Raw genomic sequence first — 288,358 nt, forward strand, 5'->3', positions numbered from 1 at the left:
GGCCACTTCCGCTCCTAATTGCTATGTTCCTATTGCCAAACCAGTGAGAATATCCAAACATCCAAATTTATCAGTGCCTCCTAAAGCTTTGATCAAATCATACTCTAACCTTCTGAATACAAACGTGTACTAAGCTCTGAAAATGCTAGAAAGACTCGAAATATCTGACAGCATCTGTGGCAAGGGGAGCAAATAACACTTCAAATTGCTGATCTTTCACCAGGATCGTTTTGTGTAATCTGTATCTCCTCCTAATTTAACTACTGGAGCGTGGGTATCTTCCTGTTTGATCTAAAATGCATTCTGCTCACTATATTGTCCTAAAAATGTGGTGGCAAAACTGCACACAGTTAGTCCAGGTGTTCATAGAATCTCTACAGGATAGATGTAGGCTGTTCAACCCATCAAGTCAGCACTAACCCGCTGAAGAGCATCCCAGCCAGACACCCTCCTACCCTGCAATACTGTATCTCCCATGGCCAATCTACCTAAACTGCACATCTCAGGGCAATTTAGCATGACTACTCTAACTAACCTGTAAATCTTTAGACTGTGGGAGGAAACTAGAGCATCCAAAGGAAATAACCAGACAGGCACTGGGAGAACATGCAAACTCCACACAGATGACCACCCAAGGCTAGAATCAAACCCAGGTCCCTGGTACTGTGAGGCAGCAATGCTAACTGCTGAGCCACCGTGCTCCCCATGTCTCACTCAGGTTCTGTAAAGCTGAAGCATGACTTTTAACTCTTTGTATTCTAGACTTGAAGATCCAAAGGCCAGCATCCTTAGCCTTTTTAAAAATATTGTCCACAATATTTTGATAAGCCATGGACATAAAGCTCGAAGTCTCTTCGAGCCCACTGCAGAAAATATTTTGTTACACAGAGGAGATGTGAGACCATAGGACTCATTGTCCTGGATGAAGGTTCAAAAAGGAACATAGATCTGGAACCGTCTCTATGAAAGGGTAATGGACACAGTGGCACAGAGAAAATAGGAGTAGGAGTAGGAGTAAGCCCCCTGTGGCCTGCTCTGCCTTTCATGGCTAATCTAATGTGGCCTCAACTGCACATTCCTGTCTAATGCTGACAACCTTTGACTCCCGTGTTTATCAATCATCTATCATGGTCACCCTTAAAACCATTCAGTGAGCAGCCGCTCCATGACTCTCTGGGGAAGACAATTCTACTGACTCATGATTCTGTATGAGAAAACATTTCTCCTCATCTTTGTCTTAAATAGGACACCACTTGATTTTGAACAGTGACCTCAAATTCTAGTCTCCATGCGATGGGGAATCCTTTCTCAATTCATTGTATCTGGTCCCCTCAAGATCTCAACAAGATTCTTCTGAATTCCAATAAAGTTAGGCCCATCCTGTCCAACCTGATAACCCCCTCATCCCAGGAATCAATTCAGTGAACCTTCTCTGAACTGACTGTGATGCATTAATTTGTCATCTTGAAACAAGGGAACCAAAGTTGCAACATACGCCAGATGTGGTTTTCCCTGTTTATGGGATGGTGGGCTTGTACTGTGAGCACACATTGGGGAAATTGGCCCCTATTCTCGAAAAATGAGACACAATCTCACTGAGACTTCCAACCTACATAAAGTAATGGATGGGGTCTATGCAAGTAAGATGGGTTGGGGAGTCTAGCACCAGGGCACAATTTAAAAATAATTTTAAAATACCACTTAGGTCCGAGATGAGGAGAAATAGTTTCTCCCAGAGGCTTGTGAACCCTTGGAATACTCTACCATGGACGGCTTTGAGTATGTTTAAAGTAGCATTTGATAGTCCTCTTCTTAGCAAAGGCATAGAGGGTTACGGGAGTAGGGTGATCAAAAGACATTTAAATGTTTGATCAGCCATGATCACCTTAAATGATGGCGTAGGCTCTATGGGCTGAATGCCCTGCTCCTGTGTTCTTACTGTACAGCCTTGGAAAATATGTATCAGTGATAATGGGAACTGCAGATGCTGGAGAATCCAAGACATGCCCTTGACTGCGTCTCCTGCATTTCCCGCAACACATCCCTCACACCCTGCCCCTGCCACAACCGCCCCAAGAGGATCCCCCTCATTCACACACACCACCCCACCAACCTCCCGATACAATGCATCATCCTCCAAAATTTCTGCCATCTACAATCCGATCCCACCACCCAAGACATTTTTCCATCCCCACCCTTGTCTGCTTTCTGGAGAGACCACTCTCTCCGTGACTCCCTTGTTCGCTCCACACTGCCCTCCAACCCCACCACACCCGGCACCTTCCCCTGCAACCGCAGGAAATGTTACACTTGCCCCCACACCTCCTCCCTCACCCTTATCCCAGGCCCCAAGATAACTTTCCATATTAAGCAGAGGTTCACCTGCACATCTGCCAATGTGGTATACTGTATCCATTGTACGCGGTGTGGCTTCCTCTACATTGGGGAAACCAAGCGGAGGCTTGGGGACGGCTTTGCAGAGCACCTCCGCTCGGCTCGCAATAAACAACTGCACCTCCCAGTCTCGAACCATTTCAACTCCCCCTCCCATTCTTTAGATGACATGTCCATCATGGGCCTCCTGCAGTGCCACAATGATGCCACCCGAAGGCTGCAGGAACAGCAACTCATATTCCGCTTGGGAACCCTGCAGCCCAATAGTATCAATGTGGACTTCACCAGCTTCAAAATCTCCCCTTCCCCCACCGCATCCCAAAACCAGCCCAGTTCGTCTCCTCCCCCCACTGCACCACACAACCAGCCCAGTTCTTCCCCTGCCCCCACTGCATCCCAAAACCAGCCCAGCCTGTCTCTGCCTCCCTAACCTGTTCTTCCTCTCACCCACTCCTTCCTCCCTCCCCAAGCCGCACCTCCATTTCCTACATACTAACCTCATCCCACCTCCTTGACCTGTCCGTCTTCCCTGGACTGACCTATCCCCTCCCTACCTCCCCACCTATACTCTCCTCTCCACCTATCTTCTTTTCTCTCCATCTTTGGTCCGCCTCCCCCTCTCTCCCTATTTATTCCAGAACCCTCACCCCATCCCCCTCTCTGATGAAGGGTGTAGGCCCGAAACGTCAGCTTTTGTGCTCCTGAGATGCTGCTGGGCCTGCTGTGTTCATCCAGCTTCACACTTTATTAGCCTTGGAAAATATCCCTTGATATTGTGAATATGCAGAGAGCTATCAGTCTCAAATATACTAATGGCTGAGTTCCCACAACCCTCTGGAGCTGAGGATTCCAAAAATGCTGAGTGAAGAAATCTCTCCTCAAGTCGCCATCCTAAAGTGCGGAGGGTGGGCAGTGGCATAGCAGTATTATCATGTGACTGCTCATCCAGAGACCCAGCTAAATTTGAGGGTCTTGAATTTGAATTCAATAAAAATCTGGAGTTAAGAGTCTGATGATGTCCAGGCAATTTCTTGTTAGAAAAAAAAATCTGGTTCACTAATGTCCTTCAGGGAGGGAAATCTGCCATCCTTACCTGGTCTGGCCTACATGTAACTCCAGACCACAGCAATGTGGATGATTCTTAACTGCTCTAGGCAATTAGGGATAGGTTACAAATACTGGCCCTGCAAGCAACACCCTCATCCCCTGAATAAATAAAATAAATTGAGAACCAGGAAAGAAGCAAATCTGCATTGTCATGGGAGGGGGCAGAGGGCTAGAACTCCTTGAAAATTTCTTTCAATAAGCCAGCACAGGTATCATGGACTGAATGGTATTCTCCTGTTTTATATTAAGGACAGTTAGAACATACAGTACAGAGGATTTTCTTCTGAGTGTGCTACCCAAAAGACACTACTATCTACACTTGCCCCACCTTCCAGCACTAGGTTTTGGCCTAGTGTAACATTTCAAGAACTCATCCCAGTACTTTTGAAGGCAATAAGGTTTCTTGTCTCAACTACCCTCCCAGTGGTGCATCCCGACCCTGTGGGTCCGAACACCTTTCCTCAAATGCCCTCGAAATTTCTTGCCTTTCACTTTTGTTCTTGTGCCTTCGACTAAGTGTAACAATTACTTTTCATTTACCCTGTCCGTACCTGTCATCTCAGTTAATCGTATTCCCGTCAATCAGATTCCTCACCTCAACCTTCTCTACTCCAAAGAAAACAACCAGAGCTTTGTCCATCCTTAATGTCTCGTGAGTGAGGTTAATTACATTTTTATCAATAAGAGAACTGGACGAAGAGGGAGTGGCTTGAGTCCAGTGAGGTATTTTGTTAAGTTACATTCACGTCTAAGTTATAGACGGCTGAAGCCCCATGGTGGAAGGGGCAGGGTGGAAGTGTGTCAAGCTCTAAGAGTGACTCAGTGCAAAAAGTGCAGATTAGGCTTGAATTGGTGTTGGTGTTTAGGAGACCCCACCTCCAGCCCCAGGGGAAGTGGGGCGGGGTGGGGTGGGGAAGGGTTATCCAGTGTAGATTTGGTTGCACAACACAAATTAGATGTAAAATTTTGATATTTTAAAACATTTCTGCTTTGAATATACAAGGTGAAGCATCAACAGACATTTTTAAAAGGAATTAAAACACTTGTAAAGTAGAATTGAAAGAAAGATTTGCGTTTTCAAAATTTCTGGATGTCCCAAGCAGTTCACAGCCAATGAAGTACTTTATGAAGTGTAATCCACATTATAATACACAAAACGTGGCAACCAATTTGCACACAGCAAGTTTCTGCAGACAGCTTTGAAAAACTGGATCATCTGGGGCCATTTGGGGCAGCACAGTGGTTAGCACTGCAGCCTCACCGCACCAAGGACCCAGGTTCGATTCCAGCCTCGGGCAGCTGTCTGTGCGGAATTTGCACATTCGCCCGGTGTCTGCGTGGGTTTCCTCCGGGTGCTCTGGATTCCTCCCACAGTCCAAAGATGTGCAGGCTAGGTGAATTGGCCATGCTAAATTGCCCATAGTGTTCAGGGGTGTGTGAGTTATAGGGGGATGGGTCTGGGTGGGATGCTGCAAGGGGCAGTGTGGATTTGTTGGGCTGAAGGGCCTGTTTCCACACTTTAGGGAAACTAATTTAATCTAGTCTGTTTGAGGAGTCAATTTGACTGATAAAGATTGGCCAATATATCAGACAGAACATCCAAGAACCAAGAATATTGCTGTGGGATCTCTTTCAGTTCAGGTAATGAATTTCTTGCCAAGATGGAAGCTACAGGTTCTTAAGGACAGGAGAGCAAAGAGTGGACAGCACTTTGTAGGAGCAAATTACGGCGGATGCTGGAATCTGGATTAAAAACAAAAAGTGCTGGAAGTTACAGCAGGTCAGGTAGCATCCATGGAGATGGAGCAAGCTAATGTTTCAAGTCCGGACGACGCCTCAGAGCTGATCTGAAGTATGGAGAGGGCAACATTTATACAATAGTTGGGGAAGCGGGTGGGAGAAGGGACATAGATTGCAACGGAAGTGCATTTCCTCAGACTGACAAATCAGTGAGCGTATGCAAAACAACCACAGGTTATTATTGATGTGAAACCTGGCCAAAATTTTTACAATAGGTCCTCACATTGTGAGCCTCAAAGCTGATGCCTTGTACAATTCAGGACTTGGTGTATTGTTTTAAGCTTTAAATTACTCACTTTTATTCTCAGGGGAGTATGTGGAGCAGAAAGGACTGCAATATGCATAGATACATTTTTACCCATATAAATATAGCGACTACCAGGACAGGTCAGAGCCTAAGAATCCTGCAGCAAGTAATTCATCTCCTAATTCTTCCATTTACAAGATACAAGTCAAGATTGTGGTAGAAAACTTCTTACGTGGAAGGATGCAGCTCCAAGATCACTCAAGAATCTCGACACGATCAGGATAAAGCAGTCTGCTTGAAATCCCAACTCGAAATGTCAACTTTCCTGCTCCTCTGATGCTGCCTGGCCTGCTGTGTTCATCCAGCTCCACACTGTGTTCTCTTTAGCCTGCTGGACTTGGACACTCCATCTGTCACCTGCAACATTCACTCCCACCATCACTGATGTTCAGTAGCAGCAGTGTATACCATCAACAAGATGCCAAAAGACTAAAAGAAATAGGAACAGGAGTAATGCTGTTCGGTCCCTTGAGCCTACTTCACCATTCAATAGGATCATGGCTGATCCAACATTCCTCACGGCCACTTTTTTGCCCTACCTCCAAAGCCCTTGATTATCTGAGTGATCGACAAGCTATCTATCTCAGACTTAAATGTACACAAGGACCCTGGCCTGCAGTTCTCTGTGGCATGGACTTCAAAAATCTCAACCCTCTAAGAAAAGAAATTCCTCCTCCCCTCAGTTTTAAATTCTGCCCCTTTATTCTGAGACAATACACTCTGGACCTAGACACTCCCATGAGAGGAAATATCCTCTTAGCATTTACCCTGTTAAGCCTCTTAAGAATCCCACAAGTTTCAAGGAGATTATCTCTCATTCTTCTCAACTTCACTGAGTACAGTCCCAATGTGTTTAGCTTTTGCTCATAAGACAATCCCTCCATACCAGGGAGCATCCTAATGAGCCTTCTATGAACTGCCCCCAGTGAAATGATATCTTTCCTTACATAAAGGTACCAAAACTGCACACAGTGTTCCAGATGTGGTCTCATGAGCACCTTGAACAGTTGCAGTAAGACTTCCCTACTCTTATACTCCAACTCCCTTGAAACAAGGGCCAACATTCCACTAGCCTTCCACTACAGAAATTCACCAAAGATCCTCAGACAGCAGCTTCCAAACACACAACCACTTCCAACCAGAAGGCCAACAGCAACAGATACATGGGGACACCACCAGATTGCAAGTTCCCCTCCAAGCCACTCACCATCCTGACTTGGAAACATATCACTGTTTCTTCAGTGTTGTTGAGTCAAAACCCTAAAATTCTCTCTCTTGAAGCACTGTGGGCGTATTTATACTCCACGTATCACAACAACTGAAGAAGACAGTTCACCACCAGCTTCTGAAGGGGCAGTTAGGGATGGGCAATAATATTAATCAAACCTTCATCACAATTTGCATATGATTGGTGTCTGATGTGCATTTCTATGTAGGCTTACAAGATTGCTGAATGGTTTGTTGGCTGCTTCACTGATACCAGCAAACTGAAAGGCTTATGTGACAACTGGATGAAGGCCCTAAGGTACCTTCATCTGTGAACATATCAACCTGGTCAAATAGTGTTTCATGTTAGGAAACAGCGAGAGGACCAATCTCAATGAATGCCTGACCTTGAGACCATTTAGAAAGCTGGGGATCATAGAACATCCTCTATGTTCCTATTCAAGAGTCGCTTAAAAGACTCTAAAGCTTCTGACTCCACTACCACTGCCGGCAGCGCATTTTACACGCTCACCACTCTATGTGTAAAAAGCCTACCTCTGACATCTCCGCATACCTTCCTCCAATCACTTTAAAATTATGCCCCTTCGTAATAGTCGTTTCTGCCCTAGGAAAACGTCTCTGGGTATCCATTCTATCTATGCCTCTCATCATGTTGTACACTGCTATCAAGTCACCTCTCATCCTTCTTCGCTCCAATGAGAAAAGCACTAGCTCCCTCAATCTTTTCTCATAGGACCTGCCCTCCAGTCCAGGCAGCATCCTGGTAAATCTCCTCTGCACCCTCTCTAAAGCTTCCACATCTTTCCTATAATGAGGTGACCAGAACTGAACACAATATTCCAAGTGTGGTCTAACCAGAGTTTTATAGAACAGCAGCATAACCTCACGGCACTTAAACTCAATTCCCCCGCCAATGAAAGCCAACACACCATACGCCTTCTTTACAACTCTATCAACTTGGTAGCAACTTGAGGGATCTATGGACATGAACCACATGATATCTCTGTCCCTCCACACTGCTGTGAATCCTACCATTAACCCTGTATTCTGCATTCAAATTTGACTTTCCGAAATGAATCACTTCACAGTTTTTCTAGTTAAATTCCATCTGGCACTTCTTTGCCCAGATCTGCATCCTGTCAATGTCCAGTTGCAAACTACAACAGCCCCTGACTCTGTCCACAACTCCACTAACCTTCGTATCATTGGCAAACTTACTAAACCACCCTTCCACCCTTCCGATCCTTGGGCTTTACTCTCACAAGTCTTTTAGAGCAAGAACAAGATCAAAATCTGTCTGAATATGTAATCACCAAACTACTCAAAGCAGCAAGAAAGGCACGTGACACTGAAAACAACATCATAGAGAACATAGATAGTGCTAACACTTTGCTAAACTTGACCTGCCGTTAAATTGAGATTATGGAGGAATCAGAGGAGCTTACAGTGTTCTTTATTCCCCTCTGACTTTTTCAATACAGGACGCTCACCTTTGAGGTCTACTCGAATGATCCCCCATCATTGGTGATGGGGAAACTGTGGAATCTCCTCCTCCAGTGAGATGTTTAATTGCCCACCACCATTCACGATTGTATGCAGCAGAACTGCAGCGCTTCAATCTGATCTTTTGGTTATGGGCTCAATTTGCTTGGTCTATGACTTGCTGCTTCCAGTATTTAGTGCACAAGTAACCCAGTTATGTAGCTTCAGCATTTTGACACTGCATATTCTATGAGGTCCACCTGCCTGGCCTCATAACAATCACAATGAGATTACAGATTACAGGTGAACACAATTCTGCGGTGTTGATGGCCCACAGCATCTCATGGATGCCTAGATTTAGGGTGTTAGTTTTCTTTGAAATCTGTTCCATTTGGCATGGTGGTAATGCCACACGATAGACAGTATCATCATTGCAAAGAGCAGGCTTTGCCTTGACAGTCTACTAATCTGGACAATAAAATGTGAGGCTGGATGAACACAGCAGGCCCAGCAGCATCTCAGGAGCACAAAAGCTGACGTTTCGGGCCTACACCCTTCATCAGAGAGGGGGATGGGGTGAGGGTTCTGGAATAAATAGGGAGAGAGAGGAAGGCAGACCGAAGATGGAGAGAAAAGAAGATAGGTGGAGAGGAGAGTATAGGTGGGGAGGTAGGGAGGGGATAGGTCAGTCCAGGGAAGAAGGACAGGTCAAGGAGGTGGGATGAGGTTAGTATGTAGGAGATGGAGGTGCAGCTTGGGGTGGGAGGAAGGGATGGGTGAGAGGAAGAACAGGTTAGGGAGGCAGAGACAGGTTGGACTGGTTTTGGGATGCAGTTGGTGGAGGGGAAGAGTTAGGCTGGTTGTGTGGTGCAGTGGGGGGAGGGGATGAACTGGGCTGGTTTTGGGATGCGGTGGGGGAAGGGGAGATTTTGAAGCTGGTGAAGTCCACATTGATACCATTGGGCTGCAGGGTTCCCAAGCAGAATATGAGTTGCTGTTCCTGCAACCTTCGGGTGGCATCATTGTGGCACTGCAGGAGGCCCATGATGGACATGTCATCTAAAGAATGGGAGGGGATGACATGTCCATCATGGGCCTCCTGCAGTGCCACAATGATGCCACCCGAAGGCTGCAGGAACAGCAACTCATATTCCGCTTGGGAACCCTGCAGCCCAATGGTATCAATGTGGACTTCACCAGCTTCAAAATCTCCACTTCCCCCACCGCATCCCAAAACCAGCCCAGTTCGCCCCCTCCCCCCACTGCACCACACAACCAGCCCAGCTCTTCCCCTCCACCCACTGCATCCCAAAACCAGTCCAACCTGTCTCTGCCTCCCTAACCTGTTCTTCCTCTCACCCATCCCTTCCTCCCACCCCAAGCCACACCTCCATCTCCTACCTACTAACCTCATCCCACCTCCTTGACCTGTCCGTCTTCCCTAGACTGACCTATCCCCTCCCTACCTCCCCACCTATACTCTCCTCTCCACCTATCTTCTTTTCTCTCCATCTTCGGTCCGCCTCCCTCTCTCTCCCTATTTATTCCAGAACCCTCTCCCCATCCCCCTCTCTGATGAAGGGTCTAGGCCCGAAACATCAGCTTTTGTGCTCCTGAGATGCTGCTGGGCCTGCTGTGTTCATCCAGCCTCACATTTTATTATCTTGGATTCTCCAGCATCTGCAGTTCCCATTATTACTAATCTGGACAGATGCTTATTCAGAAGGTGGATTGCTGAGAATGATGTCAAAAATCATGTGCAATGAATTGCTAATGGTTAGTTTGCAAACCAATTCTATTAGATTAGATCAATTTAGCTTGTTAGAAATTCTCAACACAGAGTCAAAGGCATCAATGTGAGGCTATCTCATTAGAATCCATTCCTTTCCCATTGGTGGTCACATATGTGGGTTTGCTGCTCTCTAGTGTTTGTTGTTGGTTTGGCACCAAGAATCAGCACCAATGAGACCAGACTCTGGAATTCCCTCACATGTGTTCCCACTCCTGGGCAGGAATACATCTGTGAAATTCCAGCAGCGAAGTCACAGCAGCAATAAGCTAACATGAAGTAACAAAGCCCATTGGGAGAGTGCACTGCCTCACAGCTAGGAGGGCATGTTCCTACTTGGCAACAATGGGCACCCTTATTAGCTATAAATCCATTTGGGATGTCGTGAAGGTTGTGCCAGGTGCTATACAAATGCAATGCCTTTCTTTTCAGCGTAAATCTGCTGGTGCTGGTGACAAAATCACATGCTAGGTCAGAAGGCCATAACTGTCATAGCATCAGACTTGTGACATAATTTATGTACTTATTTAAAACAACAAGCTTTATCAAGCTTTATCACTTAAGTCCATTTTGTCAAACTTGCCTCAATGAAGGGCATTGGTAAATGTAAATTGATACAACTTGATTAGCAATTCAGAGACCTAGGTAATGTTAGCGAGCTTTGAGAAGATTTGTAGCTCAGGTTGAGGTTCTGGATGTGAGTTTGCTCACTGAGCTGGAAGGTTCATTTTCAGACGTTTCGTCACCATTCTAGGTAACATCATCAGTGAGTCGGAATACATAGAAAGCGGGGCATAACACCAGCGCTTCACCGGAGGCTTACTGATGTCACCTAGAATGGTGACGAAACGTCTGAAAATGAACCATCAAGCTCAGCGAGCAAACTCACATCCAGAACCTAGGTAATGTTCTGAGGATTCGGGTTTGAATCCCACCATGGAAGATGATAAAATTTGAATTTGGGTGGTCCAGTGGTTAGCACTGCTGGTTCAGAGTACCAGGGACCCAGGTTAAACCCAGCCTCGGGTGACCATCCATGTGGAGTTTGCACATTCTCCCCATGTCTGCAATGTGTTTCCTCTCACAGATCAAAGAGGTGCTGGTTAGGTGGATTGTTCATGCTAAAATGCCCCATAGTGTGCAGGCTAAGTGGAATTGCCTTGGGAAGTACAGGGATAGAATGGGTGTGGGTGGGATGCTCTTTAGAGTTTTGGTACATATTTGATTGGCTGAATGGCCTGCTTACATGCTGTAGGAATTCTATAATTTGAATCCAGTTATGAAACTGGAATTAGGAGCCTCATGATACCATTGCTGATTGTCATGAAATCCACCTTGGTTCACTCGTGTCCTTGGGGGAAGGAAATCTGGTGTTCTTACTTGGTCTGGCCTACATGTGACTTCAGGCCCACTGCAATGTGGTTGACTCTGAAATGGTTGAGCAAAGAAGGTTAAGAGGTGACCTAATAGAGACATACAAGATGATCAGAGGATTAGATAGGATGGACAGTGAGAGCCTTTTTCCGTGGATGGTGATGGCTACCACAGGGGACATAGCTTTAAATTGAGGGGTGATAGATATAGGACAGATGTCAGAGGTAGGTTCTTTGAGTAGTAAGGGCGTGGAATGCCCTGCCTGCAACAGTAATGGACTCGCCAAGTTTGAGGTCATTTAAATGGTCATTGGATAAACATATGGACAATAATGGAATTGTGTAGGTTAGATGGGCTTCAGAGATAATGGGAACTGCAGATGCTGGAGAATCCGAGATAAAAAAGTGTGAAGCTGGATGAACACAGCAGGCCAAGCAGCATCTCAGGAGCATAAAAGCTGACTTTTTGGGCCTAGACCCTTCATCAGAAAAAGGGGCAGGGGAGAGGGTTCTGAAATAAATAGGGAGAGAGGGGGAGGCGGACCGAAGATGGATAGAGGACAAATTTGGTTTCACAGTTCGGTGCAACAGCGAGGGCCAAAGGGCCTGTACTCTGCTGCTGTGTTCTATGTTCTATGTTCTAAATTACACATTAGGAATGGGCAATAAATGCTGTTTCAGTTGGTGATACCTACAACCAAGTAAATGCAGGGATACAGGGAGAAGGTTGGGGGTGTGGATCTAGGTGGGATGCTCTTCAGAGGGTCAGTGTGGACTTGATGGGCCGAATAGCTTGCTTCCACACTGTAGGGATTCTAATTTAGCTTTCAAAGGGAATTGGATAATTATTTGAAGAGGGAACACTTTTGGGGCTACAGGGAAAAGGCAAGAGAACCGGATGAGGTGAGTTGCTGTTGTAGAGAAGGAACATGGACACAATGGGACACGAGATTTGTAAATCACATCTACAAGGTACAAGTCAGAAATGTGATGGAATACTCCAACTGATGTGTTTTTGCCTCCAGCCGGGTGTTTTACCTTATGTGACATGATGATGTCATCTCCTATAATGTAAGCAACTGTGTGAATATCATAGCATTGAAAGGTCTAACTGGCATTTATTACAAACCCGGAGAATGGTGGAGAAAATCAGTAGATCTGGCAGCATCTGTGGAGAGAGAAACCAAGTTAACATTTTGAGTCTGGTATGATTCTTCTTCAGAACAGACATTTATTCCAAGCTATTCCATATAAACATTATATAGGGGCGGCACAGTGGGCACAGTGGTTAGCACTGCAGCCTCACAGTACCAGGGACCCGGGTTCGACTGCAGCCTTGGGCGACTGTCTGTGTGAAGTTTGCACATTCTCCCCGTGTCTGCGTGGGTTTCCTCCGGGTGCTCCAGTTTCCTCCCACAGTCCAAAGATGTGCAGGCTAGGTGGATTGGCCATGCTAAATTGCCCGTAGTGTTCAGGGGTGTGTGGGTTATAGGGGGACGGGTCTGGGTGGGATGCTTCAAGGGGCAGTGTGGACATGTTGGGCTGAAGGGCCTGTTTCCACACTGTAGGGAATCTAATCTAATTACATGTACAGGCACGTCAGTGTCCAGGCTAACATCAATTTATTAGATTACAACAGAGCAACATTCTTTCAATAACATCAAATGATCTGAGTTAAGAGGGAATCTGAGATCTTTGCGCCTTTGGATCACATGTTATTTATATAGCAATCATATCTTGAATATGTATCTTAAAGTTCCACTGACTACAGTGTTTCTTAAAGGTATACCAGCTTAATAATCATAAGAAAAAAACACAACATCTGCAAAACTCAAGAAGCTCAACATTTTCCAGGATAAGGACATCCTGCTTGCTTGTCACCCCATCTAACATTTAGAGTGTCCACTCCCTCCAACACCGATGCTCAGTAGCAGCACTGTGTACTATCTACAAGACACATTGCAGAAATTCCCCAAAGATCCTCAGACAGCGCCTTCCAAATGCACGACCAGTACCATCAAGAAGGACAAGGGCAGCAGATACATGAGAACACCGCCAGCTGCAAGCTCCCCTCCAAGCCACTCGCCATCCTGACTTGGAAATATATTGCTGTTTTTTTCAGTTACTGGGTCAAAATATTGCAAGCATGGCTTCAATGGCATTGTGAGTCTACCTATAGCACATGGACTGCAACAGTTCAAGAGGGTTTGTTCAACAGCAACTAGGAACGGGCAATAAATGCTGGCCCAGCCTCTGCTGCCCACATTATGTTAGTGAACAAAAAAAAATCAGTGCCCATTCTCACTGGTCAAACAAAACAGCAAAGGCTGTTTTACCTCCTCACATCTAACCTCATCAGTCGGAATTTAGGCTCAGTATCGGGGAAGACAGCTAACAACGTTCTGATTTTGGAACTTAAGGAGTGTTTTCTGCTCATTCTCTGCAACAGAAGAAAAAGCACAGCTACCTTAAGTTAAGAAATGTAGCATCTACTTTGCACACAGCAAGATCCCATAATTGGCAGTATAGTATTGACGTGATTAACGTGATTCATTTGTCATGTTGGTTGAGGGAATGACATTAAGCAGGGCATTGTGATAATAGATTTCCATCAGCTGCCTCTCATCCACCTGATAGAGCCATGGTTCAATATGTAATGTGAGAGGTGATGCGTCTGACAATGTGGCACTCCTTGCAGTGGGAGTGTCAGTGGAGAGTCTGTGCCTAAGTTGCTGGAGTGCCATTATGGCCTATGACTAGCATGCTCCATCTGCTACACACGTTGTACAATTACGTTGTCCAATCTTTACAGGTTTGCCTTTGGTTTTGGGTTTTGGGGGAGAGTAGGTCTTGTGACACAAGAGCCAGATACTCCAGATTCAAGTCCCACTCTGAGATTTGCTGGCTAAGAAGGCTGCATTGATAATAATGCCACACAGTTTGATTCTCAACTTGTAAATCCTTCAGACATGTCTATGGCATTCACAGGTACTACAAGAATGGGAGCCTGGCTCGCTGTATCTGATCCATCACCACAGATGTTTAAGAACATTACTCATGGCTCACAGCAAAAACATGTTCTAGTGAGGAAGAAGGGTTTTAGAAAGCCAACTAGGGTTAATGAGGGGAGTTAAGGATAGCTGAGTAAGTGCAAATTACAGCTGATGTTGGAATCTGAACTGAAAACAAAAAGTGCTGCAGATCACAGCAGGTCAGGCAGCAACTGTGGAGAGAAAGCAAGCGTAGGAGTGTTTTTCCCGACGCAGGACAAAGACGCAGGAGGCAGGAGGGAGATGTTTATTCAAGCAGAAACTAGTTTAAGAGATAATGGGAACTGCAGATGCTGGACAATCAGAGAAATGCAATTGCTTCGCCACTTGCGAAGATCTTTGCATCCTCGCTCTCCACTGGAGTCGTACCTGAGGACTGGAGAGAGGCAAATGTAATTCCTCTCTTCAAGAAAGGTAATAGGGAAATCCCCAGCAATTATAGACCGGTAAGTCTCACGTCTGTCGTCTGCAAGGTGTTAGAAAGGATTCTGAGGGATAAGATTTATGATCATCTGGAAGAGCATGGCTTGATCAAATACAGTCAACACGGCTTTGTGAGGGGTAGGTCATGCCTTACAAAGCTTATCGAGTTTTTTGAGGATGTGACTAGAAAAGTTGATGAGGGTCGAGCTGTGGATGTGGTGTATATGGACTTCAGTAAGGCATTTGATAAGGTTCCCCATGGTAGGCTCATTCAGAAGGTCAGGAGGAATGGGATACAGGGGAACTTAGCTGCTTAGATACAGAATTGGCTGGCCAACAGAAGACAGCGAGTGGTAGTAGAAGGAAAATATTCTGCCTGGAAGTCAGTGGTGAGTGGGGTTCCACAGGGCTCTGTCCTTGGGCCTCTACTGTTTGTAATTTTTATTAATGACTTGGATGAGGGGATCGAAGGATGGGTCAGCAAGTTTGCAGACGACACAAAGGTCGGAGGTGTCGTTGACAGTGTAGAGGGCTGTTGTAGGCTGCAGTGGGACATTGACAGGATGCAGAGATGGGCTGAGAGGTGGCAGATGGAGTTCAACCTGGATAAATGCGAGGTGATGCATTTTGGAAGGTCGAATTTGAAAGCTGAGTACAGGATTAAGGATAGGATTCTTGGCAGCGTGGAGGAACAGAGGGATCTTGTTGTGCAGATACATAGATCCCTTAAAATGGCCACCCAAGTGGACAGGGTTGTTAAGAAAGCATATGGTGTTTTGGCTTTCATTAACAGGGGGATTGAGTTTAAGAGTCGTGAGATCTTGTTGCAGCTCTATAAAACTTTGGTTAGACCGCACTTGGAATACTGCGTCCAGTTCTGGGCGCCCTATTATAGGAAAGATGTGGATGCTTTGGAGAGGGTTCAGAGGAGGTTTACCAGGATGCTGCCTGGACTGGAGGGCTTATCTTATGAAGAGAGGTTGACTGAGCTCGGTCTCTTTTCATTGGAGAAAAGGAGGAGGAGAGGGGACCTAATTGAGGTATACAAGATAATGAGAGGCATAGATAGAGTTGATAGCCAGAGACTATTTCCCAGGGCAGAAATGGCTAGCACGAGGGGTCATAGTTTTAAGCTGGTTGGTGGAAAGTATAGAGGGGATGTCAGAGGCAGGTTCTTTACGCAGAGAGTTGTGAGAGCATGGAATGCGTTGCCAGCAGCAGTTGTGGAAGCAAGGTCATTGGGGTCATTTAAGAGACTGCTGGACATGTATATGGTCACAGAAATTTGAGGGTGCATATGAGGATCAATGGTCGGCACAACATTGTGGGCTGAAGGGCCTGTTCTGTGCTGTACTGTTCTATGTTCTATGTTCTATGTTCTATAACAAAGTGTGGAGCTGGATGAACACAGCAGGCCAAGCAGCAACTCAGGAGCACAAAAGCTGACGTTTCAGGCCTAGGCCCTTTATCAGAAAAGGGGGATGGGGAGAGGATTCTGAAATAAATAGGAAGAGAGGGGGAAGCGGACCGAAGATGGATAGTGGAGAAGATAGGTGGAGAGGAGAGTATGGGTGGGATAGGTAAACTAGTTTAAGCAGGGAGATGGCCAAAGGAACTTCCTCCGAAACAACAAAATGTGAGGCTGGATGAACACAGCAGGCGCAGCAGCATGTCAGGAGCACAAAAGCTGATGTTTCGGGCCTAGACCCTTCATCAGAGAGAGGGATGGGGAGAGGGTTCTGGAATAAATAGGGAGAGAGGGGGAGGCGGACCGAAGATGGAGAGAAAAGAAGATAGGTGGAGAGGAGAGTATAGGTGGGGAGGTAGGGAGGGGATAGGTCAGTCCAGGGAAGACAGACAGGTCAAGGAGGTGGGATGAGGTTAGTGGGTAGATGGGGGTGCGGCTTGGGGTGGGAGGAAGGGATGGGTGAGAGGAAGAACAGGTTAGGGAGACAGAGACAGGTTGGACTGGTTTTGGGATGCAGTGGGTGGAGTGGAGGAACTGGGCTGGTTGTGTGGTGCAGTGGGGGGGAGGGGACGAACTGGGCTGGTTTTGGGATGCAGTTGGGGAAGTGGAGATTTTGAAACTGGTGAAGTCCACATTGATACCATTAGGCTGCAGGGTTCCTCTCCACCCCTCTCACCCACTCCAACCTCTCCCCCGCAGAACGGGCAGCCCTCTGCTCCCTCCGCTCCAACCCCAACCTCACAATCAAACCCGCAGACAAGGGTGGCGCAGTGGTAGTATGGCGCACTGACCTCTACATTGCCGAGGCCAGACGCCAACTCTCCAACACCACGTCCTACCGCCCCCTCGATCATGACCCCACACCCGAGCACCAAACCATCATCTCCAACACCATTCATGACCTCATCACCTCAGGGGACCTCCCACCCACAGCCTCCAACCTCATTGTTCCCCAACCCCGCACGGCCCGTTTCTATCTCCTTCCCAAAATCCACAAACCTGCCTGCCCCGGTCGACCAATCGTCTCAGCCTGCTCCTGCCCCACCGAACTCATCTCCACCTATCTGGACTCCATTTTCTCCCCTTTGGTCCGGGAACTCCCTACCTACGTCCGTGACACCACCCACGCCCTCCACCTCCTCCAGGACTTCCAATTCCCTGGCCTCCAACACCTCATCTTCACCATGGACGTCCAGTCCCTATACACCTGCATTCCACATGCAGATGGCCTCAAGGCCCTCCGCTTCTTCCTATCCCGCAGGCCCGACCAGTCCCCCTCCACTGACCCCTCATCCGCCTAGCCGAACTCGTCCTCACCCTCAACAACTTCTCTTTTGACTCCTCCCACTTCCTACAGACTAAGGGGGTGGCCATGGGCACCCGCATGGGCCCCAGCTATGCCTGCCTCTTTGTAGGTTACGTGGAACAGTCCCTCTTCCGCACCTACACAGGCCCCAAACCCCACCTCTTCCTCCGTTACATTGATGACTGTATCGGCGCTGCCTCTTGCTCCCCAGAGGAGCTCGAACAGTTCATCCACTTCACCAACACCATCCACCCCAACCTTCAGTTCACCTGGGCCATCTCCAGCACATCCCTCACCTTCCTGGACCTCTCAGCCTCCATCTCAGGCAACCAGCTTGTAACTGATGTCCATTTCAAGCCCACCGACTCCCACAGCTACCTAGAATACACCTCCTCCCACCCACCCTCCTGCAAAAATTCCATCCCCTATTCCCAATTCCTCCGCCTCCGCCGCATCTGCTCCCACGACAAGACATTCCACTCCCGCACATCCCAGATGTCCAAATTCTTCAAGGACCGCAACTTTCCCCCCACAGTGATCGAGAACGCCCTTGACCGCGTCTCCCGTATTTCCTGCAACACGTCTCTCACACCCCGCCCCTGCCACAACCGCCCCAAGAGGATCCCCCTCGTTCTCACACACCACCCCACCAACCTCCGGATACAACGCATCATCCTCCGACACTTCCGCCATCTACAATCCAACCCCATCACCCAAGACATTTTTCCATCCCCACCCCTGTCTGCTTTCCGGAGAGACCACTCTCTCCGTGAATCCCTTGTTCGCTCCACACTGCCCTCCAACCCCACCACACCCGGCACCTTACCCTGCAACCGCAGAAAGTGCTACACTTGCCCCCACACCTCCTCCCTCACCCCTATCCCAGGCCCCAAGATGACATTCCACATTAAGCAGAGGTTCACCTGCACATCTGCCAATGTGGTATACTGCATCCAGTGTACCCGGTGTGGCTTCCTCTACATTGGGGAAACCAAGCAGAGGCTTGGAGACCGCTTTGCAGATCACCTCCGCTCGGTTCGCAACAAACTACTGCACCTCCCAAAACATTTCCACTCCCCCTCCCATTCTTTAGATGACATGTCCATCATGGGCCTCCTGCAGTGCCACAATGATGCCACCCGAAGGTTGCAGGAACAGCAACTCATATTCCGCCTGGGAACCCTGCAGCCTAATGTTATCAATGTGGACTTCACCAGTTTCAAAATCTCCCCTTCCCCAACTGCATCCCTAAACCAGCCCAGTTCGTCCCCTCCCCCCACTGCACCACACAACCAGCCCAGCTCCTCCACTCCACCCACTGCATCCCAAAACCAGTCCAACCTGTCTCCGCCTCCCTAACCTGTTCTCCCTCTCACCCATCCCTTCCTCCCACCCCAAGCCGCACCCCCATCTACCTACTAACCTCATCCCACCTCCTTGACCTGTCCGTCTTCCCTGGACTGATCTATCCCCTCCCTACCTCCCCACCTATACTCTCTCCACCTATCTTCTTTTCTCTCCATCTTCGGTCCGCCTCCCCCTCTCTCCCTATTTATTCCAGAACCCTCACCCTATCCCCCTCTCTGATGAAGGGTCTAGGCCCGAAACGTCAGCCTTTGTGCTCCTGAGATGCTGCTGGGCCTGCTGTGTTCATCCAGCCATACATTTTGTTGTCTTGGATTCTCCAGCATCTGCAGTTCCCATTATCTCTGAACTTCCTCCGAATCTGGCTTTGGAACATCGATCAATGATGCGGCATTTTTATACATTTTGTGTTACAGTAATCAAATGCAACGTGGTCACTGCCCTTCCCCCAATCAATTGATCCAATCCTGTGAGATACCGAAACAATGATGAATATTCCATGGACAGCCCCAGGTTCCCATGGTCTCATGGTATTAGCTAGACATTGTAATCTTTAGGCGTTGGGATCTTCCCATGCATCCTATTCATTTGCATTCCAAAGGTTTAATGGCTACACTCCTTTGGCTATTTCTCAGGCTTATTTATCTGTCAGGATAGCTTGAATTCTATTACCCATAGTATTTTGGTGCTGTCTTTTATCATATTCAGTTACTCCATTCTTTTTCCCACTATCCCAATTCCATAATGTTAAAAGAAAAGTTAGTTAGTTTTAACTAATTGCGAAAAGGTTAGCTTCTGTTATAAAGTTAATTATAAGTGTAACATTAGTCAACTATTTCTACAGTCAGCATTTTTGTAATTTATGGGTTGTGATCAATCTATCTTGTTCAGAGCATGAGAGAAAGTGTCTTCTCAGGCTAGTTAATCTTTACAACTAAGTTTAAAGTTTTTTAAAGGCTTTTATTCTAACCTGGTTATGTATTGAAACGAACCTCTATGATTGGAACATTTTTAGCTAAAAACTTTAATATTGCTGGTAGCTTCAAAGAGGCAACTACTTACTAATAGAATAACTTTAGATATTATATTTGCTGTTGCTTGAGGACCTAATCTAGCATCTGATGTTATTCATTTACTGGGACAATCATCGTTTCAATAATAAAACTGGAATTGGTCATTTATCTGTCCTAAGGCATCCTTTTATCAGAGCTGTCTCAGGTGGGAACATACATGTTCTTTTACTGACCTTGTAGCAGTTCTGTTCAAAGGTACCACTATATCTCAGCTAATAAAATGTGAGGCTGGATGAACACAGCAGGCCCAGCAGCATCTCAGGAGCACAAAAGCTGACGTTTCGGGCCTAGACCCTTCGATCTAGGCCCGAAACATCAGCTTTTGTGCTCCTGAGATGCTGCCGGTCCTGCTGTGTTCATCCAGCCTCACATTTTATTATCTTGGATTCTCCAGCATCTGCAGTTCTCATTATCACTACCACTATATCTCACTGTGTGAGCAGGCTGCTTAGTTTTGCTTTGCTTTTGTCTGCCATCTTGTAGGCAGGCATGGGTCACTTAGTGTTCTCGGGTTATTGTCATCTTACATGGTCAGGTGAAGTCACCCCTACAGGTCCCCCTTTGGCCCTCGGTCAAATTATGGGCTATTATTAATTCAAGCCGTCCAAACAAGAGTTCAAAAATCCAAATCAAATTCCAAGAGTATTCTTCACCAAGTGACGTTGCATCCATGATCCTCTTTCTATTGTTCGATGAGGTGGTCTTTCCTGTTTCACGAGTAGTCTGTTGGCTTGATGGTGCATAGTAGGGCCACCCCCTCGGTCCATGGCTCTTCTCTGTCATCTTCTTCATTATCATGGTCGTAATGCATTTTAACAAGACAAAAACAATGTAACAGAACAACAGTGCAACAATAAATATTACTATTCCTTGTACCATGGAGAGACACTGCGTAGCATATAAATGGTAACACATAGGCCTAGTAAAATGACCCTGTCCAGTTTGGGGGTAGCAAGGCATAGGCTCTGTGTCCACACACAAAGTAGGTGCCATTGTAAGGATGAATTGGGTAATAATCTCAGAGTACCGGCATTGTTGGAACATTCCGTTACTTGTGAGATTCCTGAATGTCAGGAAGAATGCCCTGATGGATCCTGGGAGAGGGTATACAGAAGTGTTATAACTCCGGGTGCAGTTGATAAACCCCGTGGATGTTCCTTCTCCTTGGTTTTCAATTCTCGTTAGGCAGATCAAGCCATCAGGTCTCCCTATCCCTGATGTGTTATTCAAAGTGATGAAGGGGGATGGCAGTGAGGTCATGTGGTTGGGTTGGTACCATCTGGTTAAAGTGTTCAGTTTATATCCTACTGATCTGAGACAGAGAGAGAGAAAATACACCAGACTAGCAAACGGGACCGTCGCGCCATTAACCATTCTATACTCTTCGCTGTATGGAATGTCTCCATTTACCAGTTCCATTTTCATTAGTATGTGCGCTTCTGTTACCCATTAATATTACCTCAGGAGGTCCGCCCCACCAGGGGTGACGAGGCTCCCTTGTTTGAGATTGTTCTTTCTAGGACCTTTGATCCTGGGTCTGGCATTTCTGTTTGTTCTGGGTGTCTGTCAGCCCCCCAGTCCTTGACAAGCTGCTTGTCTTGTGCCTGTCCATGAAATGTGTAGATGCTTACAGAGGGATTTCATGTAATCACAGACTTGTCCCTTGCTGTTAGTCTGGGCCATCAGAATCCCCAGTTCCCATTATCTCCGATACTATATCCTGCTCTTTTTATGTTTTTGATGTGGTAATTGTTTGTGTATCATGTCATTGTCTGTTGTAGTGATTGTTTCATGTAACATGCCATTGTGAGATGGAAAATTGCTTTATGTATTATCCGCTTGATAAGGTCTAAGTGCTGGGTAAGTTGTTGGAAGGGATTCTGAGGGAAAGGATTTACATGTAATTGGAAAGGCAAGCATCGATTAGGGATAGTAAACAGCAGGCCAAGCAGCATCTCAGGAGCACAAAAGCTGACGTTTCGGGCCTAGACCCTTCATCTGGTGAAAGGTCTAGGCTCGAAACGTCAGCTTTTGTGCCCCTGTTCTCTGATGAAGGGTCTCGGCCCAAAACGTCAGCTTTTGTGCCCCTGTTCTCTGATGAAGGGTCTCGGCCCAAAACGTCAGCTTTTGTGCTCCTGAGTTGCTGCTTGGCCTGCTGTGTTCATCCAGCTCCCCACTTTGTTATCTTGGATTCTCCAGCATCTGCAGTTTCCATTATCACTTCTCCTCTATCCATCCTCGGTCCGCCTCCCCCTCTCTCCCTATTTATTTCAGAATCGTCTCCCCATCCCCCTTTTCTGATGAAGGTTCTCGGCCCGAAACGCCAGCTTAGGTGCTCCTAAGATGCTGCTTGGCCTGTTGTGTTCATCCAGCTCCACACTTTGTTATTTTGTTATAGATTTCTGCTTCACACAACCACTGAGGGTTTCATAAACAGACACCACATTAACCATACATGTCCTGCGCTTACACAGGCACATCACTCATTTAAATCCACACATTCCCAAAATGCAAACTAATTTCAAAGCATCCCCAGATCTCGAGCTCCAGGCAACAAAAGCACACAAATTGTACAAGACAACATTTAGAAATCCACAAACAAAGGTGCATTCAAACCAGACCATAAAGAGATAACACCTCTGCAAGATTCAGTGAACTAGCAGAGAGCGGCCTCACTCTCTCTCTGTGTTGCCTATGAACACTGTAACTATTTCAGTATGTTTCTGCACTCTTTTTTTAAACACAGTCTGCAGAATGGATCAGTCTAAACACCAGCCCATTTTTCGACAGCCCCCGCCCCCCCGCCACTTCCCCAGGCTCTCCTAACTGTGGCTGTTTCTATTTTACTGTTTTATTATTTCCCAGATCCTTGATCCTTTCTGACCTTGCACTTTGCTCGTGCCAGGGATTTCTGGTCTTTTTTGTGCTGCGCATTTTTTCTCTCTTGTTTCACTTCCTTTTTCTTCTTATTTCATTTCTTTCACTTCAGTTTTCCTCATATTTTGCTTTTTTTTTTCTTTTTCAATTCTTTTTTCTTCTTATTTCGCCTTTTTTCTCTCTTATTTCTGTGGACGATAGCACCAGGACTTGCAACTGCTTCTTCCTTGTTTTGCGTTCTCCTGTTATTTCATGCGCATTCGCTCTGTTTTCTGCGATCTCATGTTATTTCATGCACCCTTGTGTTGGGTGCCCACTTCTACTATGCCTGGCCCTGTGTCTCATAGTCGCTCCAATCTGAAAGTTTGCTTTGTGCCATGGCTTACATAAGTCCCTCCACCAAACGCCACGCTAGCTGGAAACGGAGGTAAATGAACATAGCCTCCTGTGGCTCAAGGTGTACCAGCTTCAGGCAGGGCACCCTGCTCACAGCGCCAATCTGTAAGAGCGTTTTTCCCGACCCAGGACAAAGATTCAGGACGCAGGCAGGATTCAGGCAAGTGGAAAATGTTTATTCCAGCAGAAACCGGTTTATGCAGGGAGTGCTGGGGGAGGGAGGATGTTGATAGTTCAGATTAATTGATCAGAATATGAAAATATAAGGATAGCATTAGATTGAAAGGAAAAATTACAATGAAGCAAAGGATCTTCCCTGAATCTGACTTCAGAAGATAGATCAAATGACACGCCCTCTGCTTTTACAAAGAAATACAGTATTTTTATTCATTTCATGTTAAAGTAATCAAATACAACGTGGTCACTGTCCTTCCCCCTAATCCAAACACCCAATCCTGTGGGACACCTAATCAATGATGAGCACGTCCATGGACAGTCCCAGGTTCCCATGATCTTCTGGTATTGGCTAGACATTGTAATCTCTAGGCCTTTGGAACTTCCTCTGCACCTTATTCATTCACATTCCAAAAGGTAAATGTTTGTACTCCTTGAGGACTTAATCTAGCACCTGACATTATTCATTTGCTGGGACAATCATCGTTTCATTAATAAAGCTGGAATTAGTCATTTATCTGTCCTAAAGGCATCCTTTTATCAGAACTGTCTCGGGTGGGAGCATACTTTTACTGACCTTCTAGCAGTTTGGTTCAACGGTACCATTATGTTTCACTGTATGAGCAGGCTGTTTAGTTTTGCTTAGCTTCTGTCTGTTGTCATGAATGCGGGCACGGTCTGCTTAGTGAGTTCAGGTACCAAATCGTCTCACATATGGCCAGGTACGGGTCACACCTACAGCAAGGTGACATTTCAAGTCTAGATGACTCTTCATCAGATCTGAAGTGAAGTGTGGAGGGACGGCATTTGTAAAATAGTGGGCGGTGAGTTGGAGTGCTGGGTGAGAGAGGATTTTGATAGTTCAGATTAAACAATCAGGGTATGAAGATGTAGGGATAGCTTTAGATTGAAAGAAAAAAAATGCAATGAAGCAAAAATTAGTGGTATGCCAGAGAATTGGGTAAGTTTTAAAAACTAGCAAAAGACAACCAAAACAAATAAAGAGGGAGAAAATAAATTTTGAGGTTAACCTTGCAAATAAGATCAAGACAAAAAGGAGTATAGGAGTTGGGATGTTGTATTGAGGCTGTACAGGACATTAGTGAGGCCACATTTGGAACATTGCGTTCAATTATGGTCTCCCTGCTATAAACTTGTTCACCTTGAAAAGTTTCAGGAAAGATTTACAAGGATGCTGCCCGTGTTGAAGGGTTTGAGCTATAGGGAGAGGCTGAATGGGTTGATGCTATTTTCTCTAGATTGTGGGGACTGAGGGATTTATGAAATAGAGGTTTATAAAATCATGAGGGGCATGGATGGGGGAGGATAGCCAATGTCTTTTCCCCAGGATAAGGGAGTCAAAAACTATGGGGCATAGGTTTAAGGTGAGAGGGGAAAGATTTAAAAGGGGCCTAAGGGGCAATGTTTTCACACAGTGCATGTATGGAATAAGCTGCCAGAGGAAGTGATGAAGGGGCTAGGCCCGAAACATCAGCTTTTGTGCTCCTGAGATGCTGCTTGGCCTGCTGTGTTCATCCAGCGTCACACTTTGTTATCAGCGGAAGTGGTGGAGACTGGTACAATTTAAAAGACATCTGGATGGGTACATGAATAGGAAGGGTTTAGAGGGATGTGGGCCAGATGGGCTGAGATTCATTTAGAACATGTGGACGGCATGGACAAGTTGGACCGAAGGATCTGTTTCCACGCTGTACAGCTCTCTGTGTCTCTGAGGCAGATTGTTTTGACTTATAAAAGGCAAAAGAGAAGCCAGAATTAGCATTTGGAAAACGAGGGCAAGAAAATAATAATGGGGAGCTAGGAAATGACAAATAAGTTGAATAAATGCTTTGAACCAGTCTTCACAGTAGGGGAACTAATAGCATTCCAAAGTTATTGACTATTTAAGGGGCAAAAGAACAGGACACAAATACAATATATGTCACCAGAGAAATAATACTAGGGAAACAAGTGGATCTAAAGATGCTAAGTCCTCTGGATCTGAGGGGATGCCACAGAGATAGTGGATAGACTGGTGGAATCTACACTATATCGATTGTAGTGGTTCAAAACAGCATCTCAACACCACCTTCTTATGGGCATTTAGGGATGGGTACCTCACCAGCAGGGCCCACATCCTGCAAAAGAATAAAAAAATGTAAAATCAGCCAAAATTCTCTGACTGCCCAGGACTTTGCTCCTGTCCCTTTAAATCCAATTGCAGCTGCCCTTACTTAGAACATAAGGAACCGGAGCAGGAGTAGAACATCTGCCCTGCTTTGCCCATCATTAAGATTATGAATAATCATTTTATTGTCCAATTCACATATCCCTCAATCCCTTGAGAAATCAAAAATCGTTCCACTTCAGCCTAAATAGTGGAATATCTACAGTCCCCAGGGATCGTGAATTCTACTCTTTCACAAGACTTTGTATAAAGAAATTTTTCCTCCTCTCAGCCTAGAATAATTGACCCTTTACTCATGTCACTGTTGTCTCTTTGTGGCAATTTAACTAGCTAGGATGGTGGTGCCTGACAGTGTGTGTGAGAATTATACCTTGTTAGGCCATATCCATGGGGACCTGACTGATGATAAGTGACGCCACTTTCATTCCAGTACCATAATAATGATATAGGAGAGAAAGACAAATCCTTTATGGCATTCCATCTTTGTCAGCTCATTTCGACATATTGCATTTGTAACTCACAGCCTCGGCACAGTGTTCAGAGTCTTTGATTGTCAGTTCAGTAAATTGTGTTCTGCAGGTTCAATAAGTCTGCACAGGCATGATATATCACAAATAGTTTAATACCATTTTTAAAACATTCATTCACAGGATCTGGGCATCACTGACTAGGCTAAAAATTGTTGCCCAACCCTAAATGCCTTTGAGATTCTGCTTTCTTGAATCGCTTCATTCATTGTGATGTAGGCATAGCCTCGATACATTTAGGGAGGGAGTTCTAAGATTTTGACCCAGCGAAAACTGAAGAACCGTGCTATCTTTCCAATTCAGGATGGTGAGTCTCTTGGAGGGAACTTTTTGGTGGTAGTAATTTGCTGGTTCCTATGTATCTTGTGATCTTGTCCTTCTGGATGGTAGATTTCATGGTTTTGGAAGGTTGACTTGAAAGAGTCTTGGTGAGCAGCTACACTGCATCTTGTAGGTGGCGCACACTGTGGTACTAAGTGTCAACAATAGTGGGAGTGATTGTTTAAGGTGGTGGATTGGGTGAAGATCAAGAAGTGACTGCTTTGTTCTAGTGCTGAGCTTCATGAGTTATGTTGGCATTACACTCATTCAAACAAATGTCTGCAAGTATCATGGAACTTTCTCCCTAGCAGCACGGTGGGAATATTTATGCCACATGGACTGCAGCAGTTCAATATGGCAGTTCATCACCACTTTCTCAACAGTAATTGGAGATGGAAAATCAGTGATGCCATGAGAACAAACTGAGCTGGAATTGAGCAACTTCCATTCACATAGCACATGTTCAAAAGTTTTCGAAAGGGTAGAGTTTAACCTACTGAATTATAGATTAGCAATTCAACTCATCTTTGTTTTGCCATTCCGAAAAAGTAGTTTGATTGCAATAAATAGTTATTTTCTTGTTAATGATAAAAACCTGATGTGCATTTTATTTTCGCTTGAATTAGACAGTTACTAAAATCGGGCATTTTGGTGTATAATCAAACCTCCATGTTTGTGATGAATCTACGAATCATGGGACTTGATTTCCAGCACATTAGCCCAGTGAGCTGAGACAATATGAGCAGGACCAGGAAGGCTACCATTTGGTGCCCATTCCTAATTGCCCTCGTGCTGAGTGGCCTGCCAGGGCCATTACAGACGGAATTTAAGAGTCAATCACATTGCCATGGGTCTGGAGTCACATGTCAGCCAGACCAGGAAAGGATGGCACATTTCTTCCCTAAGTGAACAAGATTCAATCTTATGACAATCAACTATGGTCACCATCGCAGAGGGTGGCTTTGTAATGCAGAGGTCATGATTGCTTTTTAATTTCTACCAGTCGTGTGGTTAGATGTGAGTCCATGTGGGCAGAGTGAGCTTGGCCCCTCTGGATCACACTGGTGCTATGACATTACCACTGTGCCACCAACTTTGTGATTGCATTATCAAAGGGTGCAGGAGGACAGAGGAAGCTGCTATAAGTTTATGGTCAATGGGCTGGATATGTGAGAAAAAGCAAGTGTTGACCATTAGGCGTATATTTAGAATAAATGTATATTTAGTCGCCAAACTGAAATAGTAAAAAGAATACGTTACTGCTGTGAGTTTCACTTGACAGGAAGCTGTGTAAAGTTTTGTTTCTCTCGTAACAGAGTTTGTGGAATAATTATTTTTAGGTAAAGGCAGCTGCACCGAATCCAGAAAAGGGGCCCTGAGCCTGATAGAGGGTGAGCAAATGATCTAACGCATTAAATTAAAAAAAAACATCTGGGGGCTTTTCATTTAACCCTGGTTAATTGCACTGCTTTCTTAGATACCTTAGTTATCCAGAGTATGAAGGGTAGACAGAAATTACTTTTGTAATTACCTGGAAGGACACAGGTCAAGCCCTGGGGAGTGTTGGTGAATGGAGAGATCTAGGGGTGCAGGTACATATTTCCCTAAAAGTAGCATCGTAGGTAGACAGGGTGGTGAAGGAGGCATTTGGCACACTTGTCTTCATTTGTTAGAGTGTTGAGTACAGGAGTTGGGACATCGTGTTGCAGGACGTTATCAAGATTACTTTTGGAGTACTGCATCCAGTTTTGGTCGCTCTGCTGTGGGAAGGAGACTATAAAATTGGAAATGATGCGGAAAAGGTTCACAAGAATGGTTATTGGGATCGGAGGGTTCAAATCATAAAGATAGGTTGGATAGCCTGGGGCTTTTTTCCCTTGAGCACAGAAGGTTGGGGGATGACCTTATAGAGGTTTGTAAAAGCATGAGGAGTACAGATAACGTGAACCGCAAAGGTCTTTTCCCCAGGGTAGGGGACTCTAAAACTAGAGGGCAAAGGTTTAAGGTAGAGGGGAATGATTTAAAAGGTACCTGAGGGATAACGTTTTCATGCAGAGGGTGGTTCATATGTGGAATGAACTGCCAGAGGAAGTGGTACAGTGGTACAGGTACAGTTACAACTTTTCAAAGGCATTTGGACAGGTACATGCATGAGAAAGGTTTACAGGGATATGGGCCAAACTAAGGCAGATGGGACAAGTTTAGTTTGGGAGACCTGGTCGGCATGGACAAGTTGGACTGGAGGGTTAGTTTCTGTGCTGCATGGCTCTATGACTCTTTGGCAGCAAATGCACAGGAAGAGTTTCCCTCCACTCATAGAGTCATACAGCACAGAAACAGGCCTTTCTGCCCAACTTGTTTATGCTGACCAGGTTTCTGAAACTGAACTATCCCATTTGCCCATATTTGGAAAGATATTGCCAATCTTTCACCTTCACAGGATTGAAATCCTGGAACTGCCATTCTTAGGGGGCGGCAGCAGTTTGTGAAAATAGATCACCATCACTTCCTTCGTGGCAGTTGTGGATGGGCAGCCAAGTACTGGCTTAACCAGTGATGTCTATGTCCTAGGAATTAAATATGAAAATGTCTATGACATCAGTGCAGAAGGGAAGGGACGAGGTGCCATGTTTCTCATTGACATATGCATCATTCCTCCACCTCTGAATCACCTCCAACCAGAAATTCAATGTTGTGTTGCAAGAATCTACACATACCCTGTCTCCCATAGTCACTGGGTCAACTTGGAATCTCTCTGGTTGTGCTAGCACCCCTCACCTGCTATGGAAGTGGTTGTGAAAGGCCCACACGCGTTGACCCATGGACATTGTGTCACGTAGGCATTAAACCCTGAAGTTAAGTACCTCTAAACAAGTTTAAACCATGATAACCCGCAACTAGTACCAAACTAAACCCAGATGTTTGGTCAAAATCAATGTTGATTGAATGAAAATGTCCTTCATCTGAGGCTCGTTAACTTCCAGGGAGCCTGCAAGAAATCGCTTGGCATTGAACTTTTTAAAAAAAATAATTCGATATTTGGCCTATTTTTCCAAGGCAACTTGTTCAGAAATTCTATTATGCACTGTAGGAGCAGCTGGGAATTGAACTCATGTCCTCTTGGCTCAACAGGTATGTATACTACCATTGCACCACAAGAGGGCCTCTGTGAGCTTTCTTTATGGTCAATGATGAGAATGCAAAATCTGTTAAACCCATGGGTTACTAAACCACTTGCATGTTAATTTCCAGTATGAAAATGTAAACACTTGGGGAAGTGGTTGTTTAATATATTCCTTTGCCATTTCAGTTTGGTTGACGGCAGGATTTGGGATTTTCTTCCGGAAACCTGTTCTGAGACCAGATGTCCTGTAAAGCAAAAGTAACTGCTAGATGCCAAACCTCAGCTGAAAGACCTCTCTCAGTGCAATGTGGTTCCAATGCATTTCACTAGTTCAACGCTAAGTGGATTTAAAAGGTTCCACTGAGGGCAATTTGCATAAACCTGACTTTCATTCCCTTTAATCCAGAAGATTAAAGCATGATCAAATTGAGGTGCTTTAATTACTAAAGGTTTTACTCAGGCAAATAGAGTGAAGCCATTAGCCATTGGGATGGAAATCAGGAACAAAAGGACATAAATGAAATTCAGATTATCAAGCAATATTTCTTCAGTCAAAGGCTATTAGAATGCAGAAATTGTCTTCCTAAAATGACACTGGGGGTCAATTCAAGATTGTAATGCATAATTTTTTAAATCATAATTTGGTATCAAGGGATATGGAATAAGGATGGAGCAATTAAGCATTTGCTGACTTAAGTTACAGTGCTGACTCTGCATTGTGCTTTAGCCAGGCAGATTGAGATCAGCTAATTGTGCTCAATACACGGGCTACTCACCAGCAACCAAACATACCACATGCATTTTAATTTTAACCAAATGGCATTTTCAATTCTGTGCTGAAGTAGGTTTTTGAAAATCATACTTAAAAGGTCAGGAACAAGGAAAATAAGGAGGAGGATCAAAGTAAGCAATGTTAAAAATGCAAAGATTTGTCAATCTCTAAAAGTGGAAAAGACAGGATAACTTCTCAGGTAAATTTTACTACGTTTGGAATTATATCAAACTCAACGCTACTCTAAAACTATTTCAAAAGGTAAATAAAAACAGAAAAACTGCATTTTATATTAGATTCCCTACAGTGTGGAAACAGGCCCTTTGGCCCAACAAGTCCACACTGCCCCTTGCAGCATCCCACCCAGACCCATCCCCCTATAACCCACATACCCCTGAATACTATGGGCAATTTAGCATGGCCAATCCACCTAGTCTGCACATCTTTGGACTGTGGGAGGAAGCCGGAGCACCCGGAGGAAACCCACGCAGACACGGGGAGAATGTGCAAACTCTGCACAGACAGTTACCCGAGACTGGAATTGAGCCCGAGCCCCTGGCGCTGTGAGGCTGCAGTGCTAACCACTGAGCATCTTTATACAGCATCTTTACAGTCATAAAATAAGATTCTTTACAGTCAATGAAGAGTAGTCATTTTCTTAATGCAGGAAATTCCATAGCGAAATTGCATATTGCAATTTCCTAAATGCAGCGAGTGATAACAATCAAATAATTTTGATTGAGGGACAAATATTGACCAGGAAACCAGAATAAATTTCCAGACCCTCTTTAAAAATATGGGATCTGTTATTTCCATTTGAGGGCTGCCATGTCCTCAGTTCAATGTTGCACCCAAAAGGTGTCATTTCCGACAGTGTAGCACACCTCAGTACTGTTCTCAGAACATCAGCCTTAATTTCAATGTCCTGGAGCAAGACAATGAAAGCACAGATTTCAGATTCAGTGGTGACGGTACTATCCACTGGGTTATGACAGGCACACCATTTCTTCATATTATTTACTCTTGCCCTCACTTAAATAAATTCCAAAGAACTTTCACCCGAGCTAATCCTATTTCTCTTCCAGTCCTGCCGGGCGGCCAGTCACTTATCTAACATTTGTACCAACTTTGACTGTGACAGTGTCACACTTAAAACACATGGCACTTTAATAGAGATTGGTTCTAATATCTACAGAGACTAGAATAAATACTCTTAGGTAAAGGGTACCTGGCCAGCCTGCATCTTCCTTCTCAATGTTATGGTATGGGAGCCTGGGGGAAGGTTTAGAAACTTTACAGAAATACAATTGCTTCTCTGGTTAAGCAGAATGCTCATGAAACCATAATGGGAAGTCATCCCAGTATACATTGGACTGGTGTCCATCAGATGTCTCCTCTCACCTTCCTTAAAGAGGCAATTGTGGTCATAATGGGATAGCATGAAGATGCTAATGTTGGCTGTGTGTATAATGACCTATGTGTGTTAACTGGAGAGTTAATGGCACATGTGTTTAATCTAGAGGACTCACGTCTGTCTCCATAAACCTTTAGATGTATCTTCTTTATTTTTCAAAAATATACTTTATTCATAAAAGATGTCTTTGTATAGAAACATTGTATCAAATGCAGTTTGGTTCTGTGCAGTAGCATAACAAGGAAACAAACACTGGAGTTTGACTCTATCCAAACATACCAAATACATCTCCTACATATACAGAACTATATTTACATGCATTTGAGGCAGTAGGAGGATCCGATAACTGAACACACTCCCGTTTAATTTCAGCAGAAACATCTCAGACAGTGGTCTGCACCATGGCAGCAGCTGCCCCGAGCCTGGCAGCCCTTCAGCATCTACTGCTGGATCTTGAAACATCTACCGTACTTGGTCAAGGTCAATTCCTTGTTCTGGAAGTTTCAGGCAGACCAATGAGTGTCTTTCACCGCTTTGATAATCCTCCAGGTGCAGTTGATGTTTGTCTTGGTGTACGTCCTGTGGAATGATCAACAATCTCATTCATTATATTATTTCCTATACCCTGTTATAACCATAGTAAACCAAGGTTCACCTCTCTCACTGAGAGATAGTAAGAACTGCAGATGCTGGAGTCAGAGCTAACACAGTGCGGAGTTGGGGGAACACAGCAGGCCAGGCAACATCAGAGAAGCAGGAAAGTTGACATTTTGGATCAAAACCCTTCATTTTCTGAAGAAGGGTCCTGACCCAAAACGCCAGCTTTCCTGCTCCTCTGATGTTGCCTGGCCTGCTGTGTTCGTCCAGCTCCACACTTGTGTTATCTCGCTTCTCTCTCTCTCTTTTTATCTATGCTGTTAGTTTGATTTTTATCTCAACACTGGCTGTTTGGCAACAGCTGTGTCAGTGATAATGACATGTTCGCTTTGCAGTGGATTAGATGAAAAACTTGCAGCTAGGTAACCATTTATCAGACTGACTGGTCAGTGTTTACAGCGTCAGAAGGTACTTACCAAATGTGGGGTGTGATTGGAGATGGTTTAAGGCAGATCAAAGGTGTTTGAATAACTGCTTCAGAATTTGAAAGTGATCTTTCTCTGCTTTCAGTGTCTCACTCAGTTTCTTAATATATATTATGAAGTTCTCGTCAGTAGGTGTTTTGTCAATTTGCAGAAGTGATACAAAATCCACTGCAAGGATACGATTGGAAAATGCTTTCTGCATAATTAAGTTGAACCAGGATTATTCATGAATCAACCCTGGCTCAGTGAGCAGGGCAATGAGTTTGAGTTCCACTTGACAGACATTAGTCTGTCAAAATGCTGTAATGCATTAACTGCCTGTTGGAGGTGCTATTGTTTGGCAGTGATATTTAAACTATGCCTTTTAACCTCACTGCGAATCCTCTTCTAGGGATGCCTAACTTGAAGAAGTTACCCTCCTCCCTCCGGACAAACCTCAGGGGATCTCTCTCCCACTGCAACTCTCTTGTCCTCTCCACCTATCTTCTCCTCTATCCATCTTCTATCCGCCTCCCCCTCTCTCCCTATTTATTTCAGAACCCACTCCCCCTCCTCCTTTAAACGTCAGCTTTTGTGCTCCTAAGATGCTGCCTGGCCTGCTGTGTTCATCCAGCTCCACACCTTCTTATCCCTGTCCTGTCTGGGCATGTTAGCTCACTACTGTATGGGCTGCTGGTCTTCAAGTGTGGGAAACTCCTAGGTGGGAGAGGAAAACCACTTTTGAGCAGTCACTCGGACAGTCCGTGTGCACTAATTGATGTGCAGACCCGTTCAGATCTGGTTCTAATTGCTGCCCCTCACAGCACATTCAAAGTCTCCCCAGCCACAGGAAAGAAATTAGCAGGAATCCTGCCCACATTGTAACATCAGAGAGGGCAGGGCTTATGACATTCCTTAGTTTTAACCCTTTAAGGCCCCTTCAGAACTTATACACAAAAACTACCCCACCCCAAGTTCTTTTCTACCACTAATGTTGTACTTTTCTGTGTATGCAGGGAGTTCTGCTAAACATGATAGTTGTGGTCCTGTACAACATTGCTTGATAGAAAATCAAGCTATAGAAATAACAGGGCCTATGGGAAAAGCAGGGTTGGGGCAGACCACCAAAAAATAGCACTGAAAATTGCTTAAAATCACTCAAAAGCCTAACACAAAGGATAGTACAGTTTGAATAAATGTTTTATTCATATTTAATTATGAAATAAAAGTAAATTTAACATCTTATCTTGAAAAATGTATTAAAATTGATGAGGGAGGAGGTTTTGAGGTAGCTCTGTTGCTAATGCAGGGGCTGAGGATCATCATCATCATCATCAGGCGATGTTGTGGTTGCAGGGTTAGGGCGAAAAATAGTTAATCCAGAAGTGGATGGCTGTGGTTCATTGTCTTCTGACTGTTTCTTGGGGCTTGGCTTAAAAAAGACATCTGGTTTCTGCTGTTGATAGGGTGCCAAATAGACTATGTTTCAATTGGTAAAAAATTGCAGCACGCTGCTGTACAGAGGGACTTGGGTGCCCTTGTGCATGAATCACTAAAAGTGGGATTGCAGGTGCAGCAGGTAATTAAAAAGGCAAATGGAATTCTGTCTGTCATTGCTCAAGGGATGGAGTTGAAAGACAAGGAGGCTATGCTGCAGCTGCATAGGGTCCTGGTGAGGCCACACCTGAAGTAGTGTGTGCAGTTTTGGTCTCCTTACTTGAGAAGGGATATACTGGCTCTGGAGGGGGTGCAGAAGAGATTCACTCGGTTGATTCCAGAGTTGAGAGGGTTGGATTATGAGGAGGGACTGAGTAGACTGGGATTATACTCGTTGGAATTCAGAAGAATGAGGGGAGATCTTATAGAAAAATATAAGATTATGAAGGGAATAGATAAGGTGGAGGCAGGGAGGTTGTTTCCACTAGCTGGTGAAACTAGGACTAGAGGACATAGCCTCAAAATAAAGGGAAGCAGATGGAGGATTGAAGTCAGGGGAACTTCTTCACCCAAAGGGTTGTGAATCTGTGGAATTCCCTGCCCAGTGAAATGGTTGAAGCTACTTCGCTGAATGTGTTTAAGGCAAGACTAGATAAATTTTTGAACAGTGAAACTGTAAAAGTAAAAACAGTAAAATGCCAGGGGCGGCACGGTGGCTCAGTGGCTAACACTGCAGCCTCACAGCACCAGGGAACCGGGTTCGATTCCAGCCTCAGGTAACTGTGCGGAGTTTGCACATTCTCCCCGTGTCTGCGTGGGTTTCCCCCGGGTGCTCCGGTTTCCTCCCACAGTCCAAAGATGTGCAGGTTAGGTGAATTGGCCATGCTAAATTGCCCGTAGTGTTCAGGGGTGTGTGGGTTATAGGGGATGGGTCTGGGTGGGATGCTGCAAGGGGCAGTGTGGGCTTGTTGGGCCGAAGGGCCTGTTTCCACACTGTAGGGAATCTAATCTAATCTAAAGAAATTAAGGGTTATGGTGTGCGGGAGGGTAAGTGGAGCTGAGTCTCAGAAAGATCAGCCATAATCTTATTGAATGGCCAGGCAGGCTCAAGGGGCTGGATGGCCTACTCCTGCTCCTAGTTCTTATGTTCTTATGTAAATAAGATATTATTCCACAAACTACTAGCCTACTGTGCTCTGCATTATAAGTATTGCCCTCTAAGCGCTGCAACTGCTTCTCCATTTCCCTCAGGATAGAAGACAAAACAGAAGGGGAAAGCTCTCGTGGTGCTGCATCCTGGACTCCATCTATTTCATCTCCAGCTTCCACTTTCCCCTCAGCAACAAGTTGTTGTAGATCAGCTGTAGAGAGGTCTTCACACTGGGAGTCAAGCAGCTCTTCAACATCCAATTTCATTTGCAAGATCACACAATCTTCTTTGATTCTTGGGAGCTCCTCTGATGGATCAAAGATTTTAAAACCTTGATAAAAATCTAGGAGAAGCTTCTGCACATAGTATGCACATAGTCCTTACTGACATCACCCCACAACTCCACAATAGTGTCAATTGAATTCTTGTTGTCAAATCTCTTCCAAAATTGAAGAACTCTTGATAAAGCCCGCAAAATGATCATGTGATGTCAACGTGTACTCATCCATGCAACAACAGAATCACGTTATAGCCAACGCGTTTGCGTTTTAGAAATAGTATTCCCCTATTTGTTAGTCACGTTATAGCCAATTTGTGTTGTCAGAACATGCGTTATAGCAGAATGCCTTGTAACTACATTCAACACTACCCCATCTCCTCAGTCTTAAATTTACAAATTCACGAGGTCTGGAGGTTTCACTATTCTCCTGAAAATGCTTTCTTCAGACTTCAAAGACTGGTAGTTTGTTGATGGAAGGTCTTGAAACTCTTCCTGATAGTCCCAGGTCTATCGATCCTTTGAACTGGAGGATTTTTAAATGCTTGAATCTCCTTTATGGAGGATGTGCTTTCTGCTGAAACTCACAATTTCTATTTGCTGTATCTTGAATTGTTGGACATGGCTTGTCAATTCTCAGTGGTAGTGTTCATGGAGTTATAAGAACCACATCTTCAATTTGTTATTCTCTACCTTCACAGGGATTTGCACTGAAACATGTAAACATTTTACTTCAACACAGTAATACTGCCTTCAATTCTGGTCTCCCTGCTATAGGAAAAATTTTGGTAAATTTGAAAGGGTGCGGAAAAGATTTACAAGGATGTTGCCTGGGATGGAGGGTTTGAGCTATAGGCGGGTGGTCTGTCCTCTGGAGCATCAGAGGCTGAGGGATAACCTTATAGAGGTTTATAAGATCATGAGGAGCATGGATAGGTGAATGGCCCAAGTCTTTTCCCTAGGGTGGGGAGTCCTAAACTAGAAGGCATAGGTTTAAGGTAAGAGGAGAAAGATATAAAAGAGACATAGCAGGCAACTTTTTCACACAAAGGATGATGCATGAATGGAATGAGCTGCCAGAGGAAGCGGTGGAGGCTGGTACAATTACAACATTTAAAAGCCATCTGGATGGATATATGAATAGGAAGGGTTCAGAGGCACATGGGCCAAATGCTGGAAAATGGTAATAGATTAATTTAGGATGTCTGGTTGGCATGGACAAGTAGGGCCAGAGGTCTGTTTTCATGCTGTACAGCTCTATAACTCTATGTTGATTATTTTGGACAGTCTCATTCACCTTTGCTGATTGTATTTCTGGTGAATCTAACATGGCCCTTCCCTCAGTTCTGCTCTTGGAGGATTGTTTCTGGCAATGATCATAGAATCATATAATTCCTACTTGCAGAAAGAGGCCTTTCAGCCCTTCTCTATCACAGTCACTGAGGATCCTTTGGCAAAGGTGAGAAAATGAAGCAATCTACTTGAATTTTCTCTGTTCGTGTGACCTCAATGTGTAAAATCAGACTTGAACCTTTTTTTACTACTGGTTCATCAGCTGTGCTGCATCCCAAGTTATAGATTTGTCAGTAGGCTCAAGGGGCCCATACTGTTCACCAGCTATGGCAGTGCTTGCTCCTCTTTACTGGCGCTTCGGATTTGGGAGCAGGGGGATAATATTTATGCCAATCCTGTATACCAACAGGTTCCCATCTCAAATTCCTTAAGGCAACATCACTAATCTCAAAGTTGTCTTTTTTCTTTGGTTTGGTTCCAGCATGAATCTAGGGAGTCCTAATATGTCTTCAACTGACTATCTTTTGATCATCCCTCTTTGGCTGGCTATTCCTTGACCCTATGTAGTTTAACTCCTTCTATCATTTGAAGAAGATTATAAACAAGCCATAGCTTCTTAATCAAGAGTAAGAATTCTTCATTGCAAAGTATGTTAAGGTTTTCAACTACTTGGCATCCACTATTTTGAAGATTTACTTGTGGCATACCTTAAATCTTAAACTATGTTTCCTGAGCTATGTCATTTCACTGCAGTCATATGTAGACGGTGCTTTCCTAATCATGGCTTACTAACTGCTAACACACTTACCCTGATGTCTAACTTCAAATTCATGAGATGATCATTAAGATAAATATCACCTTATCAAAATGTAAGGCTTGGATCACCTTAAGGACCTAGTTAGGTTTTTCCTTTGTTTCAGATTGCTCTACCTTGTGAAGCTAACTGTTTGCTTTCGATTGTCCTGTTTCTGCACATCTTCTAAAAATGGCATGTTCTATGACAGATAAAACATTCAAATTTAAAACTGTGTCTGAGACGTTTCTTTACTCTACAGTCTGCACAAGGCTTTTTAGTGTCTAGTTTTTGTCCTATGCATGGATTTGGTTCTCCTTTTGTGGTTTTGAACGTTAACAATTAAATGGACTCTGCTGATCTCCTATGCCAAGATTGGCCTTCTCATTTCAGGATTGACTTGTCTTGCTTCCAGACTTCCGGTACACTTACGATCTGAATTGCTTTTTCTACAGCCAGGTCTTCTTTGGATTGTAGTGAATCTGACAAAGGCTCATCAGTACTTTCTACAGCAGTTCTGACTCTTATGAATTCTGACATAAGTGCCGATAGTTCCATTTCTCAATGAATCTGTAGACATAACGGATGAAGTAATCTATGGATTCCCTGAATGCTGAGCTCTTGTTTAAAGTCTCACACAGTCCAGAATTTTATTTGTTCTGAGGTTAAGGTAATTGTCAAAAGCTTTCAATACCTTTACAAAGGTATCTGTTGCTTCTTTGCCTATTGATGAGCTGTAATATCATCAACTGTACTCTCAATTGCGTATAGAAGTGTATTTACTTGTTCAGTTTCCAATTTAGCTTCCAACTTGGAAACTATTCTACATTTTACAATTTGTTTTCTTCAAGGTGTCCAATCCTGTGTTCCATCTGGCCCATCTCTTCAATTTTAGTCTTCTTTACAATATTGTTTCTGATGCCACGTAATTCCTGTGTGGTTATGTAATATTCATGCTGAAAAATATTTTATTTCACAGTATTAGCAGTTCTGCTGCTGTACCAAAGAGGTTGACTGGCAACTGCCTTTGCAAACTGCCTAACAAGCACTCTGGCCAAGGACAATTAGGGCAGTAGCGACATGCACATCACAGGAAAGAATTTTTAAAAATAAATCAATACTCCAAATGCTTCATTGTCTGTAAAATGCTTTTGGTAAGCCCTGCCATGATGGTCTGTAAATGCAGATTCATTCCTTTTTACACAACACGAATTTTCTGATATTAATGAAAAGATATTTTGTGTATGCATTTGGATTAAATACAAATCTCAGGGACGAAGGACCTTCAATGCCATATATGATGAAGGCAGATAAGTAACTCTCTGCATCCTGTAACTTAATTAAGGTTCGGTGCAGTTTTCCAACTATAAACCTGTCATTCCCACTCTGCCTCTCTCTCACAAACACATACAGCTGACGTTTCTGATTCCGGACGACGGCGGAATGACGGTGCAAAAACCAGGAAGTATTGACGGCATCTGCAAGGTGAGAACGAAAACCAGATGGGGATAATCTGGAATCGGATTCCACCTACCATCCACGTATAAGTGCGGCCGGGAATGGCAAAATGGGTGATTAGGAATTCGCCTTGATGCAATCAGTAAAACGAGTCTCAGGGTCTGGAGAAGCGAACTACTTGATTGCATTTATACCCTTCTGACCTTCCAGAAAGTCTGCACATGTTAAAAATATTTTTTCTTCCTGTTGCTCGGGAGGGAGGAGTTATGAGTCATTTCCATCGTGATGCTGGACACAAGGGACAGGGGTTACAACAGAATTTTTGGAAACAATCGGGAAAATATTTTCCAAACACTTTAAACAAAAACACCAGGGTATTGCCCTTTTAATAAGACTTGGAGTTGTGGGATTAATGTTTAATTCATTTCTGTTTTCTATGTGGTAGGAGGGACACAACGGCCTAGTGGTATTATCACTGGACTGTTAGTCCAGAGATTTATCCAGATTCAAATCTTGCTATGGCAAAGGGAATTTGAATCCTCAAAACATATGGAATTAACTGTCTAATTGTTCCGTCAAGTGTGTGAAATTAGTGTAGTTGGGATACTAATGTCCTCGGGGAGGAATTCTGCCATCCTTACAAGGTCTGGCCTACCTGTGACTCCAGACCCACAGCAATGTGAATGGACAGTAAATGTTGGGCCAGTTGGTAACACTGTCATTGAATGAATTAAAAAAAAGGTTTTTACTTGAAATTATACTACCCCTCTTGACCTGTGGGCCTTCCTTGCAAGGTTATTGCTGATCACTATTTATTGGGAATGACTCTTAATATTCATTCACTGGATGTGAGTGTCACTGGTTAGGCATTTATTTTCTTCCCCTAATCTCCCAGAGGAAATTGTTGAGGGTCTGGAGTCACACGTAGGCCAAACCAGGCAAAGACAGCAGATTTCCTTCCGTGAAGGGCATTAGTGAGGTAGATGGGCTTTTCCCCAACAATAGTCGCCATCAGGCTCTTAATTCCAGATATTTATTGAGTTCAAATTTCAACATCCAGTGTGACAGGATTCAGGCCCCGATCCCTAGAACATTACCTGGGTCTTTGGGATTAATAGTCTAGTGATAATCACAGAATCCTGGGGTGACACAGGGGCTCAGTGGTTAGCACTGCTGCCTCGTAGTGCCAGGGACCTGAGTTTGATTCCAGCCTTGGGTGGCTATCTGTGTGAACTTTGCCTGTTCTCCCTGTGTCTCCATGAGTTCCTTCCTGGTGCTGTAGTTTCCCCCTATGGTCCAAAGATGTGTAGATTAGGTGATGAAGGGTCTAGGCCCGAAACGTCAGCTTTTGTGCTCCTGAGATGCTGCTTGGCCTGCTGTGTTCATCCAGCTTTGCACTTTGTTATAGTAGATTAGGTGGATTGACCATGCTAGCCACTGCCCCATGGGTGTCCAGGCATGTGCGGACCAGGTGGGTTTGGTGTGGTAAATGTGGACTTACAGAGATCGAGTGGGATGCACTTCAGTGGGTTAATGCTGACCATAAGGGGTGAATAGCCTCTTTCCACACTGTAGGGATTATATGATAAACCACTAGGCCATCGCCTCTCTTCCTGGATGGTTAGAAGTGAATCATATTAATGTTGGATTAGAAGACCATGTTGGCTCACACCAACAATCAGGACAGCAGCTCTGTCCTATGGGATATTGGTGAGCCACAATCTGGTAGCTTTATGGTCATTTCCATTGATCCCAGCATCTACTTCCAGCTATTTCAAAAGCAATACAAATTCCCCACACTGCTTTGAGAGATTTCACAGTATGTACTCTGGGTTATAATATGCCAGAGCTTCACTCCCAAGATGACCAACAATATTTGACTCTCCTGACTGAAGGGTGGCTGAAAATGTAGGAAGAAAGGCCATCCCAGCGCGAACTGTTTGTGGCCTGAAGCCAATAGTTTCCTTCATTGACACTAACGTGACTGATTCCAATGGATAGACATTTGTTGAGGATACAATGGTATCTCAGAGGAGGGGGTGACTGCCGCAGTCATCACCACCTACTTAATGATGGATTGGCAACAAATGCTGACCACCTCAGCGTTTAAAGCCCACAGACAACTATTTTTTTTAAAAATTGACTCCTCCAAGATCTGGGCATGGAATGTTGCAGATAAATTACATTTGCTTCATAGATTTAAGTCAGATTTGAAGTTAAAATAGGAAGTTAGGATGATTTTAATTCTACTGCTTTTCCACAGCAAAATAGAGACAACATTACATCTGTTGTGAGAGACATGGCTACACTGTAGGAGTAGACAGAGACTCCAGGGTCTTGGGGAGATCCCAGAGATTGGATTTGAGAAGTTAACTCTTTCAAAAGTGCCAGCGTTGACTCAATAGGCTGAATAGACCAGATCGACGCTGTAAACATAAATTGTAATATCGGAAAAAATCTCTGCTTTGACAAGTCATATGTTTCAATTCAGCGTTTTACATTTGTTGTTGCCAGAAATGTCGATTTATTGGCCGCATTGTCTGCAATTTATTTTGCACATGAACTGCAGGCTGCAGATGTTATACCTTGATGCAGATGTTTGACTCTCTGTTGCAGTTGTTATATCTTGCTGGAGATCTTTTACTTGTGCCTTGACTTCCTTGCTCTGACTCTGCTGTAGTTTCAGCCTCTGAACTCCAGATGTTGGAGCCATTATTCTTCAGATGTTTTCACACGACTGCTCCGGGGCCAGTGATGTCCTAGTGACGTTATCGCTGGACTGTTAATCCAGAGCTCCTGGTAACACTTTAGGAACCTGAGTTCAAATCCCACCACGGCAGATGGAGGAATTTGAGCTCAATAAAAAATAAAATCTGGAATTCAGAGGCTAATGATCACCATAAATCCATTGCCAATTATTGGAAAAACTCATCTGGTTCACTAATGTCCTTTAGGGAAGGAAACCGCTATCCTTACCTGGTCTCGCCCACATGTGAATCCAGACTCACAGCAATGTGGTTGACTCTTAACTGCCCTCTGGGCAATTAGGGATGGGCAATAAACGCTGCTTAGCCAGTGATGCCCGTATGAAGTTTAAAAAAGTATCTATCTGTGACACACTGGGATCCAGATGTTTCACGTTTGAATCATAGAACCCCTACAGTGTGGAAACAGGCCTTTCAGCCCAACAAATCTACACTGGCCCTTGAAGCACCCCACCCAGACCTATACCCCTGTAACCCACCTAATCTACACTTCTGTGAACACAATGGACAATTTAGCATGGCCAATCCACCTAACTTGCATATCTTTTGGACTGTGGGAGGAAACTGGAGCACCCAGAGGAGACCCACACAAACATGAGGAGAATGTGCAAACTCCACACAGACAGTCTCCTGAGGGTGGAATTGAACCCAGGTCCCTGGTGCTGTGAGGCAGCAGTGCTAATCACTGAGCCACCGTGCCAGCCCACCTGCTTGATTCCACTCCAGATGTCTCCTTGTGGATTATCTGATCTCCAGATGTTGTGACTCTGACTCTGCAGATGTTTCAACTTTCACTACTCCAGGTGTTTTCTCACAGACTCCCTGAGCTCCAGACGTTTTGCAGACAAAGTTTCTATCATTGACCTTCCAGGAGAATCCTCCTCTTGGATCGAGATTGCTTAGTTTTGACTCTGCAGCTTTGCTTTGGCACTTTGTACCAGATATTTCAACTATAATTCTTGCAGTTTGCTCTACACCTTTGATTCTGCTCCAGATGTTGAACTCTGCTGCAGATGTTTCTTTTTAAAATCTTGTCTCTGTTCCAGCTGTTTCAGCAGTGACTCTGCAATATATGTTTGACTCAGGTGTTACATTTCTGACTCTATTGCGGCTACTTACGTGTTTTTTTTCATTCGTGCCCCCATGTTATAATGTGTGTCTCTTTCCCTCCTCTCTCTCTCTCTTTCCACGGCCAGTTTGAGCTCCAGTTCCAGAGTTTCCAGCCGATGCCAGGGATTACAGTATGAGCTCCGGTGATGGAGAGTGGGCAGGGCAGTGACTGTGCTGAGCTCCAGGGAAATCGGGAGGGGGGTGGTGGATCTGGGGATGAGATACCCAGGTCTGGAGGTCGGTGCATCAATGTAGTGACACCGTAGCTGTGTCTTGGACAGCGCCTCAGCCAGGTTTGCAAATCCCTCCTCTTCCCATTATATTTATTTACTTATATATTCTACCCCCCCCCCACCCCAATTCATAAACAGGCAGACGTGTCCCTAGATCTAGAGGGCAGGCTTTGCCTGGTTCCCTTATCCTCCACCTCTCAATGACTCGCAGGTAACATCGTAACTTGATTTATCTCCCCATTTCCAACCAAGCCGTTTATACTACCCCAGTTCCTCCTCCCCTTCTGTCTGGTGCTGAAATCATGGATGAAATTTTGAAGAAGATTTCGAAGGAAGCAACGGGGAACAAGTACAAGGCTCTAAGGGATGCCTGCACTTTAGCATGTGGTAAGCACCGATCTCCCTCCTTTCCCCCTACCCTTTCCGGACAATTTGGATTGTAACTTCCAGCCTTTCCTTTGTATATTCATGAAGTGTCTTCAGACGGGGGAAGGCTGGAGGTTTGGAATTTGCTTTTTTTTCAGGGCACTCTGCAACAGTTTACGTTCAGAGGAAAACCCGGAGAGGATGCGACCGTACCTGGTTTTGTATCTACGTGAGTTTTAATGACAGAATCAAGTGGCACCCAGAGGGCGGCCATTCGATCCCTTATTGATTGTGCTAGCTCTTTGAACGAGAAATCTAATTAGTCTCACTTTGCCCAACGCCCCGGATATATTTCAAATATATTTTTGAACTTTGGTGTTAATTTTTTTTCCTCCATACGTTTCAGGCAGTGCATTTTAGCTGGTACTTCTCTTATATGAAAGGATAGCTACCCTCATATCTCTGTCTCCAGCCTCCAGTTTTCTTAAGTCTATATCTTTAAGTTTAAGGCTCTTGGATACAATGGTAGTGATCCTACCTTTAGGCCAGAAGGTTTGGATCACATTCTGCCTGCCCCAGCAGTGTGTCTTGACATTTCTGAGCATATAACTCTGATATAAAATAGCAGGTACCAACTTTGTGACATTGGAAGCCATCATTTATGCCACACAAATGCCAGGCAATGATCATTTCCAACATGAGTGAACATAACCATCACCCCTGGCCCGTCAATGCCCATTATCATGTCAGGAAATCGCCTCACCATGGTTTATCATTGACCAGAAACCACACTGAACTGGATGTGTCAGAACTTTGGCTACAAGAGCCGGTCAGAAGTCAGAAATTCGGTGGCAAATATCAAAACTCCTGTCTTGCTGCTGCCTGTTCATTTATTTTTATACCTGGGATGTAGGCATCACTGACTGGGCCAGCATTTATTGCCCTGGAGAAGGTGATGGTGAGCTGCCTTTCTGAACACTGCAGTCCTTGATATGTATGAACACCCACAATGAGGGAGCTCCAGGATTTTGACCTAGCGACAGTGAAGGAATATTGACTAGAATTCTTTGATGAGGTAACAAGCAATATATATGAAGGGGAGGCAATGGATATAATGTATTTGGATTTTCAGAAGGTGTTTGATAAAGTATCACATGTTAGGCTATTTAATAAGATAAGAACCCATTGTGTTAGAGGTGGGGTATTTGCATAGATAAAGGATTGGCTAACGAATAGAAGCCTGAGAGTTGGAATATGGGGACATTTTCAGGCTGGCAAATTGTGCCTCAGAGATCAGCACTGGGACCACAATTATTGACATATGTTAATGACTTGGATGAGGAAAGTGAACCTTGCAGAAGATACAGAAATAGATGGGAAGGCAAATGATGAGGATGACACAAGCACACCATAGAGGGATAGCAACAAGTTATGTGAGTGGGTAAAGAGTTAACGTACGGAATATGATATAGTGGGAAAATATGAGGAGAGTGGAGAAAGGTGGCAGAAAGCTATGCAACAGAGGGATTTAGGAGTCCTTGTCCATGATCTCAAAAAGCCAACACTCAATATCATTGGATAGTAGGAAATAGAGTATAAGGAGGGAGGTTTTGTCAAACTGTACAAGGCACTAGTCAGACCATAGCTGGAATCTTGTGAACAGTATTGGGCCCCTTTGTTTAAGAAAAGATATTCTGACATTGAAGTAGTCCAGAAAAGCTTTGCTAGGCTGATACCAGGCATGGAGGAACAGTTTTATGAGGAGAGGTTGAGTAGGTAGGGACTGTACTGATTATAATCTAGAAGGATGAAAGGTGACCTTATTGAAATATGCAAAATTCTTAGGGACCTTGACACGGTAGATTTGGAGGGGTTGTTTCTCCTTGTAGCAGAGTCTAGGACCAGAAGGTATAATCTCAGAATGTCGGGTCACACATTTCACACAGAGATGGGGAGAAATTTCTTCTTTCAGAGTGTAGTAAGACTGTGGAGTTCTTTACCACAGTGGGCAATCAAGTCTGGGTCATTAAGTATATTCAAGGGTAAGATAGACAGATTTTAATTAGTAAGGGAATTTAGGGAAAAGGCAGGAAAGTAAAGTTGAAGATTATCAGATCAGGCATGATGTCATTCAATGTTAGTTCAGACTGGATGGGCTGGATGGCCTACTTCTGCTACTGCGTCTTATAGTCTGAAGTCAGGAAGGTGTGTAGCTTGGAAGGGACATTGCAGGTGATGCTGCCCACATGTGTTTGCTGCCCAGTACTTAGTACTCTCCATGGATGAGTGCAGCTCCAACAGCTCTTAAAAAGCTTTACGCTGCAGAATGAAGCAGCCCGCTTGTTTGGGACCCATCAATCTCTGTCAACTGTTGAACAACATTTGGAAGAAGAACTGAGGTTGGGAAGGGCATAATATCTAGTTCAGGTGGAGGGCCTCAATGTGCATCACCAAGATAGAGGGGATAGCCAGCGACTTTTTCCCAGGGCAGAAATACTATTGCAAGAAGGCATCATTTTAAGATGATTGGAGGAAGCTATAGGGGAGATGTCAGAGGTAGGTTTTTTACACAGAGAGGGTTGGGCATTGAATGCGCTGCTGGCAGTGGTAGTGGAGTCAGATACTTTAGAGACTTTAAGTGGCTCTTGGATAGACACATGGAGGATAGTAGAATGTAGGGTACGCAGGGTAGTTTGATCTTAGTAGGATAATAGGTCGGCGCAGCATTGTGGGCCAAAGTGCCTGTACTGTGTTGTACCGTTCTATGTTCTAACAGTCTGTCCTACCACCACTGGCATACAGTGGCAGTAGTTTGTACCATCTACAAGATACACTTTTAACATATCCCTTGACAGGTCTGGACATCAATCACAAGTGGTAGGCATTTATTGCCCATCCCAAATTGCCCTTTGAGAGGCTAGCTGTCTCCTTGAACCACTGCTGACCATCTCATGACCTATCTGTAGCAGTTTGGTACAAATGAGTAACTCAGCCACTTCAGAGGACCATTCAGAGTTAGCCACTTTGCTGCAGGCCTGGACTCACATGTGTGCCGGACAGGGTAAAGATGACAGACTTCCTTCTGTAAAGGAGTGGAAATGTAGAACTAGGTGGCGGTTCTGATTTGAAAGTGTGTGGAGGAGGGAGTAGGGGGAAGGTAGTCAGAGTGATCTGGAGCTGGGATCAGTTGTGTGAGGCCTGACCTGGAACGAGGAATCCTTTGGAAAGTGGGTACACAAGGATGATGAGGCCAGGAGGAGAATGTGCACCTCTTGGTCAATTTGCCTGTCAACACCCACTTTCAGCATTCAGATGTGAAGAATGTGACTCTAAGGAATGATGAAACAGCTAGCCCCCCGGAGGGAATTGATCCCAACATGAATCAAGAGAAGAAGAGAGAAATAGATACGATAACATTCTGTGAATGGCAGTAATAAATCTGAATAGGAAGATTGAGTCCCAGTGTTGGTATCTTACAGTTCTTGTTTTATTGCTGATAAGCAATGTGCAATAGCCTAATGGTATTGTCACTGGACTGTTAATGCAGCTAATGTTCTGGGGTCAAATCTTGTCATGGTAGAATTTGAATTCAGTTTAAAAATCTGGAATTAAGAGTTTAATGATGACCATAAAGCCATTGCTGATTGTTGGGGGAAAAACCAGTCCGGTTCACTAATGTCTTTTAGGGAAGGAGACAACCATTCTTACCTGGTCTTACCTACATGTGACTCCAGACCCACCACAATGTGGCTCTCTTAACTTCCTTCTGGGATGGGCAATAAATGCTGGTCTGGCTAGCAACACTCCCAACTGTGATGAATAAAAAAAAATATTTGGGACAAGATGTTCCCTGATGTGAAAATTCTTAAGCAAAATACTTGTAGGCCTGTAGCAATATCACTGATTAGAATGAGTCAGTGTTTCTGTTCTAGTGTCACATCAACACGGTGTTCTTCCCCAGGCCCTGGTCTCGATTATTATCTTGCCAATAAGCCAGGTAAAGTCATTTGAAAATTGTTTCCTAAGCAATAAAGAATTGTTGAGCAGCTTTAATATTTACTGATACGTTACAGCATAACAGGAAGGTTAAATTCTCTGCCGTCAGCATTGTTACAATGTCATTCCCTTGCCTTGTTCTCTCGTTGGATTTCCTTTTTATTTAAATAAAATGCTGCCAGGCCCAACAGCTTGACAGTCCTGCTGGAAAACAGGCAGGCTTGTGGATTCCAGCTCCCATTATAGATCCCGTGATCCCTGGCAACATGAATTAGTTTGTTCCGTCACCATAAATCAGTAGACGCAACGACGAGGAGCAGCAAACACCTCACATGCAAGACTCTCGTATGCATTTAAAACGTGGCCGTCACTCTTCTGCCAAATGTTTGGGACACCTATCTCCTTTTTCTCAGTTTTTAGGTTGATAATTCTCCTGCAAAATGCCTTGGGCAGCTTTTTAATTTAAAGGCACTACCGTAAATAGCGCTGGGCTTCTGAGCACCCAGGAGAGCACTATCACTTTACAATGTTCTGTGTTCACTAGGTTGACTCCAGGGTTCGGGTTGCTTGGCATGGACGCCCAAACTGTAAAATGTAGAATGCTGGCTTCCCCTGTCCCTTTCCCAAAAGTAACTAACTGACAGCAGATGCCAGAATCTACTTTGACCCTATTTACTGATTTAAACATTGTGTGTTTGTGCATCTCCAGGCAACGCACTTAATCAACTTAGAAACATCCAGGCAACATCAGAGAAGAGAAAATGCCAGCTGGCTCATTGGATGCTATGTACCTAACCTGGTCAATTAGAATCATAGAATCCCAATGGTGTGGAAGCAGGCCATTCAGCCCACTGGCCTACACCAATCCTTCAAACCACATCCCATCATTTTCTATGCCCATCAATTTAACCCACACACCAATGGACTGTGGGGGAAACTGGAGCACCCAGATGAAACCCACAGGGAGAATATGCAATCTCCACACAGACAGTCACCTGAGGGTGGAAATGAACCCAGATCTCTGGCTGTGTGAGGCAGCAGTGCTAACCACTGAACCACCATGCTGCCCCTAGTTTAGATGGATTTGAGAAGCTGGAAATGTTCTCATTGGAGAGGATTAAGAGGAGATTTGATAGAGCTGTTAAATTTCATTTTGTTGGACAAATGGCCTCTTTTGTGCTGTATGCCTTTATGATTACCTTACTGAAACATATGGTCCTGGGGTCCTGATCTAACCGGGGGTCCAAGGTGTGCTCCCTCAAGCCTGTGCCACTACTCTCCCTCCCTTGAAGATTATTCTGTACATTTGGCACTCTTTTGCATGAATTGCTGCCACCTTGCAGGGAACTTCCAAGCCATTTAAAGAGACAGAACATGTAGGAGGACAGCAGCAGCCCAAGGAGAGGGCTGAAGACCATCCTGGGCCAGCAAACCCCATTCAGCCAGTTGTGCCCATGTCATGAGAATGAATTTTAAAACAAATCAGATTTTAGAAGGAAGTGACTGTGTTTATTAGTAATGAGATGTAAATACCTCCTGACATTGCCGGGTGCGGGGGGGGGGGTTTATCAGTCACATTGAAAGCAGCGCACAGCTTGCCATTTCTAATTTCTTGCCAGCATGTTGTCAGGATCAAATGTGTCTATCACGAAGGGTGGGTGGAGGCTTGGCCCAGAGGGTGCAGACTCCATCTGCCAGGAAGGCAGGGTTGCGGAGATAGGGTGGAGGGCTGGGTCTCGTTGGGATGCCCTTCAGCGGGTCGGTGTGGACTCGATGGGCCGAATGGCCTGTTTCCACACTGTGGGGATTCAATGCTAGTATGAATGGGGCACGGAAGGGGAAGAGTGGAGAGGGAGTTTGAATCAGGGAGACAGTATACCAGAAATACAATGGTGCATTTCTCTGGGGGAGTGAACTAAAATAAAGGGCCTCCTAGGGACAATGCAGATCTTAGTGAGTCATTCCCTGCTGCTGAGCAAACGTCAGCACAGACATTAATTGAAATGGATCTGCTGGGTTCCCAGCAACAGGCTGCATCTCCTGCTCTGTCACCATGGAAACCAGGTATTACCAACCCCGCACTTGTAGAACCACAGCTATGAAGCCGCCTCTTATATAATCCAGAGATGACACCGTTCCATGGATAGTCAAGTGTTGCGCGAAGAAAGCAAACAAATGACTCTATTACAACTATTATTTTTATTTTACTCATTGACATATATACCAACATTGATATGCATTCATAAAGCTCCTGTAACATCATAAGTGTCTCGTAGTGCTTCAGAGGATTAGAAAATAAAATTTTGTAGGCTCTGAACCACATCAGGAGACACTCAGTCAAATAAAAGCTTTGTCAAAGGAGTAGCTGTTAAGTAGTGTCTTAGAGGAAAGGGAGAGTGAGAGGTAGAGATTTTTACTGAGGAAATTCCGGAGGTGAGGGCCTAGGTAGCCATGGGCATGTTTCGTAATGGTTGAGCAATTAAAATCTAGGATGCCTAAGCAGCCAGAATTAAAGGAGTGTGCGTTTTTTTAAATTCACCTACAGATAGTGGGCGTTACTTATATTCCAGCATTTCTTGCCCTTCCCTTACTGCCCTAAGGTGGGTGACCTACTCTGTTGCACAGCTTCTGTCTCATATGGTGTAGGTATATCCACAGTGCTATTAATGTAAGTCAGGATGTTCTGTGGCCTAAAGGGGAATTTCCCCATGAATCTGCTAAAATTGGCTTTCTGGATGCCAGAAGTTGCGGGTTTGGAAGGTGCTGTCTGAAGAAACTTGATGATTTGCTGTAGGGCTCCTTGTAGATGGTAAATATTACTGCTACTTTGGTAGAGAGACTGAATGTTGAAGGTGGTGGATGGGGTGCCAGTCAAGCGGGCTGCTTTGTCCTGGATGGCGTCAAGCTTTTGAGCATTGTTGGGGCTGCACTCATCGGCAAATATTCCATTATGTTCCTGACTTGTGCCTTGTAAATAGTAGACAGGCTTTGGGGACTCACCACAGGATTCTTAGTCTCTGACCTGCTTTTGTAGCCACCGCATTGATATTGGCTTGTCTAGCTGAATACTTAGTAACCCTGAGAATATTGATAGGGATGGGGGGTGGGGGATTGGAATTCACTGATGGTAATTCCATTGAATGACAGGCTTTTGTTAGACTTATCATTGCTGGCGTTTGTATTGCATGGATGTTACTTGCTACTTGTCAGCTCAAACCTGGGTGTTCCTCAGGTCTTGTTGCATAGGGGCACAGACTGCTTCAGTATCAGAGGAGTTGCCCATCCCTGTCTGATTTATATTTGACCTGTGTCCCTGCCCAATGGACCATACTGGCTGCTGTCCAGTTATAGAGTAAACAGGCCGTTCGGCCGAGCTTCCCCATACTGCCCAGTTTTCACAATTAAACTAGTCCTATTTTCCTAGGTTTGATCCACATCCCTCCATACCTGTCCCATCCATAGAACCCATTCAGTGTTTTGCTTGACATTTTCACTGTTAATGTCTGTAATGTCATGACATTACAAACTTTTAACATAAGATGTGTTGAACAAAGTATTTTTAAGCTACTTATTCCTGAGATAATAAAAAGATTCGGACAGCACTTTCAAAATAATTTATAATCTTAGCTGTCTTCAGAATAAAAATATTTGAAATCATAAGTGGGTCTTCCAATGCTGTGGTATGTCCTTATCTGGACTGGAAGGTCTGGGTGCATGTCTCACTTTCCCCAGAGGTGAGTTATCACATAATTGAGCAGCTTGATTAAAAGTAATTAATATTTGTTCTTTGAATGAAATGTTTTATCGAAGATCATGCCCATGTATTGAGTCGCTTTCTGGGCCATTGCAGGGGCTAGTTTAGAGCCAACTGCTTTGCTGTTGGTCTGGAGTCACCTGTAGGCCAGGATGGGTAAAGCTGACAGATTTTCCTTCATAAAGGATATTGGATAGGTTTTCCTGACATTTAATGACAGCTTCATGTTTGTGATGGCTAGCTTTCGATTCCAGCTTTTATTAATGGAATGAAAAACCCACTAACAGTCATTTGAATCCATGCCTCAGAACCTTAACTTGGACCCTAGTCCAAACAGCATTATCACTTTGCTACTATTTTGGCCAGGATAGGAGGAATTTGGCGATTCTGGAAGGTCGCGGGGCTGAAGAACGTCACAGAGATTGAGAGGAGCCAGGCCCTGGTGAATTTTAAAATCAAGGTTTTGGTGAATGTGGCAATAAGTGGGTGGGACTTCAATTCTATGGCACATGTGGGTTCTGGTTCTTGTGCCATCTGAAGAAAGCTTGAAGGAACACGAGAGCTGAGTACTGGCCTGGGAGCTGTACTCCAGATGGGTAGGTCCACCTTCGTTTGTCACTTATATAAATGACTTGGTTGAGAATTTAGGAGATATTGTTAGTACGTTTGCGGATAACACCAAGACTGGTGATATAGTGGACGGCAAAGACGGTTACCTGGGAATAAATGATTAACTGGGCCTGTAGGCTGAGGAATGGCAGATGGAGTTTAATTTAGATGAATGCAAGGTGTTGCATTTTGGTTGGTCAAACCAGGACAGTCAATGACGGGGCCCTGGTGAGAGTTATAGAACAAAGAGATCTAGGGCAGTAGATTTATAGCTCTTGAAAATGGAATCATAGGTTGACAGGATGGTGAAGAAAGCTTTTGGCATGTTTGCTTTCATTGGTCAGGGGATTGAGTATAGGAGTTGGGACGACCTGTAGTTGTACAAGATGTTGGTAAAGCCACATTTGGAGTACTGCGTGCAGTTCTGGTTGCCCTTCCAAAGAAAGGGTATAATTAAACTAGAAAGATTGCAGAAAAGACTTAGGAGGATGCTATTTGCTCTGGAGGGTTTGAGTTATAAGGAGAGGATGGATAGGCTGGGACTTCTTTCCTTGGAGCGTAGGAGACTGAGGGGTGACCTTATGTAGGTCTATAAAATCATGAGAGGCATAGATAAGATAAATAGCCAACAGTTATTTCCCCATGGTGGGGGAATCTAAAACTAGTTTAAGGTGTGGGGGAGAGACTCAAAAGTGTTCAGAGGAGCAGTTTTTCACACAGAAGGTGTTGAGTGTCTGGAATGGACTGCTAGAGATAGTGGTGGAAGCGAGTAGAATTTTGTCATTTAAGAAACATTTGAACAGATACATGGAGAGAGGGATATGCACCAAACACAGGCAAATGGGACTCGATTATCTGTGAAAACTGGGCAGCATGGACAAGTCAGCCTGAAGGACCTGTTTCCATGCTGTACACTTTGATGACTTTATTCCAAAATTAATTAGAACCTCTTTCACTTGTTTTTACAGAGACACTGGAGTCTGAAAACAATGCTGCCAAGCTACCGACTTATCAATTGAGGTAAGCCTTTGAGTTTTATTAAAGTCTAAAACACATGCATGTGCACCGGATTTGACTAGGTGGATGTAGAAAGGATGTTTCCTCTTGTAGAGTGACCTAGAACTAGGAGTCATAATTTAAAAATAAGGGGACGCTCATTTAAGAGAGTGATGAGAATTTTTTGACTCAGGGGTTTGTGTGTCTTTAGAATTCCCTTCCTCAAGTTTCTGTGGATGCCGAATCTTTAAATATTTGCCAAAGGAGATGAAAGATTATCGGAGGATGTGCAGGAATGTAGAGGAGAGATTAAAATTAGATCAGCCTTGATCGTAGTGAATGTCATAGTGTTTTACCCTTGTTCCTTGTTCATAAGTTCGCATGGGCACATGAAGACAGTCAGTTGTTTCAGATATACTCTAGGAATCCATTATTTGAAGGATGTCCTTTGAAATAGCAGTTGATGTAAAAAGTGGCTCCCATAGCTGAACCTGAGACCTGAACATCGCCCTGTGAACGTGGAATGCTGTGGGTGTCAATTCTGTCAGAAGTCACAAGACACCAGGTTACAGTCCGACAGATTTATTTGAAATCATATGCTTTCAAAGTGCCAGACTTTTCAAACTGTCAGACTTCACCTAACGAAGGAGCAGTGCGCTGAAAGCTTGTGATTTCAAATAAACCTGTTGGACTGTACCCTGGTGTCGTGTGACTTCTGACCTTGACCACCCCAGCCCAACACCGGCAACTCCACGTCGTAAGCTACAAATTCTGTCCCGGATGGTGCTGAGCTCCGGGACCGGTGTTGGAGTTGTACTCATCCAGTCAAGTAGGAAATATTCCATCATGCTGCTAGAATGTTTACAGCATACAAGCAGGCATCTGCCCCATCTGTCAGTGCTGGTTCTTTGCAAAAACAACTCAGCCAATCCCACACCTGCCTGCAAATCTTTTCTCTTCTGATTATTACCCAGTTCCTTTTGGGAAGCATGATTGAACTTCCCTCTACAGACTCTTATCAGTGCATTCCACATCCTAACCGCTATCTACATAAAAAGGGGTTTTCCTCATTTCTCCATTGGCTGTTTTGGGATTCATCTTAAAGTGCTGTCTTCTGATGCTTGCTGCTTCCACCTATGGGAACAGCATCTCCATATCTCCTCTGTGTAGATTCCTCATAATTTTTGCAACTTCTACATCTCATCCCCTCTCAACTTTTTATTCTCAGTGATGGGAAACAAATGATGTGTGACTTGGAGGGGAATTTGCAGATACCGGTGTTCCCATGCACCTAGCTGCCCTAGTCCTCCCAGGTGATTGTGGTCATGGGCTTGGTCTGTACTGTTAAAGGGCTCTTAGTGAGTTCCTGCAATGCACTTGGAGATGGTACACACCACAGCTACTGTGTGTTGATAATGAAAAGAGTGAATGCGGTGCCAATCAAGCAGGCTCAGATCATAGATCGTAGAATCCCTACAGTGTGGGCCAGTCCCACACTGTCCCTCAGGGCATCCCATCCAGACCCATCCCTTATAACCCACCTGAACACTATGGGCAATGTAGCACGGCCAATCCATCTAACTTGCACATCTTTGGACTGTGGAGTCAGCAGATGAATTTGTTGTGCAGAATTCTTGGGCTCGAACCTTCTCTTAGAGCCATAATTTTTGTATTATAGAATCCGTACTGTGTGGAAGCAGGCCATTCAGCCTATTGAGTCCATCCCGACCCTTCAAAGAGCATCCCACCCAGATCCAAGCCCCCATTCCCCCCAAATCCCTGTAACCCTGCATCTTCTCATGCCAATCCACCCAGCTTGCACATCTTTGGACTGTGGGAGGAAACCGGAGCACCCGGAGGAAACCCACGCAGACAAAGGGAGAATGTGCAAACTCCACACAGACAGTCACCTGAGGCTGGAATTGAACCTGGGTCCCTGGTGCTGTGAGGCAGCAGAGCTAACCACTGAGCCACCGTGCTGCCCAATGTTATGCCCTCTGTGGAAAAATTTCCTGGGGCTGGTTGCTGCAGGAATTGACAACCTACACAACACAGCCAAGCTGTCGTTTAGTCAGAATATGATTCAGGGCATGCTTGTCCTATCTGTCTGGAGGCAGGCACTAAGGTGGCTCCCTGTCGGTGGAGTGAATGATTCTTGGTGGCTCTACTCACTGGACTAATAAAGGGCCAAATGTGTGAATAAGCACGGACAGTTCAAGCAACTGTGATCATAAAACCACAAGGAATACCATGCACTATGCCATTTAGCCCCTCAAACTGTGATATAATCATAGCTTGGCTGAGCTGATCTTAGGCTGAGTCTACTCCTCTGCATCGCACCACCCCGCTCTAACTCTCAAATCCTTTAGATCTGACTAATGCAGAGATGCGAGAACTTTGGAAAACTTCACTAATTTTAACTTTAAGTTGCTGAACGTGTTCCAAGATCTTATCAAAACATATTATGATCCTGGACAGTCTTGAATAGGAGGAGGTTCACTGTGGGAGACTAGAATTAGGAAACACATTTTAAGAATAAGATGCCTCTAGTATAAGGCTGCCCTAGCGCTGGTACAGTTAAACTACTGTTCAAAGCTAACCCTCCAGGTGTTAATAGTAGGGGATTCAGTGACGGTAATGCTTTTGAATATCACAGGGTGACAGTCAGGTGCTGTCTTGTCAGAGATGGTCATTACCTGGTGCTGGAATGGTGTCAGTGTTTTCCGCAGTTTCAGCGGGTGGATAACCAGCATCCCAGATAAAGGTTTGTAAATGGCTAAACTTCCAAGCATGTTTATTTACAAGTAGGTGTATTTCGAGAACTTATTTCTGATACTGGACATACTAGTGGAGTAGTATGCCCAGAGATGGGAGGATTGAAACACGCCAGTACCGCCAGTATCTGTGAGTTTTCACGCACGTGTTTGATAATCCTGGTGCACAGCCAGATCGGAATACAGGCTTGGAACAAGTTATAGCACCAGCCTGATTGATGCACTGCAGGACAAACTGGTCTGCTGCTGCCTACACAGTTATCAATATGCGGTTGCAAAAAAGGCTGTATTTAATAAAATTACCATTCACACTCAGGCTGCGGATGTTGTTTAAAAGAATGGGTACTTATTGGCTATTTCTACTCATGTCTAGATCAAACCAGAAGTGTCTTTAGAGGGGACTAGTGAGCCAGTCAGATTCTGTCGGGTTGATGTGATTAGCTGAATGATACAAACAGCCTTCGGAAGCTGAAGCCTGAAGGAGTAGGAGGAGAAGCACTTAGGGATGATGCAAGGTCTGTGGATAATCATATCTGAGTTTGGCAGTTGGAACCCACAACAATCATGAGACAAAATCCTTTGGAAGTGCATTTAAATTTGATTAATATTTCTGAGTGAGACTTTTCCTAATGGGCACTTATAAATCATTCATTAACCTCTACGGACTCACTGGGTGATCAGTCTCCATCCAGGGTGTTGTTCTCGGGTGTTGCTGGCTGTTGGTAATTTCCCAGTCTCCTGTTCCTACCTTGTCCTGTTCATACTCATTGCTGCAAGGCAGGTTTCTCGTGATTAATGTATTTGGAGCTGTGCTTGATGTTGCAAGTCTTCTTAGTATGCTCCTAAACAGTAGTTGATCCCTCAATCATTGTGTAGTCTGGATTTCACACTTGCATGTGGATGATGCAGTGAGGGCTTAGAACACAATGGAGTGGGAAGTATGGAAAAGATTGGTTTTAGAACACTTTGCCCCCACTTCATTGTGTTCCCACTGTTCCATGCCAGCCATGCCAACAAGCAGAGGTGAGGCTGGAGGGATTTTTCACACTTTCAGGGAGCTGTGAATATATTGTAACGTCAGCGCAGGCTTTTTAATAATTCCTTTAATGAACGTTGGTATCGCTGGATAAACCAGCACTTACTGCCACAGAGTCGTAGAATCAGACAGCACGAAAACTCGTCCTTGCTGATCAGATATCCTAAATAAATCTAGTCCCATTTTCCAACATTTGGCTCATGTCCCTCTAAACCCTTTCCATTCTTACACCCATCCAGGTGCCTTTTAAATGTTGTAATTGTACCAGCCCCCTCTACTTCCTCTGGCAGCTCACTATATACACATGCCACTGTCTGCGTGAAGAAGTTGCGCCTTAGGTTTCTTATAAATATTTCCCCTCTCACCTTAAACCTATGCCCTCTAGTTTTGGACTCCCGACCCTGGGGAAAAGACCTTTGCTTTTCCCCCTGCCCTTGCCATACATGATTTTATAAATCTTTATAAAATCACCCCTCAGCCTCCAACGCTCCAGGGTAAAAAGCCCCAGCCTATTCAGCCCGCCCCTATATCCCATCCATAATTACCCTTGAGAAGGGGATGGTAAACTGCGTTACTAAACCATTACTGAACTCCCCCCCCCCGCCAACTCCATAGAGCTGTTAGGAAATGAATTCCAGAATTTTGACTCTCCGTCAGAGAAGGAACGGAGTTATACGGTATGACAGGTTGGCACAACATCAAGGGCCGAAGGGCCTGTACTGTGCTGTAATGTTCTATGTTCTATGTTCTATACTTCCGAGTCATGATGATGAGTGGCTTGACGGGAAACTTGGAGGCGGTGGTACTCCTATGTTGCTGCTGCCCTTGTCAGTCTTGGTGATAGAAGTCACATGTTTGGAAGTTGGCCTCAAAGGAGCCTTGGTGAGTTGCTGCAGTGCATCTTGTAGATGCTATTGAGCGTCGGTGATAGTGGAAGTGAATGTTTCTGGATGGGGTGCAAATCAAACAGGCTGCTTTGCCCATTGAATGCATTTAAGGAGGAGATAGACAGTTCCTGCATTGGTGAAGCACTTCTAACGTGGCCAGGTTTTCCACAGACATTTCCAGAGCCACATCCAATAAAATTCACCACCTACCACCAAAGTATATATTTGGGTCAACGAGTTAGGATTTATAGAGGAGACTGAGAAGTGGAAAGTTTTAGAGGAGGAATTCTACAGTTAAGCACCCAGGCAGCTAAAGACACAGCCACCCAATGTTGGGTCAATGAAAGCTGGGGATTTGCAAGAGGCCGGAATGTGAAAAGTGTAGAGAACTTGAGAGAGTTGTAGGGCTGCAGCTAGGAACTGAGATAGATGTGGGTTGGCCCACAAGGGACTTGAAAATATGGAAAGTTATTTCATAATAACATTGACACACCCCTTAATATTGTAGAACTTGGCACTCATCCATCATCCAGACGTTCTCTCCCTCCCTCAGCATGCACAGTCACAACATAACATCTATGAGATGTGTTGCAACAGCTCAGCAAGACTTCTTTGACAATACCTTGCCAACTCATAACCTTTACCAAATAGAGTGACAAGTGAAGAAAATGTACTGGAACATCACCACCCGGGAAGATTGTCCTCCTGGCCTACAGTAAAGCTGACCTAGAGTGAGGCGGAACAAATGACTGAAGAGCCAGATATATTTTTATTTTCCAGAATCATATTTTTGTATTAATGGTGTCACAATAGTTTCAGAAACATGGAGTCCTCCTCGCTGTTGCTCAGTCTGCTTCACAGTGAGTCTGACTTACTGCACACTGTGATGTTAATGTCATGCACACTCCTCCCAGTTCTAGATGGATTAGTAACAGCAAGAGCTGGTGGACGCTCTGTCATCAGGTTGCTGCTTTTATTAACTCAAAAGCCAGCACTGGCGATAAAGAAAACCAGAGAACCAAGGATTCAAAAAAGAAAACAAAAATGCTGAGGATACATGTCATCAACTGAACAACATGGTCTTGGATAACAAAGTGTGAAGCTGGATGAACACAGCAGGCCAAGCAGCATCTCAGGAGCACAAAAGCTGATGTTTCGGGCCTAGACCCTTCATCAGAAAAGGGGGATGGGGAGAGGATTCTGGAATAAATAGGGAGAGAGGAGGAGGCGGACCGAAGATGGAGAGAAAAGAAGATAGGTGGAGAGGGGAGTATAGGTGGGGCGGTAGGGAGGGGATAGGTCAGTCCAGGGAAGACGGACAGATCAAGGAGGTGGGATGAGGTTAGTAGGTAGGAAATGGAGGTGCGGCTTGAGGTGGGAGGAAATGATAGGTGAGAGGAAGAACAGGTTAGGGAGGCGGGGACAAGCTGGGCTGGTTTTGGGATGCAGTGGGGGAAGGGGAGATTTTGAAGCTGGTGAAGTCCACATTGATACCATTGGGCTGCAGGGTTCCCAAGCGGAATATGAGTTGCCGTTCCTGCAACCTTCGGGTGGCATCATTGTGGCACTGCAGGAGGCCCAGGATGGACATGTCGTCTGAGGAATGGGAGGGGGAGATAAAATGGTTCACGACTGGGATGCGCAGTGGTTTATTGCGAACCGAGCGGAGGTGTTCTGCAAAGCGGTCCCCAAGACTCCACTTGGTTTCCTCAATGTAGAGGAAGCCACACCGGGTACAGTGGATACAGTATACCACATTGGCAGATGTGCAGGTGAACATCTGCTTAATATGGAAAGTCATCTTAGGGCCTGGGATGGGGGTGCGGGAGGAGGTGTGGGGGCAAGTGTAGCACTTCCTGCGGTTGCAGGGGAAGGTGCCGGGTGTGGTGGGGTTGGAGGGGAGTGTGGAGCGGACAAGAGAGTCATGGAGAGAGTGGTCTCTCTGGAAAGCAGACAAGGGTGGGGATGGAAAAATGTCTTTGGTGGTGGGGTCGGATTGTAGATGGCGGAAGTGTCGGAGGATGATGTGTTGTATCCAGAAGTTGGTGGGGTGGTGTGTGAGAATGAGGGGGATCCTCTTGGGGTGGTTGTGGCGGGGGTGGGGTGTGACGGATGTGTTGCAGGAAATGCGGGAGACGCGGTCAAGGGCGTTCTCGACCACTGCGGGGGGAAAGTTGCGGTCCTTGAAGAATGTGGACATCTGGGATGTGCGGGAGTGGAATGCCTCATTTTGGGAGCAGATGCGGCGGAGGCGGAGGAATTGGGAATAGGGGATGGAATTTTTGCAGGAAGGTGGGTGGGAGGAGGTGTATTCTAGGTAGCTGTGGGAGTCAGTGGGCTTGAAATGGACATCAGTTACCTGAGATGGAGACTGAGAGGCCCAGGAAGGTGAGGGATGTGTTGGAGATGGCCCAGGTGAACTTGAGGTTGGGGTGGAAGGTGTTGGTGAAGTGGCTGAACTGTTCGAGCTCCTCTGGGGAGCAAGAGGTGGCGCTGATACAGTCATCAATGTACCGGAGGAAGAGGTGGGGTTTGGGACCTGAGTAGGTGCGGAAGAGGGTCTGTTCCACAAAACCTACAAAGAGGCAGGCATAGCTTGAGCCCATGCGGGTACCCATGGCCACCCCCTTAGTCTGTAGGAAGTGGGAGGAAGCGAAAGAGAAGTTGTTGAGGGTGAGGACGAGTTCGGCTTGGCGGATGAGGGTGTCGGTCGAGGGGGATTGGTCGGACCTGCGGGACAGGAAGAAGTGGAGGGCCTTGAGGCCATCTGCATGAGGAATACAGGTGTATAGGGAGAGGACGTCCATGGTGAAAATGAGGTGTTGGGGACGGGCGAATTGGAAGTTCTGGAGGAGGTGGATGGCGTGGGTGGTGTCACAGGCGTAGGTGGGGACTTCCTGGACCAAAGGGGAGAAAATGGAGTCCAGATAGATGGAGATGTGTTCGGTGGGGCAGGAACAGGCTGAGACAATGGGTCAACCAGGGCAGGCAGGTTTGTGGATTTTGGGAAGGAGATAGAAACAGGCCGTGCGGGGTTGGGGAAGAATTAGGTTGGAGGCTGTGGGTGGGAGGTCCCCTGAGGTGATGAGGTCATGGATGGTATTGGAGATGATGATATGGTGCTCGGGGGTGCGGTCATGATCAAGGGGGCGGTAGGAGGAGGTGACGGAGAGTTGGCGTTTGGCCTCGGCGATGTAGAGGTCAGTGCGCCATTCTACCACTGCGCCACCTTTGTCTGCGGGTTTGATGGTGAGGTTGGGGTTGGAGCGGAGGGGTGCCCATTCTGCAGGGGAGAGGTCTTGGGTTCAATTGAAACAAATGAAGGCGACCAAGAATTTTCTTTTATTAAATCGCACATTCATTATCACCCCAGTCTTCAAGACACTCCTTTTTTTCTAAGTTTTTATGAGTACTTGTGTGTGTGTGTTTGATATGATTTATTGTTTTTTTCTGGGTTAGTAACTAATAATACTTCTCTTTCTGCCACCCAAGAAAACTGTGTGATTGTTTCTATAATTTAGACCATTACTCCATTTTAAGTGCAGTGTGACGTAACTGCGCGCTAAATGATTTAAAAATATTTGTTGAGATGAACTGAGGGGGTTTCAAGGAGGGAAGCTGGTTCACCTCTGCTCACCTGCTTAGAATAATAACATAGTGGTAGTGTCTCTACCTCTGAGTCAGGAGGTCTGGGTTCAAATCCCACTTGTTCCAGTGTTGCGTCGTAAGAATCCTTTCAATTATTGCAATTGCAAATCTTAGCCAAGAGTTTAACAAATTGGCAGCAATCCGTCAATCACTAGCTTCCTCTGATGGACATACCTCCCATTACATATTCTGACCATTTCTTGCATCATTTTCAAAGATCCCACAATGAATGCCCAAAGGACAGTTGCATGTTGGCTGTTGCCTTTCAGTCTGCCTGCAGGGATTTAATTGGGCTGAGACACCAGTGCACTACTGAGCTGCTCTGCTGTTTCTCAGAAGAGCTATTAAACTGAGGCCTTGGTGAATACAAAGGAACCTTGCAACAATTTCAGTGAAGATCAGAGGAACTCTCTCGGATGACTTGGCTAACATTCAGTGCTGAACCCTGCAGCCACGAAAAGAGATTATTTGGTTATGATCACATTACTGAATGTGAAGCCTGATTGTTAACTGCTGTGAATTACATTAATATTTGTTCATGTGTGAATTATGTTGTTAAAAGTTGGGAGATACCCCGATGGGTATTAACTGCCCTTGAACACGCGCACAAATAATATCAAGGACTCTTGTGGCATAGTGGTAGTATCTCTACCTCTGAGTCAGGAGGTCTGGGTTCAAATCCCACTTGTTCCAGTGTTGCGTCGTAAGTCAGTGAACAGACTGATGAGGAAAATTATCACCTGCAAGTAGAATTGGAGTGCTTGCCATGCAGTGATAGTGTCCCTACCTCTAGACCAGGAGGGTCGGAGTACCAGTCCCTCCTGTCAGCCGAGGTCTGTGATAACATCTCTGAATATGTTGTTTTGGATAATTCCCACATATATATAGTGGATAGCTGAGACACTGGGCAGTCCTATGAAAGCTGTGAGACTAAGCAAGAGAATAAACTCTGTCCATAAAGATAAGCTATGTATTTTGGATTTTGCTTGACCATCAGTCTTAGATGCCAATAACGCATACAGTGCGCATGTTGACAGTTGTGTTTCCTACATCAAAGAGGCAACCCCACCCTAGAAATAAATCTGAATCTTCCTAAAGTAGAGAGAAATGCAAGATAAATGCAAATACCATTTTATGCAAAATACAAAAAGATTTGACAACAGCCTCTTCTTTAGAGTGGGGAGTTCAAAACCATGGGGCATATTTTTAAGGTGAGAGGAGAAGAGTGGCTTGTGTGTGAAATGAACTTGCAGAGAAAATGGTGGATGTTGGCACAGTTACAACGTTTAAAAGACATTAAATACATGAACATGAAATGTTTGGAGACATATAGGCCAGGAGCAGGCAGCTGGGACTAGTTTAGTTTGAATTATGGTCAATGTGGACTGGTTGGACCAAAAGGTCTGTTTCCATGTGTATGACTCTTATGACTATTAAGTGAAGACAAATGCAGATCCCTCAGTGTCATAAACTGATGTTAAAATGGGAAACAAAGAGATGACAAACCAATTTATGGTATATTTTGGTTTTGTTTACAAGGAGGACATAAGCAATATCCCAAACAAAAATTGGAGAATGCAGGGTCTAGATGAGAAGGAGGAAATGAGAGAAATGGTGTTGGGGAAATTGATGGGATTTAAGGCCTATAATGGCTCAGGGCCCAATATTCTACATCCCAGAGTACATAGGGAAGTTGCCCTAGAAATAGTAGATGCATTGGTGATCATCTTTCAAAATTGTATAGACTCTGCAATAGTCCCTATAGACTAACTTCAGGGTTACCAGATAAAGGGACAACTATGAGAAGGAGGACAGCCAATGCAGGTCCTAAGGGCCAGTTATTTCATGCAGAGGGTGCTGCCTGTCTGGAGTGAGCTGCCAGAGGAAGTGATGGAGGCTGGTACAATTACAGCACTTAAAAGGCATCTGGATGGATATATGAATAGGAAAGGTTGAGAGGGATATGGACCAAATGCTGGCAAATGGAACTAAATTAATTTAGGATATCAGGTCAGCATGGACGAGTTGAACCAAAGAGTCTGTTTCCATGCTGTATCTATGGCTCAATGACTCTATAACTGAAATGAGAAAAATTTCTTCAGTGGGAGGGTGGTGAGTCTGTACAACCCATTGCCACAGAAGGCTGTGGAGGCCAAGTCATTGAGTGTAGTTAAGACAGAGATAGATAGGTGCATGATTAGTGAGGGAATCAAGGGTTACGGGAAGAAGACAGGAGAATGTGTTTGAAAAACATCAGTCATGATCGAATGGTGGGGCAGACTCAATGGGGTGAATGGCCTAATTCTACTCCTATGGTCTTATAAATTGGAGGGTAGCCAATGATACCAGACTATTTAAACCAGGAGGTAGAAAGAAAACAGAGAATTACAGACTAATGTAAGATAATAAAGTGTGAAGCTGGATGAACACAGTAGGCCCAGCAGCATCTCAGGAGCACAAAAGCTGACGTTTCAGGCCTAGACCCTTCAACAGAGAGGGGGATGGGGTGAGGGTTCTGGAATAAACAGGGAGAGAGGGGGAGGCGGACCGAAGATGGAGAGAAAACAAGATAGGTGGAGAGGAGAGTATAGGTGGGGAGGTAGGGAGGGGATAGGTCAGTCCAGGGAAGACGGACAGGTCAAGGAGGTGGGATGAGGTTAGTAGGTAGGAGATGGAGGTGCGGCTTGGGGTGGGAGGAAGGGATGGGTGAGAGGAAGAACAGGTTAGGGAGGCAGAGACAGGATGGACTGGTTTTGGGATGCAGTGGGTGGAGGGGAAGAGCTGGGCTGGTTGTGTGGTGCAGTGCGGGGAGGGGACGAACTGAGCTGGTTTTGAGATGTGGTGGGGAAGGGGGAGATTTTGAAGCTGGTGAAGTCCACATTGATACCATTGGGCTGCAGGGTTCCCAAGCAGAATATGAGTTGCTGTTCCTGCAACCTTCGGGTGGCATCATTGTGGCACTGCAGGAGGCCCATAATGGACATGTCATCTAAAGAATGGGAGGGGGAGTAGAAATGGTTTGCGACTGGGAGGTGCAGTTGTTTATTGCGAACCGGCGGAGGTGTTCTGCAAAGCGGCCCCCAAGCCTCCGCTTGGTTTCCCCAATGTAGAGGAAGCTACACCGGGTAGAGTGGATGCAGTATACCACATTGGCAGATGTGCAGGTGAACCTCTGCTTAATGTGGAAAGTCATCTTGGGGCCTGGGATAGGGATGAGGGAAGAGGTGTGGGGGCAAGTGTAGCATTTCCTGCGGTTGCAGGGGAAGGTGCCAGGTGTGGTGGGGTTGGAGGGCAGTGTGGAGCGAACAAGGGAGTCACGGAGAGAGTGGTCTCTCCGGAAAGCAGACAGGGGTGGGGATGGAAAAATGTCTTGGGTGGTGGGGTCGGATTGTAGATGGCGGAAGTGTCGGAGGATGATGCGTTGTATCCGGAGGTTGGTGGGGTGGTGTGTGAGAATGAGGGGGATCCTCTTTGGGCGGTTGTGGAGGGGGCCGGGTGTGAGGAATGTGTTGCGGGAAATGCGGGAGACGCGGTCAAGGGCGTTCTCAACCACTGTGGGGGGAAAGTTGCGGTCCTTGAAGAACTTGGACATCTGGGATGTGCGGGAGTGGAATGCCTCATCATGGGAGCAGATGCGGCGGTGGCGGAGGAATTGGGAATAGGGGATGGAATTTTTGCAGGAGGGTGGGTGGGAGGAGGTGTATTCTAGGTAGCTGTGGGAGTCAGTGGGCTTGAAATGGACATCAGTAACCTGAGATGGAGACTGAGAGATCCAGGAAGGTGAGGGATGTGCTGGAGATGGCCCAGGTGAACTGAAAGTTGGGGTGGAAGGTGTTGGTGAAGTGGATGAACTGTTCGAGCTCCTCTGGGGAGCAAGAGGCGGCGCCGATACAGTCATCAATGTAACGGAGGAAGAGGTGGGGTTTGGGGCCTGTGTAGGTGCGGAAGAGGGACTGTTCCACGTAACCTACAAAGAGGCAGGCATAGCTGGGGCCCATGCGGGTGCCACTTCACCAACACCTTCCACCCTAACCTTCAGTTCACCTGGGCCATCTCCAGCACATCCCTCACCTTCCTGGATCTCTCAGCCTCCATCTCAGGCAACCAGCTTGTAACTGATGTCCATTTCAAGCCCACCGACTCCCACAGCTACCTAGAATACACCTCCTCCCACCCACCCTCCTGCAAAAATTCCATCCCCTATTCCCAATTGCTCCACCTCTGCCGCATCTGCTCCCACAATGAGGCATTCCACTCCCGCACATCCCAGATATCCAAGTTCTTCAAGGACCGCAACTTTCCCCCCACAGTGGCCGAGAACGCCCTTGACCGCGTCTCCCGCATTTCCTGCAACACATCCCTCACACCCCGCCCCTGCCGCAACCGCCCAAAGAGGATCCCCCTCATTCTCACACACCACCCCACCAACTTCTGGATACAACGCATCATCCTCCGAAACTTCCGCCATCCACAATCCGACCCCACCACCCAAGACATTTTTCCATCCCCACCCTTGTCTGCTTTCCGGAGAGACCACTCTCTCCGTGACTCCCTTGTTCGCTCCACACTGCCCTCCAACCCCACCACACCCGGCACCTTACCCTGCAACCGCAGAAAGTGCTACACTTGCCCCCACACCTCCTCCCTCACCCCTATCCCAGGCCCCAAGATGACATTCCACATTAAGCAGAGGTTCACCTGCACATCTGCCAATGTGGTATACTGCATCCACTGTACCCGGTGTGGCATCCTCTACATTGGGGAAACCAAGCGGAGGCTTGGGGGCCGCTTTGCAGAACACCTCCGCTCGGTTCGCAATAAACAACTGCACCTCCCAGTCACAAACCATTTCCACTCTCCCTCCCATTCTTTAGATGACATGTCCATCCTGGGCCTCCTGCAGTGCCACAATGATGCCACCCGAAGGTTGCAGGAACAGCAACTCATATTCTGCTTGGGAACCCTGCACCCCAATGGTAACAATGTGGACTTCACCAGCTTCAAAATCTCCCCTTCCCCCACCGCATCCCAAAACCAGCCCAGTTCGTCCCCTCCCCCCACTGCACCACACAACCAGCCCAGCTCTTCCCCTCCACCCACTGCATCCCAAAACCAGTCCAATCTGTCTCTGCCTCCCTAACCTGTTCTTCCTCTCACCCATCCCTTCCTCCCACCCCAAGCCGCACCTCCATCTCCTACCTACTAACCTCATCCCACCTCCTTGACCTGTCCGTCTTCCCTGGACTGACCTATCCCCTCCCTACCTCCCCACCTATACTCTCCTCTCCAGCTATCTTCTTTTCTCTCCATCTTCGGTCCGCCTCCCCCTCTCTCCCTATTTATTCCAGAACCCTCACCCCATCCCCCTCTCTGATGAAGGGTCTAGGCCCGAAACGTCAGCTTTTGTGCCCCTGAGATGCTGCTGGGCCTGCTGTGTTCATCCAGCCTCACATTTTATTATCTTGGATTCTCCAGCATCTGCAGTTCCCATTATCAGAGAATTACAGACTGGTTAGCCTGATATAGGTCCTTATAAAAAATTTAACAGCTCTGTTCTTGTAAAACAATGACATGATTGGACAGAGGCAGCATGGATTTACAAAAGGGAAATCATGCTTGTCAAATATATTGGAATTTTTTGACAATAACTAGTAGAGTTGGTAAGAGGGAGTCAGTGGATGTAGTTTGCATGGACTTCCAGAAAACTATTATTAAGGTCCATAAGAGATTAGCATGTAAATTTAAAGTGCAAAGAACTGGGGATAATGTACTGAAATGGATCGGGAGCTGGTTGTCAGGCAGGAAGCAATGGGTAGGAATAAATGGGTTATTTTCCAAGTGGCTACTGAGGTACCAATCAGTTCTTGGACATCAGCTGTTCACTATATATATTTGTGATTTGATGAGGGAACTAAATGTAACATCTCTAGATTTGCAGATGACACAAAGCTTGGTGGGAGGGTCAGCTGTGAGGAGGATGTAGGGATACTTCAGTGTGATTCGGACATGCTGAGTTTCTGAATCGTGGTGGATTTGGAAAGGTAGGGGGTACAGCGAGAGCTGGGTGCTCTTGTACACCTGGTGCTGTAAGTAGGTGCAGCAATAGTGGGAGGTGATGGCCGAGTGGTATTATTGCTGGACTGTTAACCCAGAGACTCAGATAATGTTCTGGGGACCTGGGTTCAAATCCTCCACGGCAGATGGTGGAATTTGAATTCAATAAAAATATCTGGAATTAAGAATCTAACGATGACTGTGAATCCATTGTTGGAAAAATCCATCTGGTTCACTAATGTCCTTTGGGGAAGGAAACTGCCATCCTTACCTAGTCTGGCCTGCATGTGACTGCAGATGCAACTATGTGGTTGACTCTTAACTGCCCTCTGGGCAATTAGGGATGGACAATAAATGCTGCCTGCCCAGCAATGCTTCGCATCCTGTGAATGAGTGAAGAAGACAAATGGTGTGTTGGTTTTCATAACAAGAGGATTTGAGTACAGGAGCAAGGATGTTTTGCTGCACTTGTACAGGGCCATGGTGAGACCACACCTGGAGTATTGTGTACAGTTTTGGTCTCCTTATCTGAGAAAGGTTGCTCTGGCTGTGCAGGGAGTTCAACAAAGGTTTACCAGACTGATCCCTGGAATGGCAGGGCCGATATATGAGCAGAGACAGGATCGGCCAGGACTATATTGACTGTGGCTGAGAAGAATGAGGGGGAATCTCATAGAAACTTATAAAATGCTTGCAGGACTAGACGAGGTACGTGCAGAAAAGATGTGCCTGATGACCAGGGAGTCCAGAACCAGGGGTCACAGTCTAAGAATACTGGGTAGGCCATTTAGGACTGAGATGAGGAGAAATTTCTTTACCAGCCATTGGTGAGCCTGTAGAATTCTCTGCCGCAGAAAGCAGTTGAGGCCAAAATAGCAAATGTTTTCAGGAAACAGATTTGGTTCATAGGGCTAAAGGGAATGGGGAGAAAGCAGTATTGAGTTAGATGATCAGTTATGATCCTACTGAACATTGGAGCAGGCTCCAAGGGCATAATAACCTACTCTGTTTCCTATTTTCTGTATTTCTATGTTTATAATAGGATTATGAAAAGTTTTTGACTTATTTCCCTTGTTTCCTCCTATTAGGGAGCGATGCCTTAGCCCTCTGAAGCTTGCTTTGGAATCGAAGAATGTCAAACTGGCCCAGCATGCGTTAGCCGGAATGCAGGTGTGTAATGAGACTCTACCTTCACCATACTCTGCTGAAGGAGCTTGAAAACTACAGTGTAAAGAACCCAAAACAGATCCTGTGGATGCTGCAAATCTGAAATAAAAACACAGAATACTAGAAAAGCTCAAGTTGTCTGGCAGATCTGTGGAGAGCGTAGCAGATTCATTGTTCTAATGCAATGGCTATTTGAGTCAGATTTGATTCTGAGTGTGCCTCAAGTAGACAGAGTGTGAGAAAGAACAAAAAGGGAGATCTGTGATTGGAGTAGAGGATAGCAGAGGTTAAATGACAAAGATTTAATGGTGCAGAGCCAAAGAGAATGGTAATAGGACATGTATAAGAAAAAACTGAAAGAACTGCGGATGCTGTAAATAAAAAAAAAACAGATATTACTGGAAAAGCTCAGCAGGTGATCGGACCCGAAATGTTAACTCTGACTTTTCTTCACAGATGCTGCCAGACTTACTGAGCTTTACCTGCAACTTCTGTTTTTGTTAGGGAAAACAAAAGGTGGGTCTAAAGAAGGTGTGAATGGCCACGTGATGATGGGAATTTATCTCCTGAAAGCAAAAGCAGGAGGAAAACCATAACCCGCGAAAAAGAAACAAAATGAGGGCACAGTCTGAAATGGTTGAATTCAATACTGTGTCCAAAAGACACTCCCCTATCAGAAACTTTCATAACAAAGTCAAGACTGGACCCAAAAGAACAAAGAGCACCAAGTTCAGAGGACATGGGGTTAAATCAAGTGAGGGGACTGGAGGAATTAGGTTTCCTGATGCCTCACTGGCAGTTCTCATCGAAACTTTCTGGACAGAAACCAGTGACTGTCTTTGTTAGAGATAACAAAGTGTGGAGCTGGATGAACACAGCAGGCCAACCAACATCTTAGGAGCACAAAAGCTGACATTTTGGGCCTAGACCCTTCGTCAGAAATGGAGGGGGAGAGGGTTCTGAAATAAATGGGGAGAGAGGGGGAGGCGGATCGAAGGTGGATAGAGGAGAAGATAGGTGGAGAGGAGACAGACAAGTTAAAGAGGCGGGGATGGAGCCAATAAAGGTGAATGTAGGTAGGGAGGTAGGGAGGGGATAGGTCAGTTTCGGAAGGATGGACAGGTCAAGGGGGCAGGATGAGGTTAGCAGGAAGGAAATGGGGTTGCAGCTTGAGGTGGGAGGAGGGGATGGGTGAGAGGAAGAACAGGTTAGGGAGGTGGGGATGAGCCTGGCTGGTTTTGGGGTGTAGTAGGGGGAGGGGAGATTTTGAAGCTTGTGAAATCCACATTGATGCCATTGGGCTGCAGGGTTCCCAAGCTACTTTGTGTAATACTAAGACAGGACACCCAGACCTAGTTGTATGCAAAAACGAAGTTGCTTGAAAGGCTTAGCAGGTCAGGCAGCACCTGTGGAGGAGAAAACAGTGTTAATGCTTCGGGTCCGGTGACCCTTCCTCAGAACTGTCTGAGCGACAGTGATTCAAAGCCTGCAGGTTGGAGACAGCTCTGGGTGGACTTGACTACACTCACTGAACACAATGGACTGTGACTCTACAACAGCACATCTGACATGAGTCATTGTATTTGTTGCTTGCGACTTTGCGCTGTTTGCATCCTACAGCCGAGGTGCTGACTATCAGCAAGCAGTCCCATGCAAACTCATTCCTCGCACTCACTCCTAGACTAATCCACTAATGTCACTCCGTTTCAGACTATTGCATTACTGTCACTCACCTACAACTAACCCCTGACTGTTACTCCCTCTCAGACTAACCCACTGCTATCCCTCCCTCTCGGACAAGCCAGTCAGCCCAAGTAAGATAATATTTGATTATGTTCTGTCCCCTCCTTTCAGCCTTGTTGCTGACCCAGCTTGTTTTATTGTCAACACTGAGATTGAAACGTTAAGCATTCTGGAGAGGGATGTGCTTGTTTCCTTGGTGAAGAATTCTGTTACCATTTGACCCATTCCGCAGTTGGACCAACAATCAACTGCAGAGGCAATTATTTGCTTTTTAGTATAGTGGGCAAACGTCACACTTCTACGTGCAGTATCACTTCCTAGACAAAAATGCAAACATAGTTCTCAGTATCTGTGAATATCATGTGTGCTGCTATATTTAAGGAGTTTCTGCAGCTGTTTCCCATGGTTGGCGGTCAAGCAGATGTTGGTGAACTTGTCACATCGCCATTCATGAAGATGTGAGTAAAGTTCATACTACGTGCAAAATAATATTGACAGAACTTAGCTCACAAAAGAACAAATTATGTCCCTATAAATTCATAACTCAGAGATTGACTTTGTATCTATTGGTCAAGCACATCTCCATAGCTGCATGAAATGCAAGCTGCAATAAAGGGTAAATAATAACATGAGGAATTAACTAAGAGCAATATATGAATCAATTAATCAAACCAATCTATTAAACCACAACAGCCCTGAAATCAGAGTAAAAATCATGAGCTGTGCAAATGTAAATTCACATGCTCAATATATTTGATTTGATTTATTGTAATCATGTGTACCTAAGCACAGTGAGAAGCTTTGTTTGCAAACAGTATAGGCAGATCATAAATTCATGCTGTCTTTAATTTGATAAAAGCATTTTAAATCACAAAGAAATGAAAGTGACCTCAAGAGTTCCAAAACCCCTTCCCTTTCAGAGGCTTTGTCCAGTGACTGATTCCAGTCTAACCTTCCATGATTGTCCCTGCTGCTCATCGACAGGGTACGCACTTTTCTCAGTCCCAAGCTGAGATGATTATGTTAAGGATTGTTAACCTTAGACCTACGTGGATGGAGAGAGAGAGAATGGGAAATCTGTATGATGTTATATCTGGTTAACTCACTGAGTTGGATAGTACTTGTTGTGAGTTAGTGATTGATGATGGTCATCCCCACTCTGTCCAATTCTTTCAGTGCTCAAGATAATCATGTGGGGGCTGGAATGCTGAATATGTTCAAGGGCTAGGTCAGGCACATTTTTAATTGACACAGGAAAGTGGAGTCAAGGCTACTATCTAATCAGTGAGGATCTTATTGAATAGCAGAGCAGACTCGCTGTTGTTTCTTATGTGGGAACAAAAAACCTTTGAGGCCATGAGTTACTTCTCCTGCCACTGAAAAAATAGGAGACTAAACCCGCAAACGTTCAGTGGCATTGGGCGATCGTCTGTGATGAAAGAGATATTGCTGGGTACCCACCTCCATAACCGTGCTGTGTTTTTGGTCTTGCATCTAACCTTCCTTTCATGGAGCACTGACTGCCTGCCGTGTGGTAACTGGTAACTTTGCCAGCACTAGACCCTCTGCATTGTGCAATGTATCATGAATCCTATGTTAGCACCTCTCACAATTGTATTTCTCATTGACCCACTGGCTGAGCAACTTCCTAAGTAGGCAAACTCATCTGGATCTCTTTCTGTGCTATAAAAAAACTCTAGAACTTGTAAATTGATGTAAAGGCTGACTCCCAATACATTTGCGTTTCCCACTTTTTATTGTGAGAGACGGATGTCTATTCGGGTGTCTAGGTTCTCCCAATTTGATGGGCCACGTATTCAAGCACTTATACAATTGTAACCTTGTTGGCCTCCACCCACAGCAGAACCAGACCAAGCTGGCATCTCCATGGCAATCGGGGGCACCAGGCTGCACGAGATTGGGTGAATGCATTGTGTGTATTTACCGATCACTGAGAAGGCTGGAACTGAGATGAGGCCATTCCTAGAACACACATGGGACTCCTTCCATTACTGGCTGTGAAGTAAAACTTGGACATTCTGTCGAGTCACTTCAAGGACAAGTAGCTAACAGTGAACAAAAGTGGGCATCGACAAATAGTTGGTGCTAGGAATTCAATGAGGGTGATGCCTCTGACATGTTGATGGTCCAGTATAGACCAGTGAGCCTTACCTCAGTTGTTAGTAAAGTGTTGGAAAAGGTTATAAGGGATAGGATTTATAGTCATCTAGAAAAGAATAAATTGATTAGGGATAGTCAGCACGGTTTTGTGAAGGGAAGGTCATGCCTCACAAACCTTATTGAGTTCTTTGAGAAGGTGACCAAACAGGTAGATGAGAGTAAACCAGTTGATGTGGTGTATATGGATTTCAGCAAGGCGTTCGATAAGGTTCCCCACAATAGGCTATTGTACAAAATGCGGAGGAATGGATTTGTGGGAGACATAGCAGTTTGGATTGGAAATTGGCTTGCTGAAAGACGACAGAGGGTGGTAGTTGATGGGAAATGTTCATCCTGGAGACCAGTTACTAGTGGTGTACCGCAAAGGTCAGTGTTGGGTCCACTGCTGTTTGGCATTTTTATAAATGACCTGGATGAGGGCGTAGAAGGATGAGTTAATAAATTTGCAGACGACACTAAGGTCGGTGGAGTTGTGGATAGTGACAAAGGATGGTGTAGGTTGCAGAGAGACATAGATAAGCTGCAGAGCTGGGCTGAGAGGTGGCAAATGGAGTTTAATGCAGACAAGTGTGAGGTGATGCACTTTGGTAGGAGTAACCAGAAGGCAAAGTACAGGGCTAATGGTAAGATTCTTAGTAGTGTAGATGAGCAGAGAGATCTCAATGTCCATGTACACAGATCCTTGAAAGTTGCCACCCAGGTTGACAGGGCTGTTAAGAAGGCATACAGTGTTTTAGCTTTTATTAATAGACTGATCGAGTTCCGGAACCAAGAGGTTATGGTGAAGCTGTACAAAACTCTGGTGCGGCCGCACTTGGAGTATTGTGTACAGTTCTGGTCACCGCATTATAAGAAAGATGTGGAAGCTTTGGAAAGAGTGCAGAGGAGATTTACTAGGATGTTGCCTGGTATGGAGGGAAGGTCTTACGAGGAAAGGCTGAGGGACTTGAGGTGATTTTCATTAGAGCGAAGAAGGTTGAGAGGTGACTTAATTGAAACAGATAAAATAATCAGAGAGTTAGGATAGGGAGAGCCTTTTTCCTTGGATGGTGACGGCGAGCACAAGGGGGCATAGCTTTAAATTGAGGGGTGAAAGATAGAGTACAGATGTCAGAGGTAGTTTCTTTACTCAGAGAGTAGTAAGGGAATAGAACACTTTGCCTGCAACGGTAGTAGATTCGCCAACTTTAGGTACATTTAAGTCGTCATTGGACAAGCATGTGGACGTACATGGAATAGTGTAGGTTAGATGGGCTTGAGATCGGTATGACAGGTCGGCACAACATCGAGGGCCGAAGGGCCTGTACTGTGCTGTAACGTTTTATGTTCTATGTCTCCTTAATGCCACCAAACCTCTAACAGGGGGCAGGGTCATAAAGCCATCCTTCACAGTTGATTGGAGCTTTGGAAAAGTGACCCGGCCAGGGTTTGGCAACTCGATGCCAAGGGTGACAGTCAGAAATATCCCAGTGAGAAGGAAACCTGACGGTTCAGTTGACTTACAGAAGTGAGTCCTCTTGAAAGGGAAGTGAAACTTGCATTGCTGAAAGGCAGTTTGTTATCTGATGCTTTCTACCAAAACCTCTTCTCTGCAACTCTGACGCAGGTGGGGGAGAAATCTTCAACAATTTACCTGAATTACAAATGGGATTCTCTTAAGGTTTTGGAATTATGAGCTGACAAATAGGATTAATAATGGGCTGCCCTGTGAGGTATTGGGAACATAGAGTTGCGAAGTTTTTACTGCACAGAACGAGGCTCGTCAGCCCATAATGTCAGCGTTGATCATCAAACATCCTTCTATTCTAAACCCACCTTCTGGCACTTGACCCATAGCCTTGCATACTATGGGCATCTGAAGTGTTTTTCTAAAATGTTTTGAAGGTTCCTGTTTCTACCACCTGGGCGTAAAAATGTTTCTTTGAATCTCTTCTAAACCTCCTATTTCTTACCATAAATTTAGGACCCTTGGTTAATCCAAAATGGAGGATGAGAAAGTGTTGTGGCTGTAAGAGCTGCTGCTTTTTTTTGAGGTATTTTCAGTGATGGAGCTGATTTCCCCAAATTCTAGGGGCAGTAATTACTGTTTAAGCTGTTGTTCTGGAACTTTGGGAAAAAAGGATCAAAACAACGGCACTTCAAAACAGGAGGAAGGGAGACAAAGGCAATGACCACATGGTGGGAAGTGAATCAACTGAGAAAGAAATCTACAGTACTGTCTGACCCAGCAGTGACTCTTCACAGCTATTGCCTCTGCTGTTTGATTTCAAGTACCTCTGCACATTGGAGATAATCCAAGAAAAATAAACAAACAGCAAAATTTACTGACCGTGGAGAGACATGAGTGAGGAGATCACAGCAGGGGAGCAGCTAAGTAGCAAGTTTTTTATAGTAAATCTAAAGCAGTGAGTAGAGTGGGTTCTTCATGATTTTTTTGATTGAGATCTGCCTCTTGATTAAACTTTAAAAATATAAAGTGTGCACTAAGTTAGCCTGGAGCAGTGTTTTTTTTAAAGCAGTAAGACTGTTTGTGGGTGTGTAGATTGTTAAGGTGCAAAGTGGCCTTTGGTAGAGGATTGTGCTGTTCCTGTCAGATCTGGGAAATTAGGGAGAGTTTCCATGTTACGGATAATTATGTCTGCAGGTAGTGTGCTTGGTTGCAAATCCTGTTGTTTTGCATGGATCGGTTGGAGCAGCAGTCAGGGGCAATGAGGAATTTACAGGAGCTGAGGGATGTGATGAATGGTAGTTGCAGGAAAGGAGATAAACCGAAGATACAGCCGAGTGGATGGGTTACCTCCAGGAAAAGTAGGAGATGGAGAAGGGTGGTGCAGGAGTCTCCTATGTCTATCCCCATCGCAAACAAGTATGTTGTTGTGGAAAATGTGGGCAATGACAGCCAGGTTTCTGATGCTGAGACTGGCCCTAATATAATGAGGGGTATGCCAGGTTCCAAGTAGTTGTTTGCGATAGGGGACTCTCTTGTCAGAGGCACAGACAAACATTTCAGTGGCTGACAGCGGGACATCAGAATGGTGTGTTGGCTCCCTGGTGTCTGGATCATGGATATCTCAGAGAGGGCGTAGAATATTCTCAAAGGAGAGAGGGCCCAGCAGGAGGCCATTTAACATATTGGAACTATCAATGTAGGAAGAGATAAGGACAAGATTCTGGGGAGAGAATATCTGATGTTAGGCAGGGATTGAAAACGAGGATCCTCGAGGGCTGTAATATCTGGATTACTCCCGGCTCCACGAGCTAGTGAGGGTGGTAGTAGGAGGATGGAGCAGATGAATGTGTGGCTGAGGAGCTGGTGCACGGGAGAAGGATTCACATTTTTGGATCATTGGAATCTCTTCTGGGATATCAGTGACCTGTGTAAGAAGGATGGATTGCACCTAAATTGGACTAGGGCCAGTATACTGGTGGGGAGACTTGCTAGACCTACTTGGGGGGATTTAAATTAGTAAGGCAGGGTAGAGATGGGGAGGGTGATGGGAGATAGTGAGGAAAGAGATCAGTCTGAGACTGGTACAGTTAGGAAAAGGAGTAAGCCAAACAGATGCTTTTTGGAGGTTCACTGCAAACTTAGCGTCATAGAGTTGTACAGTGTAGAAACAAGACTCTAATATCCAAGTCATCCATGCCAAACAGACATCCTAAATTAATCTAGTCCCATTTGCAAGCACCTGACCCATATCCCTCTAAATCCTTCCTATCCACATACCCATCCAGGTACCTTTCAAATGTTATTATTATACCACTTTCTCTGCGTGAAAAAGTTGCTCCTGAGGTCCCTTTTAATTCTTTCCCCTCTCACCTTAAACCTATGCCCCCTAGTTTTGGACTGCCCTACCTTAGCAAAAAACCTTGGCTATTCTTCCCATTCATGCCTGTCATGATGTTATAAACTTCTCTAACGTCACCCCTCAGCCTCCAATGCGTGACCTCTTCCTGTACTGCAGGGATTCTATGATTATGGTTCCACGCCCCTCAGATCTTCGTAAACCTCAGTAAGATCCCCCTCAACCTTCTTTGCTTTGAATAAAATGACCCTAGCCTATCTAGTCTGTTGATCAAGACAATCTGGAATTATGGATTGATGGAGAATGGGGTTCTCCAGTGAGCAAGGGATAAGATCCACTAATTTGGAGAGAAATCCTCACAGGGATTAAGCAGTTTGGGAGCAGTATTCCCTTAAGATTCTGAATTGATTAATAGTCTTCAGAATGGACTTCTTGCCAGGGGCTTAGTTACAATGTGACTGAACAGTGATGTGAAAAATTTAGCATGAAATGTCAGGAGGGAGATAAAATTGTCAACAAATGAATAACAAGAAAACCACTCAGGGTGGTGGAAAACACTGGCCAGTAATTGATGTGGCTTAAAGGTCCCATTTCAGAAATGCCTGAAAGCTCGAGGCCAACTACAACAGAGAATGAATGTTTCCTGTGTGCCTAGACTGAGTAGATCGAGAGAAAGTGTTACTTGGAGGGAGAGTTGAGAACCAAGGCTGACAGAAGTGATTGGCAAAAGAATGAAAGGTGACGGTGAAGCGAAATGTTCTACATGGCGAGCAGTTAGCGTAAGGCATATGCGGCCTGAGTTTGTAGACTTATGGATGTGAGTTTGCTCGCTGAGCTGGAAGGTTAGTTTTCAGACGTTTCGTCACCATTCTAGGTAACATCATCAGTGAGCCTCCGACGAAGCGCTGGTGATATGTCCCGCTTTCTATTTATCAGGTTAGGTTTCCTTGGGTTGGTGATGTCATTTCCTGTTCTTTTTCTCAGGGGATGGTAGATTGGCTCCAAATCAATGTGTTTGTTGATGGAGTTCCGGTTGGAATGCCATGCTTCTAGGAATTCTCGTGCATGTCTCTGTTTGGCTTGTCCTAGGATGGATGTGTTGTCCCAATCAAAGTGGTGTCCTTCCTTATCTGTGTGTAAGGATACTAGTGATAGTGGGTCATGTCGTTTTGTGGCTAGTTGATGTTCGTTTATCCTGGTGGCTAGCTTCCTGCCAGTTTGTCCAATGTAGTTTTTGTCACAGTTCTTGCAAGGTATTTTGTAGATGACGTTCGTTTTATTTGTTGTCTGTATAGGGTCTTTTAAGTTCATTAGCTGCTGTTTTAGTGTGTTGGTGGGTTTGTGGGCTACCCTGATGCCAACGGGTCCGAGTAGTCTGGCAGTCATTTCGGACATGTCTTTGATGTAGGGGAGAGTGGTTATGGTTTCTGAGCCCGTTTTGTCTGTTTGTTTGGATTTGTTGCTGAGAAATTGGCGGACTGTGTTCATTGGGTACCCATTCTTTTTGAGTATGCTGTTTAGGTGATTTTCCTCTGCTCTTCGTAGTTCCTCTGTGCTGCAGTGTGTGGTGGCTCGTTGGAATAATGTTCTAATGCAGCTTCGTTTGTGGGTGTTGGGATGGTTGCTCCTGTAGTTCAGTATTTGGTCCGTATGTGTTGTTTTCCTGTAGACGCTGGTTTGAAGTTCCCCATTGGCTGTTCGCTCTACTGTGACTTCTAGGAATGGCAGTTTGTTGTGGGAGTTTGTTGTCTCTGTGTTGGAGGTAGATTCAATCGTGGCTTTCCAAAGGGAATTTACTTGTTAACTGTAGGCAAAATATTTGCATGGCTACCAGGAAAAGGTGGAGGCATGAAACTGGGTGAATTTTGGTTTCAGTGGGTTAACAGAGAAATGTTAGATTGTGTGGACTCCTGCAGATCTAGAATAGAATTGACTTTATCTCAAGGGGACTGCTGTATAATGGGGTGGAAGTCATGTTATGGTTGCACAGAGCCAAATTTTGAATATTGTATTCTGGGCACCAAGACTCAGGAAGGAAATGCTAGCCTTGGAGACAGCACAGCATAGATTCAGGAGAGGCAAAAAGATTTATACTATGAGGACAAATACATAAGAAAGACTTACATATGCAGGAGAAGATGAAGGAACGGTGTCATTATGCGGTTTAAGATGATTGAAGCATCTGTTGAGGTTAAGGTTGCCACAGTCCCACTCCATAGGGCTCCCCTCTCAATAGAGAGTCAACAGGGGTGGTTTAACCTGAGGATCAGCATGCCTCAGATGAGGGGGGAGATTGAGAAGGAGAGTCCTTCATGGTAATGGGAATTGAATGCACACTGTTGGTATCACTCTGCATTGCAAACTAGGATCTGTTAGCGTAGGGTAGATGTAGGTAAATTGTTTCCTCTGATGTTGGGTGGGGGTCTGTAGAACATGGAGAACACCTTAAAATTCAAGCCAGGCTGTTGATGGGTGATGTCAGGAAGCAGTTCACTGCATAGTGGGGAGTGAAAATCTAAAACTCTCTCCCACGAAAAGCTGTTGAGGCTGAGGTCCAGTTGCAAATTTAAAAATAAAGTTAATATTCAGATCAGCCATGAATGTATTGACAGGCTCTTACTCTGCACCCTATAAATGTCAGACTGTGACACATTATGAATTTACATGAGTAATAACAGTTCACATTCTGAGATAATAAAGTGTAGAGATGGTGGAACACAGCAGCGGGACAGCATCAGAGGAGCAGGAAAGTTGATGTTTCGGGTCAGAACCCTGGCCTGCTGTGTTCTTCCAGCTTCATGCTGTGTTATCTCTGACTCCACTATCTGTAGTTCTTGCTATCTCTGAGTTCACACTCTGAGTACTTAATGCGTTTAACAATGTGACACTAATGATATGATCTTTATTAAGTACAATTGAGACTGAGACTAACTCACTAAAATATTGTTGTGGTCTCAGCCAATGCTATTACTGGATAGTTCAGTCGTAGCCTGAAATCTGGCTTGATAGATCATACATTTTATTTGTTTTAATGAGGTGGACTTTCACTGACAGTCAAACAGACAGTGCTACAGATTTGGTTTTAACAATAAAGCAGAAGTTTATTATGCAAAAGAAATGAAAATAGAACTAACCTATTTACATATAACAGAAGGTTAAAGATTTCAAAACACACAGTAGAAATGCAATCTCATTAATCCCAACAGCACTCCTTTATAGCACTTATACCAGGAAGAATTCCCTTCTCTATCGTATCTGTAGGATTTGACTTAACAATGGCATCAATTCCTAGTCTTCAGAATCTGATCGCCTTGCCAATGATTATTCAAACAATTGAGATTACATTTTCTCTGCTCCAGAGAATCTCTTCAGAGTTCTAACCAAAGATTTCTGGTCTTGCACTTTCAAACAGAATTCTTTACACCGAGGGAACTTATTTCTTAGCAATTCTATCTATTTCCTTTCTTCAAGAGTAACTGAGTTAAACACCAAGCTTCAGCCGAGACTTGTGCAAACTGAAAAAAAATGCTTTCCAAATTATAAGTATGTCCGTAAACCAAAAAAAATCCAAATTCCAAATCCCCTTCTAACTAAAGCCAAGTGTACAACTGTTTATTTTGTCCACTGATAACACTTACTGAATGAAAACAAAACCTTACACTGCAGGAAATTTCTCCTTCCTATTGTTTTGTAAAAAATTGCTTGTCATGGCCGTAGAAAAACTTGCAAGTTATTCATTAAGCCCCTTCATAAATACAGACCAAAACCCACATGCCACTAGTTCAAAACTCAAAAGCCAAAGTAAAATGTTAAAAGTCACACACCTTATGTCACAACTTCATGACGATGAGAATTTGTAGCAAATTTGCAAATCTCAACCACAGACTCACTTCAGCCCTATCGCTGAATGGTGACCACACATTACTGCAGAGACTGACAACCATTTCTGACTGAGTCAGTTCTAGTTAGACATTTCTGTTTCAATCAGGTATGTCACATCTTTGAAGGTCTCCTCCTCATCATCTGCACTCGTTCCTCTACAGCTCTCAAAGATCTTGCCCACTTTTAGCTCATTCTGCAGCTCCCTCACCGTCAGTCTGACTGCCGGCTCTTCTGGCTCCATCCTTTTCTTGAAAGCAGCAGAAAAGTCTTTATCGTATCTCGGTAGGTCCGGCCCCTCCGACCACACGTGGTTATTTAGACAAGGGTCATTATTCGGGCTTGATGAGGAGGTACAGCAAAGGGCAGTCCAGGCTACCTCAGGCACCATCACCTTGTTCTTCAATTTGATGGTGGTGGAATTGGCTGAGCCCGTGACTACGTAGGTCAAGCGGCCGGATTTGTGGCATATCTTTGCCAACTTGAGGACAACAGATTCTGCCTCCTTTGCCCAGTTCACATTGGCTTTGTGCTTCTGTGGGACTGCATTGGTGAGGGTACAGGTGGCTGTAGCACTGTCATTCTTATTCAAGGAAAAGGGATAGAGATGACCTCGATCGTACCCTGAACGCTGGTAATCTGCATCCACTGCCTGATGATCGCTGGAGGTATCATTGCTGCTGCTCATTTCGGCTGAGGCATGTGGATCATCAATCTAAAACCAACAATAAATAACACATGAGGTAATTGTCTCAATTTAACCAGAAGACAACAAGATACAGGGGCAGAATTAGGCATTCAGCCCATAATCTCTACTTTCCCATTCGATCTTGGCTGATATGTTTCTCTCCTGCCTTCTCCCCATAACCAGTGAACCCCTTACTAATCTAGAACCTATCTGTCTCTGTCTTAAATACACTCAAAGCCTAATGCGGTAATGCGTTCCACAGATTCACCACCCTCTGGCTGAAGAAATTCCCTCTCACCTCAGTTCTAAAGGGTCCTAACTCTGAGGCTGTGCCCTCAGGTCCTAGTCTCCCTTACTAGGGAGAACATCTTCTCCACATCCACTCTATTCAGGCCTCTCAGTATTCTGTAAGTTTCAATGAGATCCCCCCATATCCTTCTAAAGTCCATCGAGTACAGACCAAGAGTCCTCAGCCGCTTCTCATATGACAAGCCCTTCGTCCCCAGGATCATATTTGTAAACCTCCTCTGGACCCTGCAAACGCCAGTACATCCTTCCTTAAATACAATGCCTAAAACTGCTCACAATATTCCAAATGCAATCTGACCAGAGCCTTATACAGCCTCAGCAGTACATTCTATTCTAGCCCTCTCAAAATGAATGCTAACGTTGCATTTTCCTTCCGAGCTGCCAACTGAGCTTGCGTGTTAATATTAAGAGAATCCTGAACTAGAACTCCCTTTGTGCTTCAGATTTCCGAAGCCTTTCCCCATTGAGAAAATAGTTTATGTTCTGTATTCTTCCTACCAAAGTGTATAACCTCACACTTTCCGATATTGTATTCCATTTGCCACTCTTGTAGCCTGTCCAAGTCCTTTTGCAACCTCCCTCATTGCTCAATACAACCTGTCCCTCCAACTATTACTTTGTCTTCTGCAAACCCAGCAACAGTTCTCTAAGTTCCTTCATCTGGATTGTTAAAAATCTCTTTCACACCAACAAACATAACCCTCTTTTTCACATCATATTGATATTCTCACTGTGAGAATGAAATTACTCATCACCTCAAAATGAAACATAGTTAGAATGGGGTGAATTTTAATTTTAATTTTCTAATTTACCCTTGTTAATAAGCAATCTTATAACGAGTTTAACTAAGTAACCAATTTTAGCACATCCGCAATAATAGCTGGCAATATGCTGCAGGACTTTCATTTATTGCAGGCAGAACAGATAACAACTTGTTTTGATATAGTGCCTTTAATGCAGTTAGTTGCTCCGGAGTAGGACAGTCAGAACATTTGAATCAAGCAGTGGAGGGATGTTAAAATAGGAACACACCATCACCATTAAATTCCCCTCCAAACCACGCACCGTCCTGACTTGGAAATAAATTGCAGTTCCTTAAGTGTCACTGGGTCACAATGCTGGAACTCTTTCCGAAATAGCACTGTGGATGTCTCTACACCACATGGTCTAGGGGGATTTACAAAGGCAGCTCACCACCACTTTCTCAAGGGCAATTAGGCGTGGGGAATAAATTCTAGCCCAGCCAATGACACCTACATTCCACGCACGAATGAAAATAGTCCATCACATTGAGAAAAGGAGTGTATTGTGCTTATTTTCCATCAGTCGCATTCCATTTGGACCTGATTTTCATTTTTCAGATAGTTCAGCGAAGCTGGGCTCTTGTAAAAAAATGGATTTGCTTTGGCAACTCAGTGTAAGCAAAATCAAGCCTGGATTTTTGAATTCCCAATTCCAATGTAGCCTCCCAACATCGAAAAATCTCAGAGAGGTCCGTGATTAGAATCGTAAAGCACTGAAACAGGCCCTGCTGTTCAACCAGCCCAACCCCAAACATCATCCCAAACGAAACTAGTTCCACCTGCCCGCTCCTGACCTATAACTCTCCAAATATTTCCTATTCACGTACTTATCCAAATATCTTTTAAATGTTGGAGTTATACCCACATCCACCACCTCCTCAGGAACTTCATTCAAACCTCTATGTAAGAAATTTTCCTTGTCTTTTTTAAATCTCTCTCCTCTCACTCTAAAAATATGCCCCCTAGTCTTGAAATCCTCCATTCTAGGGAGAAGGCAACTATCATTAACCCTATTTATAGCCCTCATTATTTTATTAACTTCTATAAAGTCGCCTCTCAATCTCATATGCTCCAGTGGAAAAATGCCCCAGCCTTTCTTTATAACTCTAATGTTCAATAACTGGCAATGTCCTGGTAAATCTATTCTGAACCTCTTCAGCTTACTAATATCCGTCCTGTAACTGGGCGAACGTAACTGGACACATTATTCCAGAAGAGGCTTTGCTAATATCTGGTACCACCTCAACATGACTTCCCAACTCCTACTTTCAAAGGACTGAGCAATGTAGACAAGCATGGCAAATGCCTTTTTAACCACCCTGTCTATATGTGATGCAAACTTCAAATAGAACATTGAACATGAAACACTGCAGTGCAGTACAGGCCCTTCAGCACTTGATGTTGCGCCGACCTGTGAAACCAAACTGAAGCCCATCTAACCTACACTATTCCATCTGTTCTACAACACTACCCAAGGCCTTACAATTAATTGTGTAAGCCCCACTCTTGTTTGTTTTACCAAAATGCAATACCTCCCATTTGACCAGATTGAGCTCCATCTGCCATTTTAACCTCTTTGAACCAATTGATCAAGATCCCTTTGTAATCTTAGATAACCTTCTTCACAGTCTATTACGGCATCGATTTGGATACTCATCACATTTGGGTATCTAAGTGATGGGCTGTTTGTGGTACACAGTGAATGGCTTAGTCACTAACACTTACCTGTGGCTCATAAAACCATGGTCTGGGTCTCTGTTTCGCCTTAACCCCCATGGTGCAGGGATACCTGTAAGCCGAGTAGACTGGGTTCCTCAGCTCGGTCCGGTACAGGGTTACAAAGTGATAATGGTTCCTGTAACGCTGGCAGATTTTGACACGGTTCTGAGTGTCGAAGCCCTGAGGTGGCACCTTTCCCTGAAAGAACCAGGCACATTGACTGAAATCCTGGATCACCTCCCCTTGTACTGCCCCAGGAATAAGGATCGGTAACAGCAGCAAGAATGGCAGACTCTCTGTCTCCATGTCCAGGCTCTGTAGAACGATATTCCCCTCCTGGTTTGATAGCCAGTGATCAGCTGATTGAATCCTCTCTCTCCTGCTCTGGTATTGCTGATTTTTATAATCGGGCTCACAGTCTGAAAACCTCAATTTGGAAGGCGTCCTCAGTGCAATCTCCAGTAAATTTAGATCTTTTGTTCCTCAGACTGTGCTCCCCACTCCCCTCTTAACCAGACGGATGTCAGTTTCTGTTTCCATCATTTCCCTCACATTTCTCTGTAATAATCTGCAGACTCTGATGAAAACTGTTAAACCCATGACAGAGTTTCTATTCCCTTTTCACTGTGAACCAATTACATCTGGGTTATTGTACTCCTGGGTGTCAGCACGGAGGTGATTACAGTTAGTTACAACTTTTCCAATGCTATATTAAAGACCATTAAACAACAGATTGATTTGTTTAAGGAGTTAGTGCTGTTAGACCAAGTCACCAGGTCATGGGTTCAAATCCCACTCTAGAAGTTTGAGATCTGAAGCAAGCTGGTACTGAGGGTGTGTTGCACTGAGCGGGGTGCCGTTTTTCAAATGAGACGTTAAACTGAGGCCCCTGTGTCTCTCCCAGGTTTGTGTAAAAGAGACTATTCAAAGACCAGAGGAAGCGTTCTCTTGGGTGCCCCGGCTGACACTTCTCCCTCAACCAACATTGAAACACAAATGAACCGTTAATTTATCTCATTGCTGGTTGTGGGAGCTTGCTGTGCACATTCTGTGCTGCACTCCCAGACTCATTGTGAAAAGATTTGAGACATTCTGATGTCATGATAGGTGCGATGTAAATGCAAGTTCTTTATATTTACCTCACCTCATGCTGGAGCACAGAGACTGTAGCCAGGGGTACAGCACTACACAACTGGCCACTGGATGCGCAGAGCAAGTTGAGTGTAAGTAATGTCTGGTGTGTGCTGCTCCCGTCACCTCACACACACACATCACAAGACACTCTCAGACTGATTGTTGCTGATCCTGAGCTGAGAGAATGTTTCCTCTGGTCTTTGAATAGTAACCCGGGATTTCGTTGCACCATCTCCTGATCAACACTTCCTCTTCAAAACAGCCCCTCAGATAGTGGGCGAGTTACTTTTTCTCACAGGAAATTGCCCACTGCTTGCCAGTCATTAAGACCCTACTTACTGATGGTTGGAGGTCCATGTAACTGCGTCAATATCTTTGGTCTTACAATTCCTCTAATGTGTGAGGTCAGTCGGGTTATCAAGAAAATCCCTTCGTTATGACAGTGGGATAAATGCAATCATTTAATCGGTTTTGGGAAATTCACACAGCCAAATGCATTGTACTTACAGTTAGTGGAGGATGTGTGGTGGGGTGGTGGTTCGGTTTGCTATTGGTTAGATATTACACTTATAACCAAAAAGGGAAGAGAAATTGGAAATACAGACTGCTTGAAAGATTAAAGAACTTTGCAGTTACCTCAAGTTGGTGAAGGAGCAGTACGCCAGTGTGTTTCTGGTACTTGCAATCCAGAAAATATTAAATTGTGTGTTGGGTAGAAACATGTCTGAGGAAGTGGATTTGTGATTGACAGAAATGTGAAAAATATCAAAACTTTTGAAACACAAAGAGACCTAGCAATTAATGTAAGAATTCACAGACAACTGATCCAAACATGAAACAGTGGAGTCTTCCTTTGTATTAGAAATTTAATGATTCCATTTCTCACTGACTCCCACTTCTACTTGGGATTACTCTTCCTCACACCCTGTGTCCCGTACTGATTCCATTCCATTCTCCCAATTTCTCCATCACTGTCACATCTTTTCCTGTTGTGCAAAGTGATGTGCCAACACTTGTGAAAGATAGTAAGAACTGCCAATGTTGGAGTCAGAGGTAACAAGGACCTGGAGGAACACAGCAGGCCAGGCAGCATCAGAGGAGCAGGAATGTTGATGTTTCAGATTGGGACCTTTCTTCTAACACTTGTTCCTTTTTCCTTAATTGAGGATTCTCCTCTTAGGGCCCGAAACCACAACCAACCCATTCCCCACCTCCTCGCCAGCCTCTGCCTTGGATAGACCATTTCCTTCAGTTCCAGCAGGATGCCACCACCAAGTGTATCTTCCCCTCCCCCTCCCCTCCCCTTCCCCTCCCCTCCCCTGTTCAGCATTCCAGAGGGACCACTCCTTCTGTGATACCCTAACTTGCCCCTCAGTTGCCCTTAACGCTGACTGCCCTCACTACAAGCAAACCCAGATGGTGTAACATCTACCCCTTCACCTTCTCCCTTCTCACTGTCTGAGGCCCCAGACACCTTCCCAGGTGGAGCAATGCTTTGCGTGATTTTCTTTCACCCTGGTACACCTCAGTTGCTGCTTGCAATACAATCTAGACCACTCTGGGCAGATTGTATGCACAGCAGATGAGCACTTTGCTGTCTGCTTCCATTCAGTCTGTAAACCGCTCCTCAACTCCCAGTTGTCTGCCATTTCAATTCTCCTCCTTGCTTACACTCTGACCCTTCTGCCCTTCGGTTCATTGGAACAATGCTAGAAACTCAATGCAGGGAAAATTCAGGGAATAAATCTCTCCAATACATTCTCTGCGCACTGCTTAGAAGCAAGTCTTAGAAGCAGACCATTTCTTCACCAATAAGAGGCATGATTGTGATTCAACCGAAGTACAAATTGCTTTGATCTTTCAAGCAGTCTGTTTTTCTAATTTATTTTCCCCTTTTGGTTATAAGTGTAATATCCGATGCTGATAACAAGCCGAATCAGATCTCCACACATCCTCCATTAACTATAAACACAACATATGTGGCTTTGTCAATTTCCCAAAACTATTCATCTGTTTGTGTCTTGGTATTGTGCATCTTAAAAAGTATTAAGGAAGCCAAGTCCTGGGGTCCTGATGGGAGCTATCCCAGAATATTGACGGAGGCAGGAGAACAAATTGCTGGAGCATTGATAGCCATCTTTGTATCCTCTTTACCCACGCGTGATGTCCCAAAGGACTGGAGAATAGCAAATGTCGTCACATTGTTTAAGCAAGGTAACAAGGATAATCCAGGAAATTACAGTTCTGCGAGCCTCATGTTGGTGGTAGTGAGATGGTTGGAAAAGATTTTCAGGGACAAGATCTACATGCATTTAGAAGCAAATGGACTTACTCTTGATAGCACGGTTTTATGCAGGGGTGGGTCATGCCTCACTAACTTGATTGAGTTTTTTGAGGAACTGATGAAGATGATCGATGAGGGAAAAACAGTTGATATTGTTTACATGGACTTCAGTAAAGCGTTTGACTAGGTCCCTCATGATAGACTGGTACAAAAGGTGAGGTCACATGGTATCAGGGATGAGCTGGCAAGATAGATGCAGAACTGGCTTAGTCATGGGCAACAGAGGGTAGTGGTAGAAGGATGCTTTTTGGAATGGAGGTCTGTGACTAGTGGTGTTCCAGAGGGATCAGAGCTGGGACCTCTGCTGTTTGTGAGCTACGTAAATGATTTGGAGGAAAATGTAGCTGGTCTAATTAGTAAGTTTGCGGACAATACAAAGATTGCTGGAGTTCTGAACAGTGAGGAGGATTGTCAGAGGATACCACAGGATATAGATCAGTTGGAAGCATAGGCAGAAAAATGTAAGATGGAGTTTAATCTGGACAAATGTGAATTGATGCATTTTGGAAGGTCAAATACAAGTGGAACTTATACAGTGAATGGCAGAATCCTTAGGAGTATTGGTATGCAGAGGGATCTGGGTGTATGGATCACTGTAGGTAGCAGTGCAAGTAGATAAGTTTGTAAAAAACACTAATGGCATGCTTGCCTTCATTGGAAGGGGCATTGAGTATAAGGATAGGTAAGTTATGCTGCAGCTTTATAGAACTTTAGTTGGGCCACACTCGGAATATTAGATGCAGTTCTTGGCACTACCCTACCAGAAGGATGTGGATGCTTTGGAGAGGGTACAGAAAAGGGTTATCAGGATGTTGTCTGTTATGGAGGATTTTAGCTATGGAGAAAGATCGGATAGACTGGGGTTTTTTTCACTGGTATGTAGATCATTTAAGGGATGACCTGATAGAAGTTTATAAGGTTGTGAACGGCGTAGTTAGAACGGAAAAAATGAGGCCTTTTCCCAGGGTGGAGGGGTCAGTTACTAGGGGACATAGCTTCAGAGCTAGAGAGGAAAGTTTAAAAGGGATGTGTGAGGCAAGTGTTTCACACAGAGGGTGGTGAGTGCCTGGAACACATTGCCAGAGGAGGTGGTGGAAGCAGACACAAAACAGCATTCATGAAGCACCTGGACTAATACATGAACAGGGAAGGAATCGAGGGATATAGATCCTGTAAGTGAAGATAGGTTTAGTAAAGAAGGGAAAAAGTGTCAGCACAGGCTTGGAGGACCACAGGGCCTGTTCCTACGCTATATTTTTTTTTGTTCTTAACTCAGAGCAAGTCCCGTTCTTTTGTCTCCTGCTGTGCTCACCGGCCTACACTGCCTCCATGTCAAGCAACATCTTGATTTAAAAAGTCTCATCCTCGTTTCCAAAACCCTTCATGGCCTCTCCCCTCCCTATCTCTGCAATCGTCTCCACCCTGTCACCCTCCATTTATCTGTGCTCCATTATTCTGGCCATTTTTTGCTTCTCAACAATAATCATCATGGGTGGGTGAACCATCGCTTCCCTGGGCCCCAAGCTCCAGAATTCCCTCCCTACACCTCTCTGCCATTCTACCTCACCTTCTTAGTTTAAAACATTCCTTAAAACCTACATGTTTCATCCAGCTGTTGGTCATCGAACTGAGTCTCCTATTGTGAGGCTGGATGCCATGCTTTAACATATAATGCTCCCATGAAAGCTGTTGAATGTTTCATTATATTAATGGTGCTATGTAAGCCATTGTTGCTAAAATCTACAACCTCCTCCTCATTTTTCCTTCCCCCCTCATCATTTGAGCTGCTTAGATCTCTTGTGAATTCCATAAAACCAAAAACTGTAGGACCCTTACAGTGTGGAAACAGGTCCTTCAGCATACCACCCAGACACATCCCACATAGCCTACCTCACCTACACATCTCTGAACACTACAACCAATTTAGCATGGCCAATCCACCCTAACCTGCACATTTTTGGACTGTGGAATGAAACTGGCGCACCCGGAGGAAACCCACACAGACACGGGGAGAATGCGCAAACTCCACACAGACAGTCGCCTGAGGCTGGAATCAAACCTGGGTCCCTGGTGCTGTGAGGCAGCAGTGTTAACCACTGAGCCACCATTCCTTCCTGAAACACTTCCCTATCTGCCCTGTTTGAAGAAGAGAGTGAAACAAGAGGGAATAAAATTAGCTGGATGGTTCAGAATAACACCAACAGCGCAGGGTTCAATCCTTGATTCACCTTGGGCTTACCCTGCAGCGACACCCCACCTGTAGGTTGAGCCACCTTTAAGGGGTAGATGGTAGTGTGCTGGTAATGTCACTCATAATCCAGAGGGGCACCGGTTCAAGTCCCACCATGGACTTTAAATTCAGTTGGTAGGGTTGTCTGGTACAGTGATGTTGTGTTGTGACCTCTGAGACAGAAGGTCCAAGTTCAAACCAAACCTGGCTTGAAGGAGTCCCATATTATGTTAAAGATAGAGGAGTGAGATGGCTTGTAATTTGAGGTATTTTTCTAACCAGCCTATTCAGACATGCAATGACATACATCTGTAGCAAGTGGGGCTTGTGCCAGGGCCTCCTGACCCAGTGGTAGGGACACTATCACAAGAGCACCTTGCTTGTTGTTTGAAGTCTACAGCACAGTAAAAGGCCCTTCGGCCCATTGAATCTGCTCCAATCAAATTATTCTGATCCCATTTTCCAGAACTTGGCCCATAGTGTTGTATTCACCTGATGCTGTTATTGTTAGGGGCAGAGTTCTCCATGGTGTGAGTTGGCCTGTTCCTGATCACACCATGCATCATTGACTCTGCATGTGGCTTCAACTCAGCAACAAAGACTGCATTTATATAGCCCTCTGGACATAGAAAAAAATACCCAGGCCACTTCAAAGACCGATCATCAAACTGAATTCGACACTGTGTACTTTGAGGTGATATTGGGATAGATGCTTTAAAGGTTTAGTCAAAGAGGTAGATCTTAACTGAGTGACTTGCTCGGCCATTTCAAAGGACGTAAGGACATAAGACATAGGAGCAGAAGTAGGCCATTCAGCCCATCGAGTCTGCTCGACTATTCATTGAGATCATGGCTGGTCTGATAATCCTCAACACCACTTTTCTGCCTTTTCCCCATAACTTTGACTTCCTTACTGTTTAAAAATCTGTCTATCTCAGTGTTGAATATACTTAAAATGCTAGCCTTGACAGGTAATGAATTTCAAAGGTTCACAATCCTCTGTGAGAAGTAATTCCTCCTCCTCTCAGTCTTTACTACGCAACCCCTTATTCTGAGATAACACTATCCAGTTCTAGATTCTCCCAGAAGGGGAGGCAACATTTCCGCATTTACCTTGTCGAGTTCCCAGAGAATCTTGTATGTTTCCATAAGGTCCCTTCTCTTTCTTCTAAGTTTTAAAGAGTACATGCCCAAGGACCTCTTGTCATAAGACAGTCCCTCCATACCAAGAATCAGCCTAGTCAACCTTCTCTGGACAGCATCAGATACCAGTATCTCTCCTTACGCATGGGACCCAAAACCATTCACAATATATTAGCTGTAGTCTTTCCACCTATTTCTGTGTCTTCCATAAACCTGCTTATAGTACATTAACTTCCCTTATCCATGATGTAGAGGTGTTGGAGTGGTCTGGGGTGGACAAGGTCAGAAATCACACGACGCTAGCTTATTTGATTTGAAAACACACAAGCTTTCATATGATGAAGGGGCTCCTGTCCTAAACAAAAACCAAGTTGCTGGAAAAGCTGAGTAGGTCTGGCAGCATCTGTGAAGGAGAAGACAGGGTTAACCTTTCGGGTCCGGTGATCCTTCCTCAGAACTGAGGACTACTCTCCTAAAGTTTGTGTGTTTTCAAATAAACCTGTTGGACTCTAACCTTCTGCTGTGTGATTTCTGACTTTTTCTTTATCCAAGCCATTAATATAAATTGTAAATAACTGCAGTTAAGAGGAAACCGCCTTGCTGTGGGTCTGGGAGTCACACATAGGCCAGACAGGGTAAGGATGGCAATTTCCTTCCCCAAAGGACCTCAGTGAACCAGATGGGGTTTTATAAGTCAATGAAAGTTTAAGTAATGAAATGTCTTCCTGATTTATTAACTAAATTCAAATTCCGCCAACTGCTACAATGGGTTTTGAGCTCAGTACCTTTGGACCATCGATTACTGGTTGGGTGACATTATCACAATATCACCACCACCTTCCCCTGAAAGGAGAGGGTGGTGGTAGTGAGGTGGAGAGCTTACAGCCCAGGGAGCTGAAGACATGACCATTTATGCTGAAGTCATGGATGGAGTGATACTTAGGAGGAGTGCGGACAACCCGGAGGGCTGTAGGAGGTTACAGAGATGGGGATAGAGGCCGTGAAGGGATTTTGATTTGACCTGATTTATTGTCATGTACCTAGGTACAGTGAAAAGTTTTGTTTTGTGTGTAGCACAGGAAGGTCATACCACACAAAGTGAATAAAAGTAATAGAACAGAGTGAGGAACACAGTGCCATGGCTGCAGAGAAGGTGCACAAGCACCAAGGACAACAATAAATTTAAAATTTGGGAGATCCATTCACAAATCTAATAACAGTGGGGAAGAAGCTGTTCTTGAATCTGTTAGCATGTGTTTTTAAGCTTTCGTATCTTCTGCCTGACGGTATAGGTTGGAAGAGTGTTTCTAAACAGGTGGGGAGGGTTTTTTTAATGTTGTTGGCTGCCCTTCCGAGGCAGTGACAAGTATAGCTGGAGTCAGTGGATGGGAGGTTGGCTTGTGTGATGGACTGGGTTGTGTTTACAACTCTCCGTAATTTCTTACAGTCCTGGGAAGTGCAGTTGCCCCTGTGCCAAGCCATGTTGCACCCGGATTTCTATGGTGTATCTATAAAAGTTGGTAAGATATGAAAGCAAGAATAAAGATTTTAAAATCATGGGGCCGCTTGCAAGACCAATAGTTAAAGTGAGTCAGTAAACTCTGGTGGTAGGTACGGGGTGCTAGTGAAATGAAATCTATTGTGAATTAAGACATAGGGATCTTTGGAGGCCAGTAAGGAGAGCTTTGGGGTATTCAAAGAGGAAGCAAAGGCATGGCAGAGGGAGTCAGCAGCAAAGAGGGAGGGGATGTGATGAAGATGGGAGTAGAATCAATGATGTAGAGGTAACCTTCTGCTTTATTCTTTTAGAAACTGCTGGCGGATGAGAGGTTGGTGTCAGCAGAGAAAGAGCTGGAGGACAGACAGTTGCTGAACCAGATGCTGGACTCCATGAAGATTACACCTTTTCTGAACGAGGACCTGCAAGTGGAAGTCATGAAGGTGCTCACTCATTGATAAAATGCAAACTTATGTGGGGTGCTTGTCCCCTAGGAGAGTCTCCTGATTATGATGGGGTAACCTGGGCTCAGCATGTTATGGGTGAGAGAATGGGCCTTGGAATTCCAGGGAAACCATGTTGATTTTGTTCAGGATTCCTGATTGCAAAACTCCGATGCTCCAGAACCTCATAAAGAGTCCCAGGAAGAGGGCTGTTGTCAGCCAGAATGGGAGACCCATCCAGAAGCATCACCTCCCGTGTGCCAGTCTAATCCTCATCCAGGGAAAGTGCGAGTGGCAACACTTTCAATAGCATTGGTTCCTTTTATGTAGCTCCTGGCGTAGTACACTTGTCTCTTGTGGACCCAGGACCCACTGTAGACTGAGAAAATGCTACATGAGTTCTTGATGGTGGCCCACACAATACTTATCATTCAACCAAATTGTCTAAAGCAGAGCATCTGCTCATTGTGACATTGCTAGCTCTCTGATCTTGCTGTGTGCCGATTGGCTGCTGTGTTTGCTACATTACAGCAGTGCTACACCATGCTTTGGGATATTATAGGTGACTTAAATACAAGTCTTTTCTTCCATGACCTTTGAAAGGCCCTGGATGGGATATGTATCAGTTACCATCTGTGGCAAAGCCCCACTGTGTCTAGATTGAGAGCATGGGCCAAATACCCGGGAAATTTGCCCAGGAACCCTCTCCAAGCTGTTATGAGATGAAGAGAGGGAAGGCAGGACGTGATGCATGGTGGTTAAGGTGCAGGGTAACCACAGCAATTCTCAACCTCACCATCTCAACTCTAACCCTTTCCCCATTTGGCATTGTTAGAGGTAAACATCAACTAAGTGCAGTAGTATGTCTGGGAAACAGGCAGGTCTGTGGAGATTGTGGACTGGTTTGAGTTTATATCTATGATATTTTTATTCATTCTCTGCTTCTTTGAAAGGTGCTGCTGTGTATCACATACTCATCGTCATTTGAAATAAATGGCAGTGCAGTACTGAAGATTGCTGAGGTAATGCTGCCTGTGTGCCTCTGACCCCCTGTTTATTGCACTGACTGCTTGACAAAGTGATTCTCCACATGTGTGGTTATTCATGTTTGTATGCAAGCTTGCATATGTATTGGCGTATGTGTTTATGTTTACATATGTGTTTGCATGTGTTTGTACATGTGATTGTGTATGTGTTTACGTATCCATTTGTATGCGTCATGTAGATGTTTGTATGTGTTTACATATGTGTTTATGTGTTGCATACATATTTGTATATGTATGTGTTTGCATCTGTTTTATCTGTTGTATATATGTTTGTATATGTATGTGCTTGCGTATGTTTGTGTTGTATACATGTTTGGATATGTGTGCATGTATATGTGTGTGTGTTTGCTTATCTGTTTGCAAATGTTTGCTTATATGTTTGTAAAAACGTTTGCATGTGTGTTTATATACGTGTTTGTATATACATGTTTACTTATGTGCGTGCGTGCATGTTTTATGTGGGTACGTGTTGTGTGTGTCACTAAAGCCTTTTGGGATATTTTAAAATCAGGAGAGGAACTTAATATAGGCTTATTAATTCAGCCTCCATCATTTTCTGAAGAAGGGTCCCGACCCGAAACGTCAGCTTTCCTGCTCCTCTGTTGCTGTGGTTCAGTTGTGTCTCTGAATTCTGAGTCATTACGCCCTGAGTTTAATTCCATCTCCAGCATCTTTCAGCCCAAAGACCAAGGTTGACACTCTGATACAGAGCTGAGGGAATACTGAGACATTCAACTGATGATCCTATTGCCTGCTGGGAGGTGGGGTAATGTAATAGGTCCCTTTGGTATATTGCGGAGATGGGCCAGGAGTTTTCTCTGGTGTTCTGACCGATATTTAATTCATGATCGACATTATGAAAAAAACCAGACGATCTGATTAGGATCACATTGCTGTTTGTGGGATCTTTCTGTGCATACATTGACCACAAAGAATAGGAGCAGAAGTAGACCATTCAGCCCATTGAGGCTGCTCCACCATTCAGTGTGATCATGGCTGATCAGGGGCTCCAACCTCCTTTCCTGATCGCTCCCGTATCCCTTGTTGCCCTGAAAGACCTAAAGTCTGGTTATCTCAGCCTGAAATAGACTCAATAATGGAATATCCGAAACTCTGCTTGGTAGAGAATTTCAAAGACTCCCAACTCACTGAGTAAAGAGATTCTACCTCATCTCAGTCTGAAATGATCAGTTCCTCATTCTGAAACTGTGTTGCTTTGATTGAGATTCCCCCACCAAGGAAAACAGCTTCTCAGTATCAACCCTGTCATGCTCCCTCATTATCTTATAGTGTCATAGAGTCATAGAGCATGGAAACTGACTGTTTGGTCCAACCAGTTCATGTCAACCATATTCCCAAACAAAACTAGTCCTAACTGCCTGAGTTTGGCCCATGTCACTTCAAACCTTTCCCATTTATTTCCCTATCCAATTGTCTTTTAAATGTTGTAACCGTACCTTCATCCACCACTTCCTCTGGCAACTCATTCCACTCACAAACCTCTGTCTGCCTAAAAAAGTAGCCCCTCATGACCCTTTTCAGGTCTTTCTCCTCTCACCTTAAAAATATCCCCCGTAGTTTTGAATTCACTCCCCACTTTGAGAAAAGATCCTTGCTTCTACGTTTCAGTAAGATCACCGCTCATGTTCCTAAGCTGCAGAGAATGGGGGCCCACTTTTCTCAGCCTGTAATCCTAAGACAACCCTATCATTCCAGGGACCAATCCACTGAACCTTTGTGGTACGGCCTCCAGTGCAGACAATAGTTACTGTTTTTTGTCCTGAATTACTACAGGCAGTGCGGTTTCAAAGTGTTTAATGGTCTGTAAAGCTCCTTGAGAGGTCCGGTGGTTGGGAAACTTGTGCAGACACAAGTCTTCTCAGGTTTTTTTTCCACATTTTGGTAGGATATGAGGAAGAAGCAGGACATGACTGTTGTGTTGGATGGTCAGCCATGATCCTGTTGAATGGCGGAGTGGGCTGAAAGGGCCAAATGACCTACCCCTGCTCCGATTTATGCTTCCTGTTTTTTGAGTGTCACTGAGGGAAAGCAATCCACTTTAACCCTGTCCACGTGACTAGTGACAGATTACAAGCCGTCGCCTGACTTCAGCCGTTATCTGTGTACTCCCCTTGCTTCTGCTTGTGGGACCTTGCTGTGCTGGGCATTGTCTGCTATGTTTGCCTATATTCTGACGGTGCCTGCATTCCCTAACCAGGGAACGTCATACCTTCGCTGGTGAAGCAAGGCAGTGACGAACAAATACGTAAGCACAGGGTGTTGGATGCGTGGGACCTCCTGGTGAGCTGGGTGGTAGGGTTCCAGAAACCACTCAGGGAGCCAGACGGGTCTGCAATTCAGCCTTCTTCACCCACCCCAATGGCAGGGGTAGGCCATTTGTCCCTTTCAGCTTGCTTTGTCATTCAATAGGATCATGGCTGACCATCTAACACAGCAGTCATGACCCGCTTTTCCCTCATATCCTATCAAAACATACCACCCCTGTCCCCACATTCCCCGTAACTCCGAGGGGCCTTTGCTGCTTGTCTCATGTTGTCTCTCCTTCCTGTCGTTGTGAACCAGGTCTGCATCGAGACGTACGTGACCAGCAGTCACCAGCGCAGTATCAACACGGCTGTGCGAGCCACTCTAAGCCAGATGTTGAGTGACCTGAGCCAGCAACTCCGCCTGAGGCAGGAGAGTGAGGTGAGATGAACGATGCAGAACGAGGGGAGCACCACTTAAAAAGATGGGGTCCCTCACCTTAAACAGAGACCAGGAGGAATTCTCTCTCTTCGGAGGTCATGAGTCTTTGTAACATTGTTCCTCAGAATCCAGTGGAGACAGGGCCATTGGCTGTATTTCAGGTAGAAGCAAGTCCTGGAATTCTCTTTCCTTCATCGTATTGGATGTCTACTTACAGCACATGGACTATAACGGTTCAAATAGGTAGCTCAGCACCACTTTCTCAAAGGCACTTAGGAATGGGTCACCCAGGCTGGCCCTGCATCACGCTCTGTGAATGAGTGACAGGTATGGATTTTGTGACTAATGAGGGAGTCATGGGTTATTGGGGGCAGGCACGGAAGTGGAGTTGAGGTCACAGATCAGACATGATTTTATTGAATGGCAGGGCAGGCTCTTGGGGCTGAATGGCCTACTCCTATTCATAATTTATGTGCTCATCTGTTCAGACACCAATCAGAGGCGTCTCTACTGCCTGTCACTCACAATGTTGCGCCTGGCCTATTTCTGGGCTGGTCTTTCAGGGTAGCTCGGTGGCTCAGTGGTTAGGACTGCTGCCTCACAGCACGAGGGATTCGGGTTTGATTCCACCCTTGGGCAACTGCCTGTGTGGAGTTTTCACATTCTCCCCATGTCTGCGTGATGCTCTGGTTTCCTCCCACAGTCCAAAGATGTGCAGGTTAGGTGGATTGGCCATGCTAAATTGCCCATGTGTTCAGGGGTGTGTGGATTATAGGGGGATGGGTCTGGGTGGGATGCTCTGAGGGTCAGTGTGGACTTGATGGGCTAAAGGGCCTGTCTCCACACTGTAGGGTTCTATGATTCTATGACTTTCTCCAACTGGATATTTGTCATGGACTTCTGTAAAGCAGGAAGAGGCGCAGGAAAGCAGACGTTTTGGGCCTAGGCCCTTCTTTTCTGAAGAAGGGTCTCAGCCTGAAACATCAGCCTTCCTGCTCCTCTGATGCTGCTTGGCCTGCTGTGTTCATCCAGCTCTACACCTTGTTATCTCAGATTCTCCAGCATCTGTAGTTCCTACTATCAGTGGACAAGATGTGAGGGTTTTACTGTGGTCTTAGCTTGTCAGGCAGATATATTGACTCTGAACAAAGGGAAGTTGTAAGGGATTGGGTTCAGAGCAATGATAATAATATGAAGTGTTAAATACTTTCACAGTACAGTGTCAAGAGGAAGAATAATCTACCGGATTTTGAACTGGCAGTAGCATTATGGTCTGAATGGCTGTCATCTGCATTGTATGATTCAATAGAATGTACGCATGGCTTGTCTGGACAGGATGAGGATGATTTCTTTCATAGATACACTGTTTAATGTTCATTGGCCAAAGACAGGTGTGAGAGGTGAATTTTAGCAAGGGTACTCTGAGTCTGGGGGAGCAAAGCCACTGGGCTAGTGGCAGAGAGACTGGGAAGTGGGTCTGCCGAAGGCCAGGGGAAACATTGGAGCATGGGCTGGGGAATGATTCTGCCAGGCCTGGAGCGAGCGAGAATGGGAGCTAGAAGTCTGTGGAAGAAATCATGCTGAATAAGGGAGGAGGGAAATATAAAGATGGGAAAAAAGGCTGCAAAAGGAAGACCGTTCAATTATAGGTCACTAAACTCCCTGGGAACCAAGAAATCTTGAGGTAACATGCTAATGAAGTCTGTCAAGGCAGCAGAAATTCAGGGAGAAATGTAGTGGGTATTATTGTGGTGATTAGATAATTTAATACTAAGCTCTATTTTGTAAATACTTGTACTTGTCTTATCACTTCTCAGAGCATCTCAAAAACTTTGAATTACTTGAAATGACAATTTTAGAGACAATGATGCACCTTGTTTAGATGTGTTCTCACCAGTCCTTGAAAGGATGTCCGGGGTGATAGCTTTTTGTCTATAGAAGTGTGTATCAGTTATTTCTTTTCAAAAACTGTTGTGAACTTATGACTCCTGTCTTCTGCCCATTTAAATACTGTAGTATGCATGGTATTAATGCATTCCTTTGTGTGTGCTTTTTATTGAATGGAGGATTGTAATTATTAATGATATTGATGAATTCTTCTAATTCTGCTTCTGTGTGAGTCCTAATATTCCTCACAACAATGCAAATTCAGTAAGTATTGTACTACGTGACTACATCATCTCATGAATGAGCCCTTAATCTGCTCCCCCTCATTTTAAGGCTCTGCCCCTTAGTTCTGGTTTCACCCGTCAGTGGAAACAAGTTCTCTGCTTCTATCTTACCCAATCCCTCCATAATTTTATGATTCGATAAGATCCCCAATAACATTGAATATCATAGCAGAAAACACTGGAGAAGATGACGAAACAATTTTAGTATATGGTCAGGCTTCACTGAGGACAGTGATGAAAACGACCATGTCTGTAAAGTAAAGGTAGCCCATGTACTCTAATTGCTATTTACCTATAATGAAGACTCCTGTATCTCTGATGTCCATGTTCCCAAACAGAATCTCTCTGGACTCATGGATTGAAATACTTACCAGAAATGCACTTAGTTTAGGTAAATCTCGGGCATGGGTGTTCCCTATTTATTGCTGTAACCTTCTATGGAGGTTGAAAACGAGAATAATGTTAAGTGGGTTGCATCCTCCATGTTGCACAATTCAATTTCTATCACATAGCGTTTGGAGTGTTTAGAGTTCCTTTGCGTTCCAGTCACTGGTAAATATGTCTGCTCACCATGTGGGTGGTCCCAGTTGTTGATGACAACCAACCTTACTAAACGAATCAATTTCCCTTCTCTTAACAGAGTGAGAATGGCTGTACATTGCAAGAGGAACATCTCAGCAAAGGTAAAAAACTTGTGGAAAACTCAGGTGGCGCATATATACCCGGATGTACTCAAAAAAAAACAAAGAACTGTAGATGTTGGAGATGAAACACACCGAAAACAGAAATTGCTGGAGAAATTCAGCAGGTCTGGCAGCATCTGTGAAGAGGAAGCAGAGTTAACTTTTTGAGCCCAGCTATCTGAAGAAGAGTCACTAGCCTCAGAGCTGTTGAGTTTCTCCAGCAATTTCTGTTTTCGGTGTGTTTCAAAGCACGTTTAAATGACATGTCTCACCTCACATCCAGATTTAACGACTGCACAAGAACATGCTATTTAGCCCAACAAGAATATGCTGGCACACACAAAAACACAAATTGCTGGAGAAATTCAGCAGGTCTGGCAGCATCCATGAAGAGGAAGCAGAGTTAACTTTTTGAGTCTAGCTATCTGAAGAAGGGTCACTGGCCTCAGACTTGTTGAGTTTCTCCAGCAATTTGTGTTTTTGTGTGTGCCAGCATATTCTTGTTGGGCTAAATGGCCTATTCTTGTGCGGTTGCTAAATCTGGATGGGAGGATAGACATGTCATTTAAACATGCTTATACAGTCACTTAATACAAAAAGCCATTCAGCCCATTGTACCTGTACCAACTTCAAGAACAACTTACTTAATTAACCCATTTGGAGCATTGGCGATTAACAGGAAACTTGATCGAGGTAGACAAGATCACGACAGGTTTACTTAAAGTTGACAAAGAAAATTGCAGCCATCTATTAGCCCATGCCACTCATTTCAAAGACTAGAGGAACATATTTTAAGGGTTTGGGCAAGAGATGTAGGCTGGGAAGAGGGGCAGGAATGTGAGCAAAAATTTCTTCCTCAGCGAGTGGCAACGACCTAGCACTCTCTGACTTCAAGAGAGGTGGAAATGAAGATGATCCATGATTTTTAAAAGAAATTGTGTGGACCCTTTAGGGAAATAAACTTGCAGGGCTGCAGTTATGGAGTGGGAGAACGGGATTGACTTGATCACTCTGTGGAGGGCCGGCATGGATTCATTGGGCTGATTGGCCTCCTGTACCATAGTGGTTCTATGGCTGTGCCACTCCTATAGCTCTGCAAGCTTTATAGAATCCCTGGAGTTTTGAAAGAGGCCATTTGGCCCAATGTGTCTGCACCAACCCTCTGGAGAGCAACCTCCCCAGACCTAGCCCCCATTCTATCCCATTTCCCATGGCTAATCCACTTAACCTGCATATTCCTGGGCACTGTGGGCATACCCTCTCCTCTCCCCATAATCTGCCAAATAGGTAGGCACCTAGATTGACTGACTACCATACCTAAATGAACCATTAAAAGTCAGTTGGATTGGTTGACATGCCTGTTGACCTGAATAACACACGGCACATATCAAAATGTGCCTGGTGTAAATAGTTGGGTGAGGGTGAGAAGTTTGTCGAGACCGACATGATCTGAGGAGGGGAGGAAGACGAAGGCATTTTATTCTTCAAGGTGTCCCGCACATGTCAAGTGTACACCTCTTCCCCAAGATGCCAACACCTCATTCCTTCTGTGCTATCTGCCTGACTGAACCCAGACCACTGCTTCACGCCATATCTCCATCTCCCTGGTCTAAGGCCCCATGGTGTCCCTTTAACACACAACTCCCCACAAGTAAGCCGTGACCCTCCCTGGGCCTGATCCTACTATGCCAGGTGTCAGGAATATTTGAGCTCATAGCAAATCAGATCTAGTAGCAGCTCCGATGGGTGGGATTATCTTCCAGGTGAGGGCCAGAAACCTCACCATTGGCTGGTTCAGCCCCAGTCTCCACATGTTGTGGTGTCAGGGCATGCTTGCAAGGAGTGAATTGTAGACAAACCCTCCCCTCCCTCTCCCTTAATGACCATCCTGTTGGTGGTCTCTCAAATGACTACTATTGTGTCTTACTGTGACAAATTTGGACTGAGCTGGTGGGTTTTAACAACTGTTTGCCCAGGCTGTTGGTCATCCATCCCAATGTTTTCCCATGTGACATGGTTTCAGGTACACCTCTGTGAGACACCTTGGGCTACTTTACTACACCAAGCTGTTATTGTTAATCTCTGTCTTTCCTCATTCCACGCTACCCCTGTCCCCTGCCCTTGATATTCCCGAAGCCAGTGTTGTGGCCTTAGAGATGTTCCAGTCCCTCTGATTGTCCTGTGCTCCTTCTGTTAGGCTCCTCAGTCCCAGTCGAGTCGTTGTGTGAGGACATGGTCTCGGTGCTCGCTGTCTTTTGTGAGAAGCTGCAAAGAGTGGTGACGTAAGTGGACTCTCTGTGGCTCAATCTTAAAGATATTTCCAGAAGGATTATTCACAAACCTGCCCAGCTCAGGCCTAACTACCACCCACTTTCAGAAGTCATAGCATTGACTAGAATTCTGTGCCAAGCCTGGTCCGAGGCGGTGTGACTCCTACCTGCATTCTACCAGCTGGCCCCAGGGAAGATGGTGAGGGCAGAAAGGCCAGTGTAACTACAGTGAGTGAGAAGGGAGGAGAAGCGGGAGGAGCTGGTGGTGGGACTGGCTCAGCTTGCTCTTGTAGAGAACCAGAACTGTATGATGGGCTGATTGGTCTCATCTTTGCAGTAACTGTTCCGAGGTTCACTAATTGATTGACGTAGTCATGGAAAATAGGTATCCCATCCCGAATTGCCCCTGAGAATGTGGTGGTGAGCTGCTCCCTTAAAGCAAGTCAGTCCATGGAGTGTAGGGACCCTCCACACAGCTGATAGGATGGGGTTTCCAGTATTTTGCCTCAGTGACAGTGGAGGCTGGTTGGTCCATCCAGTTTAGTTTCTTCTAGTGAGTATTTTCAAGCAGTCACAACCCACAGCATCAGGAATCATTGGGTGGCCTCAGCTTTTCAACCTGGTTTGGGATCTGACCTCTTTTCAGTCCCACAGAGAAAACATTTGAGCTAATGTATAGGTCCCGCAAGGTTTAAAATGGGCAGCTACTACAAAGCCATATCCATTAACATTTGTTTGCATGCTGCCTACTGTGCTGTTTAAAGTACCCTGAAATTTTGTTTGTGGGATATGGCCTCAATGGAAATGTCATCGTTTATTGCCCATTCCTAATTATCCATGAACCGCTGTAGTCCAGATGATGTAGGTACCCCCCACCATTATGTTGTTAGGGAGGGAGTTCCAAGCCTTTGACCCAGAAACTCTGAAGGAATGGCAATGAAGTTCCAAGTCAGGATGGTTAGTGGCTCAGAAAAAAACTTGCAGGCGGTTGTGCTCCCATGCATCTGCTGCCCTTGTGCTGGATACCTGTAGGGTGCAGGCTTTGAAGCAACTTTAGTGAGTTACTACAATGGATAATATACACTGCTGCCACTGTGTGTCAATGGCTAAGAGTGAATGTTGAAAGGGTGACAGTCAATTTCGCTGCTTTGTTCTGGATGGTGCCATACGGTGTGTGACACAAGTTACTCCACAGTGTGTTTTGTGAGGACATTTCAGAATTTTGACCCAGAAACCCTGAGGGAACGGTGATATATTTCCAAGTCAGGATGGTGAGAGAGCTTTCGGGTCATGGTGTTCCCATGTATTTGTTGTCCTTGTCTTTGTAGATGGTAGTAGTCATGGGTATAGAAGGTGCAGTTGAAGGAGCGTTGGCAAGAATGCATCTTGTAGATGGCAAACTATGTCGAACAAAAGAGTTACCTCTTTTTGTCTATGTTTGGACCAGGCTGTAATGCAGTCAGGAGCTGGGCGTACCCAAACTAAGCATCAGTGAGTGGGTTATCATTGAATAAGTGCTGCTGATAACTGTATTGATATCGTCTTTCATCACTTGCTGTATTTTGATGGATGCTATTATGCAATAGTTCACACTTTGTCAAGGTGCTGTAAATGCAAAGATAGACAGAAGAATGCCAGTCTTCTTAAATTGCTTGATTCCCTTTTTGTTTGTTGAAATTCTTATAATCCCCTGAGTGGGGAGAGCTTTCAAGTCTGGATTAAACATTAATACAGAAACTTGAGTTTCACACTGTCTGGTTCAGTTTAATTGGAGATGTGTTGTGACATTTTTTCAATGTGTGTAATGCCACTAACTGATTATTCCAGTTGGTGGGCATATTGTGAGGACGAAAACATTAGTCACTGATTTCTGGGGACTAGCTGTTACCTGTAGATCATATTTGCTTGAATTTAATGGCTAAGTTCTCGCATGGACCCTACTTTTCTACTTATCCAGTGGGATTAATGTCATGCATGTTAGAATTTCGAGTTAAATTTGTCTTAGCTGCATTTTAACTTCTGGCCCTTTCCTTTCAGCAACAACCAACAGTTGCAGCTTCTTTACCTGGAGTGTATTCTCTCCATGCTGAACAGTTCCTCTCCTGTCATGCATCGTCATAAAGGTTTCACAGACCTCTTGTGGTGAGCTGTGTTATTGATGCATTTGCAATCTCTACCATGGCAGTTTGTGTTGTCTTACGTGCTGACTATGAAACACAGAGGCAGAAGTAGGCCATTCAGCCCATCAAGTCTCCTCCACCATTCAATGATTTCTGGGAACTAGCTGCTGCCCATAGATCATATATGCTTGAATTTAATGACTAACTTCTCGCATGGACCCTACTTTTCTACTTTTCTATTTTCCCAGTGGGATTAATGTCATGCCTGTTAAAATTTCGAGTTGAATTTGTCTCAGCTGCATTTTAACTTCGGCCATCAACTTCATGGCTGATCTGTCAATTCTCAGCTCCATTTTCCTGACTTTTCCCCTGTAACCCGTCATTCCTTTACAGATTGAAAATCCATCTATCTCAGCCTTGAATATATTTAATGACTCAGCCTCTGCAGCCCTCTGTGGTAAAGAAGTCTACAGGTTCACTACCCTCTGAGAGAAGAAATTCCTCCTCATCTCTGTCTTAATTGTGCCACCCTTTATTCTAAGATTATGCCCTCTGGACCTAGACTTTCCCAGAAGGGAAAGCAACTTTTCCGCTTCAAGTTCCTAAGAATTTTGTATGTTTTAATAAGGTTGCATCTCACTCTAGTCTGTTCAACCTCTACAACTCATTGGTCAGACCATGTTTGGAGTATTGAGTTCAGTTCTGGGCACCTTATTTACAAACAAGGGATCACAATTTCAAGATTGTCAGCAGTAGAGCTAGGAGTGAGATGAGGAGAAACTTTTTTACTCAAAATCGTTAGGATTTGGGAGGCAGATTCTATAGGAGGTTTCAAAAGAGAGATGGATAAATATTTGAAAGTGATGAATTTAGAGGGCTATGGAGATAGGGCTGGTGCATGGGACTAGCTGCGTAGCTCTTTCAGGAGCTGATATGGACCTGATGGGTCGATTGGCCTTCTTCTGTGCTGGAACATTCTATGACCTGGGTCAGCTGTTCACTGATAGCTGTGCAAGCAGCTCTCTGCTGAGTTTCTGTTTGCAGCAATAGATTTCTGTTGCCAACTTGATGTCTCTATTACATGCTGTAGAAAACACCAACTGAAATGGTGTGGTGGCAAGCCCGGAAGTTGTTTGTCAATGAAGGAATAAAGACTAACAGCCTTCTGTTACGTTAGATTGTTGAGCTTTGAAAGGCCTCACAATCCACCCTAACCTTTCCTCGACTAGTTTTCCTTGTATTTCCCAGTACTTTTCCCCATGGAAAGGCAAACAGAAAACTGTTTGACCCATCAGGTAAGAGTAGATTGGCTGTCATTGTAATGACACTGGATTAATAGCCCAGAGGCTCAGGCTAATTATCTCAGGACATGAGTTCAAATTCCACCATGATGAAAATCTAAATTTAACCTAAATCTAAATGTACAATTAATGAGGCATTTCTTAAGCTGGTGCCAATCATTGTCCACATCCACATTAGTGTCCATGAAGAAGCAGTGATGGAGAGCAGATGAACAGATCTTAAATTTAGATTGACATTTAACTTTAGATTTTCATCGTGGTGGGATTTGGCCTCACTGACATTATAATGCTGTTGTCAAATAATTTCACTGAACCCATTGTGTAATTGGTCAAATCATTTCAAAGACAAAGAATTAACACTTAATTTTAACACAATTAGTGCCTGTGCCCACATTTTTCTGGGCCCCTAGCTGTGGAATTCCTTCAATAAACCTCTCTACCTCATCCTCCTTTAAAACTTTCTCAAAATCTTTTTGCCCAAGATTCTGGTCATCTGCTGTAATGTCTCCTTAAGTGGTTCAATGCTTATTTTGTAAGTGCCTGTGTGAGCTGCCTTGGAGCAGTGTATTATTATGTACGAGGTGCTATAAAAATACAAATTGTTGTTGGCTAGGCCCCAACTGAGGATAAGGCTTTCCTAAATCTCTCAATCTCTCTCTCTCCTTTAAGAGGCCACCTATTGTTGACTAAGTGGCAAGGTCACCAGTCCTACTGTGGGCCACTGCCCTCTGATAAATGCTCCTGTGTGAAGTATCCTGGTGACATTACTCTGTTCAAAGTGCTACTTAAATGTGAGTTGTTCTCCATGCTTCTTTCTTGAACCCCTTTCTGCGTTGTTGCAGGAAGCAGCTCTGTCCAGCTCTGATTGTTATCCTGGGCAACCCAATCCATGATAAGACCATCTCGTCAGGCCACGTCGCCTCGTTGACAGAGACTGAGGCTTCTTTGACCGGGGTCTCTGACCACGGCCGCGGATCAGGCTGTTCATCCACGGCACCAGCACTCATTGGACCGGTGGCACGCACGATCTACTACATAGCGGCGGAATTAGTGCGGCTGGTTGGCTGCCTGGAGTCACTGAGACCAGTCCTGCAGTCCCTTTACCATCGCCTCCTGCTGTATCCGCCACCACAACATCGAGTGGAGGCTATCAAGATCATGAAGGAGGTGGGTTGGTGTCTTTTATTCCACAGGTGAGATGGCCTAGTTGGTATCGCTGCTGGACATTTAATCCAGAGACAGCCTGGGGACCCAGTTTCGAATCCTACTGTTGGCAGATGGTGGAATTTGAATTCAGTAAGCATCTGGAACTAAGAGTCTAATGATGACCATGAACAGTTGTTGGGGAAAAGTCCATCTGGTTCACTAATATCCATTAGGGAAGGAAATTGCTCTCCTTACCCGGTCTGGCCTATATGTAACTCCAGACCAACAACAATATGAGTCTTAACTGCCTCTGGGCAATTAGGGATGGGCAATAATTGCCGGCCTTGCCAGCGACCCCCACATCCTATGAATAAACAAAAACAAAGGAGAGAATCCCACTGCCCTTTCCCATTCTGGGCCTGTAGACATGACTCCTGCCCCCCCCCCCCACCTACTCACCAACATGGTTCACTCTGAACTACACCCCCACCCCAAGTGACCTCACGAAGAGCTGAGCTGGGTTGAGGGAGGATTGTTGACCAAGGGAGTCTAATCTTGGTTGAAAGAGTGGACTTGGGATTTTTATGTGTGCCTCAGAGGGACACACAGGTCCTGAAATATGCCATCTCTGGCAGGACAGTACTGTCTCAGTGTGGCCACTGAGAGCGTTTGCTCCAATTTTGTGCTCAAAGTTCCCGTATGAGGATTTGAAACCATGACTAAGAGACTCCAAGGCAAGGTGGCATCCAATGGTGACTAGTTAGGACCGTGCTTTATTTTTAACCGTGTTAACTCAAATCCATGTGTATCGTGACAGGTCCTAGGCAACCCCCAGCGCCTGTATGATCTCGCTGGCCCAACCGTATATGAAGGGGAAACCAAGAGAAGGTCCAGCCAGAAGAGAAAATCTCACCTGGATCTTCACAAGATGTAAGTCACGTGCTCAATGGATCTGTCCTGTATATTGCTACTGGCTTATTTCATCAACAGTTTCCTCTTCTGTGTGTTAGGGGAGCTGTTGGTACATGGGAATGTCGCTGGCCAAGTAATCTATAAGCTGGAGACCCTCGCTAATGCTCCATGAACATGGGCTCAAATCCCAACACTACCCTTGCTGTATTATGAATCTAGTTACAATTCTGGAATGCAAAGGTGATCCTCGGGATTGTTGTAAAAACCCATCTGGTTAGTCAGTGCCCTTTAGCAAACGAAATCTGCCATCTTTAACTTGGCCAGCATGTGGACAAGGGAGAAGAATTGACCTGTTGGCTTTTCGCTCCTGTCCCACCATCCAATAAGGTCATGGTTGCTCTGATTTTAACCTTAACTCTACATTCCCACAAATCCCCAATAATCTTTCATCCACTTGGTCATCAAGAATTTATCCATCTCTGCTTAAAAACAATGAAAGTTTCTACATCCGCTGCTTTTTGAGGAAGGGAATTCCAAAGACTCACAACCTTCTGAGAGAAAACAAAACATTTCTTCATCTCTGTTTTAAATGGACAATGCCTTGTTTTTAAGCTATGACCCCTTGTTCTAAATTGGCCCATGACATGATGCATCCTTTCTACATCTAACTGGTCAGGGTCTTATATGTTTAAATTTAGTCATCTCTGACTCTTCTAAACTCCAGGGGATACAGACCCAGCCTGTCTTTCCACATCAGGCAATCCACTCATTCTAGAGATTAGTCTAACAAACCTCTTCATATGGCTGCATCCCCACAAACTGCCCCTGCAACGCCCTCAGTTTGAGGTTATTAGGGATGAACGATGAATGCTGGCTTTGCCGGAGGCTCCCACATCCCGTGAAACAATAATTATAATGTTAAGGTTATTTCCCCAAGTCCTACATTCCTCCACCAGAAGTAACAGTTTATCTAACAATCAGCAAGGTTCCTTTGATGGCACCTTCCAAACCCACAACTACTTACGTCTCGGAGGACAAGGGCAGCAGATACATGAGAACGCCAGCCCCTGCCAGTTCCCCTCCAAGCTACACACCATCCTGACTTAGAAATATATCACTACTCTTTCAATGTCGCTGGGTGGAAATCCCAGATTTCCCTCCCTAACTGCATTGTCAGTCTACCGATGGCTGATGGACCGAATGAAAATCTGGGATACATCACCTGTGAGGGTAGTTGAGGTGGGAAACCTCACAACTTGTAAAAGGTGCTGGATGAACTCTTGAAATGTTCATAACATTCAAGGCTCTGGGCCTAGCGCGGGAAAGCGAGGCTCGTGCAGGTTTAGTGTAGCTTTTGCGGTGTAGCTGGATGGGCCGAAGAGCCTGTTGTGTACTGTATGTTTCTCTGAAAAGAAGAGCGAGGATTCTTGAGGATTGACTTTTTACACTGTTATACTTTTCTTTCTCACCAGCATCATGGATGGAATGACAGAGGCCTGTGTCAAAGGAGGGATTGAGGCCTGCTACGTCTCAGTGTCTTGTGTCTGCTCCTTGTTGGCGGCCCTTGATGAGTTGAGCCAGGGGAAGGGGCTGAGTGAGGAGCAGGCGCGGCACCTGCTGAAGCACTCGGAGGAACTGAAGGGTGGCACCGAGTCCACCCGGGAGTCCATGGAGATCAGCGAGGCCGACTTCAGGTGGCAGAGGCACATCCTGTCGGCCGAGCAGGCTCACTGGGAGTCCAGCAACGAGAAGAGCCCTGACATCAGCATCAGCGTCACCACGGAAACCGGACGCACCACCCTAGAGGAGAGCATGGGGCAGACCACCCCGGAGGAGAACCCCTCGATTCTGAGAAACCACTTGGACTACTCTGCGGGCCTTGATGCTAATGAGGCACTGAGTAAACTGCCGGCCCTGGGATTGGAGCAGGCTGAAATGCTGGAAGGATTCCATCGAAACAACATGCACGCCTATCCTGATTTAGCCAACTTCCTGTCAGTCGACCCCAGAGTCAACAAACTGCCTGGTTCCCGATATAGCGAGAGTAACTTCAGCATTGACGAGCAGGACATTTCCAGGACTGAGTTCGACTCCTGCGATCAGTATTCAATGGCAGCTGAGAAAGACTCAGGCAGGTCAGATGTCTCAGAGATCGGCTCCGATAACTGTTCCCTGGCAGACGAAGAGCAGACGCCCAGGGACTGCCTGGGCCACAGGTCACTGCATGGAGCCACCCTGACACTGAAGGTCCTAAAGAACCAGGAGGCTGACCAACACAGTGCCCGGATATTCATCCAGTCTCTTGTCACGCTCCTCCCTCGCCTCCTGTCTCTCCAGAACACAGATGAAGTTGACTCATCCCTGCAGAGTTTTGCCTCTACGTTTTGCTCGGGTCTGCAGTCAGGTATCCCACACTGCTGCCTCCACCCTGCGCAATCCTCACTCCTTTCGACTGACCGAGTGGTGAAATCTGTGAGCCGTTTGTGGCCAACTTGGTTTTTAAGCTGTCGTGTAAAACCAGATGGGTCCAAAAACAGGAACAAGAGCAGATGGCTCCCACCTCTTACATTGATCGCTGTGAGGACAGAATATCTTGTTTCATGTTGCGCTCCTGAGCCTGGACATTTAATCTAGGCTGTCACTTAGTCCAGTGCAATGCTGAAGATGTGCTGCACTGTCAGAGCTACCGTCTTTCAGACGAGACGTTAAACCAAGGCTCTAGCTCTCTTTTTAGGTTGATATAGTATCCCTACTGTGTGGGAGCTGGCCATTTGGCCCATCAGGCCCATACTGATCTTTCAAAGAGCGTCACAACCAGACCCAACCCCACTGCCCTATCTCCACATTTCCCATGAGCAATCCACCTGACCTGCACATCTTTGGACTGTGGGAGGAAACCGGAGCACGCAGACACAGGGAGAATGTGCAAACTCCACACTGACAGGGTTGAATCAAACCCGGTTCCCTGGCACTGTGAAGCAGCAGTGCTAAGCACTGAGCCACCGTACCGCCCCCGTAAAGGATCCCCTTAAACCTGGAAAGATCCTCTTGAATCTCATCATTTTGATGACTGTTGGGGGTTGGGAATTGGTGGGGAGGCTCCAGTGTCTTGGTTTATATTTATCTGTTATCACTTAGATAGATTAGTTTAATAATTTCCCTCATTACTGTTCTGTGCTTGCTGTGTACAAATTGATGGCTGGGTTTTTTACCATCATGATTATACTGCACAAGTACTTCATTTGTTGAATTAGACAGCAAAAGACTTCCATAGATTTACAAAGATTTTGTTGTGAATCTATAGTATAGCACAGACGATAGTTTCTATAGTTTGGCACAGTTCTGAGCTTCCACCTTTCCATTCTGTTTCCCTTCTTTGTTCTGAAGCCATCCCACATTGGGGAAGGATTCAGCTGTACTTTTTCCTTTATTAGAAAGTGAAACTGCTCTCGAGAGGCTTTGTAACATTAACTGGAAGGGAAAGCAAGGTGAACTAAATCAGAATGCCATTGGATGAGAAAATAATTCACCCCAGTCCCTATGATGCCCACATAACCCAAAAATATTCTGGAATGCCAAGCTCTTTGAGGTACTGGGGCTGTGTACATAAAGGTGAGGCAGGTAGTCCAGGAACCTGGACCCCTTCTGTAGTTCTGAGGAAGGGTCACCGGACCCGAAACATTGACTTTGATTTTTTTCTTCGCAAAAGCTGCCAGACCTGCTGAGCTTTTCCAGCAACTTCTGTTTTTATCTCTTCTGTTGCCCACTGCCTTGGCCTATTGATGGCTACTTTAGCCACAGGGAGGTTCTCCAACCTACCCACCCTCAATCTCACCGAGTGCCTAAAGATCTGGAGCGTGGGGCTGAAATGCAAGCAGAGGGACAACAACAAATTCCTTAAGTAATTAAAAAGGGGCTGCAGTTTCCCAGAACCAAATACAAGTGGCCCACGGATTTCACAGCACCTCAAAATAAATGGGAGGGCCGTGGGTCTGTGAACCATCTTATTCTACGTTTGCAGGGCACTGCTGTATGCAGCAGCCTTCACCTCAGGTCCCTGATGGAAATTGAGGAGACAGGGATGTGATCGCTCTGGAGAGGGTGAAAAAGGGCTTTTTACCAGGATGTTGCTTGGGCTGGAGAGTTTCGGTTATGAGGAGAGATTGAATAGACTATGATCACTTTCCTTCGAGCTGAGAAGACATGAGAGGGGACATGAGTGAGGTGTATATGAGGGCCACAGATAGGGTAGACAGGAAGAAACTTTATCTCTTGATGGAGGGATCAGTGACCAGGGGCACAGCCTTAAGGTAAAGGGCAGGAGGTTTAGAGGAGATGTGAGGAAAAGAACCTTTTTACCCAGACAGTAGTGGCAGTCTGGAACTCACTAAGTTTAAGCGTGCTAGAGACAGAAACCCTCATCACATTGAAGAAGTATTTAGAGGTGCACTTACAATGCCAAAGCACACAAGGCAACGGCCCAAGTGCCTAGAAATGGGATTAGAATAGTCAGGTGGCTGTTATTGGCCAGCATGGACATGCTGGGCTGAAAGGCCTTTTTCTGCACAGTTGATCCGTATGAATCTGTGCCTCTTCCATTGGGTGTCCTCGTTGCCTGTAGGCAGAAAGGAAATGCCGATGTGTGCCTGGGTGGCAGGTAAAGGAGAAGAAGTGGATGGTGTTGGTGGCATGTGCAGGAAACTCCTCCATGCCACGCAGGCAGACTTATCTGTTAACTTTATATTAAGCCACCAGCAATCACCCGTGTTACAAAAGGCACATTTAACAAGCACTGCCCACTAGTGGCAGTGCAACAATAACAGAAGGGAAGTGGTGGGAAAGAGAGAGGGGTTTGAATTAAAATGAAGTTGGGGGAAGTGAGATAAAGCACTCCAACCCCATGGTGCCAACCCTTTAGAACTCTCCTCTTCAATACAAAGCCCATGAATTATCTCAGTCAACTCTGGAGCTGATCTATTTGAGCCTTAGTGGGACACACATTTTCCAAGTGTATGCTTAACTGGCTGCAAAGTGCTTTGGAACTTCCTGAGGTCATAACAGGTGCTATATAAAGGCAAGTATTTTCTTTATTGGTCCACACTGAATGGTTCCCCTTTTGCTTAATTATAGATTAGGGGTTGGTTAGTTCAGTTGGCTGGATGGCTGTTTTGTGATGCAGAGTGATGCCAACAGCATGGGTTCAGTTCCCACTCTGGCTGAGGTTACCATAAAGGACTTTTCTGCTTAATCTTGCTCTTCACCTCTGGGATAGTGGCCCTTAGGTTAAACCATCACCGGTCATCTCGCTTTAAAGGAAGAACAGAACTATGGTGAGTTTTATTATAGATAATTTAATAGAATCATGAGGGAGTTACTTACAGAGTAAACGGCTGGCTCTTTATTTAACCCTTAAAGTGCTTATCCTTGTAATAAAAGAAGACAAGAGATATTGAGGCTCTGACCAGAAAAAAGGAGACATGGCTCAGGTACAGGCAGCTGGGTCAAGGGAATCCCTGGAGGTACATGGGGGATACAGGAGTTTGCTGAAGAAGGAAATCAGGAGGGTGAAAAGGGGGCACGAGATAGCTTTAGCTGAGATGATTAGGGTGAATCCAAAGAAATTCTTTCAGTATACTAAAGGAAAAAGAATAACTAGAGAGAGAATAGGACCCCTCAAGGACTGAAGAGGACATGAATATGTGGAACCGCAGGAAATGGGTGAGGTCCTCAATGAATATTTCCCCTGTGTGTTTACCATGGAGAAAGACATGAAGAGTTGGGAACTTGGGGAAGTTCGTGGCGAAATCTTGGGGACAGTCCATATCGCAGTAGAGGAGTTGTTGGACATATTAGAATATATGAAGATGGATAAATCTTCTGGTCCTGATCAGACAAATCCAAGAACCCTGCAAGAGGCTACTGAAGGAATTGTGGGGGCCCTGGCTGACATATTTGCTTCATCATTAGCCTTGGGGGACACCCCAGAAGACTGAAGGGTAGAGAATGTGTGAGTGATAATGGGAACTGCAGATGCTGGAGAATCCAAGATAATAAAATGTGAGGCTGGATGAACACAGCAGGCCAAGCAGCATCTCAGGAGCACAAAAGCTGACGTTTCGGGCCTAGACCCTTCATCAGAGAATGTTGTGCCCTTATTAAAGAAGGGCTACAAAGAAAAACCCTGGGAATTATAGACCAGTAAGCTTAACGCCTATAGTAGGTAAGTTACTTGAGAAGATTCTGGGGGATAAGATACACATGCATTTGGAAAGACAGGGTTTGATTAGGAGTAGACAGCATGGCTTCGTGCATAGGAAATCATGCCTCACAAATTTGTTTGAGTTCTTTGATGAAGTGACCATGAAGGTCGATGAGGGCAGGGTGGTAAATGTAGTCTATATGGATTTCAGTCAAACCTTAGATGAGGTTCCACATGGTAGGCTGCTCTGGAAGATTAAATTGTGTGGAATCGAGGGAGAGCTGGAAAATTGGATACACAATTGGCTTAATGGTAGAAAGCAGAGTGTAATAGTGGAAGAATGCTTGTTGGACTGGAGGCCTGTGGCTAGTGGTATGCCCCAGGGGTCGGTGCTAGGCCCATTGCTGTTTTTTTTTATCTATATCAATGATTTGGATGAGAATGTACAAGCATTATTGGTAAGTTTGCATTAATATAGGTGGTATCATGGACAGTGAGAAAGGTTTTCAGAAATTACAGCAGGATCTTGATCAGCTGGGGAAGTGGATCAAGAAGTGGAAATGGAGTTTAATATAGATAATATGAGTTGTTGCATTTTGGAAAGTCAAATCAAGGGATGAGTTTCATGGTGGATAGCAGGGCCTTAAGGAATGTTGTGGAACGAGGGACCTTGGAGCTCAGGTACATGTGATAATGGGAACTGCAGATGCTGGAGAATCCAAGATAATAAAATGTGAGGCTGGATGAACACAGCAGGCCCAGCAGCATCTCAGGAGCACAAAAGCGGACGTTTCGGGCCTAGACCCTTCATCAGAGAGGGGGATGGGGTGAGGGTTCTGGAATAAATAGGGAGAGAAGGGGAGGCGGACCGAAGATGGAGAGAAAAGAAGATAGGTGGAGAGGAGAGTATAGGTGGGGAGGTAGGGAGGGGATAGGTCAGTCCAGGGAAGATGGACAGGTCAAGGAGGTGGATGAGGTTAGTAGGTAGGAGATGGAGGTGCGGCTTGGGGTGGGAGGAAGGGATGGGTGAGAGGAAGAACAGGTTAGGGAGGCAGAGACAGATTGGACTGGTTTTGGGATGCAGTGGGTGGAGGGGAAGAGCTGGGCTGGTTGTGTGGTGCAGTGGCGGGAGGGGACGAACTGGGCTGGTTTTGGGATGCGGTGGGGGAAGTGGAGATTTTGAAGCTGGTGAAGTCCACATTGATACCATTGGGCTGCAGGGTTCCCAAGCGGAATATGAGTTGCTGTTCCTGCAACCTTCGGGTGGCATCATTGTGGCACTGCAGGAGGCCCATGATGGACATGCCATCTAAAGAATGGGAGGGGGAGTGGAAATGGTTTGCGACTGGGAGGTGCTACACCTGCCCCCACACCTCCTCCCTCACCCCTATCCCAGGCCCCAAGATGACATTCCACATTAAGCAGAGGTTCACCTGCACATCTGCCAATGTGGTATACTGCATCCACTGTACCCGGTGTGGCATCCTCTACATTGGGGAAACCAAGCGGAGGCTTGGGGACCGCTTTGCAGCACACCTCCGCTCGGTTCGCAATAAACAACTGCACCTCCCAGCGCAGTACAGGCCCTTCGGCCCTCGATGTTGCGCCGACCTATGAAACCAATCTGAAGCCCATCTAACCTACACTATCCCATTATCATCCATATGTTTATCCAATGACCATTTAAATGCCCTTAAACTTGGTGAGTCCACTACCGTTGCAGGCAGGGCATTCCAACGCCTTACTACTCTCTGAGTAAAGAACCTACCTCTGACATCTGTCCTATACCTTTCACCCCTCAATTTAAAGCTATGTCCCCTCGTGCTAGCCATCACCATCCAAGGAAAAAGGCTCTCACTGTCCACCCTATCTAATCATCTGATCGTCTTGCATGTCTATATTAAGTCACCTCTTAACCTTCTTCTCTCTAATGAAAACAGCCTCAAGTCCCTCAGCCTTTCTTCGTAAGACCTTCCCTCCATACCAGGCAACATCCTAGTAAATCTCTTCTGCACCCTTTCCAAAGCTTCCACATCCTTCTTATAATGCGGTGACCAGAACTGTACACAATACTCCAAGTGCGGCCGCACCAGAGTTTTGTACAGCTTCACCATAACCTCTTGGTTCCGGATCCCGATCCCTCTATTAATAAAAGCTAAAACACTGTATGCCTTCTTAACAGCCCTGTCAACCTGGGTGGCAACTTTCAAGGATCTGTGTACATGGACACCAAGATCTCTCTGCTCATCTACACTGCTAAGAATCTTACCATTAGCCCTGTACGTTGCCTTCCGGTTACTCCTACCAAAGTGCATCACCTCACACTTGTCTGCATTAAACTCCATTTGCCATCTCTCAGCCCAGCTCTGCAGCTTATCTATGTCTCTCTGGAACCTACAGCATCCTTCGTCACTATCCACAACTCCACCGACCTTAGTGTCATCTGCAAATTTACTAACCCATCCTTCTACGCCCTCATCCAGGTCATTTATAAAAATGACAAATAGCAGTGGACCCAACACCGACCCTTGCGGTACACCACTAGTAACTGGTCTCCAGGATGAACATTTCCCATCAACTACCACCCTCTGTCTTCTTTCAGCAAGCCAATTTCCGATCCAAACTGCTATATCTCCCACAATTCCATTCCTCCGCATTTTGTACAATAGCCTATTGTGGGGAACCTTATCGAACGCCTTGCTGAAATCCATATACACCACATCAACCGGTTTACTCTCATCTACCTGTTTGGTCACCTTCTCAAAGAACTCAATAAGGTTTGTGAGGCACAACCTTCCCTTCACAAAACCGTACTGACTATCCCTAATCAATTATTCTTTTCTAGATGATTATAAATCCTATCCCTTATAACCTTAGGGTATTTGGATGAATACATGGATAGGAAAGGATAGAAGGACATGGATCAAGTGCAGAGAAATAGGGTTAGCGTGGATAGACATTTTGGTCAGCATGGGCCGGTTTGGGCTGAAGGGCCCATCTCCGTTCTGTGGAACTCTATGACTACGATAGTTTAAGCCTTTGTGTAATCAGTCAAAGCTGTATGTAGACCAGCGATAGATTGTTCCAAGCTGTTGGTCGCACTTTGACAGTTGGTAACTGTCTCTCGTCGTGTATGCTTACTCAGTTCTGAGTGAAAGGTCATCAGCTCGAAGACTGGAGTATGTATTCAGGTTCCTGTTCTTGGTGTGGATGCGGAGGGAGTGCTGCACAGTCAGAAGTGGATGAGACATTAAATCGAGGAATATCTTCTCTTTCAGGTGGATGTGAAAACTCCATGGGATGATTTTAAAGACAAGTGAGAGAGTTCTCCCTAGCGCCCCGGTCAAAATTTACCCCTCAGTCAACGTGGCTGCAGCAGATAATTTGGTTATTGTCACCATGCTGTTGTGGGATCTTGCTGTGTGCATATTGGTTGTCACGTTTGCTGCATGACAGCAGTGACCTCACCACAAAAGTGGCTGCAAAGCACTTTGGGAAATCATAAGTAGTTATATAAATGCAGGTTCTGGCTTTCTGATGGAAATGCCTGAGGTACAGCAGTACACTCACTGAACCCTATGCGTTCAACAGAACATCCTCCAATCCACTCCCCCCACCCCGAGCCACTCCAAAGAGGGAATGGTCTCCCCATTTCATTTCACGATGGTAACATTGATTGTGAGTGTCCTGCCATTGCTCAGCAGCTGATGTGGTGACAGACTCGTGTGTGTCTATGTCTGTTCTAGAACTGTTACATTCTCCGGGCATCGACGGCAGTGAGGGTCCCTGCTGTCAGACACTGATGAATGCAGATGGATTGTACCTGGTGGCTTTCCACGCGCTGTCACTCAACCTCAAGCTGATCGCCTGTGATTACTACCGAAAGAAACCAGCACCCGTCCCTGCATCATTGGTAAGCACTTGGTCTTTGGGTTTTGGCCTTTGGATTAAACAGCACCTCATGCAGGAGGGTTTCTCCCTTGGCTTCAGAGTCTACAGTGCCATATGGCAGGGAATTCTAAGATTTTGACCCAGTGACAGTGAAGGAACAGTAATACATTTCTGGATGCTGACCGACAGGGAGGGGAAATTGTAGGGGGTCGTGTCCTTATGTATCTGCTGCCCTTGTTGTTCTAGATGGAAATAGTTGTAGAAACTGCTGTCTAAGGATCTTTGGTGAATTACTTCAGTGGAACTTTAGTTTGGAATTATATTCAGCACGGACCTGATGGACCAGAGGCTCTATTTCCGTGCTGTATGACCCTATGACTCTATGACAATGAAATTAACAGACAGGGAATCTCCTTGAATTGGTGTTCGGGTAAATTCCAGTCGGTCTGTAATAATGGGTCATGTACTTTCATCCCCCAGCCCCTTGACACCTCTTGATTGTGCTCACATTATCTGTGTTTCCCAGTAGTCCCAGTAAGAATGTCTAACAAATGATTGAAACATGAACATAATTACTATTATGCAACAAACTACATCTTGTTTAAGACAAGGCTCTGTTCTTCTTAACACTCGATAGTAGTTGTTGGTTGTTCCACTACAAACCAGTGTTCCAGTCCAAGAGAAAGGACTTGTGGCAGATTCCTTCTAACTCCCACTAAAAGTCTCCACGAAGACCAGAACAGTTATTCCTGTTGAGAGTATGTGCTGACCAACTCTGTGTATAGACTCACCCAGTTGTCATTTATTTTAAGGTGCCAAGCATCAGGGGCTAGAGCTAATAACTGCTGTTGATAAATATGATTGTACAGTGGTTTTGAGATGCTTGGTTGTGTTTCTGCAGAAGGAGTTTGTGAGGCAGGTTCAGAGCAGTCGGGTTCTGATGGTGCTGTCACAGGCCTGGATCGAGGAGCTTTACCACCAGGTGCTTGACCGGAACCTGCTGGGTGAAGCTGGGTACTGGGGAACGGCAGAGGAACATGGTCTGCCTTTCATCATTATGTTAACTGGTGAGTTGTCCATCCATCATTCTTAACTTCATGGAACGGGATAAAGAATGAATCTTCACCGAAATGTATGATGGAAGAGTATGTGGGAAAGTTCTGCCTCTCCCTGCTGTCTATTGCTTACCACTTTGGTGAATGTGCTTTCAGCCACCCAGGTATTATATCCCAAAATTCCTTCTCTAAATCTTTCCATCTCTCTACTTTCTCCTCTCTTAACGGTGCTCCTTAAAACCTGCCCCTTTTCACCAGCTCTTTCGTTACCTTTTCCAGTATCCCCTTATGTTGCTCCGTGTCAGATTCTGGATTCTCATCCCTGTTGTGAAGGAAGCATTTTGGGGTGTTTTGCGATGTTAAAAGAATGAGGAAATGCAAAGTATTGTTGCTGTAGATGCGGACAGGATACAGTCCCATCTAATGGCTGCACCCTGCACCGACTCTGGTTTTGTTTACATTGGATATTCCTATTATACTTTCACTGTACCTTGTACCTCAAGGGCATTGATGCCACACCATCGTTGTTGTGCAACGGATATAGGAACTTGGCATCCACTTTATCCATAGGCACACGTGTAATTCACCACCACGCACTAATGTCTGGTCTCCACCTATTTACTTACCTGATCTCAGAACCCCACCTTTTCCACTTCATTCTCCATTTCTTACCCTGAGCCTCTCACATTTCACTCTCCATACCTTGGCCTCTTTGCTTGCCGTCCTGCTTGCTGTTATACACCAGATCTGAACACTTCAGTAGAGATTTCACATTCATACCTGGAGCCTGCACTGCTGTAAGTGCCTGGAATTCTTTTAATACTCATAATATGTGCAGGATAACTATCTTCACTTAATACTTCTTGCTTTAGAAATCAGGAGATACTAAGGAGTGCAGATCTTTAAGTCAGAGTAGATACTGCTTTAGAAATCAGCCTGCTTTTATCAGGGCATATTGCTGTAATTTCAGTCATGAGTTATGGTAGCAATAGTTCAGAGAATCTGAAGCTTCTTTGGTGTTGTCTTAAATATAAGTAGAATATATAGACTTCAATCTAGACTGTTTAAATAGATTCTGCGGATTATAGTTATGCACTGTTTAATTAGATCCTAAAGACTATTGTCGGATTCTGGATAATCCAAGATGGAGGGTGGGAAAAAGTTGTGGCTGTAAGAGCCGCTCCTTTTTTGAGGTATTTTCCGTGTTGGAGCTGATTTCCTTGAATTCTAGGAGCCATAATTACTGTTCTTTAAGCTGTTACATTGTTTTGAAAGTTTGGGAAAGAAAAGATCAAAACAACAGCATTTTAAAAAGGAGGAAGACAGACAAAGGTAGTGACCACATAGACAGTGAAAGTAACCTACACTGATGTCTGATCCAGCAGTGAATCTGCACAGCTGACTGTTCCGCTGTTTGATTTCAAGTATCCCTGGACATCGGAGTTCATCTACGAAAAAAATTAACAAACTGCAAAATTCATCACTGACCTTGCAGAAACTTGTGTGAGAGAGTTCACAGCTCACCTCACTGTTTTATTTCCCTAAATACACAATAGTGAGTAGTGTGAGAGATAGTAGGGACTGCAGATGCTGGAGAATCTGAGATAACAAGGTGTAGGGCTGGATGAACACAGCAGGCCAAGCAGCATCATAGGAGCAGGAAGGCTGACGTTTCAGGCCTAGACCCTTCATCAGAAAATGACCCTTTCTGAGGAAGGGTCTAGGCCCGAAACATCAGCCTTCCTGCTCCTATGATGCTGCTTGGCCTGCTGTGTTCGTCCAGCCCTACACCTTGTTATCTCAGTGAGTAGTGTGAGTTCTTTTTTGATTAAATGTTTTATTGAGATCTATCTCTGGATTAAACTTTAAAAATATAAAATGTAGGTACTTAGTTAGCCTGGAGCAGTGTTTTTTAGAGCTATAAGACTGTGCTATTTTCTGGGTCTGTAGATTGTTAAGGTGCAAAGATGGCCTTTTGTAGAATGATGTGCTCTTTCCTGTCAGATGTGGGAGATTAGGGAGAATTTCCATGTTACCGATGACTATGTCTTCAGGAAGTATGCTTGGTTGCAAATCCTCTCGGATTGCATGGATCAGTTGGAGAGGCAGTTAGGGGCAATGAGAAATTTACAGGAGCTGGGGGATGTGATGAATGGTAGTTGCACGAAAGGAGTTAACTGAAGATACAGGATGGGTTACCTCCAGGAAAGGTACAAGACGGAGAAGGGTGGTACAGGAGTCTCCTATGTCTCTCCCCATCTCAAACAAGTACATTTTTTTGGAAAATGTAGGCTGTGATTGACCGTCACGGGAATGACAGCCAGGTTTCTGATGCCGAGACTGGCTCTAATATATTGAGGGGTACACCAGGTTCCAAGCGATTGACTTCGATAGGGGACTCTCTAGTCAGAGGCACAGATAGTTGTTTCTGTGGTTGAGAGCGAGAAACCAGAATGGTGTGTTGGCTCCCTGGTGCCAGGATCAAGGATATCTCAGAGAGGGTGTAGAATATTCTCAAAGGGGAGAGGGCCCAGCAGGAGGTCGTCGTACTCATTGGAACTGATGACATAGGAAGAGAAAAGGATGAGATTCGGAGGAGGCAATATAGGGATGATAGGCAGGAAATTAAAAAGGAGATCCTTGAGAGTAGTAATAGCTAGATTCCCTGGTGCCACGAGCTAGTGAGGGTAGGAATAGGAGAATGATTGCGTGGCTGAGGAGCTGATGTGGGGGAGAAGGATTCACACTTTTCTATCTTTGGAATTTGTCCTGGGATAGAAGTGACCTGTGTAAGAAGGATGGATTGCACCTGAATTGGAAGGGAACAATATGTTGGTGAGAGACTTGCTAGAGCTGTTTGGGATGATTTAAGCTAGTAAGTCGGGGTGAGGTGTTGTGCAGGAAGAAAGTGAGGAAAGAGATCATTCTGAGACTGGTACATTTGGGAAAAGGAGCAAATCAAACAGTCAGGCAGGCAGGACCAAAGCAGAGAACAAGGTAGGACTGATAAATTAAACTGCATTCATTTCAATGCAAGAGGCTTAACACATACCACAGATGAACTCAGGGCATGGTTGGGAACATGCCATAGCACTTACAGAGACAAGGCTCAGGGATGGACTAGATTAGAAACTTAATGTTCTATGGTGTAGATACGATAGAAAGGGAGCACGAGAGGAAGGGGAGTGGCGTTTTTGATTAGGGATAAAATTATAGCTGTACTTACGGATGATATTCCTGTGAATACATTCAGGAAAGTTATTTGGGTGGAAATAAGAGGATGATCGCCTTATTGGGTTTGTACTATCAACCCCTCAAAAGTCAGCAACAAATTGAGAAATAAATTTGAAGGAGATCTCAGTTATCCGTAAGAAACATAGGGTGTTATGGCAAGGGATTTTAACTTTCTAAACATAGACTGGGACTGCCATCGTGTTAAGGCTTTGAATGGAGAGGAATTTGTTAAGTGCATACAAGAAAATTTTCTGATTTAGTATGTGGATTTATCTACTTGTGAAGGTGCAAAACTTGACCTACTCTTGGGAAATAAGGCTGGACAGGTGACTGAGGTGTCAGTGGGGGGTCACTTTGGGGCCAGAGACCATAATTCTATTAGTTTTAAAATAGTGATGGAAAAGGATTGACTGAATCTAAAACTCAGTTCTAAACTGGGGGAAAGCCAATTTTGATGGTATTAGGCAAGAACTTTCAAATATTGATTGGGCGTGGATGTTCACAGGTAAAGGGATGGCTGCAAAAAGGGAAGCATTCAATAATGAGATAACGAGAGTATAGAGACAGTATGTTCCTGTTAGTGTGAAGGGCAAGAATGGTAGGTGTAGGGAATGTTGGATGGCTAAAGAAATTAAGGTTTTGATCAAGAAAAAGAAGGAAGCATATGTAAGGTATAGACAGCAGGGATCGAATGAATCCCTAGAAGAGTATAAAGGCAGCAGGGAGTATATGTAAGAGGGAAATCAGAAAGGCAAAAATGGGACATGAGATAGCTTTGGCAAATAGGGTGAAGAAGAGGTTAAGGGATTCTACAAATACATTAAAGGTGAAAGGGTACCTAGGGAGAGAGTGAGGTCCTGTAGGGCCACCTATGTGTGGAACCTGTGCAGATGGGGGACATACTAAACAAGTATTTGCATCATTGTTTATTGTGAAGAAAGATATGGAAGATATCAAACATGGGGAAAAAATAGCTACATCTTGAAAAATGCCCCTATTACAGAGGAGGAGATGCTGGAAAGCTTAAAACATATAAGGGTGGATAAATCCCAGGGACCTGATCAGGTGTACCCTACAACTCTATGGGAAGCTAGAGAAGAGATTGTTGAGCCCCTTGCTGAGTTATTTGTGTCATTGATAGCCACAGGTGAGGTGCCAGAAGACTGGAGTTTGGCTAACGTGTTGCCACTATTTACGAAAGGTGGTATGGAAAAGCCAGGGATCCACAGGCTGGTGACGCTAACATGGGTGGTGGGCAAGTTGTTGGAGAGAATCCTGAGGGGTAAGATTAACATGTATTTGGAAAGGCAAGGACTGATTAGGGATGGTGAAAATGGCTTTGTCATGAGAAATCATAACTCACTAACTTGATTGAGTTTTTTGAAGAAGTAATGAAGAGGATTGATGAGGGCAAGGCGATGGATGTGAGCTATATGGACTTTTTGTTATTTATATAAATGATTTGGATGTGAACATTGGAGGTACGGTTAGTTTTAGTAAGTTCACAGATGATACCAAAACTGGAGGTATAGTGAACAATGAAGAAAGTTTCCACAGAGTATACTGGGCTCTTGATCAGATGGACCATTAGGCTGAGAACTGGCAGGTGGAGGTTAATCAGATAAATGTGGTGTTGCATTTTGGAAAGGCAGATCAGGGCAGGACTTACACACTTAATGGTAAGGTCCTGGGATATGTTGCTGAACAAAAAGATCTTGGAGTGCAGGTTCATAGTTCCTTGAAAGTGGAGTCCCAGGTAGATAGGATAGTGAAGAAGGCATTTGGTATGATTGCCTTTATTGGTCAGGACATTGAGTACAGGAGTTGGCAGGTCATGTTGTGGCCATACAGGACATTGATTAGACCACTGTTGGAATAATGTGTGCAGTTCTGGTCTTCCTGTTATAGAAAGTATATTGTTAAATTTGAAAGGGTTCAGAAAAGATTTACAAGGATATTGCTGGGGTTGGAGAGTTTGAGCTATGGGGAGAGGCTGAATAAACTGGAGCTACTTTCCCTGGAGCATGTGAGGCTGAGGGGTGACCTTATAGAAGTTTATGTGATCGTGAAGAGGGTGGATAGGGTAAAATAAACAAGGTCTCTTCCCTAGGATGGGGAAGTCCAACACTAGAGGGCACAGGTTTAAGGTGAGAGTGAAAAAGGGGAAACTTATTCACACAGAGGGTGGTGCATATATGGAATAAGCTGCCAGAGGAAGTGATGGAGGCTGGTACAGTTACAATACTTAAAAGATATCTGAAAGGGTGCATGAACAAGGGTTGAGAACTATATCGGCCAAATGCTGGCAAATGGGACTGGATTTATTTCGAATATCTGCTCAGGATGAATGAGTTGGACCAATGGGTCTGTGTCCATGCTGTACAGCTCTATGGCTCTCTGACTCTAGTGGTCTATTTAAGTAGATTCAATAGACTGTCGGCTGTATAATGTTTAGAATGATTTTGTAGACTGTTTGCTACACTGAACTACTTTAAATAAATTCTATAGACTGCTTGTTGTACTGTAATGTTGAAATAGATTCTGTGGACTGCTTGCTACAGTGTGCTGTTTAAATAGACTGTCTGCTGATTATGTAGTTTTATTTGCTGCAACATAGACTGTTTTTTATGAGTGCTTCCACCCTGTCTCCAACTGATTGGAAGACACAATGGTGTCAACAGGACCTGTGCATTAAACATGCTAAATCAGTGCTGTTCTGTGTTTTATTTGCAGATATGGATGGCCTGGGAAGCAGTGCAATAGGAGGGCAAATGGTCAGCACAGCAGCAGAACAATCTCCTCTTGCCCAGGAAAAGAACACCCCCGATTCTGTGACTGCAGGTAAAAGTTAGGAGCGAGAGTAGGCGTCTGAACCTTGGGGCCTGCTTCACCATTCAATAAGTTGGTGGCTGATCTGATTATGGCCTAAACTCTGCTTTTCTATCTGTGTCATCGTAACCGTCGCATCCCTGTAACCCAAGTTTGAATATATTCAATGACCCAGTCTTCACTGGTCTCTGGGGAGAGACTTCCACACTCTATAGAATCTCTGAGAGAAAGCTAATTCTCTTCACATTGATCTCAAATGGGAGTCTCCTGATTTTTTAATTCTATCCCCGAGTTCTGGTCTCTCCTACATCCTCTCATCAGCCAAGACTTTTGCATCTCACATGTTTCAGTAAGATCACTTCTCTTTCTGTATCTTGCCACATTACGCTGAAGAACTGGTTTATTTTCTAGCTCCTTGTGGGAGCCATTCGGACAAAGCTGCTACTAGATTTGACCTACCAGTGAGTGTTTGGCTTTGTTAAAACCTCACTCAAAAGTCCACAAAAGAGAAGCTATGGATGTTCCCTTTACAGCAAAGAGGGTCCAGATAAGATTTAATAAAGGTGCTCAATTGTGTGGTAGAGTAATTTACAAAATACTTAAAGGGATAAACATGGTAGATGTAGGCAAGCCTCTGAAATGGATATTTTTATCTCTTGTATTTTTCTTTATCAGGAATGTGTTTTGCCCGGTTCATTCTGATTGGCTGCTGGAAGAACCTGATTGACACGCTCTCTACTCCCCTTACCGGTCGGGTGGCTGGCAGTTCCAAGGGTCTGGCATTCATACTGGGCACAGAGGGCATTAAGGAGCAGAACCAGAAGGAGAGGGATGCCATCTGCATGAGCCTGGATGGTCTCCGCAAAGCAGCTAGGCTCAGCTGTGCACTAGGTATGTGGGCATTGCCTGTTTGTTTTTAGTGCTGGTCCGTCACTCTGACATCCCATCCCTATGCCTCACAGTACTCCTAAAGTATTGTATGTACTCAAGTAATAGCCAATCAGTTGTGACAATGCTGTGACTTCAAGAGGTGTACTTTGTCCTGGTTTCTTTTAAGATATAGATTGAACAAGAAATGCCAAGCAGTCTGTAGTAATGTAAACAGCTTGTGAAGCCTTTGGGGGGATTTTCTGTAAAGTTGGAACAGTAGAAGCAGCCTTGATGGGTGTGGCCAGCCCTCTCAGAACAGGATTTATAGCTTTTTTAGCTTTAAGATTCAGCAGAAGCTGCTAGAGTCTTGAAGAAGCAGAAGCTATTTTCTCCTCTCTCTCAGTTACAGCTAGATGCTGGGGTTTCTAAAACCTACTGCGGGCTTTGCGCATGAGAAAATCTGTTTTCTGAATTTGCCTTTTTGCCCGAGGGGTGTGTTTATGGGACTTTAGTATATTGCAACAGTTAATTAGTCATGCTTACTGTGTATTATTCAGTTAAGTTTTCCAATAGATTTAAGTTACTCTAAGTTCTTTCTTTTGTTGTATTTTAACTGTAGTGTTTTGCTTAACATTGAGTAATTTGACCAATCAAATTGTGTCTGGAACACAGCACGTCACATTTACCTTTAAAATAAGAAAAAATTAGGGTCTAGGCTACCTTCTCAAAATATTCTGAGGGAGCCTGGTCTGGTCTGTAACAAAGTTGACCCCCGATGTTTGGCACAAGCATCCTTTGTTTTACAAGTATCTTGTCTTTGAAGCAGAGTTTGGTCGGAACAGTCAAATGAGTGTTTTTCCTAATTGCTGTTTCCTCTTTTAAATGTCACCCAACTGGCAGATAACCTGGGCCAGCTATTTTGTGCTGAGTTCAGGACCTTAGCCAGCAACCAGTGCCAGTATCATTCTTGGCAGTTCCAAAGGTTTTCAATCCCTCCACAAGACCTTTAGATAGAGCCAGTTGAGTCATGCAGCATGGAACCAGACCCTTTGGTCTACCCAGTCTATGCCAAACACAATCCCAAACTAAATTAGTCCCACCTGTCTGGTCCTGGCCTGTATCCCTCCAAGCCGTTCCTATTTATGTATCTCTCCAAATATCTTTTATGTTGGAGCAGAAGTAGGCCACTCAGTCCATCAGATTTTCTCCACCAATCAATGAGATCATGGTTAATGTGATAATCCTCAATTCGAGTTTCCTGCTTTATTCCATAACCCGTGATTCCCCTGATGGTGAATTTTTTTTCTTATTTCAGCCTTGAATGTACTTAATGATCCAGCATTGACAATGTCTATGGCAAAGAATTCCACAGATCCACTTCCCTCTGGGAGAAGGAATTCATCCTCAGTCTGTTTAATATAGGTGCCTCCTTACTCAGACTCTCCCACAAGGGGAAGTAACCTTTCTACATCTACTCTGGCAAACCCCCTAAGAATCTTGTACATTTAAATAATGTCATCTCTCATTTTCTAAGTCCAATGAGTATCTGGTCCAATCTATTCAACCTCTCATAAGAAAATCACTTCATACCCAGGATGAGCCTAGTGAACCTTCTCTGGACTGCCTCAAATGTCTATATATCTTTCCTTGGGAAATTGTTCGCAGTACTCCATTACTAATTGGGATTTCTTTGTTCTGTCGCAGTTCTGGTTGGTCACTGCTGCATCCAATCCACACACTTCATTGTGCTACTAAAATACCATTACTAATGTCTTATATGATTTTAGCAAGAACTCCACATTTCAACCCTTTGAAATAAAGATCAACAGTACATTTGGCTTCCTTAATACCTGCTGACTTGTATGTTAATTTTTTATGATTCATGCTCAGGCACCTCCAAAATCACCCAGCTCTGTACAGTTTTGCAGTCTTTCTCCATTCAAATAATATTCAGCTGCTCTATTCTTCCTGCCAAAGAGCACAACCTCACATTTTCTCATACTGTATTCCATCTGTTAAGGTTTTGCTCATTCACTTAACTTGTCTATAAACGGAAATTCACATATTTCCAGAGGGCTGCTGTCTTAGAGCGAGATGCCTGTTGGTGGTTTCACCTGAGGGTCAGCCACACCTCAGGTGAAGGGTGCTCTCAGCTAATACGGTTGGTTCTGCTACAACACATGTTCCTTCATCCTGAATTGGAGTGACGTGATTCAAGAATTTAGACTGCTATTTGTAGAATGCAAACTTTCCTTACCTACATTGGCTGTAATGTGATTCCGGCCCCTTTAGCTTCTTATAATGCAAGATCGCACAAGAACGGAACTGTTGCCTTATGTCAGCACTGGCGGTACAGCAATTGAACCTGTACTGTAAGCATCACTTTCACATCACATTACATCCTGCTATGGGAAGGGACATTTTTCACTTGATAGGTGACCTTAAATGAGGGGTATAGATAGGGTTAATGATAGTTGTCTTTTCCCTAGGATGGGGAATTTCAAGACTAAGGGACACATTCTTATGGGAAGAGAAGAAAGATTTAAAAGAGGCAGGAGGTGCAATTTTTTTACACAGAGAGTGGTTTGTGTGTGGAATGAACTTCCTGGATGTGGGTACAATTACACTGTTTAAAAGACACTTGGATAAGCACATGGATAGGAAAAGTTTGGAGAGATATCGGCCAGGAGCAGTAATTTCAGTCACTGATGGAGGGATGATTTGAATTACTCTCTGCTTGGCAAACCAGGACTTTGTGCTCCTTTCAATTAATGTTTCCCTTTATCCAAAGCTTAAACATTAACTAATCCTTTACAAAAGGAGCAATGAGTGAGAAAGTGAGGAGGGGAGCAGCTGTAACAGACCAAGAGATGTTAAGAATGCAAACATAGAAAGCAAAATGCTGTGGAGATGGAGGAATATCATATAACAAGCAGACACCCCGTGGCATTGTTCATATCATCACTCCAAGGTACACAATGATTCGAGAGGCAGTTTTAGTGTCCTAGTAATATCACTGAACGGGTAATCCAGAACCTCAGTCTGATATTTTGGGTTGGAATGGCAACTGGTGAAATTTGACTCAATGAAAAAATCTGGAGTCAGAGCTAAACCAGTGGCAACCAGCTAACATTGTTGCTCTCTCATTTTTTCCCCACCGCATGGATGTCCAAAGGTGATGTGCGAAACAGTGTCTAAAAGCCATTGAGTTGTCAGGTGGACATGACCACAATTGTCATTTCAGAAAGGAAATCTGCCACCCTTACCTCTCTGGCCTACATATGGTTTCAGAGCCACAGCAATGGGGTTGACTGTTTGAATCTGATCAACTCCATTGGGTAATTAGGAATGAGCAACCAATCCTGGTCTAGCCCAACGCAGCATACATACCACAAATGAATAGGAAGAAGTGAGACCACACTGCCATCTGGTGGTCATACCCTACAGTTCAAGGGGCACTCAGGCCTCATCACTTGGCATTTCCAACATTGAACAGTGACATAAAGTAACAAGACCAAAAAATCAGCGCAGCAGGGTGTGAAACTCCTCGTCAGGTAAAACGTACATGTGCAAAAGTGTTAGGATTGTATTTGGATAACCATTGTAACTGAAGAAAGATTTACAAGCACCGGATGCCTTAAAGAGCTTTTCGGTCCCGAGAGAAATAAAGTTGTTGTTTTGTAGGAAAATTGCAGATAATTTGCACACAGCGAGCTCCCATATACTACAGTGAAATAAGAGACTGAATTGTCTCCGCTGGTTTTCTTAAAAATAATGCCATGGGATCTGCTTCATCGAGATGTGCCTTGGTTTACATTTCATCCGAAGACTGAACCACCTACAGCCCAGCACTCGCAGTACTGCTGTAAAATTTAAGTCTCAAGGGGATCATAAGTGATTTCAAAGTTGTTTAGTAAGAAGAAACAGTTTAAATATTGTGCGTAAATTAAATGAATGGAAAGGGCACAGAAATCCACAACAGATGCAATTCCCTGGCCTCAGAGGTTGGATAGATATGCCTTAGTATTCAGTGGCCATTGGCAGGTGCCCCTTCTGTTTCTTGACGCAGTGTTCAGTTGTTCTCTAGTTCCCTGCTGTTCGATAAAAGTGCACACTGTCCTCTCGAGCACCTGTTTACAATTCTTATTCCTAGGCACCTGCCGCATGTCGATCACTTCATGGAGCCCAATCGAAAAATTACCGAGGTACCCAGATTGGAAGCTCCCCTCAGGTCTGTCAGCCTGCCTCGATGCCAGCTAATGGCTTATCTGAAGTAAGGTCCCACCTGTTAATCCCTGCCAGACTTACGTCTCGACTAGAAGGCACAGGATTCATTCCGTTGAGTCAGGAAGATCAAGCTGTACCAAAACCTTGTTAGGTGACTCAGAAAAAAATATTTTCTTTGGCTGTTATCTTTCTTTTCCTCTCTCTCTGGCAGCTCAGAACTATTTTTCTTTCCAAAAGTTGGGAGAAGGGGAGAGAAGCAACATGTGGAAATGTGAATGAGAAACAGAAGTAGGCCATTCGGCCCCTCCATCCTGCTCTGCCATTCAATGAGATCATGACTGTGGCCTCAAACCCACATCCCTGCCCACCCCCATTAACCTTTAATTCCTCTTTTGAATGTTGGTGCATACGTTCGAACCTATTTCCCTTGGTAGTCAAGAATCTATATACCTCAGCTTTAAAAATATCCAATGACCCTGCCTTCACCAGTGCCTGGGCCTAGAGAATTCCATGGACTTACAACGCCTGAGAAAGAAAAAAAAACCTCCTCATCCCCTTCTCAAAAGGTTTTTTAAAGTGTGCCCTCTAGTTTCAGTCTCTCCCAAAGTGGAAACATCCCTTCAGCACCCACCCTGTCAAATCCCCTCAGGATCTCATATATTTCAACCTTCTGCATACAGTCCACAATTCTAAATTCCTAAATCTACTGCTTTTTTTCCTGTCAGAATGTTTCGCCGTGAATGTGTTGCCACTGGTCTATAGCTGACTCCTGTAGGTGACCTATTTTGAAACTTATCATGCCAAAATTGGCCAGTGTGATTCATGTGGTCCTATTATCTTCCAGGTTTGTTGTTGTGTCAGTAAAAGAGCTCTAGTAAATGGATTGGCAATTTCACCGATGCTTGACTTGGGCCACTCAATTCCAGGTTGAATTCCCAGGAGACAGTGGGTTCACTCATCTCGGACAGAGTAGCCCTTGGGCTGCTGCTGTTTACCTTGGCAACCCCAGGTCAGGGGGATTCCTGGTCTGAATTGCTTTCCAGGAGATTCCTACTGGAATTGTGATTGCCCTGGTTATATAGCAACTCACATCAAACTTTGGCTGCAATTTGTCAGGATGTAATGCAGCAAATGCCCAAGAACCCTGCGAACATGAAAGATGTTAATCTGATAGAGCAGTTTCTAGACTGCAAAGGATTGTGGGTAATGTAGCAGCCATTGTTCGTAGTATCATACAATCATGTAGTTCACAAAAGATGCTTTGGCCCATCAAGTCTGTATCGCCAAAAACATACTATTACCTACACTAGTCCCACTTTTCCACACTAGGCCCATGGTTTTGAATGTAATGCCCCTTCAAGGACTCAACAAAATACTTTTTTAATGCCTCAACTATCCACCAATGCAGTGCATCCAGATTCCCACCATCCTAAGGGTGAAAAGGTTTTTCCTAAAATCTCCTCTAAACTTCCTGCTTTTCACTGTAAAATTATGTCTCCTTGTTACTGACCCTTCAATGAAGGGGAACAGATGTCTTATAGTCATCTGTCCATGCCCCTCATTGTCGTCTCCATATCTATCTGGTCCCCCTCAGTTCCAGAGAAAGCAACCTAAATTTATCCAGCTTGTCTTCACCAGCTAAAATGCTCCATCCCAGGCAACATCCTGATGAATCTCCTTATCACCCCCTCACATGTTCACATCCTTCCTATAATGTGACCAGAACTGTATGCAGTATTCCAGCTGGGGTCTAACCAAACTTCTGTAGAGCTCCACATGAGCTCCCTTCTCTTATGAACTATGCCTCAACGGATAAAGGCAAGCGTCCCGAATGCCTCTGAACTACACAAATAATCTGTCCTTTCAACTTCAGGGATCTGTGGACAAGTACCCCAAGATCCCTCTGTTCCTCTGAGGTGCCTTGTGTCTTGCCATTCATTGAGTACTCCCTTGTCTTGGTCCTTCTTCCAAAGTGTTTTGTCCAACATTTGTCAGGGTTAAATCCCATCTGGCACTGATCTGACCACCTAACCAACTCTTTATAAGCTCTGCTATAAGCAAACACCTTCCACCACTGTCACCCATCTGACAATAGACTGACTGCAGCAATGATTGTTGTGTTGGGTGATCTTTCTTGGGGCCTTCCCATGTTAGAGGTGGGCGTCACATGACAAAGCTTTATACAACACAGATCCCAGTTGGCAACCTAAACTGGTAACAGTTTGAGGAACGTTAAACCATGGGGATCAGTTTGAGGAATGTTAAATGATGGGGGATTAGTTTGAGGAATGTTAAATGATGGGGGGATCAGTTTGAGGAATGTTAAATGATGGGGGGGGTTCAGTTTGAGGAATGTTAAATAATGGGGGATCAGTTTGAGGAATGTTAAACAATAGGGGTCAGTTTGAGGAATGCTAAACAATGGGGTAAGCTCAGATGCTCAACTTGGACAGCTCATGAAGAGATGCCCTGTTAAAAATCGTATGTGAAGCCACAATGATTTCTGGCTAGAGTGTGATCACACTCTGGTAAAGAAACATTCTGCTTAGGAGGGTAGAGATTTTTCAGAATCTATACACACACACACAAACACACACACAGACATTCACACACAGATGCACACAGTTGTACACACCTGTGCTCACTCACACACAGAAACAAACATATTTGCTAGACTAAAACAATAACCTTTGGACAATTTCATGATGAGTTATTGTTACTGAAATATAAACTTTCTATTGTAGGTGTTGCAGCCAATTGTGCCTCAGCTCTTGCACAGATGTCAGCAGCATCATGTGTCCAGGATGAGAAGGAGGATAAAGAAACCCCTGAGACCACTGACACCATTGCACAAGGTACTAGAGATCCACGCATGGCAGGAACATAGTTCCCTAGTGAGACCATGTGCAGTTTTGAAGGAAGGATGTTCTGGTTGTGGAGGGAATGCAACAAAGGTTTTCCAGACTGATTCCTGGGATGGCAGAGTTGACATATGAAGTTAGACTGGATCAGTTAAACCAAAGTTTGCTGGTGTTTAGGAGAATGGCGGGTGGAGGGGGTGTCCTATCTTATAGAAGCCTTGAAAACTCTACTAGGACTAGACAGGGCAAACAGGGTAAACACAGGAGGGATGTTCCTGATGTCTGGGGAGTCCAGAAGTCACACTCTCAGGTTATGGGTTAGGCAACTTAGGTCTGAGATGAGGAGAAATGTCTTCACCTGGAGAGTAGTGCGCCTGTGGAATTCTCTGCTGCAGGAAAGAGTTGAGCCTGAAACATTGAATGCTTTCAAGAAGGAATTGGATATAATATTTTGGGCTAAAGGGATCAAAGGGTATGAGGAGAAAGAGGGAACAGGCGATTGAATTGGATGATTGGTTCTGATCGTATTGAATGCAGAGCAGGCTTGAAGGGCCGAATGGCCAATCGCTGCTTTTTTTCTGTGTTTCTACATTCATATGTTTATCTGCCTGGACTTCCTATGGTGCGACCTTGACCTCAAAGTGGGAGAGGGCCACTTACTGATGCCATGATATAGATGCGGGCTGACTTTCAGTTGTATCTCCGCAGTGAAGCAGAAAATGGAGCAGAAACTGGAGCAGATTGGGCGGCCACAGGGTGTTCAGCTCCACACGGCCCATGTTCTCTGCATGGACGCCATCCTCAGTGTGGGGCTGGAGATGGGCAGTCACAATGCGGACTGCTGGCAACATGTCTTCAGGTATTGTCTATGATATGATTCCTGATGGTGCTCAGTCACATTTCTCCCTGAGTGAAGCAGGAATCTTCAGGAGGCATTAGGAAGGCTTGCTGAACGGTCATTGTCCAGAGCACAGGGGTAAAGGAAACAATAGGAAAGAGAAGCTGGATCAGAAAGTAGCAGCCAGATGGGACTAGACTTTGAGGAGTAGTCTGCCATAGCAAAAACAGTATAGTTTTGTAAAGTACTGTAGCTTACCAAGCCAACTGTGAATTCTATTCCCCAATCCTTTTCTGTTCACTAAATGCAAATGACAGAGGAAATGGGGTAGGACCAGTTTCGTGGTCACACTAGGTACCCCTTACTTTCATACCAGTCACCTCATGTCTCTGGGTTCAGTGCACAGAGAACAGTGGTAGGGCCTTGGGGGATCTCTGGCAACAGCCTCTAGCTTTCCCAGTGGATTGGGAGAGTCTTGCTGCAATCCCCTCACTCCCCAATTAGACCCCAGAACATAATATGCTGAAGCCCCTCAAGGTTGAGCAGAAATCTTCAGTTGGTCTTTTGCCCTTGATGTCAGGGTATCTCTAGGATCCCTGAGGGGCCCTGTAACTCCAATCCGATCACTGGCTTCCCTGGCAGATCTCGCTGCATCCTTGCTGTGTTCAGATCATTGCACAGACTCTAAAAATTAATTTATTTACACAGTGTGTACATGTGGTGCCATGGAATCAATTTAACTCAGTTGGTTGGTCAGTGGTGCCAACAACTTGGGTTCAATTCCTGAAGTGGCTAAAATTACCATCTTCATCTCAACCTCTCCACTCCCCTGAGGCATGGTGATCCTCAGGGTAAACCACCACGAGTTCTCTCTCTCTAAATATCTGATGAGAGAGCAGCTCTGTGGTCTGGTAAGTCAATAGTGCCTTTTCACTCATAATGCCAAGTGAAAACACTTTGCAAGTAAACCCAAGCCTTTTAAGGGGATGACTGTGACATGGTGGTAACATCACTCCAGTAGTAGCCCAGGTTTATTTGGAACCAAATCCCAGGAAGATTGAATAAATTTTGAACTGAAAATCAAGCTCAGTAATGTTTGCATGGACCTATCACTGATTGTTGTAAAAACCTACCTTGGTTCACCAATGGCCTTTAGAGACTATAAATTCTGTCAGTCTTAGTAACTGCAGACCCACAGCAATGTCTTTGACTCTCAATCACCCTCTGAAATGGCCTAGCCATTCAAGGGGTTCAAAGACAATTAGGGACGGGCAATAATATTTTTTAAAAATTCATTCAGGTTGTGGTAATCAGTGGCTGGGCCAGCCTTTATTGCCTATTTTTAATTGGTCAGAGAGTGGTTAAGAATGAACTCCATTGCTGTGGTCTGGAGTCACATGTAGGCCAGACCAGATAAGGATGGCAGATATCCTTCCCTAAAGACATTAGGGAACCAGATAAATTTTTATGACAATTGACAGTGGTTACATGGTCACCATTAGGCCAGCTCTTTATTCCAGGTTTTACTGAAGTCAAATTTCATCATTGTTATGGTAGGATTTGAATTTATTGTCCCCAGAACATTGGTCTGGGATTCTAATCAGATGACATCACCACAATATTACCATGCCCACAAAAATGAGAGAATTTCTCTAAAGAAATGAATTATTAGTATCCAGTTTCCCTACTGTTTGTGAAATAGCAAGTGGTTGGATGTTATGAAACTTGAAAGGGTTCAGAAATGACTTACAAGGATGTTCTCAGGGTTGGAGGGCTTGAGCCGTTGGGAGAGGCTGAATAGGCTGGGACTATCTTCCCTGGAGTATCGGAGGCTGACGGATGACCTTATAGAGGTTTATAAAATCATGAGGGTCATGGATAAATGAATAGCAAAGGCCTTTTCCCTGCGGTAGGGGAATCTAAAACTAAGGGGCATAGGTTTAAGGTGAAAGGGGAAAGATTTAAAAGGGTCCTAAGGGGCAACCTTTTCACACAGAGGGGGTGTGTGTATGGAATGAGCTGCCAGAGGGGGTGGTGGAAGCTTGTACAATCACAGCATTTAAAAGGCATCTGTATGGGTACATGAATAGGAAGGGTTTAGCAGGATATAGGCCAAATACTGGCAAATGGGTCTAGATTAATTTAAGATATCTGGTCAGCATGAACAAGTTGGACTGAAGGGTCATGCATACATCTGTATGACTCTATAGTTTACAGAATGGTTCAGTGCCAGGGGAACCAGCTGTAAATGTGTTTCCATTTCTCTGTACAGAGTGTGCGAGTACATCAGTACGTTGGAGCACAGTCAGTTCAGTGACGGAGGCTCGCAGCCTCCCATTGCCATCACACAGCAGGCATCCAGCTCCCTGCAGCCGGCGGACATAGCACTGAACTCCATCAAGAATCCCAGCACCGAACTGGACACCAATATCGGCAACCCTGTCATTCAGGCGGTCACCATTCAGGAGCTGATCAGGGACAACTGCAAGGGGAAGGCATTTGACTTCCGAGGAGGAGGCGTGTTGAACGGGAACAATGCAGCCAGGGCTGTCTGCACACTCTCCACACTGGCTGACAAGTAAGCACATGGGAGTCTTGGCCAAGGTATTCTGCACCCTTTGTGAAATTCCCAGGAAATGTCCAGTATGTCAGTATATGTGAGCAAATCCAGGGCCTACAGATCTCCGAATCACTCAGTCATGTATGAGTCTGCCCACAAGGAGCTCCCTTGTTCATTGTCTCTGATGCTTCATCCTGAGCTGTTCTCTTTGCTGTTTTAGTCAATAGTGGTTTGCCATCCCCTTCCAATCTTGTGAGCAGAATGAGGAGGCAGGTCCTTACTCCTGTGGTGCTGCTGAATAATTTTAGAATCATACAGCACAGAAGAGGCCCTTTTGCCCATCAAGAATGTACTGCCATAGCTACACTAAATCTACACTCATCCCACTTCTCAGCACTAGGCCCATAGCCTTGAATATGACATTTCAAGTGCTCATCTGAGTCCTTTTTAAATGTTGTGAGGCTTTGCGCCTCAATGTTGCTCTCAGGCCCTGTTAAGTCTGCTGAGGTAAGGAGAAGATTCACGTTTATTTCAGAAACATTTGACAGCTATTTCAGTTTGCCATATGCAGTCTCCAAGTCAATGCAGGATCATGTCACATGGTATCACTTCCTGTAATTGTCTATGCTGTCTCATTAGCAGGTAACTCAGTGAGAGACAGCATAATTCACCGAATATAAAATAGTCCTTAATAAAGCCAATAGGGAGTTCAGGAGGAACATCATTATGCAAAGAGCGGTGAGATTATGGAACCTGCTGGCTGGGAAAAAAAACTGTGAGTTTTTCCTCTTAGAGTTCAGCGAGAGAAGTCAATGAATTAGCCTGTGTCTCTGATTCTCCAAAAGAGACTGAAAGGATCATTCCTGTTGAATGTGTAAAAGTTCATGAAAAGGAAACACTTGCAACCTTGTCAGTTTAGTTAGAAGTTGAAGAGTGAAGATCAGATTGATAATTCACTGAGGATGAGTATCTGTAAAGGATATTGTTGGAAATATAGTTGTTTACGATAAAATGTTTAAAAGTTGTCTTTTTTTTCTTATTCTTTATGAAATATGTTATTTTGTTAAAAGTACATTGCCAGCCTCTAGTAAATATGATCAGTGACCGGCCACTATGGTAATAAAATGATGGAAGTAAAAGTTATGATCTATCAAGTCAGGTTGTACTTTGAGATCTGACGTATCCAGTATTGCCATCACCTGGGACCATAACAACTGCAAATACTTTGTAATTAAAAATATTCATACTTTTCATAGTGTCAATATGGCTCTGAAGGGTGCTGTTCAGACCAGTGAGTCCATGCTTTGTAGCCTCCCGTTTCCTCTGATCCTGCAAATTGATTTCCCTTGAGTGGTCATCCAGTTTAGTTTAGAAATCATCGATCATCTCTGCTTTCACAGTGGGCAGTGGGTTGCAGGTCAATACCAATTGCTGTGTAAAGTCCACATACCCTGCCTCTCCTCTTCATAGCATTAAGAATATTATTAAGAAGGAATTAAATGGTTTGCCTTCTATCCAGTTTTCCTCAGATACATCAAGCAGCATTGGGCAAAAAGTTAATTAATGTTGGAACTGTAACTCTGATTTAGATTTAGGTTTTAGATTTTATTGTCATGTGTACTCAAGTACAGGAGTACAGTGAAAAGTGTTGAATGAATACCTAAAAAACATAGGCACAAGGTAGAAATGAGAGTTAAAAAATGGTAGATGATTTATTGTGCAAGCACTCAAGGTTTTGACCCAAAATTCTTTTTTTTAAATATTCATTCACAGGATATGGGCATCACTGGCTAGGCCAGCATTTATTGCCCAGAGCGCAGTTAAGAATCAACTGCCTTGATGTTGTGCAACAGCTTACATTTCTATGGTGTATGAAACGCGGAAAAAAACACTCATAGGTACTTCACAAGAGAGTAATCAAACAAAAATGGACGCTAAACCAAAGACGATGACATTGAGGAAGGTGCTTGAGAGCTCAGTTGAGAACAGAAGCTACATCTGGTCATGACTATTCTAACACACTCCTGCCTGGCCTCCCACATACCACCCTCTGTAAACTTGAGGTCATCCACAACTCTGCTACCCTTGTTCTTTCTCCCACCAAGTCCCACTCCCCTGTGCTCGCTGACCTGCATTGGTTCTCAGTGAAACAATGTCTTGATTTTAAAATTTACATCCTCGTTTTCAAATCCTGATTTCTGGAATCTCCTTCAGCTGTCTAACCCTGTGAAATACCTGCGCTGCTCTAATTCTGGCCTCTGGAGATGCCTCAGCTTTATTCACTCCACCGTGATTGGCCACACCTACACTGTGAATCCTGGAATTCGCTCTCTAAACTCTCTGCTTTTCTACCTCTTTGTTCTTTGGCCACAGTGGTATGTACTGTCCCTACTAGCTGCTTTTGTGGCTTAGTGCCATTTTTGTTTTATAGTGCTCCTGTGAAGCACCTTGAGATGTTTCATTAAGTGAAAGGTGCTATGTAAATATAAGTTGTTGTTAAGGCCCATTGGAAGAATGGCGGAATAGATAGAGAGGTTTAGTGATTGGAATTTCAGGGAATATGAGACTGAAAAGTGGGCAAACTGATGCACAAAAGAAAACAAGACAATGTTTACCACAAGGCCCACATGGAGAGAACTATTGGTAAAATCCTTTGAAAGAGTGAGACACAAAGCCTGAGCAAGAGAGCATAGAGTCATAGCATTGTACAGCAGGGAAATAGACCCTTTGGTCCTACTTGTCCATGCTGACGGATATCCTAAATTAATCTGGTCCCATTTGCCAGCATTTGGCCTATGTCCCTCAAAACTCTTCCTATTCATATACCCACACAGATGCCTTTTAAATGTTGTGATTGTACCAGCCTCCACCACTTCCTTCAGCAGCCTATTCCATACACACACCACCTTCATGGTGAAAAAGTTGCCTATTTAGATCCCTTTTAAAACTTTCCCCCCTCATCTTAAATCTATGCCCTCTAGTTTTGGATGCCTCTATCCTAGGGAAAATACCTTGGCTTTTCACCCTATCCACGCCTTTCATGATTTTATAAACCTCTATAATGTCACCTCTCAGCCTCCGATGCTCCAGGGAAAATAGCCCCAGGCTATTCAGCCCCTCCCTTCAGCTGAAACCCTGAAGATAAACCAGTAAAATTCTGGTGTGGGAAAAACCGACAGGACAGACCTTATCACCTCACTAATCACAACTGGCGATTCATTTTGTTAGGAACAACACAGATGATTAAGTGAGGAGTACACAATTCTAAAGGATGTTCAGAAACAGAGGAATCAGGTGGGGGGAGGGTAAATTCTTTTCAAAAACCAACAAAATCAAATGAATCAATTAATTTAAGAGGCAACCCTTCGCATTGAAGCAAACTAAAAGCTGAATTCCAAAAGAAATTTAAATTCAAATTTAAATAAAAATATTACTCAGAGGGGAGATATTGCACTGCAGCCTCAGTGATGTCCACAGGTTACAGAACACCTTGAGTGTACCAGTGGGCACCATGTGCTGCCTGTCCTAAGGAGCACATGGGCATGGACGTAGCCATGGAACTGAGGTAGTTGGATCTAATGACATGCTCGATGGCCCACTGACTGAACCTGTTAATGGCTGCTGTGGAGCAGACCCAGGAGCCGATGCACAAAGGGATCCTCCAGATTACCAGATTCCCCTCTGTACTAAGTGGCCAAAGGTCAGACTTGTGGGGCTGAAATGCTACTGAATATATGAAGGATGAACCTTTAAATAAAGAAACCATGGGTTGGGGGGAGGTGGTGGTACAGTAATTTAACCTGACACAAGCTGCCTGAACATGGGCCTTCAAAGCCGCAGGAGTACGGGCAGTTTAGGACCCCTTCAACCATCTCAACCTTCTACCACCCAGCACTGTGGTATTCGCCTCCATGCATTATATGTGAGCATAAATCTTTCATAGGGCAGTGCAGGATGCCAATAAAATATATAACACCATGGACTTATTATGAAGGGCATAGAATGCAAAAGCAAGCAAGCAATGTAATGCATGTATAGAACTTTGGAGTTCTGCATCCAGATTTGGCCCTACTCTTCTGACGATGTGAGCGCAGAATTAATTGATGAGGAAGGTTGCAGCGATGAGAAGTCTCAGTTTCAGAGGTACAGTGGAGAAGTGGGGACTGTTCTGCTGTTGAGAGGTTCAACATCATGAAGGGATAGGTACAAACTGTTACCACTGGTCTAAGGATCAAATAAAACAGGAACAGATTGAAGATAATTGGCAAAAGAAACAATTGAAACAGGAGGAGAAACTGGTTCACACCGTGAGTATTTGCCTGAGAATGCAGTAGAGACAGATTCAATCAAAGCATTCAGGAGGGAACTAGATTGTTGTCTGGAAAGGAGGAATGTGGTGGGCTAAAGAGAGAGAGTAGGCGAATAATATGAAGTGAGCTGTTCATTCAGAGAGGTGGTGCAGACATAGTGGACCGAATGGCCTCCTTCCATACTGTAGCAATTCTGTATGATACTGTGATTTTTGCAATTTCATTGGATCACAGAAGAAGACCATTCGGTCCGCTGTGCCTGTTCCAGTTTTTCAAATAAACATTTTAACCAAGTGCCAATCTCCTGCCTATTCCCCATACCCTTGCACACCATTTCTATCCCAGTAATCATCCAAAGCTCCTCTTAAATTCCTCCATTGAACCCGTCTCCACCGTATTTCTAGGCAGCATACTTCTTCCCCTAACCACTCATTGTATGAAAAGGATTTTCCTTACTCCACATTTGTTTCATTTGCAATTCACTTTAAATCTGTGAAGGGTTTAGGCCCGAAACGTCAGCTTTTGTGCTCCTGAGATGCTGCTTGGCCTGCTGTGTTCATCCAGCCTCACATTTTATTATCTTGGAATTCTCCAGCATCTGCAGTTCCCATTATCTCCCCTCCTGTTCTTGGTTATTTTACAAACAGAAACAGTTTCTGCATACCTACTCTATCCAGCTTGCTTGTGGGTTTGAAACCTCTAACATATAATCTCTTAGCCTTCTTCTTTCCAAGGAGAAGTGTCCCACCCTCTTCAATCCATCCTCATTACTGATGTTTCTCACCATTTACTTTATCATTTTTCTCTTCTTCAATCTATCTCACTCTTTCTTTTCTCTCTCCCCTCTTCCTCCTGACCCCCTCTCTCGCAGGTTATTTGAAGATGCTGCTGTGAAGTTGAATCTCAACGCTCTGGTGGGATTTCTCAATCAGCTGAGGAAAGTGTCACAGGCTCAACTCTTTGACTCTGTTACAGAAACTGTGGACTACTCACTAGCAATGCCAGGTAACACTCAGCAGTTCTTCCAACCTTCTATCACTCCCTACAGTGAGGTCGCTGGGTTACTGGTTCAGACTTCAGTGACCAACGCAATTTTAAGCACAAATGTGGAGCAGACAGAAATGTCCACCCTGTAAGCTGTGTAAGGTCAGGGTTATTGACCGGTTCCTGGGATGGCAGGACTGATGCATGATGAGAGACTTGAATCAGTTAGGACTGTATTCATTTAAGTTTAGAAGAATGAAGGGGAATCTGGTATAAGCCTATAAAATTCTAACAGGACTAGACAGGGTAAGCACAGGAAGGATGTTCCCGTTGACTGAGGAGTCAAGTGGATGACTATTTCGGCTTCAGTCACCTTTTCTATTTATGTTGCCACTTTCAGGGAACTGAATGCCTAGATCCCTCTGTGTGTTAATGCTTCTCAGGATTCTGCCATTTACTGTATACTTCTCTCCTGCATTAGACATTCCAAAATGCATCACCTCACATTTGTCCGGATTAAATTCCATCTGCCATTTCTCCGCCCAAGTCTCCAGCCTGTCTTTATCCTGCTGTATCCGCTGGCAATCCTCCTCACTATCCGCAGCTCCCCCAACCTTTGTGTCGTCTGCAAACTTTGGTGAGCCCATGGAATTCTCTGTCACATAAAGCAGTACAGGGCAAAACATTGAATGTTTCCAAGAAGGATGGTAGAATGAAGAGGTTGCATCTGATCTCCTTGTAGAGAAGAAGGCCCGGGGTGGGGGAGGCGGTATTTTTTAGGGGTTTTCAAAATCGCGAGGGGACTGGATAAAGTAGATAAGGAGAAACAGTTTCACAGTGAATAGTTAGGTTATGGAATGCACTGCCTGGAAATGTGGTGGAGGCAGGTTCCATTGGGGTGCACGGAAGAGAGCATTTGTTGATTATTGAACAGAAGTGGTATGCAGACATATGGCGAAAAGGCAGGAGATTGGCACTAGGTAATAGATAGGCCAAATACCCTCCTCCCGTGCATTAACACTTCAGTTATTCTGTGATTCAGTGAGGGAGTTAGGTCTTGTTCTTAGTGTTAAGTAGATGAAAAGATATGGAGAGAAAGTGGGTACTGAATTGGACCATCAGCTATAATCTTATGAAATGGTGGAGGCTTGAAGGGCCAAATGGCCTACTCCTGCTCCTATTTTCTATGCTTCAATGAATTACTAAATGTGACAAGACTTATGATCCAATGTGTTCACACCTACCCAGGCAGTCTCATGGTGCACAATCATGGAGTTGCTGATTAGTGACAGTGATTAGCCTTTATCACAGAGTGTGTCTATGATAGAGTCAATCCTGGGGATGGGGGGTGTGTGGAGACTCACCCTTCAGTTGGAGACAGCCTTGCGTTGCCTGTATCTGACATGGCCCCTTGGATGAAGTGCACTTAATTAGGCATTGGTGGGCCCTCCGTGGACCAAAGACTCTGAGAGAATAAGTTCCTTTTTCTTGGAGAGCTGTTTGCCATTTGGAGGCTTAGCAGTGCCACCAGGAAGACAGTGGCTGTTGACGGTACTATAGCTGCCGAAGGGCCAAGATCCCTAATGGACCCAAACATGGGAGAGTAATGGCGGCTGTACTGCAACGTGTTATAGTTCACAGGGAGCAGAGTCATGAGATGGCTCTCAGTGGAACAATGTCAGATCCCTCCATTGGACACCAAATGCCTTTGACTGAGGAGCTCCATACCCACCAGCAACCTGTCAAGGTTTATTTTCTGGGCTTCCTGTGTGGCAAGTCACAACTCATGGGCAAAGCTCCCACGGAGGCCAGGCTGAGCATCCACAAAGAAAGCTTCAGCTTTTGAGGTTAACAAGAACTGTTTTCCTGTTGGCTGGTTACTGGACCATGATCTCTAAGTGTTCCGGCCATTGTGAAGTGTATGGACTAGACAGAATGGGAAGAGTTGTGGCCTGTATGACCTCCACTAGTGATCAGTGTGTTTTCCTCCTTAGGGTATAGGCTGGGAAGATATGCGCAGGTTTGTTAAATGTGTCAGGGCACGTTGAGAAAGGAATCCGGAATGCTGGGCCTTATAAATATGGACACAGAATCTTGCATGTTTGGTTGAGAAGGATAAGGAAGGAAAGTTTACCCTTAGTCCCAGCTGTTATTTGTGACATTGATGAGAACAAATGTCGTTGGTTTTTAATTCCATCTGTTCTGGTCAACAGGAGATGCTAAATCTACCCACGAACAGAGGAGTGGTCTACATCTCTTTCGACTTGGTGATGTGATGCTCCGAATTGTGCGGAGCCGGTCCCGTCCCCTCTTGCACCTCATGAAGACCTGGAGTGTGGTGGGCCCTCACTTAGCAGAGGTAAGTACCCAATTCCATTCCTGTATTCCCACTGTCAGGGGACTCACCTCGTTGGCCTTTGGTACCCACCCCAAGTGTAGTGCTGAGGGAATGCCGCACTGTCTGGGGCGTTTGCTTTCAGATAAGAAATTAACCCGAGACTCTCTCTGCCCCCTCGGGTGCACATATCTGAAAGGAGAGCAGGGGAGCTCTGCACGGTATCCCGATCAATGGTTTGTCCCTCGTTTAATATCAGTGACCTGATCATTAACAATATTGAGGCTAATTGGGCACATTACAAATGGTGGCTACACTCTCAATTTGAGGAAGATATCTGCTCAGGGTCGTGAGTTGCACTGGGTTTGGGGCTGTTTTGAATGCCCCATTGGGTAGTGGAATCCAGAGTTCAGGATTACCTGTTTCGCTTTCCTTCTCAATTTCCCCTGAGCCTCATCGTTAAGGCATTTGGACACAAAATTCAAATGGACAAGTTGTCGTCACTTTGAACAGATTGGTCATAAACTCCTGCCAGATCTGTGGAAAAGATCATTGACCTGAAAGATTAACTTGTTGCCTCCTGTTACAAACTTTCCTGGATCCATTTCCTTCAAGTATTTTCTTATTTTTATGTTGAAACAAGAAGACTTCTGGAAATCATCATCAGCTGAGAACTGAAGTAGTTTTTTAATATAATATGTTTTTCTCTCCTTTGGTTTCATTGGAACTAAATAAGGATTTTTTGCTTTGTCCAGGCTGCCTGTCACAAGGAGAGGCACATTTCCCAGAAAGCCGTTTCCTTTATCCATGATATTCTGACTGAAGTCCTAACTGACTGGAATGAGCTGCCATATTTTCACTTCAACGAGGCCCTTTTCCGACCATTTGAACACATCATGCAGTTGGAACTATGTGACGAAGACGTGCAAGATCAGGTAGGATGCGATGCCAGCTGGTAAACGTCACCGGCCACAATTCCCCCTGTTAGTTCCCCTGACCAAGCTATGAAGGATCCAGCCGTGAGGTTCTCACAGCTCTCAGGTCTTGGCTGATGCGATTCCTGGGCTCCTGGTTACCATGAAGCCTAGACCTAGTCATTTATTGACTTCCAGATTTCTGCCTACAGTGGCACCGTGTTAAGTTTTAGGTCCTTTGGTCACTTGTCCTTCAAGTGGACTTGAAGGCTACCTTCCCTCTATCCACCAGTAACTGGCCTGTCTGAGTGGTATAGGGGATGGGAGCAGGGGATGCTGTCAGGCAGTCCATCATTCTTGGGCCCATTGAGGTCTTAAAGTGGTTAGTTTTAGTTGGGGCTCATATGGGACGAAAACTCTCCCTGCCTTTGAACTCCCTCCAACTCTCTTCAGTGTTTGATGATCTTTTGTGAATCACCAAGTTACAAGTTAATAATTACTTTAGAAATTCACCAGAACAAGCTACAAGGTTTCAAGTAGGGCAGTTTGCAAAGACAGTGTTTGTGTTAAAATTTAAGTGTAGGAAGTTATGAGTTTGATCTGATTGAGGCACTTACAATGATGGAAGGAGTTAGTAGGAAGATGGAAAAGGAGCAGAATAAGAGGTCATACGCTTAAAATTAGAGTTGGGCCATTTATGGATATTGTCAGGAAGCAAATCTTCAAATGATGGGAAACTGTAGCTTGCTCTTCCCAGGAATCCTTAGAGACTGATGGGAGGAGCAGGAAATAAGTTAAACACGTCAAAACAGGATTCAGTTGAATTTCACTAACCAGGGGTATTAAGGTTTGCAGAGCTGAGCAGGGTAAATAGAAGTAAGACCGTAAAATCCAGGAGTAGAAGTAGGCCATTTGGCCCATTGGGTTGGCTGTGCCACTCAATGAGATCGTAGCTGACCTGATAATCCTTAATAAGATAATAAAATGTGAGGCTGGATGAACACAGCAGGCCCAGCAGCATCTCAGGAGCACAAAAGCTGACGTTTCGGGCCTAGACCCTTCATCAGAGAGGGGGATGGGGAGAGGGAACTGGAATAAATAGGGAGAGAGGGGGAGGCGGACCGAAGATGGAGAGTAAAGAAGATAGGTGGAGAGAGTATAGGTGGGGAGGTAGGGAGGGGATAGGTCAGTCCAGGGAAGACGGACAGGTCAAGGAGGTGAGATGAGGTTAGTAGGTAGATGGGGGTGCGGCTTGGGGTGGGAGGAAGGGATGGGTGAGAGGAAGAACCGGTTAGGGAGGCAGAGACAGGTTGGACTGGTTTTGGGATGCAGTGGGTGGGGGGGAAGAGCTGGGCTGGTTGTGTGGTGCAGTGGGGGGAGGGGGCGAACCGGGCTGGTTTCGGGATGCAGTTGGGGAAGGGGAGATTTTGAAGCTGGTGAAGTCCACATTGATACCATTAGGCTGCAGGGTTCCCAGGCGGAATATGAGTTGCTGTTCCTGCAACCTTCGGGTGGCATCATTGTGGCACTGCAGGAGGCCCATGATGGACATGTCATCTAAAGAATGGGAGGGGGAGTGGAAATGGTTTGCGACTGGGAGGTGCAGTTGTTTGTTGCGAACTGAGCGGAGGTGTTCTGCAAAGCGGTCTCCAAGCCTTCGCTTGGTTTCCCCAATGTAGAGGTAGCCACACCGAGTACACTGGATGCAGTATACCACATTGGCAGATGTGCAGGTGAACCTCTGCTTAATGTGGAATGTCATCATGGGGCCTGGGATAGGGGAGAGGGAGGAGGTGTGGGGGCAAGTGTAGCATTTCCTGCGGTTGCAGGGGAAGGTGCCGGGTGTGGTGGGGTTGGAGGGCAGTGTGGAGCGAACAAGGGAGTCACGGAGAGAGTGGTCTCTCCGGAAAGCAGACAGGGGTGGGGATGGAAAAATGTCTTGGGTGGTGGGGTCGGATTGTAAATGGCGGAAATGTCGGAGGATGATGCATCATCCTCCGACACTTCCGCCATTTACAATCCGACCCCACCACCCAAGACATTTTTCCATCCCCACCCCTGTCTGCTTTCCGGAGAGACCACTCTCTCCGTGACTCCCTTGTTCGCTCCACACTGCCCTCCAACCCCACCACACCCGGCACCTTCCCCTGCAACCGCAGGAAATGCTACACTTGCCCCCACACCTCCTCCCTCACCCCTTTCCCAGGCCCCAAGATGACATTCCACATTAAGCAGAGGTTCACCTGCACATCTGCCAATGTGGTATACTGCATCCAGTGTACTCGGTGTGGCTTCCTCTACATTGGGGAAACCAAGCGGAGGCTTGGAGACCGCTTTGCAGAACACCTCCGCTCAGTTCGCAACAAACAACTGCACCTCCCAGTCGCAAACCATTTCCACTCCCCCTCCCATTCTTTAGATGACATGTCCATCATGGGCCTCCTGCAGTGCCACAATGATGCCACCCGAAGGTTGCAGGAACAGCAACTCATATTCCGCCTGGGAACCCTGCAGCCTAATGGTATCAATGTGGACTTCACCAGTTTCAAAATCTCCCCTTCCCCACCTGCATCCCTAAACCAGCGCAGTTCGCCCCTCTCCCCCCACTGCACCACACAACCAGCCCAGCTCTTCCCCCCCACCCACTGCATCCCAAAACCAGTCCAACCTGTCTCTGCCTCCCTAACCGGTTCTTCCTCTCACCCATCCCTTCCTCCCACCCCAAGCCGCACCCCCATATACCTACTAACCTCATCCCACCTCCTTGACCTGTCCGTCTTCCCTGGACTGACCTATCCCCTCCCCACCTCCCCACCTATACTCTCCTCTCCACATATCTTCTTTTCTCTCCATTTCGATCTGCCTCCCCCTCTCTCCCTATTTATTCCAGTTCCCTCTCCCCATCCCCCTCTCTGATGAAGGGTCTAGGCCCGAAACGTCAGCTTTTATGCTCCTGAGATGCTGCTTGGCCTGCTGTGTTCATCCAGCCTCACATTTTATGATCTTGGAATTCTCCAGCATCTGCAGTTCCCATTATCTCTGACAATCCTTAACTTCACTTTCCTGCCTTTTCCCTGTAAGCTTCAAGCTCCTTATTGATTACATACCTGTTGCAGCATTGAATATACTTAATGACCCAGCCTCAGCAGCTCTCTGCAGTAAAGAATTCCATAGATTTCTCAGATTTCCACAGAAGAAATTCCTCCTTATCTCTGTCTTAAATGTGTCCCATCTTATTCTGAGACAATGTTGTCTGGTCCTAGACTCTCCCACAAAGGAAACACTTATCCATATCAAGCCGTGTACGAATTTTCTCTCGAGATAATGGGAACTGCAGATGCTGGAGAATTCCAAGATAATAAAATGTGAGGCTGGATGAACACAGCAGGCCAAGCAGCATCTCAGGAGCACAAAAGCTGACGTTTTGGGCCTAGACCCTTCATCAGAGCTCTGATGAAGGGCCTAGGCCCAAAACGTCAGCTTTTGTGCTCCTGAGATGCTGCTTGGCCTGCTGTGTTCATCCAGCCTCACATTTTATTATCTATGAATTTTCTCTACATTGGTCTCCTGTACATCTGGGAAACAGTGCACAGACTGGGTGACTGCTTTGCAGAATGCCTACGTTCTGTCTGCAAAAAATCCCTGGTTGTCTGCCACTTCAACACCCCACTGTGTTCCACAGCCAACATTACTGTCTCAGACTTGCAGCAGTGCTCCAGTGAAGCTCAGTGCAAGCTGAAAGAACAGCACCTCATTTTCCACTTGGGAACTCTTCAGACTTCAGCACTCAATATCAAGTCAACAATTTTAGAGCTTGAATGCCTTTCCCCATGCTTTTCCCTCACTCCACCTATAAGGTCTTGTCACCATATGGGCTACTACCACACACAACCCATTGTCAGCTACAAATAGTCCCCATTAGCAACTGTTCATTTGCCCAGACTGACCTTTATCCCGCGCTTTGTCTGTCCAACTGTTTTTCATTCTCTTTGCGCTCTATCTTCACCTATTGTTTACTCCTCCCCCTCCGCCCGCTCCATCTCATACATAAAAACCAACCTTGATCTAACTACCGTCAGTTCTCAGGAAGGGTCACTGGACCCTGGAAATGTTGACTCTGATTTCTCTCTCCACAGATGCTGCCTGACTTGCTGAGTTTCCCCAGCAATATCTGTTTTTGTCTCTGATTTCCAGCATTCGCAGTTCCTTCAGTTGTTTATCCTCTAAGAACCATGTATGTCTCAAGCAGTAAATCATAAATGGTAGATGGAACAGGCGTGAGGGGCTATACTTCTTTTCCAAACTTCCCGTTTGTTTCCTTTCTCTCTTTTAATTCTGTAGAGAGACACACCTTGAAAGCTGCTGCTCAGACAACATGACACATTCAGGTCTCAAATTGGCCAGTTCTTGTTGGTTGAGGGTGATAGGGTGATGGAAGAAACCTGGGCAGGTGGGGTTAGGATACAGATCAACCCCCAAGCTTGAACTGAACAGCAGAAAAGGCTCAAGGGGCAGAGTGGCCACTTGTTGTATTATTCAATGTAAGGAAGGGGAAGGAGGAGCAGGGAGGCTATGGGGTAACCATCACTATGAAAATAGACATTAAATTTATGGGACAAAAACAGAAGATCCTGGAAAAGCTCTGGCAGCATCAGTGAAGAGAAAATCAGAGTTAACGTTTCGGGACCGGTGACCCTTCCTCAGAACTGGGCTTCAATTTATGGGCTCAGAGATAGTAGGAACTGCCGATACTGGAGAATTTGAAGTAATAAGGTGTAGAGCTGGATGAACACAGCAGGCCAGGCAGCATCAGAGGAGCAGGAAAGCTGTCACTTCGGATCTAGACCGTTTTTCAGAAAATGAAGCTCCTCCTTCCTCATTCTTACATTGAAGAAAGCAAGAAGTGGCCGCTGAGCCCCTTGAGTCTTTTCTGCCGTTCAGTTCGAGCTTGGGGGTTGATCTGCATCCTAACCCCACCCTTTTCAGAAGAAGAGTCCAGACCCAAAATTAGGGGCAGCATGGTGGCACAGTGGTTAGCACTGCTGCCTCACAGAACCAGGGACCGGGGTTCAATTCCATCCTCAGGCAAGTGGCTGTGTGGAGTTTGCACATTCTCCCTGTGTCTACATGGATTTTCTCCAGGTGTTCTGGTTTCCGCCCACAGTCCCAAGATTTGCAGGTGAGGTGGATTGGTTGTGCTAAATTGCCCATGGTATTCAGGGATTTGTACATTAGGTGGTTAATAGGGGGATGGGTTTGGGTGGGTGCTTCGAGGGTTGGTGTGGACTTGTTGGGCCGAAGGGCCTGTTTCCACACTTTAGGGATTCTGTTCTATGAAACGGCAGCTTTCCTGCTCCTCTGATGCTGCCTGGCCTGCTGTGCTCTTCCAGCTCTACACCTTGTTATCTTCAATTTATGGGCTTCTGCTTTTTAGGTGATCACATCAATTGGAGAGCTGGTGGAGGTTTGCTCCCCACAGATTCAGTCTGGCTGGCGACCACTCTTCAGTGCTTTGAAGACCGTGCACAGTAACAAGTCTGACGTGAAGGAATATCTGATTGGTGACTACTCAATGGGTGAGTAAAATATTGGGTACTCTCCCCAACCAGCACTGACTATACTGTCTAATAGCTCATCTGAGTCATTGATACAACACCATTTCATTAAGAGAAGTGATAAGAAATATTAGTTTATATTTGAAATAATCAACAATTGCTCATAATTCTTTAGCTCAGAGCTACTGTTCTATTTCTTTTATGCCACTAATTCTGTTATTATAAATCCTGTATTTATTACATTGTCATTAACTACCTCTCATTTATAACACTGACTCTGTGGCATACCATTCCTTGCTTCCATATGCTCCCATGAATAGCTTATTGCTCCTGTCAAAACAAACAGTATGTGCTCAGTCACTAACTCTGCTTCTGAGCCGCCAGCTCCATCCTTGCCCTTGGTTTTGTTCCGAGACAGAATCAGACTTCCTGCAACCCTAGATCCATGTTTGACTCTAAAATGAACTTAAAAATGCCTATCTGCCCCTATTTAGACATCTGTCTCAGTGTCCAACACTGCCTCAGCTCAGCCACAGCTGAGACTTTGCTTTTATTACCTCTAATCTTGACTTTTGACTGAGGCATTTAGTGTTTGTGGGAGCTCACTGAACTCAAACTGACTGTAGAATTTCCTACTCTGTAATATTGACTACATTTGAAAAGTACTCTGTTGGCTGCAAAGTGCAGTGGGATGTCCAACGGTTGTGACCTATGCTATACAAATGCAAGTCTTTCATTTATTTATACCACTCAGTATTTGATGCTTTTCCTCCCATTATATGACATTACAGCTAGAAGGTAATAGTAACACTATGATACACTCCCTTCACGATGAAGATTATGATGATAGCACAATCATTCACTCTCCTTATAACGCTGGCAGCTATAATACTGTGTAGTACTTTTGCATTTAGTCTAGCATTCACCCAGCTGAAGCTTTGCCTTTGTGAGAAGTCTCATTAAAAGCCTCTCAGTTTTGGATGTGTATTGTTATTTAAAGGCTAAAATGGACCTGACCTGTAAATGTTCTGTGCTGTATTATCAACAGTGTTATTGCCGTAACGGGGCTAAAGGAGCAGTGGTTTTATGAAGCACCTTGGGATGTTTAATTACAGGAAGGCACTGAAAGTTGTTACTGAACTAGCTATTTGGAAACCTGGGCTAATAATCCTGTGCCCTGAGATCAACCCCTACCTCAGATGTTGGAAAATTTATTTCAAATTCACAAAATAAATCTAGATTAAAAGTAATGATATGAATGAAAATACTACAGTTTTTGTAATCTGGTTCATTAATGCCCCTTTAAGAAAGGAAATCTGTCATCCTCACCCAGCCTGGTCTACATGTGACTCCAGGCCCATGACAACGTGGTTGGCACTTATCTGCCCTTTGAACTGGCCGAGCAGCCCATTCAGTTGTCTCAAGGGGAAATATGAATGGTGGAGCTCTGAAGCAGAAAGAGATTGTAACTCCCGTGTGCTCCTGAGATGCTGCTTGGCCTGCTGTGTTCATCCAGCCTCACATTTTATTATCTTGGAATTCTCCAGCATCTGCAGTTCCCATTATCTCTGTAACTCCCGTGGGAACTGGTTCCCAGATAGAGAAGAAAGAAAATTACAGCACAGGAACAGGCCTTTTGGCCCTCAAAGCCTCCACTGACATGCTGCCCATCACAACTAAACCCCCTACCCTTCCAGGGACTCTATCCCTCTATTCCCATCCTATTCATATATTTGTCAAGACACCCTCTAGAAGTCACTATAGCATCTGCTTCCACTACCTCCCCTGGCAGTGAGTTCCAGGCACTTATCACCCTCTGTGTAAAAAACTTGCCTTGTATATCAAAACATCTGACTATGATGAGGTTTGGTTACATGCAGACGGACTGTGTTTGCTGTCGTGTGATGAGTGGCTTTGTTTGTCGACAGGGAAGTCCCAGGCTCCGGTTTTTGATGTCTTTGAAGCATTCCTCAACACGGATAACATACAAGTGTTTGCTAATGCAGCCACTGACTACATAATGTGCCTTATGAAGTTTGTCAAGGGTTTGGGTAAGCTTGCTCCCATGGAAAATTAAGACTTTGTTTACACAATGATTAAAAAATTTACAGCACTGATATTACAAATTTGATCCATGAATTAGATTCCTTCAGAGCCTCATTTAGACCAAGTCTGCAGTGATGAATGCAATCAAGAAGTTGCCACCGAAAGTGTGCACGTTTGAAATAAAAGCAGAGAAATGATCAGGCTTCATTGTGATGGCCTAAATTAGTATATTGTGAGGAAGTGGGCAATACTCCAAGAGGGTGAGCCACATGTTTGGCTCCTGTGTGGTCTGGAGTCACATGTGTAACATAAAAACATACAAAATAGGCCATTCAGCCCTTCAAGCTTGCTGTACCATTCAGTAGGATCATGGCTAATCATCCAATTTAGTCCTGTGCTCCCTTTTTCTCACCATATTTTTTGATCTTTTTAACCCGAAGAGCAATATCTATCTCCTTCTTGAAAACATTCAATGTTTTGGCCGCAGATGCTTTCTGTGGCAGAGAATTCTGCAGACTTACCACTCTCTAGGTGAAGAATTTGTTCTGCCAGTCCTAAATGGCCTACCTCATATCCTCAGACTGTAACCCTGAATGCTGGATTCCCAGGTCATTGGGAATATCCTTCCTGTCTAATCCTGTTAGAATTTTATAGGTTTCACTGAAATCCCACTCTCATTCCTCTGAACTCTGGTGAATATTGCCCTGACCGATCCAATTTCTCTTCATGCCTCAGTCCTGCCATCACAGGAATCAGTTTGGTAAAACTTTGTTGCACTCTGTCCGTAGCCAAGAATATCCTTCCTCAGATAAAGAGACCAAAACTGCGCACAATACTCCGGATTTGGTCTCACTAAGGCCCTGTACCAGTGCAATAAATCATCCCTGCTTCTGCACTGGAATGTTGGGATGGATTAGCTCAGTTGGCCGGACAGTTGGTTTGTGATACACAGTGATGCCTCCTGTGTGGATTCAATACCGTGAAGGACTCTCCTTCTCAATCTCTCCCCTCGCCTGAGATCATAGAATCCCTACAGGACGGAAACAGGCTCTTTGGCCCAACAAGTCCACACCGACTCTCAGAGCATCCCACCCAGATCCAATCCCCAATAACTCACCTGATCTGCACACCCCTGAACACTACGGGCAATTTAGCATGGCCAATCCACCTAGCCTGCACAGCTTTGGACTGTGGAAGGAAATGTGGTCACCCTCAGCTTAAACTACCACCAGTTACCCCTTCCTAATGAGAGAGCAGCCCTACAGTTTGGTAAGACTATGTTGACTTAACCTTTGCTCGAACGTAGGGCAAGAGTTAATGCTTTCAGGAAAACTGTAGGAAAGAAACCAAAATAACCAATACTGTGTGTTTCAAATGATTGCGAACCACTGAAGTTAATACTATTGTTTTAAATACGTTTTGAAGGTGATGAAGATTGTAAAGAAATAGGGGATTGCTATCCTGGTTTGGGATCCAGTTCCACAGATTTGTGCCTTCCCGCCCTCGATTACCTCAGGAAGTGTTCGCAGGTAAAGACTATTCCCAGACATTGCTTAAAGAAAGACAGTGGATTTGGATTGAGTTCCTTGCTTAAATCAATAACATTTTGGCCCAGAAGATTGATGATTGTGGCAGGAATACCCTATGATCAAATGAAAAGCGAGAATGCTAGAGAAGCTTGGCAGGTCTGGCTGTATATATGGAGGAAGAAACTGAGTTAATATTTATGAACAAAAACAGAAATTGCTGGAAAAGCTCAGCAGGTCAGGCAGCATCTGTGGAGAGAAATCAGAGTTAACATCTCGGGGCAAGTGATCCTTCCTCAGAACTAGTTCTTATTTAATGTTTTTGAACATGCTCAGTGTTAGCAGGGGAGAGTGTAGTGACTAAAAAAAAAATCAAAAGAACTGCAGATGCTGTAAATCAGGAACCAAAACAGAAGTTCTTTGAAAAGCCCAGCAGATCTGGCAGCATCTATGAAGGTAAAAAACAGGGTTTACGTTTCGGGTCCGGTGACCCTTCCTCAGAACTGAGAGTGCAGTGACTGTCTGTCCACTCTCTGGCCTTGAGTTGAATGGTGCTATGCGCTGACCAGAATTGGCAGTTCCAGGATAACCAGTGATCTCTGGTGCTGGGGTAAGCTGTACATTTTGGAGCCGGGGGGGGGCGAGTTCTGATTTGGAGGTGTTCGGTGATAATCCCTAGCTGTCTAGGTGCAGTGTGTTACGGCTGACTCTGGAAGCCTGTGTTGCTGTGGCAATATAAACTTTTACTCACGGGTTGTAATCTGGAGCTATGGGCGGTGGTGGTTGAGGACCCTATTTGTTTTACATGTGTTTGACCAGGAATATCTCCTGTCCTTACCATTTGCTTTTGGTGTGTAATAGAAGGATTTGCAGGTTGATCCTCAACTTATTTGACCCCGTTCTCAGCACACCTTCCTTTGCCATCAAGTGGAACTCAGCCTGGAGCTTCTGGCTTAGAGGTAGGGACACAACCCATTGCAACCTCCTTGCTTAAAAAAAACACAACCTACGACCATTCCACACAAAGAGAACTAAGAACAAAGAAAATTACAGCACAGGAACAGGCCCTTTGGCCCTCCAAGCCTGCACCAATCCAGATTGTCTATCTCAACCTGTTGCCTATTTTCCAAGGATCTGTATCCCTCTGCTCCCTGCCCATTCATGTATCTTCCTAGATGCATCTTAAATGACTCTATCATGCCCACCTCTACCTTCTCCGCTGGCAATGCCTTCCAGGCACCCACCACCCTCTGTGTAAAGAACTTTCCACGCATTTCTCCCTTAAACTTTTCTCCTCTCACCCTGAACTCATGATCCCTAGTAATTGAGTCCCCCTCTCTGGGAAAAAGCTTTTTGCTATCCACCCTGTCTATACCCCTCATGATTTTGTAGACCTTAGTCAGGTCCCCCCCTCAACCTCCGTCTTCCTAATGTAAATAATCCTAACTTACTTAAACTCTTGTCTTAGCTAGCACCCTCCATACCAGGCAACATCCTGGTGAACCTCCTCTGCGCCCTCTCCAAAGCATCCACATCCTTTTGGTAATGTAGCGACCAGAACTGTACACAGTACTCTAAATGTGGTCGAACCAAACCCTATACAACTGCAACATGACCTGCCAACTCTTGTACTCAATACCCCGTCTGATGAATGAAAGCATGCCGTATGCCTTCTTGACCACTCTATCGACCTGCGTTGCCATCTCCAGGGTACAATGGACCTGAACACGCAGATCTCTCTGTGCATCAATTTTTCCCAGGGCTTTTCCATTTACTGTATAGTTCGCTCTTGAATTGGATCTTCCAAAATGCATCACCTTGCATTTGCCTGGATTGAACTCCACCTGCCATTTCTCCGCCCAACTCTCCAATCTATCTATATTCTGCTGCATTCTCCGATAGTCCCCTTCACTGTCTACTACTCCATCAACCTTAGTGGCACCTGCAAACTTGCTAATCAGACCATCTGTACCTTCCTCCAGATCATTTATGTATATCACAAACAACAGTGGTCCCAACACGGATCCCTGTGGAACACCACTGGTCACAGTTCTCCATTTTAAGAAACTCCCTTCCACTACAACTCTCTCTCTCCAATTGCCCAGCCAGTTCTCTATCCATCTAGTTAGTACACCCTGGACCCCATGCGACTTCACTTTCTCCTTCAGCCTACCATGGGGAACCTTATCATACGCCTTACTGAAGCCTATGTATATGACATCAACAGCCCTTCCCTCATCCATCAACTTTGTCACTTCCTCAAAGAATTCTATCAAGTTGATAAGACATGACCTTCCCTGCACAAAATCATGCTGCCTTATCACTAATAAGCCCATTTACTTCCAAATGTAAATAGATCCTATCACTCAGTATCTTCTCCAGCAGCTTCCCCACCACTGACGTCAGGCTCACCGGTCTATAATTACCTGGATTATCCTTGCTACCCTTCTTAAACAAGGGGACTTGTCCGGATCTCACCTGTGCTCAACGATGCTGCAACGATATCTATTAAGGCCCCAGATATTTCCTGCCTTGCTTCCTTCAGCAACCTGGGATAGATCCCATCTGGACCAGGGGACTTCTCCACCCTATTGCCTTTTAGAATACCCAACACTTCCCCTCTCCTTATGCCGACTTGACCTAGAGTAATCAAACATCTATCCCTAGCCCCAATATCCGTTCTGTCCCTCGCCTCGGTGAATACTCTGACTCCTCGCATAACTTCTCTTCTTTGTCCTTGGATGGGCCAGCCCTTTCTCCAGTTACCCTCTTGCTCCTTATTTATGAATAAAAGGCTTTGGGATTTTCCTTAACCCTGTTCGCTGAAGATATTTCATGACCCCTTTTAGCCTTCTTAGTTCCTCATTTCAGATTGGCCTTACTTTCCCAATATTTTTCCAAAGCTTCGTATGTTTTTAGTTGCCTAGACCTTAAGTATGCTTCCTTTTTCCTCTTAGCAAGTCTCACAATTTCACCTGTCATCCATGGTTCCCTAATCTTGCCCTTTCTATCCCTTGTTTTCACAGGGACATGTCTGTCCTGCACTCTAATCAACCTCTCTTTAAAAGCTTCCCACATATCAAATTGGATTTGCCCTCAAACAGCTGCTCCCAATCCACATTCCCCAGCTCCTGCTGAATTTTGCTTTTGTTGGCCTTCCCCCAATTTAGCACCCTTCCTTTAGGACCACTCTCATCTTTGTCCATGAGTATAGTAAAACTTATGCAATTGTGATCACTATTCCCGAAGTAATTCCCTACTGAAACTTCAACCTCCTGACCAGGCTCATTCCCCAACACCAGGTCCCGTACGGCCCCTTCCCAAGTTGGACTATTTACATACTGCTCAATAAAACCCTCCTGTATGCTCCTTACAAATTCTGCTCCATCTAAACCCCTAACACTAAATGAATCCCAGTCAATGTTGGGAAAATTAAAATCTCCCATCGCCAGCACCCTGTTGCTCCTACATCTTTCCATAATCTGTCTACATATTTGTACCAGTATGTCACACTTGCAGTTGGGAGGCCTGTAGTACAGCCCCAACATTGTTACCACACCCTTCCTATTTCTGAGTTCTGCCCATATTGCCTCACTGCTCGAATCCTCCATACTGCCCTCCTTCAGCGCAGCTGTGATATCCTCACTGACCGGTAATGCAACTCCTCCACCCCTTTTACCTCCCTCTGTGTCCTGCCTGAAGCATCTATACCCTGGGCTATTTAGTTGTCAATCTTGCCCTTCCCTCAACCAAGTCTCAGTAATAGCAATAACATCATACTCCTAGGTACTAATCCAAGCCCTAAGTTCATCTTCCTTACCTGCTACACTTCTCACATTGAAACAAATGCATCTCATACCACCTGTCCCTTTGTGCTCATCATCTGCTCCCTGCCTACTCTTCCCCTCAGTCACACTGATTTCATTATCTAGTTCCTTTCAGGCTTTAGTTACTACCTCCTTACTGTCCACTAACCTCCTTATTTGGTTCCCAACCCCATGCCACACTAGTTTAAAACCTCCCCAACAGCGTTAGCAAAAGCGCCCCCTAGGACACTGGTTCCAGTCCTGCCCAGGTGTAGACCGTCCAATTTATAATAGTCCCACCTCCCCCAGAACTGGTCCCAATGTCCCAAAATTCTGAACCCCTCCCTCCTGCACCATCTCTCAAGCCACTCATTTATCCTGCCTATTCTTTCATTTCTACTCTGACTAGCACGTGGCACTGATCCATTTTTGCAGTAGCAGCGGGAGCGGTGAGAGCAAGGAAATGGGGGCTGCCGGGAGGTAAGCTTCCCATTTAAATACTTACCTCGTGGAATCAGCAGCCTCCATTTTGCAGCAGAAGTGGGGGCAGTGAGAGGAAGGACTGGGGGCTGCCAGGAAGGTCAGTTCTTAATTTTGGCAGCGGAGCTGAGTGGGAGCGGTCGAACTGCACGCTCAGAAGGTGAGTGAACTGATATATTTGGGCAGTGACTAAACCCAAGACACTACACAGGTAGTGTCTCCCACCCATCCTCCTCCTCTGACCAAAAAAAACTCTGGTGTGTTGATAAGGTAAGTGTTTTTCTTTTTTTTTATCATGTGCTGGTAAGTAGAGTGATTGGTAAAAACATTTTTTCATTTAATTTATCCAGCATTTGATATTTTAGTAGTACTAAGTTAAGCTTAAGAGTAAAAGTAGCAGGAGACCCCAGACCCATGTTATGCTCCTCTTGCTCAATGTGGGACCTCAGGGACGAGGCTGATGTCCCTGATTTGTACACGTGCAGGAAGTGTGTCCAACTGCAGCTCTTGTTAGACCGCATGATGGCTCTGGAGATGCGGATGGACTCACTTTGGAGCATCTGCGATGCTCAGGATAGCACTTGTAGAAAATTGGTCACACTGCAGGTTGGGATTGTTGAGGGAGAAAGGGAATGGTGACCAAAAGGCACAGAAAAAGCAGGAAGGCAGTGCAGGTGGCCCCTGTGGTTATCTCGCTCCAAAACAGGTATACCGTTTCGGATACTGTTGGGGGAGATGGCTCACCAGGGGAAGGCAGCAGTAGCCAGGTTCATGGCACCGTGGCTGGCTCTGCTGTACAGAAGGGCGGGAAAAAGAGTGGAAGGGCGATAGTCACAGGGGATTCGATTGTAACAGGAGTAGGCAGGCGATTCTGCGGTCAAAAATGAGACTCCCAAATGGTATGTTGCCTCCCAGTTGCACGGGTCAAGGATGTCTCAGATTGACAGCAGGACATTCCGAAGGGTAGGGTGAACAACCAGCTGTCATGGTGCACATAGGCACCAATGATGTATGTAATAAATGGGATGCGGTCTGACAAGCAGAATGTAGGGAATTACAAGCCAATTTAAAAGTAGGACCTCAGAAATAGTAATCTCAGGATTACTAGCACCTATCACACAAGGCAAATGATGCCCTGGGAAAAGGACTCTCCAAGTAGGAATTCCCACTTTTGGGCCTCAGTTGAGCATCAGTTGAGGCCCAAAAGTGAACAGTTAAACTGTCTTGGCATGTTTCTTCTTCTGAAGAGGGAGCACTGAACTTGAAATGTTAACTCTGTTTCTCTCTTTCTGCATAGATGCTGCCAGACCTACTGCATTTCTGCAGCAGTCCCTGCATTTGTTCTCGGTTTCCAGCAACAGCAATATTTTACCTTAATTATGTTGGCATGATTTTTTTTCATTTGAACATCCAATTCAACAGCGAATCTTGTGGGATGTTCCTGCTTGTTCTGTCTACCCAGACTCTGACACCTGCGGATTGTGTTAAATTCACACTAAATCATTGACTATTTCCATGCTTGTCTGTAACTCTGCATTTAGTGTCGTGTTCTTACTCAGCCCTGGGGTTCTACCTGTCCTCGACCATATTGAATCACCTTTGGCTGACTGGGTAGCTGTAACCCTCATTGAAGGAGAAGGTTGTGGATTCGAGCCCGAAACACTTGAACATATATTTCAGCACTGACAATGCAATGTAATATTTGCTGTGGGGAAAATGGGATAGCAGAATGGAATGCTGTCTTTCAGATTTTTATTACTGATTCGTGGGACATGGGTATCGTTGGCTGGGCCAGTATTTCTTGCCCGTCCCTACTTGCCCCCTTGAGAAGGTGGTGGTGAGCTGCCTTCTTGAACCGCTGCAGTCCTCCTGCTGTACGTTGACTCATAATGACTTTAGGGAGGGAATTCCAGGATTTTAACCCAGCCACACTGATGGAACGGTGATATATTTCCAAGTCAGGATGCTGAGTGGCATGGAGGGAAACCTGCAGGTGATGGTGTTCCCATGTATCTACTGCCCTTGTCTTTCTAGATGGAGGCAGTGGTGGGTTTGGAAGGTGCTGTCTGAGGATCTTTCGTGAATTTCTGCAGTGCATCTTGTGGATAGTGTACACTGCTGCTACTGAGCGTCAGTGGTGGAGTGAATGGATGTTTGTGGATGTGGTGCCATCAAATGGGCTGCTTTGTCCTGGATGGCCACAAGCTTCTTGTGTGTTGTTAATGCAGCACCCATCCAGGCAAGTGGGGAGTATTCCATCACACTCCTGACTTGTCCTTTGTAGATGGTGGACAGGATTTGGGGAGTCAGGAGGTGAGTTACTCCCCGCAGTATTCCTAGCCTCTGACATGCTCTTGTAGCCACTGTGTTTATGTGGTGAGTCCAGTTGAGTTGCTGATCAACGGTAACCCCCATTGAGAGATTCTGTGGTGATAATGTCATTGACTGTCAAGTAGCAGTGGTTAGACTGACTCCTACTGGAGATGGTCCTTGCCTGGCATTTGTGTGGCACAAATGTTACTTGTCCCTATTCAGCCCAAGTCTGGATATTGTCCAGGTCATGTTTCAATTGAACATGGACAGCTTCAGGATCAAATCCCTCGCTGTGTTAATGTACCCACTAATTTCAGTGAAGCATCATCCGGTGCCCAGGCCAGCACTTATCCCCAATACACACACGAACAAAGCGACTGCTCACCTGTTTCTTTGGTGATTGTGGGATCTTGCTGTGTATAATTTGGTTGCTGAGTTTTTAATTGTTTCATGCAGAAACCTGAGAGATTAGACATAGGCTCATTCATGTCTGTCTCAGACAACACCCTCTCATCTCTCGTGACAGAGTATCCAAAGACCCAGGCCAGTGCTCTGGGGTTGCGGGTTCAAATCCCAGCACGGCGCCTGATGGCTTTTGAGAGCACTTGCGGCACAATGGCAGTGTCCCCATCTCTGAACTAGGAGGCCTGGGTTTAAGTCCCACCTGTACCAGAGATGTGTGGTAACACCTCTAAATAGGGTAATCAGAAACTGAGCTGGATGACCTTTCCCTGGAGATTAAATTACCGATATAAAACTGAAACCAGTGAGACTATTAAACTGTAAACATAGACCATTCAGCCCATCAAGTCTGCTGTGCCATTCAGTGAGATTCAGTGAGATCTCAGCTGATCTGATAATCGTCCACTCCAGTTCCTGCTCTTCGCCTCTTATCCCATGGTAATGACTTATTCTGTCATTCAATGAAGTCATGGCTGGTCAACTCTATTACCCATGCTGTTCCATAATATCCTTGCCAAATCTTTACTTTCAAATAATGACTTAGTTTTCAATCCTTTTCAATTTATTCCCAGCCTCAATGGCTTGATGAAGGGAATGCGAGTTCCAGATATTCTCTACCCTTTGTGTACAGAGATTTCTTCATGACATTCGGATCTGTTTTTGGTCATTTGTGTGTTTGATTGTATCTCCTTAGTTACTTGCCAAAATATACAAGATGCCTTCAAAGCCAATTTTCCATGGGCTACAACTTGCCAGTTTGCCATTCAGAGGCCCCGAGAGATCGCTGAGCAGTGAAGATGGGATTGAGTCAGTCCTGAACGAGTTTGACGATGACACAGGTAAAGGGATTACTCTCTTTATAAAATTGTGGCCCCTACTAATTGATAAGAACGCGTATTGGACACTAGCGTTCACTTCCATGTTTTATGTTCAAGATCACAGAATCACACGCCCCAGAAGGAGACCGTTCTGCCCATGTTGCCTATACTGAGCCTTGGATGGAGCCATGTTTCTCGACCCACTCTACCAATCTTTCCCCACAGCCCTGCAGCTTTCTTTTTTTAAAGTAATTGTCTAATTCTCTTTTGAAAGTTGCTGCTGCATCTGTTTTCAGTCTCCAAGCCCAGCATCTACTTATTTAAGTTCCCTGACACACAAAAATATTGTGTTACCTTTTACAGAGTACAGTGTTTCCCTGGATAAAGATGTCTCACCTCATGTCACCTCTACCAAAGCTATTCTGCCTCATTCTCCCTCCGCCTGCTCCTCCTTCTTTGCACTCTCTCTCCAGTTACCCCTCACTCCTCCCCCAGCTGCCTCTCTCACTTCACTTACCCCTCACTCCCCCCAGCTGCCTCTCTCACTTACCCCTCACTCCCCCCAGCTGCCTCTCTCACTTACCCCTCACTCCTCCCAGCTGCCTCTCTCACTTACCCCTCACTCCCCCCAGCTGCCTCTCTCACTTCACTTACCCCTCACTCCCCCCAGCTGCCTCTCTCACTTACCCCTCACTCCCCCCAGCTGCCTCTCTCACTTACCCCTCACTCCCCCCAGCTGCCTCTCTCACTTACCCCTCACTCCCCCCAGCTGCCTCTCTCACTTCACTTACCCCTCACTCCTCCCCCAGCTGCCTCTCTCACTTACCCCTCACTCCCCCCAGCTGCCTCTCTCACTTACCCCTCACTCCCCCCAGCTGCCTCTCTCACTTACCCCTCACTCCCCCCAGCTGCCTCTCTCACTTCACTTACCCCTCACTCCCCCCAGCTGCCTCTCTCACTTACCCCTCACTCCCCCCAGCTGCCTCTCTCACTTCACTTACCCCTCACTCCTCCCCCAGCTGCCTCTCTCACTTACCCCTCACTCCCCCCAGCTGCCTCTCTCACTTCACTTACCCCTCACTCCCCCCAGCTGCCTCTCTCACTTACCCCTCACTCCCCCCAGCTGCCTCTCTCACTTACCCCTCACTCCCCCCAGCTGCCTCTCTCACTTACCCCTCACTCACCCCAGCTGCCTCTCTCACTTACCCCTCACTCACCCCAGCTGCCTCTCTCACTTACCCCTCACTCACCCCAGCTGCCTCTCTCACTTACCCCTCACTCACCCCAGCTGCCTCTCTCACTTACCCCTCACTCACCCCAGCTACCTCTCTCCACTTACCACTCGCTCCCCCTAGTTGCCTCTCTCCACTTACCACTCACTCCCCCCAGCTGCCTCTCTCCACTCACCCCTCGGTCCCCCCTTCTGCCGCTCTCCACTTACCCCTCATTCCCCCTGCCAACTGCCACTCCCCCCTTGTTCCTCCCCAGCTGTCCGTCTCTAAATCGTTTTACAGTCAACATCATTAATAATTGGATTACCTGGATCTCATCACATTGTAGTTTGTAGGAACCTACTGTGTGGAAAGTGGCTGCAGTGTTTGCTTCACTTTATGGACAATTTAGTATTTTGTTTTAATGTGCTTTACAGTATCTGGTGTCTATGAACACAAGAACTGGGAGCAATTGGAGGCCATTCAGCCCCTCAAGCCTTCTCCGCCATTTAAAACAATCATGGCTGATCTCATCTCAGCCTCAAATACACTCTCCTGTCCACTGTCCATAACCCTTCAACCCGCCACTAATTAAAAATATGTCTATCTCCTCCTTAAATTTACTCAATGTAGCAGCTACACTCTGGGGGAGTAAAATCCACAGATTCACAACCCTTTGAGAGGGTCATCTCAGTTTTAAACCTGCCACCCATCATCCTATACAACTATGACCTTGTATTTTTGATTATCCCATGTGAGGAAGCGCCCTCTCTCTGCCTAGTTTGTCAATCCCCTTTAGCATCTTATATACCCTAATTAGATTTCTCATCCTTCTAGACTATAGACAGAGTAGGCCTAAACTGCTCAACCTCTGTTCATAAAACAAAAACCTCACTCCTGGAATCAATCTAGTGAATGTCCTCTGAACCACCTCCAGTGTATTTACGTCCCTCCTCAAGTATGTGGACCCAATCTGTATTCAAAATCCAAGCGTTGCTCACTAATGAAAGACATTATGTAAATGTATGAGTTTCTCTTTAGTGACCACCATAAAGAAACACGAAATAACTCATTATGAGGCACTGTCACTTTGTAAATATTAGGTAGAGAAGTCAGAAACTTTTCCAATAACTACCTGGTGTCTAATTATTTGTATAATTGTGGAAGGACATAGTGTTTTAAAAGTGTTAAACATTTATCCAGCACACATGAAGACCTATAAAGCCGATGTAATGAAAAACACTTTCCTGTTTCCTTGTGTTGTAAAGTTTCCTGGCCATTGTGGTTTGACTGCTGTGTGGTGCCTCCTGGTTACTGAATGACTGGGTGGTGATTCTCTCGCAGGTTTGATTCAAGTCTGGATTCTGCTGCTGGAGCAGCTCACCACAGCCATCTCCAACTGTCCACGCCAGCACCAGCCTCCCACGTTGGACCTCCTGTTTGAGCTGCTGCGAGAAGTCACTAAAGTACCAGGTAGTGAGGATGGGATGGGCACAGAGCGACAGGATTGGCACTGCTGTACTGCTATCAATGGGGCAACTTGTTTGCTCAGACAGTTGGTTGACTGTGTTTGCACCCTTAAACAGTCTAACAGAAATATCGTTATTTCACCTTCACAATCTACTCTTTCATCCTCCTGCATGTGCAGCCCTGACTTCTAACTTGGTGTTTGCTGCATGGGCAGCGTGGTGGCTCAGATGTTAGTAGTGTTGCCTCACAACACCAGGAGCCTGGGTTCAATTCCAGCCTTGGGGTACAGTCTGCATGGAGTTCTCTGTGAGTCTGCATGGGGTTCCTCCGGGTGCTCTGGATTTCTCCCACAGTCCAAGGATGTTCAGGTTAGGTGGCTGGGCCATGATGTCCAGGGATGTGCAGGTTAGGTAGATTGGCCAAGGGAAACGCAGGGTTTTTGGGATTGGGTGAGGAGTTGGATCTAGGTGGGAGCTCTTCAGAGGGTTAGTGCAGACCTGTGGGCCAAATGTACCCTTTCCACACTGTAGGGATTCTGTATAGGGTTATGTAAATGGTGCATTGAATTCAGTAGGTTTGCTGCAGGAAATAATACACAAAATTAGATTTAGAACAGGTGCTTTATAAATAATGATTTCTGCAGAGCCCTGAAATTCTGTATTCTCATTTATGATCTTGACAACTGTTCATCTCTGTGACTAGAGTCCTATTTGTTAAGGTTTCAGGCCCAGGTATGCCACAGAAATATTTACTAACCTTACCTTGATTTTAAGAAAATGTCTTGTTGACTTCTGTAGGTCCTGGATTTGGGATTTTTGCTGTCACTCATCTCCTCCTTCCAGTGATGTCCCTCTGGCTTCAGCGTAACCATGGAGATCAATCCTACTGGGAAATGGCTGCTGCCAATTTTAAACATGCCATTGGTCTGTCCTCGGAGCTGGTGATGGAACATATTCACTGCTTTATCCAGTCGGGTAGGACTTTGTTGTACTCGTGGAACAAGCCTCACTTTGGTGGATAAGTTAGAAAAGAGAAAGCAGCCAACAATGCTTACAGATTGTCATGGTTAGCCTCACAGAGATGTAAATGACCTTCCTGAATGGTTCTGTGTATATAGTCTCTGTTTACTGTGGAAAGTTTTGGATTTACTTATCTGAGCTAACATCAAAGTTGGGGTGCTATGACTGGTTATAACACCAGAAGGTATAGGAGCAGATTAAGGCCATTCAGCCCATTGAATCTGCTCTACCATTCAATCATGTTTCTCAATTCCATTTTCCTGCTTTCTCCCTGTAACCCTTGATCCCCTTACTAATCAAGAACCTATCTCTCTCTGTCTTAAACACACTCAATGACTTGGCCTCCACAACCTTCTCTAGCAATGACCTCCACAGATTCACCACCCTCTGGCTGAGGAAATTCCTCCACATCTCAGTTCTAAAGGATCAACCCTTCACCTCTGAGACTGTGCCTTCAGACCCTAGTCTATCCTAATAGTGGAAACATCTTCTCCATGCCCACTATATCCAGGCCTTCCAGTATTCTGAAAGTTACAATAAGATAGCCCCTCATCCTTCTAAACTCCATCGAGGACCCAGGCTCCTCAAACACTCCTCATATGATAAGCTCTTCATCCCTGGCTTCATTCTCGTAAACCTCCCCTGGACCCAGTCCAACACTAGCACATACTTCCTTAGACAGGGAGCCTGAAACTGCTCACAATATTCCAGATGCTGTCTGACAAGAGCCTTGTACAGCCTCAGCAGTACGTTCCTTTGGAATTCTAACCCTCTTGAAATGAATGTTAATATTACACTTGCCTTTGTGCTGGCAACTAAACATGAATGTTACCTTAAGAGAATACTGAACTAGGACTCCCAAGTCCCTTCGTGCTTCAGATTTCTGAAGTCCTTCCTCATTTAGAAAACAATCTATGCCTCTATTTTTCCTATCAAAGTGCATACCCCCACACCTTCCCTCACTGTATTCCATCTGCCACTTCTTTGCCCACTTTATGAGACTCAAGTGCATCTGCACCCTCTTCACTTCCTCAACACAACTTGCTCCTCCGATCTTTGTGTCGTCTACAATGTTAGCAGCAATGTCCTCAGTTCCTTCATTCGGATTGTTAATGTATAATGTGAATAGTTGTAATCCCAACAGAGACCCCTGCAAAACACCACTAGTCATTGGCTGCCATCCTGAAAAAGTCTCGTTTATCCCTGCTCTGTGCCTTCTGCCAGTCAGTACCTTGCCAGAACCTTGCCCCAATGCCATGAGCCTTTCTCTTATTTAACAGCCTCTTGTGCAGTACCTTGTCAAAGTCCTTCTGGAAATCCAGTAGATCATGTCCACTGGCTCTCCTTTGTCTAACTTGCTCATTACCTGCTTGAAGAATTCTATCAGATAAGTCAGACATGACCTCCCTTTGAAAAAGCCGTGCTGACCCAGCCATTTTTTACCCTGCACTTCCAAGTACTGTGCAATCTCATCCTTAATCCTGCACTGTGACGTCTTACTGACAACTGAGACAGGCTGACTGGCCTATAAGTTCCCCTCCTCTGCCTCCAACCCTTATTTAACAGGGGTGTTACAGAAGTGCCTCTACAATTTCCTTAGCTATCCCTTTCAGAACTCTGGGGTGTAGTCCATCTGGTCCAGGTGGTTTATCCACCTTCAGACCTTTCAACTTCCCCAGCACCTACTCCTTGCCGACGGCCACTATACTCACCTCTGAGCCCTAACTCTCCTGATGTTCTGATATGCTGGTGGTGTGTAAACTGAGGCAAAGTACCTGTTCAGTTCCTCCACCATTTCTTTGTTCCCCATCATTACTTCTCCAGCATCATTTTCCATCGATCCAGTCTCTACGCTTGTCTCTCTCTGACCTTTTAGATACCTCAAAATAACACTTGCAATCTTCTTTTATATTACTAACCAGCTTACTTTCATATTTCATCTTCTCCCCCCGCCCCCCATCAACTTATTGCTTTTCCAGTTGCCCTCGAGTGGTTTTTAAAGGCTTCCAAATCCTCTGGTTTTCTACCTGTCCTCGCTATAGTTATAAGCTTGTTCTTTTGCTTTTCTGCTGTCACTGACTTCCCTTGTCAGCTCTGGTTGGCTCATCCACCCCCCCCCCCCCCCCCCCCACTCCGCCTTGAGTGTATTACTTGTTCCTTGGGATGAATTTCTGCTGTGCCTCCTGAATTACCGCCAGAAACCCCTGCCAACGCTGCTCCACTGTCTTCCCTGCTCACTCTCCCTCTGCTGAACTCTGGTGAACTCCTCCCTCGTGTCTTTGTACTTACTGTTACTCAGTTGTAATACCATTACCTCTGACTCTAGCTTCTCTTTCTCAAACTGAATTTTGAGTTCTGTCATACTATGAATTCTATCATACTGTGGTCACTGCCCCCCTTGGGGTTCCTTCACCATAAACACATCAAGTCTGCCTCACTGCATATAACCAAATCCTGCCTGCTCTCTAGTGGGCTCTATCAAAAGCTGCTCCAAAAACATCTGATCTCATAGACATTCCACAAATTCCTTTTCTTGAGATCTGCTCCTACTCTGATGTTTCCACTCCACCGACATGATTATTGTAATAGTGCCTTTCTTACAAGCCTTTTCTATCTCCTGATTAATTTTATGCCCTGACTGTTGCTTGGAGTGTGTACACAACTCCTATCAGGGTCGTTTTTACCCTTGAATTTCCTCAACTCTACCCACACAGATTCTAAGCCTTCCAGCTCTGTAAGTCTTTTTGCTATCGATTTAATTTCATTTCTTAATGGCAAGGTAACCCCGCTCGCCCTCTGCTAATCTGTCTGTCTTCTCAATAGAACCCGCAACCATAGATATTTATCTCCCTGTCCTGAGCCCCTTGCAGCCACATCTCTGTGATATCCATAACATCGTACCTGCCAATTTCAATCTTCACTACAGGCTCATTTACCTCATTTCATAAACTGCGTGCCGTCACATACAACAGCCTCAGACCTGCTTTCATTTCTCATAATTTTCCCCTTATCTGCTGTGCCTGAAGTTAGATTCCTGACTCTTTCCATACTCTCTGTCCTGTTCCTTGTTCTGGAAATTTTAGTAACCTCCACTGAGTCCTCCCTACTTTAACGATTTCTATAGCTTGCTGTTTAATGGAACCCTACCCTTACCTACTTTGTAGTTTCAAGCCCACTCTTAAGCACAGAAAGAGCTCACTAGGGTGCATGCAGGAGGAGCATGTTCCCTGGCTGAGAGATCAAGAATCAGCTGAAGCCATGTGAGATTAAGGAGCAGGCCATTTAGGACTGCTATCAAGGGGAACCATTCCACTCGCATGATGGTGGGCCTTTGGAATGCTGTTTTCAAACATTGCTCTTCTGCCAGTTGAGCTAAATGACAAATTATCTCTTTGTCGGAGTTTGCTGTGTGCAAATTGGCTGATGCATGTCATAGATTATAACCACATCAACTGAGGGTCGGTCAATATGTCTATATAAGTTATCAGTATGGGTTCAAATCCCAATTCAGCTTGTTGACCAGGGAAAAAGTGAGCATAACATGGTGTAATCAGTTGATAACCAGCCCACTAATCCTTCTGACACTTCCCCATTATTCTCTAAAGGCAGCGCATGTTGTTTGAAGATATAAAACAAAGTGTTAGGGCTTGTCAGAAATAATTCATTGGCTGTAAAGTATTTTGGAATATACTGAGGTCATATATAGATCCAAATCCTCCTTCTTTCTCAAATTAGCAAGACATCGCTCTGAGTGAGAATTCCACTGAGTAAAATATGAACAGCCTAATCAGCTCCTTAGCGCCTCACCTTGGGTGAGGTGAGAAAAGACCAAATCTCCATCACAGAATTTCTTTTTCCTTTTCAATTTCTTGTAGATATTGGCTACGAGAACAGCATCAACTCCATGCTGAAAGACCTCCTGAAGCTCCTCGTGTCCTGTATCGCCGAGCCCACAGAAACAATCTCCCGAGTTGGCTGCTCATGTATCAGGTAAGAATGGGCGAGACTTCACACACAACTTGGCACCTCAACTGAGTTCATTTGTAGTCGACACCACCAGCTCCTATCTCTTTGTGCCATTTCTGTAAACAATTTGAAGGTTGAGATTATTTGCGATGCTACACTAGGGGGAGCTCTTACTGCACATTTGTAATATCAGCTATAACAAAGTGTGGAGCTGGATGAACACAGCAGGCCAAGCAGCATCTCAGGAGCACAAAAGCTGATGTTTCGGGCCTCCACCCTTCATCAGAAAATTTCAGCTTTTGTGCTCCTAAGATGCTGCTTAGCCTGCTGTGTTTATCCAGCTCCACACTTTGTTATCTCGGATTCTCCAGCATATGCAGTTCCCATTATTGCTGTAATATCAGCTATCATGTTGAAGGGAGAGGTGAATATTTGAAGAGATATATTATAAAAGCCAATAAAAAAATTATGGATTGAGAAGAGCCTCTGGCAGGCATAATATATCATGGAGGATTCAGAGCTGTATCCTTGGGATTATGCATCTGTGTTAGTGTCACAAAGACTTGATAGTCTGGGGCTAGGTGTAGCATTTACATAGGAACTGGGAGCAGAAATAGGCACTTCAATCCGTAAAGCACTTTTGAATCCAATGATCCTCATCTTGGCTTTCATTCCAATCCAGTGATCTCAGTATCATGATGGATGATCTCAAGTGGGCCTCAACTCTTGGTCTCAACTGGGCCTCAACTCTTGCTGCCTGCTCTTCCATAATCTATCTCTGCCTCCAATTTATTCAATACCCCAGTATCCACTGCTGTCTGCAGTAATCAATTCCACAGATTCATAAACCTTTGGGAGAAGTAATCCCTTCTAATCTCTGTTCTAAAACTGCCACCCCTTATCCTAAAACTATGCCCTCTCATTCTAGATTTCCCCATGTGAGGAAATATTCGCTCTGTGTTAACTTTGTCAATTCTGTTTAGCATCTTACAAGTCTCAATCGGATCACCTGTTAACCTTCTAAACTCTTGGGGGTACAGGCCTAATCTGCTCAGTCTCTCTTCATGTGTAAGACATATTTATTCTGCTTATTTTCATGATCTTATTAATAATGCAGCAGATATTAAGTTAACTGGTGTTTTATGCAGGGGTGGTTATTGATCCTGTTATAGCTGAGTAAAATTTCTATGTATCTTATTCACCTTGTTTATCCCAGAGTAGTACAAAGATAACTGTAGTTCTAAATCCACACAGTTTAGTCGCAGAAATTTAAATTCTTATAACTTATATGTACGTCTTTGCAGGACCCCCAGCTCTAGAATCCTGTCTGAAGCAGCCATATAACTCACTAGCTCCAGCTGCCACTTTAAGCAATCAAGCAAGACAGAAAGATGGGTGATCAGACTACCATAATCAAACACAGATGCAAACAAGCCATTGAACACTGCAGATAATGGGAACTGCAGATGCTGGAGAATCCAAGATAATAAAGTGTGGAGCTGGATGAACACAGCAGGCCAAGCAGCATCTCAGGAGCTTGGCCTGCTGGGTTCATCCAGCTCCACACTTTGCTATCATTAAACACTGGAATTCATTCTGTAGTAATTCAGGTGTAGGAAAATTCCATCTCGCCAGCAGCGTCAGGAGCAGTCGCACATGGGCAGGTGATGATGCAGACTGTGACAAGTGCTTATGCACAACTGTTGAACTGAATTATCTTTGTTATCACATCTACTCAAATGACTACAGTGAAACATTTACAGGCCGGCAATTATGGCACCATCTTAGCTACAAGGTAGCTCGGTAGAGATTCTTCACTGCAAGTTCTGAAGAAAAAAGGATAGAAAAACAGAGAAATAAAAAGTCCAACATTGCGGATTGTAGGAATAAAGTAGAAAATAGAGAAATAAAATGTTCAAAATGACAGTTCTTCCAAACGAGCCCAACACTGGCACCTAACCTCCAGTCCGTGCTGGGCATGACTCCAGACTCCATCAGGTTTCACCTCGAGGCTGTCGAGACTGGGTGACTGCTCTGGAAGCACCTCGAGTCGGGAGTCCACACTGACGCCATGGGCCGCAAGAAACAACCATGCCGGACAAAAAGACCATCATGCAAGGTGGGCAGACCACCATGCCAGTGTGGGAGACACCATGCTGCGTCTGCGCTGAGGCCAAGAGTCTGGGGCCAGAGTTCAGGACATCCTCTGTGTGTGGCAACATTATGCACTTTGAACTGTAATTCTGCACTTGTGTACACGTGACAATAAAAATCTAAATCTAAAATATGTGAACAGTGTAGATGCAGTTCAGAGGAAACAGCGTGTGCATTAAAATAAAGAGCGAAAAGAGGAAAGAAGGCAGGAGACTTGAGTGCAGCATAAGGACCTGCATGGACTAATTGGGCTGAATGGCCTGGTCATGCGCTGAATGTCCTCTGTACTCCTATCCAAAGCATTTATTTTTATTCATTTCCTTCTCCTTATTTTTATTTAGTTTATTCTATCATGAGATGTGGGCGTTGCTGACAGGGCCAGTATTTATTGCCAATTCCCAGTTGCCCCTTGGGAAGGTGATGGTGAGCTGCCTTCCTGAACTGCTGCAGTCCATATGCTGTAGGTTGCCGTACAATGTGGTTAGGGAGGGAATTTCATGATTTTGATCCAGCAACAGTGAAGGAACAGCAATATGTTTCCAAATCAGGATGTTGAGTGGATTGGAAGGGAATTTAGCTTGCAACAGAATGAGGGGGCTGAAGGAAATAACCATATGTGCGCTGTAGCTCATGGGAATGGAGAGTGTGTAGGTACAGCCACAGTGCACTTGGGAAGGAGTTTACAAGTTCTTTTAAAATTCTTACACAGGATGTGTGCTTTGTTTGCAAGCCCGGCATTTGATGCCCATCCCTAATTGCTCCTGAACTGGGCTGCTTACTTGGCCATTTCAGAGAGCAGTTAAGAGAAATCCACATTGCTCTGGGACTGGAGTTATGTAGACCAGATCAGGTAAGGATGCCAGATTTCCCTCCCCAAAAGGGATTAGTGAGTCAGATGATCACTTCCCGGAGCCATTAACGATAGAACCGTGATCAACTAGCACTCCCATTCAATCCCAAATTGTCACTGCACCACCAGGATGATCCTCATTGACATTTCTCTTATATGATGCTCATTTGATGATTTTCACAGATTAGCATCTGGAGTCCGGGTTATGTGTTAGATTCTGTGCGAAGCTTATGAGTTGCCTTGACTGTGTATCACCGCTATTTTGCTGTCTACCTTTCACTGTCATCTCTGTTTCAGGTACGTTTTGGTCACAGCTGGACCTGTGTTTACCGATGAAATGTGGAGGTTGGCCTGTTGTGCCCTACAAGATGCTTTCACAGTCACGCTGGAACCAGTAAAGGTAGGTTCAATAATTCTGTTTGCTTTGGCATTTTGGTTATTGAGTGGCTGAGATCACACAGTACTGCCAGTGACAACCGTGTAGCACAGTCTCTGCTCATGTTCCCTGGAATTTAGAAGGCCAAGGTGTGTTTTAATCAAAAGTTTCAGAACATTAAGATAAAGAAATATGGTAGTGTCACAACTCACTGGAGTAATGGGATGGAAACCAAGCTCCCCCCTCATCTGTAGATTTGCCACAAAGGTTAAATATGTTAAAGTATGTATAAAATGTTTTCCACTTTACCTGATTTTCAGACTTGGTTGACAGAAATAATTGTATCAGAGATAATGGGAACTGCAGGTGCTGGAGAATGCAAGATAATAAAATGTGAGGCTGGATGAACACAGCAGGCCAAGCAGCATCTCAGGAACACAATATTCATCCAGCCTCACATTTTATTATCTTGGTTGACAGAAAACCCAGTTTCCAAATTTAGCAAGAATTACTATTCATTACAAATAAGTAGATTTCAACTACAGACAAGGAAAAAACGTCACTCATGGACGGAGGAGGAAAAACAGATCAAAAGTCTTTGTTCACAAATTCTGTTGAGCTGGTTCTTGTTGGTTCGAAAGTTATTTTCTCAGCTTTCCTTTCCCAAATGCTGCTACCAGTTTGCAAAGGGCATTAGGTGGCTGAGTTCACTTGTAGAATGTCTCTGATTTATTCGATTAAAAGCCACAGTAACTGCTAAAGGGAAGAATGGACTAGATGTCTTCAGGTTTAAATGAGCTTTGACTGCAGAGAGTAAAGAGGTAGCACCTGAGCTGGTGGAGAACAAAAGTCATCTCTGAAACTTGTTCCCAGTTCCAAACAGTTCAGTTACCTGAGACCCAATTTGCATAATATCCAAGTGTCTCAGTTTTATGCAATTTGTAGGCAGGGAAAGGACCCTTGTCATCAACTGGTCACTAGTCCATAGACCAATCAATTTGTCATCACCCAGACTCGTCCGAATACTAAACCCCGTCGACTATGTCAGCTGCAGCCACTGTAACTATTGGTTGTTCAAACAGCTTTTTAAAACAAGCTTGCCTAATTTCAGATTACTTCAAACCATTCAAACACTAGTTTTAAAATTGTTTTCTCACAATTTCAAAAGCACGACGGTAAAAAATAAATCTTTGCAGTAGTAGATAGTGAGAAATTCTTTCTGCACTCAGGTTAGGATGGGGTTCAAAAATTAGACCAAGACTTTCCACAAGTGGTTTTGGAAACACTTCTGCACACAAAGGATGGTATAGTTATCACAGTATGGAAGCAGGCCATTCAGCCCATCAAAAATACACCAGCCCTCTGAAGAGCAGGCCATTTGGTTCATATCAACCCTCTCAAGCGCATTGCATCCAGACCTACCCTATCCCTGTAACTCTGCATTTCCCATGGCTAACCCACCTAATCTACACATCCCTGGACACTATGGACAATTTAGCATAGCCAATCCACCCAACCTGCACATCTTTGCATTGTGGGAGGCAACTGGAACACTTGGAGAAATCCCAGAAGTTTGGAACTTTCTTCCCCAATGGCAAGACAAACAGATCAATTATTAATTTTAAATGTGAGATTGTTTTGTGGAGTTAAGTCACAGATCAATCTGATCTCATTGAAAGGTGGAACACCTCCAAAGAGTGAAATGACATACTCTAGATCCTATTCCCTTAAGCCCCTACATGTAATAGTAACAGAAAACGTTTACATTTATCACTTTAATGTCATTTTTAAAAAGCCCAATTTGTGTCACAGGCGAACATAACCAAACACTGAGCAGAATTCTGCGGACACCAGAAATCTGAAATAAAAACAGAAAACCCTGGAGAAGCTCAACAGGTGTGGCAGCAGCTGTGGAAAGAAAACAGAGCTAACGTTTCAAGTCTGATATACTCTTCTTCAAAACTGAAAGGAGCTGGGAATTGTTGCTGTTGGCGGAGGGGGAGAAGGACTGAGTGGAACAGAATGTGAGAATACCTAGAGTTATACTAGGCTTGAAACTTTAGCTCAGTTTCTCCCTCTACAAAGGCTGCCAACACTTACTGTTTTTATCTCTGGATGTTTCACCTCTTCTGGTTTCAGTCACAGACTACCTTGCAGGGAGTCCCTGTGGCCTCACATTGAGTTAGTGAGCCATGAAAAGTTACATACTAATCTCTATCTTTTCAATCTTTTCATAAGTAAAGGGTACTGGACAGAGATAATGGCAACTGCAGATGCTGGAGAATCCAAGATAACAAAGTGTGGGGCTGGATGAACACTGCAGGCCAGGCAGCATCTCAGGAGCACAGGGCATGTTTATGGCTCAGAAATAAGAGATTGCTAACTTTTATTTTCCACAGTCAGGAATGTTTCCAATGTAGAAGTGTTCTAGATTGATTTTTAAGTCCCATTGTTCTCTTAGGCTGCTGCATTGAGTGCTCCTGTGGCGTAGTGTTAGTGTCCCTGTCTCTGAACCAGGGGACCTAGCTTCAAGTCCCACCTGCTCTGGAGATGTATGTTAACATCCCTGAGCAGATCGACTAGAAAATGACCTTTCAAGACACTTCAAACTGGAGCTCTGTTTTGAGAATGCCATTAAGGTATATTTGGGATATTTTCCCCACTTAATAGGAACCAAACAGAAATAGTGAGAACAAAGGCATACTTTGGGCCCTTTGCTTTCCCAACATTGAAGAAAGATGTAACAAAAATTGGAGATTTATGTGATTATAATGAACGGGCACCAAAAAATTGAACTAATTTTGCTACTAATAAATAAATAAGGTTGAATGGAAATACATAGACTCTTATTCGAGAGACCCAGGTAATGTGCTTGGGACTTTGGTTTGAATCCTGGCAGATGGTGTAATTTGAATTCAGTACGGATCTGGAATTAAGAGTTAATGTTAACTATTATCAATTGTTACAAAAAACCCCATCTGGCTCACTCATGACATTCAGGGAAGGAATCTGCCCGACATGTGACTCCAGACCCACAACAATAGGATTGACTCTAACTGCCTCTTAGGGAAGGACAGTACTACATTGAACCCCACATCCTGTGGATAAACAAAAGAAAAAGTGGAGAAAAACATCCTAAAGTGTTTCACAGGAGCTTTACCCAAACAACATTTGACTCCAAACCACCCAACGTTGGCTCATGGGTGGTTTAAGACGGGTGACCAAAAGAGTGGTCAATGCACTTGGTTTTAAGGATTGTCTTAGAGGAGCAAAGCAATTTGAGAGAGGGAGTCAGAGTTTAGGGCTTGGGAACTGAAGGTAGGATCTCTCAGGGGGAAACAATTAAAGCTGAAGCGGTTACAATATCAGTTAAAGATGTTGAAGATATTAAGAACGACAATGGAAAGGATTAAATAAGATTCGGTCTTTCCTCAGCCGCAGGTAACAGTCAGGAGAGTTCAGTTTACTACTAATTATTGTTGGTACACACTGACTGACATCTGTATCCATGGCAACTCACCATTACCTGAAGAGCTTCGAGATGCTGTGATGCGTCATCCTCTTCAGTGCTCCACGCGGCTGTTTGGGATTGTACAGTGCTCCTCACCCTGTTTTATTTCTTGCCTTTCAGAACCTGTTGGCCTGTTTCCAGAGCGGCTCAGACAGCTTCAGTGGAGATGCTTGTGAGGTGAAGGTGGCAGCCCCGTCGCATTCTGCCAGCGCCGAGGCTGAGTACTGGAGAATCCGGGCTATGGCACAACAGGTATTGTGCTCACACAAGCCTTTGTCATCCAGGCCAGGCCAGAGTGTGCCAAAGGTGCTAAACATTCTCTGGATTGGGCCAAAGAACTCGTAACTCCACCTTGTTATTGGGATTGAAAATGAATCAGTAAAGGCCATTCAGTCCCTCTAACCTGTTACCCCATTCAATGCGATCATGGCAGATCCCTGTCTAAACTGTATTGGAGTTCAGAAGAATGAGAGGCGACTTCATTGAAACATACAGGATTCTTTGGGGGCTGGACAAGGTAGGCACAGAAAGATTGTTTCCCATTGTGGGAGAGTCTAGGTCCAGAGGGTGCAATCTCAGAATAAGGTGTCACCTATTTAAGACAGAGATGAGGAACAATTTCTTCTCTCAGACAGTAGTGAATCTGTGGAGTTCTTTCGCACAGAGGGCTGAGGAGGCTGGGTCATTAAGTAAGCTCAAGGTTGGGATAGACAAGTGTTTATCTGGGAATGGGGGAAAGTTAGGAAAGTGGAACTGATGATCAGATCAGCTATGATCGCAATGAATGACAGAGTAGACTTGATGGGCTGAATGGCATACTTCTGTTCCCACATCTTAGGGTCTTAAGGCCTTAACTCCATCTACCCATCCAGCACCTTTTCTGCTCTTGTGTAGGAACTATCTATTGATTGCAGATTTATGATGATGAATTGAATGACCATCCTCTGTTTTTTGTGGGTGAGGTTTCTACCACACTTCTATCTTCCTTTCAGCAAAGAGGGCTTTGCTGACTCACGTCCTGAAGAGCTGACTCTTATTTTAAGGACATGCTCCCTTGTACTCACACTTCCCATGCAAAGAAAGAGTTTCGGACTGTCTAGCTGATTGAAATCCCTAAAGCCCTAGTCAAATCCTCCTCCAGTCTCTTCCATCTCAGTGAATTCAAGACTGATGCGCTTTCAGAAATAAATTATTTTGATTGGAGGGATTTCCTAAGGCTTTGCCGGAATGTTTCCGAGCCGAGCTGGATTGACTGGGAATATTTTCCCCTGGAGCGATGGAGGTTGGAAGTTGACCTTACAGAGATTTATAAAATCATGAGGAGTATGGATAAAGTGAATAGCCGGGGTCTTTTCCTCAGGGTAGCATTTTCCTCAGGGAGGTGGTGCAATTACAACATTTAAAAGACATCTGGACATGAATAGGAAGGGTTTAGAGGGATATTGGCCAAACACAGGCAAATGGGATTAGTTCAGCTTTGGATACCTGATTGGTATGGAAGAGTTGGGCTGAAGGGCCTGTTTCCAAGCTGTATGGCTTCATGACACTATGCTGCTTGACTGTGACAGCATCCAATGATCCTTCTTCAGAACATTCTAAAGAAGGGTCACCGGTCTCGAAATGTTAACTCTGCTTTCTGTCTCCGCAGGTGCTGCATGACCTGCTGAGTTTCTCCAGCAGTGTCTGATCTTGTTTTAGATTTCCAGCATCTAGCAGCAGCTCATTGTTTTCCTATAATCAGACTGAAATTTTCTTCTCCAGGTCTTTCTGCTAGACACCCAGTGTTCACCCAAAACCCCCAGCAACAGGGAAGGTTTTGAGCATGCTCAGTCCTGCGTGTTGATCATCGAGCTCCCACCGGATGAGAAACACAATGGTCACACTCAGAAGAGGTAAAGAACCCATGGACACCCATTGGTAAAGGTGCCGGTGAGATGGTTAGACAGGCTGCTGGCTGATATTTTCATTCAATGCATCTTCCTCCCTGCAGTCCCATCTACAGTTTACAGTTTTTCACCTCAAGTCATTCCCCCTGCTCCAATGACCAAAGCGACAAGGGGTAAATATTTCAGTAGAAATTCGGAAGGTTCAAAGATCTGGAATATTTATAAACTCGAAAGAGGCACAAACTTCCGTGACAATGAGAGTAATTTCAGAAACTTATTTTTGGATTTCACACAGCAGGTGTTATTTTCTGACAGCCAGGGGCATGCACAGTAGCTTTGAAATCTCCGAATTAAATTGAAACAGAAAGTATTAACAAATGGGAAAATTGTTTTAAAAAAGCATAGTGAAAATGTAGATTGGTGAAGAGAAAGATACTGCAGAATTCTCTGGCACAGAATGTTGTTTAGACCACAATGTTGAATATTTTCAAGATGGAGTTAGATATCGTTCTCAGGGCCAAAGGGATGAAAGGGTGCGGGGAGAAAGTGGGAACAGCAGCCTGAGTTGGATGATCAGCCATGATCATGTTGACTGGTACAGCAGGCTCGAAGGGCCAAATGGCCTGTTCCTGCTCCTGTTTCTATGTTAAACAAAGTAGAATTTTTACATTTTTAAAAAAATAGTTCTTATGAAAAAGATGGGCTCACACTTGAATCAAATTTACAGGGATGGGGTAGCCATAGGGGTGCAGGGACAGGGTGGGTCTGGTTGTGATGCTCTTTGGAGGGTTGGTGTGGACCAAATGGCCTGCTTCCATGCTGCAGGGATTCTGTTCTATAAAACAAAACCTCATGTTGTATCTAGGTACACATGACAACAATAAATATTTTGTCCAAATAGGAATCTTTTATTTCTAATTACATTTAAAATTATGTCACATTGTATTATTATACTTGTATATAAGGTAATTTTAATGTAGTATCTAATTCTATATAATTATATAATTATATTTTAATTGTTGTTATTGCTGTTTTCTCTGTCCCGTCTCAACTATTTGTTCTAAGCTACATCCTTCAATTATTTCATTGCTAATCTATATTTAAACAAGAAGAGATCCAAATTAGAAAGGATGATTACTGTTTTCTTCTGACATACACCACACTCGCAATGGTGCTGAGTAATATCAAGTAGTGTTTAATCATTTTTTGGTGTCAAATGCTAGGCTTTTTCCCCGATTCAGTTTGTACTTTTTCTCCAACCTTTAGTACTTGATTTTCCTTCTAGAGCCTAGTATTACATCCTTGTCCTAGTCCCCATGGTTTAATCCTCCTGTCGCACCCTGTTTTCAATGTTTCCTCATGTCAATCAGAGTTTAACCTTCTTGTTGGTGTTAAATATTCCTCCAGTTTAGACTGCACTAACCTTCCTCCTCTTGCTTCTTTCTCTCCACGCTTGACTGTCGAACAGGAAAATAGGGTAAGCGTTCAATTTTCATTATGTTGGGTCATGGTCTTCCTGCAGTTTGGAGTAAAAAAAGAACCAACCACAACCCAAGCAGCATTTTGGCCTGCTGTGTTCATCCAGCTCCACACTTTGTTATCTCGGATTCTCCAGCATCGGCAGTTCCCATTATCTCTATCAGCCACAATCCTATTGTTTGACAGGAGCAGACTCCTGCTTCCTGTTTGTATGTTAGTCAGTCACAGGCTGCTCCATTCTTTCTGTTTGTACGCATCTGGTGTTCAATACAAAATGCACTGAGGTGGATAGGGAAAGGGACACAGATTTCAAACGTACACCAGCGAAAGTAAAAGCCATGCACTTTGATAATATATTGTTCCTTTGTTGATTTTTGATGCATTTCAGTACACAGCCAAGTTGACATTTAATTGGTTGTTTGAGAGGTCTTGACAAATTAACTTGTGCAGATTTTTAAGAAGAAAATAAATCAGTACAAATGGACTGGTTCCTGGAGAGGCGGAGAGCAATGAATTCTTGCTGTGTTGTTGTAGAGTGTAGTTCTGGCTTCTGTCGCAGAAGGCTCTCAATTCAGATTCTAGCCCTGAGACTCCAGCACTAAAATTGAGGCTGTCATTCCAGTGCCAGAGGAGTGCTGCACTGTTGGAGGTGCTGCATTTCAGTTCAGATCTCAAACTGAGGCCCACAAGCCTGCTCAAGCGAATGTGCAAGATCCTGAGACACCATGCAGAGAACAGCGGAGGGGTGCCTGGGGTCCAGGCCAGTATTTGCCCCTCAATCAGGATCACAGAGAAAGAGATTATCTTGTCACTAGCGGCTGTCCCTCGATTTGAGGATGATGCCTCCTCAAATTTATGAGTTGCTGCTGTGGGTCTTCATGTGTGCGATTCTTGACGCACAGATCTTTGGGTACCATGGGAGTACATCCCAAGAGGTAGTGTCTCTCTCTTTCTCTCTGGGCTGCAGGATTTTTTTTTCCCCCATTTTCTTCCTTCTCTGCTGTTCCTCTGCCTCATCTTTCTGGTGTTCGGACTCAAAGGGTGAAGCAGCTTGATGGACAAGGTGTTGCCATTTTGAACAGGTGGTCATGAGCTGCGCCCAGTCACTGTTGTCAATACAGTCAGACATCCAGAAGAGGCTCAGAGAGCCATTACAGGGTTGAAGAAACAGGACCTGAGTGGGAGTGGGCATTTCAGGGCCATCCAGACACAGTTTCCAATCCATCATAGTTTGTTTTACAAGAGTTTTGCCAGGACACTTGTGAAGCTGGCTTCAAGAAGGACATTAGCATTTGTTCAATGGATCTCCCATTGAAGCTGGAGAATGTAGTGTATGCATTGCTGGTGGAGTTTCTCTAACACTGTCTGTGTCACTGGTACACAATCCAGGGTTCATTGTAGTCTAACACTGCGGTGCTGACTGTTCCTCTGTGTATTGCTGTATATGGCGGTTCTTGTAATGAATAAGTCACTCCTGTAACATCTGGAACGTTGCTGGCAAAACACAAGCATTGCCTGATCTCCTTATAATTTGTGGCCTTTTGAGAGAAGTGACTGCCAAGGTGTGGGAAAAGCTGAACATATTACAGAGTATCTATGTCAATAAAGACGGGAGGTGCCTGACCAGGTCTGGTTTGATATGAGCTTTGTTTGGGAACATCCAAGGACTGAACCAACTCTTTCAGAAGCAAAATTAAAGAGATTGAGAGGGGCTTACAAACTTGGTGCCAGTGGAAATGACACTGCAGCCTCCTATATCCTGTAGGTTTTCCGCATCAGTGGTGGACAGTTTAGCTTTGGTGTCAAAGTGACCGAAGTTAAAGTGTTTTTCACCTGAACAGGATTACATAGTCACACCAGAGGACTTTTGATCTTTGATGAGGTGAATAATCGCTGATAGGTAGACTATAATTAGTAGGGGAACCTATCATACAGTTTTGCTTGACTTCCGTCAGATAGCAAAATTGTCTGCTTCAGAATTCCTACTTGCAGTGTTACCATCAGGCTGCAGTTACAAGAATGTGATGAAGTTTCTTACAGATTCAAATCTCTCTAGAACAATCCATAATAGCCTGCCAATTTACCCAACCAAATGCTTTGGTCACATTGTTGGACGTAATGAACAGTTCCTAGTGTTGTTCTCCTCATCTTTCTTGGATTGAGAGCAAAGACCATGTCAGAAATTACCCGTGCGAAGTCTCTGGCAGCATTTCCTCTTTCACAGGAACTGACCGAATCAGAAGAATGCAGGTCAGGATTTTCCCTGCTATAATTAAGAGGGAAAAACCTCAATAATTTCCGCTGCACAAGTTATCTCCTGTCTCGAAGAGAGCTACATTTCTGAAGTGGACTGGGGAAAGCTGCAGTTCATTCTCCTGAACCCACAGGATGAGTGCCTGAATCCAGTTGCCATAAAAAGCGCTATATAAATGCAAGGTTTACTTCAGTGCTGGCTGCATGTGTGTCCAGAGGTTAGGAGGCACTGTGAACCTCTGAAAGAGTTAGCCCATCAACCCACTCATACGCCACATACCAACAATTTTCATTTACAAAGCTTTTAATATTATAACATGTTCACACTATTTTACCAATGCAGTAGAGTGAACTGCACGATCTCTGATTTTCACCGAAGTGTTCCTCTCACATTTAATGATATTTTACATTTAATTATTTAAATATTGAAGCCCATTGCTGTCATTCCTTTCCCGGTCTCCATGCGGACTGCCTCTGTAATTGCTTGCCCTCCTCATGTAATATGCATTTCCCTCTGAAAATTGGCATCAGCATCAGCTTCTCAAAAAGTCCACCTTCGGCCACTGTCCTCACAAACTCTCAAGCACACATGAACACAGTCTCACAAACCCACAACTCACACGTGCACACCTGTGCACTGGCAAACATGCAGCACTCACACACTTGCACACAGAAACCTTTGTACACTGCCAAACGCAGAGGCTTAAACAGATGCACAGCCGCCCCAACACTCAAACATGCAGTCATACACACATACATACACATAGATGGACTTAAACATGCATTTGCATACACATCCCAAACCTGCACTTCTATCATCTAGAAGTACAAGAGCAGCAGATACTATCTGCAGATTCCATTTCAAGTCACCTACTGTCCTGACTTAGAAATATCCCCAGTCCTTTAATACAACTAGATCAAAAGCCTTGGAACTTCCTCCCTGACAGCACTGTTGGCATATGTACACCCAAAGGAGTGGAGTAGTATATGGAGGCAGCTCGTCAGCACCTTCTCAATTAGGTACAATTAGGGACTGCCGGACAAGAGAGGATTAAAAAAATGCACACTTTCACTTGTATGTTACTCTGTGTGTCCTGCCAGCTAAATCATTTGTCTTTTGATTCACAGGATCCCATTCCGGACAATAGTGGTGAGCTTGTTGTCCCACCAGGTGTTACTTCAAAATCTCTACGATGTCCTGCTCGAAGAGTTTGTCAAAGGTCCTACACCAAGCGAGGCTTCAGACCGGACTGTCAGCTTTGGAGAGACCAGGCCGGCCAGCTTCCTCAGGTACATCTCCATGCAGAACTTGGCCGTCATCTTTGATCTGCTGCTGGAGTCTTACCGAACGGCCAGGGAGTTTGATACGAGGCCTGGCCTGAAGTACCTACTGATGAAAGTCTCGGGAGTGGGAGGGGCTGCCAATCTCTACCGCCAGTCGGCAATGAGCTTCAACATTTATTTCCAGGCTTTGGTGTCTGCCATTATGACCAACCAGGAGAACATAACGGCCGAACAGGTCAAGAAGATCCTGTATGAGGAGGAGGAGCTGAGCTCAGATTCTTCCCAGCAGTGTTCCTCAGAAGATGAGGACATCTTTGAGGAGACAGCCCAGGTCAGCCCTCCCAGGGGAAAGGAGAAGAGGCAGTGGCGAGCGAGGGTGCCTTCTCTTAGCATTCAGCCAATCAGCAACGTGGACTGGGTCTGGTTAGTAAAGAGGCTTCACAAGGCATGCCTGGAGCTCTGTAACAACTACATCCAGCTTCACCTTGACCTGGAGTGCTTGGCAGAGGAACCCCTGGCCCTGAGGGGTGACCCTCTCTTCTTCCTGCCCTCCTGCTATTCTGAGGGATCTACCCCATCCACTGGGGGCATGTCAGGCAAAGATACCCCTTCAGAAGAGGGCTCCAGGAGCCATGTAAAAGAGCTGGAAGACGGGAAGCCCAAAGGGCCCAGCAGTGCCCCCTTGAGCCCCAACGTGGAGAAAAAGGAGCAAGGCCGGAAGAAGGAGTGGTGGGAGAGCGCCGGGAACAAGATCTACTCCATCGCCACCGACAAAACCATCAACAAACTCGTCTTCGAGTACAAGAAGCGCAAGCAGCAGCATAACCTGGCCACTTTAGTCAAGGAGGGGAAAGCAGAGAAGGGGGAGGTGGCACTGGGGAGATGCCCAGATTCCCCTCTCCAGAGGCCCCAGCAGCTGCTGGACCAGACCCAGATGCGGCATTCGCTGAGTGCAGGCCCTGAGCTGCTCAGATTGGAGAAGCGACCTCGCTCTGGATCCACAGTCAGCTCCCACAGCGTCTCTGTCCGTGACACTGAGGCCCAGATGCAGGTATGTTTCTCTCTGAATGCCGAAAGCCATATTTCACGCAGTCCGCAAACAGTACGGTACAGGAGGAGGCCATTCAGTCCAGCCAGTCCACTCGGGCTATCTCAGAGCGCTTGTCCCACTCCTTCTGCTGTTTTTCCAGGTCACTTCACTTCTTTCTCTTTTGAGTCCTTATCCAGTTCTCTTTCAAAAGCTCCTATAGTAGTTTTAGTCACCATATTGAAAAACAGATATATTTGTATTGGAGGCATTAGATTGGTCCCTCAGATGAGGAGCTGAGTAAACTGGGACCATACTCTCTGGAAATTAAAAGAATGAAAGGTGATCTCATTGAAACATTCATGACTAAGGCAGACTTAGGCTATTCGGCCCATTGATCCTGCTACACCATTCAGTGAGATGTGATTACCCTCAACTCCACTTTCTTGCCTTTTCCCCATAACCTTTGATTTCCTTCCTGATTAAAAAAAAATCTATCACAACCTTAAAAATACTTGATGATCAGGCCTCTGTGTTAAAGAATACCAGAGTTTTGCAAACCTCTGTGAGATGAAATTCCTCCACTTCCAAGTCTTTATTATTACAACCCCTCATTCTTAGACTCTCCCACAAGGGAAACAACCTTTCTGCATCTACCCCTGAGGATCGTATATGTTTCAGTGAGGTGATTCTGATGAAGGTCAATAGAGGAGATGATGAGAGATTGTACCAGCTGGTCAAGGAATCAATAACACAGGGGCACAATCCCAGGATAAAGGGTGGATCAGTTGAGATTGAGATGAAGCGGAATTACTTCAGTCAAAGGGTTGTTGACATTTGGAATTCTGTACCCCAGAGGTTGTGAATGCTCTGTTTATATATAAAAATCAATGTGGAATGTGGAAACAGGCCATTTGGCCCATAGAGTTCACACCAACCCCTCTGAAAAGCGTCCTTCCCAGACCCAGACCCCTCCTTATGCCTGTAATCCTGCATTTCCCATGGCTAACCTACACATCCTTGGACACAATGGGGAAATTTAGCGCGGCCAATCCACCCAACCTACACATCTGTGAACCATGGGAGGGAAAACAGAGCGCCCAGAGGAAGCCCACGCAGTCACGGGGAGAATGTGCAAACTCCACGCAGACAATCACCCGAGGCTGGAATCAAACTTGGGTAAGGGCAGGATAGACAGGTTGCCCTTTCAGGGAATCAACAGCAATGAGTGAGAGTGGGAGCGTGGGTTGGTGGTGGATGGCAGAGGAGCGGAGTTGAAGATTAAAATCATGAGATAAAATGACAGAGCAGACTTAATGGGCCGAAGGGTCTACTCCTGCTCCTATTCCCTGTAACGCTCGCAGAGAGGTGAACAAGGCAGCCCTTGATGATTGCATTCGACACACAGATCCCAGCCTGGCGTCTGGTTGTTGCTGGCTTGCCAACACAACAGTGGACCTGATAGATTGTTGTACAAAACCCAACAGGGCTTCTACCCGCCCTTCAGGACCCTCTCCTCCCAGGTTACATTCTTGAATCCTGACACCTCCTGAAGTCATGTAGCAAGCCCTTCTTCTTTAAAAGCAATCACTTGGGAGCCACCACCTTGTTGGGATGGACAATAGGAATCCTCCTGGAATTCTGCTGATCCAGAGCCCCCTCTGCCCCACAGCCCTTAAAAGATTCTTTTACATCGTACCAGTACCATCCAGGACAAAGCAATACCCACTTGTTTGGCACTATCTCCACAAGTGCCCATTTCCTCCACCACTGACACTCAGTGTCATAGAATCATACAGTACAGAAGAGGTCTTTTGGCCCATCGATACTGTACTAGTCCCATGTCCCAGCACTTGGTCCACAGCCTTGAGTGTTATGTCAGCAGGAGCGCTGTGTGCCATCTACAAAGTGCACTGCAGAACACCAGAAGGACAAGGGCTTCAAACACTTGGGAACACCACTCTGCAAGGTTCCCCTCAAAGCCACTCACCATCCCAACTTGGAAATATATGGCTGGGTCAAAATCCTGGAATTCCCTCCCCGGTGGTTTAAAACTGCAGCTCACCACCCTCTCAAGGGCAATGAAGGAAGGGGCAATAAATGCTGATTCAGCCAGCAACGCCCATGCCTCATACATTAAATTTTTTATTTAAATTGGAGGGATACGGGCCAGTTTGAGATGATGTTCGGCATGGACTGGTTACACTGAGGGGTTTGTCTCTGTGTTGTATTACTCTGTGACTCAAGCTGTTTGCCTCACACTCCTCCGATTCCGGTATCCTGCACATCCCTGATTTTCATTGCTGCCCCATGGGTGGCTGTGCCTTCAATTGCCTCAGGCTTAACCTCTGAAACATCCTCTCTCAGCTTCTCTCTCTCTCTCTCTGTCTTGCCCCTATTTACTCCTTTGAATCACTGGCCCCAATATGTGGCTCGGTGTCAATATTTTGACAGTATTCCTGTGAAGAGCAGCCATGACCTAATGGAATGGCAGAGCTGGCCTGGAAGGGCTGAATGGCCTACTCCTGTTCCTGTGTCCCAAGGAAGCTCGGTGAGATGATAAAGGCACTATACAAATGCAAGCTGTGGTTGTTGGCTGACTGACTAAAGTGGTTTTTCTGCCCTAGGCCTGGACCAACATGATCCTTACGGTCCTCAACCAAATCCAGCAGTTGCCAGATCAGATGTTCACTGCCCTACAGCCCTCCGTCTACCCGAGTATCAGCCAACTCACGTGCCATGTCACCGATGTCCGTGTTCGGCAAGCTGTTCGAGAATGGCTGGGAAGAGTCGGAAGAGTTTACGATATAATTATGTAAAAAAAAAGAGAAAAAATTATTTCAACAGTAAGAGAAAAAGATTCTATATTTATGAAGCACAAGGGTTAACTTGTGAGTAAATGACTTACTTTTCCAACCCTGACTGAGAAATATTTTTCTTATGTTACCCTCCAAGATCCAAAACCAACCATTGTTACTGGGATACATCCGAGGCCATTGGCTTGCTCCCTGAACCCCAAGTTGTCATTTCGTCACGGTGTGCCCTGTCTGCTCCCCACCCTAAGGCAGCCCCTCAGGATTGAGGGAGCCTTGCGTTGGAAATGGAGGGATTTGAAGAATCAGAGCAGTGGTGTGTACCATCTACAAAGTGCACAGTGGGCTGGATAGCCTGCCTCTGCTCATGTGTCTTAAGGTTTTTTATTGAAGGTGGAGGGCCCTTGCAGTTCAGTGTGAGTGAGATCAAACGAGAGGGAGCCCCAGGACAATTAGAGATCAGGTTCTGCTGATGAGAGACGCGAGTGACCATAAGCATATGTACATCCACAGTCAGGGACAGACCGAAGTCAGACTGAAGGACTTTGGACACTGTGTTGGGATGTCCCTGTAGTTTTATCTGAGAGTAAGAGGGTGGCATTCCTACTAAAACAGGCAACTGGGCACTGTCTAGGATGGACAGGTCAACAAGGGTAGTCATTTTGACCCACCTTTGTTCACCCACCTCAGCAAAAAAACAAACTTGCAGTCACCATTGGGTGAAAGTTCAGTATTGAGAGGGTGGGTGGGATTAGCTGGGGCCCCATCTTACACTTACTTTTCTGTTGTAGTCGACGCGTTTCCGTCCAATTTGAGTTTCACCTGAATCCAGGCCATTGCTTCTTTGACAATGTTCCCTTTGCCATTTGGCTTAGAAAGAATACTCCAAGAGTCAGCCGCTCTTTCTGTGAAGCTTGTCCGTGAAATCTATCTGAATGTTCCCTCACTTCCATGGGGGCCGGTCTAGCTCAGTTGGATGGAAGGTTGGCTTTCCAGAGTGATGCCTACAAAGGTGGGTTCAATTCCCATCGCCAGACCTCACCCATTGCATGAGCTATGGTGGCCCTCAGGTTAAATCACCACCAATCATCTCTCTCTCTCTGTCTAATAAGAAAGCAGCCTTATGGTCACTAAGACTGTGGTGACACACACATGCACACTTCGCTCCTAATTTCCAGCTTGTGACCTGCCCTGACTTACTGTGAAATTAAACTTTTAATGTGCGTTTTTGATGCCAGTCTCTTAACAGGTGCTGCTTTTTTGTAAGTGTTTTTAGTAAATAGTGTGATCTTAAGGTAGATGTTTCCACCGTGAAGATAACATTTGTCACTTGGATGTTATTAAGGACCCCAGGCTGCAGTTCAGTAGTTACATTGGTAAACAAATTGCATTACATCGGGTCCAGGAATACTTTCTCCATCTTCAAGTTGCTCTATAAATTGAATTGTTGCATTGGATTCCACACCTACTGTTCTGTTGGCTCCTTGACGTCGGACCTCATGTACTTCGCTGTTTCCTGTCTCAGAACTTTGAACGTTTAATTTCTGAGACTTGAAATGAGCCTTTAACCCACAGGAACTCTGAATGCAGATTTTAGAAGAAATATTGCACCCACACCCACTCGATTCAAATGGGCAATCTTCTAGCACGTGAGGAGGCCATTCAGCCCAATGTACCTTTGCTGGTTTGAATGAAGAGTTCTCTAAACTAACACCATTATTTTTGATGTAATCAGTGATTGAACTGAAGCCCTAAATCCTAATGTATTGCATGGACAGAGTTATCACACAAGGACAGACAGGCTGAAAGTGCCACAGTGATGCCATGGATACTTATCCTGGTGTCTCCTCCTTCACTCAGTGTCAGAAATCACACGACACCAGGTTATCGTCCACCTGATGAAGGAGCTGCACTCCGAAAGCTTGTGATTTTAAATAAACCTGTTGAACTATAACCTGGTGTCGTGTGACCTCTGACTTTGTCCACCCCAAGCCAACACCGGCCCCTGCCCCATCTTGACTCAGTGTGTCAGTCACTCTCCCGTCAATCACCCTGGAACATTTCGACATGAACGATGCTATTGCAATGCCAGTTCTTGTTGTAGAGGTCAGCTGATCCACTGATCTTGTGGCTGATGCGACCATGTCAGAATCCACTTTGACGTTGAACTGACAGTGTCCAGTCCCATGAGCTCTTTGCCCTGATTGGCCTTGGCAGAGATTTTCAACCAGACAGCTCCCGCCCCCCAAGCTGGATAACATTGAATAGAGGGACGGGAGGAATGGAATCATTATTTGTTCAAGGTAGAATGTATAGAAGAAGGTGCATTACAGAAAAACAAAGTGTAAGTGAAATTAGAGAAATGGGGATGGGGAACAAAGGAGACTATCTGCATGGTAATCCCAGGAGCTCTTTTACCCTCACGTTTCAAATGGATGTCCTACCTCCCTCATGGCATCTCCATCTACTGCAGTTTTTGTCATTTTCATTGGCTATCCATCCTGATCAAGAAGCCCATGTGATCTCAATCCATCCACCCCTGACGCTCAGTAACAGCAGTGTGTACTATCTACAAGATGCACTGCAGAACTAAGCCAAAGGTCCTCAGCCGGCACCTTCCAAACCCACGGCCACTTACACCCAGAAGGACGAGGGTAGCAGATACATGGGAACAACCAGCCCCTGCTATGTTCCCTTTTAAACCACTCACTATCCTGACGTAGAAACAGATCGCCATTTCTTTATTATCCTGGAACTCCCTAACTGCGAGCAGATGCTGTGAATGTTTCTGCATCCCAAGGACTATAGCAGTTAAGGTTGCTCTCACCACTTTCTATGGGGCAGTTAGGGATGTATAGACAGACAAAAAATGCTGAAAATACTCAGCAGGCTAGAGCACTGCTGGATCTGAGCATTTCCAGCAAATACTATTTAATATTCCAGGTTTCCGGAATTTGTAATGTATTGCCCACACTACGTGCCGTCCAAAGCCTCTTTTATTCTCCGAGGGCCCTCTTGCTAATGAGAGAGAATTCTCAAGGATCTCCAGCCCTGCAGGGGGCTTGCCATTCCTTTCAAGTCTTTGATGTTTTTCTTGTTTACTTAATCAATGTGGAGCTAAAGTGGCTAAGTCGAAGAAATGATACAACAACCATTGAAATGATCATGATGCAACGGGCTAGCAGAACAGGCTTGAGAGGCTAAACATCACCCTCCTACTCCTGTGCTGTTTCATCCCAAACATATTCCCCATGCTCCTCTCGACTCCTGTCCCAATGGAGATGGTGGCCAAACAAGTTATTACCAGCTAATTTGTCAGTATATATGCCTCTTCCTTAAGGAAGAGCCCCTTCCTTTGATTTAAGAACCATAGAAAAGTTATGGCAAAGAAAAAGGCCATTCAGCCCATCACAAGTGCATGGGTATATCAAAGAACTAGCTGCCTGCTCTGAACCCACCTTCCTGGTTCACAGCCTCGCAGATTATCATGCTTCAGGAAGCAGATCCTGATTCCTTTTATGTGAGTTGGGGGTTTTCCCCTTTAACACCAAACTGAGCAGCCAGTTACAGATACCCATGTCTTCCGTGGGTGAAAAGTCTTTTCTTCACATGTCCTCTTATCCTTTGGGCGTCAGCTTCCATCTGTGTCTGTCCAGGGAATAGACCTGTCCACATGGTGATGCAGATCTTTTCTGTATGTTCTGTACAGGCTCCCCTCCTCCCTCTGAATGCAGATTTTAGAAGAAATATTGCACCTACACCCGTAATTTTTCCACACCTCGATTTCTATTTTCTGTAACTCCTCCTGCCTCTCGTCTCAGTGACCTGGCAGCCAGTGTGATAGAGGTACTGCAGAGTTTCAGGACAACAGTCAACGTGTGGGTAAGGTAGTTGGTGCTCTGTGTCCTGCACTGGTGTTGTGACGCTGAGCATGTGTTTTCTCACTGGCACCAGAACAGTATAAGGAGGAATGAACTGAAGCACATTCTCTCCTCATACATTCCGATCCTGCCTCGCGCCAGTCATTCCACAGCTCGGGAGCTCCCAGCACCACAGGCCTGGAGTGACTAGAATTTCAAACTCCTGGGATTATACAGCACCTGTACGCTCTCTCCCTCCCTGTACACTCTCTCTGAGACTCATGCTGCCAGTCATCAAGGTGCACATTCCTAATGGTAAGGTGGTTCACACCAGACTCGAAAGACTTACTTTCCAGTTGGCTGTTCCTGGGGCTGGCCCGGAGTCAATCCGGCAGACCTATCTTCCGCAGCACAGGGAGATCAAGACCCCAAACACTCCAGACCCTGCAGCATCCGACCTATTGCAGTGCTGGGAGGAGTGCTGCAGTAGTCCTAGGCACTGTCTTTCAGTTGAGGCATTAAACCGAGGCCCAGACAGGAGGATGTAAATGATTCCGGGTCTGGCTATTTCGAAGAAGCAAAGTCTTCCCCAGTAACCTAGCCAATATATATCCCACAAACAGCTTTTCTAACACACACACACAAATGTTCTTGGCTTGTGGAATCTTGCTATGCGTAAATTGACTGGCACATTTCCTACCTTACAACAGAAGCACTTCATTGGCTGGGGAGCACTTTGTAAAGTCCTTAGCAAAGGAAAGGCAATATGTAAATGCAGTCTTTCACCTTTGCCATGTTATTTACCTGAGCTGAAAGTAAGGGCGATTGTTAAGTCTTATAGGCTGTCCTGCAGACACAGCTGGAAGATGACAAATTAGAATCCAACATGGGGGAGGGAGAGAGCGTACAGGGAGGGAGAGAGTGTACTGGGAGGGAGAGAGCGTACAGGGTGGGAGAGAGCATACAGGGAGGGAGAGAGCATACAGGGAGGGAGAGAGCATACAGGGTGGGAGAGAGTGTACTGGGAGGGAGAGAGCGTACAGGGAGGGAGAGAGCGTACAGGGAGGGAGAGACTGTACTGGGAGGGAGAGAGCGTACAGGGAGGGAGAGAGTGTACTGGGAGGGAGAGAGTGTACAGGGTGGGAGAGAGTATACTGGGAGGGAGAGAGCATACAGGGAGGGAGAGAGTGTACTGGGAGGGAGAGAGCGTACAGGGAGGGAGAGAGTGTACTGGGAGGGAGAGAGCGTACAGGGAGGGAGAGAGTGTACTGGGAGGGAGGGAGTGTACAGGGTGGGAGAGAGTGTACTGGGAGGGAGAGAGTGTATAGGGTGGGAGAGAGTGTACTGGGAGGGAGAGAGCGTACAGGGTGGGAGAGAGTGTACTGGGAGGGAGAGAATGTATAGGGTGGGAGAGAGTGTACTGGGAGGGAGGGAGTGTACAGGGAGGGAGAGAGTGTATTGGGAGCGAGGGAGTGTACAGGGTGGGAGAGAGTGTACAGGGAGGGAGAGAGTGTACTGGGAGGGGAGAGAGCGTACAGGGAGGGAGAGAGTGTACTGGGAGGGGAGAGAGCGTACAGGGAGGGAGAGAGCATTCAGGGAGGGAGAGAGCATACACGGAGAGAGAGAGCATACAAGATGGGGAGAGCGCATACAGGGAGGGGAGAGAGCCTAAAGGGAGGGAGAGAGCATACCGCGAAGGAGAGAGCATACAGGGTGGGGAGAGACCGTACAGGAAAGAGCATACAGGGTGGGGACAGGGTACAGGGAGAGAGTGTATAGGGTGCGGAGGGGTGATTGCAACATTACACCTCACCCGAAATCCCAGTGAAGTGTCTGTTTGTGCATCTCACACCCACAGTATTTCATACTGGGTCAGATCTGAACCTTTCGTCATGTAACTGTATATGACATTGTTAAATGTACCCATTGCCATGTGCTGTTTGTAGTTGCTGCAAAATAACCCTCTTTTTATTCACCTTTTATTTATATTTTATTTGTGTTTTTACAAAGTCAGATATTTAAATTCACATGTGGCTGGCCATTATTGCTAATTTACGTCAAGAAAAATCACATTTGTGTACACTTTTGCGCTGTCAATATATGGCTGCCGTTCGTTCAGAATGACACTTTCATAAGCAGTTGTGGATGATCTGTATTTATAATGCTTGTATTGTCGAATAAATATTGCCAGTGAACATCATAAACTGGATTTTGCTGCTTCTGTTTTTCTGTCAATTTGTTCTGTGTATTAGCTGTGGCATAGAATGGACAGCAGTGGCATCTTAGGGATAGAAGATTGTAGGTTTGATCACCCTGTTTAGACTGTCATCATGTAACCTACACTTGCTTAGTCTTGTACCAGCATAAGACTACTGTAAAGTACTGCTTGTTAACAACTGAAAGCTGTTTAACACACATTAGTTGTGCAATCCCAGGAAAGAGTTAAGCAACAGCCTAAACCAAATCATATTTATTGCGGCCTTCGCAGGAGAATGGGAGCACGAAAGATCGAATACTTATATGATGGGCAGAATGGCCTCCGTCGGTGCTGCCTGTCTTCACTCTTCCCCATGAGCAGTTCACCCCGGTAGTGAGTGGGTTCGGTGAGCCGATTGCTTGCCGAGTCCCACTCCTCCTTTGTTGTAATACGGTCTGAATTCAAAAAGCGAGGTGATGTTGTTTATCTGGCTGTCAGACTGGATGTAGCTCAGTGTCGGAAACAAAACAGTCAGGTTCCTGAAGTAGCGATTGGTTAGAAACCAAAGTTACTCAAGTGAAGGTGTGGAAATTGTGAGGCAGCAGGGCAAACCATTGAGCTACCGTGCCACCCCAATCTGTAGGAGAATCAATAAAAACATACCTTCACCTTGGACTCCTCGGAAGAAACATTTTGCAAAACCATAAGACCATAAGACATAGGAGTGGAAGTAAGGCCATTCAGCCCATCAAGTCCACTCCGCCATTTAAATCATGGCTGATGGGCATTTCAACTTCACTTCCCTGCACTCTCCCCGTACCCCTTGATTCCTTGTGAGATCAAGAATTTGTCGATCTCTGCTTTGAAGGCATCCAACGCGCTGGCCTCCACTGCACTCTGCGGCAATGAATTCCACAAGCCCAACTCTCTGGCTGAAGAAATGTTGCCTCATTTCAGTTTTAAATTTATCCCCTCTAATTCTAAGGCTGTGCCCCCGGGTTCTAGTCTCCCTGCCTAACAGAAACAATTTCCCATCGTCCACCCTTTCTAAGCCATACATTATCTTGTAAGTTGTCAGATTGCAGCAGAGAAAATGTTGCATTTGCAAAGAGCATAAGCTACTCAACTGGAGTCACTGGGTATAAAATACTCCAGACAGAAGTCACAGTTTGTGTGTTGGATTTGAAAACAGGTTGTGAGAGAGAGAACTTGCTTGCAGCAACAGCTTTTACCTTTCTTCATCATTCTCTGAAATCCCTCTTATGAAAGTGTGAGAGCTGGAGACCTACTAGAAGACATAATTACTACAACTAAGGGCTCCCAGAGGAGAATTCAGAATGAACACCACCAGAAATTCACCAGATTGGTCCTGAGATGAATGGGTTGTCTGTCTGCAGGAGTGTGACATCAGTCAGCTATAACAAATCCAGAAAAACATCCCAGCACCAATATTTTGTGTAAAGTGACTTCAGTTGCAGACCAACATTTAGAACAATTTATGAGTTGCTGTTCCTGCAACCTTCGGGTGGCATCGTTGTGGCACTGCAGGAGGCCCAGGATGGACATGTCATCTGAGGAATACTCCTAATTCATATTCCGCTTGGGAATCCTGCAGCCCAATGGTATCAATGTGGATTTCACAAGCTTCAAAATCTCCCCTCTCCCTACCACATCCCAAAACCTGCCCAGCTCGTTCCCGCCTCCCTAACCTGTTCTTCCTCTCACCTAGCCCCTCCTCCCATCTCAAGCCGCACACCCACTTCCTACCTATTAACCTCATCCCGCCCCCTTGGCCTGTCTGTCCTCCCCGGACTGACCTATCTCCTCCCTACCTCCCCGCCTACACTCACCTTTACTGGCTCCATCCCCACCTCTTTATCTTGTCTGTCTCCTCTTCACCTATCTTCTCCTCCATCCATCTTCGATCCACTTCCCCCCCTCCCTATTTATTTCAGAACCCTCTCCCCATCCCCCTTTTTCTGATGAAGGGTCTAGGCCTGAAACGTCAGCTTTTGTGCTCCTGAGATGCTGCTTGACCTGCTGTGTTCATCCAGCTCCACACCTTGTTATCTTGGATTCTCCAGCATCTGCAGTTCCTATTATCTCTGATACTATTAACAGTGAGCCAGATGGGTTTTTCCAGACCATTGACAATTGTTTCACAGACATCATTAGACTCTTAATTTCAGAATTTTATTGAATTTAAATTCCACCATCTGCCAGGGCAGGATTCGAACACCGCAACATTGCCTGGCTCTCTGTTTAATAGTCTAGCGATAATACAACTAGGCCATGCTTCACCTGTTACTTTTTCACAAGGGGCAGCTGATATATATTCACACAATTTAAATCTTTTGGTAATAATCTTCACGTGATTTGTAAGAGTTGTTTGCACTAAGCTAGTTAAGTAATTGTTACTTAAGGAACTTCATTGGCTTGTTTCTGATGCTGAGCTAGCCTAGTCTGATACATACATAATTGGCATTAAATTAAGACTTTACTGTGACTGCTGGAGGTGTGGGACTAAGAAAATAATTAGTCCATCCTTCCTACATAAATCTTAATGTATTGGCAGCCAAACTGGAATTAATCTACCAGGAAATAGTAAGAGATGAAGCTTGCAATCTAGTGGCTTTGTGTGTAGCTCAGTAACACTGGGCAGATTAATGGACTGCAAAGGGATTGCAATCCCGGTCCACACCAACACCTGTAAATATGCTGACCATTACTGTACACTACTTGTGGGATTTTTCCATGCATTATCTGGCAGCTGTGTTTCCCCACGGAGTAACAGTAACCGCACCTTCAGTGGCTGTAAATTAGGAGAACTGCCGATGCTGGAGTCAGAAACAGCACAGTGAGGAGCTGCAGGAACACAGCAGGCCAGGCAGCATCAGAGGGACAGGAAAGCTGACGTTTTGGGTCAGGACCCTTCTTCAGAAATGGGGAGGGGGAAGGGAGCTGGGAAATAGAGGGAGGAGGAGTGGAGCTGAGGGAAGGTAGGTGAGATGGTGACAGGTGGATACAGGTAAGGGGTAGTGGGGATTGGTCACTGGGAAGAGTGGGGCGGTTGGATGCTAGGTTGGGGAGGTGGACAGGTTCTGTCAGATCAATGAAGCAGGGATGAGGGAGGGTTGGGCATGGGTTGAGGCCGGGGGTGGGGCAGATTTTAAAACTGGTGAATTCTATGTTGAGGCCATCGGGCTGCCGGCTCCGAGTACGCATTATGAGGTGCATCTGTGGGATGCTGTGATGCTGAGAGGAGCTATTGAAAAGCAATTTCTCTTCATTTGTCACCAGATGGGAGTTCAGGCAAATGAATTGTAATCTCAGCATTTTTCTGTCTGATATTTTACCATTTTCCACTGCTGTGTACAGGCTGAGTTATTAATATCAGACGGAGTGATTTTAACATCGAAACTAGACTGAAAACTGCAACATCTTTTGGCATCAGAGATAATGGGAACTGCAGATGCTGGAGAATTCCAAGGTAATGAAATGTGAGGCTGGATGAACACAGCAGGCCAAGCAGCATCTCAGGAGCACAAAAGCTGACGTTTCGGGCCTAGACCCTTCATCAGAGAGGGGGATGGGGTGAGGGTTCTGGAATAAATAGGGAGAGAGGGGGAGGCAGACCGAAGATGGAGAGAAAAGAAGATAGGTGGAGAGGAGAGTATAGGTGGGGAGGTAGGGAGGAGATAATTCAGTCCAGGGAGGACGGACAGGTCAAGGGGGTGGGATGAGGTTAGTAGGTAGGAAATGGAGGTGCGGCTTGAGGTGGGAGGAGGGGATAGGTGAGAGGAAGAACAGGTTAGGGAGGCAGAGACAGGCTGGGCTGGTTTTGGGATGCAGTAGGGGGAGGGGAGATTTTGAAGCTTGTGAAATCCACATTGATACCATTGGGCTGCAGGGTTCCCATGCGGAATATGAGTTACTGTTCCGGCAACCTATGGGTAGCATCACTGTGGCACTGCAGGAGGCCCAGGATGGACATGTCGTCTAAGGAATGGGAGGGGGAGTTGATCTTTTGGGATACTGTGTGCTATTCTGGTCTGCCTGCTCTTGGTTGGATGTTGTGAAACTTGAAAGGGTTCGGAAAAGATTTACAAGGATTGGAGGGTTGAGTTATAGGGAGAGGCTGAATTGGCTGGGGCTATTTTCCCTGGAGCGTCAGAGGCTGAGGGGTGACCTTACAGAGGTTTATAAAATCATGACGGGCGTACAGAGGGTGACTTGGCAAGGCCTTTTCCCTGAAGGATGGGAGTCCAAAATTAGAGGGCAAAGCTTTAAGGTGAGAGGGGAAAGATTTAAGGGACTTAAGTAACAACTTTTTCATGCAGAGGGTGGCATGTGTCGAATGAGCTGCCAGAGGAGGATGTGGAGACTGGTACAATTACAACATTTAAAAGGCATTCAGATGGGTATATGAGTAGGAAGGGTTTAGAGGGACATGGGCCATTTGCTGGCAAACTGGACCGGATTAATTTAGGATACATGGTCGGCATGGATGATTTGGACCGAAGGGTCTGTTTTTGCGCTGTACATCTAATAGAACATAGAACATTACAGCACAGTACAGGCCCTTCGGCCCTCGATGTTGTGCCGACCTGCCATACCAATCTGAAACCCATCTAACCTACACTATTCCATGTACGTCCATATGCTTGTCCAATGATGACTTAAATGTACTTAAAGTTGGCGAATCTACTACCATTGCAGGCAAAGCGTTCCATTCCCTTACTACTCTCTGAGTAAAGAAACTACCTCTGACATCTGTCCTATATCTTTCACCCCTCAATTTAAAGCTATGCCCCCTCGTGCTCACCGTCACCATCCTAGGAAAAAGACTCTCCCCATCCACCCTACCTAATCCTCTGATTATCTTATATGTCTCAATTAAGTCACCTCTCAACCTTCTTCTCTCTAATGAAAACAGCTTCAAGTCCCTCAGCCTTTTATCGTAAGACCTTCCCTCCATACCAGGCAACATCCTGGTAAATCTCTATGACTGATTCCAGTATGCCTGCTCTCTGGAACGCAGGGGCAAAAAAGGGCTGTGAAGAAGAATCATTGGACTCAAAACGTAAACTCTGCTTCTCTCTCAAGAGATATTGCCAGACCTGTTGGGTTTCACCAGCAATTTCTGTTTTTATCGCTGATCTTCCTCATCCCTGATATCCATGTGTCTGTCCTTTCGGATAGATTTAAGGGCAAGCTAATTTTCCTCTTCCTTTGGTCCAGGGACGTCAGGCCAGTGTCAGGTCTGTTTGTACAGAGCTGGGGTTGAGTGGAACTGCCCTGCTCTCTTTGACACTACTCCCCATTTTATAAAGTCACTGAAAGAAACAGGGAGCTGTAAATTGTTCTGCCTCACAGCTAAGACTGTGCTGCTCCTGTGGGACTCTCTGCCATAGAAAATGGTTGAAGCCAAACCATTGAATGTTTTTGAGGACAAATTAGATCAGTTTTTGGGGCTAAGGTATCAAAGGATACAGGGAAAAAGTGGGAACAGGGGGCTGAGTTGGATAATCAGCCGTGATCATAGTTAATGGTGGAGTAGACTCAAAGGGCTGAATGGCCTGTTCCTGGTAAAGCCCATAATATAGTTAGAAAGATGTAAAATCTTCTGTGTTTTATTTAAAAAATGAGATACAGTGGCACAGCGGTAATGCCCTTGAGCTCTTAAATCTGATGACACAGTTTCAAATCTCACTGTGGGAGCTCGTGGAATCTGGAACTGAAAGCTAGTCTCACCACAAAACTGTGATTGACCGGCTAATTTGTAGGTCTGCAATTGCATTCTTGCTTCACTTAGTCAAGAAATCTGGTATCCTTGCCCATGAACGCCAGACTCTGAGCAATGTATCTGAAATAGCAGAGTGAGCCATGTTGAGGGTTGGGCAAAACTTGCTGCTCTTGCCAATGATGCCCAAATCTCTTGAAAATAATAATGGAGAGCAATCCAGTTGTATTTAGAGAGTTATCAAGATTTTTAATCGTATTTTATCATTGATGACACAACCAATCATAGATTCTTAATCAGGAAGGGAATCAAGGGTGATGGGGAAAAGACAGGAACATTGCTGTGAGGGATGTTGAATCAGCCATGATCCCTGTTGAATGGTGCAGCAGGATTTAGGGGCTGAACAGCTGACTACTGTTCCTATTTCCTGTCGGTTTCCGGTTACAGACACCGATGAGACCGAATCCTTCGGCCCGTCTCATGCAGTGCTGGTGGAGTAGGACTTTGAGCCTGGGGCTCATCTGCTTTTCATTTTTATTATCCCTCTTGTTTTTGCTATTTTGTTTTAGCTACCTCGTAGTGAAAATGTCAGTCACAGCAACAGCATTGGCGGCAGCGAGCGGGCCCGGGCGGCGCGGATTCAAGCAGGCCCAGCAGCAGGTGACTTTGGGTTCATGGCGGCTTCGGCATCATCAAGGTTGTCCTAGTGCTGACTCACGGCTGCTGTGGTGGAGGTGAAGTTGGGGCCAGTATGAGACCTGGCAGCGTCAGTGGCACTTGCACTGTCAAGGTGCAGCGAGGACCCACAGAGACAAGGCTGTTGGTGGAGGTGAGATGGTGCAGAAGAATGTTGACTTTCACTCCAGCAGCAGCGTGGTGAAGGTGATTCATGCCTGGCCACCAGGCCTGTGATCCATAGCAAAACACTTATCAAGAATGACTGTTTAAAACAAAATCTGGTGCTGTGAGACAGCGCTGCTGACCACTGAGCCGCCATCCCTTTATTCGCTGTTGCAATTCCTACGCTTCAAACTTGCTTCAGCACATTCAGACATCTTGAAACTGTGGAAGTTGCAATATAAATGAAAGTCTGTCTTTTTTTTAAGTGCAATGAACAGCACTTATCATGTAAAGAATACCACTGAATTTTGGGATGTACTAAAATGGTATTGAAACATTTTGAGGAAGAATCCCACGTAATCTCTTAGTACACAAGAACACTTGCGAGGTTTGAAGATGAGCTGAAAATCTTGCTTTATTTGAAGTGTGAAAACACAGCAACCGCTATCTCCCCTCCGGCTACAAACAAAAGGCATTCTTAAAAGTCCCAGTGTTTCTAGTAGATCCCCACTAGAACAGAAAGGAGCTTGTGCTCCTCCCTGCAGCCCCAGTGAAAGCAGACACATTAGCGAGTGGAAGGAGACAAGAAATTTTCACACACTGCTCTCTGTACTAAAATAAATAATCTACAAACATCCCACGTTAAAACAAGAAAGACTAAAATGTACACATTTCCAAAACTTGTGTTTACAAAGAGAAACCCCCCCACCCCTCAAAAAAAGGGCATTTTACAATCTCTGTACATGTACAAACAGTGTTGAAAGATCACAATGCAAGTAACAAACATCTCTTCCCTTTGATAAGTCCCGACTGGTGCTGCCACCAAACATGAGTGAACGTACTTTAGATTAAAATGTAAGGCTTTATTTGTGCAGCAGAATGTGAAAACATGACAAAATGGTTTATTTTTTAATAGGTCTCTGAAGTTTCCTCAAAAAAATACTGTAGGGAACCTTTCTGTTGTCGGTAAGGTTTCATTTCTTTGGTAACAAAATGAGCAAGTGTTACAGGATTTAGAATATTCAAGTCACATGTATAAGTCCATAATATTGTTGTGATCAGCAATTAACTGTCTCCCACTCTCTTCCATATCTCCCTCACATTTTCTCCTCCTCATTGATGCACGTGTGATTATTCCAGCTTCACTAGTTTCTCTTCTCCATTGTACTTAAGCTGTTCGACTTGAGAAGCATCACAACTGCATCCTGCAGCAACTCCCTCCCGTCCCTCCAGTTATACGATACACTGTGTTAAAGGTGAGGAAGCCTGCCTTCTTTGTCCCACTTACACATGCTGAGGTGGCCACTCAAACCAACCGTAGCGTGCCCCCATCTAATAGCCCCCACCCCTATTTGATATAGCTCCGGCTAAATTATCCAGGAATTCAGCTCCAATGAGCGAGGGGTGGGCAGAGTCTGTGCCAGCCCTTGCTTTTACAGCATTTTAACTGTACGTCTGTGGCAGACTCACACCTGGTGACAACAGCTTGGCAAATTCAATTTACCCAACTTCCATATGTTGATGTACAGTCTACAGGATGGCACTGTGGCTCAGTGGTTAGCACGGCCGCCTCACGGCGCCAGGAACCCAGGTTCGATTCCAGCCTTGGGCGACTGTGTAGAGTTTGCACATTCTTCCCGTGCCTGCACGGGTTTCATCCCACAGTCCAAACGTGGACAGGCTAGGTGGATTGGCCATGCTAAATTGCCCATAGTGTCCAGCTGTGTGTAGGTTAGGGGTGTTAGCTGTGTGAAATGCAAGGTTACAGGGAAAGGGTCGGGGGGACGGGTCTAGGTGGGATGCTCTTTGGAGGGTCGGTGTGGCCTGTTTCTATGATTCAACCAGCCACAATACAGATGAGTGAACACCCAGCATTGGCACTGACCCCTGCCCTGCAACAGCTGGGAGTTAACAGACTGGATCCCCCTAGGGCGGTCCTTGACTGACTGTAGCTAGCACCTTTGTGGGCTCCATGACCAGTCTGCTAAAGTCAGGACTGGGCTACGATTGGGTTAGTATGGAGACAAAAGGCTTTCTCCAGTCAGTCACGAAGCTTGCTGGTCTATTTTACTAACCCAGTGGCAACAGGATTTGGGGGGATGGGGCGGTTGGTGCAAAAGAGAGGACTGGCATGGATTCAGGAATGTGTGTAAAGCAGCCAAGATTTCAATTTCCTTGATAACAAGATGTAGAGCTGGATGAACACAGCAGGCCAAGCAGCATCAGAGGAGCAGGAAGGCTGACGTTTCGGGCCTAGACCCTTCTTCAGAAATTTCCTTCCTTGTTTCTGAGATTCCACCCTCGCAGCAAGTGGCCAACTCATCTCTCCTTGGTAACAGTGGGGCAAACTGTTTGGCACAGCATAGACTCTCTACCGACGAGGGAGCCCTGTGGCACCCCTTCATGCTTCCCAGCCAAAAATCCCATCACAAGTGGCAACAGCAGCTGAGATTCTCCCCAACCCACCGCCCTTCAGGAACCAGTCCCTGCCTCACCACCTCATCCCCCTTGGGAACTCAAACCAACCCCGAATGTTTCAGGCTCAGCTAATGGAACACCGATCCTTCTCAGTGTGAATGCCTCTGGGCCCTGTTGAGTGACATGCACCTACTCACTAACAGTACAATACTTCACTTACTGAGCTGAGATATCACCCACAGAAATGACTGACCTCCTGTTCAGCTGCTCCAATGTATTTGAACCCAATAATTCACCATGTAAGGACCATACAGACCATCCAGTCCCAACCCTCCATTTTCCAATACTCAGTATGTCCTCCTTTCACTCAGAACAGAGAGGTGAGTGATCAGTAGAACGCTCCAAATCTCATTCACGTTGTCCAATGTCAGAGCTTGAGATATTGGGCTGCTTTTGATTGCCTCAGTCAGGACCTCCCTCCCATCACCCACCTGGGCAGTAACCCTGCAACTCTCTCGCCCTCAGCTCCACTCAGATAAACCAATGAGAGGGACACAAACTTCTGCCTGAAAAGAAATCTTTCAGAAATCCCTTGGCCTCGTCGTCCTCTGTCTCATTCTCTCCTCTATCATTCTCCGTCTCTCCTTCCATTTCATTCTGTCTTTCCCATCGATTAAGTGCCAATACCAAAGAATCTTCCTCCTAACTTCACCCGACAGCCTATCTCCCCTTTCCTCCCACCCAACTCACAAAAGGCCTGTTGCTGTGTAGCAGCCTTTGCTGTCTGTGACCCATCCCCCACCAATCCAAATGACCCTTGCTTTACAACACCTTGGAAAAGTGCTTCAAAGTGCTGCAGGCTGCCTGAGGTTGTGAAAGGTGCTATTTAAATGCAGATCTCTCGCTCTCTCTCTCTATTTTGGTGCACGGGCGAGTCTCCCACATTTGGAAAGCTCAGCCTGATGGACCAGGCAAGCCCAGAGCCTTCAGCATTTAGGTTTTGCCTCAATGGCCTGGGGCTCTTTGCACTTGACGTGACGTTAAAACGAAAATTAAAACACATGGGAATAAAATCAGTCTCTCTCTGTTCTTGCTTGGTCTCTCATGAGTCCCAGTCCTGGTTTGCACCTTCTTCTGCTAAAGCAGTCCGGGCAGGGCGAATGTCTGCTGGCCCATCTTTTAGCGAGTCCAGAAGGTTCCATGAGGTGGGACCTGAGTCCACGGGGCTGCAGACATGATCAGCCCTGGACCCCTGGGTCACTGCCAGGCTGTTCGAGCCGACGAGGTCTCCCTCGCTGTGCCTCCGGCCCTCGTCACTGGCGCGATGACCCTCGGTGACCTCCAGGCTCTCGACCTCCCCTTCGCGGATGACAGTCATCGGGCTGCTGTGGAGTCGGTGCAAGTGGAGGTGTCGTGCGCCGTACCGGCTGCTCGGAGCAGAGGGCGGTGTCCGTGAGCGCCCGTGACGAACCCCCACCTGCCCCGCTCCCCTGGGCACTGGCCCCTCGTGCGAGGCCCACTCCTCGCGAGGGTTCCTGGCCCGGTGGCCCGGCGAGCGGCACTCGGCTGGGCCCCAGCCGTTTGTCCGGGCGGTGTCCGCTGGCGGTGACTCGGGAGGCCGGTGCCTGGGGTCGGTGCTCCTCAGCATCTCGGCTGCTGACATGCGGGATCCGGCCTCGACCCTGCTCCCCTTCTTCAGGAGCAGGGCCTTGAAGCTGTCGCTGCTGGTGCTGGACTTGCGCAGGTTTCTCTGAATGGAACCAACCTGCTTGATGCTGCTGGGGCTGGAGGGCATTCCCGTGGGGGTGACGGGGGGTGAATGTGGCACAGTCTTACTGAGCTCGTCCTCAGAATCTTTCCTGCCCAGGACTCTCCGCTTGGACCTACAGACGGCAAAGACCAATGTTCAATAGTTTCGCTTTTATAATTACTGAAGATGAAAGGAGAGAGTCATAGAATTGTATAACACAGAAGCAAACCCCTCAGTCCAACCCATCCATTCTTACCATAATCCCAAACTATACCAGTCCCATTTGCCTGCACCTGGCCTCTAAACCTTTATAGGAGCAAATTTACTGCAGATGCTACAATCTGGACTGAAAACAACAAATGCTGGAGATCACAGCAGGTCAGTCAGCATCCATAGAGAGAGAGCAAGCTAATGTTTCAGGTCTGGATGACCCTTCAGCAGAGATCTGATGAAGAGTCATCTAGACTTGAAACATTAGCTTGCTCTCTCTCCATGGATGCTGACTGACCCGCTGTGATTTCCTGCACTGGTTGTTTTCAGTCTCTCTAAACTTTTCCGATTTACATCCCTGTCCAAATATCTTTTAAATGTTGTAACTGTACCAGCCCCTTCACCACTTCCTGTGGCAGTTCATTCCATACATGCACCACCTTCTGCGTGGAAAAGTTTTGATTTGATTTGATTTATTATTGTCACGTGGACTGAGATACAGTGAGAAGTATTGTTTTGCGTGCTAACCAGACAGATCATCCCTTATATAAGTATGTTAATGCAATAGAACAGAATGCAGAATATAATGTGACAGCTACAGAGAAGGTGCAGAGAAAGATCAGCTCTAATATATGAGGTCCATTTATAAGTCTGATAACAGTGGGGAAAGAGCTGTTCTTAAATCTGTTACAAATCTTTCCCCTCTCACCTTAAACCTATGCCCTCCCATAGGAAGAAAAATCAGGGAATGAGAGATCGAGTAGACACAGAGTCAGTGGAGATACTGAAGGACAGAGAAGTAGATATGCAGGTATGTATTTACCTACTTTGCAGCACAGAACTCAAATATTGCTAAAAGGAAAAGACACGCTGTGAAAGCTTCTTGTCTTGCTTTCATCAGGGCAGCACAGCAAGAATATCAAATCACAAAGGAACAATAATTTGTATGAGAAGACAGTGTTGAATTGTAACACTGCCAGCAATCCGGGTCCACTAGCAAATGCTACTTCCTTAAGCAGTACAAATTGTTGTTCCCTTTGACATTTGGTATTCTTGCCATGCTGTCCTGATGACTGCAGGACAAAAAAAACTTTGACAGAATGTCATTTTCTTTCCTTGCAATACTCAGGTACATAATTATACACATGTATGTATAAATGATCAACATGTGAAGATATTAATGTTAATATTAAGTACTTATCTGAGGTCTGGGCGGAGGGTGAGCAGGGAAGTGAGACTATTAAAACCTGTGCTTTGTTATTTTATGAATCAAACTAAACAAAGGATTGTCCTTTTATAGACTTAATTAGAATTTACATCATAGAAACAGTCTATTTCTCTATGCTGGTGTATGTGTTCCATATAGGCCACCTCCCACCCTGCTTCATCTCATCATTTCACCATAATCTACTATTCGTTTCTCCTCTCATGTCTTTCTATAGATTCCCCTTAATGTATCTAAAGTTTTGACCACATCTTTGGCCACATCATTAACTCCATATTAAAGAGTTTCTCCAGGGTTTTTGCTGCACTTAAGGTGAGAGATCAGAAAGATTCCTTTGCACTCGAGTTCCCAAGCTGATCAGAAAGGCTACAGTCAGCAATAGGATTCTCACAGCAGTATCCAGTCTATGGGCTGCCCCTTTCTCTACCTCAAAGTTGAAACAACCTGCACATTGTAGCCAATATTACCCAACAGCCCATGCTCCACTTAACCCAATGGCACTTACAGCGTAACACCAGGAAAGACGGCCAATGAGACATCAGCAAGTAACAAGCAATGAGAATCCCCGATATATCTGGTCACTGAAGATCTCAGACACCTCTCCTACCTGTGGATCACTGCAAACAAGTCCTCAGTTGTCCTGGGCCTGCTTGGAATACTTGGGTCCTCATTACTCCATTGGTAATTGTTTGTAAAGTTAGGGGAGCTGGGCTCAAACACATCACCTGCAAAAGTACAATTGTATATTGTAGTGATTGAAAGGGGCAGGAAGGATCACTAAAACGTTGTCAGCATCAATACAGATCTACCTATCAAAACTTTTAAACAGGCTATTCCACCCACTCAAAACTCCCTAACACTGTCTTAGACCCAGACACAACTCTCTAACACTCATGCAAGACTCTCTAACACTCTCTTAAACCCACACAAAACTCAAGCTCCCAAACCTGCTCAAAACTCTATAACACTTGCTTTGACCTACACAAGACTCTCTTAACACTCTTAAACCCATGCAAAACTCTATAACACTCTCTTAGAATCACGCAAAACTCTCTAACAGACTCTCAGACCCGCTTAATACTCTATAACACTCTCTTAGACCGACTCAAAACTCTTTAATACACTCTCAGGTCCACACAAAACTCTACAACCCACTATCAGGCCCACTTAAACCTCTATAACACACTCTCAGACACACATAAAACTCATTTACACTCTCTTAGACCTGCTCAAAGCTCTCTGACACTCTCTTAGACCCATGCAAAACTCTCTAACACACTCTCAGACCTGCTCAAAACTCTGTAATCCTCTCTTAGACCTGCTCAAAACTCTATAATCCTATGTTACATCTGTTCAAATCTCTATAACGCTTTGGTTACACCCTGTCACTCCAGGCAAGACCCCCTATCATCTAACATTCCTGACCCCACTTTATAGCCCTCAAATAATGTTTTTATCTAAGCAATGCAAATGTTTCCACAGGGGTCATGCATATGGTCACTGACATATGTCAAGAAAGTTAAAGGGATTGTGTGGACAAATAAAATTTAGAAGCACACGCACCCCATATCCTAGAACACACAAACGTCCAGCTTACTCTCTAAACATCAACATTTCCCTCTGCGTTGCCTGATCTTTATCACAGCACACTGTTCCAATATCTTCCAACAATCTTGCGACTTTGTTCCAATCCCGGGGAAGGGAGGGTGAGCTACAAGGAGTGGGAGAGAGTTGGGTGTCAGGAGGTAACTGAACGGACTGGAGGGTGACGAAAGGAGGGAAGGGGGAATATGGAATGGGAATCAGGAGAGGAAGGGACAAGATGAAGAAGGGAAAAAGTGGAAAGAGGTACAAAATTCGAGAGTGAAAGATAAATACATGTTGGTTCAAAATCTTACCCATGTCCTTATCCTGGCAGCTGATTATGCTGCTGTTTTCCTCACCATCCCAACTGTTTGGGCTGTCAATTACTGTTTCATCTCGTACGCCTGGACTGTTCTGGCTTTCATCCAGTACCTTCTGCACTTCAGCTTCCCAGGCCTCACTCTGCACTGGGTCCTGGGCTCTATCAGCCGGATGAATGGGCTGGTCAGATGCCAGAGACATCTCGCTCTGTGCTGGTGCCTGTTCTCCATCGCCCACAGCAGATGGTGCTGCTGTGTTGGTCACGTCCTCTGCTGTTGGCTCTGGGGTAGCTGGAGGCCGTTTCCCCTCAGGGGAGCTGCTCCACGGAGACGGTGGGACGATCAGTGTCAACTTGGGCTTCCTGGCGACGGGAGGGGGCATTTTGCTGGGTGATTTGGCAGTAGGGCTTACAGCACTCTCTTGATCAGGCCCTGCATTGACCCTGGTGCCAGCGTCTTTGCCCTGGACAGCGGGAGCAGAGCGGGCTAGCTCTGCTGTGGGCTCGAGATGGTTTCCAGGCCAGGCCTCAGGCCTGTCGGAGGGAGCTGACATTTTAGGTCGCTCCACGAGGCTGGCCTTGCTTTCAGGGCCGAGGGCTAGGCTGTTATTGGGGGCCACATGAGCCTCAGGGTGGGCCTTGGCAAGTCGACCAAGGGAGGAAGGACGCTGTAGCACAGCAGGTTTCCAGGGTGGAGGGGACACTGGCCGTTCGGGCTGTGGTTTCAGTTGGGGGCTCTGTCCCTCCACCTGGCCTGGAAGGTCTCCCTGCTCACTCTTCCTAACTGACCTCAGCTGCACCTTCTGCAGAGCACTGGCTGTAATGACGGGAAGGCCCAGGGCTGGCTTGTGGGTCTCAGGTTGGGCTCCTGAGGTCTTGGGCTCTTTCCCACATGGTGGGGCCTTCACACAGGCTGGCACCTTCAGATCTAGAGGGCCAGTAGGAAAGGCCACCATAGCCAGGGACAGGGGAGGTGGGGGTGCGGGAGGGGTCATGATGGACAAGTGGGGCGCAGGAGGGAGCTGGTTGGTCAGAGGGGGTGGAGGATGGGGTAGGTTGGTCAGAGGGGGTGGAGGAGGGTCCAGGTTGGTCAGAGGGGGAGGAGGAGGGTCCAGGTTGGTCAGTGGGGGTGGAGGAGGGGGCAGGTTGGTCAGAGGGGTTGGAGGAGGGGGCAGGTTGGTCAGAGGGGTTGGAGGAGGGGGCAGGTTGGTCAGAGGGGTTGGAGGAGGGGGCAGGTTGGTCAGAGGGGGTGGAGGAGGGGGCAGGTTGGTCAGAGGGGGTGGAGGAGGGGGCAGGTTGGTCAGAGGGGGTGGAGGAGTCATAAGGGGAGAATGAGGGAATAAAGTGGATAATGGAGGTGCTGGAGGAGGGAGAGAGGATACGGTGAAAAGTGGGGGTGCTGGAGGAGGGGGAAGGTGAAGGTCAGGACCCATGGGTGATAACGCAGGAGTGTTTGAGGGAGCAGGGCACCCCACTGTCCTGAGAAACCGGGAATCTGAGGTGTTTGAGGAGAGGGAGGCTGATGATGATGAGGCTGACATGGAGGAGAGCAGCGAGGATTTCCGCTCGGGGACTTTTGGCCTTGACTTTGGCTTGGCAGCCCTGGGCGATGTGCGGTGGGGGAAGGCTGGCGCCGGGTTCAGCGTGGTGGGTGTGTTGCACTGGCTGGCATAGCCGCTCGAAGGCGAGGTGATACCGTGGCCTGGGCCTTTGGGCTCCACCGAGGCTCCAGGCCCGGGCGGCCCACAGTCCCAGGCTCCGGGTTGCTGCCCCTCGGGGTAATAGGCCCAGGGGTCGCTGTACTCAGAGCGCAGGCTGCTGGTCTCGCTCTGTGACGGGGTTGCTGCGCTGGTGGTGTAGGCATGACTGGCAGCCGTGGAGTGGCCACTGCTGTTGGTGCTGCCGTCACCCCCGGAGCTGCTCTGGGCGTGGAGAGCCGTGGCCCAGGGTTCTCGGCCTTTTCTGGAAGGCTCCACGCCTCCCTCCTGAGCTCGGAAGTTGTCCTCCAGGGAGCGCTGCAGGCTGGCGATCAGGGACTCACTCAGCATGGGCTGCCCACCCTTGGGCCTCCTGCGCAGTGAGTCGGTGCGTGCTGGGGGCAGAGGGGGCTTCTTGGTCTTCTTCAGGGAGATACTGCGGCCCAGGGAGCGGTCGCTGTACTCGGGGGGTCCGCCTGGGCGCTGCTGACCCCTAGCCTCTGAGGGCGAGGGCAGACGGCTCCAGAGAGTGGCAGCAGCGGCAGGAGACCCGGGGGAGGGTGGGGGCGCGGTCCCCCAGTTTCTCCCGTCGCCGCTGGGCCCCGGCATTACCTGGTGGAGGGACTCGGCCCCAGGGCCCGGTGGCACCAGCGAGACGGCTGAGTCGTAGCGGGAAGGGGTTGGGGGTGTGTCCGAGGTGGGCGACAGTCGCCCAGAGCCACTGCTGCCGGCGCTCCAGTTCCCGCTGGAGGAGCCGGGGTCATCCCGGGGTCCACCCGGGGAGGGCGGAGGAGGAGGAGGAGAGCGCCCAGGCTGCCCCCGCGATGTGCGAATGGTCACCACCTCGGCCTTGGAGGGGAGTGCGGCCCGGGCAGAGACCTGGGCGGGACGCATGGTGCCTGGCTCATCCCCGGGGTCACAGCGGGTTGACGGGGAACGGGCCTGGAGCTGGGAGCCTGTCGCATCCGCTACCAGCTCGCCCTGTGGGCCCGGGAATCGCTCCTCGGACCGACCCAGTGACCTGCGTGCGTCTGCCAGCTCATGCAGAGAGACCCTGGCTCCGGGACGTGGAAGGCTGTGGAAACGTGGCTGCTCAGCTCCGGCACGCACCGCACTGTCTCTGTCTCCGCCGCAAGACATGTCGGCCGATGATTGGGATAGCTGGGCCGCGATGCCCTGGCCCTTCTGGGCCCGGATTCTCCGGACGGAAGGCGGGACCACCTTGACCTCTTCAGTTTGACAGGAGGAGTCTCTGGTGGCTGACCTCCCCCTGTTGGCCTTGCTGCTTTCCAGGCGACTCATGGTGGAATAGTGGCCAGCCAGGATAACAGAGTGACCTCTGGCTGGCGTCTGCCCAGAGCCTATCAGTTAAAAGCAAAGAACAACATCACTGAGAAATGACGGCAAACAGTGGCCTACAGCACAGCTACCATTGAATGCAACCCTCCTAATACTTGCACTGATACAGCACCTTCCGTGCAATCAAATATCCCCACATGTTGTGCCAAAGTGTTGTCAGAAGAGAACTGACAACAAGTCAAAGGCAGATGAACCAAAGCTTGGTGCAGAAGGTAGGGTTTTGAGGAAGGTCTTAAAGAGGTTGGAGAGGTCCTAATCACGAAGGTCTGGAGTTGCAGGAGATCACAGAGATGGTGAGGGGTGCAACCACGGAAGAATTTGTAAACAGGGACGAGCACTTAAAATGGAAACTCTGCCTCTGAGAGAGTAAGCAGAGGTCAGACAGTGTCAGAGTGAGCAGCGAACCGGTCTTTGCCGAGAGCTCAAACCTTGGATGAATTCAAGAGGGTGGGAAGACAGAAATGGCCACGTCTAGAGGCCACCAAGTATGGCCGGTTATCTCAGAAGGCCAGAGCATGGCGTTCAGGGTGGCAAGTTTATGGGTTCAATTTGACCCCATGCTGTCCTGAATGGTATTTAATGGGGACAATGTACAGTAAGTTTTATTTTCCAGTTACTTTTATTTTAAAACAGTAGAGGAAACTTTACACTGTATCTAACCCCATGCTGTCCCTGTCCTGGGAGTGTTTGATGGGGGTGAGGGGAGAATAGTGTCAAGGGAACTTCACTTTCAGTTTAAAAGGCCACATGGGGGATTTAATCTGTACCTAAGCCCGTGCCATCCCTGTCATAGGAGTGTTTAGTGGGGGACAATGTCAAGGGAGCTTTACTTTCAGTTTAAAACAAACAGTCAAGGAAGCTTTACTTTCTGTATACTTTTAGATTAGTAGAGTAGAGGCAGGTTTAGTCTGTTTCTAACTCTGTGCTGTCCCTGTCCTGGAAGTGTTTGATGGGGACAGTGCAAGGTAATTTTTGCTTTCAGTTTACTGTCTGTTTAAAAGGGTAGAGAGAGTTTGACTCTCCGTTTAAAAGAGAAGAGGAAGCTTTACTTTCTGTTTAAATGAGAAGAGGAAGCTTTACTTTCCATTTAAGAGAATAGAAGAAGCTTTACTTGCCAGTTGAACGAGTAGAGGTCACAAAGGCATTGATGCAGATTAGTTGAGCTGAGGAAGGAGTGGAGTGAGATGGGAATGGAAGTCAGTGGTCGGGTTACTAGGAGAATGTGGGGTGAAAATCGCCAAACATCCAGAAGTTGGAAGAGTGGACGTACAGCAGGTGGCGTGTCTACAGTACAGGGTTAGTAATCCAGCAGTTGACAGTTCAAGTCTCAGCAAAACGTGCTGTTGAAATTAAATGGGATGAAATCTGCTCGTTTGGAGAGGCACCAGTAAAAGAACAGCCCTGGCCTTGTTGTCAGACCCTCCTGAAACTCCAAATTTCTCGGGTTTGTATGCCACTGGCCCAGAGAATGATTGCATTGGCCAAGCCCCATGGCCCTTGTTGTCAGCATTACAAGGAGAATAAAGGAAGAGAAAACACATCTTTCTGACAACTGTGAACTCTGCAAGTTTGTTGAACGCAGTCCCTGCACAGTGAGAAGTGTAATTTTCCAAAGACCCACCATAAAAGCCAGACAACGGGAGGCTAGTATTCCATCCCAGAAACTCCCCTGGCCTTCGGGGAGATTGTTCCAGGGATTGTGGTGGCCCACAGACATCTCACATTTCTGCTCCTTCATACCCAATGCTACTTGGTGAATATTTCTGAAACTGCCATGGCTGTGGAATACATTACTGTAAGGAACAGAGGGTCTACATACTCTCTGATACAACATAGATACATGTCCCATACCCTGACACACACACGTCACGGCTGATAAAGTCTGGTTGGTTTATCCACCTTCAGACATTTCAGCTTCCCCAGCACCTTCTCTTTAGAGATGGCCAATACACTCACATCTACCCCTCACTCTCTTGAAGTTCTGGTGTGCTGCTGGTGTCATCCACTGCGTAAACCGACGCAAAGTACTTATTTAATTCCTCTGCCATTTCTTTTTCCACCATTACAACTTCTCCAGCCTCATTTTCCAGTGGACCAACATCTACTCTTGCCTCTCTCATTCATTCAGACATTTAAAAGAACTTTTGCAATCGTCTTTTATACTACTAGCTAGCTTACCCTCACTTTTCACCTTCTCCCTCCTTGTTGCTTTCTTTGGTTATTCTTTGCTAGATTTTTAAAGCTTCCCACTAATCTTCATCACATTGTTTGCTGACAGCCAGACTGACGCTTATGCGCGCGCACACACACACACACACACACACACACACACACACACACACACAGATACAAACGCGCACACAATCACTCTGTAATCACAAGAGGAATCCCTGCGCTCATGCAGCCCTCTAGTTCAGAAACACTGCAACCAATATGGTGGCTGTAACCAATTAAAGTAGCAACGTGCTGTGGCTAAATTTTGGGTCTTGTTTTCTCTAACTCACTTGGTTATTTTCAGGTGCACTTGGACAACACATGCCAGTGGGTTATATGGCCACAGAGTCATCGGATTTAGTCCCAATCCAACTTTTTTTCCTGGAATCCACACACTGGCACGTTTCAGCACACTGCCGGATTGTAAACACACACCTAAGACACATATCAGCACAAACTCACCAACACACTCTCCATCATGCACACTTGCCAACACATACAAGCGTTCTCCTCGTTCACACTCTGATTTCTACACTCCTCGAGCAATTAATTGAACCTGAAAGCTATTTTAACCTGCAATTGCGATCAACTTTGAACTCTTTTGTCTCTTTACTGTCAATCTCTAGTCTATTCCTCAGTCAAAGTTGAAAGCTTTGGGAAGTTCTGGGATTGTGAACAGTGCTACATTAATGCAAATTCATCAATTTCTTTCAGTTTCTTTGCATAATACTAACATTACTTGCAATGAATAGACTTGTTCCATCACGCAAACTTACCACAATATTCAACTCAAATTGAATATATCATCATCCCTTGGCACAATGAGGAACAGGTACTAAGTACCTCTGCAACTTTGTGGAGATGGGGCTTAAAGAGTTAAATTATGAACACAGATTGCACAAAATTAGACTCTAACCCTCTAAGTGTAAGGGATAGATGGCTGGTTCAGTCAGGGTGTTTAAACGTCGAAAGGATTTGACAGGATAGTGTTGTGGTATTTTGAATTTCAATGCTAACATAGTGCTGACTTAAAGCTTCCATACAGGAGAACACCTGTAGATGGAGCTGCAAGCAGAACCGAGATGCAAGTACGGAGTGCTGTCAATAGAAGCAACCCACGCTATTGTAAAGTCCTGACCTGTCTCTGACTGTTACAAAACCCCACTGACACAAAGAGTCTCTGATGAAGGGTCTAGGCCCGAAACGTCAGCTTTTGTGCTCCTGAGATGCTGCTTGGCCTGCTGTGTTCATCCAGCCTCACATTTTATTATCTTGACACAAAGAAATATGTTTCCTGATGGGAGGAGTCAAGGGAAGACATGACCTCAGGGCACCTCAGGAGGGATTAACCAACTGCACAGACCAGCTGGTTGATGTGGGATCTTACTATGCCACTTAGCTAAGAAACTCTCAGATTAAAGCTTAATGGACTGAGCTGTCAGTGAGGCTTGGAAAACCCTGAGAAGTTCTCAGTCACTTCCACCTTCTGTCCAGAAAATACTTTTCCCTGGAACTTTTGACTGCTGGCTATCAGACTGTATTGGCAGGAAATGTTTGGTAACCACTGGTTAATATACACACGCAGGGGCAGATGCACAGACTCATACTTGCATGTGTACACACACACGGACAGGGCAACAGATGAGCGAGGGCAGGGCTGGGAATACAGTGCTGATTAGCCATACCTAGTTCCTTCTGGACAGTGTCAGGTAGCCCGGTGATTGTCTTTCTCCGTTTGATTCTCGTAGTCCGTCTCAGCGCAGCGTCTGAGCGGACAAGAGAGCGCCTGGTGCCCGCCTGGCGATCGAAGCTCTCACCTGGTAGGAAAGCAGCACAGCAAGTAAACGCAAGCATTATGACACACAGCAACTGCCAAACTGAACCATTAAAACTGTAGCGCTCGACTATGTGTCTCCAGCCTGTGCCAACTTTGCTTTTGCGCAAGTCCTTAACTGTACGTTTGAGGTCAATTGGAGTCAGAGACACAGGAACAGCAGGGAATCTCACAGACCTTTTGACGCCATTCCCCATATCCAATGGGATCTTCTTCCATAATCCCACGTTCCCACCTGGTTTCAATGTCCCTTCATTTCTACGGTGCCCAAAAATCAAACTACTTCAGCCTTGAACATAATAAACAAACATCCACAGATCACTGGGGCAGAGAATTCCAAAGATTTGCAATGCCGAATGAAGGAATTTCTCCTCATCACAGTCTGAAATGGATGACTCGCTTATCCTGAACCTGTGTGTCCTCTTCCCCACTTGTTCCAGAATCTCCTGCTAGGGACTAGCAGCCTCTCAGCATCCACCCTGTCAGGACCTTTGAGAACTATATAATGCATTGGTCATGTCAACTGGCCTACAAAGACCTAGACTGGCAAATATTCCCCCCTCGGCTAATGCTCCCGCACACCCTGTCTGTGGGGTCTTGCTGTGCATAAATGGCTTCTTTGTTTCTGACATTAGAATATTGACCACTGAGTAGTACCGGGTCTAAGGCACTCTGTGATGACCTGAGTCTGACAAAGGTACTTTGGAAATGTAGAACATTTCACCAACTGTGTCCTGATCTAAATGTGAGAATGTTACCAAGGTGACATTGATCTTTTTGTCCCAAGGGAACTCAAGTCATGAACTGATCTTATTGATGACCCACTTGCTAAAAGACATCTTTGAACGAAAGGGGGACGGGGACAACAACTGATGAATTAGTTATCAAAAACAGGGACCTTGTTGGAAGAAGAAATATGTCACTGAAGCTTTTTGCCTAACACTCATCAGGACAAACACTAGAATGCCAAATTTCAAATGCTCACAGCAGTTTGTACTACAGGAATAAAGGATGCTTGTTGGTTGGCTGCACTGTTGCCATGGAGAATTATAGGCTGTCCAAGCTCCCGTTTAATTCAAAGGCTCACTGGTTGAACCTTTTCCTTGTGTGCAAAGAACAGGTTCCTGGGTATGAATGAATTAAACTAGCAGTTTAATTTTATCAAACTAGTTGTTATTCTAGCTATTAGTGCACTCAGCATTGTTCAGTAAGGGCTGTCCAATCATTGAAGTATGTCTTACAGTTGACACTTTATTTTGGGTTTTGCAACAGCTGGTTGGTACTTGGTGCTATATGAATGAAGTTTGGAACTTGGTGCTTGAGTCGGTCAGTCAGTCACTGCGATGTTTGGCTGAGTCATAAGAAAGGGATGCAGTGAAAGTTGACACAGATTTGTTATCTGTGCTTTTACTGTGATGTGCAAACAGAATCTAATGAGATTAGGAGCAGCGAAGCTGACAGAAGGCACTATTTGAAATTGGCAATGGGAGCAGTCGGAATGTGTCCAATCACAGCAAGTCCAACAATCCCTGAGCATGCACCCTCTCACAGCAGAAGCAGCATCCACTGAATTTTGTTGCTGGTGGTCTCGGGCTTAGTCACCAGGCACACCGTGAGGGAAGGTGAGCAGGACAGAGCAAATTCCTTCATACCTGCAGAAAGGTTGGAATGTTGACCTCGCTACTGCAAGCTGTGGTTGAGACTAGTACTGTTGTTGGGAAACTAGAGAAGAACTTGCGGGGGAAGGATGGATTTCTTGGTGGTGTCAGATGAAGACCGGATGGGAGGAAGGTTATGTGAAGCATAAAGTGCACATGGTCCACATGGCCAGTTTCTGTGCTGTCTTTGGAACAGGATGACTGTAGTTGCTGCGATGGGGTGTGGGGGGAGGACAATGTAGACCTTATCGGTAAGGATGAACCAAATGGGCCAAATGGCACCTCTTCTCACTTTCTCTCCTAATGTGTGCATAAGTTACTGTAATGTCCTGGGTAGGATAGAATTATCGTGGGAGAACTTGAATCGATCTTATCCTCTTTGGGTGTTGTCTGGTGTCATCATTTATAGAACAGATTTACAATAACAAGAGGCTATTTGAGCCATTGTGTTTATACTGGATCTCTGCAAGAGCTCAGCAAATCCTTTTCCCTGACCCTTTCCCCAAAGCTGTACTAGTTTCTTATTCTGAAATTCACAGGGATTTTGGTTTATGATGATCGACAGTGGTTAAGTGGTCACCATTAGGTTAGCCATTGATTCAGGATTTCTTGTGAATTCAAATTTCACAATGTGCTCTGGTTTGGATTTGAACCCATGTAAGCAGAACATTGGTCTGGGCTCTGAATTACTAGCCCAGTGACATTACCACTACATCACCATCTTTTCATAGGAGCCTCCTTTCACATTACTTTGTTAAACTACATGAGCTCATTCTTCGATTTCTTTTGGCCTCATTCAGCCTTCCCTCAAAACATTTTCATTGGTCACTCAAACTACAACTTCTAGTTTCAGGGCTACCTTTCCTTTGTTTCTATTATGTTGCTATTAACTTACTGAGTACATCATTCTGGAGTATCTTTAAGAAAATTGTTGGTGATTATGAAGTGCAGATTTCATGTTGACTTTATACATACCACATGGTGTAATGCATCAATCTGATCAAAATGCTAATGACCACTGCTGACTGCAATGTAAAGATGGCACCACCCTTACAGCCCCTTCTATTTCCCCATCACCGTGTGAAGGTCTGTCCCGTGACCCCCGCCCACATACCTGTTACATTGATTGGGATGACATCACTCTGTACGGCCTGGGCTTGCTGGCGCATCTTCTCCTCTGGCGTAGGCAGTGGCAGGGCCTTGGTCCAGTTGGTCTGGACATCAATCTCAGAGAGGTCACTGGGTACTGGGGTTTTAGATCTCCTGGAATAGTGCAGCTTTTCTTCCTTGGCAGATGAGACCGCAGGCTTCATGAGGAGCACAAAAGACAATTTTAGGAAGGTGGAGAAAACCACTTGGTCCAAGAAACATACCTCATTTGTCCATCCTCTCCCTCCCTCTTTTATGTCACTTCTGTCTCCTTGGGAACAGCAGCAGGCTATTTAGCCCCTCCAATTTGTTTCATCTTCAAACTAGGCCATGCTTAATCTGTATCCTAACTCCATTAACCTGCCTTGGTACTGTAAACTTTAATAGCTTCACCGACAAAAATCTATCAATCTCAGTTTGGAATTTTTCAATGTACACTCTCCCATTCCTCTCTAAAGAGCTCTAGATTTCCATTATTCTTCATGTGACGGACTGCTTCCAGAACTGATCCACTCTAATGTTAAGGCAACGTCCTAGTAATCTATTCAGCTGTCCTAATCCCCTGGAGATGGTGCAGTTCAATACCCTCTCCCTGTTAATACTGTGCAATTCATTTTCCTCTCCTTTCTGTTTCTCTTCATTTTCTCTCCAAACCCCACCTCCTCTAGTTTCACTTCCATCATCATGATTCCATGTTCGGCAACAGTTCCAAGATAGTCTATCAATTCCTCACGTGTATGTCCAGACAGTGTGGAAGGCCATCACATCTGAACCCTGTCTTTCTGTAGTCACTCTCGCACTCTCAGAGAGCAGTTGAAGAGCTGATGGCTAGGGGACAGCTGGGCAATGATCAGGGAGAACATTCCAGAATGATCTGGAATGTCCTCGGCACCGAAATCAAAGATGTTCTTCCTCTGTGCTGGTCAAGGTGGACAGCATTTCCCAAGCCCATGGCCTTCATCACCAGGGCAGCAGACACAAGGCAACACCCGAGTTACCCTCCAAATTACACAACATCCTGGCTTGCAAATATTCTCACTGTCGCTGAATCAAATCCTCAGAATCCTAACACCACCAGCACTGTCAGGGTCCCTACATCACATGGGCTGCAGCTATTCAAGAAGGGTGGCACGGTGGCTCAGTGGTCAGCACTGCTGCCACACAGCACCAGGGACCAGGTTCAATTCCACCCTCAGGCAACTGTCTGTGTGGAGTTTGCACATTCTCCCCGTGTCTGTGTGGATTTCCTCCAGATGCTCCGGTTTCCTCCCACAGTCCAAAGATGTGCAGGCTAGGTGGACTGGCCATGCTAAATTGCCTGTAGTGTTCAGGGATATGTAGCTTAGGTGGATTATAGGGGGATGGGTCTGGGTGGGATGGTCCCATGATCAGTGTGGACTGGTTGGGCCGAAGGGCCTATTTCCACACTGCAGGGATTCTATCCTGTTCTAAGGAACTCACCATGACCTTCTCAAGTGCAATTAAGGATTGGCGGTAAATGCTGATCCAGCCAGCGGAGATTGCGCCCTCTGAATTAATAAGGAATAAACATACACAGGGACTTAACATGTCGAGATATGGTGGAGTAACTAGTCCATGACTTTATATTCACTGGGTGACAACTTGCCCTACTGCCTAAAGTCTGAAACCTGTGTATCCAGTACAGTAACAAAATAATCATTTGTTACTGCACAATTCCGAGCCATTTGAAATAGAATAGTACCAATCAGCTCCCAGCTTGGATGTACAAATAGTCGTTTAGTTTCTATAATCAATGTCATGGGCTGCAATGGCAGTATTGTAGCTTAATGCTTTGTTAATGCTGGACTTTGGGAATGGGAAGGGTGTGGTTTGGGTGATGGCACGGATTGGGGGCTGAGAATTGGAATATTGGGTTCATTTGTTGTTTTTTGTCAAACCTGGAAGCTATAGCTTTACTAGTATCAGAGATAATGGGAACTGCAGATGCTGGAGATTCCAAGATAATAAAATGTGGGGCTGGATGAACACAGCAGGCCAAGCAGCATCTCAGGAGCACAAAAGCTGACGTTTCGGGCCTAGACCCTTCATCAGAGAGCCACAAAAGCTGACGTTTCGGGCCTAGACCCTTCATCAGAGAGCTCACAAAAGCTGACGTTTCGGGCCTAGACCCTTCATCTGATGAAGGGTCTAGGCCCGAAACGTCAGCTTTTGTGCTCCTGAGATGCTGCTTGGCCTGCTGTGTTCATCCAGCCCCACATTTTATTAGCTATAGCTTTACTGATTGGAGGAGCCTGGGAGAGAATGAAGCAGTCAGCTGGTGGTAGGAATCAGGGAATCTACAGCTCGCCATATTAGTGGCCACAACCGAGACTAGAAACAGTTTGATCTGATGTTCCTTTCCTAAAACTTTAATTACAAACAGCAAAGTTCTGTTCATGATCATATTCAGGACTGAGGTAGCAGATCCCAAGCAGAGGAAAATAAATAAAGCAAAAAAAAATTCCTCTGTTCTGCCGACAGGAAGACACCCCTGTTTAAACGGACAACTTTCTGTCTGCTATGCCACAGCACCAGAATGGTAGCTTTGTAACACAGTAGCTGCCAACACGATCCCCACACACATTATTTCAGGTCAATCATTGCTCACTTGCAGGCCCCTGCAAGCAGGTCCTGCTTTGGCCTTGATTTCAGAGATGGATTAATAATGGTGACACCGTGCACAAAACTGATCTCCGCGCTCTGGCCCAGCAAGGTCAATCAGTTTAGCTGTCCATTGATATTGCTTCATTCATTGGGAAGTGGAGACTAAGGCCTCTCTCCCTCCCTCAGGAAAGGCAGATGAGCAGGGCAACGGGGAGGAGATGTCAGGGTTTAACCGTATCCCAGGGGAACTGACTAATACCCAGGGCTTCTACCTGTCGTCTCAGTCAGGGAACGGGTGATGGTGGATGAGGGAAGGGATTGTAGACAAGGTCAGTGAGGGGCTTGATTTTAACAGGACACCTGGGGTCACCTTGTTTCCTTGCGGGAGCAGGCATAACTAGTCCCAGTGCTGCTCCACACCCAGGCTCCCCCAGCCCAGTCTGAGCTCAGAAACCCCAGTCCCACCCCCAGCCTGTGCTCAACAGCCACATCCCACTCCTACAGGCCCGGTTATTATATACTGATAGATCCCTGGCCTATTCCCACTGTGTGTGTGCAGTCTTACTGGATAACAAAGCTGCGGTTCTTGAGCCAACCCACCATCAGGGGGGTTGTGTGTGTGCAGTGTGTGGTTGGAGGCAATTAAGACCATCTTAATTCAATTATCCAGAGATATCCTAAAGCTGTCTGATTTCAGCTTCTGATAATTTCTTCAGAAGTTTCCATCTCCATTTTACATCAGAATCTACTGAATCCATTCCCTTAACTGTTTGGTGTGCAAAATACCCTTGTTGAGGTATCTCTGTGTTAAAAATCCAAACTGCTTCCTGCATTTTTCTCAGATGTTAATCCCTGACTAAGATCTTCCTCTGGTAGCCTCCAGTCACTGCACATTCACTGGTTCAGGTCAGTCATTGTCAGTTGACACTGTGGCACAGTTTAGCAAGTGGCTAGAAGCAGGAGGTTAGCAGTGTCTGACGTAGGACCGGGCAGCAACATGACAAGTGATACTGGAACGACTACCCTCTGCCCTCCAATGGAGAGGAACCCTGTCACGAAGCTGCAAGACGCACAAATACACGAAACAGAAACAAGTACAACCCTCTGTTCTGAAAGGTTCAGGCTGTTAGTATCTGGCAGGTGATTTCACAGCAGTGAGTGTGATTCTTGACCACACAGTGCAAATCCACACTCTCTACCCAATGTAAACACTGCAAGGCAGGCTTGAGTCAGTCAGTAAACATTGTGTACACCTTATTGCTGCCACCTCAGCCCACAGCGTTGGATCCTTCATCATGTCCTTTTGCAGCTCAGGGTGGCTACTTGCGGGCAAAACATTAGACAGAGCTCAGAAAACTGTGCTATGGGGGAGGAGGTTAGTTTCAGGAGTGGGTGAGATAGGATGGGATGAATGGCCTGCTCCTGCACTGTAACAATTCTGTGACTTGAAGCGAACAAAAAAAACCCAGAATTTCCTGGAAAAACTCAGCAGGTCCGACAGCATCTATGCAGAGAAAACAAAGTTTATGTTTTGAGTCATACAGCATGGAAACAGACCCTTCGATCCAACTTGTGCATGCTGACCAAGTACACCCAAAACTAAACTCGTCCCATTTGAGTCCAGTAACCATTCTTCAGAATTGACAGAACGTGAGAGTTTCTCTAGCAATTTCTGTTTGATTCAGATTTCCAGCTTCCACACATAATTCTGCGACTTACTGTCCATCTCCCTTACCCCTGCTGACATGACCAGCCCTAGAGTTTCGAAAAATGACAGGAGATCTTCTGGAAACATAGAAGGTCCTGAGGGAGCCTGACAGGGTAAATACCGAAAGGCTGGTTCCCTTTGTACAGGGATCCGGAATCAGGTGGCTCATTTTCAGGTTAAGGGGTCTCCTATTTAAGGTGAGGTGAGCAGGAATATATTTTCTTGTTAGTCCTTGAGAACAGTAAAGGCCAGAATATTGAATATATTGTGTTCAATTCTAGTCTCCCTGCTATTGGAAAGATGTTGTCAAAATGAAAGGGTTAAGAAAAGATTTACGAGGACATTGCCAGGGTTGGAGGGTTTGAGCCAAGGGGAGAAGCTGAATAGGCTGGCACCATTTTTCCTGGAGCATTGGAGGCTGAGGGGTGTCCTTACAGAGGTTAATAATATCATGAGAGGCATGGATAGCGTAAATACTCAAGGTCTTTTCCCCAAGGTATGGGGGTCTGAAACTAGAGGGCATAGGATTAAGGTGAGGGGGAGAGATTTAAAAGGGACCGAAGGGGCAATTTTTTCACATAGAGGGTGGTGCGTGAGTGAGCTGCCAGAGGAAATGGTGAAGGCTGGTACAATTACAACATTTAAAAGACATCTGGATGGGCACATGAATAGGAAGGGCTTAGAGGGATATGGGCCAAATGATTATGGGGAGGCAATGGCCTAGTGTTATTATTGCTGGACTGTTAATCCAGATACCGTTCTGGGGACCAGGGTTCAAATCTCGCCATGGCAGATGGTAGAATTTGAATTCAATAAATATCTGGAATTAAGAATCTAATAATGACCATGAATTCACTTCTGATTGTTGGAAAAAAAACCATCTGGGTCACTAATGTCCTTTAGGGATGGAAACTGCCATCCTTCCCTGATCTGGCGTACATGTGACTCCAGACCCACAGGAATGTGGTTGACTCTTAACTGCTCTGTGGGAAATTAGGGATGGGTAATAAATGCTGCCGAGCCAGCAACACGCCCTAATTCCATGAACGAATAAAGGAATTTAGGATATCTGGTCAGCATGGATGAGTTGGACCAATGGGTCTGTTTCAATGCTGTACATCTCTATGACTCTATATTGAAGGCGGAGTTACATAGGTTTTTGATAGACAAGGGTGTCAAGTGTTATGGAGTTAAGGAAAGGGCTGACACATGACATGCAACAAGGGAGCTGCATTTGTACAGGATGCTATCTCAGAATGCATTGTCGAGGTGAAAGGGCTCTACTAAAACTGCATCAATGAAATGACATGAGCATTTTCCTTCTGTCTTGTGGGATCCTTGCCCAGCAAAGACAGGCAGGTAGGTCTCTGGGTTGGTTAAAGCTCAGGAATCATATATCAGATACCAATGTCCTTGAGCTTTCCAAACAGTCAGTCACTAAATAGCCAAGGGAACAGAGGGTGCAGTTTTGTAAATGAGAGCTTAATGCATTGGAAGCAAAGATATAGAGAAGCATCTTATGGTCTGTGATGCGGAGTATTACATAGAGAGGCCCTCTTGGAAAACACTAAATGGGAACCTAGCCTGAGCCATAAAGTTGGTAATGATAATTTGGAAGGTCTCCCACATATGTCACCAAGAGACTAATTTCAAACAGAACTCTTTCTGAGATTCAAATGGGAGTGATTTTCATTCATAGGTCAGTCATTAAAGGCAGTGTGAACTGAGGCATTGAAACCACAATGGCACATACTCCATTCCATTACCTTGATTGTACTGATTTTAAAAAACAGAAAAGGAATTATATTTCTATCGTGTTTTACATGATCACTGGACTCAAATACTTTCTGAAATCTGGTTACAGTTGTAATGCAGCAGGCAATTTGAACATAGTAAGCTCTAGGCAACGGGTGCTAACGATTATTGATATTGACTGAGAGATAACCATGGGCCAGGCAACGAGGGGATAACTTGTTTCCCGTCTCGTTCAAAATAGTGCCATGGGGTCTTTGAAAAACCTCCCATCTGAAAGAAGGCACCTCAGACAGTGCTGCAAGGGCAGTGTCAGCTTTGACAGAAGTCCCTTGAAGTGGGCCTTGTGCTCAGGGCCTCGTGCCTCTGGGGTGAGACAATGACCAAATGGAGCCATAGCTGATGAGGCTAATTTCTAGCCTGGTTAGAATTTGGGGTGGTTTGTGCTACCATTGACTCCAGGACTGAGGGAAAATCCTCCCAATTGCTAGACAGTGATCCCCATTCCTAGCAGGACATAGGTGGGGGTGCATAACATCTGATGGCACTAGGGTCAACTGACCTACCGATACGTCCCATCGAGGGTCATGCGTGTGAAAGGTACGCTGTTAACTAAAGCAGGGTGTGTTCAGCCACCATGGAACATCATCTCAGTATCGCTGAAGAACCCAGGATTTCAAGGACAGGGTAGGCTGGGTGGTTTTAGGAGTTAGATAGGTAGCAAAAGCAATTGAAAGGACATAACAGTGCTTGCCAAGCAAAATGTCATATCAAGCCAAGCCAATTAATGATTCCTGTTGTGATTTGGCGTAAAGCATCTTCTTACCGAGGGGTGCACAAAGTCTGGTGTTGTATGAATGCAAAGGAAGAGGCAGCAGGAACCCAGGTTGTTTGGGAGGGGTGGTCAGGGATTGTACAGGGAGTGGGGTCTATAAGGGGCCGCAGACATGGCTCAGACAAGCGAAGCAATTTGCTGAATTAGTGTGCAGAGCATGTGTACCTGGTTGTTCCATGAAGTCAAATGGCAGCAGAGACTAAGGCAGCTTAAGAAGTTATGTTGCTGGAGTGAAAGAACAGAACAGAGGAAAGAGAGAACAAAAAAAAGTGACTAAAATAGAGAAACAAAGGTGCAATTAAAATTCCCAGCAGCAGAGTGCTGTAAAGATAAGCATGTTGTTTTAAAGGGGTTATTCCCCTTTAAAACAGGTGATATTGCCCACCTGAATGACCAAAGTATGACCAAAGCACAGGTATACCATAGGGCAGTAGCAGTCAGCTCAAGGGCAGTTGGATTTTAAGTGCCATTAAACACTGATTTCTGCACTGAGAAAACTTCGAACTCTTGTGCTTAGAAATGATGGACGTGAAGGAAGCTTAAACATAATCTCAGCCAACCTGAAATCTTTAGGTGTGTTGGCAGGGCAGAATTTATTGCTCTTCCGTAGATGTCTTCGGGACATTAAGATCCAACCACACGGAATGGGATGAGGGTTAGTTATTGTCTAGGCTAAGTGTGGATGAAAGGCTTCCTTCCCTGAAGGGCAGGAGTCGACTAATTTATTCACTTTCACAACCTGTCATGGGTCAGATCTAAAGTCATGACTTTTTAGGGTTGCTGAACCAGGATTATAACTGCAACACTCCCTTAAAGGGAAGTATACTGCTAGCAGAAAGACTTGAATTTGTATAGCACCTTTCACAACTGCTGTGTCATAGAACACATGGCAAGTCAGTGAAATACTCCAAAACCAGTGAAATACTTTCAAAGGATAGTTACTGTTGGAGGTAATAGCAGTGTATTTGTGCACAACAAGCCCTGATAAATAGTAAAGTGATAATGATAAGAAACAGATGCTGATAGAAAGATCAGAACTGGTCAGGGCAACAAGGAGAGCTCCCCTGTCCTTTTGGACGGTGACACGGCACACTTACAACCATCTAAAAAAAAAGCAGACCGGATCTCAGTTTATCATCTCATTTGAAAAATGGTATCACTGATTGTCCATCACTTCCTAAAAATTGAGTTTTTGCATTCAGGTCCCTGGAGCAGGGCTTGAACCCATGATTTTCATTGGTACAAGTGTCCTGAGCAGTCATCAACCTAACTCTGTTTCTCTCTCTCTGTGGATGTTGCTTAATTTGCTGACTATGTCCAGTGATATATCCTTTCCTTTCAGATTTTCAGCACCTACGACATTTTTATCTTCATGTGTTATGGTTCTGCGTCATGGTAAAGACTGCCAGGATTTGGGCTTTTGTGGTGCAGTGGTAGCGTCCTACCTCTGAGCTAGGAGCCCTGAGTTTAAAAGTCCCACCTGGTCCACTGGTGTGTCATAACACATCTGAACAGGTCGACCGGAAAACATCTAAGACTCCCAGAATTGAAAATCATGTGAAATTGGGAGCAGGAGCTGAACTGGGTGTTATTTGAAGATAATAAAATGTGAGGCTGGATGAACACAGCAGGCCAAGCAGCATCTCAGGAGCACAAAAGCTGACATTTTGGGCCTAGACCCTTCGTCAGAGAGGGGGATGGGGAGAGGGAACTGGAATAAATACGGAGAGAGGGGGAGGCGGACCAAAGATGGAGAGTAAAGAAGATAGGTGGAGAGAGTATAGGTGGGGAGGTAGGGAGGGGATAGGTCAGTCCAGGGAAGACGGACAGGTCAAGGAGGTGGGATGAGGTTAGTAGGTAGACGGGGGTGCGGCTTGGGGTGGGAGGAAGGGATGGGTGAGAGGAAGAACTGGTTAGGGAGGCAGAGAGGAAGTTACCCTCCTCCCTCCGGACCAACCTCAGGGAATCTCTCTCCCATTGCAACTCTCTTGTAATCTCTTCGGCCTTGAAACTGCTCGACCATGTCCTGAAGCAAACCAGGTACCACAGCCACATCACCTTCCTCAGCACCTGCCTCTTCCCCCCCACCCACTGCATCCCAAAACCAGTCCAACCTGTCTCTGCCTCCCTAACCGGTTCTTCCTCTCACCCATCCCTTCCTCCCACCCCAAGCCGCACCCCCATCTACCTACTAACCTCATCCCACCTCCTTGACATGTCCGTCTTCCCTGGACTGACCTACCCCCTCCCTACCTCCCCACCTACACTCTCTCCACCTATCTTCTTTTCTCTCCATCTTCGGTCCGCCTCCCCCTCTCTCCCTATTTATTCCAGTTCCCTCTCCCCATCCCCCTCTCTGATGAAGGGTCTAGGCCCGAAATGTCAGCTTTTGTGCTCCTGAGATGCTGCTTGGCCTGCTGTGTTCATCCAGCCTCACATTTTATTATCTTGAAATTCTCCAGCATCTGCAGTTCCCATTATCTCTGGGTGTTATTTGCTCTAGTTGTGCTGTTAAAATGTTAATTTTTGCCTGCACATTTTCCAAGAAATTTCTTCTCTCACTGGATAAGGGCTCAAAGGAAAAACAGATTATTCACCAGTTTTTAAGTGGGGAAATGTGAGAGAGTTTAGGTTCACACATACTCACCCCAAAAACCCACAAACTCCCAATGAGATGTCACAACATGATAGCCTTTTAGATTTTGGATATTGTAAAGAGCAAGTCAAGGGGAAAAGTCTTAACAAAGAGCTTGAAAAAAGACCTTTTGTCAGTCTTACCACTCGCTCCTGATCCTCCTCCTCATCCAGGCAACTAGCAGAGTGATTTGATGATGGCGAGGTGAATGTTGGGCCCTGTGAGTAGTACTGGGAACTGTGAAAACCATCCTTCCTCAGTTTATCGCAGTCTGCAAACGTAGAGAAGGAAAGAGGTTGAGTCTGAGTGCAGCCTCGGAGCAAACTGCACCATCTGTTAGAAGCAAAACCAGTTCGACCTTCATTAGAATTCACATCAACACTCAGAGACTGACTCTCAGGAGCTAACAGATACCAGGGTTCCCAACACAGACTCTGAGCAGCTGAGACTCCATGTCAAAAATACCCACACTGCTGCAGTTTGTTATCCTGGTAGTACAGGCGGGGATTCCTGCCACCTGAGCTGGGATAGTGAGATGCCTGTAGAAACTCAGCAGATTGGCAGCGTCTGTACAGTCAGAAAAACAGAGTTAGTGTTTGAGTCTGATAAGGCTTCTTCAGAACCCTGAATCAGACTTGAAACGTTAACCCTGTTTCTCTCTTCACAGATGGTGCCAGACCTGTTGAATTTCTCCAAGATTCTCTGCGCTGGTTTCAGGTTCCCAGTGTATACAGTGGTTTGCTTTTATTCCAACATGAGAGCTGGCCCTGGTGTTGCTCAAGCAGACCTAGCCTGGGACTCGGGGAGATGGGAGGGGTTCCGAATCAACTTGTCATTTATTTGGTTTATTAGCCAATGACATATAACCCAACAGCTTTAAATTCATTTGATGTGTTTTTTAGATTAGATTCCCTACAGTGTGGGAACAGGCCCTTTGGCCCAACAAGTCCACACCGCCCCTTGAAGCATCCCACCTAGACGCTTCCCCCTATAACCCACACACCCCTGAACACCATGGGCAATTTACCGTGGCCAATCCACCTAGCCTGCACATCTTTGGACTGTGGGAGGAAACCGAAGCACCCGGAGGAAACCCACACAGACACGGGGAGAATATGCAAACTCCACACAGACAGTGGCCTGAGGCGGGAACTTAATGCTGTATCGGAGGATGAATCTGAACATAGATCACACTGCTACAAATACGTTTAAGGAGAAGCTGGATAAGCACAAGCAGGAAGGAATGGAAGGATATACTGATCAGGAGGTGGTTCACGGGGAGTGTAAACATCAAAACAGATCTCCTGAGGCGAAAAACGAATGAACCTCAATGTGTTTGTCTTATTTAGGGTTATGTGCTTCTTCGGCTCTGGTCCTGACCTTGCTGGGGCTTGCATTGAGAAGCAAAAGGTGCTTAAAGGCTCGTTAGTCCCTTCGAGATGGTATTACTGGGAACAAATTGCACTAATGTACAGATGAGGAGACAACATTCTGTCTATCACGAGTTCCCAGGGGGGAAGGCGGGATGCAGGGTCATTTTTGCCGAAAAGTATCATTAACCCAGTGTAGCCATGGAATGAAGTGGTCTGCGAGTGGGTTTAGAAAGTGGAGAACTGACATTGAACTGACAGTTGTTCTGTTCATTAGCTGTGGCTCAGGTAGTAGAATTCTCACCTCCTGAGCCAAATCATTGTGAGTTAAGTACCACTCCTGGGCTGCTGACTGTGAATTACGAGAGACACTCCACTGTAGCCCTGAGGGAGCTACACTCTCAGGCTTCATGGCATGACTTCATCTGTGATGCCGCGATCAATCATCGTAAAAACAGATTCTCTGGTCGTCATTACTTTGTCACAGCCTCTGTTTCTCATATTGCAATTTTGCAACTTGAAAAATTCGCACGGCTACGAGGAAAAGATGTCGGCGGGTGAGCTGTCTCTTTAGAGGGTCAGCACAGACACGATGAGCCAAATGGTCTCCATCTATGCTGTAACCATGCTGCAGCAGAAACAGACATTTGCTGGCTGTGAGATTTCCAGTGGTTGTGAAAGGCACTACACAAGTGCAATTCTTTCACTGAACAAGCTGTGCTGATAACACACTGTCCCAGGGCGGAAGCTGAGCATTCTCAGATGAGTAGTTTGAGTCCTGCACCCTCAAAGCTTGAAGTCAGGTGTGTGACAGAATCTTCATCACTCAGTCGTAATAACACACACAATTCACATTGGCTCTGTGTCACCTGGGTGTCCACTTCATCCAACATTGCACAACAACTTATACAGCAGCAATATCCCAAAGATATAGTGACAGAACAGACCTCTGCAGAATTTGTATGAGGAACAGCCAAGCACACATTGATTTATCAAACTTAATCACATATTGGTTGTGTTATAGTTGTGCGCATACTATCAAGATCATAATCTACTCCGAAACCAAATTCAGGCACCAATTCACTACTGTTACTCATTTACACCACGGTAAATGAGTAACAGTACTGAGCTGGCACTGGGATGGCAAGGTGGCTCACTGGTTAGCACTGCTGCCTCACAGCACCAGGGACCCAGCTTCGATTCCTTCCTTGAGTCTTTGTGGATTTTGCACTATCTGTGTGGGCTTCCTCCAGTTTCCTCCCACAGTCCACAGATGTGCAGGTTAATTTAGCCTGGATTGGCCAGGCTAAATTGCCTGTAGTGTTCAGGGATGTGCAAATTAGGTGGGTTATAGGGGGATGAGTCTGGGTGGGATGCTCTGAGGTTCGGTGTGGGCTTACTTGTTGGGCCGAAGGGCCTGTTTCAACACTGTAGGGATTCTACGATGATAATTACCAATCAAAACGTCCTTACAAAGTGTCTTAGAAAAAGTTTGGTCACTCCTGTTCACATGCTCCATTTTTATATCTCTAAGCTGAAGAAATACGGGCAACGAATAAGACAATTTAATGTCAGGGCATGGACTGCTTTCCACTATCGTCAGCAATTTATCTATCCTTGCTGGGGTTCACTACCAACAAGTTCTGAAGTCTTACTTCTCCAGATCCCAAATGTCCACAATTGTCATTCAAACTACGAAGAGCAGAAGAAAATCACCTATACAGCGTATTCAAAAAGAATGGGTACCCTATGAACACAGTCCGCCAATTTCTCAGCAACAAACCCAAACAAACAGACAAAACGGGCTCAGAAACTATAACCACTCTCCCCTACATCAAAGACATTTCCAAAATGACTGCCAGACTCCTCGGACCTCTTGGCACCAGGGTAGCCCACAAACTCACCAACACACTAAAACAGCAGCTGATGAAATTAAAAGACCCTATACAGACAACAAGCAAAATGAACGTCATCTACAAAATACCTTGCAAGAACTGTGACAAACACTACGTTGGACAAACTGGCAGAAAGCTAGCCACCAGGATACATGAACATCAACTAGCCACAAAATGACATGACCCACTATTACTCGTATCCTCACATATAGATGAGGAAGGACACCACTTTGATTGGGACAACACATCCATCCTAGGACAAGCCAAACAGAGACACGCACGAAAATTCTTCTAGAAGGATGGCATTCCAACCGGAACTCCATCAAAAAACACGTTGATTTGGAGCCAATCTACCATCCGCTGAGAAAAAGAACAGGAAATGACATCACCAACACAGGAAATGACATCACCAACCCAAGGAAACCTAAACAGATAAATAGAAAGCGGGACATAACACCAGTGCTTCGTCGGAGGCTCACTGATGATGTTACCTAGAATGGTGACGAAATGTCTGAAAACTAACCTTCTAGCTCAGCGAGCAAACTCACATCCAGAACCTCAACCTGAGCTACAAATCTTCTCAAAACTCGCTGTCATTCAAACGGAATCTGAGATACAAAATGGGAATTCCTCGAGTCCCTACAGTGTGGAAGCAGCCCGCTGTGTCCACATGTACCCTCTGAACAACATCCCACCCGGACCCCACCACTCATCCTATCCCTGTAACCCTGCATTTCCCAAGGCCAACCCACCCTGCACACCTTTGGACTGTGGGAGGAAACCGGAGTACCCCCGGAGGAAACCCACGCAGACACGGGGAGAACGTGCAAACTCCAGACAGTGGCCCAAGGCTGGAATTGAACCCGGGTCCCCTGGCGTTGTGAGGCAGCAGTGCTAACCACTGAGCCACCGTGCCGCCCCTAATTCTGGATGCTTCAGATCCAGATAATGGGGACTTTACTGGCATTAGCAATTTGATAAAGGCAGAAGCACCTATTGCAGTCAGGCACACTGGTATTTAAGAGCAGTCCTAGCTGTTGGGTTTTAAAACTCAAATGCATCTTGTGGCAGCAACAAGTCATGTTCTGCCAACTACCAGCATGTTCCCCATGCACCCAGCAGATTCAGATCACTGGCAACAACCCCCACCCCCAACATCCAACCCTTGTTTCCTGAGTTTACTGGGTACCAGGGAGGTTACTGATGTTCTGTCTTCTCCCTTGTGTCAGTGTTAGCTCATCTCTCTCCTCCTTTCCCCCTCTGCGACAGTTGTTCTCTCTATCATTTTTCTCTCTCAATTTCCACTGTCACGCTCACTCTCTGTTGTGCTCTGTCAATCTTCACTCTCTCTCTCTATCTCGGTTGCTGCCTCGTTCAGACTCATTTCACCTCTGGTTAGGCATCTTGAGAAGAGACTTCGCAGTGGGGTTAAAATTGTACCAGAGATAATGGGAACTGCAGATGCTGGAGATTCCAAGATAACAAGGTGTGGAGCTGGATGAAAACAGCAGGCCAAGCAGCATCAGAGGAACAGAAAAACTGACGTTATGGGTCTAGACCCTTCATCATTTTTCTGATGAAGAGTCTAGGCCCGAAATGTCAGCTTTCCTGCTCCTAAGATGCTGCTTGGCCTGCTGTGTTCATCCAGCTCCACACCTTGTTATCTCACTTTCATCTCCAATTCCCTTTTGAGGTCTGCGTCTCTCTTACAAACAAACAGGGTCTCCCAATATTAAATCGCATTTCCACCCAGCCCCAAACTGTGAAATTATTCCTAGAGCAGGACGGAAGGCGGAGGGGATGGCTGAGGTAAGCAGGTGCTCCAAATCTTCTGTTACATCTGGATTCGATGCACTCCCTCCTGCTCTTCTACATTCCACCCTCTGGAAACAGAAGTCATCCAGACTCGGCTGGCCCTGTCCTAACATTGCCACAAATCCCATTCTCTTATCAGCCTGAGACAGCTCTCCTCCCAACATCGGCTCCCAGCTAAACAACATCCTGAATTCAAGCATCTCATTCTTGTTTTCAAATCCCTTCTTTCCATTGAGCCTCCCTGCGCCTGTAACTCCAGAACCCTCTGAGATCCCAGAGTTCCTCTATTTCTGGAATCTTGCAAATTCCTGATTTAAGTTTGCTCCATCATTGATGGCTGTGCCTGTAGCTGTATGGGCTCCGAGCTCTTGAAATCCCTTGGCACGCCTCTCTGCCTTGCTTTCTTCCTTTAAGTCACTTCTTGAGACTTATCCCTTTGAAGAAGAGCACAAGAAACAGTGGGAATCGGCCATTCAGGCCTGCTTCACCAATGGACAACATAGTGGGTGATCCAACTGGTGTGCCATTTCCACTTTCTCACCTGCTCACCACACCTCTGGACTCCCTTGTTGATCTCACGCTGAATGATCCACCCTGCGAGCGCTTGGTCACCTGTCTAACATGTTAGTTTTGTGTCACATTTTGTATAAAACCCTCCGGGAGAGTGCTTTGGGATGCTTCACTGTGTGAAATCACTATGTAACCATGAGGTGTTGTTATTGTTTGAGAGCAGTGTTCAGAAGCAGGCACCACTGGGACTGTCCTGAAGCTGGTACTGAATGTGGCAATGCCGTAGCCGGACCCTCTAGTCTTACACAGGCAGAGATGCACGCTCATGTACAACTGGAAAGTCCAGCGTAGAATTTTCAATTGCCCTTTCACGCTCAGCTGCTGTCTGAGAGACTCGGAACTCCATCACCTCAGAAGCCCTCCTCCACTGTGGCGCAGAGGTGGGGGGGGGGGGGGGGGGGGTGGGGGGACAGAACGGGGCTTCTTCCAGGCATATGGCGAGGTTGGCGGAATGCTGACACAAGGCCGCCCGAAAGCCAGGCTGCCTGGTTCAAACAGCTCCATTGTCCGAGCTCTGGAGAAGAGAAGAAAAACAACGCTGGGAAAAACGTGGCAGTGTGACAGCTGGGCCAGTGCACTCAGAGAATTGAGCCAGACAGACTCACAGTGACCTTTTGCCCAGAACCCGACACACATCTCGACAGAAAACAAAAACAAAATGTTCATCTCGGGGCTGAACAGCCCCTGAGCAGCTGCAGCGCCCACCATTACGAACTGAAGATGCACATAGCCCTCGCTCTGCCCCTACCCCCACACCACCACCACTTTTTGTTCGTCACTGAAGGAATGCTCAGTGAAAGCAACTGCTGTTACACATGCCTCAGTGGGTAGCACTCTGGCTTCACAAGGAATTCAATTCCCGCTCCAAACTCTTTGGCCCCTAGCCCAGGCTCACACTCCTGCTGCTGTTCTGAAGGAGTGCTGCAGGGTTGAAGGTGCTGTCAAGAACGGGGTAAAGTCACACAGTCCGCACTCCACACCAGTGCTCTGCTCCAACCTGGTCCATTAGCTTCTGTATTACAGATCGAGTGCCATTCACCACTTAAAGTGCAAAGTTTCACAATCCTGGGTTCAAATTCTTTCACTGCATCATTTCTCCCTATCTCTGTGACCACCTCCAGCCGTGCGCCCCTCCAAGTTCTCTGCGTTTCTCTAGTTTCCGATTTCCATTGCTCCACTATTAGCGACAATGTCTTCCGCTGCCTGCATTCTAAGCTTTGAAATTCCCTCTCTAAACCTCTCTTCCGCCATCTCTCCTCCTGCTCACAAAGCTCACCAAAAAACTCACTTCCTCTTCTGTCCTGGTATCTCCTTAATTAGCCTGATGTCCATTTTCATTTGATAATGCATGTAAAGTGCTTCACTTTGTTCAAGGCACTACATAAATGCAAATCGTGATAAATCTGGGTCACTTTTTTGAAACAGCGGTGCATATGCAGTTGAGTGAGTGGATGGATAAAGCATTGTGTAGAAAATTGGGAAAATTGTCTCAAATTCCAGGCTCTACATACAAGTGGAGAAAAGTCAAAAAAGGAATTGTGCTCAGCAACCCAAACATCAAAGCACGCTCACTCTGTCTCAGAGGGTGTGGGTTCAAGTCCCACTCCTGACACTAGAGTCAACACCATGGTGCAGCACTGCAACATCAGAGATACCCCAATGCAGTTAAGAACCTGATCATTAGATGTGAGGCACTGTCCCTGTTGCTGCATGTAGCACAGGTCTGGTGTATTCCCCCAAAACTGTGCTGTTTCATTTACCTGAGCCATCTTCCATTTCATCTGGAAGCCTAACGCAGGTCTGCAGGAACCCCATGTACAAAACTCTGGATGGGGCCAGGGACGGGGGATGGGATGGGGTGGGGGGAGAAGAACATACCCAACGCTGCCCTCACCCTAATGGCCACTTTTGTGTGCGGCTGCAGTAAGCTGTGCTTAGACCCTCGGTACGCAGACACCAAGTGTCACCACATACTGAGTTCTACCCGTACCCAGTGTTGCAGAGGATGGGAGTGGCCTCGCTGCTGTGGAATGACATTTGTAGAGAAATCTCTAAAAGTAAAACACCTTTGACCACAAGTCCATTAGGAAGTGGTCAGCACATAGTGTCCTCAAGACCCAGTGGGTAAAGGAGAGGGTGGATCCCATTGTATGGTTCCCTGAGCAGACTGTCAAAGTCATTTGGCAGAATGCCTCATCACTGACACTTTCCAGCAAGCACCAGGACATTGCTTGGCTGGTGGTGAGAAGGGCCTGACCTGTGAGGTCCTTTATATACACCCAGTTGGTCTGTGCCATGGCACATTGCCCTCAAAGTGGATGCGGTGGGGTTGAGACTGCAACACTAGAATGTGCCCTTGCGAAGGATGTCAGGAGGAAGAAGCAACAGTTTTTGTCAAGGTTTGTCCTGAGCGGCTCTGTGATACAGGACTCTATACTCTACAGCCTGTTCCCTGGGATGCACATCGCAACAAATATTGACTGCACCTGGAGGTCTATTAATTTGGCTTTTTGGTCTGCCCAAACCTTGTTGGTTTTCCAGAACAAGGAGTTAACCTTGACTGAGTGTTGCAGACTGGCCACATTCCAAGGTGCAGGACTACGTGCTGAGGGGTGCACTAACTCTTGGGGAAGCTGCTGCCAATGCGCAGTGGGGAAAGACCGATGTCTGAGGTCTCCCTGATAAAGGTAAACAGGGGTCCGTTCTATTATTGGATCCTTGTAGTGTGTCAAATATATATAAGTATTAGTAGTGTATATCTAAGAGAAGTCTTCAGTTTTGTGTATAGTCAAACTGCAACGTTTTGTGCTTACTTGAAAAGTGCCAGTGCAGAACCAAACTGCCTTTATGTCAATGTATATATACAAAGATTTTTTTATGAATAAAGTATATTTTTGAAATAGTAAATAAAGAACTACCCTTCACATGAAATTTTAAACAGGAATCCTGTTTTCTTTCTCCAGTGAAGGTAAAATATCCTGTGCATGATATGGAAGATTGGTGAGGTTATCCCTGGTGTCCATTCCAACATTTATTTCTCCATCAATGTCACAAAACAGAATATCTGGTCATTAAGACACAGTGGTTTGAGTATTGTTTGAGTGCAGTTGCATTTCCTACATTACAATAGTGACGACACTGATGGTTTTCCAACAAAACTTTTGCTCTATGTCTCTGCATTTCCTGATCACAGGGAAGTGGCATCTGTACATAGTGGAGCAGGGCAACAAGTTACAAATGAAGTATATCATGGGATCCGAGAGGTTTTGCTGGCAGGAACAGAAAAGCAAAAATATTTTTTGAGGGCACAAAACTCATAAATATTGATGGCAGATTTACTTGGACGTACAAATCCAAGAAACACGATAAGTTAGCAGGCAGGTGGTACAAGCAATTAGGAAACCAAGTGGCATGTTGGGCTTTATTGCAAGGGGATAAGGAGGACAGTAATGGAGAAAACCTGCTCTAACTGGAAAGGGATTTGGCAAGGCCACATCTGGAATGCCGTGAGCGTTTTGGTCTCCATATTTAGTGTTGGATGGGTCACAGCCCAAAGTTCACTAGCTTAGTTCCTGGGAAGCGGTGGGGGGGTCGATCAGAAGTGGAGTAAGTTGGGACAACATTCCCTGGTGTTTAGGGGAATGAGAGATGAAACATACAAGAGTGTACAGGGGGCCAACAGTGGGTACAGAGCAGTTGTAAGCCTGGTGGGATATTTACAAGGGGACACTGGGAGCAGTGTCTCTGATTGATTATTTAGGGCTGAAACGCGCAGAAACTCATCACTTGAAGAGTTGTGAACCTTAGAAATTCCTTATCTCAGAGGGACGTGGCTATTCAGTTGTTGGATATATTTAAAATTGAGACCGACAGACCTTGGGTCTCTCAGGGAATTGAGAGATATGAGGAATGGGTTAGGGAGTGGTTCAAGATCAGTCCACTCCTGATTGTATTGAATGGTGCAGTAGGCTTGATGGGCCAAATGGCCCACTCCTGCTCGTATATCCTCCCTCTATGCCTATGAAGAAGTGTACATATACAGTAGAGGGGCTGGATGTCACTTGAGGGAAATGGACTTCTAAAAGTTACAGGAATCAAGCAAGGTGAATGGGAGCAAGGTGAATGGGCCTAACTTGATTGCTCTACAGAGAACTAGCATGGAATATATGGGCCAAGTGGCTTCCTGCTGTACTATAAAGACTCCAAACCCTGGGGAATATGCTGGGCCACACATACTGCTGCAGAGCCCTCCTCCCCTTCTCCTACCCCCTCACAATGTCACTCCAGCACTTCAGATGTTACTGAATCCAGCAGGCAACATGGAGACAGTTCATGTCTGTCAACTGTCCTATGGTAAAGGCAGGCACAGTATAAACCAGGGCAAATTAACCCAGCAGTAACACCACACTTTAGCTCATCTTCCTTTCCCTCTCCACTCCTGACCCTCAGGTTTTCATCTCTCCCAGTTTCCGATATCATTTTGGCACCACAGGGAATAGGCACATGCTGCAACATTGCGAATGTTGAACTCTCATGTTTCTAATGTTGCCATGAGATCTTGCTGTTTCACTGTAAATGTCTTTTAATTTAATTATTCATGGTACTATAGAGTATTACAAGGTCTGTACAGCATGGCACATCAGCGTAACTGTTGCATGCTGGTGTACATCTCCGTGTGAGCCTCCTCCCATCTTCCTTCATCCAACTTCATCAACACATCCTTCTCTTCCTTTCTTTGTTCATGCACTAATCCGGCTTCCTCTGAAAACAGTCTGTGGACTTAGGAACAGAGGAATGAAGGAAATAGAAGGAGTCAGCTATTCAGCCACTCGAGTCTGCTCTTTAGCTAGTTCTTGGCTGATTTCCTACCTCCACACCATGTTCCTGCTCTGTCCCCCATATCTCTTTTGATACCTCTTACAGCTACAAATGTATTGAATATCCTCAATGAGTGAGCTTCTGTAGCCCTCAGGGACGGAGAATTCTAAAGACACTGCCACCCTTTGAGGGAAGAGATTTTCCCCACATTAACCCTGTATATTATTCAGAGGGTGTGTCGCCTGACCAAGGCAGAAGCCTCCATCTCCCCAACAATGGAAACATCCTTTCTGTATTTGCCCACATTGGTCATACTCACTGCAGATGGGCAGATCTGTTTCACACCATATACAGTTATCCTTTCCCAAAAAAAAATGGGATGATGTGAAATACAGAGCTGCCAATGCACCCTGCCCCCATTTTGCTCTGTCAGTGCAAAATTAGTCTTGTTAACGCCCTAACATTTCTGCAACAGGTGTTTGGTTATTTCAATAAGGATTTGGAAATTTGAGTGAAAAGGGTGGTGGGGATTCTGGGGAAAGCGGGTTACATTTAGGAAGGAAAGGAGAGAGGAGAAACAGCCCTTACCTCGCAGCACGGTCTTCAGGTTAACCTTGGCTTGCCGGTGCAGGTCCTCCACACAGGGAGACCGGCTCGACGGGAGGAACACATTCTCCTGCTGGTGCCACGATGCCTTATAGTGGACCGTCCATCTGCTCTCTTCATCCAGGTTAGAGATGGCTGGAAAGGAAGAGGAAACTATCTCAGTCCGACTGATGTAGAACCACTCAGAGCATTTGGCTCATTCTATCAAGGAACAGTCCAATGCTCCTTCCCCTTTCCCCATAGGCCTATCTGATGAGAAGAGACACAATCCAAGCTCACCCAATCCACATCAGTCCTGGCCACCCAGGCTAGACTCAACCCACCTTGACCTGAACTGACCTCCCTCAAACCGACCCACCCCACCTCAACTCAACCCAGATCCAAATTGACTCAATCTGACCTGATTCAACTTAATCTGATCCAAGTCGATTCAACCCCACCCAAATGGGCTCAACCCAACTTGAACCGACCCAACTTAATTCAACCCAACCCAACCCAATCCAACGCAACTCAACCCAACGTGACTCAATCCAACCCGACCCGACCCAACCCAACTCAACTCAACCTGATCCAACCCAACTGAACCCAACAGACCCCAACCCAACCCAACTCAATCCAACTGAAAGCAAAAAACCTCAACTCGACCCAACCCAACTTGACTCAACTCATCCCCAACTGACTCAAAACAGTCTGACTCCACTTGTCCAACTAGCTTGAGTGGACCTGATCCAGTTCGGCCCAGCTCCACCCACCTTGACTCCATGTGATTTGGCCCAGTACATCCAGCTGCCCATTACGGCAACCAAAGATTTGTTACAATTCCTCAGTCATGATCTCAGCCTTCCTGGAAATCTTTGCTGAATTATTGATCAGCTGTAAACGATTACAGCTCTGGTCACAGTTCAATACAGCATTAATAGGAAATTTGAGAGGCTCCAGGAACTCGCAAACCAATTGTGATCACTTTCTTAGGAGAGTGTCTATCCTGCAGTATCCACTTTGAAAATGCAAGAGACATACCACATAAGACAACTGAGTTCCTGGAAGTCACAAACCTAATCTCAGGAAGTCTTGCTGTTATATCGAATGTCCCAATACCACCTAAGATATGGTGAGCTACTATCCATTCAGTGTGGCCTCAATGCAGAACAAAAGTACCTCTGCTGGCTCGAGGTGCAATTGTGTTTTCCTTTCCTGTTTTCAGTGGGTGCAAAAGTAACAGCCAGGACAGACTAGGAAGTTGCTGCAGAAATCCCAGCCTGTTAGAAAGGATCAGGTAAACTGGGATGAAGGAGTGAGATGGTGAAAGAGAGACAAAGAGATAGAGAGGTAGCAACAATCATCTCAGCTTGAGTGCCATTTCCCTTCCCTTCTCAAAGAACCTTGATTGTGGAATGTTTTTGAGCTACATTGCTGTAACACTACTGTGAACTGTAATTGACTGTGAAATTGGTCACTGAATCAGGGTGACAGTTTTCCAAGCGTGCTTCATTCCTATGTCAGGGCCAGTGAGAGTTTGCCCTGACACTGGAATCTCACACTAGCTGCCCTATGACTTTACAAAGTCCCCCTCAGGACGTGAGCAATCGTGTCTTGAACATTTGTTCTGATTGTCTTTCCTCCTCATACAGCAGCTTCTGGCTTGGCACATCTTGCCATGCAATGGGGGAAGTGACTGAAACTAGGGTTTGCCAAACTTAAGAGTTTAGTCCCAGCTGCCTGCACTTGGCCCATGTCCCTCCAAACCTTTCCTATTTATGCACTTATCCAAATGTCTTTTAACTGTTGTAACTGTAGCTGCATTACTGCTTTCTCTGGTAGTTCATTGCGCATACAAAAGCCAGAACCTGTGTAAAAAAGCTGGCCCTATGTCCCGTTCTGAGGAGCAGTCATTGGATCGAAAGGTTAACCCTGATTTCTCTTCACAAATGCTGCCAGATCTGCTCAGCTTTTCCAGTAACTTCAGTTTTTGCCCCTCATGTCCCCTGTAAATCCTTCTCCACTCACGTCAAAAATATACCTCATAGTTTCGAACTCCTTCACCCACAGGAAAAGTCCCCTGTTGCTTAATTATTAGGCAATTCAACTTTATTGCAAAGACTTGATATCTATGACTAAGAAATGACACTCTGTGCTTTGCAACAGGAGTAGGAAAGGGGAGAGACACTGTGTTAGAAACACTGAGAAGGTGATGCTGAAACACAGACTGTAGGCGCATTAGTCCCAGAATAAAGTGCCATTTTTCAACCATGAGCCAGGATATCAATACCAGATAGTCAGAGAAGTGAAGGCTGCATCACAAATTATGGATGGTTTTCCTTCCACATCCTAGTATTGATATAACCAATAAAAGTAACATTCAATAGAAAAGGAAACAAAATTATTTTTCTTATAATGTTGGAAATTAAAGGTTTTCCCTCAATTGGAGTATCATACGGAGGGGATGGCCTAGTGATATTATCACTGGACTGTTAATTCAGAGATCTAGATAATGTCTGGGGACCCGGGTTCGAATCCTGCCATGGCAGAAGGTGGAATTTGAATTCAATAAATATCTGAAGTTAAGAATCTAATGATGACCATGAATCCATTGGCGATGGTCGGCAAAACCCACCTGGTACACTAATGTCCTTTGGTAAAGGAAACTGTCTTCCTTAGCTGGTCTGGCCTACATGTGACTCCAAGACCCATAGCAATGTGGTTGCCTCTTAACTGCCCTCTGGGCAATTAGGGATGGGCAATAAATGCTGCCCAGCCAGTCCTCATCCCGTGAATGAATAAAGAAAAAAAAATCCATTTCTGGATACCACACATCCGTAACAATGCGAGGATGCAGGTAAAGTTGATGGGGATGGTTCATGAGATGAGGAACTTGGATAGGCCGGGGTGTCACTTGAAAGAGAAGATTGACAATGATATTCAAAATGATCAAGGGTCTGGACAGAATTATGTTTTGAGTTCTTTTGTGGGGTTTGTGTCTCCTTGCTCAACATTTTCAGAGAGAGGCCAACAGTCAGCCACAATGCTGGGGATCTGAAGTCACACATAGGCCTGACTGGGCAAGGATGGCTCACTGAAGGATCAGATGGGTTTCTACGGTGATTGATGATAGTTTCACCGTCACCATCGCTGAGACTAGCTTTCAATTCCAGATTTACTTGTTGGATTCAAATTCCACCAGGTGCCATAGTGGAATTTGAACCTTCACCATAATCAGCCCCAACCACACCGCACCCCACCCCCCCGACCGACCACCAACCCCTGCCCCCAGAGCATTAGTCTCGCCATGAATTTCTAACTTGGTGATATCACCACTAATCCATTGTTCTTCCTGGAGAAAAAGTAAATGTTTTCATCAATGGAAGGATTGTGGCCCAGAGGACACTGATTTACGGAACTATAAGTGATTTAAGGAAAAGTCTGTGTCATAGCTAAGATCAGGAACTGTAGATCTGACAGTGCGATGGCAGCAGATACAACTATGGCTTTGACAAAGGAACTGTATAATTATCAGAAGAGGAAATATTTTCAAGGGTACTGGGAAGGGATGTTGACTGGGACTAGCTGAACTGCAGTTGCAGAGAGCCAGTAGAGAATCAGTGGACTGACTTTCTAACCTATAACCATCTTATGATTCTTTGTCTCCTCCCTGCCCAAGTGTTGTTCATAAGGGGGCATTGACTTTTGATTTCTGCAGCCTCCGGAAGAATCTAAGAAAGGTTGGCAAGATGCAGATGTTGCTGAACAGAAGTTGGAAAGCCTCTTGGCAGTGCCAAGACCAGCAGCTTGGGACATGGGCACTGCAGTCAGTGTCAAGGGGAGACTGTTTGATATTAAAGCCTGTTGTAAAGCTTATAAACTGGGCAACAGGCGAACAGTCTCTGAACAAACAGCCAGCATACTGTTGACACAATCATCACTGGCCTCCCTTTTGTTCTGGTGTCAGTCCATTATTAGTGTCAGGTATCCATTTCCATAAAGTGCTGCTGCCCTGGGGACCCGTTCATTTCACTCTGCTCATGGAACTATCATCACACAAGCAGCTTTGAAACCCTCTTCCAGCTGAGCAAATCAATTCTACACAGAAAACCCACAGCTGTATTTATCCAGCAGATTCTTGCGGCTTGTGGGAACTAGTGCTGCTCACCTAGGCTCCCTTATTCCAACAGCAGACTCATACAGGACTCTATGTTACCAAGGACTACAGCACCTACTGCGTCCAGCAACACAAACGGCTGGATTCTAGGCTCAAACTAAATCCGAGCTCAGTGCTTGTGGTTCACTATCGCCCCAGAGTCAAAAGGCTGCAGCTTCAAACCCCACCTCAGAGCGCAGTACTGAGCGACTGCTGCATTGTCAGAGAAGGTGAGGATCGAATGAGATGTTAAATACCAACTGCCACATTCTCAAGAGGTCATGAAAAATGCCAAGGCCACTGTTTCATAGAATCATTGCTTCATACAACATGGAAAGAGACCCTTTGGTCCAACTCATCTGCGCAGACCAGACATCACAATCCAAGACAACAAAGTGTGGAGCTGGATGAACACAGCAGGCCAAGCAGCATCTTAGGAGCAGGAAAGCTGATTTGCCTAGACCCATCATCATTTCTAGATGATGCTGCTTGCCTGCTCCTAAGATGCTGCTTGGCCTGCTGTGTTCATCCAGCTCTCCATCTTGTTATCTCGGATACTCCAGCATCTGCAGTTCCTGTTATCTCTCCATCACAATCTGACCCAGTCCAGTTTGCCAGCATTTAGCCCATATCCGTCTAAACCCTCCTTATTCACGTACCATCCTGATGCCTTTTAAATATTTTGATTGTACCCACTGCCGCCATTCCTCCAGCATCTCTGCATCAGAAAGTTGCCCCTCAGGTCCCTTCCTAATCTTTCCCCTCTCACCTTAATCTTATGCCCTCTAGTTTTGGTCTTCCTTACCCTGGGAAAAAGACCATGGCTAATCACTCTATCCATGCCCCTCATGATTTTATAAGCCTCTATAAGGTCACCGTTCAGCCTCCAATGCTTTAGGGGAAAAAACCCAGCCTGTTCAGCCTCTCCCTACAGCACAAACCCTCCAACCTTGACAACATCTTTATAAATCTTTTCTGAACCCTTTCAAGTTTTACACCATCCTTCCTATAGAAGGGCGACCAGAACAGTACACAGTTATATCTGAAATCTCCTCACACATTTGATTCTCAATCTTCTTCTGACTACAGGGGGGCCTATAATACAATCCAAATAGGTGATCATCCCTTCCTTATTTCTCAGTTCCACCTACATAACTTCACTGGATGTTGTCCCAGGAATATCCTGTCTAAGTACAGCTGTCACATTACCCCCCGGAAAAATGCTGTTTTATCCTGGCAAAAGGCTCTCTCTCAAACAACATCCCTGTGACAGCACTGTATTGATGCAGTGTCAGCCTTGGTTCAGTGGTAGCACCTCTGGGTCAGGAGGCCCTAGGTTCATGTCCCAAACCAGGGCCTGAGTGCAAACTACAAAGCTCTTGCTCCAGAGTACAGAGAACACCGCGCAGTCAAAGCTGCTGTCCTTCAATGAGACAAAAGAAGTGCCAAAGCACTGTTTCAAAATGAACCAAGGAATTATTCCCTGGCCGATATTTATCTCTCAATCAGCAAACAGAAAGCCCAGTTATCTGGTCACTATCACACTGCTGTTTGTGGGAGTTTGTGCAAGTCTGTACCTGAGATTCGTACATTACATTGTGAAGTACACTTCAAATAAAAGGGGATTATTGGCTACTTCAGAAAGAGAAGGAGGATCCTGGCCCGAAACATCAACTTTCAAGCTCCTCTGATGCTGCCTGGCCTGCTGTGTTCCTCCAGCTCCACACTGTGTGTTATCTCTGACTCTAGCACTGGCAGTTCTTACTACCTCCTTCCATACTGCAACCATTCTTTGATTCCATACTTGCTGAGACTGTACAAGGATCTGGTCAGACTACATTTAGAATACTGTCAGCAGTTTTGGGCTCCCTATCTAAGGAAGGATATGCTGGTTGAGGATGGGTTCATTGGAGGTTCATAAGAATGATCCTGGGAATGAAGGCCTTGAAATATGAAGAACGGAATATGAGGAACGGGTTGAAGATTCTGGGTCAATATTCAATGGAGTTTAGAAGCATGAGAGGGATCTGACTGAAAGTTACAGAATACTGAGATGCCTGGAGAGAGTGGATGTGGAGAAGATGTTTCCACTAGTAGGAGAGACTAAGACCTGAGGGTGCAGCCTCAGAGTGAAGGGATGACCCTTTAGAACTGAGATGAGGAGGAATTTCTTCAGCCAGAGGCTGCTGAATCTGTGGAACTCATCACCGCAGGGGGCTGCGGAGGCCAAGTCATTGAGTGTATTTAAGACAGGGATATATAGGTTCTTAATGCATAAGGGGATCAAGGGTTAAAGGGTGAAGGCAGCAGAATAGGGTTGAGAAACATATCAGCCATGACCAAATGGCAGAGCAGACTTAATGGGCCGAATGGCCTAATTCTGATTCTGGGTGTTATGGTCTTTTAACTGCCTCCAAATAGGCATTGTTCAGCTGCTGATGTGTGTAAGGTTACACCCTCCTGTAATGCCACATTTGGGATCCGCTACATCATCCCAGGTCTAAAGGAAACTAATCGTCCTTTGGAATCAAGCCCAAGGAGGGCTTAGTACGTTAGGGATTTGAAGAGGAATAAAATGATACATATTTCCGATATATTGAACTGGGCTGAGCTGCATTACTGGAATACCCTCCAGACCTATTTAACCCTGGGTGACTAGCTGACAGAGGCTAAAGTTCACCGCATCCCCAGAATGTGCCCCAACAGCTGGGCTTGCAAGCAATTTCAGGGTGGGGTAACATTGTTCAGAGTTTTGGAAAGTAACTGGAAGAGATCCTGTTCCTGCAGAACAAACTATGACTGACCTCTCCCACGTGTCAAAGCGATATGTAGGGTCACCCACACCTCACCCAACTCCCCTCCGCCACATTTTAGAAAGCATTCACAGTGCAACCAGAGCGTACATAAGCCTGCTGACAGTAAACCTGATGAAGGGTCTAGGCCCGAAACGTCAGCTTTTGTGCTCCTGAGATGCTGCTTGGCCTGCTGTGTTCATCCAGCCTCAAATTTTATTATCTTGGAATCTCCAGCATCTGCAGTTCCCATTATCTCTGACAGTAAACCCTGCACTGTATAAATCAGGACCGTGTTACAGTGCTTACGAGATTTCACTGCGCTGGGTAAACCACACTGACACATTTCTTAGAGTAGAAAGAACTGCAGATGCTGGAGTCAGAGATAACACAGTGTGGAGCTGGAGAAGCACAGCAGGCCAGGCAGCTTCAGAAGAGCAGGAAAGCTGACGTTTCAGGTTGGGGCCCTTCTTCAGAAAATTTTCCGCCAAGAAGGGTCCCGACCTGAAACGTCAATGTTACTGCTCTTCTGATCCTGCCCAGCCTGCTGTGCTTCTCCAGCTCCACACTGTGTTACCACATTTCTTAGTGTTTCAGCATTATGCAAATTATGCTGAGAGCCAGTTCCTTGTAGTATAGAGTGAATTGAATTGCAGAATTGTAATGCATGGGCACAATACAGCAATGAAACAAAAGGAAAGTGCCACAAAGATCTCTCACAGGAACCTTGATCCTGGGTACAGCCATCAATCCCATCTCCAAATACAGGCTTCAGCATACAAGCAGCAAACACAAAATAAGAACAAGTGTTAAAAAGACTTAAAATGTGACACTGCAAAGGAACCGAGTTCCATTTGATTTCAAGGTCTGTCAGTTGCTGAGTTAGATCAGATGACATCAGGTTATAGGCCAACAGGTTTATTTGAAATCACAAGCTTTCAGAACATAGTTTGTCAGGTGAACTGACATCACCTGGGGAAGGGGCCACACTCCGAAAGCTGTAACCTGGTGTCCTGTAATTTCTGACCTTGTCCATCCCAGTCCAAGACCCAGCACCTCCATATCATGGCTACCAGTCATTGAGTTGGAAGGGATAACACAGTGTGGAGACTGAGGAACACAGCAGGCCAGGCAGCATCAGAGGAGCAGGAAAACTGGCATTTCAGGTCGGGACCAAATTCCTTCCCTCCTCTGATGCTGCCTGGCCTGTGTTCCTCCAGCTGCACACTGTGTTATCTCTGACTCCAGCACTGACAGTTCTTACTATCTCTGACTGAGTTGGAAGGGCTTGCTGATAACTTTCATCCGCCAATTAAGCAGATTGCAAACTCTAGACTGACTGTCGGAGCAGCTTTTTATCCTGCTGAATGAAAACCCCACACAGCTCCAGGGTAAACCTTTGAAAACTGACAGCAGGTAGACAGAGATAATGGGAACTGCAGATGCTGGAGAATCCAAGATAATAAAGTTATAAAGTCTCGGCCCGAAACGTCAGCTTTTGTGCTCCTGAGATGCTGCTTGGCCTGCTGTGTTCATCCAGCTTCACACTTTATTAGCAGGCAGACAGCTCCAGCATCAGTGCACTTTCCAGGGTCTTACCCTAGTGCTCGCAACACCTTTTGCCCAGCAGCGCACAACAGATGTCAGCTTCTATGTCCTCATCGTAAAACTCCCTCAAGGCTCTCTGGGGAGAGTCTGAATGCACCGTCTGAACAGAAGAAGATTCAACCAGGGCTTCAGCAGCAAAATCCAGGCAGACATTCCAGTGCTGTACTGAGGGAGTGCTGGGTGCAAATTAGCCACTACATTTCCTACACTGCAACAGTGACTACACTTCAATAGGCACTTCATTGACTGCAAAGCACATCGAGATGTTTGGTGGATGTGTAAAGTGTTATATACTTGTAGTTTTATGGGGACAGAGCAGGTGAAGTGGGACAACTCCATGGATAGAGTGAGTAGCTAAGATCTTTTCCCAGGGTGGGGGAGTCCAAAACTAGAGGCAATAGGTTTAAGGTGAGGGGAAAGATTTAAAGGGGAGCTGAGGGGCAACTTTTTTTACACAGAGGGTAGTGTGTGTATGGAATGAGCTGCCAGAGGAAGTGATGGAGGCTGGTACAATTACATCATTTAAGAGGCACCTGGATGAGTATATGAGTAGGAAGGGTTTAGAGAGAAATGGGCCAAATGCTGGCAAATGGGATTGGGATATCTGGATGGCCCAGATGAGTTGGGCTGAAGGATTTTTTTTTGTGTTGTATGATTTACCTCTTTCAAATAGTCAGTACTGATACGATGGGCCAAATGCCCTGTTACTGAGAGTGTATTTTGATGCATAGCAGCCTCCACATGTAGAGAAATGACTCAATCATAGAATACCTACAGTGTGGAAACAGGCCAATCGACCCGTTGAGTCCACATCTACCCTCCAAAGAGCATCCCACCCAGACCAACCCCTCTACCTTTCCCTGTAACCCTGCATTTCCCATGGCTGACCCATCTAATCTACACACCCCTGAACACTACGGGCAATTTAGTGCAGCCAATCCACCTAGTCTGCACATCTTTGGACTGTGGGAGGAAACCGGAGCACCCGGAGTAAACCTACACTGACACGGCGAGAACATGTGAACTCCACACAAGCAGTCACCTGAGGCTGGAAAGAAACTTGGATCCCTGGTGCTGTGACGCAGCAGTGCTAACTGCTGAGCTGTCGTGCTCCTGCTAATGTAACATACAACATGGAATGAGGTCATTCAGCCCATCAAGTCCCTGTTGGGATCTACATTTCCCACAAGCAAACTGTTCAAATGTTGTTTGCTTACCCTGTTCCTTAGCCTTTCACCTCCACTTCTTTCTTCTTCCCTCTACTGTGGACATGATCTCTGCCTCAAACCTCCAGTACTAGGAGCACTTTGTGTTGTAACTTTTCTTGCTGTCTGTTATAAGTCATTTGCTTTCTGATTTTGATCTGTGGTCTCTCATTCTTGATCCCTTCCACCCAAGTTGCTATTGCTGGTGAAACCAGGAACTCAAGTAAACTACTAAAGGCACTATCCGGCACAATATCCTTCCATCCCCATTCAGACTAAACACACCTCCTCCTGCTTGGACACAAAACTTTTTGCAACATTCACTTTCAGGGGAGTGACCTGTGAGATCTGTTGGGCTACGGCAGTTACTATGGATACAGAGAGAACAAAGGTTTAGAGCCAGAACCCTATACTTTTATTTATCTGGTTATACAGTATATCAGGTGCTTATCAAAGGCAGAAATTGGAGGGTTTGAGCTGATGGGTGAGATTGAATAGAATTGGGGCCATTTTCCCTGGAGCCTCAGAAGCTAAGCGATGACTTTACAGAAGTTTAAAATATCATTAGGGGCATGGATATGGCAAATAACCAAGGTCTTTTCCTCAGGGAAGGGGAGTCCAAAGGGCATAGGTTTAAGGTGAGAGGGGGAAGATTTAAAAGGGACCTAATGGACAATGTTTTCACGCAGGGAGTGGTGTGTGTGTGGAATGAGCTGCCAGACAATATGGTGGAGGCTAGTACAGTTACGATTTTTGAAAGGCATTTGGATGGATACATGGATAGGAAGGGTTTAGACGGATATCAGTCAAAAGCTGGAAATTGGAACTAGATTAATTTAGGATATCTGGTCAGTATGGACGGGTTGGACTGAAGGGACTGTTTCCGTGCTGTATATTTCTATGACTCTCAAAGACACATAGGTTGAAGTGCTTATTAAAATTTAATTTTTGGGATTTAGCTTCTGAGAAATCAAAACTCGCATTTATAGCTTCTTTCTGGTTGCCCTACAGAGTGCTGATATTAATAGTTGAATAGCTGCTGTGCACCAACATCTTCAATTATTTCTTGTCCTGTGAAACGACGGAACTCCTCACTCTTCCATTCCATCGCCCTGCAGCTTCCAGGCTTTTCTTTACAAAAGCAAAGAATCTTTCCCAACCCCAGTAAGTGCTCTGCAACCCCATGTCTGCAAGTGGTGGAACAACGAAAGAAATTTCAGCTGTGTCCCCGAGCAACGGTAGAAATTCCTTCACTCTCAGCCTCAGTACACAGCCACACAATACCAGCACCAGGCAAAGTTGCACTCACCCTTTTTCTTGAATAGCTGAATGAAGGATTCCAACTTTCTGTTTATAAACACCACCATGTCTTTTCCAAGTAATTATCTTGCCTTTCAAAGTCTTTACAGCATCGTAGCGAGGCGCAGAGAGATGAGCTTGCCAGGAACCTGTGGTCCCCTTCCTCAGACCCACACTTAGGGGCAGAAAGAGGAATCGCTTTCGTTTTTTTTGCCAAAACTGTTGCTTGCAGTCATTAACTTGATCCGTGATGGTTTTCTTTTGCCTTGGGGGTGGGGAGGAGGAGGAGGAAGTAGGGAGTAATTTGCCTTCTTTTACAAAAAAGAAAGGCTTGTAACCCAAGAAGCATAGGTTTAGAAGCAGTGTATCTCCCTCTCTCTCTCCCTTTCTTGACTGAATTAAGCTTAGCCACAAAATATCATCCCTACCAGTTAGACCATCAAAACATCACAGGGGCGCAACAAACATGGGTTTCCGGCTCAAATGTCCTCTCAGAGGCTTGATTTTGTAGCCTCAGAAACAGAAGGAGGAATGAATTGTGATCCTCTCTTTTAAGTCCACCTGTCCTTTAGTTCTCTACGTCTCAGCGCTAAGACTGATAAGAGCAAGAACTCCTTTCCAGCCACCACACCCCTCCTCCCACTGCCCCTGCCACACTCCTCCCCACCCCCTTTACGTTGCTAGGCAATAGTTTAACAAAGATATTCCTTCCCCCCTACCACCCCCTCCAACCTTCTGTACACATGAAGTGAACTCAAAACCAATCTGACTCATTCCTGTCAGAGGGGTGGGGGATCACTGTCTGGCTGGTCTCTCTGAGCAGCAGCCCCCCAATCCCAAATCCACCCTTCCCCCTCCTCACAGCAGTCAATAGCTGGATCTTTACAAAGGAACCCTCTGTGGAATTACTAATGCAGTCTGTATTTCTTACCCCCACCCCACCACAAACTATCAACTTCAATCGCCTTGTGTTCCCTTTGCTGGATTCTCATTTCCAAATCCAGGACAGTGGTTGCAACTGTAGCCAAGGTGATGCCTCAGTCAAAACCGAAACCTGCGATAAAGTCAGTCCAACCTGACAAATTGATTTTCATTATTCGTCATTTTCGTGTAGAAGGTTCTACTTTCTATAAACTAAACAGCGATGTTTCAGTTTTTCTTAAAGCGACAGTTCACAAACCTGCAGCTAGTTTCTCCAGGTCTGACTCAACAGTTGACCGAAATAGCCGAAATTCAAATAAATACATTTATAAGCGGCTAAAATCCTGAAGATAAAGCGGATAAAGTTGCAATCGTACGGGAAGCAAAGCAATTGGTGCAAAGGGAGGGGGCCAACTCAGTTTTGCTGACAAGGGTAAGGACTGGATACTATGGGACTTGCAATGCCTTCCCAATGTTTTCCTTCTTTCCTTTCTAATTAAAGCAGAAAGGTTTTCCCATCTTAATCACTCCTCCCGATCAATAGACCCTGAAGGTCTCCAGTCACTCCTATGGCCTCTGCCCTTTACAGCCACTACTGACACATACATTCCAGCTTGTAACTCACTCCCAGGGGTCTGCTGTTCTACATATAAACCATCTGAACCTCCTGATTAGATTCCAGTCTGTAGCACACAACCCTGTATCCATTATCCTGTAAACTGTCTGAGCCCCTGGAATTGCATTACAGTTGTGCAGTTCATTCTGTTCCACCTACGCAACCAGCTACATTAGAAATACTGACTTTACAGTTTGGAAAAGGTAGTTCATTAACCAGACAAAAAAGACCGTTGCAGGTCATTGTGAGCCACAGTTTAGTGCTGAAGAAGCGTTTGCGTACGCTTTTCTCCCCCCACCAGCCTGACTGAACTGAGCTACATGTTAAAAACTGCTTTCTCACAACACAGCCTCCTCGTTCATCCCAACAATTCAGCAGCGATGAAGGAATGAGAAAGGTTGACCCCCGGGGGAGAATATGGTGGGAAATCGAAGATACACCTGATGCCTGGCCACCTGTTAAACTCGTGTGTTCCAGATCGGCACGTTAGTGCACCATTGGCTTGAGGGTTCTCATTGTTTCCTCACTGCCCACAACCACCAAGGCAATGATGCTAGGCTGGTTGTTACAATGCAAACACCCCCCCCACCCCGGTGGTTTGAAGATGGGGTTGGGGTGGGAGGAGGAGTGTACAAAATCTTTCCCATCGTGTCCTGGCTTGTGTAAAATGTTAATGGGGTAGGAGAGTCATTGGTGGTCCATCTTGTTTTGGACCTCCTGAGGCCAATAAATGCCTCATTAAGAGCATCAGCCCCACTCACAGGCATTTTACCCAAAGTCCGGGGATTTGGGGGCATCCACACCTTGGGTGATGTTTTCAACTCACGTTGGCAGAGGTGGCATGGGCGAGGTTTAGATTTCCTTCGCCATTCTCCGAGGCCCATCAAAGGGACTCCCGCTGTGTCCCCTTCCCTCCACGCTCTCTCAAAATAGCCCCCACCCCTCCCTCGTTTACCTCCTTTCCATGGGGTATGCCTGTGGCACCCAGCAGTGTTCACTAGCCCCTCCCTGGCACTGTTGGCACCGCAGAGTAGAGTCATGGAAATGTACAGCATGGAAGCAGACCCTTCGGTCCAACTCGTCCATGCCGACTAAATATCCTAAACTAATCTTGTCCCGTTTGGCCCATATCCCTCTAAACCCTTCCTATTCAACACTGTCCATCTGACTGCCCTGCAGCTCTTGAAATGGTTGTGAAAGGACTCACCTTAGAATTACACACACAGGCCGTGGCAATGTCCCTGCCTCCGGGCCAAAAGACCAAGGTTCCAGTCCCACCTGCCCCTGCGACATGTTATAACATACTCTAAAGGATGATTTAAAAATAACTAAAGTAATGAATGCTGCTCCCTTAACTTAGTGGCTGTGCAGTAGCCTTCAGGAATGTGGGCAAAGAGAGAGCCAAACATAAACCCTGATCCTGTTAGATCCCACCCATCCCAAGTTCAGGGGTCCCACCCTAAATACCAGCATGCAGATTTGCATTTGGCCTCAGTACCTCTGGGTTAGGTATAGGGGAATAAAGAGATGCTTCATTTTGATTGGCATCCCAGGCCCCTGTAGGATGTGTGGATGTCAGGTGGGGTCTGCAGGTCAGAACTGGAGACCATGCCGTCCATATTAAAAGTGCCTGTTAGCATTGACTGTTGCAGGGATTAAAAGAAAACCCTGCATTTATATAGCACTTTGAACCTAAGTAAGTGTTTTAGAAATGTAACCACCATTGTGAGCTGTTAAACATTGCGCCCAGTTTGTATGCAGCAAGGCTCCATAATCAACAATGAGATAGTTCATTTTTTCGTTGAGAGCTAGATACTGCTTTCAGATAAACACCCCTGTCCTTTCTCAAATAAGCGATACAGTACGTTCCGTATCCACCTGAGGGGGCACATGGAAACCTGGATTTGACATCTCACATGGAAGGCTGCAAAATAGCGTGTTTTCCACAATTCAATCGTAATTACAATGCAAGCATTACTACATTGACCATAAAGCACGTTGGACTGTCTTGAGGTTGCGAAAGGTGCTATACAAATCCAACTCTTTGTAATCTAATTTACTGGCATCCATTATATTGAGAATAATGAAGATAAAATATTTTTTATATAAAGCTACTTATCATATCTCGTTTAGATCACAAAGGCCACTGAAGTTTTTCATTTACTATTGTACTTCAAAGCAGACATTTGTGTCAAGTTGAAAACAAATTGAAGCCACGGCTAATCTGGGATTCTTTATTAAACTGATTAAGTCAGGAATCACCCTTGAGGTCCATCAAAAATAGCAGAAGGCTTTTAATATCCAGCAGAAATAGAACAGCCCTGTGTGAAAAGTGCCTGTGACAGTGCTTCATGGATTACACACTCAAAACCTGAAGGGCACTTTGAGCCAACTACCTACAAAGGTGCTTAAAAAGGAGCTAAGCACAAACGCCCAAATATGTTTGGTCAGTATGAAACAACCCACTGCTGGAAGCTGGCTAAATGTACTGAGGGTAGTTCACATGCCACTCCATTTTAAATAAGGTGCAGTTGGAACGAAGTCAGGCAGGTGGACCTCACAGAATACGAGTTCCCTGATTAGGGCTGTTAACCTGGTCCGATCAGGGAGGCCTGGCTGACAGATATAAACAGGAGTGTCAGAGTTTCTGTTCACTCTAGATGCGAGCTCTGAGCTAGCTGGTTCAGTTCATATACTATGCACGTGTAAACGAAGACTGACTTAGTGCCGGGATACTGGCCTTCTAGGAGCTATTACAAATGTATAATTCTGCACAGAAATAAGGCTGACACTTAAGAATAACACTGAGAGACTGTTGCACTATCACAGGCACAAGATGTTAAATAAAATGCTCTCTCAGGTGGAAGACACAAGAACCCTCATGCTTCTACACTGTATCACATGACGTCAGTATATTCCCAAGTCCTTTAAGCCAATGAAGTTTTTTTTTGGAAGTGCAGTCACTGTTGTAGCACAGGAAACATGACAGCTAATTTACACACAGCAAGCTCCACCAACCTCAATGTGATGACATCAGTTCAAGGATAAATTACTGGCCACGACTCCAACGGAGCTTCAGTGCCGTTCTTCAGTCAATGACATGGATGTGTCAAGTTGAGCAGAAAGCACAAATGGGACCCCTGTTTAGCATGTCTCCAGGGGACAGGTCAGTTCGTTCCGTTGGCTTGACGGCTGGTTTGTGATGCAGAGTGAGCATGGGTTCAATTCCTGCACCAGTTGAGGTTACCATGAAAGACTCTCCTTCTCAACTTCATAGAATCATAGAGTTGTACAGCATGGAAACAGAGCCTTTGGTCCAACTCGCCCATGCTGACCAGATATCCCAAATTAATCTAGTGCCATTAGCCAGAATTTGGTCCATATCCCCCCAAACCCTTCCTAACCACGTACCCATCCAAGACGCCTTTTCAATGTTGTAAATGTACTCACCTCCACCACTTCCTCTGGCAGCTCATTCCATAAACGGACCACCCTCTGCGTGAAAAAGTTGCCCCTTGGGTCCCTTTTAAATCTTTCCCCTCTCACCTGAAACCTATGCCTTCTGGTTCAATGATGTGCATCAGGGAAGGAAACCATCATCCTCACCTGGCCTGGCCCACATGTGACTCCAGGCCCACAACAATGTAGTTGAATCTGAAATAGCCCAGCAAGCCACTCAGTTCAAAGGCAGCTAGGGACAGGCATTAAATGCTGGCCAACCAGTGACATCCACACCCCTTCAGTGAATACAAAGACAAGGGGTCACCACTTAAACCCTTGACTGATTGATTGATTTTATTGTCAAATGTACCACAATACAGTGAAAAGCTTTGTTTATGAACAGTACAGGCAGATCACAGCAAACAAGGGTTGTACAGATTAAAAAGACTTAGAGGCACACAGGTTACATTGCAGGTTACAGTATTTGAGGCTGTTTATATCTGTCAGCCAGGGCTCCTTGATTGGACCAGGTTAACAGCCCCAGTCAAGGAACTCGTATTCTATTGACAGGATGCAGAGATGGGCTGAGAGGTGGCAGATGGAGTTCAACCTGGATAAATGCGAGGTGATGCATTTTGGAAGGTCGAATTTGAAAGCTGAGTACAGGATTAAGGATAGGATTCTTGGCAGTGTGGAGGAACAGAGGGATCTTGGTGTGCAGATACATAGATCCCTTAAAATGCCACCCAAGTGGACAGGGTTGTTAAGAAAGCATATGGTGTTTTGGCTTTCATTAACAGGGGGATTGAGTTTAAGAGTCGTGAGATCTTGTTGCAGCTCTATAAAACTTTGGTTAGACCGCACTTGGAATACTGTGTCCAGTTCTGGTCGCCCTATTATAGGAAAGATGTGGATGCTTTGGAGAGGGTTCAGAGGAGGTTTACCAGGATGCTGCCTGGACTGGAGGGCTTATCTTATGAAGAGAGGTTGACTGAGCTCGGTCTCTTTTCATTGGAGAAAAGGAGGAGGAGAGGGGACCTAATTGAGGTATACAAGATAATGAGAGGCATAGATAGAGTTGATAGCCAGAGACTATTTCCCAGGGCAGAAATGGCTAACACGAGGGGTCATAGTTTTAAGCTGGTTGGAGGAAAGTATAGAGGGGATGTCAGAGGTGGGTTCTTTACACAGAGAGTTGTGAGAGCATGGAATGCGTTGCCAGCAGCAGTTGTGGAAGCAAGGTCATTGGGGTCATTTAAGAGACTGCTGGACATGCATATGGTCACGGAAATTTGAGGGTGCATACATGAGGATCAATGGTCGGCACAACATTGTGGGCTGAAGGGCCTGTTCTGTGCTGTACTGTTCTATGTTCTATTCAATCTTCCATTCAACAGGCTGATAACGGCCAGAAAGAAGCTGTTCCTGAACCTGCTTGTGCATGTGATCAGGCTTCTGTTGTTGGCCACCTTTCCACAGCAGCGAGCCACATAAATAAAGCCCATGGATGGAAAGGTACTGCGAAGCCATCAGGGATGGCAAGAGGCAGTACCGGACCAATGAGAGGCCCAGACCTATCAGTCAGACTCCTGCTGTCTATGGCAAGGGCGAAACAATATAACGATAGTGAACAACGACACATCCCTCTCTGACATCCTCGGTTCGAACAGAATACCACTGGTGTAGCAACACCTGCCCCAGACACACCTGTTCCCTCCGTTACCACTGCAGAAGTCAGATCAGTCTTTCTGGGAGTCAACCCAAGGAGGAGAGCGATGGGCCCACACGGTGCCCACAGCCGAGCACTCAGATCCTGTGTGGGCCAACTGGTGGAGGTATTCACCCACATCTTCAACCTCTCCCTCCTCCAAGCCAAAGTCCCCACCTTCTTCAAGAAGACCACCATCCTCCCCAAGCCCAGGAAAACACATGCCATGTTCCTTAATGACCACCGGCCAGTGGCTCTGGCCTCAATAATCATGGAGTGCTTCGAGAAGCTGGTCATGGCCCACATCAACTCCAGTCTCCCAGCCTGCCTTGATCCCCTACAATTTGCCAACCGACATAACAGATCTAAGATGATCACATATCCCTAGCCCTGCGCTCATCCCTGGAACATCTGGGCAACAAAGACACCTACGTCAGATTCCTGCTCATTGATTACAGCTCCACCTTTGACACCATTATCCCTCCAGGCTGATCTCTAAACTCTGAAACCTAGGTCTAGGCTCCTTCCTCTGCACCTGGATCCTCAACTTCCTGACTCACAGACCACAGTGAGGGTAGGTAACTGCACCTCCTCCAAGATAACACTCAACACTGGAGCCTCCCAAAAATGTGCCCTCAGCCCCCCACTGTACTCCCTCTATACCTACAACTGTGTTGCCAAATTCCAAACAAATGCCATCTACAAGTTTACTGGCATCACCACTGCATGGATGGATGGCTACCTAATGATGAGTCAAAATACAGAAGGGAGATGGATGCTTGGTGACACAGTCCAATGAAAATAATCTGACTCTCAATGTCGGCAAAACTGAAGAACTGATCATCGACTTCTGAAAGAAAGAGGGAGAACTCGTCCCTATCTACATCAATGGAACTAAGGTTGAGAGAGTGAAGAGCATCAAGTTCCTCAGGTTAACAATAACTGATGACCCGTCCTGCATTTCCCACGTAAATGTGATGGTCAAGAGGACACAACAACACCACTTCTTCCTCAGGTAATTTGGCATGGCCGTAAGAATCCACCCCCACCATATTCTACAGAAGCACCACTGAAAGCATACTGTGCGGGTGCATAACAGCCTTGTATGGTAACTGGTCTGCCCAGGACCATGCCTCATCCTTGGGAAGTGTGGTAGTGAAAGATTGGCCATGATAGGTGGGATTGTGGAGTAATTTGATCCGCGATGGTTTTACTGAATGGCAGAACAGTTTTGAGATGGAGGGCCTACTCCTGCAAGGTGTCCTTAGCCCTGCGGGTGCTGCGGTCCTGAGCAGTTAAAGGCGGGGTAACAGCTGTTGCTAAACAGCAACGTGAGGGCAAACCGGGGAGACAGCAGCTGAACTGAGGAGTCACCCACAAAGTATGGCAACCCCAATGAAAATAGTCTCAAATGAACAACCTGTATGTTTAAAAGGATAAATTGAGGTATACGAAAACCTGCTTTCACAACCAATAAGCGATGTGTTCACAGACCAAGTCTCATATCAGCACCAGAGAATGACTCACGTTCATGTGGCATTTTAATCATTTAATTAGGAAATGACAGTGGGAGACTCAGACTGCCTACGGGCCACTGAAGTGACCCTCACCAGGCTATAACTGCATCTGTTCCTCTTGTGTCGTCTTGTTTTTCACTCAAACTGTGAATTAATTGTGTCAATTAGCACTTGCACTGCAGTCAGTTTCTGTTCTGATAGCCTCCGGGAGCAGGAAAAGGCCAGCATCTGAATTGGTCATCACAGCCAGTGTGTGCTCTCCATTCATTGCCCACTCCTGTCCATTCACTGGCTGAGACCACAGCCAGAGCTGAACACTTCTCTGTATCAAATCACTGAACCTCCGAAACTACAGCACTTCCTGATTACCTCCTGAAGGAGCACTCACCTCTTAAAGACCCTTCCTCTCCACCCACTGTCACGTTCAGCACCAGCATTCCCTCATTATGAAGCATGGCACACAGTCATAACTGTGTCACTCTCCAAAGCCTGTCTGCAAGGCTCAGGTCAGGAGTGTTACATCCTGGATGTGTGCAGCTCCAACACTGTTGAAGAAACTCCAACATAAAGCAGTGTGTTTGACTGGTGTACCTTCCACTCCTATAACCATTCATTGTTTCTTCCATTGATGCACAGAGGCAGCAGCTCGTCCCATCTACTAGATCAGCTTCCTGTGGCCTCTACCACCAGGGAGAGCCAGGGCAGTAGTGCCAGGAAGCTACTGCCACCTGAAAATTACACCCCAACCTGAAGTGAAAGTGAATCACTCTTCCTTCCTGACAGCACTGAGAGTGTCTGTGTCACAAATGGCCTGCAGTAGCTGCTATATTTATTATAGCAAAACAATGACAACGCATCACAAGTCCATCAGTGCTTGCAAAGTGATTTGGAATGTACAGAGGTTGTGGAACAATAATGTTTATTTTGTGCCTTTGCACGAACACAGGGTTCAGTTAATTTGGTGGGGGGGAATGGTGTGGGTTTGTGGTGTAGTGGGATCTCTTCCAGTCTCGAGCTTCAGGTTCAAGTCCAACTCCAGGACTTGCCAGCCAAGGTAGATATGTTCATAATGTGGTCAAACAGGTTGTGTATTAAGCTGGAAGCTCTTCCAGGCAAGGTGGCTCAGTGGTTAACACTGCTGCCTCACAGCGCCAAGGGCCCAGGTTTGATTCCACCCTCAGGCGAACGTCTGTGTGGAGTTTGCACATTCTCCCTGAGTCTGCATGGGTTTCCTCCGGGTGCTCCGGTTTCCTCCCACAGTCCAAAGACGTGCAGGTTAGGTGGATTGGCCACGCTAAATTGCCCGGTAGTGCCCAACAAAGTGTAGGGTAGGTGGATTAGCCATGGGAAATGCAGGGTTATGGTAATGGGGATACGGTAAGGGGGTCAGACTGGATGAGAAGCTCTTCAGAGGATCGGTGTGGACTCGATGGGCCAAATGGCTTGCTTCCACATTGCAGGGATTCTGTGAACACATACCAATGAGTAAGAGTCAGAGAGATTTCTGGTCAGCCATAAGAGGGAAAGAACGTTGAAGCCTCTACCATCGCTATCTGCGGCTACAGGCTGTAACATGCAAATAAGAGTACTTTGGCACGGCAACGTTTATACACTCAGTGAACTGTGACCACCACAGGAGTCACACAACCAATAAATGTAATCAATATTCAGTTCGGATTCAACGAGCTGCTCTCACCGGACCTCCTAAATTGATGAAGTCAGTGTGGGACAAGAGGCCACTTCCCACCCACTGGAACATGTTGGCACTCAACATGCGACATCAAACATCCGATACTTGTCCCAACAGTCACACCAACAACAGCCAAAAATCCCCTGCACTTCCTAGAATTCTAGGAAGAGCAGCTGTAAGGAATTCTGTTCCCAGCAGCTGCTACTGATAAAATTCCCTGCACACGCACACACTGTTAAATGTTAACAAGGAGTATACTGTATGTAACACAGATTTTTGTTTAAAAAGCAGAGTGTGTTGTTCTGGTCTGGAACACGCTGCCTGAAAACCATAGCAGAGTCATATTCCACAGCAACTTTCAGCAGGGAACAAAATATTAGAAAAGGCAAAAAAAAATGTGCTGGGTTAGATGGAAAGCGGGATAAATGGGATAGCTGTTTCAATTAGCTGGCACAATGGGCCAGATGGCCTTTGTGTGCTGTAAAAAGCAGATATTCCACATACATTGCACCTATATCCCCAGCACTTGGTAAAAAACATGAGAAAATACGTTGATGAGAGAGTGTGGTCAGTGCTGCTGTTGACTATAGATTTTTTTAAAAAAACGAACCTGTTATTAAGTTAACAAAATGTGAAACTGGATGAACACAGCAGGCCAAGCAGCATCTCAGGAGCACAAAAGCTGATGTTTCGGGCCTAGACCCTTCATCAAAAGGTCTGATGAAGGGTCTAGGCCCGAAACATCAGCTTTTGTGCTCCTGAGATGCTGCTTGGCCTGCTGTGTTCATCCAGCTTCACACTTTGTTTTATCTTGGATTCTCCAGTATCTGCAGTTCCGATTATCTCTGAACCTGTTATTAAAACTGGTTAAGACACATGGCTAGAGCAGGTGGGACTTGAACCCAGCTCTCCTGGTCCAGAGGCAGATACTACCAGGTAACACAAGGGCCCTTTATCAAAAATGACTTTTGCTTCAACTCCACCTTTTGGATGTGTAAATAAAGGGTCATCTGTTGATGGGTATCAGCCTCTGTGGAGTTAATTCAACTTGAATCATATTAAACACATTCATAACATCACACAACAGTCCTCTCAAACATCCTTTGCCAATGTCACTAAAGGGCAGATCTCCTGTTTGTTTCTGTGTGTAAATTAGTTGCCATTTTTTCTACATTAGAAGTTATTCATTGCTGTAAGGCACTTAGGACCATTGTGGCCCTATACAAACGAAAGCTTTTCTTTTTTTCTCTGCTCAGCGCCAAGGGTAAGGCTGAAGACATTTTGATTTAAAACAGCATCTTTGAGAGATCTTGCAGTATGTGTGCACCTTTTAAAATAGGCGGACGCACAATCTGCAGTTCAAACACACAGCTTGTTTAAGATATTCCAGCCATCAAGGGCAGCAGTAGAAATTTTACAACTAGCTAAACTCTGGCGCTGGTTGAAGAAATGTGGGGGGTCACTTCAGCGTTATGCAGAGATCCCAAATGGAAGGAATAAAACTCCACAGCGATGCCTCTCATAGTCAAATAGGCTGCCAGCCCCAACTAGCCAGGCTGATGGTCTCTAGGGCAAGGTTCTGTGGTGACGTCATTGCATCGACTTCAAGAGAAAGGAGGGACGCGAGAAAATGAGAATCATGAAACATAATGGCAGAGGATCAGCCTCCCATTGGAGTGCTCCTAATGTTTCCATCAATATTTTGTCAATAACAAATATAACTAAAACAGGTTTTTGGGCAATTGTCACACTGCTGTTTGTGGGAGTGTGTAACTTCATATTGGCTGCTGTGTTGCCCCACATAACAACAATGGCTCTGTTTCAAAAACTGGACGTTAAAGTCTTCTTGAAAGGTGCTATATAAATGCAAGTGTCCATGCATTACACGCTTACCTTCAATTTTACTGGTGCCTCCTTTGGCAGCCGTCAATGTCTGCCTAAAGTAGGTCAATCAAATGATCTGTCAACACTCAAAACAGAACACACTTGAAGACAATACTGGGCTCTTCCACAAGGCACTGAATACCTTCTCCACAGTGAGATCAAGTGGGTCTTGGCACACCATGCATTCAATTCCTGCCAGGTAGCCGGTTTCAATACTGACCTAGCAGCTTGACAGGGAAAAACACAGACGCTCGCTCATCAGTTAAAAACATATTGCAGAACACTGTTTGTACTTCTTTTGTCTTCTCCCTTTCATTCTTACCCTTGAACCCTTGCCCCAAATCATCACTGACTCCTCTCCTCAGCAGGGTATGGTTTGCCATGGAGAAGTCAAACACTAGTGTGTGTCTAAGCTGTGACAATGAGTGCTGGCATGTTAACCAGTTACAGAGGCGCCTCAGGCTCTCCTCAGCATGCACACAGGATGGACACTCGATGCAGACTGGATAGTAATCGGAAGCAGGCTGCAGCACTTTTTCTACCAGTACCCAAGGGGCTTTGTGTCCATTTCACAGGCCCCTGTATAGTGAAAGGATCAGCTGCTGTCCATATCCTTAATTGTACTAAGTTCCATTCACCTAACAGCACTGTGTGCACCAATCTACAGGAACTCCCAGCCCGTCAACAGTGTCTTCATACTTCCAACCCCAAAGCCTCCGGCGGCTTACTGACTTTGCAGGATCTTTGCACTTCTCCATTTCCAACCTCTTGTGCATGCCCAATTTCCTTGTCCCAAACCAGCCATGCCTTCTGGAATCCCTGCCTCTCTACCATGATTTCCTTTTTTAAGATGCTCCTCAAAACAACAGTAATGTATAAACCTGCCTGCTTGGCTAAACCTTTCACCTATCCTGATATCTCCTGCGACTCAGTGCCAAAGCGGGTTGAAGTGGCAAATTTATCAACATGATCAGGGATGTATACTCTTAATGCCAGAGTCCTGGGGAGTGCTGCCAAACAAAGAGACCTATTGCAGCTAGATAGGACAGCAAAAGCAACGTTTATTAGTCAGTGTATTGAATACAGGAGTTGGGACATCATGTTGTGGCTGTACAGTACACTGGTTAGGCCACTTTTGGAATACTGCATTCAGTTCTGGTCTCCCTGCTGTAGGAAGGATGTTGTTAAACTTGAAAGAGTGCAGAAAAGATTCACAAGGATGTTGCTGGGGTTGGAGGGTTTGAGCTACAGGGAGAGGCTGAATAGGCTGGGGCTATCTTCCCTGGGGTGTCGGAGGTTGAGGGGTGACCTGAAAGAAGTTTTTAAAATCATGAGGGGGCATGGAAAGGTTGAATAGGCAAGATATTTTCCCCAGTGTAGAGGAGTCCAAAGTGAGGCGGCATAGGTTTAAGGTGAGAGAGGAAAGATTTAAAAGGGACTTAAGGGGCAACTTCATGCAGAGGGTGGTGCATGTATGCCAGAGAAAGTGGTGGAGGCTGGTACAATTACAACATTTAAAAGGTATATGGATGGGTATATGAATGAGACAGGTTTAGAGGGATATGGACCAAATACTGACTACTGAGACTAGATTAATTAAGAATTTCTGGCCAGCATGGATAAGTCGGACTGAAGGGTCTGTTTCCATGCTGTACGGCTCTATGACTCTATGGCCCAAGCCCAGGACATTACAAACACGCCTCACTCATGTCACATTTAGGACACAGGGAGGAAAGAGAAACAGAGAAGTTAAATCTAAAAGACTAAGAGATGGAGCTATATGTCTGGTTTTCTTGCAGGCACTCCCATCCTTTCAAACATTTCACAGGAATCTCAAGCAGGCAGCAGGACTCATGGGATTTCTTCAAAGGAACAGACAGTGGACAAGTTCATGGCTAAACCTCATAAAAGGAGCTTACAGCAGCCGTCAGATCACTCCACTGACAGCTGCAGACTCCAATTAAACACTGTCCAAGCTCTCCCTGTAAATTCATAATGACAGACTGGAATTAGGGCTGACCTAGACAATTTACTCCATAATCGATCCCACTTTCCAAAGGAGACTAGGCCATTTGCATTACCCTGCTGCTTCATAACAGGATTATGTCCAGAGAGAAAAATAACTGGCTACAACGACAAACTATTGGGGTCATAGCCCTGTTTAGAAATCTTATTCGAGGGAATTAAAACACAGAATGAAAGAAGGCTATTTGCTTTAACTGCTCTTCGCGGAGTAAATACTCCACATGAACCTCCTTCAACAGTACATCAACCAACACATCATTCTCTACAGATTTAAGGCGACTGACAAAAGGAGCAATTGGTTAGGATGCCCCAGACGTGGGGGGAGGCAGGTTCACTCAAGGCAACTGGATCATTACACGAAGAGTCAGATTGGGCAGGGTGACGGGGAGGAGATGGGGGGGGGCAGTGGTACTTGATAAATTGCCCCTTTGGAGAGCAGGCACAGACAGGGGACAATTGGCCAACTTTTATCCTGTAACCATCATACAATTCTGCAATTGCTTTTAGCTTCATGAGCTTATACAGCTTCCGCTTAAATACATTTTTGGTGTGAACCTCAGCCATCCTCGTAGTAGCTGTTCTACTTTCTGGATGAAAACATTTACCCTGAATTATTTACTGCATTCATTAACAATCACCTCATATTGATGGCTGTGCCTCCAATTCTCAATGACCTGGACATCTCACTCAAAATATCCTGCTTGATTGAGACACACAACCACTACTTAAACACCTACTCCCTCCACCACTGACACCAGGTCATATCTACAAGATGCATGGCAGAAATTCATCAAAACACCTGACAGCACCTTCCGAACCCACGATCACTTCCATCCAGAAGGACAAGGGCAGCAGATAAATGGGAACACCACCCCCTGCACGTTCCCCTCCAAACCACTCACCATCCTGACTTGGAAATATATCGCCGTTCCTTCACTGTCGCTGGGTCAAAATCCTGGAATTCCCTCCCCAAGGGTGTTGTGGGTCAAACCACAGCGGGTGGTCTGCAGCAGTTCAAGACGGCAGCTCACCCACACCTTCTCAAGGGGCAACTAGGGACGGGCAATAAATGCTAACCAGCCAGCGACCCCCACATCCTATGACAGAATAAATAAAAACAAATAAAAACGGTTTGGATAGGAGTACAGAGGATGTACAGCTCTGTAACATTCAGCCCAACTCTTCCATGCAGGTCCTTACGCTCCACTCCAGCCTCCTCCCATCTTTCCCAACCTAACATCCTATTCACTTCTACTGCCCAGGTACAGGTTCAAATCCCACAATGGCAGCTGGTGGAATTGCAATTCAATTCATAAAGACAGAATATAGGCAGAAACAAGGCTGCTCCCTCATCACGGGGCAGCACAGTGGCTCAGTGGTTAGCATGGCTGCCTCACAGTGCCAGGGATCCCGGTTCAGTTCCAGCCTCGGGCGGCTGTCTGTGTGGTTTGCACAATCTCCTTTGGTCTGCTCTGGGTGATCCTGTTTCCTCTCAGTCCAAAGATGTGCAGAATAGGTGGTTTGGCCAGGCTAAGTTGCCCATAGTGTCCAGTAATGTGCAGGGTAAGTGCATTAGCCATGGGAAAGTAGGGATAGCGTAAGGGGCGTGGGATTGGATGAGATGCTTTTCTGAGTGTCGGTGTGGACTTGATGGGCTGAATGGCTTGTTTCCACACTGTAGGGATTCTATTCTATGGTAAAGCTATCCCTGTACATATTTAAAGCTGAGGCAGATTATTCTGCAACTGATTGAGAATCTAAGGCTTTCAGAGAAAAGTCTGGAAAGTGGACATGAGGAACGTCAGATCAGCCATGATCTTATTGAATGATGTAGCAGGTTGAAAACATTAGGGACAGTGATGGCCTAGTGGTATTATCACTAGACTGTTCATCCAGAGACCCACGTAATGTTCTGGGGGCCTGGGCTCAAGCCCTGCCATAGCAAAAAAAAATCTGCAAACCTTGCCAGAAGGTTTTCCCAACAACTGTCAATGTCCTATGAGGAAGGAAACTGCCATCCTTAGCTGGTTTAGCCTACCTCTGATTCCAGATTCACAGCAACGGGGTTGACTCTTAATTGGGCAACAAATGCTGGCCTAACCAGTGACGTCCTCATTCTATGGATGCATTTAAAATATAAGCCAATTCCTGTTTGCCATTTCTCATGGTGCTATTACCTTAGGAATGGCTTTTGTGAAACTATCATTGATTATTCGGGAAGGAGATCCACCATTGTTACCCAATCTAGCCTACTGAACTGCACAGCACTATGCCTGACTCGGGAATTATAAGGCATTTTCTACAATTCAAGGGTCTTTGGGAATGGACACATCAGCGTTGCCAGTGACACCTATGTCCCGTGAAAGAATAAGGAAACACCTAACAATGACTGATACCAAAAGTGATACACAAAGCTGGTCACCAGAAGGTTTTGCTAAAGGCTGGTCACGAATGTCAAAATTAGCAGTTACAGGGAGTATTCACTGCAGTGAAATGTGAAACAAAACAAATTAAATATAAAGGGAGCCTCTCTGAAAATACCTCTACAATATCCATCCATTGCATACCTAACATATATAAGCTGTAGCTCAGAAAGAACTACTGTCTCACAAGGTTATGAATCCAACATCCAGTCTAGATCCCTCACTCAAATATCCAGGCAGAGACTACAGCGCCACTACTGAGGGATCACCATGCTGCTGGAGGAATGCAGAGGGAGGGCTGCGCTGTCAGACAGTACTGAGAGAGTGTTGCACTGTCAAAGCAGCAGCATTGAGGGAGAATTGCAAAAAATTGTTTTGTTGGAGGGTCAGTACTGAGATAAAGCAGCACTCTCAGTGAGGCAGTAATGAAGGAGTTCTGCATTGAGGTGCAGTAATGACAGGCTGTAGAAATTTCAGGACAGCAGCGTGTGGGTACTGCACAGTAAGTACCGAGGGAGTGCTGTGCTGTCAAATACCACTGTTTGTTCAGATGTGAAACCGGAGAGCCAGGTGGATGTTGAAAGGTTCTATGGCATATTTGAAGAAAAGCAAGGGTGTTCCCCTGATGTCCTGGCTAAATTTAATCCTTTGAGCTACATCAGTGAAAATGCAGGGTGTGTGAACAGTTACCATTGTCTGTTTGTGGAATCTGCTGTGGTTCTGACATTAAAGTAGTCACTGGATTTCAGTGGCTATAAAGCACTTTGGATGCACTAAAGACATGAGACATGAGAGGTGTTGTGTGAGTGAGAATTCTTTGATGTCTCCATTATTTAGCCAGCTGCACTCAGTAAAGATTAAAGGCTATCTCCATTATTGCACTGTACAGCATGAATGCCACTAAATAAGCTCCCCCTTGTGGTCAGGTAACATGTAGTCAGTCACCAAACTGAAGATTAAAATGACTGATGCTTCTGTACAAATATACAAATGTATATTTACTGTCTCAGATACAGGATGCGTAAGCAGCAAACTGATTTTAGCACCACCAGGTGTACTGTGGTACATGATGATCAGAGGAAGAAAGTATTCTTGAATATTAATGGTCAAAATAGAGTGACCATCAGATACAGGAGCAAAATTAGGCCATTCAGCCCATCGAGTCTTCTCCACCATTCGATCATGACTGATATGTTTTTCAATCCCATTCTCCTACCTACTCCCCATAACCAGTGATCCCCTTACTAATCAAGAACCTATCTGTAACAAAAACAAAGTTGCTGGAAAAGCTCAGCAGGGCTGGCAGCATCCGTGAAGGGAAAAACAGAGCAAATGTTTCAGGTCCAGTGATCCTTCCTCAGTCACTGGACCTGAAACGTTAACTCTGTTTTTTCCCTTAACAGATGCTGCCATACCTGCTGAGCTTTTCCAGCAACTTCTGTTTTTGTTCCTGATTTACAGCATGTGCAGTTCTTTTGGTTTTTATTAAGAACGTATTTGTCTCTGTCTTAAATACACTCAATGTCTTGACCTCCACAGCCCTTTATGGTAATGAGTTCCACAGATTCACCAGCTTCTGGCTGAAGAAATTCCTCCTCATCTCAGTTCTAAGGTCATCCCTTCACTCTGAGGCTGTGCCATCAGGTCCTAGTCTCTACCATGTCTGAGGGCAGAGACTCTAAGCACATTAGTTTTAAAAAGAAAGCACAGCGTTGAGTTTCATTCTAAAAAGGGTAGCATCGAAAAGCAGCAAAGTTACATGCACCTTCTTTCGAATCTTCTAAAACTAATAAAAAATAAATACAAAGCCAACTGAGAACAGGTAAAGCCAGCTCAACGACTGCAGATGATGATGATTGATTGGCCACGATAGCTAAGCTGGGATAGTGACACAGCAGGTTCGTGTGTAGGAGTGAGCTGTGAAGGCAGGTGGGTCTCCTGCTCCTTCTCATATGTCCTCCGCACAGAGTGACACAGACAATGGGTCATTTAAACAAACAAGTTCAGCAAAGCCCTTGTGTCCTATTCACAACGCTGAGGAGTCCTGACAGGTAAGACAAGGCTGCAACTTTAGAGCCGAGACTCACTGTCAGCAGGGCTCCTGTTCTGTATAAGAACGGAAGGAGACAAAGAGCCGCCGTGGAGCTCACAGTGGGGGAAAGACGGCATAGTGGCACTGGATTGGTACATTGAAGCCTACTCCAATGCCCTGGGGACCCACATTCACACCCAGAGCAGCTGGCAGGATTTAAATTTAATTGATAAAATTTGGGGTTGACAGGTAGTCACCAACATATGACCAAAAATCCTCCTCTGTTGTCCTATCAACCCACCTGGTTCACTAATGATCTTCAGGGAAGGAAATATGTCATTTTATCTGGTGGCCTACTGTACTATAACTGCTAAGAGTGCTGCCATTTCTTACCTGCCACTTAATTCAAGGGCAATTAGGGATGGAAGTCACTGGCGATCCTCGTCCATGACCCATTAATTAATTTGTGAAAATGACACTGTACATTTGTGGAGCACCTTTGACATCCTCTAGATGGTTCAAAGCATTACACATCCAATGAATTACTACTGGTGTACAGTAGCGGTAGTTCTGTAGCTGCGGTTCCACAAGGAGCTGGCGAGCTGCTCATGTTGATGGACAGGATTTTGGGAGAACATCCCACTTTCATAGAAGATCCCATGGCACCATCTTACAACAGCACCCTGATACAGACTCACAGGGCCTCAGCTAAATAAGTTAGGGGAAAACTGGGGTCTATTGACAGTGCAGCAATCCCTGTGCACTGCACCACCCGATGTGTTTGCTGCTTCTAATCCATCTGTTCAGAGACGCTGTTACAGCCCCCCACTCACCGGGGAGCAAGTGGGACTTGAACCCGGGCCTCCTGGCTCAGCACACAGTGCATTGCACACAGCTAACGACAGGGGCTCTTCTGTACACAGGTCATTCAGAGAATTGGCGGCATCAGGAAAAGCACAAACACCCTTTCAAACTAGTCGCAGTACTCCCAAGAAGTCATTAACCTCAATGCTTGCAAACTACTTGATGAAAAGGAATCACGTTTTTCTTTGAAGTCACTGATAATCTCACGGTAAAATCACAGACCCAGAGAAATGCTAGATCTACTCTTTGCCATTGAACAACTGAAAGGCAGGAGGTGCATTTTGTACCGTGATTCTCACCTCTTCAGGAATAACAACACACGCACCTGGGACACAGCACCGAACATAATCAGATGTCCCAAGGCGTTTCACAGGACCATCACCCCACATCATCTGACAAGGCCATGCCAGACCCACGACATAGTTTCAGTGTGCAGACATAGTTGTCATGTATAGGGACACCTTAGGCAATCAGAACACTTGCCAAGACAAACAGCTTTAGCAATATCAGGAGCAGTCAGGGACACATGTACCAAACAGAAGGAATAGGTGCAGAAGGTCTCTTGACCCTTTGAGCCTGAATACTGGCAAATCAGTATTTTGGGACTGAAAGGTAGTCACCAACATATGATCATAAATACTCCTCTAATGTCCTGGTTTACTAATGATCTTCAGGGAAAGCAAATGTGTCATTTTATGAGCAGGTTCGATCCACAGTAAAGTCCGCCTGGGACACTGCATAAGGAACAGGTTGTGGGACACTGGGTGGAGATCCTGCTCCCTGTGGCTCACAAACCCTGCCATTCACTTGCAAAACTTTGACTGGTGGATGTTCAAGAAGCATAACATCAAAGTTGTTCCAAAGTTTGGTACCACCTGAACTTGGGGGACTTCGGAGTGATATTGGAGGGAGCAAGGGCACTTCGGAGACAGGGTCAACAGCCTCAAGGGGAGGTGGAAGTCAAAAAAGCAAAGCACATGCACAAAACAGGCAAACAGGTTCTAAGAAAGCTATCGCCCATCCCCTCTTACGGTGCCACAGGGAACGTCCTCCTCTCTTCTGGAAGCTTCTCCTCACCAGGCTGCGTTGAGGGATTACCACGGTGCCCACAGTGAGTGGGATAAGCTCTTCTTCATCGTCGCTGGCATCACCATGCAGAGAGCAGGTCGGCGGCTGCCAACATCTTGCCAGCACGTGGTCTGGGGGCAGACCATAGGCAACGGCGATCATGGCAAGAGGTGACCGTGTCTTCCCCCCTTCCCCACGGCGACAGGGAGAGGTCACCCCAGGAGGTGAGTCAGTCACAGGCCCGTGAGTATTGCTTCTCCACCATCCACCTCAGTGCTCGGGGCACAGTCAGACTCCCTCCTCCCCTCCACCACACATTGAAAGCTTGAGATTTAGGACCAGCAAATTAAAACAGGAAATGGTGGTGTTGAATTTTGAGGCAGAGGAATCGAGACAAAAAGCGCGATGGGGAAAAGGTGATTTGTTTGAAGGATAGAAACTGAATCAGTTCGGAGTGGGCTCAATTCGTTTCACAGCCTCAGCTGAACAGATTCCTCTCCAGCCTTGATAGCTGGTCCTGCTGATGCGTCTTTTCTAATCCTTATCCTGGATGATCCTGACAAGGCCTTTAATGAAATGTCTGCACCTGATGCTGAATTGCACTGGCCATTTAGAGGATACCAGGGCAGGTCAGAGGCTGGGAATCCACCTCCTGACTCTTCAAAGCCTGTCCATCATCTACAAACTAAGAAGTGTGATGGAATACTCCCTGCAAGCCTGGATGACTACAGCTCCAACAATACTCCGGAAGCTGGGCACCATCCCGGACAACGCAGTGTGCTTGACTGGCATCACTTCAGCTTCCACTCGCTTCCCCATTGATGCACAGCAGCAGCAGTATGTACTACCTACAAGATGCAACGTAGCAACACATGAAGCTTCCTTCGACTGTGTGTAGACCAGCAACCATTATTACCTGGGACAGTTGCAGCAGATACATGGGGACACTCACCCAAGCCACACATTGTCCTGACTTGAAGATATCCCTCATTTTGCTCGGTCAAAAATCTTGGAACTCCCTTCTACATAGCACCATGGATGTTCCTTTGTCAGGTGGACTATAGCATTTCAAGGCAGCATTTGATCCCGTGGCAGGTAACACAGGGTGGACAACAGTGACACCTGGATCCCGAGAGCAAATAAAAAGCAAGCAGCTGTCACACTCCTACTCTGTGTGTTTCATTCATTCACTTCTGATAGCAAATTATTACAATTACACATTGTGCAGGCCATCACGGTCAGACACATATACAATGAGGAAGGAAGTTAGCCTGTTATGCTTTTAAGTTTAGAGACCAGCACAGCCTGAAGTTATAAAAACCTATAGCTGCCAAGATTGCAGTGGAGAGTTAAGGAATGGAAAAAATAATTTCCACAAACGATGCAGGGGATAAAAATGAATCCACAAAAAAATTACATTTCTAAAAAAAGTTTCCTTTGAGCATTTAAGAGTTTTAAAGAAGCAGAATAAACAGGTCCACAATCAAGCACTGCCCAATTAGACAAAAAACATTGTCCAATTGACTGGCAGAAGGGCAAGGTCCTGTGATGATGGATAAGCCAAAGGGTCAGTGGTCAGGAGCAGAGAGCGATAGGTTAGACCCTCAGTGATACGTCCAGAGTTCGAACCAAAAGGGGGAAGAGTGAGGGCAAATTATGGGGAAATTCAACCCAACTCTGAAAGAAAGAGTTTCAAAATTTTAAAAGTAGATGAAGTGCTTCTTTCAGTGGTGATAAAAGTAGGAAATTTTTACTCCAGTCCAATGGGTCATTGGTAAACCACACCTGGAATACTTCTACAGTTCTGGTCTCCTCACTTAAGAAGAGATGTATTTTCAATGGAAACTATTCAAAACAGATCCACAGGAACTGGGAGAGGGAACAGGCAATTCAGCCCTCTGAGCCCACTCTGTCATTTAGCAGGATCATGGTTGATCTTATTTTGGTCTCAACTCCACTTTCATACCCGCTCCCCATAGCCATCTATCCGACTTTTCATCAGAAAAGTAGCTATTTCGCTCTTGAATCTGTTGATCGATTTGGCCTCCACTGCGCTCTGGGCCAGTGAGCTCCACAGATTCACAACCCTCAGAGAAGTAGTTTCTCCTCATCTCAGCTTTGATCCGACCTCCGCTCACTCTATACCTGTGAAATCTTGTTTGAAACTATCCCACAAGGGGGAGCATCCCCCCAATCAATCTCCTTTAGCATTTTACATACCACAATCAGATCCCCGCCCAATCGTTCTGAACTCCAATGAGTACAATCCCAGGCTATTCAACCGCTGTGTCTGACAGCCCTTTCATCCCTGGCACCAACCTGGGGAACCTCCTCTGAACTGCCTCCAGTGTTACCACATCCTTCCTCAAGTAAGGAGGCCAAAGTTGGATACAATATTCATTATTTAGTCTCAGCAATGCCTTATATAATTGTAACAACACTACTTTCATAATAAGATAACACAGCGTGGAGCTGGAGGAACACAGCAGGCCAAGCAGCATCAGAGGAGCAGGAAAGCTGACATTTTGGGTCAGGAGCCTTCTTCAGAATTCCTTTCATTATAAATTCACTCGGCTCATTCCCTGGTGTGAAGGTGTTTAGCTCATGAGTAAAGGGTGAACCCAAACATATTGCAGTTTAAAGGTAGAATAAGATTCTAAGGGTGTTTGATTCAGTAGATGTCAAGAGGGTGCTCCGCCTCCTGGGCGAGTTTACAGCCAGGTGCATAAGCTTAAAAATAACGGCACTCCCATTTAAGATAGAGATTAGGAGAAATTTCTTTCTCAAAGGAACATAATTCTTTGGAATTCTCTTCCCTAGGCAGCAGTGAAAGCTGAGTCATTGAATATATTCAAGGCTGAGTTGGATAGACTTTTGACTGACAAGGAAGTCCAGGATTAGAGAGATTGGTAGAAGAGTGGAGTTAAGTCCACAATCAGATCACCCACAATCTTACTGAAGGGTGCAGCATGCTCAAGAGGCCGAATGGCCTACGCCTTACATTCCTTGGGAGCAGGCATTGTGCCAAAGAACAGTTTAAACCCAAATCTAGAATTCAGAGGATAATCCCTCCCAGTTTCTCCTTCATATGCCCTTTCTCTTCACATCTCCACCAACTCCTCACCACAGCTTTGCAATACTGTTTCAGTTACACGTTTCCATATTTCGTTTGGTCATCTCCAGCTGATGGCAGCCAAGCTAAAATGTGCATGATCTTGAATGCATATGGAATATCTGACAGACAGAGAGGGAGAAAGGCTAGACTGAAATAAAACTACTGTGTCAACAGTGGGTTAAACAGGGACAGGCTGGGGCAGTAATTAGTGTTGTCTCTTGTGTTTGCGAGCACTATTTTTACAGACAAATTTTATGTTTATACATCATGAAGAAAGTAAAGAGTCCCAAAAAATCCTTGGCAATGGGAAATGATTAAAGTTATGTTTTCTATTTTTAAAAGTGCATACACTGTCATTTTTTCATTCTGAGGGGAATCGTTAGTGGCCTTTCCAAACCATTGCCTCATTTTTTTTTCTGAATGTACTCTTAACAAGGAACGTGTGCCCATTCCCCTTCTGACTTCCCACATTTATCCAGTGAGCAAGACAAGAACTGCATTATGTACAGGATCTAATGGACTCAGAATATATTTGACAGGGCGGGGTCAGGACAACAGGTATTATAACAGCTTCAAAGTGGCATTTTAGGGGAGGAGACAGAGTCAGAGAGGTTCAGGGATGGAATGTTTTGTACTTTCTCAGGGGGGTAAGCATCGTTGGCTGCGCCAGCATTTATTGTCCATCCCTAATCACCCTAGAGAAGCTGGTGAAGTCTTCTGTAGCCACTGCAGTCCATGTGGTGTAGGAACACCAATTTTGCTAGTTGGGAGGAGTTTTCAGGATTTTAATCCAATGACTGTGAAGGAATAGCAATATAATTCCATCCTGCTTGTGCATGGCTTGGAGGGGGATTTGCTTAGTAACTGAGGCAACCAAAATTGGATCAAAGGTAAGCTGCCAGAAGTGGTGGTGGAGACTGGTACAATTACAACATTTAACAAACATCTGGGTGGGTACATGAATAGGAAGGGTTTGGGGGGATATGGGCCAAATGCTGGCAAATGGGTCTAGATTAATTTCGGATATCTGGTCTGCATGAACGAGTTAGACCGAAAGGTCTGCTTCCATATATGACTTAAAATCAGAGATACACAGTGCAGATAACTTGGAGGGTTGTAGAGCTAGAGGAGATTACATGGAAAGGGGTGTGTACTCATGAAGGAATTTGTAAAAAAGGAGAACTTGAAAACTGAGTTATTGCTTAACTGGAAGCCAGTGAAGGTTGGCAGTGATCGCTCCAGGAAGGTTGGAGTTAGAAAGTGGACAAAGGGAGGTCTTGGGTCTTGAACAGGAGGAAATAATTTGCTTATTCAGTAATGGATGGCAGACGAGCCGAATGCTAATTTAACAACAGTGGAAGAGTCCTAAGGAACTGGTGATGAGGTTGAGCTGGGTGTCATCGATGTACATAAGAAACCTAATGCTGCATTTTGCATGACATCCTCGAGGGGCAGTTGATCAGAAATAAGGGTTGGGGAGGGCAAGAATAGATCCTTGGGTGATCCCAGAGGTAACAGTGTGGGCATTGGAAGATAAGCAATTGCAGATGCTACGCTGGTGTATCAGATATATCAGACTATATTATTACAATACAAGGGAGGTGGTGGCATGGTGGCAATGTCAGTGGATGAGTAATCCTGAGCACTTGGCTGATGTTCTAAAGAATGGCTTCGATTCGCACCAAGGCAGGTGGTGAATTCAACAGCACCTGGGATTAGAAGCTAGTCTAATGACCTGTTCAGAAGGCAATCTGCTGCCCTTACCAGATCTGGCCTACACAGACCTCCAGACCCACAACAATGTCTCTGACTCTTAAATGCCATCTGAAATGGGTTAGTAAGCCACTACCAGGGTAATTAGAGTAGGCGGTCAAATGATCGCCACCAACAAACGCATCCTTTGTGACAATTAACAAAAATTACACAAGTATTCAACCCTGCTACACATTAAGCCACAACTGGGACTGTACAGCAATAAAGGATAGAAGAAAAAGTAGGCCATTCAGCCCTTCAAAACTGCTCGCCATTCAAACTGATCATGGCTGAGCATCCAAATCAGTAATCTGCTTTCGCTTTCTCCCCATACCTGTGATCCCTTTAGCCCTAAGAACCGTACCTATCTCCTTCTGGAAACCATTCAATATTTTGGCCGCAACCACTTCCGGTGGCAGAGAATTCCACACGTTTGCCACTCTCCAGTGTGCTTGCTGTGATGTTTCGTGAGAATTCTACTGTGAGGTTGGGTAGGCTACTTGTGGATTGGGAGGCAGGAATTTAGAATTTGTCTTTGTAAAGTGCGAGCAGGGAATAGGATTGCGTGGTCCCTTTAAAAGATAATGTGCTTTTTCTATGCTTAGAGGTTTAAAATGGATGTCTGTGAGCAGCAGCATGAAAGTTTGCAAGTATGTAGTACAATTGTATTGAAAATCCTTACAGCAAGCAGGGCAAGCAGCAGTTTCTTTTTACCAAGACAACAAGTTTTGAATTTGGCCGGTCAATTTGAACCAGGCACTTAAATACCAAGAACCAATCAAATCTAAATCTGATGGTTTTGACAACATAGGAAATTCTATTGTAAGAAATATTGATAAGTCATCAAGGGTATAAAAGAGGACGGCAGTTGGATGGAGTTAACCGCCATCTGCCAGAGTTGACAGCTCTCAGTTCTCAAAACAGAACTGCTGGCTCGCACTGCCTCACCTATAACTTAGAGAAAGCACCATCTAAATACATACAGTACCCACGGTACAACTAGCTAACATTCCCGACACAAGAACCGACAGAGAAGGCACAGAACATGTAATCTGCCTGTAATTGAGAGATACTAAATTCCCTTTTGGTTCATCTAAGTGGGATTTGTATTTATTGGAGCAATATACCACTCGAATCTTGCTTCATTCAGGAATAGTTAGTAGTTAGAAGGAATTTATTCTGTCTGTTAATAGTTCAGTTAATTTGTTCCCTATAAAGAGTTAGACAAATCAATTGTTACTTGTTGATTTTAGAGTGAGTGTCAGGGATTTATTTTATCTAACCACTAGAAGTTTCTGAAAGGCATTTATACCACTTTTCACACTCTTTTACAGATTACAGGGCGAGGTGCTCCTCTTTGGGTGTTTCAGTTCTGGTTTGGGGCAGCAGGGATTTGGAGTCAACCTCTGCTTTATAACAATTGGTCATGTCCAATGGTCAGGTCTAGGAGCAGTGGGCGCGATTAGCAGACATATTGAAGAGGAAGCTAGTTAAACACGTGAAGGAGGGACAAATAGATGGATATGGTGTTGGAGGTCAGAAGGAGGCTGAAGGATAATGTAAACGCTATTATGGACCTGCTGGGCCAAATGGTCTACTTCTGTGTTATATGCATTTCATCTTTACAATGACAGGATGAGGAAAACAATCATTCATAGTTAGTCATTTATGTCACTTTATAATATATGCTTTCAGGGGAATTGAAAACAAATCATTTTTATGTCAAAGGCAGAAGAAATTAACTTACACTGGAATTACATGGAAAAATTTAACATTTCAGCTGCTGAACTTGAAGGAAAATGAGCCCATTTGAAAAATGAGCAGAAACATTCCTCATGGAAAAATGGGGAACATCTCTCAGGAAGCAGAGACAAACGGAAATCTTTCAAGAAGCCTGACTTCACAGAAGGACTGGCAGCCCTGAGTCACTTGGACTTATCTGCATTGCGTGTGCTGAGTGAGGGGTTTACAATCCAACAATTACACCCTCACACAAAGGGTGAGGGCCCCCTCTCAGCTGCAGGTCGAGTTAATAATCCTTTGGGACGGACCTATCCACTCACTCTCCAGGTCACGCCAGAAAAACTCAGGTCAGAAATCACAAGGGCATTGAAAGATTAGCTGTTTGATTGTGTTCAAACATTTTCATTTATTAGTTGCAAACACCATTGTTTGTGGAAAAGTGGTTGTGAGGGAATAAAAGACTGTTTCACTAAATCAAGTTGTCTGCTGTGTAGACTTGGAATTGTTATGTCCGAGAGTTGTAGGAATGCGTCCCACCAGAGATGGTGAGAGTGCGTCCATGTCCGTTTGTGCAAGTGTGGGTGAGACATGTTTGTGTGCGTGTGTGTGAGAGAGAGAGAGAGAGAGAGAGAGAGAGAGAGAGACTGTGCATGCATGTGCCCAAGTCCATTAGGGTGTGTGTATGCCTAGGACATGCATTGTGTGTGCCCATTTGTGTGTGCATGGGTGCATTGCATATTTGTGTCCAGTTCAGCCATAGAAATCTTTCTAATTTCTGCTTTATTTGCATGAGCTAACCAAGGACATCACCTTAAACATAAGCTGTTTGGTTCTTTTTATGCCCTGAGTGAATCAGAGGGTGCAGGAGGAACTGGTAATACGTTTTCAAAACAAGCACCCCAGCAACCCTGCATCCCATTGTTCTCTAATGGAATTGCTCAGGGTTAAGAGCCAACCAGCTTTAGAAACCAGTCAGCCAGCTCCAAGGAGGTGAGGAGAAAGCCATACCTCCTCTGACAACAGAAACAGAGGTTCACTGACCCGTGATATGAGCTGAACAGCGAAGCTTGACAAGGTTTCTGGTAATGTAGTGGCACTTATACTGTACTTGAGAGTATGTTGCCCTCTGCAAATCCATGATGGATCACAACAAAAGAAGAGGAAAGAATTCAGGCTGTCTGAAACAGCAGGTGCACCAACACATTCTGTCCTTTTCCTTCCATTCACCTACCCACCCACTGGTTCCTCACATCCGGCTTCACTCTTGCGAAGAAAATCTGATGAAGTGTTGCAGCACAACTCAAACTTTCTGTTTCTCCTTTTCACTCTTATGAGCGCCCTCAAAATTTCTCACTGAGGTAACTGGTGGTTTTTGAGCAACATGGCCAAGTTAGCACATCAGCCCAGGCACTGAGCACAGTCGGGCTATTTGACTACAGTGGTCATCACAAGCTGCTTATCCACCCACCCATACCACGCCCCCAAGAGGTTGGCTAGGGCATTACGGATAAAACTGTAGAACTTTGGACTGGAGTCACACAACCGACAGGTGAGGGTGCTACGCTTTCTTTGCCCAGATATAATAGAAGTGTTTCGAATGATTAAAGTCTCCATGGCAACATCTCAGCCAATAAGATTCAACTTGCCAACCAATCAGCCCTTTTCCCTCCCAAGGAATCAACTGTTGCAACCGTTTGAAATTTGGTATTCTTGCACTTGTCCTGAAGACTGCAAGACAAAATGATCAGACACCACTGAAGTGCAAAGGAATTTCTTCATCCATTGGGCAAGACTGAGGGGCTGAATGGCCTACTCCTGCTACTATATTGCATGTTCTTAAGCAAATTATAAAAGGTCAGACAAAAACTGTTTCCAGTTGTCGAAGGGTTAAGAATGAGTGTTCACGGACAGGACAGTAAATGGTAAAGATTTAGAACAGAGGGTGGCAGAAAGGGCATCATAAAGCTGTGAAGTTCACTTCCGGAATTAGTGGTCAAAACAGAAACTGTATCAACTCTTGAGATTTGATTACATTGAGTAACTGGATGAAGGAAAAGAGGATTTAGGGATACAGGAACAGGGCAGGCACATCTGATTCCAGGGTGTGAGCACGTTCCTATCCAGGGTTGAGGTTAACCATTAAGAATGGCTGTTGTGATCCATCTGTTACAGCAACAGCTGACAGGAACAGGAAGACTGTTTTGGTAGGTGTTAATGTAAAAGCTCTTGATGGACTGTCAAACAGTTGCAAGTGCGATATTTTAAAATAGCCTTCTGCCAAAAAAATTCAGCAGGAATAGAGGCTTAAAGAAAATGCTCAGTTTGGGTCTATGCAGGACAAAATAAGGACACTCCCTGAAGGCACATCAAAACCAGGCAAATGAGGCAGAAGTACAGGGGGTCTACTGAATCTCAGGGAAAGCAACCTGTACAAAATCCCAAATGCAGTCAGGGCATAGATGGCCTTACTCACAATGGATGTGTGTGTCAGACACAGCCAAATGGGACTCATTTAGTTTCGGCAATATAGGTTGACATGGACGAGTTTGACCGAACCATCCACATCTATGCTATATGACTGTATGGTTCCTCCCAGATGTGTTTTTGGCCCTGTAGGTCCTTATATAGGTCTATTAAAGCACCCAGCACTCGAGATGAAAGTTTATAAGCAATACTCCAGTCTTGTGCATGGCTGCACAGTGCTCCAGCCTGCAGAGATGTTATCCACAAACGCAGGGCTGCTGGAAGTAAGAAGCATAGAAGCCAATTTGCACACAGCAAGCTCCCCATATATGGAGACCAGAACCAATCAGCTGCCACGGTGACACTGACTAAAGGGTAACTATTGGTCAGGATCCTGGCTCTTACTCAAAACTATGCCATGTGCCTTTTAAAAGGGCCGATGGAGACTTATTTATGATTACACCTGAAAGACAGCACCTCTGGCAGTGGAACAGTCCCTCAGTAGTGCACTGGAGTGTCACCCCCAGATCTTTGTACTCTAATCTCCCCAGTGGTATGTGAATCCACAATCTTCTAAATAAGAGACGAAGTGTTACCAACGGTGCCACAGTTAATGAGCTTGTCCCCTTTAAGCAATTCCTCACTCTCCTCACAGTGTTTATTCCATCCGTTTTGTTGCTGCCTGTTAAGTGCTGGCACAAGGCAGATTAGAACATTACATCAAACTCTGCAGCTCCAGTTGAACTACATCTGCAAACTGTTAGGGCTGGCAGATTTAATTTTCCACTCTCTGTTCTGAAGAAAATGCTTTATTTTGGGGAAAAATGTTGCAGAATCACCAGTAAACCACAGGCATATGACAACTTGCAAACTAATGGCCAGCAGAGGATTACCGTTAACTATATTGGAGTCATAGAGTCTACAGCATGGAAATAGGACCTTCAGCCCAACTTGTCCATGCCGCCCAGTCTTCACAGTTAAACTAGTCTCATTTGTCTGCATTTAGTCCATGTCCCTCCACACCTATCCCATCTATGTACCTGTCTAAATGGTTTCTTAAATGATGGAGTTGTAGTCAATTCCACTCACCACCCTCTGTGCGAGAAAAATTGCCCCTCTGGACCCTTTTGAATCTTTCCCCTCTCACCTTAAACCTATGCCGTCTCTTTTAAGACAGCCTCACCAGGGAGAAAAGCTGTTGATTACCTACCTTACCCATACCTCTCATGATTTTATAGATCTCTATAAGGTAACGCCTCAGACTCCTACATTCCAGGAAAAAAGTCCCAGGCCATTCGACCTCTCCATATAATACAAACCTTCCAGTCCAGGCAGCATCCTAGTAAATGTTTTCTGCACTCTTTTTAGTTTAATAATATCCACAGCATTTGGAAATCATTAGCTTCCACTTACATTCCATGGTTCACAATCTTAATCTACCCAATGCATCTTACAGCCAATGAAACAGGTTTGTTTTGAAGTGTTACTGATAATGTAGGAAATGCGATAACCAAGTTGTACACAAGAAGTTCAAACAAACAACATGACAATGAAGAGATAATTTTTGTTCAGAGATGTTGGCAAGGACACTGGACTGAGCACCCCATGCGCTGCATTAAACTGTCCCATGCCTTGTTTTTGCCTCCTGGCACTCTTCTGACTGAGGGGCAAGAATTCTACCCACTGAGCCACGGCTCGTGCCCATGGAACTATATAAAGACACTTTTATGGTCCTTATAACACTGTAGTGGTCACTTGTATTTAGGTCCCTTCTACACGGGTATGTCGCAACACTCCTGAATAGGTCGATTTGAAAATATCTACAATGAATCTTTCTTTGAAAAGCTGCTCAGGTTGGATGTCCACTGAAGTTTTCAAAAAGGAATTGGGGAAAAGGGTAATTACAAGTCTGTTAGGCAAGAACTGGGGAAAATAAAATGGAGACAGATGCTGTCAGGGAAGAGCGCTATTGAAATGTGGAGATTGTTTAAGGAATGCTTACTGCGTGTGCTCGATATGCTTGTCCCTAGCAGGCAGGGAAGATGCAGTCAAGTGAGGGAACCTTGGTTCTCAAGAGAGGTCGAATGACTGGTTAAGAGGAAGAAGGATGCTTATGTAAGATTCAGGAAACAAGGAGCAGAAAAAGCTCTCGAGGGATACCAGTTGTCCAGGAGGGAGCTGAAGAAAGGGCTTAGGAGAGCTACAAAGGGGCACGAGAAAACCTTGGCAGATAGGAGCAAGGAAAACGCCAAGGCTTTTTACATGTACGTGAGGAATAAGAGAATGACCAGAGAAAGGGTAGGGCCGATCAAGGATGATAAAGGGAGCCTAAAGAAATAGGGGAGATCCTTAATAAATACTTCTCTTCAGTATTCACAACTGAGAGGGACCTAGTTGTACAGGAGGACAGTGTGACACAGGCTGGTAGGCTAGAGGAGGTCGATGTTAGTAAGGAAGATATACTAGGAATTTTGAGGAACTTGAGGACAGATAAGTCCCCCACCCCGATGGGATTTATCCAAGATTCTATGGGAAGTGAGGGAAGAGATCGCAGGGCCTTTGGCGATGATCTTTTCGTCCTCACTGTCCATGGGTATAGTGACGGAAGATTGGAGAGAAGCAAATGTCATTCCCTTGTTCAAAAAAAGAAACAGGTATAACCCTGAAATTACAGGCCAGTTAGTCTTACAGCAGTGTCGCAAATTATTGGGAAGGGCTCTGAGAGATAGAATTTATGATCACTTGGAAAGGCACAGCTTGATTTGTGATGGTCAGCATGGATTCGTGAGGGGTAGATCATGCCTCACAAACCTTACTGAATTCTTTGAAGAGGTAACCAAACACGTGAATGAAGGTACAGCAGTGGATGTGGTAGATGTGGATTTCAGTAAGGCGTTTAATAAGGTTCCCCATGGTAGGCTCATGCAGAAGGTAAGGAGGCATAGGATAGGGGGAAATGTGGCAAATTGGATTCAGAATTGGCTGACCCTTAGAAGACAAAAGGGTGGTAGTGGATGGAAAATATTCAACATGGTGTTCAGTTATGAGTGGTGTACCACAAGGATCTGTTCTGTGTCCCCTTCTATTTGTGATTTTTGTAAATGATTTGGATGAAGGAGTGGAAGGGTGGATTAGCAAGTTTTGTAGACAATACAAAGGTGAGGCAAGTTGTGGATAGTGCAGAAGGTTGTTCTAGATTACGAAGGGACATTGATAGGATGCAGAACTGGGCTGAGAATTGGCAGATGGAGTTTAACCCAGAAAAGTGTGAAGTAATTCATTTTGGAAGGACAAACTTGAAAGCAGAATACAGGTGAACGGAAAGATTCTTGGCAGTGTGGAGGAGCAGAGAGTTCATGTCCACAGTTCCCTGAAAGCTGCCACCCAGGTGAATAGAGTTGTTAAGACGGCGAACGGTATGTTAGCTTTCATTAATAGAGGATTTGAGTTCAAGAGCCGTGAAGTTATGCTCCAGCTATACAAAAGCCTGGTTCGGCCACATCTAGAGTATTATGTCCAGTTCTGGTCACCTCATTACAAGAAAGATGCGGAAGCGTTGGAAAAGGTGCAGAGGAGATTTACCAGAATGTTGCCTGGAATGGAGGGAAGGTTTTACGAGGAAAGGTTGAGAGAGCTAGGGCTTTTCTCTTTAGAATGACGAAGGATGAGAGGTGACTTGATAGAGGTGTACAAAATGATCAAAGGTAATAGATAGACAGCCAGAGACTTTTTCTTAGGGTGGAGGTAGCTATTACGAGGGGGCATAGTTTTAAAGTGAATGGAGGTAGATATAGGGAGACGTCAGAGGTAGGTTCTTTACTCTAAGTGGTTCCGGCGTGGAATGCATTGCTGGAGAAGGCAGTAGAGTCAGCCTCATTACGAGCTTTTAAATGGCTATTAGATAGGCATCTGGATGATAGTATAAGGTAGGGGTCAAGGTTAGATAGACCTTAGGATTAGGGTAAAAGCTCAGCACATCGTGGGCTGAAGGGCCTGTACTGTTCTATGTTCTATGTTGACAGGTTTTAGTCGTGCAATGGTATGGAAAGTTGAGTAGCCCAAAACAGATAAACGGACTTGTGATGCAAATCAGCCATTTTCTGCTTGAACGGTGCTTTGACGAGACGGGCTGAATGGCCTCCTCCTGTTCCAATGTTTCAAACACTTTTTATCAAAGGGTCATGCCAAAATGCCAGAAATACTCAGCACTTCTCATAGCACCTGTGGTGAAAGGTAGAGTGAATCTATCTATCTGATGATCTCCTGTCAAAACGTGAAACATTAGGATAAGTCTTGGGCAGGTAAAAGGCAAGAGAGTGAGACAAGAACAAAAGGAAAGATCGTTATGAAGACAGAAAATGGGAGCAATTACACGCTAAAGGAGTTTGTGGTGCAAGGTCAAAGGTTGTAGTAACAGTACAAGTCAGGATACAGAAGGAATGTCTAGAGGATGTATGAATAGCAAAACAATGACCTGCCACCATCCAAAACCAAAAACAAGATTAAGACTGAAACCAGCAAAGTGAAAGATACAGAAAACGGTTTGAAACTGTTAGTCAGCTCCTTGGCTTCCCAGGAGACTCAGAAAATTTGGCATGTCCGTAAAGAGTCTTAACAAACTTTTATACATGCACCATGGAAAGCATCCCATCTGGATGCATCACTGGACGGTCTGGCAACTGCCCAGGGCTGTAAGAAAATACAGAGTCATGAACACAGACGAGTACACATGCAAGCCAACCTTCCACTGACTCCATCTACACTTCCTGTGCCTCAGAAAGGTAATGAACATAATCTCTTCCAACCTTTTCTAGTGGGCAGAAGACACAGAAGCTTAAACACTCTTATCAACAGACCCAAAAACAGCTCCTTCCCTGCTGCTTTTAAACTTCTGAATGGACCTCTCAAATTTTGGATTTAACGTTGAGCTCGCTCTTTGTGCGCCTTCTCCGTGGCTATTACATTGTATTTCTCATTCTGTCCCATTACTCTGATGCACTTTGTGTGGTATGGTCTGCCTGTACTGCACACAAAACTTTTCACTGTGCCTCGGTACATGTGACACGACGAAATCAAATGAGGCTGTAAACAGCTTCATCAAAAGATGAGATGCTGTTCCTCCAGCTTGTGTTGAGAATGATGGGAACACTGCAGGAGGCTAAGTATGCAGAGGCCAGTGTGAGAGTAAGTTGGCAAATTAAAGTAATCCTTGGCTGGAAGTTTGAGGTCATGCTTTATGGCCAGAATGGAGGTGTCCACAACGCAGTCACTCAAAGAAAAACAGCAAACGCTGGAGAAGCTCAGCAGGTCATTTGTTCAGTTTATGACAGGCTAACATCAGAAGCCACTAGTTTTGTTCTCCATTCAGCAGAACCTATGATGAGCATGTTTGTTGAAAAAGATACAGTTCAGAAGACATCAGTGTTGAGTTTAAAAGTAAAGTTAGTTTCATTCCTAGAAAAGGGATTCAGGGCAGTTTAGGGAACAAGTCACTTCAGCAGAAGGGTTTAGTTTGTGAAATGTTCAAGCCAGGAGAATAGGATTAGAAATCTAGGTTATTAGAACTAGAATTATAGAATCCCTACAGTGTGGAAGCAGGCCATTTGGCCCGAGTCTACAATGACCCTCCAAACAGCAGCCCACCCAGACCTATACTCCCTACCTTATCCCTCTAACCCGGAATTATCCATGGCTAATCCACCCAGCTTGCACATCCCTGATTACTACAGACCACTTAACATAGCTAACCCACCTAACCTGCACATCTTTGGACTGTGGGAGGAAACCGGAGCACCCGGAGGAAACCCACGCAGACACGGGGAGAATGTGCAAACACCACACAGACAGTTACCCAAGGCTTGAATCAAACCCAGGTCCCTAGCGCTGTTATGCAGCAGTGCTAACCACTGAGCCACTGTGCCACCAACTGGTCAGGGTCTCAGAATCGTGATAGGCTCAAGTCAGCAAATTTGGAAAGGGCTCACCGATCAGTTTCCACAGCCCATGTCAAAGAATATGGAAGGATTTGGTTAAGTAGAATCCTAAAGAATTGAGATTGAGTGGCAGCTTCTCTAGATTTGAATCTTTGTAACGAACAGTGTTTGGAAGCACATTGAAACATTGTTTTCCAGTGCATTGAGAGATTATTCTAAGTGCCATCTATAACTAGATGAATTGCTTCTTAAAATTTCTTCTTTGGTGTAATAAACTCCTGTTTCTAAAACAAATCTGCAGCCTCATATGAATACATCTGAGTGATTGATCACCCTGCTAACTAACTAAACAGAAACACCCACATGGGGGAGGCGATGGCCTAGTGGTATTATCGCTAGGTTGTTATTCCAGAGAACCAGGTAATGCCCTGGGGACCAGGGTTCGAATCCCACCATGGCAGATAGTGGAATTTGAATTCAATAAGTGTCTGGAATTAAGAATCTAATGAATACCGTGAATCAATTGTTGGGGAAAAACCCATCTAGTTCACCAATGTCCTTTAGGGAAGGAAACTGCCATCCTTACCTGGTCCGGCCGACATGTGACTCCAGACCCACAGCATTGTGGTTGACTCTTAACAGACCTGTGGGCATTAAATGCTGCCTGGCCAGCAATGCTCCCATCCCATGAATGAATGGAGGAAAAAAAAACCCACGTTCAAACCAGATTTCATTTTGAGTTCCAATTTGTCCAGTACTACCATCAGCTGGAATCATAACCACCAGACTGGAATCTATTTGGGAACTGGGAGATTAGTGGAATATGAACTTGCCTGGGCAGAACAACAACACCTTAAATTTAGGTAGAACCTTTAAGGTAGTGACACATACCAAAGTGCTTCACGAAAGAATTATAAAAGACTGTACAACACTGAGCCACATTAAGATACAGTAGGACAGATGTTAAAAGCATGGTTAAACATACAGGTTTATGAAGGTTCTTGAAGGATGAGGTAAAGCTAGGGTAGAGAGTATTCCAGAGCTTGAAACCTTGGCAATGATGGACACAGCCACCAATAGACAGTACACAAGGCCAGAATTAAAGCAATTCAGAGATCTTGGACAACATTACAGAGATTGGGAGAGGCGTGCAGGTCATTGAGGCATTTGAAAATAAGAATGGAAACTGTATAATCAAGATGATTCTTAACAGAAGAACAAGGAAAACACTCTTATTTGAACAGAAGGAAAATAGTGTGCAGTCAAAAACTGACAGTGATCTGGGGGTTCCCAAATGACAATAAATTGAAAGTAGTGTAACAACGTTTGGTAGCACCAGGTTTGTTGCAATAAATTAAGTGATCATCATTGAGCAAAAATAGCGAGCTAGTCCTGCCACTCTATGATTCTCTGCAACTTCACTTCACAGAATTAATATGATTTTTACAGAAGATGGTAAGCGGGAAGTGGTAATGTCACTAGACTATTAATCCCGCACTCCAGGTTAGCAGGATGGTGAAATTTTAATTTAGTGAAAATCTAGAATGAAAAGCTGGCCCAATAATGATCATCGCCCTAAAAACCCATCTAGTTCCCTAACGCCATTTAGGGGCTCTAGCCAACAGGAAACTGCAATGTGACCAGTGTGGTCACTTCCCTCTGAAATGGTCTAGCAAGTCATTCAGTTCAATGAATGGTGGCACATTCCATTAATGAATATAAAAAGCACATTCTAACTGCACCAGCTCTCCAATTCAGCCACACACCTGGTGCTATTTCCAAATTCTCCATGTAACAATGCACATTCACCCTTTTCAGCAAACAGGCTAACTCCCAGCTGAAAACCTCAAAAGAATTTCCGCATCCCAGATGCTGCATGGAAAAGATTTTCCCTTTATCATAGAGTCATACAGCATGGAAATAGACCCTTCGGTCCAACCAGTCCATGCTGAACGCCATCCCAAAATAAACTAGTCCTACCTGCTTGCTCCTGGCCTATATCCATCCAAACATTTCCTATTCATGTACTTACCCAAATGTCTTTAAATGTTGGAGTTGTGCCCACATCCACCACCTCCTCAGGAAATTCATTTTACACACAAATCGCCCTCTCTGTCAAAAAAATGTGCCGCTCATGTTATCTTTTAAAAAAAAATCTCACTCCTCTCACCTTAAAAATGTGCCCCTTAGTCTTGAAATCCCCCATCCTAGGGAAAAGACAACTATCATTAACTCTTTATATACTCCTCATTATTTTATAAACTTCTGTTAGGTCTCCTCTCAACTTCCTGTGCTCCAGTGAAAAAAGTCCTAGCCTATGCAGCCCTTCTCCACAACTCAAATTTTCCACACCCAGCAACATTCTGCTTCTTTCACTCGATACTTCAAATCTATGCTGGCACAAGTGGGAACTATTTCTTCACCTCCACTCTGCCCAGTCCAATCGAGGTCCAGTTACTGTTCCATTTAGAACACAATCAAAAATTCTGTGAGTGGCGGTGGTAATTGCAACACAAAAGGAATAGTGTGATCATAAAGATACAGAAGACGACAACAATGATCGGATTGTGAGGAAAACTGAAGCTGGGGGGGTTGGGGTTGCAGAATGCAGACCTAATCAGCTGAAGCAGCAGACCAATGAGTGAGTGTGGAACCAACTCTCTGTGGAAATGGTAGAAGCGGTCAGTACCGATTCATTCAAATGCAAATTGGAAAGATTCCTTTCAGGAAGCAATATTTTGGAAACCAATGAGGGTAATTTGAGGCCTCATATATGGTAAGCGTAAAATAAGCAAAATGCTGCAGATGCTGGAAATCTGAAATCAAAAACAGAGAGAGGAAAAATTTGACAATAAACATTAAGTTTAGCATCAGAATCAAACGAGAATCATAAATGGACACAAATGTTAAGTTTGTTTCTCTCTCCACAGATGCTGCCAGGCCTGCTGCGTTTCTCCAGCATTTTTTTTATATTATCTCGAGTAACTGTAGCTCGATTTCAAGGAACAGCTAGCTTCGGATTTAGGATACCCAAAGCATCATAATTTGAGGTCACCTTTCATTGTGTTTGGGTCTGCTGTACACTAATTGAGGGAAGACAAACCGAGGCCTCAAGTATTTCTGAAAAAAAGATATGCCAGCAAAGCCTGTCATTTTGTGCTCCTCTGGACAAACATGCAAGAATGTTAACTTTCTAAGGGAGCCACAGGTCACGCTGCATGAGAAAAGGAGGTTGATTAGTTGACAGGTCAACCGGGATTGTTCAACATATTGCCGTGGAGAATGCAGCAGGCTTTTGTTCCAGGTGCTTGAGCTGAATTCCAGAATGTAGCAACGCCAACACATGTTCCCCTTGCTTCAGAGTCAGGTCCCTGCCAGTGAACTTATGTAACTTTCAGCAAGCACAAAGGAGTTACATTGTGAGCCCGGATGATTATCTTAAAGTAGTTGTTAGCATGATTTTTGACAGAGATGCAGCAGCCCTTGCAATCCTAACTCAGAGCTGAATAGTCAGTTATGAGCTTTCACTCTCATCCTCCACAGTACGATGGGCCAAGCTGTCGGTCATGGAATAATAAAGTGTGGGGCTGGATGAACACAGCAGGCCAAGCAGCATCTCAGGAGCACAAAAGCTGACTTTTCAGGCCCAGACCCTTCATCAGAAACGGGAGAGAGGGCGAGGCGGATTCAAGATGGATAGAGGAGAAGATTGGTGGAAAGGAGACAGACAAGTTGAAGAGGCAGGGTTGGAGCCAGTAGAGGTGTGTGTGGATGGGGAGGTAGGGAGGGGATAGGTCAGTCCGGGGAGGACGGACAGGTCATGGGGGCGGGCTGAGGTTAGTAGGTAAGAAATGGGGTGGCGGCTTGAGGTGGGAGGAGGGGATAGGTGAGAGGAAGAACAGGTTAGAGAGGCGGGGACGAGCTGGGCTGACTTTGGAATGCAGTAGGGGGAGAGGAGATTTTGAAGCTTGTGAAATCCACATTGATACCATTGGGCTGCAGGGTTCCCAAGCGGAGTATGAGTGGCTGTTCCTGCAACCTTTGGGTGGCATCATTGTGGCACTGCAGGAGGCCCATGATGGACATATCATCTAAGGAATGGGAAGGGGAGTTGAAATGGTTCGCGACTGGGAGGTGCAGTTGTTTATTGCGAACCGAGCGGAGGTGTTCTGCAAAGCGGTCCCCAAGACTCCACTTGATTTCCCCAATATAGAGGGAGCCACACCGTGTAGAGTGGATGCAGTATATACATTGGCAGATGTGCAGGTGAACATCTGCTTGATGTGGAAAGTCTTCTTGGGGCCTGAGATGAGGGTGAGGGAGGTGGTGTGGGGGCAAGTGTAGCACTTCCTGTAGTTGCAGGGGAAAGTGACGGGTGTGGTGGGGTTGGAGGGGACTTTGGAGCAGACAAGGGAGTCGCGGAGAGAGTCGTCTCTCCAGAAGGCAGACAAGGGTGGGGATGGAAAAATGTCTTTGGTGGTGGGGTCGGATTGTAGATGGCGGAAGTGTTGGAGGATGATGCGCTGTATCCGGAGGTTGGTGGGGTGGATTGTGAGGGCTAGGGGATTCTCTTTTGACGGTTATTGCGTGGACGGAGTGTGAGGGACGAGTTGTGGGTAATGCGGGAGACACGGTCAAGGGCGTTCTCGACCACTGCGGGGGTGGGGGGGGGGGGGGGGAGGGAGAGTTGCGGTCCTTGAAAAAAGAGGACATCTGAGATGAATGGGAGTGGAATGACTCATCCTGGCAACAGATGCAGCGGAGGCATAGGAATTGGGAACAGGGGATGGAATTTTTGCAGGAAGGTGGGTGGGAGGAGCACCTCCCAGTCACAAACCATTTCAACTCCCCGTCCCATTCCACAGACGACATGTCCATCATGGGCCTCCTGCAGTGCCACAATGATGCCACCTGAAGTTGCAGGGACAGC

The 288,358-nt window shown here is 45.5% G+C and overlaps 3 protein-coding genes across 7 annotated transcripts in view; 1 reads left to right on the forward strand and 2 right to left on the reverse strand.

The window, feature by feature from the left end:
• The first annotated feature begins 43,454 nt into the window (after positions 1 to 43,454).
• On the forward strand, positions 43,455 to 191,318 carry arfgef3 (ARFGEF family member 3). 2 transcript variants are annotated; one of them, XM_059648743.1, is made up of 35 exons: positions 43,455 to 43,921; positions 53,228 to 53,279; positions 68,743 to 68,824; positions 92,610 to 92,741; positions 93,695 to 93,763; positions 96,371 to 96,493; positions 99,305 to 99,347; positions 101,545 to 101,629; positions 103,655 to 103,759; positions 105,881 to 106,205; positions 107,002 to 107,114; positions 108,569 to 109,500; positions 117,042 to 117,208; positions 118,088 to 118,253; positions 124,209 to 124,316; positions 124,980 to 125,195; positions 132,146 to 132,256; positions 132,971 to 133,121; positions 135,373 to 135,678; positions 140,842 to 140,975; positions 141,436 to 141,591; positions 143,168 to 143,313; positions 144,045 to 144,224; positions 149,638 to 149,779; positions 151,687 to 151,809; positions 153,230 to 153,333; positions 161,086 to 161,230; positions 163,765 to 163,893; positions 164,688 to 164,864; positions 168,785 to 168,899; positions 172,177 to 172,279; positions 175,887 to 176,018; positions 177,528 to 177,658; positions 182,513 to 183,719; positions 186,323 to 191,318. In XM_059648743.1, exons 1-35 carry the CDS (start codon positions 43,837 to 43,839, stop codon positions 186,512 to 186,514), a joined length of 6,687 nt encoding a protein of 2,228 aa, XP_059504726.1. In that variant the 5' UTR covers positions 43,455 to 43,836; the 3' UTR covers positions 186,515 to 191,318. The 2 variants fall into 2 exon arrangements, with proteins under 2 accessions (XP_059504726.1, XP_059504727.1); XM_059648744.1 differs by lacking the exon at positions 141,436 to 141,591.
• LOC125455051 (endonuclease domain-containing 1 protein-like) lies at positions 79,734 to 84,493 on the reverse strand. Its single transcript, XM_059648828.1, has 2 exons — positions 83,956 to 84,493; positions 79,734 to 81,145 (listed from the first exon to the last, which is right to left on the reverse strand). Exons 1-2 carry the CDS (start codon positions 84,253 to 84,255, stop codon positions 80,513 to 80,515), a joined length of 933 nt encoding a protein of 310 aa, XP_059504811.1. The 5' UTR covers positions 84,256 to 84,493; the 3' UTR covers positions 79,734 to 80,512.
• An 8,227-nt stretch (positions 191,319 to 199,545) lies between the features above and the next one.
• Positions 199,546 to 288,358, reverse strand: part of LOC125455201 (NHS-like protein 1) — a 295,658-nt gene continuing 206,845 nt past the window's right edge. For 3 of the 4 annotated variants that reach the window (XM_059648745.1, XM_059648746.1, XM_059648748.1), the window contains exons 2-8: positions 237,177 to 237,329; positions 226,264 to 226,391; positions 216,531 to 216,723; positions 213,610 to 213,741; positions 206,650 to 209,712; positions 205,359 to 205,476; positions 199,546 to 203,449 (exon numbers count right to left, since the gene is read on the reverse strand). In XM_059648745.1, coding sequence (XP_059504728.1) covers positions 202,669 to 203,449; positions 205,359 to 205,476; positions 206,650 to 209,712; positions 213,610 to 213,741; positions 216,531 to 216,723; positions 226,264 to 226,391; positions 237,177 to 237,329 — 4,568 coding nt within the window. In that variant the 3' untranslated portion in view covers positions 199,546 to 202,668. Of the gene's footprint in view, positions 203,450 to 205,358; positions 205,477 to 206,649; positions 209,713 to 213,609; positions 213,742 to 216,530; positions 216,724 to 226,263; positions 226,392 to 237,176; positions 237,330 to 268,385; positions 268,883 to 288,358 lie in introns of those variants that run through there. The other variant, XM_059648747.1, reaches the window with a different exon arrangement.

The sequence above is a fragment of the Stegostoma tigrinum genome, chromosome 9 (assembly GCF_030684315.1).
Source record: "Stegostoma tigrinum isolate sSteTig4 chromosome 9, sSteTig4.hap1, whole genome shotgun sequence".
NCBI lineage: Eukaryota > Metazoa > Chordata > Chondrichthyes > Orectolobiformes > Stegostomatidae > Stegostoma > Stegostoma tigrinum.

Excerpts from the sequence above, each read along its gene's own strand:
- arfgef3 (XM_059648743.1), top strand. The coding sequence starts at position 43,837 with ATGGATGAAATTTTGAAGAAGATTTCGAAGGAAGCAACGGGGAACAAG. Across the intron at positions 68,825-92,609 it reads ATGCGTTAGCCGGAATGCAG|AAACTGCTGGCGGATGAGAG; the intron begins GTGTGTAATGAG and ends TTATTCTTTTAG. Across the intron at positions 92,742-93,694 it reads TGCAAGTGGAAGTCATGAAG|GTGCTGCTGTGTATCACATA; the intron begins GTGCTCACTCAT and ends CTTCTTTGAAAG.
- LOC125455051 (XM_059648828.1), bottom strand. The coding sequence starts at position 84,255 with ATGGAGACAGAGAGTCTGCCATTCTTGCTGCTGTTACCGATCCTTATT. Across the intron at positions 81,146-83,955 it reads CATGGTTTTATGAGCCACAG|ATTGATGATCCACATGCCTC; the intron begins GTAAGTGTTAGT and ends TGTTGGTTTTAG.